Source organism: Vanessa atalanta, chromosome 8 (assembly GCF_905147765.1).
Source record: "Vanessa atalanta chromosome 8, ilVanAtal1.2, whole genome shotgun sequence".
NCBI classification, from domain to species: domain Eukaryota; kingdom Metazoa; phylum Arthropoda; class Insecta; order Lepidoptera; family Nymphalidae; genus Vanessa; species Vanessa atalanta.
This window is the reverse complement of record NC_061878.1, coordinates 11,445,531-11,733,888: the sequence shown is the minus strand read 5'-3', so window position 1 is coordinate 11,733,888 and position 288,358 is coordinate 11,445,531. Positions and strand designations below refer to the sequence as shown.

General features: G+C 31.6%; 31 protein-coding genes across 40 annotated transcripts in view; 14 read left to right on the top strand and 17 right to left on the bottom strand.

The window, feature by feature from the left end:
- LOC125065942 (guanylate cyclase 32E-like) overlaps nt 1-2,060 on the bottom strand; it is a 158,524-nt gene extending 156,464 nt beyond the window's left edge. The window contains exon 1 of the mRNA XM_047673802.1: nt 1,545-2,060. Within this exon, the coding sequence (XP_047529758.1) occupies nt 1,545-2,060 (516 nt within the window). The remainder of the gene's footprint in view (nt 1-1,544) is intronic.
- A 19,838-nt stretch (nt 2,061-21,898) lies between these two features.
- Nucleotides 21,899-54,230, bottom strand: LOC125065666 (galactokinase-like). 2 transcript variants are annotated; one of them, XM_047673427.1, is made up of 9 exons: nt 54,117-54,230; nt 49,375-49,539; nt 46,852-47,035; nt 45,265-45,391; nt 43,599-43,724; nt 43,249-43,430; nt 27,175-27,290; nt 25,592-25,750; nt 21,899-22,041 (listed from the first exon to the last, which is right to left on the bottom strand). In XM_047673427.1, exons 2-9 carry the CDS (start codon nt 49,537-49,539, stop codon nt 21,925-21,927), a joined length of 1,176 nt encoding a protein of 391 aa, XP_047529383.1. In that variant the 5' UTR covers nt 54,117-54,230; the 3' UTR covers nt 21,899-21,924. The 2 variants fall into 2 exon arrangements, with proteins under 2 accessions (XP_047529383.1, XP_047529382.1); XM_047673426.1 differs by having other exon boundaries at nt 54,131-54,224.
- A 3,274-nt stretch (nt 54,231-57,504) lies between these two features.
- LOC125065709 (geranylgeranyl transferase type-2 subunit beta) lies at nt 57,505-59,763 on the top strand. The gene is made up of 6 exons (XM_047673482.1): nt 57,505-57,823; nt 57,922-58,039; nt 58,232-58,325; nt 58,659-58,829; nt 59,028-59,181; nt 59,409-59,763. The coding sequence occupies exons 1-6, from the start codon at nt 57,630-57,632 to the stop codon at nt 59,677-59,679; spliced, it is 1,002 nt and encodes a 333-aa protein (XP_047529438.1). The 5' UTR covers nt 57,505-57,629; the 3' UTR covers nt 59,680-59,763.
- A 505-nt stretch (nt 59,764-60,268) lies between these two features.
- LOC125065729 (glucose dehydrogenase [FAD, quinone]-like) lies at nt 60,269-63,124 on the top strand. The gene is made up of 3 exons (XM_047673515.1): nt 60,269-60,413; nt 60,525-60,727; nt 61,257-63,124. Exons 1-3 carry the CDS (start codon nt 60,269-60,271, stop codon nt 62,694-62,696), a joined length of 1,788 nt encoding a protein of 595 aa, XP_047529471.1. The 3' UTR covers nt 62,697-63,124.
- A 3,803-nt stretch (nt 63,125-66,927) lies between these two features.
- On the bottom strand, nt 66,928-68,669 carry LOC125065971 (forkhead box protein J1-A-like). The gene is made up of 3 exons (XM_047673836.1): nt 68,613-68,669; nt 67,887-68,533; nt 66,928-67,437 (listed from the first exon to the last, which is right to left on the bottom strand). Exons 2-3 carry the CDS (start codon nt 68,514-68,516, stop codon nt 66,967-66,969), a joined length of 1,101 nt encoding a protein of 366 aa, XP_047529792.1. The 5' UTR covers nt 68,517-68,533; nt 68,613-68,669; the 3' UTR covers nt 66,928-66,966.
- Nucleotides 68,670-75,847: 7,178 nt separating this feature from the next.
- On the bottom strand, nt 75,848-90,732 carry LOC125065821 (acylamino-acid-releasing enzyme-like). 3 transcript variants are annotated; one of them, XM_047673661.1, is made up of 15 exons: nt 90,640-90,723; nt 89,422-89,467; nt 88,886-89,097; nt 87,934-88,106; nt 87,209-87,393; nt 86,865-87,002; nt 85,793-85,925; nt 85,366-85,499; nt 84,672-84,888; nt 83,876-83,994; nt 82,696-82,840; nt 82,235-82,366; nt 78,360-78,651; nt 76,965-77,174; nt 75,848-76,356 (listed from the first exon to the last, which is right to left on the bottom strand). In XM_047673661.1, exons 2-15 carry the CDS (start codon nt 89,449-89,451, stop codon nt 76,251-76,253), a joined length of 2,226 nt encoding a protein of 741 aa, XP_047529617.1. In that variant the 5' UTR covers nt 89,452-89,467; nt 90,640-90,723; the 3' UTR covers nt 75,848-76,250. The 3 variants fall into 3 exon arrangements, with proteins under 3 accessions (XP_047529617.1, XP_047529615.1, XP_047529616.1); XM_047673659.1 differs by lacking the exon at nt 78,360-78,651 and adding an exon at nt 80,520-80,817 and having other exon boundaries at nt 75,849-76,356; nt 90,640-90,732; XM_047673660.1 differs by lacking the exons at nt 78,360-78,651; nt 90,640-90,723 and adding exons at nt 80,520-80,817; nt 90,334-90,352 and having other exon boundaries at nt 75,849-76,356.
- A 2,145-nt stretch (nt 90,733-92,877) lies between these two features.
- Nucleotides 92,878-96,418, top strand: LOC125065850. Its single transcript, XM_047673697.1, has 4 exons — nt 92,878-92,919; nt 93,050-93,416; nt 95,400-95,541; nt 95,948-96,418. The coding sequence occupies exons 2-4, from the start codon at nt 93,284-93,286 to the stop codon at nt 96,312-96,314; spliced, it is 642 nt and encodes a 213-aa protein (XP_047529653.1). The 5' UTR covers nt 92,878-92,919; nt 93,050-93,283; the 3' UTR covers nt 96,315-96,418.
- An 8,084-nt stretch (nt 96,419-104,502) lies between these two features.
- LOC125065586 lies at nt 104,503-135,936 on the bottom strand. The gene is made up of 3 exons (XM_047673280.1): nt 135,792-135,936; nt 110,209-111,974; nt 104,503-106,576 (listed from the first exon to the last, which is right to left on the bottom strand). The coding sequence occupies exons 2-3, from the start codon at nt 111,972-111,974 to the stop codon at nt 104,818-104,820; spliced, it is 3,525 nt and encodes a 1,174-aa protein (XP_047529236.1). The 5' UTR covers nt 135,792-135,936; the 3' UTR covers nt 104,503-104,817.
- A 6,414-nt stretch (nt 135,937-142,350) lies between these two features.
- On the bottom strand, nt 142,351-148,760 carry LOC125065941 (B9 domain-containing protein 1). Its single transcript, XM_047673801.1, has 3 exons — nt 148,511-148,760; nt 147,962-148,189; nt 142,351-142,457 (listed from the first exon to the last, which is right to left on the bottom strand). The coding sequence occupies exons 1-3, from the start codon at nt 148,758-148,760 to the stop codon at nt 142,351-142,353; spliced, it is 585 nt and encodes a 194-aa protein (XP_047529757.1).
- A 395-nt stretch (nt 148,761-149,155) lies between these two features.
- Nucleotides 149,156-162,624, top strand: LOC125065679 (proteoglycan 4-like). 3 transcript variants are annotated; one of them, XM_047673444.1, is made up of 8 exons: nt 149,156-149,738; nt 151,750-151,878; nt 154,957-155,069; nt 160,068-160,150; nt 160,314-160,627; nt 160,737-161,726; nt 161,805-162,073; nt 162,189-162,624. In XM_047673444.1, exons 1-8 carry the CDS (start codon nt 149,667-149,669, stop codon nt 162,481-162,483), a joined length of 2,265 nt encoding a protein of 754 aa, XP_047529400.1. In that variant the 5' UTR covers nt 149,156-149,666; the 3' UTR covers nt 162,484-162,624. The 3 variants fall into 3 exon arrangements, with proteins under 3 accessions (XP_047529400.1, XP_047529401.1, XP_047529399.1); XM_047673445.1 differs by having other exon boundaries at nt 151,744-151,878; nt 154,972-155,069; XM_047673443.1 differs by having other exon boundaries at nt 151,744-151,878.
- A 2,103-nt stretch (nt 162,625-164,727) lies between these two features.
- On the bottom strand, nt 164,728-171,054 carry LOC125065877 (diphthine methyltransferase). 2 transcript variants are annotated; one of them, XM_047673732.1, is made up of 5 exons: nt 170,871-171,054; nt 166,412-166,549; nt 165,868-166,347; nt 165,658-165,790; nt 164,728-165,588 (listed from the first exon to the last, which is right to left on the bottom strand). In XM_047673732.1, exons 2-5 carry the CDS (start codon nt 166,542-166,544, stop codon nt 165,264-165,266), a joined length of 1,071 nt encoding a protein of 356 aa, XP_047529688.1. In that variant the 5' UTR covers nt 166,545-166,549; nt 170,871-171,054; the 3' UTR covers nt 164,728-165,263. The 2 variants fall into 2 exon arrangements, with proteins under 2 accessions (XP_047529688.1, XP_047529689.1); XM_047673733.1 differs by having other exon boundaries at nt 165,868-166,335.
- LOC125065940 (cyclin-dependent kinase 2-associated protein 1-like) lies at nt 170,321-170,671 on the bottom strand. Its single transcript, XM_047673800.1, has one exon. The coding sequence runs from the start codon at nt 170,669-170,671 to the stop codon at nt 170,321-170,323; it is 351 nt and encodes a 116-aa protein (XP_047529756.1).
- Nucleotides 171,055-171,364: 310 nt separating the features above from the next.
- LOC125066000 lies at nt 171,365-186,073 on the top strand. Its single transcript, XM_047673877.1, has 22 exons — nt 171,365-171,849; nt 172,862-173,015; nt 175,876-176,094; nt 176,162-176,267; nt 176,513-176,653; nt 177,163-177,321; nt 177,433-177,572; nt 177,809-178,076; nt 178,394-178,647; nt 179,032-179,155; nt 179,362-179,482; nt 179,737-179,977; nt 180,058-180,179; nt 180,251-180,404; nt 180,631-180,787; nt 180,897-181,043; nt 181,382-181,513; nt 181,685-181,847; nt 182,208-182,346; nt 182,535-182,626; nt 183,381-183,507; nt 184,452-186,073. Exons 1-22 carry the CDS (start codon nt 171,663-171,665, stop codon nt 184,582-184,584), a joined length of 3,480 nt encoding a protein of 1,159 aa, XP_047529833.1. The 5' UTR covers nt 171,365-171,662; the 3' UTR covers nt 184,585-186,073.
- Nucleotides 186,074-192,084: 6,011 nt separating this feature from the next.
- Nucleotides 192,085-197,495, bottom strand: LOC125065825 (putative E3 ubiquitin-protein ligase UNKL). Of its 2 annotated transcripts, none has more exons than XM_047673665.1 (6): nt 197,171-197,495; nt 196,858-197,088; nt 195,786-196,069; nt 195,502-195,602; nt 195,181-195,418; nt 192,085-195,080 (listed from the first exon to the last, which is right to left on the bottom strand). In XM_047673665.1, exons 1-6 carry the CDS (start codon nt 197,227-197,229, stop codon nt 193,984-193,986), a joined length of 2,010 nt encoding a protein of 669 aa, XP_047529621.1. In that variant the 5' UTR covers nt 197,230-197,495; the 3' UTR covers nt 192,085-193,983. The 2 variants fall into 2 exon arrangements, with proteins under 2 accessions (XP_047529621.1, XP_047529622.1); XM_047673666.1 differs by having other exon boundaries at nt 196,858-197,067.
- Nucleotides 197,496-198,945: 1,450 nt separating this feature from the next.
- On the top strand, nt 198,946-200,285 carry LOC125065939 (N-acylneuraminate cytidylyltransferase A). The gene is made up of 5 exons (XM_047673799.1): nt 198,946-198,977; nt 199,066-199,265; nt 199,366-199,579; nt 199,739-199,906; nt 200,186-200,285. Exons 1-5 carry the CDS (start codon nt 198,946-198,948, stop codon nt 200,283-200,285), a joined length of 714 nt encoding a protein of 237 aa, XP_047529755.1.
- Nucleotides 200,042-203,804, top strand: LOC125065630 (sorting nexin-8-like). 2 transcript variants are annotated; one of them, XM_047673362.1, is made up of 7 exons: nt 200,042-200,290; nt 200,945-201,164; nt 201,516-201,741; nt 201,971-202,076; nt 202,168-202,300; nt 202,564-202,789; nt 202,997-203,804. In XM_047673362.1, exons 2-7 carry the CDS (start codon nt 200,959-200,961, stop codon nt 203,153-203,155), a joined length of 1,056 nt encoding a protein of 351 aa, XP_047529318.1. In that variant the 5' UTR covers nt 200,042-200,290; nt 200,945-200,958; the 3' UTR covers nt 203,156-203,804. The 2 variants fall into 2 exon arrangements, with proteins under 2 accessions (XP_047529318.1, XP_047529319.1); XM_047673363.1 differs by having other exon boundaries at nt 200,950-201,164; nt 202,997-203,792.
- A 3,205-nt stretch (nt 203,805-207,009) lies between these two features.
- LOC125065561 (histone H3.3A) lies at nt 207,010-208,280 on the top strand. Its single transcript, XM_047673239.1, has 3 exons — nt 207,010-207,158; nt 207,293-207,580; nt 207,687-208,280. The coding sequence occupies exons 2-3, from the start codon at nt 207,299-207,301 to the stop codon at nt 207,813-207,815; spliced, it is 411 nt and encodes a 136-aa protein (XP_047529195.1). The 5' UTR covers nt 207,010-207,158; nt 207,293-207,298; the 3' UTR covers nt 207,816-208,280.
- Nucleotides 208,281-208,870: 590 nt separating this feature from the next.
- On the bottom strand, nt 208,871-209,818 carry LOC125065562. The gene is made up of 2 exons (XM_047673240.1): nt 209,679-209,818; nt 208,871-209,313 (listed from the first exon to the last, which is right to left on the bottom strand). The coding sequence occupies exons 1-2, from the start codon at nt 209,702-209,704 to the stop codon at nt 208,932-208,934; spliced, it is 408 nt and encodes a 135-aa protein (XP_047529196.1). The 5' UTR covers nt 209,705-209,818; the 3' UTR covers nt 208,871-208,931.
- A 176-nt stretch (nt 209,819-209,994) lies between these two features.
- LOC125065938 lies at nt 209,995-211,103 on the bottom strand (the record flags this gene model as incomplete). The annotated part of the gene is made up of 4 exons (XM_047673798.1): nt 211,019-211,103; nt 210,729-210,931; nt 210,108-210,379; nt 209,995-210,013 (listed from the first exon to the last, which is right to left on the bottom strand). Coding segments are annotated over exons 1-4 (579 nt in total), but the record flags the coding sequence as incomplete, so codon positions are not given.
- Nucleotides 211,104-211,502: 399 nt separating this feature from the next.
- LOC125065560 (UPF0193 protein EVG1 homolog) lies at nt 211,503-212,924 on the top strand. Its single transcript, XM_047673237.1, has 5 exons — nt 211,503-211,626; nt 211,704-211,884; nt 211,964-212,121; nt 212,447-212,662; nt 212,748-212,924. Exons 1-5 carry the CDS (start codon nt 211,503-211,505, stop codon nt 212,888-212,890), a joined length of 822 nt encoding a protein of 273 aa, XP_047529193.1. The 3' UTR covers nt 212,891-212,924.
- Nucleotides 212,925-213,016: 92 nt separating this feature from the next.
- On the bottom strand, nt 213,017-215,023 carry LOC125065559 (ATP-dependent DNA helicase Q1-like). The gene has a single exon (XM_047673236.1). The coding sequence runs from the start codon at nt 214,908-214,910 to the stop codon at nt 213,024-213,026; it is 1,887 nt and encodes a 628-aa protein (XP_047529192.1). The 5' UTR covers nt 214,911-215,023; the 3' UTR covers nt 213,017-213,023.
- Nucleotides 215,024-215,624: 601 nt separating this feature from the next.
- LOC125065937 (sucrose-6-phosphate hydrolase-like) lies at nt 215,625-217,151 on the top strand. Its single transcript, XM_047673796.1, has one exon. It carries the CDS (start codon nt 215,625-215,627, stop codon nt 217,149-217,151), a length of 1,527 nt encoding a protein of 508 aa, XP_047529752.1.
- A 2,073-nt stretch (nt 217,152-219,224) lies between these two features.
- LOC125065764 (glutaminyl-peptide cyclotransferase-like) lies at nt 219,225-232,434 on the top strand. Its single transcript, XM_047673575.1, has 5 exons — nt 219,225-219,446; nt 221,497-221,827; nt 222,659-222,891; nt 228,687-228,912; nt 229,771-232,434. Exons 1-5 carry the CDS (start codon nt 219,357-219,359, stop codon nt 229,920-229,922), a joined length of 1,032 nt encoding a protein of 343 aa, XP_047529531.1. The 5' UTR covers nt 219,225-219,356; the 3' UTR covers nt 229,923-232,434.
- A 1,226-nt stretch (nt 232,435-233,660) lies between these two features.
- LOC125065643 lies at nt 233,661-238,368 on the bottom strand. 2 transcript variants are annotated; one of them, XM_047673379.1, is made up of 6 exons: nt 237,920-238,368; nt 237,490-237,639; nt 236,876-237,053; nt 236,040-236,230; nt 235,104-235,289; nt 233,661-234,706 (listed from the first exon to the last, which is right to left on the bottom strand). In XM_047673379.1, exons 2-6 carry the CDS (start codon nt 237,628-237,630, stop codon nt 233,930-233,932), a joined length of 1,473 nt encoding a protein of 490 aa, XP_047529335.1. In that variant the 5' UTR covers nt 237,631-237,639; nt 237,920-238,368; the 3' UTR covers nt 233,661-233,929. The 2 variants fall into 2 exon arrangements, with proteins under 2 accessions (XP_047529335.1, XP_047529336.1); XM_047673380.1 differs by having other exon boundaries at nt 235,104-235,286.
- Nucleotides 238,369-239,071: 703 nt separating this feature from the next.
- LOC125065641 (probable enoyl-CoA hydratase, mitochondrial) lies at nt 239,072-242,218 on the bottom strand. Its single transcript, XM_047673378.1, has 6 exons — nt 241,971-242,218; nt 240,945-241,121; nt 240,555-240,703; nt 239,963-240,167; nt 239,592-239,779; nt 239,072-239,425 (listed from the first exon to the last, which is right to left on the bottom strand). Exons 1-6 carry the CDS (start codon nt 242,077-242,079, stop codon nt 239,360-239,362), a joined length of 894 nt encoding a protein of 297 aa, XP_047529334.1. The 5' UTR covers nt 242,080-242,218; the 3' UTR covers nt 239,072-239,359.
- A 546-nt stretch (nt 242,219-242,764) lies between these two features.
- On the top strand, nt 242,765-243,957 carry LOC125066043 (nucleoside-triphosphatase THEP1). Its single transcript, XM_047673934.1, has 4 exons — nt 242,765-242,933; nt 243,022-243,278; nt 243,356-243,550; nt 243,739-243,957. The coding sequence occupies exons 1-4, from the start codon at nt 242,891-242,893 to the stop codon at nt 243,802-243,804; spliced, it is 561 nt and encodes a 186-aa protein (XP_047529890.1). The 5' UTR covers nt 242,765-242,890; the 3' UTR covers nt 243,805-243,957.
- A 307-nt stretch (nt 243,958-244,264) lies between these two features.
- On the bottom strand, nt 244,265-246,554 carry LOC125066044. The gene is made up of 4 exons (XM_047673935.1): nt 246,549-246,554; nt 245,360-245,575; nt 244,872-244,960; nt 244,265-244,668 (listed from the first exon to the last, which is right to left on the bottom strand). Exons 2-4 carry the CDS (start codon nt 245,560-245,562, stop codon nt 244,406-244,408), a joined length of 555 nt encoding a protein of 184 aa, XP_047529891.1. The 5' UTR covers nt 245,563-245,575; nt 246,549-246,554; the 3' UTR covers nt 244,265-244,405.
- Nucleotides 246,555-248,548: 1,994 nt separating this feature from the next.
- On the top strand, nt 248,549-249,893 carry LOC125065936. Its single transcript, XM_047673795.1, has 4 exons — nt 248,549-248,687; nt 248,833-248,951; nt 249,025-249,179; nt 249,725-249,893. Exons 1-4 carry the CDS (start codon nt 248,549-248,551, stop codon nt 249,891-249,893), a joined length of 582 nt encoding a protein of 193 aa, XP_047529751.1.
- Nucleotides 249,894-251,912: 2,019 nt separating this feature from the next.
- LOC125066054 lies at nt 251,913-253,470 on the top strand. The gene is made up of 4 exons (XM_047673953.1): nt 251,913-251,994; nt 252,934-253,057; nt 253,147-253,173; nt 253,356-253,470. Exons 1-4 carry the CDS (start codon nt 251,913-251,915, stop codon nt 253,468-253,470), a joined length of 348 nt encoding a protein of 115 aa, XP_047529909.1.
- Nucleotides 253,471-253,696: 226 nt separating this feature from the next.
- On the bottom strand, nt 253,697-256,195 carry LOC125065935. The gene is made up of 3 exons (XM_047673794.1): nt 256,092-256,195; nt 254,432-254,673; nt 253,697-253,953 (listed from the first exon to the last, which is right to left on the bottom strand). The coding sequence occupies exons 1-3, from the start codon at nt 256,193-256,195 to the stop codon at nt 253,697-253,699; spliced, it is 603 nt and encodes a 200-aa protein (XP_047529750.1).
- A 387-nt stretch (nt 256,196-256,582) lies between these two features.
- Nucleotides 256,583-257,921, bottom strand: LOC125065932. The gene is made up of 3 exons (XM_047673791.1): nt 257,840-257,921; nt 256,967-257,203; nt 256,583-256,770 (listed from the first exon to the last, which is right to left on the bottom strand). Exons 1-3 carry the CDS (start codon nt 257,919-257,921, stop codon nt 256,616-256,618), a joined length of 474 nt encoding a protein of 157 aa, XP_047529747.1. The 3' UTR covers nt 256,583-256,615.
- Between the last annotated feature and the right edge of the window lie 30,437 nt (nt 257,922-288,358).

The following is a 288,358-nucleotide window of genomic DNA, read 5'->3' as shown; positions in this document are numbered from 1 at the left end:
AAATATATTTTTTATAAATAATCATTAAAGGTTGTATAGCATGTAGCTATTGAGTTATATTCAATCACGGAATTATATAAACGTGATGAATACTTATTGATTTGACATTTTTATAAATAGAAGCAGTAAAAGAATATTTTTGAATTTGACATGAAAATTGTCAATCTGGGTGGAAAAACGGAAGATAATGGATGCTTGTAACAAAAACTGGAATAATAAATATTGTAAACCATATTAGATATTGTTAATTATTTCATGTTCCTGTTTACTTGAAGCTAGGTCTTCAAATACGTGAAGCAATAACTTTGTACCCTTTTGTTTTGTTTTATCACAAAGACCGTATGAAATTTGTTACTATTAAAGTTTATGTGTATAAGGATTGCAAAAAGCTAATATTTTTATAAAATATACGTTAGAAATACATTAAAATAATAAAAAAAAACGTTACACACACTACGATACGTTTAACACATATAAATTTATCTAAATAATATTTATTATGAAACATTCATTTGTACCGATGACAACACACATCATGTCAAAAATGAAAATCAATGATTTTGTTTTTTTTACATTTGAATTTTTTTATTGTAGTAGTAACAAGGTATCATCCAGTTGAGCCTAAGTTTTCCTATGTATATTTCGAATCATCGCATCTAATATTTTATTAGCAATGAATTACAGTCGAGTTTCGACCAATGGGCGATAACTAGTATATATAAACAGTTGATATATGTATGTATATAGAATTTCCGGCGCCATGTACACAGTCTACGGGTGCGACTTGATTTATTTATAAGACGTTTCATATTTAACTTAATGTGTATATTTAGGACAGCCTTTATCGAGATTATTTTACTTTATTGGTTAATTTATTTTAAATGCAGTGTATTTTAACACAATATCGCACATATTATTTATAAAATTGATCACAATATGCATAGCCCTGATTACAAGGTAATAATTAAAAAAAAAAATACAAGTGTCCATTAATCTTCAAATATAAATATTATTACCTGAAAATCACAAAACCCTCTCGACAAGCTTCTCGATCGGGGCTCTCTTAAATGTTTTATCGAGACTATTCGTTTTTGTAAAGGTCATTAAAAATAAACAGGAAGCACCTCACGTTTTATTTAAGACAATTCAATTTATAATATGAACCGAGATCGCCCAGTGGTTAGAACGCGTGCATTTTAACCGATGATTTCGGGTTCAAACCCAGGTAAGCACCACTGAATTTTCATGTGCCTAATTTGTGTTTATAATTCATCTCGTTCTCGGCCGTGAAGAAAAACATCGTGAGGAAACCGGCATGTGTCTAATTTCAACCAACCCGTATAGGAGCAGCGTGGTGGAATATGCTCCAAAAACCTTCTCCTCAAAGGAAGAGGAGGCCTTAGCCCAGCAATGGGAAATTTACAGGCTGTCAATGAGATGTTTAATGCGAATTTATAATACATAAGATAATAAAACTAACAACATTGTGCCACCTATAACCGTATACAATTATAAACTATATATTATATAATATAAATTCTTACCTGGCTCCATGCGTAGGCACTCAGAAATCCAATTGTAATTGTATTCGTATCAGTCCAATTTCCTCTGACGTTCGGGCATATTTTTGCGCTACCACAATTGCTCTTGACGAGATCAAACAAACTTACTCCGTCCGCTTCCAAATTATCAATCGACACGTCATTATGTATCAGATTCATTGTCACACCGGTGTACATATTATTTAGATATATCGAGTTTAGCTGTCTTGTTTCGTAAGGTGGTACATCAGCGGTAACGTTAAGCAGTACGCATTTTCTATGATTTACATTACTTTCAGTTACATCGACAATATCGTCCGTTCCATTGTTTACGGTCGTTGTATTAGCTACATCTTCTGTCTCATCTGCACTTCGTTTGGTTACGTTATTAGCATTTGTATAGGGTGCCAATTCTTGATTATACGATATTCTATCGATTTTGGTTTTAATTGCGCACTTAGCTGCTACATTCTGTAGCCCGATGATAATTATGCAAATGAACCGTACTTTGTTGGCCATTTTCTCAATTGATTGGTTCCTGCATATTAGTCTTCTTTATTTGATTTAATTTTCTGTAACAAGGAATGTTTTATTTAAAAAAATAGGTTACTGTAATACGTAATGGATGAAATAAAATAATATTCTCACAATCCAAAATTGAAGACCGAATTAAATTACATCTTTCTTTCTGAAATATACAATTTTTAAATCTGTTATAGTGTCTACTTGAATGGACTATATATTGACTTCATTTATGCGACATAGTATATAAAGGAATTTGCATATATAAGGTATAAAAAATATTTTATGTTTTGTTTTCAGAAAACTTTTTCCTAAGATTAACGATAAATGATCACGCCCTAAAACATATTTAGTAAAGAGAATATATTGTACAGTTCAATACAAAATTATTATCAAACAAATGTTTTATTTATTTCATTTACGTTAACATAATCTAAATTTCAATATATGACTACTTTAATACTTTTACACATACATAGACACATTATTGAACACATGTTAAAATAAGTGTATGTAAGTTTTTGCTATTTGATTTAAGTAGTTAGTATCTTAAAAAAATTATAGTTTGGAATAATACAAAAAATATTGTCGGTGTAATATAGGTCTCGTCAAAGTTTAACCCTAAACTGAATTATGTATAATTATACTCGTGACTTGTATTAGTAGGCTATTGTATTTTATTTTGTATTCTCATCTCGACTTTGTCTTAAGATCAAATAAATAACACCGAATCATTGTTTTATCTTTCGTGTTGTAGAATATATTTGGGTATCTTCTAATTTATATAACAATAAGAAGTACGGTAATTGGATCCCTGGATAATGATGTTTACATGCAGGTTTTTATCTGTATTAGAATGATGTATAACTCATACATAAGTTTCTAGGTTAGTTCCTTTTTTATGATATAGGTAGGTGAACTGACAAATAGGCCATCTGATGGTAAGTGGTCACCACTTAAATCGTTAATGAGCCACTAACCTCGGGGACTAAGGTGTTATGTCCCGTGTGCATGCAGTTACATTGACTCAAACGCCCTTCAAATGGTAACACGACAATACTAGAATATTTAGTTGGTAGTACCCACCAGACTGGCTTGCACAAAAACAAATAAAATTGAAAAAAAAAAAGAATAACAATCAATTTTGCTTATCAAATTCGGTTCGGCAAATTACATTACTTAAACCGACTATACACAAAGTATACACAGTTAGGAAGTTAAAGGATAATGAATCTTTATACCATTCATTCGAATAAAACGTTACGTACGAGTCAACAGACTTTTGGTGACTTTATTTAGGTTTCCCAGCGTAAAGCGTCCGAAGCGATATTATTCTACTGCTTTTTTATATTTGTTTTAGAAAGGGACTCGAGCGAACGACCCTTTTCTTGAACTGCAATTAAAGTTGCTCATTCACAGTCAAACCGGGGCACAGCAACACTATATTGACTTTTAGCGGTAGTATAATTAACTTAGTACGTATAAGTACCTACACGAACCAGTACTAAGGTCTACTACTTTTTTTTGACTGCCTCATCGTTCAAGTAGCTAGATCGTAATGCAGATTCCGAGTAGAATCTGCATTACGCTGCACACGTAGTTAGTAGGTTAAAGCGTGTCCTGCCTTAGAAAGCATGGAAACTGGTGGTTCTACAACTGAACTCTCTGCCATTGTGTCGTATTTCCATTTAATTCATAAATACTTTTAACTCGATCTATAAAAAACTAAAACTTACATCAAAACGCATTGATGAATAACGCATATTACTCAATATTATATTATATTAATGATAAAAAACTTAGTATTTGTTGATTTCTAGACAGGATATATATAAATTTAAATACTTTCTTGACCTACTCTGTAATTAAAATAGTGGATAAAAGTAACTGCTGAGTTTTTTGCCAGATCTTCTAAGTATAATCTACTTTTCGAACCAGTAGTTTTACATTTAATTCAATACAACATGTCGATTCGAAAATACTTTTATGAATCGTCTTGAATAAAGAATATTTTAAGTTCATTTGTTTATTAGAGTGAAGGAGTGAGTGCATCCGAGTTACACAAACAATTGACGACGCTGTGACTGAAATAGAATATTTTTTCCGGGAATGAAATACCTTTTTTTATTAAAAAGTCCTAGTAAAAGGCATGCCTTTCCTCTCTTCTTAAGGAGAATATTATTGAAGTTTAATCTACAACGCTTTTCCAGTGTAAATTAGTAGATAAATAAATACATATATATATCAAATTTTAATTGACTCGGTGGTAGGTACACCAAATAAACTTAGATGTATTGGACATGACATGAAATATAAAATAAAAAAGTTTTAAAAGATCAACTTTCCCGAATAAATTTTACAATTTTTTACTACCATCATACCGACAAATCAAAAGTTTTGTATCTAGTTTTTTTCATTCCTGACACGTATGTATATTTATTTTATGAATCCGACGTCGACAAACGAAACTTTGTTTTTCCACATATGTGAAGTTTTTCATTCATAACAGTTATTACATATATATAGTCTCATCCAACCACAAGAGGTCAAAAGCCATTTAAAAAATTACAATTTTGACATCGAATTGAACAAAAAAGTGGATATAAGTAGTTAAGAAGAATAGTGTTTATTGTATTTTTATTAAAGATATATGTAAAGAACTGTTGATAGTTTACTTGGTGGTAGGGCTTTGTGTAAGCCCGTCTGGGTAGGTACCACCCACTCATCAGATATTCTACTGCCAAATAACAGTACACTGTATTCTTGTGTTCCGGTTAGAAGGGTGAGTGAGCCAGTGTAATCACAGGCACAAGGGACATAACATCTTAGTTCCCAAGGTTGGTGGTACATTTTAAATATCACGTCTGGCTTTTTTATAATTTGTATATTTAAACAACATAATATTGGTACCAGTTTAACTCCATAAGAGAGAAGAGAGAGGGATAAGAAACGTCTTACCTCCCAAGGTTGTTAGAGGATTGGCGATGCAAGGAATATATATATGTATATATGTAAATTTCTTAGCGCTTATGTCTATGGGTTTTACTGACAACTTATCATAAGGTAGGCCATTTTCCCACCCGTCTACTTAAATTTATAAATCCGTTTACCTAACAATATTATAATAGTAAAAAAGCTTTTAGGTACTCATACTAAGGATATTATTATCTTTAAATTTAGCGAACGACTAGTAAATTTTATGACGTCATTTATGTTACCTGATATAATTATGTATTAGCTGAATATGATGTAAAACTAGTATATCCTGTAATATTTAATTAATAATCCAAATGTATGTGAATTTTCAGTCAGTTATTGGTGCTTCCGTGCTGAGGTTGATGATAGCCAGCCTCGAAAAATCTGTGGTATTTGTTACTTTTTGAACCCGCTATCTTCGGGATTAATATTCATTGTTTTTGCCACTGAACCACTGTATAGTCGGTTTTATCTACAGTATGTTTAATATATTTTAATAATTCAAAGAAGTTTAGCCATTTCGTCCAATCAATTCCTGAATGTGAGAATCTTTAGTACCTACACAAATAGTTTTAGTTCAACAACTAATGGGAAATTGCTTCATCCTCTGTATTCCTTTTAACTGTAGCCGTAAAGACTAGCACAAGTTTTCAATTTAATAAACTGTAACGCTTATTCGATGAAGAATATTTCTTGTGACGTGAAAAATGCTTAAACTTACTTTTAAATAAAGTCATTTGTCAAAATCTGGGACAAGAGCTTTCACTTTACAAGTTTATAAAAAGAATAAAGGATATCAATTCCGTTGTATTGTGTTTATTATGAGGCGATTTAGTAAAATATTTTTTTGCTTGAGAGTATTTACTTCCCGTTTGGTTTCATTTAAATTTGAAGAAAAAAATAAAAGTCGTTTATTTTTTGTTAAAAATTGAAATTATTATTTAGATATATCACGACTAATAGAAACGATGTGCTATTCTACAAGGAAATTGAATGTAACATGAATCAACAAGCCAATCATACATAATATATTATTCAAGTATATACGCAAAAGGTAGGGCGCTCTGTCCCTTACTCTTAAATCCAGATGCGGCAATCCGACATGGACGGCGACCGGAAGCAAAACCTGATCATCGGCATTTTGTATTTCCCGAGGCACAGGACAACTACCAAATATTAAACTAGGGGTTACTATTAAGAATAATTTATTGGAAGATAAACTTAATACCTTTTTATTGGACCGACCTACGCTATATATTATATTTATTTATTTTAAGAGTACATTCACCAAAATAAATGTAGTTAAAGCCCAGATCTCACCTTGTGATGTCTCTTGTTAAGCAACTCAGGGTATCATCGCGATTGACGCGCATCAATTACGTATAAATAAATCGAAGGTTCTCTTGGCGTTGTATTGTTCAACTTTTTTAATGTAATGAAAAATAAATGCCATAGATAGGTTAGAGGCAAAAAGCAAATAATTACGTAGGACGTTAGTATTTACGGACGTTATTATTTACGGACGTTAATATTTTTTTTTACGAGGAACTGCAATAAATATTATAAATAAACATAATTATACGATTACCAAAAAAAGGGTTTTAATGCAAATTTAATAAGACTACTTTACGTATATAGCCTTAAGATCCTCTTCTAATCATTCGCAACAGACAAACCGTACTAGTATTGACACGAGTAAAGTATAGGATACAAGTTTGTATAGGAAATTCAATAATTCGAAGAAATTGCGTCTATTAATTGAAAGAAAATGCTAAACGCAATAAAACACGCGGTATATCGTGTTTACAATTGGAAGACCGTTGATGCATTCTCTATCTTTGGAGCTCTCAAGATAGTTAGTTATTTGTAATAGTCGTATTTATTTAGTACGTTTAAATGGTGATAAAGCGTTATGGTTCATTTAAAGGGTTTTGCTCAACTGTTTTTTTTTTATAAATATCTAACCGGTATATTACACTTGTTATCCTAGAATTTAAACTTTTTTTTTAATTAAGTTGTTTTATGCAAGGGGGCTCACAATTGAGTCAACTAGCTAAAAACGCTACGTAAGGAAAAATCGTCATGCGATCTTTCCCTCTTTTTCTTATTAAAACTTAGTTTATTTTATTGTTTTTATGCACGCGGTATATTTAACTACTATTATTTCTTGGCCCTATAGCCTCCACTAGTGACAGGAGGGCTGGTTCATTTCTTACCCACAGGATCAGAATTACATCAACGGGGAAAAACTACTATCTAAAAAAAAAAAAACGGGGAAAAACTACTATTTAAAAAAGAAAAACTATATTGTTGCCACCATTCCACTTGGTCAGAATTTTTCTAATAACTGTCTTTATTTGTTATTTAAATATAATTGAGGCCTTAATATAAATAACTCTTATGTAAATATTTTCTTTATTACAGAATATATTCCATTAAAATTCAATACTAACTTACTTATCATCTCACCTATTCACCCACGAAGACGTGCCCCTCCACGTAATAATATCAGCGTTCATTAGTGATGCTCGTGCTTAAGACACATGTGTGCGTGAAACGATTGCGTATGAGTAAAGCAAATAATACAAATTACATTAAATGATTGATGTTTAAGTATAACGTGTATTATAACGTGGATGAGCCCTTTATCACATAATATTATGTTGAAATGTCAAAAACTTATATGCGACATCGACCATAACAATTATAACATTTAAAATTTATACGTGTCAAAATAGCCTGTCAATATACACGGTAAGTCGATTACCAATATTTAACAAGTGAGTTACGAAGTGAGTTCTTATATAGAAGCACTACTATCGTGTTAATCGTGCGTAATTGAATATAAAATATCCCATTACATAAACTATACCACGATAACATTAGTAAGACTTTTTATATATATCCAAGCTAACAGACAATTAATATAAGTGGTATTTTTGCATACGAATAAAACTAATCTAATCATTAAATGTATAAGCCCGAAAAAAAAAACACTAAAAATAAATTAAAAAAACAATATAAAATAAATTAATATTGTTAATTTGTGTCACTAAATCGCATCTTAACCGATTTCGCGCCTGCCTGCCTGGGCTTGAACCCGAAATCACCACTGAATTTTCATGTGCTTAATTTGTGTTTATAATTCATCTCGTGCTCGGCGGTGAAGGAAAACATCGTGAGAAAACCTTCATGTGTATAATTTCAACGTAATTCTGCCACATGTGTATTCCACCAACCCGCATTGGAGCAGCTAGGTGGAATATTCACCAAAACCTTCTCCTCTAAGGGAGAGGAGGTCTTAGTCCAGCAGTGGGAAATTAACAGGCTGTTGTATGTAATGTATCTATTATTAGGACTACACTCATGAATAAATCTTTGGAATACATTCCACCAACCCGCATTGGAGCAGCGTGGTGGAATATGCTCCAAACCTTCTCCTCAAAGGCTAATTTACAGGCTGCTAATGTGTTACTAATATATCGTGTATATGTTTTTGGCTCCCCCTGATTCACTAAGAGCTAATGTTTAAATATAGAACAAGCTAGATTACCAATCAATGTACTCACGATCACTCAATATGAAATGAACCTAATAGCTTTACCTACAAAAGTATTTAGGGCGTGATTAATTAAATAATGCCGTCTTCTTCTTACAAATACCAAATGATTGACGCAGAAAGAGAGATCAATGTTTAACTAAATTCAAACAAAGCATATAAAAGTAAGAGCGTAAATATAAACGTAACTGTTAGTTTAAACGCGCACTACGTATGTAATTAAACATACCAAATCATAAATATCCAAATCAGATGAATTGGAATAGCGGTCTGGAATTTCAAAGATCAAACCGGTTCGACGCTATTTACTAAAATATGTTTTAGTTGCTATCTACTAAAATATGTTAAATTAAGCAATTTAGTTATATTATTTTGATTTTAGCCATTGCGTTAGTTAATTAAATTTATTAAAATCGATCCACCCATTTTGGAGGAGTGGCATACGTACAGAAAAAAACAAGATCTGTTTTTGTTTTTTATTAATGTTGCTTTGTATCCCGATATATATTATGTATTAAATAACAAATACAATGAAGTAAATAAACAACTTTTGATAATAATAAAATGATAAGAAATATTTTTTTGTTAAATATCCCGTGGAATTTAGATGAATAGCAAAAAATTATTTAAAATAATATTATAATAAACCGTATACACTAGAAAGATAAAGAGAGGGATTGGTCGCTTGGGGCATAAGGCCTTTTTTACATGTGCGATTTCTGCCAGTTCTATTGTAAGCTGCGTAAAAAACATCGTTCCAATAATATGACCTACGATAATGAATACTCATCTAGGAGAGAGTGGTACTTACTCTTTTTTAGTTTAACAAAAACAAAATTAAATGATAAATCTTATATTTCTAATATAACATAAGCTATACGGCGTGTTTCATTGACTCGAGTGCTTTTAACGATATTTCAACGTAGTCGAGGATCCGATTGAAGGAATTACTTCAATAAAAAAATGATAATACAGACAATTAAATATTATCGCATCAGATAGAAAGCGTGGGTCGTACAGTAAGCGGAAGCGTATTAAGAGATCACTTGATACTATATTGGTACTTGTTTTTTTTATTTATAGTAATACTATATTTCTCTGAGCATCTTGCGAAAAATTCCAGTGCCTATTAGACATTATTTTTATAATCACGTCTTTCGAGATCAATTTTCTATATCCCGCTGAGTTTCTTTCGCCGGTTCTTCTCAGGTCCGAGGTGTTAAATTCCGAACCGATGGTAGATTTTTGACTATCAATAAGCAAGTGTAAACACTTCTATATTGAATAAAGATTTTTGACTTTGACTTTTGACTTTTGACTCTCCTAGTCCATAACCTATTTATTCGTCAAAATCATGCACAGTACATTCCATTGACAGAAGATAAACATAATTCAAATTTGCATATTTACATGTAATTTACTAAAAACTCTGTAATACTTTATTCCTTTGCATACATTCACTTTAATTCGACTTTTAAATTTCCGATAACATCTCTACATTTAAAACGGCGATCGTGTCGTGCGATTGGAATCGTCCATACAATAATTGCTCGGATTATCATCGTCTCATATAATAATTACTTGCAACCCGTCCCGATTTTGCACCAAGTCAGCATGATATTTTCTAAAATCTGCAATAATCATCATAATATTTCAGGTAATTTATCCAAAACCTTAGTGAATTGTACACCTAAACCTTCTACATGAATAACTCCGTTTATTGGTTAAAACAGTATAACTATATTATAGGCATTACAGGCTATATGTAATATACATATAACCAAATATTCTATCCCAATCCGCTATCAAAGTCTAGATGGAGCAAAGAAGAATTATTATTATTATCAGCGCATGATATTATAGAGAACAACAAGTGTACCTACATATATGCAAACATAAACATAACATAAGCAGCCCGTAAATGTCCCACTGCTGGGATAAAGGCCTCCTCTCCCTTTGAGGAGAAGGTTTTTGGAGCATATTCCACCACGCTGCTCCAATGCGGGTTGGCGGAATACACATGTGGCTGAATTTCGTTGAAATTAGACACATGCAGGTTTCCTCACGATGTTTTCCTTCACCGCCGAGCACGAGATGAATTATAAACACAAATTAAGCACATGAAATTTTAGTGGTGCCTGCCTGGGTTTGAATCCGAAATCGTCGGTTAAGATGCACGCGTTCTAACCACTGGGCCATCTCGGCTCTCATATATGCAAACACAGGAACATTTTTAGTCCGTCGCTCGCATAGTTTGATGATGCTAGCAAACTGATCCAATCAGCAAGAACATAAACAGCACCAACAGGTTCATATGGTTTCCTGATAACGGGAGTACGTCAATACTAATTTTCTAACTCTGAACTGATATTGAGGTTTCGCGGTGTAGTCAAATTTAGCAAATTAAAATCTTGGTGGTTCTTTGCTGGGCTTAAGCCCTTGACCTTCGACTAAATTCCATATGTTCAATGAGCTGAGATATCAAAGCTATATAAACATTACTTTAAACTTAAAAAAAATAAAACAGTTGCCATCAAGTCGTAATGGAGGAATGGTTTTTCAAGCACCGCTACCGGTGGATGTAGATTTTACCGAGGACAACCTGCGAAAATCTCAGACAAGTAAAGGAATAATAATCATTAATATAATATTAATAATTGTTAATAACTTTATATTTCGAAACAAGAACTATTTATACCTATTAGAATCTAGTGTTCATTTTCTGAAACAATTTATAACCGAAATTAGGCATTATTGTGTAATCTGTGTTATAAGGTATTATGAATGAAAAAAGGTCTTCTGCGGGCTTTAAAAAAATATTCGAGCGAAATTAAAAAAAAAAAAAACATAGGCTTTCTCGTTGATCACAATTATTAATTAAATAAGAACTAAGTATGACTTTTTAGTTAGTAATTAAAGTAACTTAAATGTATTTACTTAACTAAGAAAACCGTGAACCAAACTTTTCTTAGTCAATTGAATACACTTAAATTACTATTTATCTTTCTCATTATATTGTATAATTTTCATATTATATTATTATTTTTATACAAAATTAGATGAAGAATCGAATTAACCTTTGCGAAGTCAGAAACTTGGTGTTAAATCACAATGTTCTATCTAATTATATCAATAATAATTATAATTTACGATATATTTTGTAATATTCATAACCATATTATTATAAGTAAATTATGACGCAGCTTAAACGCTATCTATTTACACATTGAGTACGCTTAATACTTCCTGTGTAGCTACCTGAGTCACGTAGCAGTACAAGCTCTTGTATGTTCAACAACCGTATACATACTTATAAATATACATTGCTTAAATCTTAATATAACATAAGCTGTATTTAAAATCTAAATTAACGGTATATAAGGAGAGTTCGGGTATCTTTAAATCGTCATATTATAGGATCAGATTGAATGTTACTGCCAGTTCAGATAAATTTCAAGATAAGATAAAAAAACTCAATTGATGTAAAAAAATACTGCCTATAATTGTCCCACTACTGGACAAAGGTTTCTCCTATTGGGCAGAGAATTTAGAGCTCATTCCACTACTCTGATGATGCAAACTCACCCGACCTATGCAGGTTTCCTCACAAAGTTTTTTCTTTATGATTAACATAAACATTAATCAATCACATGAATATTCTGAGTAACTCAACCGGTTCAAATAAAGAATCGTCGATTAATATTCGCATTTAAAAAAAATAGTCATTTAGGAAAAATCTGACTCAGTTCGATAACAAAAAAAATGTCTAGTAAATTATTTTATTATTTCTTGCAATTCAAACTCTAGTTAATAATCCTATTTTCTTCGCTAATGATTAACTTCCTATCCAAATACAAGTAGAAGTATTGCAGAAACAATTATGCGAACAGATATTCAAAGTTGTGGTCACTGTTAGAATACACTTACATTGCAATTTCGAACTTTTATCGAGTTGTATTTCCATTTCGTAAAACAAGGTCGCACTTTGCAAACTATATTACCTTATGCGGTACTACTACTGTAGTTTTTGGTTTAACATAGCGGTATATTACTGGGTTACCGCAATCACTCGTACATTCATAAGTTTGTCACGTAATTTTGTGATATATTTAACTCAAATAGCTAATTACATATTACAAGCAACAATATAGACTTCTTCAATATTTCGCATAATATTCTTACATAAAAGTTTTTACGTAATAATATTTCTTCCGGTAAAGTGGGTATAACGATAACAAAAAGTTATTTTTGTAATTTTCTTGATTGATTCTACGTAAAAAGAAAAACTCAAACTTAATTACCAATTCTTTTGATATCGCTTTTCGACATGACATTTGACATAGGTAGGCAGAATGGCAATAACAATTAAAATAAACTAAATAAGAAAGATGGTAAACGGTTACAAATGCCCATAAACGTTGACGAGTTAAATCCTCGACATTAACTATTTGCATACTAGTAGTAGTGTAGAAGTAATTTTCGAAATAATCATATCAAAAAATTATCAGATGTGTCACTTTTTACCTAACCTACTACTACTTTTTCTGTTTCGTTTTATATGCTTTTTAGTTTTCGTCCACCTGTACCGGCTAAGTTATCCCAAGTAAGTACTATCATGTATACGGAAAAATAGAACGCATCGACGAACCCCAGCGAGCCAACGTGCACCGTATTCTGCCAGGCAAGTAGCGACCAACAACCTCGACCAACGAAGATCCGACGCTGGAGACAACGATCAGCGAGCTGGATCTTCCAGAGACAAAGTAACGAGCAGCAGCTTTTAATACATGCGGACTTGCAGGTGCGTTGCCGACTTTTAAAGGGACGAAGAAACACATTCGAACAACGATGAAAAATGGCTGAAAACGTGCGATTTTAATATTAAATTACTCGTTTGACTGTATTTCATTCTGCATAATCCAAAATAGGCAAAATAATAGACAGAGGTATTTACAGGAGTAATTTTTAGTTATAATTGGCAGTTCTTTTGCCACGGATTCCAGCATCCAATTATTTCAATATTTTACTATTTATAAAATTGTTGACAACTAATATTTGGATTTATTAAGTTAAGTTTTAATATAATAAGTTAGCTACTGTTACTGTTACTAATATTTTACTATTCACAACGTGTAATATAAATTATAAGATAGAACACTTAAAAAACCATCTTAACACACATACAAAGTAATGGGCAATGGCTATCTGTTGCAATTATAGAGAAAATAATAAAACACCTAATAAATCCTAACAGTAGTAGGGTTCGCACGTTCCCAAATAATTAGTCTTTATATTAGAAATACCTAATTCAAATCCATCGTAATCGTATCATTCGATCTTTGTCGACTATGTCGAGCGCAATATATTTAGATACTCATCTACATATATATTATATTAGACTATTACGATACTGCAAGTGATAAGCTTAAAGGTTTTTGCTTTCACACGAATAAAAAAAAAAATTGATAGCCCCAATTAATCAGATTCACATTCAAGTTACTTTAAAACCTGAACTAAAATCGAAAAATAACAAAAACGACACATAAACAAAAACAATGTATAGGTACATACAAATAGGCACTTCCGAATAATTTTGAATTATATTTTTACTAGATAAACTAAAAATAAGCTACCATCCATTACAAATCCAAGAAAATCTCATTAGCAACTCAGTGCCTAGTATTATATCGTGACACAAAAAATGCGAAAGTAAAAATCAATCGTAGCACCAACGGCTTTCCAAGTCGAGGAAGTATAATCAAAACTGCCAACTTGTACTATATCAACAAAAACCCAATAACTGTCCCAACACAGGTCATAGCTTTTTTATTTATTTTTCATAGCTGCAAATACCGCTAGCGTATTTAATATGGTCGTTTAATGAGATTTAGTATAATAAATACCATGCTTCACTTTAGGTTCAAAATCTTCAACTTTTAAAGACTAACCACAACGTTTTTCTGAACTTTGAACTTATGGCACTTGTTTGCATTGAAAGAGGTCCCAACTGACATTTTAATTACAAAACTTTGCTTTGCTTACGCTTTAGACTGTAAAAAATCATTTTTCAAAGAATCAGACGAAAACAATTTAAAAAAATATATCATTCCCTTTATCAAAACAACAATCTATTTCCGCATATGTTTTATTTACTATATATTAGTGACAGACTAGCAAACGCAATGTGAAATAACCGGTACCTAAATTCGTTTTGGCAAATTGACTATGGCGCCCGACGTGGGACAGCTATTAATTAAATAAATAATATCTTTAATAAATCCAATCAATCATTTATGAAAAAGTTTTTAGATAAAAAAATCCATATGAACAAATTAAATTAATAGTTTAGTTATGTTTTCAATTTTAAGGAGCATAAGCAAATGTTAATTTTTTATTGAAAATGTAAAAAGATATTTTTGATACAATTACGCATTGTTATACTATTCAAATCTAATTTCCTACTCAAAATAAGCGAGACACAGGTTCAAGATTTCAAGTTATTATTTTATTGAATATAATATTTGTTGTTTGTTCCCCTAACAAAATACAACAATAATAACTTATACCTAGCAGGGGCATAAAATTAATTTATATATTGTTTTTATTTAAAAATAAGGAAAAACTGCATAACAAAAACTGCAAACAATTGCATGTTGTTTTTGGCGAAACGTGTAGGACATCTCGAATTTTTAAATATTGTTAATTCTAGTACTTATTTTTCATATTCAAAATCTTATTACGCTTTCCCAGATTTAAAAGATTAAATAAATAAGAACCATGTGTTCAAAAATATATCTAATACGCAGTTTAATTTTCATTTTTTTTTGTTGTTTATACATCTTTAAAAAAAAAAGCGATAAAACCTACATTTCATACTCTCTAATATAACTAAGTTATGTTATCGTTACTGCAATATTCTTCTCATAATATATGTTTATTCGTATTCAAAATTAAAAGAAACGTATTTATTTAAAACAAAAAAAAAAAACTTTTTAGATACTAAGGTCAATCAATTGTGAAATTAGTCCATTTTGAATTTCTACATCACTCTCAGAACAAAACATAACGCGTTAGTGACTAGAAAAAGAGTTTGATATTCAATTAAAAAAAAATGCAAAAAATGAAAATATGTCATAACTGTACACTAAAACTGTATTAACACTTACCACAATATATTATCACAAGACACAAACAAGGTGTTTTTTTTATCATAGCACTTTGCAACACGAAAATACTCCAACTTTAATACAAACGAAACATTTGAACTCTTATTCGCGAAATGTATGTCCGTTCTGTTGGAGATATCACGACGTACTGAAACAATCTCAAAATGTAGCTACGCAGCCTCCTTCCAGCCTCTTCATAAATATTACGCCACGCATATTTGACACGGATTATTTTTTTTTCTTTCGATAAAGACGTTATTTTATTACTTATATTATCTTTATAACTTTGGTATCCGCAATAATTTGGAGCTTTTGATTTTTTTGTCCTGCTACGCTCCGTTAGTTACAAATTGAATTTTTATACATTATATGCATATATATGCATTTATATATATATCTACACTAAAGAAAACCGAGGGTTCGCCTGTTTGAAGAACTTAAATACATCCCTTACTCCGATAAAGGATGATAGATGATGATAACCTTTGTCCATCTATCTAGTTGAAGCTTGCTTCGTACTAAACTTCATCATAATTGATTCATTGGTTTAGCCGTGATAGCATTACAGATAGACAGAATGACTTTTGCACTTATAATATTAGTATACACTTATAGATATATCATTATTAATAAAGTTACATAGTATGTGATAAATATTTTGGGCCTTTTTCAGCGTATCAAAAACCACGACGTGTCTGTTCTTTAGCGCCATTTTTATGTTACGATACCTTGTCGCATTTCGAAGAGCAATACGTGTTGGATAGAAGTATATCTGTCATCCACAAGTGGCCTTTTTCAGATCTACTATAATATACGGTAACTTGCGATATCGAATGTCCGACCACGACAAAACTATGTTCACATTTTTTGGTTGTTACTTTCAGCGAAATGTCACTCACAAATATAATTCTCATCTCCTTCGACGTATTTTTAAACTGCCACTGTCTTGAGCTTGAGTATTTAACGTATCATCTTTTAAACTACTCTAATATTCTGAAAACTGAGTTAACTGAATCTCAAATATTAAGGATAAATTATGACTAAATCCTACGAGACAGAACCAAATAATGTACGATAGTATTGTACACCTTAAAAAGTTCTACAAAAAAGTCCACGATGGTATATGTCTATCTCTTAGGGATAACTCACAATAACCATTTTTATACTTTACATTTTACAAGAAATATTGGCTTACTTTCGGAGCGATTTGTCTCATGTCAAAACCCTTAACAGATGTCAAATTTTACTAATGTATTTTGACTGGCATTAACAATTCTTTTGCTGTATTTGTTTGGTTTGAGTATAACCAATTGGATAAGAAGATGATTTCAAATATATTATATTTAAAATATAAATAAAATATAATATATTTAAAATACTATATATTTCTGTTTGTCTGTATACATGTATATTAGAGATATTCATAAAAAATCGAATCTGTTACCTCTCGACTTTATGTGATCTTGTCAGTAAAACCTAACTAAGTTGCATTTTGAAATTGTTAAGAAAAACATTTTTTTGAGATCACGAGATGTATTTGTTGTAATATTTTAGGATTGTCGCGCAACGGAATTGGCATTAAGGAACACCCCATTTAGCCCTCTCGCCATTTCTCAGCTCCCTTTCCCTGTGATTTCGGATTCTGAAGAGTATCCAAACGATATATTATATATAATATATCCATCCTATAGACAAAATCCTTTCAAAATTCGATATCTCGTTTCATATATATTTTTCTAAATTATTTAAAGAATGACGATCGAATACACTGCTCCATATGAAACCCTAAAGTGGTGTTTTGAGAAATATAAGCCACTTTTTCCAGCATTGTCCCTGTAATTAAAATGACTCAATCACCATCCACAATCAAAAGGTAGCAATATAAATTATTGTTGTTCGGTGGGAGCTAAGCTGGTAATTGCGAAGAGCCCTGCAATTGATTGAATATAATTTCCGCCCTTATTTGAATGAACAGAACACTTCAAATACAATTTTTTCGTTTAAATATTGGACTGAAATAAAACAAGGAATAGATGAGTGTTGACAAACACTTATAACACTATTAAACGATTGCAGCAGTAGTATTTTGTAAGAAATGACTAGCGAAAAACGACTTACGATAATACGCTATAATATTTTGATAGGTGTATTATTAAAATGTTGTAATTAGTGTAGTCAATGATTTATTTACTTACTAACTATTAGAAGAATTCAGGAATCGACAAAATTCCAAAATCCCGGGTCGATTGAAGATAAGCAAATAAAAATAGTCACTATATGTATATATAGAAGATTACGTTTCAACCACTTATGTTACTGTTCTACATCCCAAAAGATTATAAAATGTTTTTTTTAGTTTAATCAGTAATATCTATATACTCAGTTTTGCAACGGCTTACGGATCACCTAGCGTCGTAGAAGCCGCAATTACATTGTGATCCCTTGAATGTATCCCTTCGGCTATTTTATATCCACAGTCCTAGTTTTACGCCTTATTCGTGTATAAAATAAAAATAAGTATTTCTTTAAAAATGGAAAGTGGTTACCGGTATTCTTAACTAATATGTTTTTTTTATCAATATCATGTTTTACGGCTGCAAAGTAGAATGAATAAGGGAGGCCCCTTTTAAAATGGATGTCGTTGGAGCGGACTTTTTTCTTTGTTAAGCATTTTCAATACTATTAGGAAATAGTACCTCAAAAAATGGAGACCCTATGGAGACGGTAAACCAACCAACCAAAAAAAAGTATTACCAAAGATCGTTTGTCGTAGAAATCTGTGAAATCTCTATTTTCGAATATATCTCCACAGACATGTTGGTTTAATTTACTTAATTTTAATGAGCCTACTTTTTTCCAGGCAGCATTACAATCAATGTTTTCGCATTAATGAATACAAAAATTGAATTGGGCTCTGATCTCGTAACACTTCCTTGATTTATTTTTGCAACTTGTCCATTGACCTGGATGGTGTGCCAGTACTCTTCGTCGATATTGTTTTTATAGGATTTTGGATTCTGAGGTTATTCTAGATGGAATTGGACCAACTTTCCTAATCCATATAAAGATGTCTCATATCTGTTATTGATCGTCATTTAGGAAGTCCTCAGGACTCGTCGTTTGTGCTTTTGTAGCCGGTTCTTATGTCATATTAAATATCTCTTTCTAGCCTAATAGTTGCTGCATAATTCACTTTATTTAAAGAGCATTGAACTTACGTCAAAGTACAGTGAAGTGGAATCAATGAATCGTATGTGACAGAGCTGAACGACAACGTTTAAATTGCACATCGTGTCGTCTGTTTTCATTATATTATGAGTCTCGATTTACTTTAGTAAATGCAAAATGCTCATAAAAAGCTCCTTAAGCTTGGAATGTAATTCTATTGCAAAATTGTTTTTGTCATTTTTGAAAGTAAAAGTTTTGACATAACATGCCTTTTATGTCGCAAGAATTTGGTCATGGATTATTTCGAAGGGATTAGCGTTTTTAAATATTTATAAAGAGTAAATATGTTCCCTCCCTAAAAAAGGAAGAGGTATATAGGACGCCTAACAACATTATATACTTAAATGGCCTTTTATGTAGCAGGTGTTTATAATTTATTGAGGAAGTTAAGCTACATATTTGTATTTGTGCTTGAAGAGTTATTATATTATTATTAAAAGCGATGAGTAAAATACTAATAGACTTCTTAAGACATTTTAATATTAATAAAATTAATATTTTTATGTTGAGCGGGAAAATTTGCCACCTGAAGTGAATTCTATACGTGAAGACGACCAGTGCAGTCAAGAAGAATGAACACCCTCGCCGTACCGGCCCGCAAGATGCCTCTTCACGCCTCGTTTAAAGGAACCCAAGCTATATTAGAGGGGGAACACGTGTGCTAGTAGAGAATTCCTTTTTTTGGCGAACTTCAATACCTAGCATGGTAATTTGGTTTGCGTTTAAAATTATCAGACAAAAATTATACAACATAGATTTAAAGAATAGACAGGTAAAAATACAAAAACAAAAAATATTACTACAAGTATACATTAGTTATATTCCTTATCCCTTCAGAGTGCAGTCTTAGCGCAGCCCGTCCAAGGATCATGATATTTCCTTTTATAATCGTCGATTGGATCTTTATCACTAGTTCTTATTTTGCTTCGTATTTATTTATTGTTTATTACACCACCACCAAAACGGATTTTGATTAAATTTGGCTAATACTTAACATCTACTTACCTAAAATATTTAATATTATTAACTATTTATAGACGCTTTTTTCCTTTCATTAAAATCGTGAACCACTGGATTGATCTTATGATCCAAAGCTCTTTCGACGAAAAACAATATCTACTACTGTTAAGTACTCAATCAAAAGTCATATTGTCTATATAGGAGGAGCAATTAACATAAAAATATACTATCTACAAAATGGAAAAAAAAAAACATGAATTGAATTAATTATTATCATTCACCGGCCCGCATTAGAGCAGCATGCTAAAATGAGCCCCAAAAAAAAAGGATATCCATAGCTCAGTAGTTGGATATATTCAATGAACAAAAAATATTAATTACATAGGTACACAATAATTAGTCGAAATGTACAAAGTTGTATTAGGTGCAACAGGCCTTATTAGAAAAGTAGCGATATATTCCCAGGAACCTTTGCACAGGGAACCAATTGTTGAATATGCTAACGACGAGAACGATTAACAATAATTTTTCGTTCCGTTCCACGCTAGAGTAGATAGAATTAGATTCCCAGATTTATTGCCGTAGTCGGTATTTAATTAAAGTTTTAAAAATGGAATCGGTTAACGTATATTAATTCACCGATATATTTCAATGATTTTTATTAAAGCTTCAAATTTTTACAAATCCTTTTCCTACAAAACTAAATATTTTTTACTATCAAATATTGTAATAACTTTTCACAAACTTTTCCCTGTTATATATTGTTATAGTTATGTTCTACTTTCCAGTTCTATTTACTTGGCCAAGTTTTGACAGGCAATTAAAACCCACCTAAAATTGCAGACTGCAGTCCTCGCAGAGATGTATAAAATTATACCAAAATTCATAAGCTGCTCAGAAAGAAACCAAAACTAAACAACATACATAATATGTTAAGAATAGACGTATACTAACATAAGTAAATTTTTTCAACATTATTGTCAAAGTTGCTTTTTTGGGAGCGATGAAGGTAAAACAAAGGTCTTAAAATTCTCCGTTCTAAATTTACAGTTATAGTGAAACACTGAAAAAAAAATTACTGATATCATAATGATTGTGATAGAACTTAAAGAGCTGCTGATACCGAGATTCTGAATTCAAATCCCCATTCTGGCCACTAAAAAAGTTATTAGACTTTTTTGCGAAAAAAATTCAGTAGCAGCTTTGAATTCTGACGTTAGCAATATTCACATTCTTTTTACCTCAAAAAATACTCCGTAAAATTGTCAAAGAGGTCGCTGAACTCTGTCAGATTGTTGTACCGTCGGATTATGTCAATCACAATTCACAAGCAGGCATGGATGCACTTAATCGTGTTTGCGTCCGAACTGGTACACAAATATCCCTCGCACATGGCTCGTCTTTAAGAAAAGCCGTAACTGGGTCAGGAGGATATTATTACTATTAATGATATATTTTGTATATATTTATTATAGCTTAACTGAAAAGAGAAACCAATGGAAACATTTAAGAGATAATTAACTCTACTAGATTACTTTCTTCACAGCATTTATCTTCTATAAAATAATGATAAATGATAATTCTAAATATATTTGAAATCAAGGTGCTATTAAAAACCGGTGCAATGATGTTTCTTATGCTAGATATAATCTTAAGCTCGTGGGTTGATCTGATCGAGGGTCGTCTCGGAACTCCCACAGCCCCGACGCCCTGAACTTAATCTTCGGTACTAATTATCAAGCAAAATATTAAGAGATGTAATTTTTAGCGAAGCGAAGAGCGTATATTAAATTATTATACCAGATTGTACCTGCTTAGTTTATTATTCATATTACCTTTAATGTGAAAGGTAAATTATTTTTTTAGGATGTAATTTCTTTACTAAAAAATATTTTCTATGAAAAGGGATTTTGGATAAGGATTTATTATTTTAAATAAATACAAAATTTAAAAATATAATTTATTTTTCAATCTAATTTATCTTCAATATCCTAGCGCCGTCACTTGGCTGGCAAACGAAGAATACCGGATTGCCGTTGTATTGTGACTGGACCTTCTTCTTAACGTCTTCAACATATTCCTTCTTGACCTGAAAATATAAAATGAATCACGTTAAATCTAAAAAAAAATATCTTTAACAGTACAGGAAAAAGAAATCTAATGAATTAAATAAATACAAGCCCGTCTGGGTAGATCCCATTTACTCATCAAAAAATCTACCGCCAAACAGGACGGGACAAAATCTTAAACGCGTAAAGCATTTTTCGAACGAAATATTTTTTATCTCGTATATATCGTATAGAACATTTGACAATCAATAAGCAAGTGCAAACACTTCTATATTGAATAAAGATTTTTGACTTTGACTTTGACTTTGGCTACGCCATTTGTGAGTGGTTGCAATTTTAACTTGGGTTCGTAAAAGTAATTTTGTTTGTTTAGGTTTTTATTGTTTTTTTTTGGTATTAAGATAATGTTATTCAATGAGAACATTAATTTGCATATTTATCTTAGTATGAAATGATTTGATAAAGTCTAAGATAATTGTTGTCTTTTTTAATAATTAATGCTTCGGATTCCTAAATATACAATAAATAATCTACAGGTGGTACATTTCGGACAAAAATGTTACAAGCATTTTTTTTTTAATTTTCTTAGCAATTTTTGTTTTATGTCAATTTAATTGCTAAATTATGCTTTACGTTCGAATTATCTATGGTAAGACATGACTTTGCTTAACCACAATACCAAGTCTGCATAAACAAAATAATAATACAAGGAACTCGTATTAAACGATCGAGTTGTGATGCGTTAAGTTTCTTGGAAGGTAACCCTTATGTATATAATATTATTATTGTTAGTCTGCCGCATTGGTATTGTTGCCAGATATAAGATGAAATGCTATATACGTAGTTATAATTTATTTAATATTTTAAACTCGTCTTAAATTATGTAAAATATAATATAAATATTATTTCATATTGGTGAGTAGGAGGGTCAATAACAACCCGTGTACCCAGGCGGAAAAGCCCACTTCGCCCGACGTTAAATAAAAAAGTTGGAAGGATTAATGTAACTTAAAAATTAATACCCTGTAACCATAGTCTTATAACGATAATCATCGTTTTAATATTTTTTTAAGTGTAAACCCTAAGAATATATTTAACACTTAGATTAACTCGAACGTTTTCAAAAATAGCAACAATTTTGGGTTACATTTTGTCCGAATATTATTCAAAGGAATTTACAAACACATCCTAAATAATATGTGTGAAAGTATTATAAACGTGAACGTAAGTTTGTTTGTTTAAGAAATAAACAAAGCTTTCAAGTTTAACTAAAGAAATAACTTTATTGCACGGAGAGAAAGCCTTCAGAAAGGTTATGTGGAATTCTTACCCACTTAAACTACTGAAATGGCCGCCCTCGTCACGGATCATAGAGGCTGCGAGATCTTATTGATATAACAAATCCACAACCCATGCTCCACTCGTGTCTCTGTGGAGCTTTCGTCGGCGGGAGAAGGTAATCTTGCCCCCACACGATTGTTCGTAAGAAGAGGTCTCGTCCGACTTCTCCTTACAAGCCTCAACCATCATCTCCATATTCCACACTTTCAACGAACAGAAAATGACCTAACCATACCTAACACTTAAAAATTCTAGTGGGGTTTCCGGTAGGTACCGAAGTAGTGGTAGGTAAACATAAATTCGTAGTACGAGTCGCTGGCGTAATCATTATTTGAACAATAATTTTGTGTAATTTTGTTCTAAATTTTGAAACATTTTGTAAATCCAACGTTAGTTATAAAGACATTTAATTCTAGAAGATTTTTGTGCAAAATGTACACTCGGCTAATGGGATCGTCCAAAATAGGCCAACGCTTACGTAAGCGAAATAATACGGCCACGAATTCTATTGTTGACACTCACGTAGAATTTAATGTTACACAGGTCATATATACATATATATATATTCATTGTATTCTTTAAATATTACTATTGTTTTATGTTTAGTTATATTTTTTTATAATATCATCAGATTCTCACAATCCGTCTCAGACATATTATGTTGGGGTTTAATTGTAAAATATAGTTTTTGAATCTCATTACATTGTAACATCATATTTTTTTCCTTATTATTATATATGTAAATATATTTTATATCCCAAGAACACTTTCAATGATTTAATTCAGAATCTATTCATATCATATCGACCCAGCGTAAGCTAGGTCTTTTAATGTTTTCAAATGTTCGCTACATTTTAATGAATGTAAAAAGTTGATAATTTGCAAATTTTAGTAAAAATATAAATGGAGAAAAACTATGTCGTTAAGTATGTAGAGATCCGCGATCCATATCCCGGTAATCCAGTGGTGCTTGGTTTTTTCATGAACAGAATCTCTGTTTACAATTCATCTCGAGCTCGGATTTGAAGGAAAACATCGTGAGGAAACCTGCATGAGTCGGATGAAAAAATGTTTTACCGTTAAGAATATTTGAGGCGAATTAGAATTTTGAGACGCGTGGCCATCAATCCCTATTAGAGCAGTGCGATGGAATAATATAAAACCTTTTCTTCTGAGGATTAGAGAGTCTTTATCCAGCATTACAGCCGAGATGGCTCAGTGGATCTTAACCGATGATTTCGGATTCAAACCCAGGCAAGCATCACTGAATTTTCATGTGCTTAATTTGTGTTTATAATTCATCTCGTGCTCGGCGGTGAAAAAAAAATCATAAGGAAACCTGCATGTGTCTAATTTCAACAAAATTCTGCCACATGTGTATTTCACCAACCCGCATTGGAGCAGCATAGTGGAATATTCTCCAAAACCTTCTCCTCTAAGGGAGAGGAGGCTTTAGTCCAGCAGTGGGAAATTTAGAGGCTGTTAATGTAATGTATGTAATGTATCCATTATTAGGACTACACTCATGAATAAATCTACCTGTGGCTGATTTAATTTATATAATTTGAAATATTTTCATGCTACCGACTCCGACTTTGCTATCCTAAATCTATTTACCTCATACAGCGCTAATGCATTAATATTTATTTTTGCGCGTTTATTTAAACCAGTTTCGAATCGCATTTTAAAAGGATATCATATTATATAACAACCGATATTTGTTCTGAAACTATAAACTAAAACAACGAAAAAGATTCCTATCAATCATATTAGCAGTTTCGACGCGAATTGGAAAAAACAAACGGTAAAATATGATTCAAAAACGCAAAAAGATTAACAACACAGTATGATAGTACAACGTCATCGGAAAAGCCTTCCTCTCTCTATAACCACTTTGTGTCCATTACATAGAATTTGAGAAATCCTTTGTCGTAAACTATGCCAAATTTGCTGCATTACTAGAAGATTCGATGCATCACGACTTTTAGTTTCACATTAGAAGAGAGCTATACACGATTGGATCACAAAAGTTTGAACGAGTGGGCGGCCTTTGACATCGTTAGATGGGGTATTCTATTACCGATTTTGATAAGACGTTCTAGGTGTTTGTTGCATTTGAGCTTTGAAACATCGTTTTGAATGTTTATTGTAATAGATAAAATTTATCATTCTAAATCTATAACTGCAAAATTAATACATTTTTTTAATAAACTGATTTTAGATACTTACCAAAGCAATAGCACAGCCTCCAAATCCGCCACCAGTCATCCGAGCGCCATAAACTCCTGGTGATGACTTCATGATGCTAACCAATTGATCTAATTCTGGACATGATACTTCCATCAGTTTGCTGAGCGATTCGTGTGATTGGTAGAATCGTTGACCAACCTTTAAAAAATGTTTTTTTTATTTTAATGTTGATTATTATTAAGAGATTTTCTTATTGTTTAATAAAACTGTTTATAAAATTAATTCGTATGGTTCTATGTACTATTTGTATTATTTGCTCAACCACCGCCACCTTAGCATCATTTTTATTACGAGATATATAATGTTCGCCAAATTGAAATTAGAAGATCCAAGCAAATTAATTCCGATCAAAGATCGGAATCAAGTAGATCATTGGGCAACATAAAATCGGAAATACTTCTATAACCTTTTGTCAAATACATGTTGTGACATTAAACAATTAATAGTTTATTAGCATTGTTTAGAAAAAAAAAATTGCATGTGAAATGGCAAATTAAGTAAAATGGTAAAAGACAAATTCAGATTAGAATCCGCTTCAATCCTCGATTTCATTTGGCGAATTGTAATTAGGTTACGAGACCAAGACATCAAAGTAGCCTGCCTCCAAATCAACCTGGTTTTGACATTGACAGGGTAGATTTGTTTTATTGCAGCCTCAGTGAACTCACAACTATAGCCACTTGGACATATATAACGTAGACTTATTTTAAATATTGTTAAACGTGCTGTAATATCAAATTAGGACAACCATGTCCTGTAATGATATGTATACAGTTTTGTATTATAAATAAATAAATAAGACATGATATAGAGCCCAACATGAACTAAAAAATAGGTCAGACTTTCTTAAACAAAAAAATAATAATGACGTTACATAGCCCACTACACTAATTTCAGATTTTTTTCTTGGAACTGGACTGAAAAAATTACCTATATAATGTAGGTGCCAACTTCTATAGTAACGAGCGATTTTCAGCCGTCATTTGACAAGATTAAATTAAATTTAAAATAGACACTGAAATCTTTTCTGAATGTAGGACCATCGAAAAAAAGCTACAAGATATTTAGTAATTACTCTTTGCAGAAAATTTAATTATATAGATACGTTAAATACATATGTCATTAATTTTTTTATGTTATAGGTAGGCAAAAGAGCTAATGGACCACATGATGGTAAGTGGTCACCGCTCCAATAATAATCATTCACACCAATGCGGCACCAACCTTTGGCAGCTAAGATTATTATTAATTGTTATTGAAAATCATTTTAGAAGTATACTACTTTCTTATCATGTATATGGCAAAGCTAAAAAAAAAATCCGATATTAAGAAACAAACTTTAATTTTACTTATTTTATATAGGTAACAATTATATCTTTGAAAATTACTCGTTTTTCTGCTAAAACACTATTACCAGTGCTTACAAAAGATAAGAACCAATTAATAAATTAATGATAGGTAACAAAAGAAAGAAGAAAAAAAAAATACACTCGGTAGTTGTAGATATAAAAAGCCTAGAAATGAGATCGCGTATCGAGAGGGGCTGGCTTATGTTTAGTTACCTCACTAAATTCCTTTTGTGGCAACAGCTCAGCCACTTCCACCGTACGAGCGATCTCTTCCACAACATGTGTCGCTCGCTTACATACAAGCTCATCACAGTTTAACCACTTGAGTTCTGAAATAATAAAAAAGACGATTGATTCATATTGAAACCATTAATTAAAATGTACTATTCATTTGATACTATACAAGTCTATCAGCGAAGCGATACCAATTCCCAAGTTAAGTTAATATACACAGTCAATATGTCTGGTGGTTTTTTTTCTTGTATTACATAAAATAGACGGTAATTTGTTATTTTATAACAGCTGTCGCCCGCAGCTTTAATGAGTTGGTCGTCAAGTGATAAGCATAAAAAAACTAATATTCTTCCTTGGAGTTCAAGCATGCTTCATATCAAATATCAACAAGTTCGGATCATTGGTTTGACCATGAAAGAGCAACACATGTTACCGACTTTAGATATTTAAATTTTGATACATTGTTTAATAAAACGGAAATATATAATATTTTAATAAATCACAGACTATATCCTACAAATAATTTTGTTCCAATTGATTGTTTCCGTTTAGATATAAACATTTTTTTGGTTAATATTTCCGCCAACCCGCATTGGAGCAGCGTGGTGGAATATGCTCCAAACCTTCTCCTCAAAGGGAGAAGAGGCCTTATCCCAGCAGTGGGACATTTACGGGCTGCTAATGCTTGGTTAATAATATGGTTTTTATTTTGACTAGAAATTATAATTAAAGTCGGGTAAATTCATTTGGCTAGATACGAACAAGAAAAGTGTGCAAAACCTTTATCATAAAAGTAGTGAGTGTTTTTAATTATAATTTAAATCCTAACGTCGAAAAGTAAAGTGTATTAGTGAAAATTAAGTGTTGTGAAGTTTGAGTGATTTAAATAATAAGACCGTAACACACAAAGTCAAACAGACAAACAGAGTTACGTTCACATTTATATATAGTATAGATATTAAAGGCGATTAAATTACTTGGAATGTAGTAACGCTTTCCCGAAATATCTTGATAGTTGACTCGAATTTGTACTCTACAGAATTCCTCTTAGGTCTCTCTTGAAAGCCGAGAATTTATATATACAATACGTGGAAATCTACTACTTCATATCGCTTAGTAGAAATTTGTGCCTTCAGGTCTAGCCACGTACTAAGAGCTTGAAGTGGGCGAATACTACGCCAGCGTACAATAGTATAGGACGTGCGTATGCTTTTGTTCCTCGTAAGCTTATGTCTAAGCGACCATTTATTTCCCTTTCATAACATCAGCTAGAATCTACTAAGGATAAAGAAACCGGTCAAGTTTGTTAATAACACAAGGTATGTGAAGTTGAAACGAAGTTTTTGATGTGGCTTACATTAGAGTGAACTGGCAGAAATCGTGACGTAAGGAAAGTGTTATATCCCACCTTTCCCCCTCTTTATCTTTCTATTTTATATAGCACTAACTGAACCTGCGGCTTTACCCGCGCGAAATTTATAAAACACAAATTTCCGATCACCGTTTTACCCCCATAGGGGTGGAGTTTTGTAAAATCCGTTCATAGCGAATGTCTACACCCTATATGGAAAAAATCGACCTCCCAAATTTCAAGTTTGTAGGTGTTATATTATAGTTTCTGAGATTTCGTGATTAATCAGCCAGTGATATTTCGCTTTTATATATATAGATTATTTAATCTTTTTTTTTGTTATTGTTTTAATTCACACGGGATTTTTAATAACAATTATTTCATTGGTATTTAATCAAACCAAAATATACTTTATTTGAGTAGGCTTTTAGAAGCACTTTTGAATCGTGATATAACAAACGATATGAGTGTAAGTGAAGCTACCACCGGTTCGGAGTGCAGATTCTACCGAGAAGAACCGGCAAGAAACTCAGTAGTTACTCTTTTTCAACATTTAAAAATACATAGTCATGTTATTTAAGTACAATTATAATAAGTTAAGTACCATTCCACGCGATTTCCATTGAATTTTCCATTCAAGATTTATACAGTAACTATTTTTAATTCATATTAATTCATATTTAAGCACTTAATGTTATCAATTCTTTTAATAAATATGTTATTATTATTTCCAGAAATAAAAAAGTACAATTATACTTATATGTATGTAATACATCCTGCCTGTAAGTCAACAAGTATTAACTCCACGCTTTTTTATCATTTATATAATCTTGCATTTAACAATATCCCTTCTTTACCAATGCGTTTTTTACAAATGATTTGAATTTATGAATGGGCAAATTTAAAAATATATGCGGAATTTTATTATAGAAACGGATACCTTGTACCAAGAAGAATTTATTGACTTGACGGAAACTTGGCGTTATAAGCATATCTTTACGTCTCGTCCACATACAATGATTCCATCAAAGTGATCAATGTTACTTTGAATATACATAATATTATTGTAAATATGCGACGCAACATTTATTTGAGTATTCCTACTTTGTCAATAACATCCCGAAGGGAGTCTATAGCTCCAAGATTATAAATAGATCGGCCTGCTCTCTTTTGTAAAATAAAAACAGATTCAATATCTGCAGCGTTACAGTAATATACCATATGACATAATTCTGTGAAAATAACCAAAATATACCAGACGAGCGGTATCAATATCAAAACTTGTTGGACTCTTCGACTTAAGTGTGAAGCAGAGAGATCAAGAGCTTTACCTTTAATATCGTAGTCTTTGAGTTTATAAAGAAGCGTCTCGTGTTCTACACAATCAAATGCTTTAGACAAATCACAGAATACTCAATAGCTTTCTGTGATTTTTCCCATGCATCGTAAATGTATTTGAGAAGTGCTATTCCCGCATTAGTTGTCGAGCGATCTATTGTAAAACCGAATTGTTCACTATTAAAAATAATACTTATACCGAAATAGACGAGAAGTTTATTTAAAATATTTATTTCAAATATTTGACTTAAAAGTGGGAGTATAGAAATAGGCCTGCTATATAATACGGAGCAATATCGTATATGATGTTATTAATAAATTTTACCGAAATGCCCCTCATGTCGTTAGTTTTTTTTAATATTACGGGTTTTAAATACTTTTATGATATCTATTGCAGAGACTGTTTCAAATAAAAAATCAATAACGCATTCGGAATCATTATTATTTAATAATCTAGCTGCATCTAATTTAGATTAAATAAAATGTTATTTTATTAAGTATATTATCAAAAAATATTTCAAATAAATTTGCAACTTCTAAATCAGAATTTGTGTTCTAAATGTGTATCTGTGTTCAATTTGATTGGTACTATTTCCTTTTTAGGTATTCGACAAACACTACCAATAATATTCCATGTAGCCCTAATTCTATCATCGGAATTCAAGACTTTGTTCTATGTATATAAAAACTTGGCATAAATGCATACTGTTTTAAAAGTTTTGAAACATTGATTGACGTATATCAGAAAAGCTTCGTTTCATTTTGATCTTGCGTTGGTAGATCAAAATTAGAAAATTTACAAGCCACAATATCTTTAAAACAATTTAATTTATTACCCGTTTTTGCCCTGTATAGTATTTATTTTGAATGAATAATTTATTTAAGTTCCAAGGAAAATTGTCGAGCACAGTGGTCAGAAGTGTATTTATAAAATTGATACTTCATATATTTCACAGTTATAAAACACATTGTCAATACTCGTAGAAGTATCGTTGGTGATTCGAGTCGGTTCATTAACTCCGTGCGTTAAATTAAACGACTTAAACAAGATCGATAGAGAGAGCCAATATTTTCTTTTTTTTATAATGTTACACTACATATTTTCGTCCTTTACAATCTATATCATTCCGCACTAATATCAATGAGCCGCCACGAATAGTTTTCCCTCTTAGGAATGTACTTGACAGTTTAAAGTTTGGGATATTAAATATGTCAAAACTTTGAATCCGGACTGGATTAATCTGTAAAACAAAATACATGAATTTTTTAACACTCAGAAAATCATTCTATTTCAGAATCTTTATGTTTTTTTTTATTCCCTGTATATTTTGATGTAAAATATTTAAGTAAGAGCGCATAATTTTCGTCATTTTATCTAGTTTAATCTTTTAAGTGTTAGTATAAATTAAATTACTATTTTTGTCATACATATGATCTACGGCAGCATTACATATAAAATAATTATTAATATTGTAAGCCAATTTGTCGTATGGATTTATTAATAGGTAAATAGGTGCCCTCTGTTAACCTTAAATATATATATGACTTTTTTCCCGGTTCCAGCGAATTCAGAAAAAACGCTTAACTTTCCCGCCAATATTTTCTTTTTTTATAATGTTACCCGCTTCAAAAATCGTAGCGACAACATTAATCATTTTTTTTTGCTCAGCGACAAACTGTCACCATTCATTAATACAACTTTACTATTGGAATCCAGATGCATAGAACTAATCTTATTTATTTGGTACTGATAGGTTGTCCCGGATGAACATGTGTGTAAATATTAATGATATTTTATTGTGTCTGTTATTTAATACATAGTATATATAGCAAAAGCAACTCGATCGTAGATCTTATTTTGCTATTGGATTACTTAGTTAAACAGCTCATGTTATACAAGGTTATTGATCCCAGTAGTCTGTAATTTTAATCATTTATTTTTTAATTCATTTATTACGCAGCCTTAAACACGAATTATTTTTAAATGTTCATATACATTTCAATATATAGTAAAAATACTTCTGCACTTTTAATTTTGGAATATCCAAAGCATAAAATGACTACAGAATGGATGATAGAGCAGACTCTTGCGGGTCTTCAGCTTGTAAGAGATGAGCAGACTATTGTGCGCTCTGCCCTGAACTGAATTTAAGGTTCGAATAATCTTGTATCGACATTTTATATAATATTAAAATGTGTTCATATATGAACACATTTTAATACGTTTTAAATTTATAATTAATTAGGCTACTTAATCGAATCGTTTTATAATAAGCTTAGTGTATTAGGAATTTCGTTTATGATTATCATTTAAATAATATATTAGTAGAATATATACATATACTTTTAACTGTATTGTTGTTGTAGGAAAATAATAATATCAAAGGTTCCTATAAACATTAATTTCTTAAAACTTGTCTAATTACTTAGCACATCCTACCCAATGAGAGTGTCGCACAGACTTTTGTGTTTTGGTTTCACAAACAAATCACACAAGCATGACTAGCTGCATCTACAAAATACTTCTAAGTAATATTAAAATGTATTCCCATCTTTTATGGGAAATATACAAAATCAAAATTATGTTACACATTGCTACCTTACATAACGATACAATAAATATATTTATTCGGAAATAAAAAATAAAAAAATGTTTGTATTGAATACTAAAAAAAAATTACTTTACTTGGTGATGGGCTTGTGTGACGGACAAACAGATACAATAGTGATAGACTCAAGATTGTTGTTTTCCGGTTTAAAGGGTGAATGAGCCAGTGAAACGACAGGAGACATAACATATTAGTTCTCAAGGTTGGTGGCACATTGGCTATGGAAAAAATGGTTAATATTTTTTACAGCGCCAGTATTTATGAGCGGTGATGCCCACTTAGCATCAGGCCCATTTGCTCGCCCGTCTACATATATTATAACAAAATATTCATAATTTTCTCGTCACAACAAAGCCAAACTCCCTTAAAAATAAATGATTTTCGAATATTTCATACTAATGCTAAAACCTCAAGAAAGCAATGTCCAATTATACTGCAAACCTACTTTGTAAAATGGATTTGACCTGTATAACACAAAAACGAAAGAGATTCCCGGGGGATATAAAACATTATAACTATATCATTGTAACCCAAAGTCCACGTGAACTCTGTCACAGCTCGAGTAATATTTTAGAGAGTAATTTGCATTCTTTACACGAGTGCAACCTACTTCTGAATATCTCAGCAGGATTTTGTGTTATAATAATATTTTATTTCAAATCGCAAATTTGAATACACGTCCCTTATCGCAATATACGTCCCTTCTCATAAAATACATATATAATACTAGTGGTAGCTTCACTTAATATAGTTTGTTAAATGACGATTCAAAAGTGCTTGTAAAAGCCTACTTGAATAAAGTATACTTTGTTTAAGTCAAAATTATTTTAAAAATTTATATTAACGATAAATTAAACTGCTTACAAATTTATATTAACGATAAATAACGTAGTTTTTTATGATTTATAGAGAGGATTTATATACTTTTCATTGTACTTCATTGGTGTTAGAGTAGAGTCTTTACACTTAATTCGATAACATAATGATAAGCAAAAGGTGTTTTTATAAGCCTTCTTGAATAAATAATCTTTTGATTTTCAGCCGATTTTCATATCCATCAAAGTGAAGCAAAATATAAATAAACAAGTTGTACATTTGCACGCACGAGGAAAACGTGAAATCGTATTATTGCATATTTGAAACGAGGAAAGAGGGAAAACGGAGAAATTATATTTACAATTTTATAATATACATTCTATAAGAGATTGAGATATAAAGGAACGAATGAATTAATGTTATATAATTTTGGGGTTCAGTAATCAGTCACTAAGCGTCCAAGAGTGTAGTAGCACATGTAATTTTACAGTAAAGCCGGACTGTAAGAAATTCTACTATATTTTTTATTTTATTTAGATCATAATTATATACGCGAATGCCTTAATTATATACAGATAAAAAAAAAAAAACAAGCCGAGATGGCCCAGTGGTTAGAACGCGTGCATCTTAACCGATGATTTCGGGTTCAAAATGTTTATAAAAAGTAACAACTCGCAAATGTCCCACTGTTGGGAGACATACTCTCCTCCTAAGATGAAACTTGAACCTTATTTCACCACGCCGCTTCTCTGTAGATTAATGGATAAACATTACAGAGTTACATCCGACTATAGTATTCATCAGATTATATTCAATTAAAGAGCCGAGATGGCCCAGTGGTTAGAACGCGTGCATCTTAACCGATGATTTCGAGTTCAAACCCAGGCAGGCACCACTGAATTTTCATGTGCTTAATTTGTGTTTATAATTCATCTCGTGCTCGGCGGTGAAGGAAAACATCGTGAGGAAACCTGCATGTGTCTAATTTCAACGAAATTCTGCCACATGTGTATTCCGCCAACCCGCATTGGAGCAGCGTGGTGGAATATGCTCCAAACCTTCTCCTCAAAGGGAGAGGAGGCCTTTATCCCAGCAGTGGGACATTTACGGGCTGCTAATGCTAAAAAAAAAAAATAGTTACAGTACAAATCATGACCTCGTGGAATGATGGCGAGATGGCAGCATTTCCCCGTTGAATCTCAATTCCGATCCTCTGAGCAAAAAAGGAACCAGTCCTCCTTTTACCAGTGGAGGCAATTAGACGAATAAAATTTACCATATTGATATTTTTATAAAAGGGACTGTACTAGATATATTTATAGACTTATGATTATTTATAAGGGTCCCGAAAATCCTATAAGCGGATCCTGTATAACAAATTAAGTATTCTCTGATACTCTTTTAAATTTTTTTCCATGGTGTTAATAAACTTTTGATGCATATCCGTCGTACCCAATTACAGTAATCCATTTAAAATACATACAATATATAATAAACTATCGATGTTTTCTGCCAATACTAAAAAAGTCACTATAATATTTAATAAAACTAATTTCGATCTCGTCAATAATCCCGATCATAATAAAAGATAATATTTCAAAATTAACAAACTTAGGTATCCTGTTGTTATTATTACAAAATTATATATTTTTTTTATTTAAAAAAGTAGGCCACTGATGGTAAGTAGCTACCACTGCCCAATAGACATTCCCCCACAATAAAATACAAATACAAGATTAAATCTAATTATTTACGAGAAAAATAGAAAATCTTTATCGACATCAACAGGATCCTACAAAAAGTTCAAAAGAATCGTTAAAAAATGTTTATGTGTGTGTGAGGATATAACAAAACTAATACATTTTACATATTGCAATATTGGAAATGAAACGATCACCTGTTGTAAATAAAATAAGCGGTGCCAGCCACTTACCAGCAGGTGGCGAATTATAAAAAAAACGACTTAACCAATATTCATCACAAAATTATACTTGAAGGTACAGCACGATTCAAAGTTTCTTGTGATAATAGTAATAATATTTTAGTAAATAGCTGGTATTCGCAATTTGACCCGCTTTAAATTAAGACTACAGACGAGAAAAGGGTGTAATTGTACTTCTCGTTTTAAGTAAAATTATTGTCATAATTAGCAGAAAATTCTATTTTTTTATAATATTACTTGTTACATCAAAATTATTGCTGACACTGGGAAATCAAAGATAAAAGTGCAAAGTTACTTTTATGTCCGGCCTTCACTATTTTTATGGACAAAGTTATTAATAACGTGATTTTAATGCCCCGGTGTTATCAATAATGACAAATCCGGTAATTTAAGTAATTCATATTTATTCTTTATTATTTATAACAGTGTCTAGTAATTTTTTATTAATAACGCATGTAATCATGCGTCGGGTTACGATAGACATACTGCCCAATTAATTATTCTTAAACTAAATTAGTAATAAATTTAAAGGTAGCCTATTAATATATAATTTTAAGATAAAACTCTGTACATACAAAACTATACTTGAGTGATTTTTTGATGCAAACCAATCTTAAGAATAGGTCAATCTATTTCTCAAAATGTTGGTTACGGTACATTCGATCCTTTGTATGTGTAAGCACGTCTCATAAGGTTACCATAAAGAATGTCATTTATCTTAAAAAAATAATAACTTTATTAACTACTCAAGTGACCAAAGTCCAGTATAAATAATTCTCAAAGATGTTAAACATACCATATAATATATTATGTCAATACTAAAACTATAGACTAACAACAACATGAATGATCAAATCACATCAATAATCGTTTTCGTAAATTCCTTCAAAAATAAACTCCTTCATTATTGTATGTTTCTTTTCAGCTTTTTGCTACACTGCTGTATGAAAGCCTCCCCCATAGAACGCCAACCAATCTTGAGCAGTCCACATCCACCCCGTGCTATATTTTTTAAATTGTCCGTCGACCTCACCACGGAGCGTTTTACATTACAGTCCTAAGCGTGCTCTCCACTGTAGCACGTGTCGGCTAGTGGCTAGCGTGTGTCCATTAACAATCAAGGCGCCTGGCGACATGACCAGCCCACTTCCAATTCAGCTATAGTATGATTCGTAATAATATAATATCTGATACCAACGTAACCCAATCTGGATTGTAAAAATCACTGGCAAAATATCATTCGAGCAAATGAAAAAAGCTCCGTTATCTTACACGTAAGTTGTAACGAAGAATTTCAATTTTTATTCATAAAGTGAAAGTTAAAGAACGTAATTGATAGGAAAATGCGAAGCCCAATTTAAAAATAATTGCTCGTAATATAAGGCAAGGCAAATTGCCTAATTTCAAAGGTACGTTATGAAAACGTATATTCTGTTTCATCGACGAATTTAAAAGTTTACTTAAAACCGTGTAGAGAAATTAATGGAGAAAATAAATTTTGTGATTTATTTTTAAACTACCGAGCTAGGCTTTTTTTAGGCTACACAAGAATACAATAAGGGTATAAACACACAAGTTTTAAATTGAAGAATAAACATAAAACGAAATATTATTTTTTTCGACTAGGAATTTTTTAAATTCTCAGCTTTCTACTATACCGCTATAATAGGTATGAATTACACATATAAACCATTATACTATATGTTAAACTGTAATATTCCCTATTCAAATATATAGAACAATAGTGGATTAAGAATGTTTAAAAGCAACCTAAGTCTAACCTAGATACGACCATTCTATGTATTGAAATATTATAAGTATTTTTTTTAACATAGTTTGAAAGGAGTTAAGTTATTTAAAATATATGCTATATGACATATACAAGCTATAAATATGAAATAAAAAACATCTTTGCTTAATTTTGACATACAATTTCGTTCGTATACGATTTGGTTACATTCTGGGCAATTCTAATGACCCTTTTAAACACTTTGTCCGTTACGTGTAGCAGACCGTTTATTAAAGTAACACTGTACTTTTACTTTGATTTACGGCAGTCTGTCGTCCATATTTTGATACAATTTTGCCTTAAATGTTTTGATTTTTTATTTACCTTAGTAATCTTTAAGAAAAAATAAAAGGAGTTAATTCTGAAGACTTTTTCATTGTTTGCGTCATCATCACTATGTCAAAGCTGAACAACATTTCACCTTGCTAAACTTCATTCCAAAATTTTTTGACTGGAATCCATTCCATTGATAATATTCAAATGTTATTTTGTTTATTTTTTTAAGATAGTAACACTAGTTGTGCTAACATTTTTATAATTTTATTCATAAAATAATTTAGAATCATATTTTTTGAATAAAACAAATTTAACCTGAACATGCAAATAATAAATTTATTTTTCAGAATATATAATAGTTAATATGAATAAGTTCTAGGAAAAACGGAATAAAATACAGTTAAAAAATCACCCAAAAGTTATATGAAACCAAATTTAAATAATTTATACTTTTGTTTCCGAATTTAAATGTTATGTTATTTTTACATTGTGGCAACCCTATTGACACACGAGGCAGACAACGTAAACGGAACTGAATTTCCAGAGATTCCAGGTTGCACATGTTTGGGATTAAGATGAAATCCGAAAATCACAAAGCATGCAAAGTCAAAGTCAAAGTCAAAAATCTTTATTCAATATAGAAGTGTTTGCACTTGCTTATTGATTGTCAAAAATCTACCACCTGTACCATGCCATGCCTGTATCACTTTCTCTTTTAATTTACTTGTTCACCGTATTTTTTAAATTTAGCAATACTCAAAGCCTTATAAAAATGCTATCTTTTATACTAAGTATAAATATATGTAGACTCTTTAAATCTAAAATGAAATGATAGATACTCTTATAATTATCTCTATTGATTTAGTGAGTGTTATTTAACTGTTTATTGACTATACTAATTATTACTACAGTGTCCTCCGCCACAGGCGCGTATCGTTTAACATATCCCCGTGACATAGACAATTTTGCTACTTTTTACTAATATGATACATTCCTAACAATAATACGAAGTAAAATTAACTACCAGAACAACTAAAACATAAATGTCAGATACATGTTTTTCATTAATAAATAAATACATATATTTATTTAGCGTACAGAAGTGAAATAGATAAAAAAAAACAAGAATATAAATTACTTTAACCAATTTACTAACAAGTCAAAAATAGTTCTAACTTAGAATTTATCTTAACATAAATAAATCACCAAATCATACATACTGAAGTAAACTACTTATTCAGTTGAGCTTACAAATCCAAATAAAACACAAATAACACTTTTAACAAATTATAAGTACAAGTAGCGCCAATATGAATGACGGTTTAAATAGGTTTCGCGCGCTTTTTTTTTCTTATTTTATATGTTCTAGCCAGTTGTATGGATAAAGGAATCTCCTAAAGATTATATTAAATTGAATTATATTATATATTAAATTATTATTTTATATATTAAATTGAAGATTAATATATAAAAAATTAAAGCATTATTATTATTTATTATTATTTGACGTATTTTATCGACGTTCATAAAAGGAAGGAAATATTATGCCACACATATAAATACAATTTTCAGACTTCAAATAATACTCTAAGATAACGATACATAAAAAAATCGAGCCCATAAATAAAATCATCACGTAATTTTTCCTTACCTTCCTACCTTAGGGGTGGTATTCATTTTCAATTTAAAATCGGATCAAACAAAAAAAGGAATTTTCCGAATCGGTTTATAAGTTACGAAATTTTGAGGTGACAAACATAAAAAAATAAACTTGAATTGAGAACACAGATTACACAGGTCGTCAATGAACCACGCTCCTTAGAAACTGAGATATATATGTCCCGTGTACCTATAGTTATACGGGCTCACTCACTTTAATATGGAAAACAACAATACTAAGTCTGTGTTTGGCAGTGGAATATTTGATAAGTAGGGACTAAACTAGTTATTACTGTAGCCTAAGTTACTCCTTATTACATCAGCTCAGCCAGTGAAAGTCCCGTCAAAATCGGTCGAGCTGTTCCAGAGATTTGCCGGAACAAACAGACACATTGACAGAAATTGAAAAACATAACCGCTTTTCACTGAATATGAATTTTGCGGTTAATTTAATATTAGAAACAGACACTCCAATTTTATTATATGTATAGATAAATTGGGAGAATATTATTGAAACGCTCATTCCTCGCATTTTAAAAGGCTTGTAAAATATAAAAATCGGCATTAAATAATGCATTCACTTCCTGAAAGCGAAGTCAAGTTGCATGTCAATTATTAATACGCCACATTAAGGCACAGAGACAAAAATACATTAAGGTCCTACATTTGGCGTCGGTACGTAGCGCATATTACCTGCGACGACACAGACGTCATTACCATAAAAAAAAAGAATCACGTTTCTGTTCAAGTTATTTCATTTTATTTTTATTTTTCACAAGTGGCTATTCATTTATTACATAAGACTATTTTTACGGGCTTTTGACCGCCTCTCCCACCTAAAGGCCAACGATAAGGCCAACCCCTTCCTGTTTATTATTTATTACGTAATAATCTAAAGGAAAAAATGATTATACGCTTGGTTGATATTTTAAACGGCCGTTCCACGAGGTCGTGATTAAAACATAATAAAGACATTAAGTGATACAAATCAAATATTCGGTATGCAGGTAAAAAGATCCGGTCAAAATAGTGAAAAACTTACAATAATTCGCATTGAGCTGAAAATTGGTTTAATTAGTACAAAAGGGATACTAAGACGCTTAAGAAGATTCTGAAGCCAGGTAACCAATTTAAAAAAAAAAAAATTCGGAACAAACAGTCAACATCTCGGCATAACTCATAATCCGCACACTGAAAGCTCAAGAGTCAGAAATATTAAAATAATATATGTCAATAGACTTTTTCTCACTCTGTGCTAACAGTGGCCAATAATGTGAACACGGGTAATAAAATTTTATAATTGTATGTACCTACTGATCATCATATATGCTACTGCCAAATGGCTAGTCTTGTTGGATTTCGATTTGAATAGTTAGTGAGCCAGTGTAACTACAGGCACAAGGGACATAACATCTTTTTAGAATTTTAAATTAAACCAATCAACGGTTTTTATTGTATACCGAATATTTGTAGAGAAAGGTTCTCATAAACCAACCTTAATCGCGCAACCACCCATCGTGTTGACCAATTTATTGCTCTTATTTCTCTATGAAATTATTTCCTCGTTTCAGTAAACATGAAAATTTTATATTTGTATAAAAATTTCAAATACTTGTTTAAAATGTTTATTTTAAAAACGTCTTGAACATTGATGCAGATGGGTCCGTCAGTGTAGATAATTGCATGATCGACATCAATTGTTGTCGAACCTATTTTTACGATAACACTCGCCGCTTACGAGAGTAAAGCAAAAAAACGTTACTTTTGACCTTTGACCTTGAATATTGTTTTAGCGGACGTCGAATCGGTGAGCATATTTGATGTTTCATTTTTAATACTATAACCGTGACATTTTCAGCTCTTTTCGATTTATCCTTCATTGAAATGTTTATTTTAACCGAAATAATTTTTTTATAATGTAATTTAGTTATATTCGTTTGTTAGTTTTTTTTTTGTTTAATGGCTTTGTCAACTTTCATTTTTCCACAGTAATCAGGAGTTTCTGTTCCTCGTTCAAAAGTCCAATAAGCTCAAACTTAGAAAGTAAACAGGGATGCACTACAATATCCCAGAAAGTATGTAAGGCATACGTAACAACGTAACAGTACAAAAAATTATATTGTAATTTGTACTTTATATATAAAAAATATCATAGATAACAACATTAACATCACTTTTTCATGTTGAAGAAGAGTAACTACTGAGGTTCTCGAAGGTTATTCTTGGTCGAATCTACACTCCGAACCGGTGGTCTTCATTTAATATATTTCGTAAAATAACGATTCAAAAGTGCTTGTAAAAGCCTACTTAAATAAAGTATACTTTGATTTTGATTTTGGCTTTTTAATTTTTTTTTTAATTTTTCTATAATTATTCTATCTTTTTTATTCAATTCGAATGCGAACATAACTCCTATTATAATATGAGTACTGCCAAAAAACTAGCAATGATTTAAAATAGAATTTCATCCAAGCTACAAATTTCATCTATTCAAGTTACATCATGCGTAATACCGGCTATAAACTAGAACGTGGAGTAAGGGGATTTATTCGTAGACTAACATAACAGCCGTAGATTTGAGCTGTCAGATCGTATTGCTTTAAAACAGTACGTTTTATAGCTCGTGTTTTTGAAAATATAAACTTTCTTTTTTTTTTAAAACTTATATTATACAAAGGTTTGTGTTTAAATTTTTTATCAATAAGAACTCTTATTGAGTATGATGATACGTATCCCAACCTCTTCGCAATATTGTCGAAGTTGTGCAGCTGCGTGGGGGATTCTAAAACCTCTCTTATATAGCGTTGTGCTCATCAAAAAGAATTATTTTCAAACTTAAAATATATAAATATAAAATATGTATATAAATTTTATTTTCTCGGCTATGATTTTACATTTTCTTCGCATTCTATTTTTAAATTGTTTTTTTTTTCATGATAGCCAGTCTCAACATTTTCATTAAATTTAATCCAATAAGTCTTCATATTTAACGACTGTATTAATTTGAAAGTAATCCTGAACTTTGATGCAGTTGCAGGAAACTGCAAGATCGAATCTGACGTCTCATCTGATAAACAATGTATATATTATTCAATTTAAGCCTCTTACTAATATGATATCGAATCCTTAGAGGTTACAGAAATTATAGACGTAAACAGTTTATAATTGAAGCGCCGACAAACTGCACGATCGATTCACGCTCGCAGAGTAATACACGCTTGACTTACGGACACAGTATTTGTGTGTGTGCTATAAACCGATATTAAGAACAAATATATAAACATACAACTAAATAAACGCAGTCTAATCAACTACAAGATTACACACAATTTATTGTATATAAATATTATATATCTTAAACGGTATTGATTTCAATTAGTACCCTTTTTGTTTGACTATTTCCGTTCTCCTGACAGCTCATTGATCATTCATTTGCGGAGTTGACATGGATCTATGTCAACATTCGAGTAATTTGATTCATGCATAATTAAAGATGGCCGAAAGATTAGCCGAGATGGTCGAGGGATTAGAACGCGTGCATCTTAATCGATGATCGCGGGTTCAAACCAGACTGAGGCAAGCACGACTGAGTTTTATGTGTTTAATTTTTATTTAAAATTCATTTCGTGCTCGGCGGTAAAGGAAAACGATTGACGAAATCTGCATGTATCAAATATCAATTAAATACAGCCACACGTGTATGCACCAACCTTTAGTGGAGCTGCGTGGTGGAACAAGCTCCATACCTTCTTTGCAAAGGGTGAGGATGCCTTAGCCCAGCAGTGGGATATTTAGAGGCTGTTACTTGGCTATAATTTATAGTTAAAGATAGAAATGGATTGGGTGAAAATCATTTAGACGTGCTTCATCAACTTGTATCGGGGACACACAAATATAAATATGCTTTATTATCACACTTCTCCTACCAGATCTAGTGGTGGATCCGGTGGATATTAATTACTACTAAATTGACATTATACATTTTTACGACATTTGCTAATGTTATGTTATGTTATATGTTTATAATATGAACCTAAACACGCACATATGCACAATCTTATCATCTCTTCTAATACCATAAATACGAAATTAACTCTGTCTGTCTGTTTCTTTTTCACAGTCATAACACTGAACCGAATTCAATGAAAGTATAAAGTAAACCTGAATTTCAAGAAAGGTACCCAACGTAGGTAAAGGTAATATTTTATGACGACCAACCACTAAAACGCGAGCGAAGCCGCAGGTGACGAGCCAAACATAAACATACACATACCTTTCAAGTCCTCGACATGTGCACTCCTTAGCGAAGGCAATTTCAATTTCATGGCAGCTTCTTGACACTGAGCTCGTCGCTGAGGGTACTCGCTGCCCGTCAGCTGATGTTTCACGTTCGAATTCACCACCAGAATGACGGCCTCATTAGAATCCATGGGTATATGAGTTGAATCTAATGAACTACGTTAAAAAAATATGGTAATTTATCTATTTTTTATAAACAAAATGGCTATAAAATTAATGAGATATGCCGAGACAAGTTATACGTTTTCTTTAAAAAAAAAAAACGTACATAAAAACGTATTAATTTAGCATAAAATCTGGTAATTATTAATACTTTAAACTCACCTGCAGTCTATCAACAAAGCGTGGTCCTTTTTGCCCATTGTAACGATGAACTGGTCCATTATTCCACACGGCATTCCTGGAAATTCATGCTCGGCTTTTTGACATAACTCTGCCTTCTTGACTGGTCTGCAAATAAATATAATTTATATGTAGATAAAACTTACTAAAAAGTTAAACAGAAACATAAAAATATAATATGCACATAAAATTTATGCAATTAAGGCCCTATTACTATTAGCGATTTTTGATAGAGTTGAGGTATTATTCCTAGTGTATTGAGATCAAAGTTGCAAAAAAATAGCCTTAAAACGCGTGCCCACGTCTGCAAGTTTGAAAGCAAAAATATGTAACTTAATACATTTTCATTACATAAAAAATAAAAGAGAAACATTTTTTAGGTATTTTTCTGCAAAGCAGGAAATTCTTACGAGATGCTTTCTACGGATCACACACTCAAATAATTCGGAAACTAAAAGTCAAAAGCAATGTTGCCACTATGATTCTGATTGACATATTGCACTCTACAGGAGCGTATAAAAACTGATTACTTTCTCATATTTTAAAATCATCATATTTTATACCGTATACCGATACTATTAAAGCACTAAATTGGTAAACAAAAAAAACATTTTGATGTACGACTTTTATACTACCAACGTTGAATTACCTATTTCCCATTACAACCTTTGTATTGCGATACTAAAAACTTACTCACATGAAGCATCCGTGACTTTCCAATATCACTTAAAGCTTTATTACAGCTGACAGATATTTGTTGTTAGAACCCGCATTGGAGCAGCGTAGTAAAAAAAGCTTAAGAGACCCTCTCTTAGGAAGAGTAAGAAGGTTTGAATAGAGCAAAATTACTGATATTTTATTTTATTTTGTAAACGTAAATCCAGTTCAAAGATCACATCATTATTTTCTGGATAGAAAATAATCACGAAATTAAATTTAAATTATATTCCTGTTATTTATTATTTATTCTACTATACCATACTACACAGACTAACAGCTAATATGTACGTACATATTAATCATTATTTTTTATTTTATTTTTGTCGATAAAAACATATTACTAGACAAACTTATTTAAATTTGGAATGTTTATTCGAAACGTATCAGTCTCACCCCAAAAACGAGCTACACAACTGATAAGTGATTGTCAATTTCGATAGATTTTTTTTAATTTATTTCTCAAAATCAAAATATACTTTATTCAAGTAAGCTTTTACAGGCACTTTTGAATTGTTGTTTCATAACAGAACAGATCTATAATAATAGTAAAGTTACCACCTTTTCAGTAGCCAGTCTTTTCCAACATTTGACATATATTATGTTCGTTAAATACATAGATATATAATAAATCCTGCCTAAAATTCAACAAGTATTATTAGCCTTACGCTTCTTTATCAACCATAATATGATCTTGTGTTATTATATATATTTAGCCTACCTAGCCTTATTAACTAATGTGTTTTAACGAATTTGAATTTGTGACTAGGCAAAATTAAAAATATCTGCGGAATTTTATTATAAAAATGGATACCTTGCTCCAAGAGGGATTTATTGACTTTGCAGAGCCGGAAACTTGGCGTTATATATTTATCCTAACTTCTCGTGTTCATACAATTAACTAACTTTCTTATAAATTATATTAACATACTCAACCCGTGTGCCTGTAAGCGCTTCCAGAAACGTGAAGAAGGCAACTTCAAGGGATGCACTGCTCGAAACACCGGATCCCATCGGAACATCTGAGACGATCACGACATCGAAGCCACGAACTTTCTCTAAATAAACAAAATACGTTCTAACTTTATTGAAGATATATTTGAATGGGCCCATGTTTACACCACGGACAAATCCCAGAACCTTGTAATTTCGTCGTATAATCGGTCACACATTCACAGCTCTACGTTTTTATCATTTTTTTATATTTCTCATTTTAAAGTTAGTAATTCAATCAGTTTCGTTTCAGGATAACGTCAAACTGTAATTTGTTACAGAATAATAAAATTGCAACCACAAAATGAAAAGAAATTTATGCTAAAATAATCAAGTCTATTTGTTCAATAAAAAAAGGGCCATACCATCAGACGTATAAACACAAATTTGTATTTTTTTTATTAGGAGGAAAACATTAATAGGTTTATGATTTACAATAATAACTTCTGCTTTTTTATGTCACTTGTAGACAGGTTTAATGCTTGTCAATAATCCAAAAAAAACAATTATTCTAATATTACTAGATAATATTTAATATCTTACAAGTCCTTACTATCTTACTCAGGCATCATGTTTTTATAACAAGTTTACATCCTTTATTATTATATTTTTTTATAGAATAGGAAGGCGGACAGGCAAATGGGCCACCTTATGGTAAGTGGTCACCATCGCACATAGAAACAAGCGCCACAATAAGGATTTATATATGAAAAGTTAGGTACCCAGATGGGGTTGCAAAAAGCTGGACTACCAAATAACTTATTATGATTAGTTTTATCTTCTTGACGCAAAAAAAACTTGTAATCCGATACCCGTGTTTTGGAGGAAGGTTAACCCTACGTCCTACAAACAGCATTGTATTGCCTATGTGTCTCGGGGAAGCTGCCTCGTTATTATTTAATTTAATTGCCCTGTCATGGTATTAGTTCGCCAAGTTCTTAGCTTATAGATAGATCCCATCCGCTCTCAAGTTCGAAACTCGGGTCGAGTCATCCCAATATGGGAATGACGATAGAGTTTTAATTTTTTTGAATACACTAATTAATGTTCACTAGCTGCCCGCCCCGGATTCACATGAATACAATTAGGATATATATATAATTTATAAATGGATTCCTCCATTTATAAATTATATATAAAGATACCTTTTTTTCCGGACAGGAATATTCGAAATTATCGACCTTTTTCTAATATATTATGCATGTATTATACGTATAAACTCTTGCGTCACTCTGTTTATTGGAGATAGCGGCATTTCAATCCGATGCATATTTTAAAACATCAAAGCGTACAGACAGGAAGCGACTCTGTTTTATATGTAGAGACTATCACATTTCCTGCATATTTGCCTTGTCTGTGAAATTTATGCCGATTATATTAAGGGGCTTTTCGAGGCGATTTCAAGCATTTCGGTATTACATACCTTTTAACCAAAAATCTGATCAATTATTTTTACTTTTTAGTTTATTTTTTTCTTTCATTTATATAATTATTATGTACCCATCTGTTAAATTATAAAACTGACCTGGAAAATTTGCAACGACACCCTTAACATAATTCGCCCAAGCTGGTTCACCAGGCTTTAGAGCCGATGCTGTAGTTGCAGGGAAGGTAGCCGTTGCCTCCTGACCATTCGCGAGGATTGATAGGATTTTACACTCATCTGTGTTATTGTATGCTCCAACCACTACCGTGAGGAAAGGCAGAGCCTGTGATGAAAAACAAGATGATAAAATGAATCGTAAATACATATTTTATGAATATATTAAAGTGACATTAAAAGGAAGGAAGTGCGATGCGTTTATGTTTTTTAAATGTATTCACTGGCAACGATTTCAGATGTTTTAGTAGTACAAATAAAGCCCTTCAATAAAATACCCAAGTTGGTATTTTTTGTATATTTCCTATCATTTGAAGTGGATTAAATTTATTTTTTACGTTTTTTTATTTTCATAACCGCTACTTTTATACATTTCAAGTAATTGAAGTAGCTCTTAGTATTCACTCCTGAGTATGTATTCTGTGTATATTTTAATGGCAGTCTATCCTACTTTGTACAAATTATATTATAAATATCAAAGCTGTTTGTTACTCAATCACGCAAAAACGGTAGGAGAAATTAACCTAAATTCTCGACTTATCCTTATGGTGCGTGTACACAAGGGCATTATAAAAGTGCTTGGAGTTAGTACTTGTTAATTGCCATACAGATTATACATTCAATTCATAATGAACATGTATATTATGATTGATAAAAAAGTAACATGTGAATTTCTTGCTGGTTCATAGCCGTTGGTAGCGTCATCAATACAAGATTTTATTTTATATATATTTATAGAATGTAACTTGATTATTATCAAGTCTTGTAAAATTACGTTTCGAAATTGGTTGTAGTTGACGAAAGTATATTTTTTTATATGCGCAAAATCTAATTGAATTACATAAAATTTAATAATCCAATCTCACGGAGAATAAAATTTAAGTATTTTTTATTGAATAATTTTCGTGAGAAACGAGTAAATTTTTATGGTTTATAAAACAAACAATTATAACTAAATTCATGTATAAATTGAATCAAATGAAAACATCTGAGCCCAAAACTTTGAGGGTCAAAACATAATCGATTTTGTTCGAAGTACATGAAATGAAGTTGATAAATATAACAATATAAACCTAAGAGAACGTCTTCATAACGTCAGATTCAATTGAGATTTATCTTGTCTCTTAGTCATTATTTTATATAAAGAATGAGAGCAATGCCTTTTTAGAACAATTACTAATATTGCTATTTAAAGTATAAGGGTAATCCTAGAAGTAGGATGAATAGTCTTAGGGGCAGGATCGATTCATCGACTTCTGGTCAAAGCTGTCGGTCTTTCCATTGCACTTGCCCCGAGCGATATCGATGCTATTGTTGTACGCGATTAAATATTTGAACATCAAAGTTTTAAAAAACATTGACATCCTTTAATTATCGCGTTTATTTTGAACAAGCTACTCGTTTAATAAGAGTCTAAATACAATTTTTACATGGAAAAACAAACTTTTTTATAAAAAGATATTATGTTTCCGGCTAGGGAAGTTGTAATCTCGGAATATCTCTACTACAATATGCATAAAGCATCTTCTTGAATCACTGTTTATTGATGAAAATCTGATTGATATTCGTCGCGTAGTTTAAAAGATCTAAGTGTACACTTAGGCGGCGGGAAACGACTTTGTTTTATACTACGAGTATGTAGATAAGTATATAAAGTGTGTATTGATTTGGCAGACGTTAACGGTAGACTTATTGACGTAAATTAATGCTATTAGTGGTTAGTTGATCAGACTATATTTTTTTTATTTAATTTGTAAATAATAGCTATCTATTAAATTATAACTATGACAATTTATAGAAGACGATATTATTTTTTTATTTGAAATAATTAAAGGAGGCACAAAAAGAACAGTACTGAGTATTGTTGCATGGCGGTAGAATATCTGAGAGAATGGTGGGTACAGTGATCTTTTTTATATTATGTATATTACAATATTCCTAAATGAATTAACATATTAATTTTATTTCTTATATTATCCTAATAAAGTGATTAAGTAAATAGAAAAAAGAATTGAAGTGATATCAATTTCAATAATTTTATTGCTGTTATCGATAAACGAAATTATTTGTTTTCGAGAACGTTTACGAACGTATCAATAAAACATATCTTTATTATTTATTTCATTTATAAGACCTATAATTTATCATTCAATTTTATTAATGACTTCAATTTAGATTTAGTTTTAAGTGAAGGTACTCTCTTGCTATATGTTTGGGAGAATACATCAAAAATATGTACAAGCCATGTTTACTTTTACAGTTTTAAAACCAGGACTTCATTTTAATATCGTCGCCTGAGGTCATCGTTACTATTCTAAAAATATATATATATTTTTTTTAATAATATATATATATATATTTATATATAAATGTGTTAATACAGGAGATTATAAATATGAATGTAATGTGTAAGTTATTTCATAATCCGTAAAGTATTAAGCTACTAACCACCGGTAGTACGTATCCCCCGCAGTAGTCCACGTGTTCGCCGATGAGGTTCACACGACCCGGAGCTCCTGCCGCTGCGACAGGATTGCGACCGTACGCTGCGACGAATTTGTCGCGCGCAAGACGTAATAGTGTGGTTTCACCTTTCGCTACAGCTTCTGTCATCTGAAATGTACACGAGCACTCTAGATAACAATTACTCTAAGAAATAGGAAGACGTTAAATCAAAATGTTATACTTTATTTAAGAAAACTACAAGGAATTTTGAATCGCGTTTCTACAAGTTAAACGTAAAGCTACCACTAGTTCGGAAAGTGGTATTAATCATAGAAACGTTGCTACTATTGACAGGAAGTTTAATTAAACATGCCGCTGGCTCGCCTGTAATATTGCGGAGGTCATGTCACAATTGCTCCGAGTAAAATTAACCGGTTAAATCTAGATTGGAGCAGGATTGCTACCTGTACTATGTTTAAGATGTATCCTAATTTTGATTGTATTAAACTATGTTCTAGATAAAATTTTTGCTGCAACAAATCTTCTACAGAAATATATAAGAATGAAAATATATATAGAATGAAATAAGTATAGTTTATACAAATTATAGAACTTAGTATGATCGTTTAGAATATACGTGCGTGTTATTATTTAAAAAGAGTACTCCGATTAGTTAAACCTATTGTTCAAATTGCAATTAAAATATTTTATTTTTCCGTCCCAAATTTGAGCTACAAATTAGGAAGGTACCTCCTCTTATTTAAAGGACGAGTTAAACATAGATTCAAGAGAGTTCAAATCCGGTCAAGCAGCACTGCATTTTGTCTTGCTCGGTCTGGGTGGAAGTATAACATTGGTAGGAAACCTGCACGAGTTGAATAAAGTCTTGACTCATCTTTAACCCGAATTTGACTAGCGACTTATTTGTAGGAGGCCTTGCCCAGGAATGCAACGTTTTAACAAAATACTCGTTTATCGTCTTCTAGTTTTACAAATCACAACATTTAAATCTCATGTTAAAACTTAAAACATTACTAATAAGGCTCAATTAACTACTATTAAAAAAAGTTTAGTTGAAAACCGTTTGTAGGATATATAATAATTTATTTACAATTAACGTACCTACCTGTGTAATTTCGTTGACGGAAACAAGTAACTACTGAGTTTCTTGCAAAGAAACGTTAGAATCTACATTCCGAAACGATAGTTTAAAACTTATTTTAGAAAAAAACGTTGAAAAATCCTTCTACTTGTCTACTTAAACCTAAATCTATACCTAAATTATATTTTCATTCCACTAATATTGGAATATTTGGTTATAAATGTTTCAACAGACGCACACACTCCAGCAAAAGAATGTTGCCATAAGAATTTTCGTACAAAAGAAATCATAAAATACAAAGTATGACTAACACAATCAAACGCATTGAAATTGCATGTAACAATCGAGATGCAATAAAATTACTTGAATGTTTCATATTACACGACAAAACCACAAATACAAGGTGCTCTTAATGTAGATTTTTCCAGAAATAAGTTTAAACTTGTAACTACTCTTACCAGATTACAAAGGATTACTAACTGTTTAGTGGGACTCTGTATGTACGCTTATCATAGTTATTGTAGCTGAATGAACATACATACGATATTTTTGTTGCCGATGTTGGCTATACGTGCAATATATAAAAGGGGTCTCATACAAATAAATCGTCTCAATCAATATCATAAAACGAAATTAAAATATTCACACAATACATACTAGCGAGCCACATTTTCTGGTTCGAGGTATTTCTTACCGGCGGTAAACTGAAATTATTATTTGTTTGAATTAAAAAATAGTAATAGATCTCTTTAAAAATCAAATAGTTGAAAACATTTTCTTGATAACACTTAGCTGCAAATTCAGGACGGTGTTTAAACAAAGACGCTCTCTAAGATGCGAACAAAAACTATCAAGACCCACAAACCAATTTGTTCTCGACTTTTCTCGGTGTAGAAATAGTAGTGCTATTCTGGAATAATAGTTTTCATACTATTTCTATCACTCATAAAATATTGAAAAACCGAAATACAGAAATACGGTATATTTATATGAATGACCCTTTAAATTATTGTAGTTAATGTCGTATTACACTGTAAGACATTTTTACTGTAGTTTTCTGGGTAAATTAAGCTTGTTTTTACTTTTTAGCTCTACACAAGTGCGATTCTGTAAGAATTAACATCGTATCTCAGTCTTACAATGTTGACAACCGAATTATGGTGACACGCCATTTCGATACGGGTGTCTTATGCTTAAAATTGTTATAATGAATGTCGAATCTCACAATCTGTCATTTCACTCTCGAGTTCTGCGGTGAGTTACGAGTTTCTTCTCACAGAATACCTTTACAGATCGTTAATATCCCATTAAACGTCTTACTGAGAAAAATGTCTTACTCAGCATAGCATTGTTTCTGCTGACCTAAGAATTGTTTATGAGTACGAGTATAGTTATACTTTTAATAAAAAGATCGCCACGATTTTTTTGGATTAGGTTTATTTCAAGCAGAGTGAACGAGGACTCTTAATATTTATGACAGAGACATTCTAAGAAACATCATTTGATAATTATTATAATCAATAGATTAATATAGTATTAGTGATAAAAATAAAGTTATCTGTACGCCTTTATAAGGTCGTTCACCTAAATATTTGGAGACAGTTTATTTTTGTTCTCAACACGAATATTTTTTTCTAAGCAAAATCAATACATCGATAATTTTCTGATAGGCTCTCCTAATAAATCACATCGCTGCTGCGTCCTACATCACCCCTTTATGATTATCAAATCAGATATAAATAGTTTAAGTTTCTTATGTTGATTAATGACTTATGATCGAACGTTTAGTTTGAAGGTGACCCTTTATAAAACGTCTAGGTCAATGGTTATTACGACGACCGATCGTTTCGTTAGTAAACTTTCGTTTAATACTAATATTATATCGACTGGATTAAGAATTCACCTATAAAAAAGAAAAAAATTGTTTATTGTTTAGTACTTATAATTTAGTTTAATGTTATAAAAACATAAAATGTTAAAACTGAGTTGAATTTATGTTACACAACACTACAGATAGGTATCTAAATGTTTATCATTCCATAATTAATTAAATATTCTAATATTATGTACGCGTTATCTATGACTAAACAAATAATTCAGTATGTATTTTGTTTTAAAACAATTTGTCAGATGTAAATCAATCATGACGTAAGAAAGAAGAAAAAGCATTCACTTTGAGTAAGGGCTACATATAAAGACGTCATAAAACGTCGTGTTGTGGAATTCGACGTTGCTCAATGTAAAAATTCGCATCAGAAATCATATCGTGCCATTTTGCAAGGTGCGACGGTAATTTGGTATGCCGTTGATCTCATCGTTCCACGACACGACGCAGCAATGTTACACATCAAACGTTTATCTGTGGAAGCGCTGAGATTGCTTACGCCCAAAATAATAGGAGAAGAATTGTATGTAAGATTAGTTATTGTAACCGATTTGAATTTACTTAAATATTTTTAAAGGTTAACAAAATAAATTTATTTAATATTAGACGCATGTTCATATTTAATCCTCTAGTAGGTACAGATAGCTCATAAAGTTAATGAGAAACTGCTATCGTAACGGATATACCAGATACGTAAATTACCAAAAATTAATAATAATATTATGTTCTCTCGATAATAAGATAACAATTACGCAAGCCGACTCGATCTTCATAAACGTCATTTTGTTATAAATTGACATCCATTAAATGGCTGACATAAGGTGATATTTACAAAGATGATAAGATTGTTAAAGTAAACTATGCTAATCGTATAAGGTGAAATATTTGTCAATTTTGCCAGTGAAATTATTAAATTGTTGTCAGACAACCTGTAAATTATGTTGATAGATAGACTAAAGATGTAAATTTAGAGGATTACGTCGGATATGATAAAACAAATATTTCTTTAATTTTATTTAGACATAAATACACAAATAAAAACTAAAGTTAAAGGTAGGTGTAGTTTAAAAAAACTGATGGAAATTACATTTTTATTTTTTCTACTTAAAGTATTTTGATATTTTATTAATATTATTGTTATTTCGTACAATATATGAAAATATATTATATATTTAGCGCAGTAACAAAGGATTTCCTTTCAAACACCTAGACAAATATTTCAAATAACATTTCACGATACTCAATCATCAAACATTATGGAATATTAATTTTACTTATTATCATAATATGTTTAGAGTTACATATATTATTGTTATTTTATTATTGATATCACATACATATAATTTAATAGATGGATGGCATTCCTCCCTTAATTCAATTTTCATGTCGATTGTAGTTTGGAAATTTAGCTAGTAAATAAAACTGCATAGTGCTACATATTCATAATTTTATCTTAAGTATAATAAATTAAATTTATATATATATATACAATTTTCCTTAGGTATAATATGACATAATATCTGTAATTTTTATTTCGTGATTCAAACAAAATTAAAAGCTTCAATGACGGGATATTAGATACCTTTCGCATTATTTATTTAAATATAAAATAAAACACATTATATTTTATATATACATATTTAAAAAAGGTAGAATAATTTATAAAACTACTGATTATTTATCATAAATAATAATTGAATTACATGGTTGCAAAACAAGGTATGATAGTATTCAGAAAAATAATATCATAAAACTTAAAGTGTTGCACTTACCTTCAAGTGTTTGAAATATAAAAAATAATATTGTTCGCGGTTAAAACGAGAGTAATTGTAGCTCGCTTCGCGTGTAACCGCCACTCCGGGATGATACGATGTTCATTCAAATAAGTGATCTATTAGGCCGTATTTACATTGATGTTTTTGTTACATGCGACATTATTCTACCTAATTTAAATTATGTATAAATTAAATTTTATCTACGATGCAATGTAACTCTCGAAGTAAAACGTTTCCGAAACTAAAGTGAACCTTTAAATTAGCTTCTAATTATCTATTATTTTTATTATATCATTTAAATTATAGGAAATATATTATACTATATCAATTAGACTGTATTATAATAAATTAATTTGAATGAATACAATATTCTGTCAAGACAGTTATACTTTTAAATTCTTAAACAAACTCAAATAATCAACATATTTTCGTTTAATTAATTTCTGAAGAAAAATATTTTTTTTTTTTTAATAAAATTACATTCTCAAACATCTTACTGCTAAGTTAATAAGAGGGCTTTACGGCTAATTCCACCTCTCAGCACGTGTTCTATCCCGAGGCCATGTCGGCTTTTTTATATTTATTAAATAACAGCGATGTTTATAATAATTCCAAGCATTTTAATTGAACCACTCAGCTACACGGTAAAAGTGATCAAAGTTAAACCGGAAAATGATGTTAACGTTACGTTGCATTTTCCTCCATTTAACGCTAAAAGAACTTCATATTATAGAATCTTCGGGCTGAAACTATAATTAGGTATTAATTATTTTGTAAATAAAATTGTGACGTAGAAGCTCTCCAGCTTAAAAATATAGTTACCTAAATAAAATAGCTTAAAATTAAAACACCTTGTTTTTAAATAAAATAACTGAAAAACAAATTAAGAAATATATTGTTTTTTTTTTGTCCTCTTGGAGTCATTGGAGTCTTAATTTATTTACGTCATTGTGATCACATTTTTATTTTGTAAACGTTATCGAGCGGTCAACTTCATTGTTTATTGCCCCTTGTATCTCTGATAGTAGTTATCTGTCGTAAAGTTATTATAACTGTTAAATGTCATACAATTGTACAAAACACCATACAATTGTTTGTAAATTCATAGTTCATTATAATTTATGTAGGTACGGGATTATTTTATATCTTAAATCATAAACCGTAATCAGTTAGACTCGATAATGACGTGAAAAGACAAAATTATAAAAGAATTGTACTAGAGATGGTAAATAAATTAAAACAATATATACATCTTGATTCAAATTAAGAATACAAATCATAGTGTACTTTACTTGGTGGAAGGGTTTTGCTATACTACATCAGCTATACTACCGCCAAACAGTAATACATATTATTATTGTGATCTGGTTTTGAGGGTGAGTGAGCCAGTGTACTTACAGGCACAAGAGACATAATACAGATTCCAAATTATGATAGCACATTAGCGATGTTAAATGGTAATATTTCTTACAGCGCTAGAGTCAATCAGACAAATCATGGGCAGTGGTGACCACTTATCATCAGATTACACAACTGCCCGTCCGCCGTATTTATATTATAAAATAAAAAAAAGATAAATACGAAAGAATTCATTCAATGTTTTCTTTTGTTTGAGTTGTAAACTTCTCAAATAGATGATGAATTTTAAAATTTCAAATAGACATAGTTTTGGATTTGATTTATCGATCGATCTTTTTTGACGTAATTACGGAACGGGCCTTTATCGTATAATTAAAAACAGAATCATACAAAACAAAAAACTGGCAAACCTTATCAAGCCCCACCTAAACGATCATCCTGTATCAGCCACAGGGTAAATAGCATATCAAAATGTCAGATCTCTCATTCTGCATACGTTAATAAGCCCATGATAAGGAGAAGGATATAAGCTTATTTCACGATGCTGTTTCAGGATATAAAGGTGATTAAATTATACGTAGAAGTTAGTTTCGTGTAAACAAAAAAAAATCGCGTATGTATAATTTTATTATATAAATACGGGATTTTTCTACTTTAGTAGTTTTAGTTTATTCTTCACTTGAATATCTAAACGGCGATATATATTTTGACTGATGCGTTTAAAACGGCAAACCAAATTAAAATATACTTTATCCAAGTATTCATGTTACAAAATTATGTTTTGTGAAACTACCACCGATTCGGAATGTAGATTCTACCAAGAATAACCAGGAAAAGACTCAGTAGTTACTCTATATATACCTATATATATATTCTTGGAAGGATATATATATATATATATCCTTCCAAGAAGTCAACAAGTATTTCAATACAATTACTGTAACACTTATTTAGCTGCATAAACTTTTTAAGTATAAACTTCAAAAATATATTTATAATGATAGAAAAAAAACTGTAGTTAATGTTATTTCAATGTTTACGTAATTAGTTAATTAAGGCTAACACCGACGTGCAAGCAAACCAGGCAAGCAAAATTCAATTAGTGACTAGTAATGGTAATGACCAACAAAAAGTAAATAAAATTAATCCTAGTGAAACATCCATCATCTATTTAACCGAAATAATTATTAATGTTGTAGACTAGAAATGCAAATATGTTCTATATTTGCATTTCTAGTCTACGTGCATTCTCCAAAATCAGCATCTGCAATATATACATTTTTTTACAAATTTAAAAGTTTCACCTCCACATATGTGACAATTGGTGGTGACATTTAACCTAGGCACAACTGGAAACAACTAAAACTTAAATAATAAACTAACGTCGCTTCACGTTCGAGGTGCGCAATAAACTTTTTTCGGATATTCCATAATACTTCAATAGGTACATTATAAATCAATACATTGTGTACGAGCTCCTTTTGATATACTTAGGTTAAAGTTTTATTTAATTTGAATCTACTACAAACATAATTATTCTCGATTATGATATTTTCGTCGACGACTTTTAAACATAAAGAATATAAGATTAATTATTAAAATAATAAAATGATAACATAAAAATAAAATAACAAATGTAACAAATGTGTAATGAAGTAACTATTCGATGTAACGAATGAATCAATCATTAAGGTAATTTATTATCAATATTAACTTAATTACTTTTATTTAAATACTATTTTAAATGACCATAAAAGTATTATTACAGAGTTATTCAAAGACAATATAAGACAAAAACAATTTGACTACTTTTTAATGATTTGTCATATTCCTGACAGTTATATTTATTATCTTAAATAGTAGCTATTCCCAAAATCTTAGGTTTTATTTTTATGTCTACAAGGTTTTATATTATTTTATTTTTTTAAATAGCCTTACTAAATTTACTTAATCGTTCAGCAGTTGGCAACAGCGACTTTATGTCTGTAGTCAGAACTCAGTATTAGAGTGACATTGACAAAATTTGCAATAGAGAATTGACAATGCAATATGAATGTGTCTATTTAATTTAATAAAAATACATAATCTTAGATGAATTAGTTTTATACTATATTTTATATTGAACGTATAAATTAAAATGTCTTTTAAGACAAAAGATGTTGTTCTCTCTGAGGATCGACCAAAAACTCTTCTATTACAGAAACATTCAGATTTCCTGGCTAGTTACGGTGTAAATAAGGATGACTATGAGTATTGTATGACAGAATATTTGCGTATGTCTGGCATATATTGGAGTCTTACTGCTATGGAACTTATGGACCAATCTTCTAGGTATTATTTTAGTTTAATTGTGTAAACTAGTTTAACTTTTCCATGACTGGTCCCTTACAAGCAATAATCAAAAATAAGTCCATTTTTTTTTATAACAGGATGCCCAAGGAAGAAATTATTGCATTCATTTCGTCATGTCAAGACAGTGAGAGTGGAGGCCTTTCAGCTAGCAATGGGCATGATCCACATATGCTGTATACATTGAGCGCTGTGCAGGTACATATCAATTTTATTTTCTAAATAACTATAATATAATTTACATTATAAAGTTTGTTCATATATTGTTCTTAAGATTACTTATATTTTGTAATAATGTTAACATGCTGCCCTTAGCCAAATAAAGAAATATAAATTAAAAAAAAAAAAACTTTAAAGAAGAATATTTTTTAATGTCATGATATTTTTTAGGTTTTAGCCATGTATGATAGATTGGATGCAATTGATACTGAAGGAGTGGTACGATTTGTCACTTCAATGCAACAAGAAGATGGAAGCTTTATAGGTATGATGATGCTGTTTATAAGTAAGATTTTCAATAATATTTCATTGCTATAAACAGGTGTATTGTAATAAAAAACAAGGTCCTCTGTCAGCACAATTACACATGTTTCTTTGTGATACATACTTAATTCTCCTTTAAAGTCTGCAATTATTTTTTCTTGTTTGTTTAAATGAATATACCTAAACGTGCAGTATAGAAGTCTTTTGCCTCAAGGCTAAAAAGATCAAAAATTATATTAAAAAGAAACTATATATTTGCATCTATTAAAATATAAACTATATGTTTTCATAAAAGCTGTATTGTAATTGTATATTATATTTCAATCATTTTTAGGAGACAAATGGGGCGAAGTTGATACAAGGTTCTCATTCTGCGCTGTAATGTGCCTCTCCTTGCTACATCGACTTGATGCCATCAATGTTAGCAAAGCAGTTGATTTTGTATTGAGTTGTATGAACTTTGATGGTGGATTTGGATCAAAACCAGGATCTGAGAGTCATGCTGGTACTTGTTTTATCAAACACTATTTACACTTCATTAATCTATATAGCAGCCAAAGAATTAAATATCTTAACTGTGTTACCATGCTCAAAAACTTCACTGTACAAAATGTTTAAAAATATGTTTTTATGTTCCTGAAATTTTAATAATATAATATGACAATTTTTATCAAATATTTTACACATTAAATATAATTTGCAGGACTAATCTACTGTTGTGTCGGCACTCTTTCAATATGCAAACGTATGGATGCCCTGAAATGTGATGAACTTGCTTGGTGGCTCTGTGAAAGGCAGCTGCCAAGTGGTGGACTTAACGGCAGACCTGAGAAATTGCCAGATTTGTGTTACTCCTGGTAAGTAAATTATTTCTACATACATTTTATTTTTATTTGTAGTGAATTTTAATTTTAAAAAATATTTACTTTACTAATAAAATCCTTGCCAATTTAAATATCTAAGTAACATACATTTTAAAATTACTTGTAAATGTCTATTAAACCAAAATATGTTGATTTGATGGTTGAAAATAATTTATTTCATCATTATATCATGTTTCATTTTAATTCTATCAATATTTCAGGTGGGTAATGTCATCTTTATCAATGTTGAATAGGATACATTGGGTCGACAAGAAAAATTTAGAACAATATATCCTTGCCTGCCAAGATGCTGAAACAGGGGGATTCAGTGATAGGCCTGGTGACATAACAGACCCCTTCCATACATTATTTGGCCTAGCTGGGCTATCTCTACTGGGAAATTCTAGTATAAAGCGTGTTAATCCTACTTACTGTATGCCACAAGAAACTATTGATAGATTAAAGTTAGAACCTCAGATTTTATATGTTTAGCTGTAAATATAAATTATAAATGATGCTTTTATATACTAACTACATTTGTAAGCTACAACATAATATAAATTCGTAATCTATTAAGAGTTTTTTTTAATTAACTCCTCTTGGGCCTAGCCTAAAAAGATGTTCCTTAAAATTTCTATATTTACATTTAAGTTAAATAATATTTGTCTTGGAAGAATAGGAAATGCAATTTATATTTTAGGCTCAAGAATATATATTTCAAATAGTAAAATAATATGATAGCTCTTAATTTAATTCTTTAGAATTAATAATGATTAAATCTAAAAGAACTTCTAAGACCCTCTTAAATAAACTGTAATTTGATTTTACAAATGAAATCGAAGTAAAATTATATCTGATTTTAAATATATTGTTCAAATTTTTAAAATGGTTTAATTACGTATAATCTAAGAAATGTCTTGAAAGAATTAGGATACTGTTATTTCATTGTCATTTAATATAACTTACGAGTGGTTGACACTAAATTGACAGTCGACATGTGTCAGTCTTATGTTTTTATAAAAATAACCTTAAATAAATGATACAATTAAAAATGTAAACACAAGACATTAATATATTTAATATGTCTCCTATTCACTTAGCTCAATTATGTTTATTTAGTATTGGTATTTATGCTTTTTCTTTATTTACTTATTTAGTTTTCTACTACGATTTGTTTTCTACACTATTTTTAAGTGAAATAAAGTCTGAATATGATTTTATTATTGGTAAGTATGTCCAATATTCAAGAATTTATCTAATATTCTGTATAATACTATGAAAAAGCAGTTTTAGCGTATGGATTTGTTTCATAAATATATATATTTTTTAAATTACAGTGGGTTCTGGCACAGCTGGCTCATTAATAGGACATAGACTAGCAAAAGAAACTAACTACACATTTATAGTGTTAGAGGCCGGGGGCAGAGGCCATTCCTTTCATGACATTCCAGCATTTGGCCCCTTATTACACCAATCTGTATTTGATTGGAATTATGAAACAGAACCGCAAGAAAATGCATGCTTTGCAATGGAAAATTCTGTAAGAATTCTTAAAATATATCAAAGATAATCTTTATGATATTTCAAATCATTTGTAAAAAATACATTAGTAAAGAAGGAAAACATATTATTCAATACAAGATTATATAGATGATAAAAAAGCATACTTGTTAACTTCCAGGCAGAATGTATTTTACACATGTAATTGTATTTGACCAACATGACTTTATATTTTTAAATGTTGAAAAATAGTAACTACTTAGTTTCTTGCCGGATCTGCACGCTAGATTCTGCATTCTGAGCCGGTGGTAGCTTCACTTAATATAGTTTGTTAAATGACAATTCCAAAGTGCTTGTAAAAGCCTACTTGAATAAAGTATATTTTGATTTTATGTCATGATTGTAATATCATAATTGGTCAAATAATTTTAATCGTGATTTTTAATAAAAAAGTTTAGTTATCATATCTCATATCTTAATTATAATTTATAAAATTCTTACCAACTTTTTCTAATTGTATTAGTTTTAGTAGAATTAGTAATTACTCTAAATGATTCAAATTGTTACAGAGATGTAAACAAACCCAAGGAAAAATATTAGGGGGATCTTCAAAATTGAACAATATGTTACATATTCGAGGCAACACGTCACACTATGTTGAATGGTTTCATGGTAAATACAACAAAAACTACATAGAGGACCAGTTTAAATATATAGAATCAAACATTTTTCATCTCAATAATATACAATATGACAGTAACCTCGGTGAAGCAGTGTTGAGAGCCGCCAGAGAATTAAATTTTAAGTTATTAAAACATGACTTTGGAATTGGTTTCATGAAATCCATTGTCACCCAAAATCAGGGCAAAAGATGGACCACATCTTATAATCTAGAAAATTCGAAATATGTTTTTACAAATGTTTTAGTTGAAAAATTAATTTTTATAAAAAATAAATGTATTGGTGCTCAAATTACTACTCCAAAGAGAATGACGCTTTTTGCCAAAAAGGGTGTTATTATAAGTGCAGGAACATTTAATTCACCTAAAATCCTGCAATTGTCTGGTATTGGACCAGAAAAGTTATTAAATTCTCTTAATATACCTGTTATCAAATCTTTGCCAGTTGGAAAAAACTTACAAGACCATATTGGTACAGGCTTAGACTTGGTATTATTTAATAATTCACAATCAATCGAAATGTTTGATATTATGAATCTGTGGAATGTATTCCAATATTTTTTTAATGGTAAGGGACCTCTCACTACACCAGGATGTGAAGTAATAGGGTTTATTTCAACAAAAAATGAGACATCACCAAATCTGCAATTCATGGTATTGCCAGTTGGCATATCAGCGGATAGGGGTAGTCATTTGAGAAAAACATTAAAAATAAGAGATACCGTATGGAACGATTATTTTAGTAAAATTTTTGATAAATACACAGCAACGTTTTTAACTTTACTACTACACCCTAAAAGTAAGGGTGAAGTGCGCATACAGAGTAAAAATCCTACTGTACCTCCACTTATAGACCCTAAATATCTGTCCCACAAAGATGATTTAAGAACAATAGTAAATGGTGTTCATATGATAAGAAAACTCATTGAAACAGAATCTTTAAAAAATATAGGAGCTCATTTAAATAACATTCCGTTTCCTGGATGTGAAAACTTCGAAATGTTTTCAAATTTATACCTAGAATGTTATGTAAAGCATCTCACGTTAACAAGCTACCATCCAGTAGGAACGTGTGCGATGGGTCTGCCTGAAACGAAGAATTCTGTTGTTGATACGACATTTAAAGTTATAGGAATTGATAATCTGTATGTTGTCGATGCTTCAGTGCTGCCAACATTGCCAAGTGGTAATATTAACGCGGCAATAGCTATGATGGCTAATATATTTTTTGAAAATAATTTTAAAGAAATTGTGAATATTAATAAAAAAGATTTCTGTAATAAAATTTCTTTTCGTGATTTTTTATTAAATACTTGCCCAGTGAGATGAAAAACAATTGTAAACGATAGAATTACTAGGAAGTATCACCCGTTCATTTTTACACTATTACTATTTATTGCGAAACCTAGTGTACGCGATTTATATAAATTATGAATAGATGTAATCCATACCAGTAGGGCCTAATAAAGACAAATTTTAATAAGCAAGGGTAGTGTTCACGAATAAAATTTCGTTAAAGTACGAACTTGTTTATTTCCCTCCATTAATGAATGGAGTAATCATCTTTTCTTATTTATTTAATTTAATTTTGGGACTTTTGTCCTACACAGGTACGTCAGTCCCATTGTAATTATGTTTTCGATTTCTTATTACAAGCAAGAAACGCGTCATCATTCCATGCGGTCATAATTTTTACATTCGCTATACGTGTATGTAAAGTCCACAATGTAAATATTTCGTGTGTAAATAAATGTATATTTCTATTAAGGTTTTTTCTTTACACAGAACTAGATTGGATATTTTAAGACGTTTATAAATAAATTCAACACTTTAATTTGACCAGACGATCTTTTCTTTTTTTTGATTCTTGCGTGGTTGTGATCTTGCTATCTTCGGTTAAGATTCACGTGTTTTAACCACTGGGCCATCTCGGCCTGACGTTATAAGTTAAGACAAATAACAATCTTGCATAAATCTACACGAGGTCAGACTGATGTATCTACAAGACTTGAAGTTTAATTTTGAAACCTAAACTTATTGTTAACAATAACAAGAAGACAGGCTACCTAAAGGTTGACCCTTGAGGTTAGTAATTACCTGAATGGCTTATAAAATATGTATAAGCCATTTCAAACCGCCTCAACTTTAAGATACAGTTGCCGGCATACCTTTATATGGTATTGTAGGTTCGTTCGTCAGTTGGATGACTGTTAAGTAAATCAGATATTGATTATTATTAACATGTATCTCATTTAAAAAATTATCTATTTTAGTTATTATTTTTTCCTTATTTATCATCCGTAAGTATACTTGACAAGTTCGCTTATCACCACAAACAAAAATAATTGATATAATAAATGATATATAGTTATACTTTCTGGTAGTGGTTCGTTAATGTCTGTGCGTGATTGGGTATGTGTGTGTATGTATTTATGTGTGTGTTCATTTTTGGTGTCCTAGATGAAACTTTCTTCCAAAATCCTTTCTGTAGCCGTGTAAGATTTTTGAATAGTCATTAAACAGGACATTTTTTTTAAAGTTTTTTTTAATTTTTAAGTAGGTAGGTAGCTGATTAAAATTATGCAGTAATACGTATATTTTGTTTTAGAGAAACCAAAAAAGGCAAAACACACAAAAATATCATTTAATATTAATAATAATATAATAATAATCACTATTTTATTAATACTATTTATATAACACGGAAAAGAAAAAAAATAAAATTATAAAACACTATAGTAGGTACCTCCTACCCAATACAATTCATGAAAATATGACTAGGTATAGAATAGATAATAGTAGGTAGGTGTGGTAATAGTAGGTAGGTACTTACTTAAATTAAAATCGCTTTTCAAACGTTTTGGATAAATATTTAAGACGCAATGAAATAAAACGCTGCATTAAACATTTTATTATTAATATATTTAAGGACACTTCTATAGACAAATGTTTCATACATATTTTGAGCCACGTTCCTGAAACAACCATTTCGTAAAACTAATTAGAATTACTACAAGTACAAAAAATTTAATACATTCAAGCACATCAGTGATAAATAAATTAATCATTTATATTTTCACATATTTGAATCGTATTGTATAATCAAATTATTACTTTAGTACTGATCGACTATGAAAAGAACATAATTATGTATTTGCTCTAAACATTATGTACTAATTTCAATTTTAAATTACATTATTGCTTTTAAATTAAAATATGTGCGAAGTAAAATTCCATCAAAGTGTTCAGGCTTCTATTTCTTGTATAATACATATATATAACTTTTCTAACTTTAGTCACAAACAGGTAATTCTACAAAAGCGACTACCAATTTTGTTATAAATATCTTCTCGATTACAAATGTACGGATAAAAACCAGGACATTAACGCGTTATATAAAAATTGCGTTAGTTTTAAATATTTAAGTACAACTTTTCTACGTAATTACATTTTGTTTTTAATTATTAGAGTGAAATGTCTATTATTTTTTTTCCATAAATATTACAATTGTAAGAAGCTTTAGACATATTTACCAATATGGGAATTAGAATTTCAACATCGTAGTCTTATTTATTTGCTTACAATGGCTCACTCACCATTCGAATAGAATCAATTAACATTTATTTAACGCAGGTATAAATGGTTAAATTTCACTCAGAAACGTTTTGCATTTTCATTATGTATTAAATATAAAATCTAGAGCAAACAGAGACGATTTTTTAAAATCTCGCTCGGATGTCTATGGTCTAACTACAGCGGATATTTTAAAAAGGCGGTTCTTTTTTCCGCAGCCGCTGATATTAATTTGTCTAGTACATTTCTAATCTATGAAAATTCTTGTTACATTTCATATTCAAATAAACTTTTACCATTTTTAAGTAAGGTCTGAGATTTTGTATTAAGCAATGAATTTATTTTATTAATACCTTCAGTGCCTATATATGTATATATGTCCAATATTTTTTTACAAGATTTATAAGGCATTATTTACTTTAAAGTACCGTAATATATTTTATCAGATTTAATAAGGCTGCGTTCAACTGTCAGTTTAACTTCTACGCTAACATCGTCAAACGTTATCGTCACATATAGTCTAGTCAAGAAACGGACGGAAGTTTAACTAAACTAATTCTAATTTATACACATTTTAAATGCGAATTAACTAAATTTGTGCAATCAAATAACTTTTCACAAACTCTTTATAAATATCGACTAGAAAAATTATTTACAAAAAATAATGCGTCTTTATAACACACGTAATTAATACTAATGTTACGTTAAATATTTTTTAAATACATAAATATAATAATTCACTTTGTGCTGAGCAAAACTTACACAATGCAATACTGCACACAATAATACTGGACGGAATGTCTGACTTCTCGGTTAATATTAACATTTTACTTAACCTTATCAAGCAGAAATAATGCTTATTGCATATTCATTAAAGACTATATCCTACATAACTTGTTACAAAAAATACGATCAATTTCACAATAAATAATTCAAACGGTATTTTATTTCTTATTAAATTATAAAATCATTAATTTAATCATAAATAAAAATTTTAAAACGGAATGTGACACGCTATTTTTTGTCTCTTTTTTTTTAATTTTAGATTTATTTGTGAAAAGACAAGAAAATATTTCGAATTATAAACCATAAAATATATTAATAGTGTTAAAAGTACGTTTTGAACCTTTAATGTCGTTTTTAGATATTGTATTGATATTTGATTAAGTCCCTAGCTATATAGATATTAACAATTTAAAAAAAAAGAACAGTAGTCGTTCTTTTGGTCAATTGAGCTATTTAACCCCAAGAGTTGTTTAAGACGTTGTAATATACATGAATATATTTCAAGAAAATATATAATTCTAAATTGGGAGGCAGGTTCGAATACCACCAATAACCACAATGTTTTAACGACAATTCATATTGGGGTATGCGTTTGATGCACTATTGATGTAATTCATTGTTATAATATAACGATATAATTTTAAATTAAATTTATAAAAACTTTTTTTAATTCTTTAATAATACTATTGATTTTTAATTTAAGCTTTTATCCGTTTAATTGTACGTCTAATACTGAGCGGTAAAATTGTCGTCATTATCACAAATATTTTAAAAAGATGATGACTTTTATGTATTAGGATAAGGCACCTACTTTTTATATACATAGTATTTATATTACTACAAGTGTATATAGATAGTTTATTTATGTAAAATTAAAATGTGTTAATTTCTTTCGATAAATTCGTCTATTTTAGACAAAAATATTTAATTTTTATTAAAATCGCACTAATTTAACCAACTGAGCTTTGATTGAGCAACGTCTAATAATCTTTAATCCTTTGTATTACAATTGCAGTAATTTTTCTAAGAAATACTTTGTTAATGTCAAAGGTCACTAATATTCATTAAAATTTCACGAAATTCTAAAATCTATGCAAATACGAAAACTTCTTTGAATTTTTAGTGCAAACTTCTACCTTATATCAAAAAGACAATTTATTCATTAATAAAAAATAACTTCTTTCGCAGACGCCGTAGTTTTTTTTAAACGACCCTTTTAAACTCTTTATTTGACAGAAACTTACTTGAAACACGAGTCTAAGTAGTTGTCGAGAACATCCAACTGTAGATCCTCCCAGTCTGTAGGATTTAGCAGCCAGGAAGATAGATCGTCCTCTGGTATCAGCGGTGGAGGCGCGACCGGTTCAACAATAACGTTTGCTCCAATGTTGGCCTCCATGTCAATGTCCGGCAATGTTGGAAGATGGAACTCCGGCAGATGTAACGTCACAGCTTGGTTGATTTCATTAGCTATAATATCTACACTTTCCACTTGAGGAATGTTGGCGACTGCGATTTTTTCTTCAGCAATTTTTTGATCAAATTTTTGTTCATTGCTCTTTTTCTTTTTATGAGGTCTATTGGAAATCCGCTTAGTTCCTTCTAAATGAGCGAGGTCGAGCTTCCAGAAGCCTCCTTTGCCCGGCTCTTGTTTTGAGCGCGCCACTTTGACGAACACTTTGTTTAGAGATAAGTTGTGCCTTATGGAATTCTGCAAGAATATTTTATTTTATCGTTAAAACGAAATGCACTATATTCCTTTTCACAACTTCCTATTTAAAAAATATTAACTATTTTATTTATAAAATATAGAGTTAATACATGTAAATAATAAAATTATTGTATACCAAGAAAAACAGACAAATAAAACAATATAATATTAATAATAAGAGCGGCATAATCTATAAAAAGCAAATGTGGTGCACGTTTACGAAATAAAATATCAGCGTTAAATATTATAAATATATACATACACACAGATAAATTATATATACATACTTATTAGATTACTAGGGATTCTATCTATATGTAATGTGTCACTACAACACTTGAATGACTTGCCGAATTCAATTAACCGATATCTTATCTGATAAACAGATTTGCCGCTTATTAGAATCTGATCGGAAGAGTTTACTACTGTATAGAGTAGATAACGCTCACCTGCCATGTGGGGTCCGCGTTCCTGTAATACTTGAAGTTCTCCCTGATCCAGGAATAAATAGCCGATAAGGTCACCTTGTCATTATTATACCTCATGGCCATGCATATCAGCGTACTGTACGAATAAGGTGGCTTCCTCTCGCTGTTCTTTTGATATTCTGCTTTGTTCTCCATAAAATCTTTCTGGCACTTTGCTAATGTCTGATTAAACTTCTGCAGCCTCGTGTTCTGAGGTTGCGGTTTCACTTGTGGGTTAGGCGACATCGGCGGTATAGGAAATTGTGGCACTGCCATTATATTAGTTATGTTCTGTAACCACGTTAGATTCGTCAAATCGGTTTCCGGCTCTTCTTCGGCAACCTTTGTCTGTTGTTTCTGTTGGCTCTTCTTCGACGGTGGAGGCACATCAATTGTAGGTTGCTCCACTTGTATTTCCGTCGGTTCCTCAGTGCAATACGCATAAGCTTCAGGTTGCTCATACACATATTCGATTTCAACAGTGTGCGAAGATTCTGGGACCGCGTGGTCCATAGCAAAGAACCCGCATTGCTCTCCTGAATCGCCGTAGAGATTAACGGTGGCGTCCAGCATCTCGCCGGACGCCGGCGACAAACCCGACGTTATGTGCATCGTAGTTAACTACATTCCTGTAATTAAAATTAAACTGTGAATCACTGTTCGCCGAATTTTCTAACGCAACAATAGCTAAAGGTCGAGTGGGTGTACCTGACTCAATGGTGGTGGTGGTGCGGTAAGATGGTAGTCGATCGATCGGCGACGGCGCGCGGACGGTGTGACGTCGCGATGGTCAACCCCCCGCCGCCAAAGCTGTGTCTCGATCGAATGCCGGTGCGTATGTGCGCGCGTGCCGGCGTCGCGCTAGCTTGTGCGGCAGGTGCGCTCTCCCCATTGTGAACAGGTGGTGTGTTGGCTGCCGATCGATATTTTTCCGCCCGTAAGAAGTCCAGCCCGCATACGATAGCTCCGGACAATTAGTCACGGTTATCGCTAGACTTCGTGGACTCGTTATCGGAGACTGCGGGTACTTCCTTGTTAATGAACTTTATGCATTATGCGAAAATGTTTCATTGCTAAGACTATTTTATTTGTCCTACTTTTAACGAAAATTGTTTATATCCAACAACTATACTTACGGTTTCGTTAAGTAGACGTTTTTCGTGTATTAAAAATAGATTTAAAAAAATAAGGCATTATTATTATTGAACCATCAAAATTGTTCGGAAAGCTGTATACTTATATCGATTTAATCGTTTATTTGTCAAGAATAAATAATGTCAAGCACCCTTCACTGACGAGCAATTAGGGCAAGTGCTTGGACAATGTCAGACTGGAGTGGATTCTAAGGAAAAATAATCATTTTACGATATACATTCGTATTACTGAAATTTATTATTAATAGACCACCATTCTTATTGGATTTGATATCATTGATGATGAAAAAGCCTGTATTTACTCAATCTGTGATTCAACGTGTTTTTTGAAATTAAAAAGTAATAAAAATATTTAGTAGTCGTAGAACCGCGGTTACACGTGCACTTTAACTATCAGTGTGTTATTTAGACAATATAAATACATAAAATGAGGTTATATTATATTCTTAAAAGATAGGAAGTTATAAACTAATTTGATTCCTAAAAACTTTAACGATAAAAAAAAAACATTTTATGCATTTTTTAGTACTTTAAGTGCCATCGTCACCTTTCTTCTTTTTCTTCTACCTCTTTATTCCTTAAATCTGGTTTTCATATATATATTGTTCAAACTCTTGTAGCTTGAAAACAATTAATATTTTTATTGTAAAAGTTAATTCATTTCCCGCGATAAAATTGACATGTGATAGAATAAGAAAATATAGGTATTGAATACTAATAATTATATGTTCTTCGATCTACAATTTGGACGAGCAATTAAAACAAAAAAATATTATTTACTATTTTCCCGCGCGTTTCCCACATGTCAGCGACCATAGTGTAAGGTGTCTGCATCGGAGCGGAACGTCACGCTCGTACCAGTCACCGGGAACAATCGCAACAACCCCTACTAAATATCCTAATTGTAATGTACATGGGGATAACGAACCCTAGAACAATTTCGTAACACTTACATTTAAATACAACTTAAGTGTTCTTATGGCCATAAATTTGTATATTACCAATTATGTTCAATCTAAAGTACAATTTAGTCATGAGACTCATCTGTTTTTATCTCTTTCTATGATTAACGATTTATCATTCGAAAGAAGAAGACACAGCATTATTAAACTAACGCCCCGAAAAGCATTTATAGGTGAAGCGGTTGACTTTAAATTTAATAAGCCTTTAAAACAATTGCAATATTCTTACTTGCTCAACTTATTTTAGAGGTTGCAAGCTCTAATCAGGCCGTGGATAAGCTGGTTATCAAGATGGAGAGAGATTCTAGCCTGCCGACTTTTAAGCATATTTACTTAAATAACTTTTTTAAATAAAAAACAATAAGAAAATAAATATAACTATTTAGCTTGGCAGTCAATACAGTTCTATATACATATTTATATCTGTGTACGAATCAAATGGAACCGATTAAAATATATAATATTACATATTAATGTTTTTTTTTTATTTAGTATATAGGTATAGACGGATGAGTCATCCGTACCATAATTGATCTCCACTGCCCATAGACATTGGTACTGTAAGATATATTGACCAATATTTCCATCGCCGATCGCCGAAGTTAGACTGGCTCACACATCTTTCCAACCTCGCAACATCACCATGTATTGCTCTGTGGCGGCAGATAGGTACGTAAAACGTACCGATCCAGGTGGCCTTGTACTACTTATTACCCGAATGTTTCGATGTTACGTTTTTACAAGTCTTTGTGAAACATTCTGTAGACATGTTGTAAGTACATTTAACGATAATCATTGTCTCAAAAATAAATCATATTAGCTTCAGACTAAGAACATTTTTAGATTACCAAATAACAATTTGAAACTACTAACTAAAATTAAACATAGTGTATAGGTACGTTATGAAGGACGGTCACCTAACTGTTGACACTGTCTAGGTATAGTCCACTAGTTATTCTAAAATAATACATTACTCTGTATTGCAGTGATTCCATTTGATTGGGTAAACGAGCCAGTGTTATTGTTAGGAACATATAAGATTAGTTAAAAAGTACTAATCTTTGATAAGTATAATAGTTAAAATTTAACAGTAAGCCAGGCCAGACTTTGTATGAGTGGGCCTGGGTCTGATAAATAATAATTAATAGATACGTATATAGTGTACTAGTTGTCGCCCGCGGCTACGCTATTGTGTTAGGATTAGTCGTCAGGTAAAAATGTAGCGTTGTCCTTTTGGGTTCAAGCATGCTTCGCAACATATTTCATAAATTTCGGGTTCGTGGTTTGGCCGAGAAAGGACAGACAGACAGTGCAATTGTCGCATAATTCGTATAATAATATTAGTATAGAATAACAGATAAACTAGATTAAATACTAATATTGAAAATAAAACGTGTAATGAACGGAACACAGGCTATAACGATCCAGAGAAATTGATTGGTAGCCATTGACAAAAGGAAATATAAATAGATAATAGGTCCCTCCTGCTTTCAATGAGGTTCAAAGTTCATGACCTTTACGTCATTAATCTATTCTGTGCACGAAAAATCATATTAAATGTCTTCGTTTACAAAATCTATCTTTATTCGTTTATTTATTTATAAATATCGATTATAATTACAAGTGAAATTACGACATGAGCAAAAATATCATTAATATTATGATTAAACGTTATTTTACTTGTTGATATTTAACACATTGTCATACTAATACTTAAAAATAATCAAATACTGTAAAACAATATAAAAACTTTTTGGACTATCGAATAAGTATAGTATTTTTACTAATTCCGTCGAATTGAATGCTGGTAACAATGTCTAGTTATTAATGTTTTATACGTATTTTTGTTAAAACATTGACAACATGGTACTACTAAACGAACAAATATATGCTAACGACCCTTATGTTCGTATAAGTCGTCGTGTATCCGTGTTCTCGTCATGTAATAATTTCAAAAGTGTGCCTATATTTTTATACAACTTTACTTACATTTTCAACTAAGATACAATATAGAGAGCTGTTTGATAATAGAATAATCGTATCGACTGGATTGAGAACCCATCAAGCCTGGGCCTGTTGTGCCAACCGAAACCGAAATAAAGTATGACAGTTCTACAAGGTAAGGTTCTTTAAGTATCTTCTTATCAGATAAATATACTATCACATACCTACGGGTTCGGATCCAAGGATAAAAGAATAAAAACAACATTAATCATTTTGAAAAATCGCCTTCGAATACTGTATGAGGGTGACATTGTCGAGGTAACAAAATTCAATGCTATTTAAATCGCGGTTTGACAACATGTGAGGAGACACATGTCACGCTCTGAAGTCGTATCCCCGACATCTGTGATATAGAGGCTTAATTTTATCCAAAGCCGTGTTATGACCTACGTTGGCTATCTGATGGTATGTGGTCACACTGGTGCCGTATGGAATTACCCATTTCTTGCATAACCAATGCTCTGCCAACCTGATGAAGTTGTTGTCCCTTGTTCCTGTAGTTCCACTGGCTCACTCGTTCGTCAAACCGGAACACAACATATACTAACTATTGCTACTCAGATGGGCTTCCTCAAAGTCCTACCACTTAGTAAATTAATTAAGTTGAGCTTATTTTGTGTTTTTAACTCGTCTCGAGCTTTGCGATATCTAAATATGCAAAATTAATAAAGCATTTACTTTCGATAATCAACCCTTATGGTATCCAAATATGTAAAGTTACTAAATTATAATGAAAACTTCGTATATTATAATTTGTTTGATAAGAAAAAATATTCATTGTTTTTAAAAAACCGTCCCCAAATAACTAATGAATCGCTATTTTCACGCAGTGGTCACTGGCAACAAGCTCGTGTGATAAGTTTCCCTTTCCACGTCACCTACATGATGATCATGACAATATCAATTTTCTACTCGATAAATAACTTCCTTGTGTTTAATCATTATTCCACTTATAGGGTGTCCATATGTTGAGGACACCTGTTTCACCCTGTAGGAGCCATGTATTTTTTGCTTTTATTAGCCCTTTTGTATTTAGAGGGGAACTTAATGTCAGTTGCGCGATGATAGATGTGTGTTTAAAGGGTTGGTTAAATGGCAATTCTATGTGCGTGCATTGGGCTACAGCGTACGATGTTTCGTGAATGATATCGAAATATTTATTTGGTGTGTGCACCAACCCGTATTAGAGCAGCGTGGTGGAATAAACTTTAACTATTTCCAAGACGTAAGGAGTTCTTACCTTGTTAAAAAGGAAATAACCCCAGAACATACATAATAACTCCTCAGATGTTATTGATATCGAAACAGAGGACAAACGTTTACTTAAGGTGAACTTCGTGAATATGTATGACACAATTGCTGTGTTATGTATTCCCAATATTCTGAAATAAACAAATATAACATGAACTAAGAAACCACCTACGGGACAGGTCACACGCTGCAGATAAGTGCGCGATTTTTAAAACGCTGCGTCAAAGAACTACATAGAAAGTTATACCGTCCGCGACAACACGCGGCAGTACGCACTAGTGTTGAATATCGATATTACAGTATCGGTAGTCTATCGATAGTATTGTCACGTGTCAATACTATCTATATACTATCGATAGTACCGATAGTATCGATAGCTCCCCATGAGAAATACTATCGATAGTATTGCCGTAATCAATAGTATTGATCACGGAGAGGTATCGATGTTCTGATATCAGTTCTGCAACGCTGGTTCGCACGCGACATCCGACACTGAAGCGGCTGCGGCATCTTTTATACACGAAGCCTTAGTCACCTAACATAATTATTATAGAAATATAAAAATATAAATGTCCGTTTTCACCACTTCCAAGGTCATCCATGTTTCAATGTATTTGTCAATATACCGAAGGCAATTATCGATTAGCTTCCACTTTGGCTTGATAGGCATTATTTACCGCCGCTAGCTGTTTTTTTTTTTCTAAATATACATAAAGCGGTTATAGCTTGCAAAGGTTTAATGTTGTCGTGTTTTCTTTAAAGCTGTTAAACTACATTTTACGGACAAGCACTTAAATGTTAAGAGTATATCATATTATTAAAAAGTAGGAAAATTGTCTATGTCTAAACCTGTCTTTGATCAGTTATATAGAAAGTACGCGAGACCGTTATATTAGAGTAGGGTTTATACCGGGGGACTCTGTAGCAGTGGCGGACTAAGTCCGTCAGAGGCCCGGGGCGGCAGATACTAAGCACATTTTTATAGTCTTAGGATTTGATCAGGGGAACGCATTGCATTTTTTTTTTTTTTTTTATAAAATAAATGTAATTCTAACATGATATAATTAATTTTATTATCTTCAATATTCCTTAAGCAGTAATCGCTTTCTTCCACTGACAAATATCTTTTCCACTGTGAGATTTTTCAATTCTCTATAGTGATGTGAGAAGGTGCCACAAAAAACAATATTTTATTTTATTCATATTACTATAGCCAAAATAATTGCTATTACAATTGACAATACATGTGTTTTTAAATGGAAAAAAATTAAACAAATATTTTGATAGATAGATATGTCTCCAAATAACTTTATTAAAAATGTGTATTAAAAATTACACAATTTCATTGTAAATATTAATTAATATTTATATCATTATTAATCAGTACAAACGTCCTTTTTTTAATTTGGCCTTGAATTTTTTACCTTAATGCTAAAATAAAATGATTTAATTTATATATATTATGATTGAATATAAGTCGTTGTAGAATTTACACCCAGAACCTACATTCATCACTTAACAATAAAAAAGATAAATCGTATAATTAAATAAAAAATACAGTGGACAGTTTGTGTACAAGATAGGACAGATATACATGGAAATAAACGATTATTTAATAGATATTTTTATATTTTTTACAAAAAAATTGTAAACAGTGTATGTGATGTAAATTTACTTTGCGATTAGACTACAAACCCTGTTCTAGTTAGCTTGATCTTTTTGACAGACGGGCTAGTGATGAGAATAACATATATAATAGTCGATTGAACTAATTTTTCTAAAAAGAGTTATACCAGCAAAAGAGACCCCTACCACTAGCCAAAGAGAGCCCAACCACTAGCCGTTCGTAACAATAACTTAACAATGATCTTTAATTTTTGTAATCGATATTTGTAGCAGTTACTGCCTGTTATTCGCGTCCCTACCGTCCGACCGATGTAACATTGTACAAGCGTCAATCATTTTCAGTGTTTTTATTTAAATTTTACTTTGAAGCAATAATATATACTAGAAAATGTCTTGAAATTTTCGGATAACGCTTGAATCTTTAGGAACTTTTATATTATATGTTTTTTTTTTAATATTTTTACAATTTTTAAAATCATTAAATTAAGAAAATAATATGTTCGTCATTGCAAAGTTATGTCGATCAGAAAAATTTACATCTGTCAAAAATATCAAGCTGTCTTATACAGCTTACATACAGCAGTATTTTTGTGTTCAGGTTGAAAGGGGGAGTGAGCTGTGTGACATTAACATCTTAGCGTGACATAACCTAACAAAACCTTCGGCAAGGATCATATTTTTTTTAACAGCGCCTATGTCTATCCGCGATGGTGACCACCTACCATCAGATGACATATTCATAGAAATAATTATGAGATATGATAAAAAAGCCTGTTCTTTTCGGGCCTCGGTAATTTTAAATTCAGAAATCGTAGTTTTTTTTACTATAACTATCAATAAATAAGTTTAAATCCATGTATTATTGTATAAATAGTTTTTGATTATGATTTAAATTGACATATTTAATTTTGACAATGCATACTTCCGTTTTTCAATATTCTACATAACCTAAATGCTAATATAAATTATTCTTATAAGAACATATATTATTATATATAACTACCTAACTAGAATTACATAAGTATACATTATATAATAATTAAATAAACTTATGGCCACCACAACACTAAACATCAACCATTTCACATATATATTTTTTACAGTATTGTTGATAATTTTATAATCAGAAGTTTTCAATTATAGAAGTTCATACTTATCGTAAATAAAATTATTTAAGTTATAGCATATTTAGGTGCGAAGAATGTAATATTTCAAGGTCGAATTTGAGAATTCGAATTTTAAAATTAAACTGTTCAAAATAAAATGTTATCTGGCAACCCTAGAGAAACAGTTCCAAGGCCGCCCCCTTAGATGCGCCGCACCCACGTGCTCCTTACACCACTCAAATTTTATTTATCTTTGATCATTGAGATGAACCAGTCAGCTGCGTTGATTAGGTTGTCCATTTCAACGGGCAGGCTGCTTAGCGAGTGGTTATCTTCGTACATGAACACCCTGTATAGCAAATGTTTTATTTTATCTATGAATAAAAGAATAAAATTCCGGTCGACCAATTGGTGGTTTCAGATTATAATACAAAAGATAGTAGGAGCGCGTAAAACATTATAGTGAAGCAAAAAAAGCGAATACAAATTCCCGATAATGCAAAACAACGTGTCAATGTATCAAAAGTGCTGTCACTTTAATCATTAATTTTTAATCCAATTAAACGCCTAGCCATTTTAAAGTGATCCTTTAGGAACTACATTTATAATGGCACGGAAGCGAAGCTAATCTCCATACTTATAATCGAACTACTAAAGTAAAGAATAACGGAGGAAACTTCCGTTCGTACAATCGGTGTTCTAATACACTACAATCGATCGTACTCTCCAAAACATAAACCATAACATACGCTGAGGCGATAGGCAAGAGAAGAATTAAAAAAATATGCTGGAAGAGACTAGCGAATATTGAAAGGAAAGCTATTCCTAAAACGATGATGAACGAATCATCGATGCTACATCGATTGAAATAATGATATTTAAAGTGAGATACGAAGTGAGTTTTAGAATAGCACTGCGATTTTCTGATACAAAAGTATGAGATAAACTTTTACTCACTTGGTATTAACCCCGTTAGCCCTTAACATCCTGCTGTACTCCAATCCCTGGTAGTAGGGAACCCTTTTGTCCTTCGTTCCCAACATGATGGCAGTGGGTGTGGTCACCTTATGGGCGTGGACTATCGGCGATACTCGACGGAGAGCTAAGAGGTGATCTTCAGTTTTTGGACCATCATCTGTGAATGGGAAACCTGCTTCTACGGAACACCTGGGGGGATATTAATATATTATTTTATATTTCTCATTACAGGATAAAAATGATATAAATCAATATAAGGCACTAATTGTACTTGTATTAACAAGATAGTGAGCCAGTGTATATTTCCATGTTTGGTGGAATATCATATGTCAGCGATGAAAGACTGATATCTCTAACAACGCTTACGCCAAGGGGCGATGGGGAACGCTTACATCAGTTGGTACATTTACCCGCCCGCCCATCTGTTATAAATATTTTAAAAAACATTCGGTGTGTTTAATGTATTTTATCATACACTTATGCCTTTATTAATAATAGTTCAACTAAAATAAGTACATGAAAAAATGAAAATATGCTTTATAGAAGTTTCTGTATTTAGAACTAGATATAAAATCAGTAGTTTCTCCTTTCCACGACATTTATTTATTTAGGTATTTATTTGATCACCAACAAAGTACACACTGATACATGACAGCACACAGTTCATAAAATAAAAAATAAAAGAAGTGGTACCTCAATTACAGGTGATAACTGCATGAACAGTAAGGCAACATACACATTAAAGCACAAAAAAAAAACAAATAAAAGACTAATCAAAATTTCAAGTTACAAAACAAAAAAAAAAACAAAACCATGAATAAAAAATTAATAAACTAAAATAAAACTAATATGGATAATTAAGTATTACTTATTAATGGCATTATGGACCTTCTAAATTTAAATTTAAAAGGTCCATAATTACTGAAATATCTATTACATAGATACATGCAAAGCAATTAACATTGACGTCACTGTGGTTATTAAGCAAACTTTGGTAATGAAAAACGTACACAACACACACACAAAAACAAAAAATAACCTTTTTAAACACAAAGTTAATTTTTACGTGGAATTAGTTTAAAACCAGAATAACACAAGAAAAAACGGGAAAAAAATATTCGGAAAATTTAAACGAACAACATTCAACATTCCTCTTTCGCTTGACGTTTAGTATTTAAAAAAAATGATACTTTGAACAATTATGTGTCGACTATTTGTGTCTAAAACATTTTAAGCGATATTAAGAATTTAAGACTGATGTGTTTTGAAGTATCATTATCGAATAAAGGGATTAGGGATTACTATGGCGGCGGTTCCATTTTGCCGTCGTTTTCTCTACCCAATCTTGTGTCAATAAAATGGCAATAGACTCACCCATCTGGATTGTCTGCGTAATTAGCTTTGGTAGCTAGATCGATCAATGGATTCCTAAGAACCATGGCCTTGAACATATCCGGATACCTTCCCGCTAAAAGTCCCGCAATAAATCCTCCGTAACTGCCACCATATAGCAGACAGTTTTGGGCTTTGTTCTGATCTTTAAGGATAGATAGGACGATTAGGCAATCTCTTACGTCGTAGTCCGCTATGTTACCCATAAGACATCTCATGTTGGCGTCTCCGTAGCCGGTCGAACCGCGATAGTTAATTTGTAGAGTGGAAAATCCTATGAAATATTTTTTTATTGATTATAGCGTTTGATTTAAATGTCTATTGTGTATATTGTATGTTAGTATAATGTATAATAGAGATCAACGAACCTTAGATTTACATATTACGAGCGAGTTTCAATAATAAGTTAAATAAGTTTTCGTATGTCTTTAAGTTTCAGTGTTTCGGAAATAGTTTGCCACATTCACTCAAATGTCAAATAATTTTAAAACTTAATTTAGTTTTCAACTTCACTCAAATATTATTTTCTGTTATGAGGGTAGTCAAAAATTTTGTGAAGTTACAATGTAGTGTATGTAATAATATATATAAAAATAGGTACCGATATAGCAAAACAATATATAATTACTGTATGTCCGTTTGTACATCTTAAATAAAGAAATAGTTTCTAATTAAAGTCGCTCTAGTGATTCCTAAACTCTACTTCTAGCTAGCGAAGAGGACATCGGCGTAAAAATAACGAGTTATCTGGGGATAATCATATCGACAATATCATTAAAAACGTCGCGAACAAAGCTCACTGCCTTATACCTAAGTAAAACTGTAATGTTCACATGTAAAGTCGATCTACCAATAAAATAAAATAAATACATATTATATTTAAATATCAGCTCGCTGTGCACACACACCGTCTTCACCGCGCGCCCATTTTATATCCTCTTTTCCCGCGCTTTTGCGATGTGTGTCACTCGAGATGACAGATGCATAAATACACAGATAATATATATTTATATAAAATATAAATCTAATGCTAATGAATATATTATTATAGATCTCTGTACACTACAAAAACAATAATACAATTCCCAATGGCCGAGATGGATTTTCCAATTCAGAAGAAAATATGTTATATATTCATAATTCTAACATTATTGTTATTAATGATGAATTAATTTATCTATCTGTTTATATGTGCCCATATTTGTATATGTCTGTAATATTATATCTGATAAATCTTTACTAACATAGTATATACGAAAATAACTGTCTGTCTGGTAAGCTTACGCGACCACACCACTGAACCGAGTTTGATCAAAGTAATTGGATTGAAGCTTGAACGCCAAAGAAAGAACTTTTTCATACGAACCATCTGACTATCAACTCGTAAAAGTAGTTATTACATATATTTACATATACTTTTATTTTGCAAACTTACTAACGACGTAATACGTTTCAACATTTCTTATACGTCACTAGCGTTATGCCGACCTACTTTATTTATTTAAGTTGCACTGGTTGCACTTTGGAATTGGTTGGCGAATGAGCATACGGGCTGATGGTAAGTGGTACCTACCAAGACGGGCTTCCACCTAAGCCCCACCTTCGCCGACATTCAAAACGTATGAAAAGCATTAATTATTCAGCTGTCGACTAATGATGCTTTTTTTCTTTCTTTCTGTCCTCAATTGGTTATTTATTTAGTTTTCTGTCTTAGACACACACTATTATTTTTGATTATTTATAACTAGTGAAATTATTTTTATTGAATTAAATGCTAAGCGTCTATTGCGTAAGAGGAATAAAAAGTTTACTCTTGATTTTAACTCGATTATCCTTCTGGTTTTAAACTACTAGACATTATTTTATTTTACTAAGACCGCAAGAGTGGAAGATCTTTATTTGCAAGAAGACAAAAAAATCTAGAATTTAATTCAATCCTCAATTATGTTAAATAAAATATTTTATTGCAATAAACTGGAACCTGGCCTCTTATTGACCTTTAATTTATTTAATGCACCATGAACTCACAAGTTCCTTTTAATCGGTTGATCCAATTAAGTTTGTAGCCTTTGTTAAAACAACCCACAAAATTGCATACAGTAGCATACCAACACGTGCACAAGTTCAACGTAAATAACTCACCAATCCGCAATGTCACTGGTATTATACATGGAGGCCAAATCAATGACGGGGTTCCTAGCGACCGTCACACTGTAGAAACCAGAGTACAGTCCACTGAGGTGTGCCACCAGGAAACCGCCGTGTGAGCCCCCGTATAGGAGAAGTTTCTCTTCGTTAATAGGAAATAGTTCTATTGCCTTTTCGGTCGCTAGTTTACAATCTGCGACATCAGCCGTTCCTATACGACTCGGCAGGAAGAATACCGAGGCGTCCCCCGTCCCAGTTGATCCTCGATAGTTGATCAGAAGACATGCGAAGCCTGGAATTGAATATTCATTGATAGGCAGACTGGCCAATGGGCCAATCGTTGGTAAGTAGTCACTGCCCATAGACTTTGGTAACGTAAGAAAAATTAATTATTCCTCACGTTACCGATGCGCCATCAACTTGGGCAACTAAGATGTTACATTCCAATGGGAGCCAGTTTAACTACAGGCATTAAACTGGCTCAACCCTTCAAACCAGAACACAACAATATGTTTGACGTTCGATTAATGAGTGGGCGACACAGACGGTCTTGCACAAAGACGTGTCATCAAAGTTGTATTTTTCGGTTGTTAAAACAACTAATAAAGATAATGGATAAATAATTCCACAATCAGCACTAGGAAATCCTTAATCGATGATACGGAGTACAATATCAAAACACTTGCAAGCCACAACGAGGACTCGTTAATTTCGACCACTCGACGAACACATTTAATTACTACAAGGTCACTAATTAAATACAATCACACAATCTAGTGTGTGATTGAAGTATTATTCAATTATTTAAATTAACTCAATATGCACATTATACAAATGAGCCGAAAAGTTCTACAATGACATGAAATCAATTCGCCAGCAACACCGGACACTTGGACACTAATTTTATCACAGGCGATAACTTGATACACATTTATCGTATAATAATAATAAATACAATGAAAATACAAGCTGAAAACATTTTGTATGCATTTACAACGATTTCAAACCCAATGTACCCTTAGCATTTGGGAAAATTTTATAAGATATTATTTCATAAATTCGTTTTATAATAGAAGGTATACATAATCCAATATGTTCGCGCACATGTGCCATTTTTATTTTGGAGACAGTGCCCAGTTCCGCTTATATTTGCATATAAACTGATACTAAGGAGCATACGTACAATTCTATCGGTGCGACGTATCTACTACTGATGTAGTTAAAGAAAGATCTCATTTTGTTTCGAGCTCCAGCAGAAACGCACCCGAATGTCCTTCATGTCGGCTGAAGGATGTGTTAATTTAATGTGCTAAGAATCATGTAGTCTCTATTGCAAACGTGTTTTATTAAAAATTTAAATGTTCTATTTGCTACTACTAATAACTAACTACGAGCTGTGAGCTGTGTTCGCAACGTTGGTTATTGTTATGAATACTAATTCGATCATCGCTAAGTTGTTCACAGATCGTTAAGCATGAAAGAATTCGTATAAATGGACTAATGCATCCGACATACATGATATTTCAATTTTAATAAATCTAAACGAAGCTTTTGCTATCGAAATACTATGTGAGACTTCACAGTACCGGGAGCTGACATCTCAACAGATGGCGTCGCTTTGAGCGTGCAAGTGGGAGACTCAGTCGTAGGTTTTTACTGGCCGATACGTTGTTGCACACTCACGCAATGGAACACAAGGAGCCACTCACCGAGCGCGTTGAAGAAGGCGGCCTCCAGCGAGTAGGCGTTGCAGAAGGCGGAGTGCGGCCCGCCGTGCGGCCACACCACCAGCGGGCACGCGGCGCCCGCGGCGCGCCCGCCGTACAGCGCGCCGAACGACGCTGCGGAAAACCCAATCTTTTCAATTTTTTCATTAAACCCAGTTTAGGTTTAATTAAAAAAAAATGCAGGTGTATAAAAAAGGCTCAATCAAAAGTGACTTTTTAAGAACTTTTTCGTCCGGTCTTAGAAAATGATCGTTTTATGTGGAACCCGTGTAATGTGCAATTAAAACACTTCGAGAGAATTTTATGACGGCTTCTGTGATGTTATTTATACAGTATTAACATTGATGTCGGTATGTTTTCGGTATAAAAAGTAGCCGTGAAGGCGTATCAAACAGCCAGATATGGTCACTTCCATATTTAAAAAAATAGTAAAGTAGGCTAACCCACGGCATCGTCCTCGTGGTTGTATCGCAGCGACAAGTACTGCACGATGGTGCCGGGAGTGGGAGGCGTGGCGGGCGGCGCACTCACCCGCACCCACGATATGTCGCGCTCTTGGCCGGCAGCTGGCAACTTGGCCGCGAATAGCTAAAAATACGATAAATGAAAATTTAGCCAGTCTCGTCTATTTAATAATGATATGTTATGATTAGGGAAAAGACCTCACGAAATACTAGACCACTCCGCGGGGCACATTATAGTGCGCAAGTGTGTGCACTCTCTATTTCCTAACTTTCATAACCCGACGAGACGGAAAATTCTAAATGCACGGCCGGAAAGAATTCAGGAACAGAAATAACGACATTACGTGTACTCCGAGGCACGGGATTGTGCACACTTCCAACTTCCAGACTGTGGGCTGCTACTCAGAATATTTTGACACAAAAATCCAATATTTTTTTATCGGTCTAACCCAGGGTTTGAACCCTAGCAGCAGAGTAACAGCAGTTGAGTCTATAGAACGTCATTGTCGAAACCGGCAAAGTAAACAATTACTGAACGTATGATTCCAACAATACGTGTCAAGCGAATTCCATTTCTGCCGAGGTTGATATAATGCTTTTTCCCAAAAATAATAATAGGAACAAGGAAATAAATAAAATTCTATAGAAAACTATAAAAACATAGAAAACGAACAAAGATTTACATATTACTTCCCTGGAGACTATATGTTCGAAATTTAAAATGCATGACAAAAAAATATTTTGGTGCGATTCTTACTTTTTTATATGAATAAGATTTGTGTATTTTTGATGTATTCTTTAACCGAATGTTAAAATTGGAATTTGGATTTATTATATTATAAAGAGAATTAGTATAACTTTCCGAACGTCATACGTCAAGCTGTCAGATTGCTTTTAAATTAAGTCACTTTTCATTGTTGTAAAGTTTTTGTAATAATATTAGCAAACCAGAAATTGATTTGAATGGTATTTTGTTATTAATTATTATTATTTTATATTCTTCTAGTAAATTTATTAAAAGTAATTTTGTTTTGTTAATAATATATATTAATCAACAACCCATAGCTTAAATAAGCGGTACAGTGACGATTCGAGCGTTCTAACTCTAGATTATAACGAATTATATTAAAAAAAATCGTCTAAATATTTTTTTCCGTACCTGACCCGGCGTGGTCATATTGGACCAGGAAGCGAGGATGACATCGGCCTGCACGCACAGCACAGACGTCGATCCTGGATCCTCCTTATTATTCGATATATCCGTGATATCACCACTCTCTGAAAAATTAATTTAAAATAAGTAAAAACCATAATCTACATATAACTACTGTGTTTCGCCATATTTTATTAATGTAACGTGATACTGTTAGATAATTCGAGAGAGAGGGAATTGACAGTGTAGCTATGTATACTCTATTCCATCCATAACAGGAAAAGAGCCAAAAAAAAACACTTGACAACAAATTGCCGCGATATCATTGGTCGAGAGCTTGATTAATCTTTGATATTCACTAATGATTTGTGCTAATTTTGGAAGTAAAATTAAAGTGGAAATAAGTAGTTAAGTGTAATAGTGTCGCATTATAAATTAAGATATATTTTAAACTCATAGTAGTGCACAATATAGATGAGTTATTAGCAAATCGCAAGAAAAACGTAAATCTAAAGTTTGTTTATCTTTTTTCCTACTTTCATTAGAACAGGCTGTTAGCGCACACATTAATGTCACCTACCTGATGGTAAGTGGTCACCATTAGCCCACCATAAAAAACAGCACTACATGAAGTATTAACCATATCTTACAACATCAATGTGCCACCGATCTTAAGAATTAAGATCTTATATCCCTTGTGCCTGTAGTTACACTGGTACAATCACCCTTACCTTTGGCAGTCTACTACATGTGATGTGTTTACCTACCCCGACAGGCCAAAAGACATTTTTTTTATGCTTACCAATGTCAACAACATAACTTCTTATCTCATTCTGCTGTTGAGTGCTAAAAATCAATCGTTTTCCATCGCTGCTGAAGCACTTCGTCGGTAGGCTCTGACAATAAATCCCATAGAAAGTTTCCTCATCGCATATGTCCTTGCTATTATGAACGATGTCTATCACCACTGATATATCATCACAAACGTCATAATCATCAGACTCTATGACACTATTAATCTGAAAAAAAAGAAAAAGCAAATTAAAATTTAATAGTATGTTCAACAACTTCGATATTTTCAACGATGAAATACCAAACCGTCATCAACAAAATAACAAAACGATATTGTTATAACTCAACAGTTATATTTCATGTTTGACAACAACGGTCCGTCATATTTTAGCCCCTAACATTATTTAACTTCAATAGAAGAGCCGATCTCCAATCATTAAACATTGAATTGGTGTTCCGTAAAGTAAAATTCTCAGAAAAAAACTGAACTGAAATCAATGTGACAGAAGTGATACGATTTTGTGTCAAGACCGTTGCATTTCATGCTCATGGTTACACTTAGGTTATGTCTATACGTAGACATGATGACGATGTCGATGGTGACGTCATCGAATTCGACCTTGAAATTAACCTTCAATAATTGTGAAGTTTTACTTATGTTTGAAATATCTAGCAGCATGTTGAATTAGGAATGTTTAACTCACGGTATTTGCAGACATCCGCACTAGCTGGTGGCACGCGTGATGCGGTCCTCCGGCCTCCCGCTGCAGCCACACCAGGTCACCATTGGGCGAGAAACGGGGAGACCGGACCGCTTTGTTTTCTTCACTTAACTTCTCTAAAAATATTGTTTTATAATGATTAAGGTATGGTCAGATAAGGTTCAAACATTTTCCTTTAGATGGTGGTTTATTGGAAAACAATATAAAGTCAGACGTAATTAGATACCGATAGCAGATTATACATAAATATAATTAAAAAGGTTTTACTTTATAAATACTATTGAAAGACTTTAAAGCATGTCTTGGATTTTTTTTTAAATTATTACGTATTAATTTAAAATAAGAAGAAGAAAAAACTACAGAGCGGCAAAGTTAAAATATTTCGACATATATTGTCCGATATACTTACTCAGTTTTCCGGTTAGAGTGTAACAGAAAATGTAACCAGGCCGGTTGGTGCAATAGATCAGTCCTAAGCGCCTCACACCAGATATATCCCAAGCCACGCCTACTAAGGCATCTCCGTTGGGAGTGAACCTAACCTTTAATAGGAATCTCTATTGCTTTATACAATTCTTATTAAGGCTATTTAAATTTGACATGGTAAAGGGTAATAAGAAGGTAATTATAATGTATATATATATATATATATATATATATATATATATATATAACGGAGCGTGGTTACTGTGGTTGTTGATTTGGATAATTAATGAATCGAGTAGTTGGCAATGTTTGATGGCTGATTTACTTTTAAGAGCGGGTCACCCCAAATGGAGTTGTAGTGTCATGGCAACGCGAGTCGTTATGTTTTGAGAAGCGATTCGAATGCGATGGTTGCTTGCAAACCCATTTGCTCTTAATCGAGATAAATTATTGTAATATTTTGATATTATTGTGGTGTACAATTAATACAATGATTAGACGATATTAAATACGTTTTATTTTGTGAATATCTCCATTGCACGACATAGTCTTCCAAATGTCGGATCAATCCCCGAACCCAACTGATCGGCTGTTTGAAATGAAAAGCTAAGGTTTTTTCTAACACTCATTCAAATTATAAATTTAAAACAAGAACCAAGAAGGTTCTAGTGACAAGAACTTGTGAATCTTAACCGTGAATTGGATGTTGCCAGGCAAGCATTACCGAGTATTCATCCACATTAATCTCTGTCTCAGAATTGATGTTAACCTCATAAGAAACCATGGGTCTAGCAACATTCTGCCACATGTATGGTTCAACTCGTACTGAGCTCCAAACCTTCGTGTCTAAAAGAAAGATCTTTTACCAGGAGTGTGACATTTAATACTCTGATTAACTTCATTATAACAAACCGTCGACAAATTCCTTCCAGCCTGATAATATAATATATGGGCAAAGATCTTTCTTTTCGAGACATAGGTTTGGAACTCAGTATGAGTATGCTAACTGAAGATAACTGCAGTAATATAAAATATATTACATATTGAATAAATACCTGTCCAGGACACAAATTATCTGGAATATTCTCCAAGATTGAAAAAGTTTCGTCTGCAATCCTGAAAAGGACCACCACGGTCTGGTACTTGCCCATCATCTGTTCGCCCCAATCCTCTCTGTATATATGTTCTTCGCCCTGAATTTAAAATAAGAAATGATTAGTGATTGTTCCTGCTTCTTATTTTACTTAAGATGATGCTGAAATTTTTCAATAATAAAGTAAAATACATTAGAAGTTATTCCTGGTTATATATCTAAGAGTAAGTTGTAAACATAATAACCATTACTAATAATTATATTAACAAATTGTTTCCGTTACTTTAAACTTGAAAATTTTCATACCGGTGTGAGTGTGGGTTTCTTCTCAAATTCTTTATGTTTATCATCAGCCATTTTTTCGTCGGGATCTTTAGTTTTATCATCTACGGGTTTCCTTTTAATAAATGGTTCAGATTTCTTTATTTTCTTCTCCGCTATATAACAAATATGTTTTTCATCGGACGACCATTCCAGGCAGCCATTTTCAGCTGAAATAATTATTAAAAACTCAGACATATTCAATATAAATTAATTAAAAATTTTCAATGTTTTCATGAAATTAATGTTAATTGTTGTTTATCATTATTAAAGTTTTAATATTATACATATATGTAAAATGTCAACAAATGTTCAGGGCAATAACCCTTCAAACATTTCAGAGTGGGCCTGTTATACTGAGAAAAATATTTACTGCTCAATCTTAAAAATAATTTGGAATTGAGATTATAAAACTTTTATGATTATCCTACTAGTACTATTAGCTAGTACTATTTTAAGCATTGATTCAGATTTTACCAAAACATGCAGAGAATTTTTGATAAATCTGTATTATATCAAAAGATGATGGAAGACTAACTGTGACTGTGTGATTGTAGGCACAGGCATTGTGTTAAAGTAAAAAAGTCCATGGACAGTGATGACCATAAGCCATCAAGTGGCCATTTGCCAGATCCCTACATATGAGATAAAAAACTTTAAAAAATATGCCATTGGGATAACAAAATTAGGTAATTTTTTTAAATTCTTACAATCTGCATAAACATCTCCGTGAATATCCAATGATGTAAGATCGACAGAATGTTTCAGTGTTGTCTTAGTCCAGACTTCAAGGAAAAGTTTTCTCTGCGAGTATTCCTTGTCTTCTTTTTCTTCTCGGATCACAGCTCTATAATTTTCTTTTGGAGACACAGCAGTGAGCATTCTAAGATGTTACACTTGTAATTATAATAGATATAAGTTTAAATCTTATGATAATGTGCATTATATTTAATACGAAAATTGATAAATTTTTAATTTTTTTATTAATAAAAATAAAAAGAGGTTGTATGACAATTTTTATTTATAAACTTCAAGTAATGTTACTTTATCAGGATAGCAAAATGAGCACCATCACTTGAACAATCATGAATATAAAATTTAACAGATGTGTAACTAAAACTAAATCAAAGAAAGTTTATATTAATAAATATCCCGTGGTAGGAAGATAACAAACTTTAGTTAACATATTTTATGCTATGATATGCGCTACTATAGCTCAGCTATATCATGAAAGGCAAAACATTACTAGTTAATATGTCTTTATTTATAATGCAATACTCATCCACTGACACACTTCATAATATATCCCCTAAAATTTTAACCTCCTATTGTATATATAAGATAAAATCTTATTGTATGTTTAAAATCCATTTTATTATAATTTCTTAATTAATACCACACATTATTTAAATAAGCTAGGTGACCAGCTATATAAGTTTAAGGTCAAAGTTGAATTGACTTCTGCCGTTGAAATCAGATCTAGTAATAGCAATTTAATTCCAGTCATGATAACAAATGAACACTCCATTTAGCTTCAAGCCTCAATAGATCAATGGTTTGCAAGGATCCTAGTGACTATAACAGTTACAATCATGATTGGGCTATTGTCAATCTTACTCTTAGTTGATGGAAAAAGAAAAAAAATTTGTTAGGATAACTTACTCATGACTGACATCAACAGCAAATTCACTGTCACTTAGAACTTTCAAGTTAGTATCCAAAAAATAGTCTATCATATATTGTGTGTGTTTTCCTCTATCTAAGTTACGTATGGACCACCTAGAAGTCACTCTATTGCCCTGACTGTTCAACTTTCCACCGACTATTGATGGTATCTTTGACAATGTCTTGTAAGCCTTTATTACACTTTCCATCTGAAATAAGAAATAAAAACTATTTTAAAATATATATACATATATCTCTATTATTAAAAAGTAGAAATAATAATTGACAATGGTGATGATTCCCTTGTACTACTGTATCTTTTCCTCCTGTATCTTTAAAGTTTTGATGTAATTAAAAATTATACCCCCACTCTCTAACGTCTATGGTTAATGATTTTATTGAATTGCTTTATCTACCACAAAATACTTTCAGAGATTAGTTAATATTTAAAGGCTACATGTCATAGTTGATATGTTTAGTCTAATAAAAAGTTTTATTAGTTGTAAATTATGTTGAAAAACGATATAACTTACATGGGAACCCATTTTCCATATCTCTCCCATCTTAAACTGTCACAATCTAAAACAAAGGTGTTATTATCTTATAATGTAGAGCTCTGATTACAATTATCACTATTTACATTGTTAAAACTCATGTAAACAAGCCTTTATTAAATAATTGTGTTTTTCATATTATATTCTAAAAACATATAAACATTTTTATTCCATTATTCATGATTTAGGAAAGGAGTTTACTAAACATACAAATAAAACACAATTAAGAAAAACAACAAAAATAATAGATGCTTTGGAACATTTCCAAAAACTAAAATAAAAATGGGGGAAAGGAACTTTTGAATTGTCATTTAACAAACTATATTAATTAAAGCATTGTAAACAAAATGAAATTATTTATTAAGTGATTATAATATAATATTGACTTAAGTGTGCATGTATGTAATAATTAATCCTATGGTATATTTTTTTTATAAGTTATATGTAATTAAAGAGGATAAAATGGAAATAAGAAAGAAAACTTAATTCAAAAATGTTACATTGCCTTTTGACTTCTTTTTCAATATAACCCATAATTTTAATGCAGTAGGTTTTCTTTGCTAGGTCTAAGACTACAACACTGTCATTATATGTTACAAGCCGTCATAGTTAATTAATAAAGAACTAGAGAGATTAATATATAAAAATAGAGTATAAATCAGGCATTATGTGCAAATAATTATGTAAATATTCTAAAATGAACTGAACTGATGAGATGCAGAATTTCATTTATGGAGAATATATCTATAACACAAAAAAAAATTACCAAAATTTTATCAAAAGAGCAAACACAATGCTTGAAAAAGTTTCATATTACTCACTGCTTTGTTACATTGTTATAAATATTCAGTAAATATTTATATTGATATCAGTAAGTTTTATACTAGGTACCTATTAAAGTATTTCCTTTGTTCGTTATTATATGACTATCTGCAATACAAAGTATTTTGACAGTATTTCATAAGATAAAGAAAATATGAAATAATAAATCGCGTTCATTTTCTGGTTAAACACTTTTAAAGATATAATATATAACCGAGTATACCAATCTTGGTGGCTTGGAAACCCTTCTTATAAAATACCAATATGCCGCACATAAAAAGCTGTCAAGTATATTGGCTATATTAATCTTATGTTTTAAATATACTAAGTAGCCGATCAATAATAATTTTCAATTAATCAATAAGTTAATATTACCTGTATTGTAGTCAAGTTCTACGTTTACAAATAAAACTCGTAAACAGCTGATGTAGCGGTTTTCCAATTTACATTTTACACTCTACTGTAAATTGTCAAGTGTCAATAATGACAGTCTCGTCGGCAATCAATAAATCACAAAATTATCTTTGGTATTATGGTATTTAGGAAGTACATACATTATACAAAAAATATTATATATATTACAAAAAAAAAATACAATTACAATACTTACCATCAAAAATATATATGATCATGAAAGAAAGAAGAAATAGTGGCAAGAATGTAAATGTTAGAATAACTTCCCGCCAAATTGAGAGTGTAAAAAGTAGGATAGAGTTATTTAGAAGAGCTAAATAATCGCATCCTAAAAAGGTTTATTTTATATATAGGTTATTTGACTGGTTTTTAAAATGCATTTTATATTATTTAGGTTAAGGAATCGAGAAAAAGTTTATTTTTTTAAATTCTAGTACATATTTGCTGCAAAATATCAAAACAAAAATTCCATATTTAAATAGCGCGCGAAAACGCTACTTTGACAATATGGCGCTGCAATGGAGTCGGTGACGTCACTTGCCTGTATTGTAATCTGTGGCACATATAATCCACATACACTAGGCAAACGAGGTTAATAAGCAAGTGACGTCATCATAAGCCCGACCAATCGGGAGCACGTGACAAACGTTTAAAAAAACACATTTTTATTAATGGATTTTTGAAAAAAATAATTATTATTTTCAACTTTCAATTATTGACACTTTATTTTTCGCATTGTCAAATAGCCTATTACTAATATTTTAAATTCGAAAGTAAGAAGTAAGAAAACTCTGTCTGACTGTTGCTCTTTCATGGGCAAACTACTGAACCAAATGCAATGAAATTAGGTATGAAGCAAGCTCTTACATCGGCATTAATTTTTTTACAAAATATTTTTTTAACCACAAAACACGAGCGAAACCTCGGTCGACAACTAGTTATTTTATAATCGAAAAACATAAATATCACTTAACTTAATGTTTTCAAAAGCAAACCCGACATACAGCCAATACATAATAGCCACATTCAGCGGGCAAAAATAACAACGAGCCTGAGGCAGGAGGATTCTGATATTGTACTTTAAAATTATAGGTAATTTTTTTTGTGAAGAAGCATATTTCCTCGTTGAATCGTAATTCTGATTCAATTTTTTTGCCTTAATAGCTCAAATAAAAAAAAAATCTATATTTTTCAATTGGCAGGAAAAGGAATCGAATCAAAAAAGTAAAATTTAATCTATGAGTTAGAGGTTTTATTAATACAATATAACCAATTCAAGTAAGCTTTAAAAGGATAGCTTTAATTCAATTACTTACAAAACCGATTAGCCTACATGTCGTCCTGGTTGATTTCAGTCACGGAAGCCCATCTCATTGGAGATCAACCAACTGGAACCAAATACGTGCTGTCTGAGGCACAAGTTTGTACACACATCTTTGAGACTCATATAAAGAAAAACAATAACTGTTCATCGCCCCGACTTAGGCCTAGGCACTCACACAGTCCTTATCCATTAAATCAATAAATCATCAGATTAACGGATTATTACCCAATAATGTTATAATCCGAAATATAGCCCACGTATATATTTATACGTGGGTTTTATATTGAAGTTGGATCAATAGTTTTAGATACCTACCACAAGATACAACTTTAATTTTACTCGCACGAAGTCAGGCCGAGTAAATGAATATTTGAATTCAGTGATCAATTTTTACAATTTGTGCGACTGTCTGTCTGACGTAAAATATATTTATATATTATAATTTCATAATACTACAAATGCGAAAATATTTAGTATGTATATTTTAAGTGAAAAAATATAAAGTAAAGCCTCAAAATCAAGAAAGGTAAACTAAAAATGTAGTTGTTTATTTTAAGTCGGAAATATTTGTATTAAAAAATATTTGTATTTTTTTTAAATAATGCATGCAATTTTCATGCAAATTTATTTTACATACTTTTTGCCAATGTATTTGTAATTTATAACTACGATTACTTAAATTATTATCAGTGTTGGTCGTAACAAATGCTCATCATCATGACATCTAGTAGATTGCTCCCCTTAGTTTTTATTCGGTGGACGACTAGCACAAAATTAAAGTCGGCATACGGCACTGCGACTACTGCGTCGCGACGCCGCGCCGCTCGATACGCGCGGCGCGCACGTCCCGTACGCCCCGCGCGTCAGTGCAGTATTCACCCGCGTCGAACACACCCTTCCTCGGAGAACACACATTGGTCAGACTTTTAATAAAATTACAATAAAACCGTGCCATCCATTTTTTTTCAACTTCGGAAAATAGATACCTCTAATATTTTGTACAAATATTTAAATAGTTTAAATTTAAAATTATAACATTATTTTCAGTTTAAAGTAAATATAGAGTTTTTAAGTGTTGGGTGACCGCGAAACACGGTGCCAACATCCATGGCACAGAGATTTCGTATTTGAAAAAGTTTGAAATTTCATACTTTAACACATCCGCAAACGGTTACTATAGCAACGCATGAGAAAAGTTGCATTATCTCCTACCGATACTCAATAAGAATATCAACAGCATATACGTCTAGTCAATTAAGCATAAAATAAATAGTACAAAAAATGAACGAAATTGACTTAATAAAAGAAGTCGAGAAACGTCCAATTCTATACGATAAATCAGTCAGCGGTTTTAATAAAACTAAGTTAAGGGATGACGCGTGGAAGGAAGTTCAAGAAGCTCTCAATGTATCTGGTGAGTCAAAACATGCATTATTTTTTTAGTATTTTACACTCTCTTCAAAATTTTTGTACAGTATTATTAATGTTACACTCGTTTCAAAGTACAGTGTACCAATAGACTGCGATAGTAATGTTTTTATTAGGCGAAAATGAAGGGGGAAATAAGTTTGATCTTTTTTTAATACCTTGAGGGTCTCATTCGACGACCATTCTACCCTAAGTATAATAAGGCTTCATTTGCCTTGCTTCTAGGGATATGACTTCAGAAAAACCCTACTAATTAATGTTAATTAAATAAATTATCTATAATATTTTATTTAATTAACATTAATTTTACGTAATTAACTATACTTACGAACTTTTCTTCGATTTTAATTCAAAACTTTTCGTAGTCACGTAATAAAAATCTTATTATGTTTTACATATAACTGTTTACTTAAATATTCCAAGTATATACTTAAATAAATATAAGTGAAAGTAATGTGAGATTTCCTGTTACTGGGCCAAAGCATCCTCTTCTTAAGAAGAAGGTTTGGAAATGATTTCACCGCGCTTCTCTAATGCTGGTCGGTGGATACAGATGTGGCAGACACGGTCAGGTGTCCGCATGGTATTTTCATAAAATAAATTCATTGATCAAGCCAAGTAATCGCCAAATAATTATTTTTATTTATGTGAAGTAAGCCAAATTCAATAATATTGGATAAAAACTAATTTGAATCAGTTACAAACCGCTCGAACTTCAAAGGGCCTACTCTAATAAAATATATTTTGACATCTGTTATAATATTTCTTTATAGTTGCCTCGTTGGTCTAGTGGCTAGATATACAGTCGTAGATCCCGAGGTCCTGGATTCAACCAAATCTCTGAAAACACGTAAAACAGTCGGTTCTACACTTGAGCTATTTTTGGTCGTGTCGAATTTGCCGTCCCACCGAATTATGAGAATAAGAAATAGATAGTTCACGAAATGCACTTGTTTATGCACTATCATGTGACCTGCGTAGTTGTCTGGTCGCTTGAGTTTAAGTTTGTCCACTGACAGTTATAGTCCCATCGGATAACGAGGGTAAGGGAATAAATAAACTACCACTTATGTTTGAGAGGACACTTTACAGTATTATCCTGAGTATTTAGTTAGTTTCATTTGAGAACCGCCTTGGCCGAATTTTGGTCAAAACGACGTCGACGACGACTATAATGTTATTTTTATCAACATACAAGAGCATAGCCTGGATACAGTAAAGGTCTAGCAATATGTGGAATCGTAATAGTTTATGATCTCTTGGGTTATATTTATATATACTTGTTATGCGCTTAAATTATAAATTAAAGTTAACTACATGTATAAGAAATGAAACAATTATCGCTAGTAATTAAAAAAAAGAAGAAAAGAGCTAATAACTGCATGCATTTGTTTTAGTGTGCTAGTGTATCGACACGTTACTTACCTTCTAAGATTTGTTAACTACACTTAATTGAAAAAAAATACGCGTGAGAGAATAAGAAGTTTAAGGTATTTGCGTCAAAGATGTTTCACTGTTCAAATTAAGGCTTCCTATTTATAAAACCAAGAGAGTTTACCAAAGAGGCTTAAAGCTTATTTCAATTGTAGAAGATTATATAATTAATTAAGAAAAAAAATGACACGATGGCAACAATGCCATCGTGTCATTGGTGGTAGGGCTTTGTGCAAGCCCGCCTGAGTAGGTACCACTCACTCATCAAATATTTTGATGAAGGGTAAGTTCCCACGGTTGGTTAACCATTGGGGATGTAAGGAATTAATAATACTTTCAGTCTATGGTGGTGAAGATATTAATTTAAAAAATATACAAAAATATCTATATTTAAAATATGTATAATTTGTCGTAATAAAGAAAAAGTACTTAAAAATTAAAGAAACGTGACACTTACCTACCTACATACCTTTTTTAAATCACGGTCTGAAGTTAGTGAAACATTAAAACCGAATGAAAATTTTGTTTTTTTCAGAATCAGAATGCAAGAAGCGCTGGCGTTCGTTGCGCGATTCATTCATTAAACTCCAACGGACGCACGCTGGACGAACGCGATGGCCCTATCTTCACGCGATGCGATTTCTGATACCACATGTTGAGGCGAAGAACGATGTGCCGTATGTGTAGTATATTCTATATACACTCTTTCTCTCTCTGTATCTTTGCTAAGCTTACTTTTCTATATTTTCATAATGTACGGTAATGTTCAGGTACTTAACCTATGATAAAGAATTAACTAATATTAATATTATACTTATGACTGTTTTATTATCACAATTGAGTGATATCATAATCTCGTGGTCTTGTTTAGTTACTATTTACACCATATTCTAACTATTACTAGATAGTCCAGCGGCATTGAACCTACTCTAATAAAGCCTTCGGTCAACTGCTGTTTACTACTTTTACTAACTTTAATATGTAATATTCCTAACAATTACATATTATTAACAATAAACTGGAGCCGGAAAATGAATAAGTAACAACAGTGTGTTAAATAATTCTCGTACTATTTATTTTTAGAAGCAAACGTGAAACATCCGACTCAGACCCCGAAGAAGAAAATCGAACTCGGCCCGGAAATTCGCTCCCAGATTTATCTTCCGATTCTCGTGAAAGAGATGACGATGATGACTTTAAGAAAGCAAAGAAGATGCGGCTCAACTCAACAGAAGAAGATCCCTGCCAATGTAACAGAACGGATCTAGACGAGCTGTTCCTCCTGAGCTGCGCTTCAACTCTAAAAAGATTGAATTCGAAACAGAACGCGGCCGCTCGACTCAAAATTCAGCAAGCTTTGTATGAAGCCGAGTTTGGGTGTAAAATGGGACCCCCTACCGTGGCTCCGGCAAGTGACTGTGGTTTCAAGAAGGTTAAAGGTATTGAATGAAATTAGCAATAATGAACATGTCAATGCGAAAATAAAGGAAATATATTTTCGCTAGAACTCACTTGAATTTAGCTGCCCAATTAATATTAAAATTTAGTGATAACTTCAAATATATGTCGAGGTTATATTTATTTACCGAGGCATTTGTCTTTTTAAATGTATATACATAAGTTAACTTATTATATACTTCGTTAGTTATTTTAATGTAGAAATATGACCCATTTTAAAATAACTACTTTATTGTTTTCTGCACTACACTGAAAATACTAAGAATATTAAGATAGTAAAAGAAAGAAGTATTTCATTTAAATATCAATTAATATAATTGTTGAATACTTTCTACAGTTAATTTAACCCTTAGTCGGTTATTTTTATTTCAAATAAGCTACGCGTACCTACTGCCGAGAGGTGGGAAAATCTGGCTACGTGAAAAGAAATCCTTTTTTTTTCAAACATAATCTAGACACGCGGTAGCGTGTCAGCCAAGTACAAGTAACAGATAATTTATTACATTACGCAAGCCAAATATTATTTTTGTTTTTACTTCCAATATCAACAAGGTAATTAGTTGGGAGTACATTTAAACATATTATGATTAATTCATTACTTTACGTTTCCTAAGAAAGCTGAACCATTAGGTACGAGTAGACCTAGATATTTTTCTAAATGTTAAATTTGTCTTCCCAAAAATAGTTTATAAATGTATAACTTATAGTAGTTATAATTTAGATTCACTCACACATGAAGATACACCTTTGACATATACTAAAGTACTTCTTTACTTTTTTAATCGCATCCTTCGCTACGAAGTGAAACGTAAACATTATTTATAAAAAATCTAATCAGTTTTAAAAATCATCATTAATTCGTTATCGCTAATCTCACAAGATTCATTTTATTCTAATAATTTAATACCGTAAGTACTTATTAATTTAAGTTAATATTTTACTACATTTTCTTGAAGTTTTAAATATAGTAAGAGGTATTCTTAAAGTCGGCTCTTATCTAAATGATCAATGAGCTAAGCTCAACCGGACATTACGGGTAACACCGGTAGCATATAATTACGAATCCGGAATATCGTCACATAATAAATAAAAATTTAAATAAATATTAATAATATATTTACTTTAGATTAATAATTTTATAATAAGCAGAAATATTTTGTCACCTAAACATTTTTTAACATCAAAACAAAAAAGCCAATGTATGTTTTAAATATTGTCATAATAAAACCTATTTCACAATCAAATAAGTTGTTTCTTTTCGCGTAAATTTATTGATGATAAGAATAATAAATAATAATTTAACGAAAATTTATAATTACAAGATATTAATAATTAGTTTAATTTATAGATTATGTTGACGATGCTTCTATTTTTTAATATAAATTACACTAGTTTAAAATTTATGTTACACATTTTTTTTAATTGAATGTATCTGGAATGAACCTGGAAATGCTATGTTCACTTGTAGTAGACATGCAAATCAAATATTTTACTATGTATATGTTAGTTAAATTTATAAATGCTTTGTATGTATGTTTGTATTTTAAAACTGTATTTTCTCATTGTTATGTTTGATTTTACATTTACTTGGGTTTTTTCAAAATAGTGGACTTGCAAGACTTTATAATTAAAAGTACATTATTTTCTAAATCATGTTTATAGAGGGTACCTAAAGATAAAATGAGTATCCTCTTGTAAAGTAAATGTAAACTTAGTGGCATTGTTGGATAGTATTCGGTAGTATAAATCGAATAAAATATATAACGTCCGAGATCTGTCTTAAAAATAAGCTATTTTTAAATATTAAATTATTTTATTAATCACTTTTAGAAATCTTAATTTAATAAACGCATAAATATTATTTCAGATAACCTGTAGCTATTGTAGTATTTAAAATTCATACATTTCATTTTTAGTAGACATTTTTTCGGTCAAAAACCCACGTAGAATATTTCTCCTTATGGAACTTAGCGGTCATTGTGATGTTTCAATAAAGATAAATAAACGGTAAAGATAAATAAACCTTAGGATTATATATTCCATGCGGGATTTGCTAACACTACTGACAATTCTTGATTACATTGTTTTTATTTATATATAAAACAAGCGTATTCCACTTCCACATTCCAACTTTTATCCACCTAAATTTTACTTCCAAAGTTCCCGTAACAACTTAGCCGACATTCAAAACGCTTTTGACTATTTGAAATCTCGACCAATAACGTCAGGTCAAATTCAATCTCAATGGTGTTTATGCTTTGAGTAGAGTTCTTAAATCTGTGAATAATATATGAATTTATTAATGTTTTATCATGGTCTAAAAACATAAAGTATTCATGTCAAAAAATGGACGAACAACCGAGATGTCTATGCAAATTACCTATATATACAAGAAGTTTTAATTTTAAATAATTCGAATTTGCTTTGACAATGAAAAAATACTTTTATAATTAGATTTCCAATGACAATTTAACATTTTTAAATCAAGTTTAGTATATTTATACAATATGATTCTGATGTCGCCCGCAATTTCACTCGCGTTTTAGGGGTTGGGCGTTAGGTTTTAGGCATAAAAAAGGCCGTTTAGTTCAAGCGTGCTTTATAACTAATTTCATCAAATTCTCTTCAGTGGTTTAGTTATGTAAAAGCAATAAACAGAGTTACTTTCACACTTATAATATTAGTATAGATTATCACTATATATTAAAAGTACTTAAACATGTGATACATTCAAAAACATTATTTTGTATTTATTAATACTTACTTTTTTTTGACGTTAACATTTTTTTAGGTCGCTAAAGTAACAAGAAAGCTACGATATTATTATGTTTGATTATAATTAAGCTGAGAACGTTTCAAAACAATAGTGGCCAACAGTTACCTCCAAATACACGCACACAAAAGTAGTATGACGTTTGTCGGCTATCAAGCGTAACTGTCACGCACACCAAGTTAGTAAAGTTGGCTCGTACGGTTTAGTTCTTTTGTAGTGCGATATTATATCTAGATATATTAATAATTTATAGGCTATTCCAATGGAAGTAGGAAAAAATATAAACAAACCTTAATTTTTTTTATTTCATGCGATTTGCTAATAACTCAGCTATATTGTGCACTTCGAAGAGTTTATGATTAATCTTTATTTATAATGCAACACTATTACAAATAACTACTTATTTCCACTTGAATTTTACCAACAAAATTAGGACAACAATTCTTTCGCAAATCAATAATGAATATTACAGATTAATCAAGCTCTCGGACCAATGATATCGCGTCAATTTGCTGTCGAATGTTGTTTGTTTGGCTTTTTTCCTGTTATTATTGGAATAGAGTATTTTCTTTTTATAAATGTGAGACGGCTCAATGACCTGAGCACGTGTATCTTTATCTTAAACCGACCTGGTGTTTGAACTTTGAACATCGACAGACTTAGGAGATCATGCATATCGACAAATGCACAATTATAATCTACTTACTAATAGCAACTAAGCCAAAGAATAAAAAAGCATATTTTAATAACAAAAACAAAATATACTTTATTCAAGTAGGCTTCAAGAACTTTTGAATCGTCATTTAACAAACTATTTAAAGTAAAATTACCAACGGTTCGGAATGTAGATTCTACCGAGAAGAACCGGCAAGAAACTCAGTAGTTACACTTTTTCAATATCTAAAAATACAGTCATGTTAGTTAAATATAATTATATATGTATGTTATGTCTCCTGCCTGGAAGTCAACAAGGATTAACTCCACTCTTTTTTATCATATAACAATAAGTCTAATTGTTTTTTTTTTATATGTTGCTGCCTCACATCATCCCTAGTGCACAGCCCTAGCCCTATAGAGAGCAAGTCATCCGAACAAGCATGCCCGAAGTTTTTGCCGTGCGACAACTTTATGTCCATGTAATTATGGCGTTATAAACGTTTTTACGGTAACGTTTAACGTTGTAACGTTTAACGGTATTACCTACCGTCAGTTCATTTGTTGCTAAAATAGCTAGTACGAAAATTTAAAATAGTATATAGCCCCTCAAAATCTGCCCCTACAATACTGTTTACAGCCACCTACTGTCATTTGTCGATTCGATCGATTACCTTCCCTCCACAATAAAAAATAAAAATAATAGCATAGCAGTGCCTACTAACGATATGTGATGACGGTCTCCGCGTGATACATATAACATATATCATATTTCCATGACTTTTTGTTGTTGTTATCTGTTTATAGCGACTAGCAAGTACAAGCAATTATAATTACAATAAATCATGTACGGACACGACTCCTTTCCAGTTCAATGATATGCTTAGAATTAATTTAACAACTAGAGAACTAACACATTAGTTCAATACATTGTTACTAAGCGCCACATAAACTTACGACACACTAATTAAAGACAGATCAGGCATTAATTAAGGCCAATTAAAGCAATTAGGTATGTCTAAAGTCTAAATCACACGACAGCGATTCTCAATAAATGGAATGCTTTAGTTAAATGTTTTTGCTAACAATAAAATTATATGCTACATCGCATATGTCTTTCCTTGTCCGTCATATTATTTTTTTATCTGTAATGTTTTTATGTAATAAATACCTAATACTACAAATAAATACATAGGTACTTATTCTGTGTACCAGTAGTTCTTGTATGTTTCTTTGGAGGAAAAAATAGCAATATTAGAAGATAAGATATTTTAATAAAGTATTCAAGTACCAAGAATATCAAGAGTATATATAAAGTATCAAGAACTAAAGGATTTGTAGAAAAAATAAAATATTCTCGATATTCTATAGGTCTCTAATAACAATATTGTTTTGCTTCTTTTCGTGTAATCATACATATTAACGAATACACTCTAAGAATTAGTAAAAATATTACGTATTAACAAACTGAACGACGATTATTATTAGTTAAGCGAAACAATTAAATTGTACTCGTTAAAGTTTTATTACTAGTCATTGTAGTGTTTGCGAGCTCAGCTAATTTTAATGTAAATAACGATTTCTACGAACGTTAATGTTATGCTATTATTTTATTAGGGCTTATAAATAATAAATATAATCAATTCAAGAATATGAAATGAAGACATAATTTTGCATTTGCATAAATTTGCAATAGTGTTCATCCCTATTTATTGGCTATTTTTATAAATACATATTAGGACACCCGTGTTAAAGGCACAGGATTAAAATTTTAAATGTATTAACGTTAAACTTATTGTATTTTATAAATAATTAAACATGTTAATAACTAAGATGGCATGGTGTTTAGAATGCGTGAATCTTAACCTATGATTGCAGATTCAAACTCAGGCAATCTTTTGAATTTACATGTGTTTAATTTTGTGTTTATAGTCATGTTGCGTTCGGCCGTGAATGAAACCTGCATGTATCTTTTTCTTCTGTATTATTGTTCGAAGAAGAAATTATGAATATCAATGAACATTGATGGTGATGATGATGAGGAATATGCATGAACACTCGTGACAAGATCATTTTTTAACATACTCGATCAGGGTCGGATTAACCATCGGGTCCCCTATGCACGTCTCAAGGACCCTTTACCCTTTTTCAACTTCCTGTAATATAATTTTCTACCAAAGGTTTTTTTTTAATAATTAGTATATATTTTTTATATTTTACGAAGATATGCCAAACTATTCAAATAAGATATACATATATTTGGATTCAACAATTTCATTAACAATATTTTGTTTAAAACCTTATTTACCAATTTTTACTCTACACTCTATTGAATAGTTCGGTTGTATTCGACCAACAAACTGAAAGCATGATTAAGTATATTTTTTTTATACAAATAATTATTTAAATATTTTAATTAAATTTTGTTTTGAATGACGAACATCATACAACAAATATTATTAATTTAAGAAATCAAAATGTACCTACTTAACTAATTCAACTAAAAATATAAGCCATTATAATTATGTATTTGGATTAGTACATATTCGCAAACATATCATAGGTACCTACTTAGCATAATCAGTATTGTGTCTAACCATTTATCCTGTATCCTTCCGTATATAGTACACAATAATGGACGCAACAAATGATATATTGGATTTATTTGGTTCAAAATAATATATTATTATATGGCATTTTTTTCAATAAAAATGCTTAAACTTAGTATTTTCGTTAAGGATGTGTAACAAATAAATTAATTTTTGTGTTATAAAAATAACAATAATTAGTATTTTTATTTTTATATCACAGAAATTGTATCTATCGTATGTTGTAGCGGACATTGTATAGTTATTATGTAGTTTTTTATATGTTATAAATTCAAATTAAAGCAAACATTTTATTTATTTATTTAAAATACTTTATTGCACAACACAATGTACATAAGAGAAACCAAAAATATTTGATAAATGGTGCGTAAAGGCGGTCTAATCGCTTATAGCGGTCTCAATGTTTTGCATCTATATAAAAAAATTAAATTCAAGATCTATGATTTCAAATAACGTCGCCCTTGTTAAGTTCATATAGCTATTTACGAATTACCCAAACCAAAACAATATAATCTTTAATTTTATCTGTGTTTGTCCGGGGTAATCTTCGAAACGGATTATTTTCTTTTTATTATTACATAGGTATGGCGGCCAAAGCGCCACCTGATGGTAAGTGGACCACTGACCGTTGACATTAGCGCTGTAAGAAATTATAACAATTGAAATAAAACTAGTTTTTTAACGGATTTAATCGCGTATATTAATTATTTTATTTTAACATCCCGACGTTTCGAGCACTTTGCAGTGTTCTTGGTCACGGGCAGACTAAGGTGACATTTGTCTGTTCGAAATTATAACAATTCCTTTCACCGCCAATGCCTTGGAAATATAGATGTTACGTCACTACAGGTACAAGGGACATAACATATTAGTTCCCGTGGTTGGAGGTGCATTGGCGATGTAAGAAATAGAATAATAAATATAAATTAATATTTCTTATAGCGCAATTGTCCACGGACGGTGGCGACCACTTACCACCAGGTGGCCCATATGCTCGTCCACCAACCTATACCATAAAAAAAACAAACCGAATTCCACGCAAAGCAATCATGCTAGATAGAATAGTATATATATAAATCAAGTATGTAGACGAATTTATACATATAATACCGAAGACAAAATTACTGTTCGAAATTGAGAGCAACGCAGCTTGAGTGATTGTGATGGCGACATCAGTAGGTTAAGTTTGGCGAAATTAAATATATCTAATAAAATAACCAACATATTATGAACTATATATAAAGGTAATGATTATTTTGAAACCTGATCAGTAGGTATATGAAAATTTCATAGCAATCAAATAAGTTGTGTTAGCGTGAATTGAAATGAACATACGAGTACGTTTTGTTAAGTATGATTATAATACCAACATGTTTGATCTAACGAGACGCTTAGTGCGTACAGTGAATCGCGTTTCATTTAACGACTTCGCATTATAACATATCAACTTTATTTTAATTATTGTTAATTGCTGGTAAAAGGAAAAACCTGCGGAGATGATACGCACAATTTAAAACATAAAAAATAAAGTACATATATACAATATTTAATAAGCCTCCATATATAAAATTCTTTTATAAAAGTTTTACAAGTCCTAATTTAGGATTCTTGTTTATAATAGCATTTTATTACTGATATATAATTCATTGTAATTATTATTGTCTCTTAATGAAAAAATGTTTGAATTAAATCTTCTCTATCGACTAAGCCCAACCCATCATTGGAGCAGCGTGGTGGAATAAAATTTTAATCTTTTTCCCAGCTATGGGATATCAGTCTGTTACTTTACTCAGTATCTCTACTTTTTTATATTTCTAATAAACAGCTTTAATTTATATCTTTAATTTAGACCTTACGTTTGTTACATTATTATATCACAATCTAGGTTAAAAAAAAAAAATAATTTATGTAATTTTATCGTCTGTAATAATAATAAATATGTTTTAAGTGTTATTGTAAGACACTTTATCTATGTCTCATTATTTATAAATATAAAAACTTTATCAAGAGTTTTTTTTTTCGTTTATATATTTATGATATTGAAATAATGTTATTACTATATATGCTTTAATACGAAACTAGTACATACGTAATACATTTGATAAGAAGTTGGGATCTACATGTTTACATTGAAAATTCTGATCTATAACTAACAATTCATTTATTTGTAATATAGTCGTCCCTATTGGTTACTGGATTACGTTAAATTTACAAGTTAATTACCTTATATGCTTAGGGTATCAATAAATGTATGGAAATGAAAAACAGTAGGTCTTTAATTACAAAATTAAATTATCATTTAACTGTTAATATCACATTTAACTTCATAAGTAAATTACAATACTTTTATATTAAGTAATGTATAAAACATATTTTCGCTTATTTCGAAAAGTATTTTACAATACAATACAAAAGTTGCTATAACTAGTCTAAACTTAACTTTTTAATATTATTATGACTTATAAAATTAAGCTAACAGAAGGAAAAGGGTCAACTGGGTTTTCAACAAGTATCATATCCTTGCCATATCTTTGTAACAACTCGAGAATCACTCCGTTCGTCCAACCAAAACCATCTTGCACTATATACTCCCCCCCACTACCCTCATGACCTGGCTGTTCTGCATCATATTTCTCAAACATTTTCTGCCATATACTAAAACCTATGTAATTAGATCGAATCCATAACTTGGCTTGCTCTTTGGCTAATTGTTGAGCCTCTTCGTTACCACTAGCCTCCAATCCACCAATTAATATACTCTGAAGAGGTGGCCAAGCATTTGGAAAGTCCCACTGTTCGCCGGAATTTTGTATCGATGCTGGTATGCCACCAGGAAAATCGAGCGCACCGGTCGATAGGAGATACTTCACTAATCGTGCAGCATATTTCGGTGCATTGTATTCCTCGACTGCACCTGCCCACAATGGCGTTGCACAACTTGGATAGAAACGTTTTCTAGATGATTTAGCTTGAGCATCATAGTCATACCAAACACCCTCTACAGGATCCCACAGAACATTATCTATAGCATTTCTCCAATATTTCGCTAAGCTCCACCACTTTTGGGCCTCTCTTCGGTCTTTTAGAGTATTACGAAAATTACCAGCGAGTTCGAGGGCTCCAGCAAATATTGCATTTAAATCAACTGGTAAAATTCGAGTCGCATGTACGTCCGTTAGATTTCCAACGACTTTGTTACTGTCTGTGACAAACCACCTCGAAGAGAAGTCCCATCCGCTCTCTGCAGCGCTTTTTATTTCCGTGTAAAAATCTTCTCGTTTATCTTCATTTGGCAAAATTCGAGCATTTGAATAATCCTCAAAGTACGATTCTGGTCGTGGCCCAATTCCTTGCCTATCTGCCAAATATCTTAGTAACATATATTTACTTCCTTTTACTTCGACTGTTACCTTTTTTTTATTTAACCAATACTTTAATTCCTTTTCAACAGTTCCAATATGTTTCTCAAGCCATGAAATATCTCCGGTAGTCGCAAAATAGCTAGCTACCATGGCAGCCAATAAAGGCGGTTGACTCCTGCCTAAATAATACGCGCGACTACCATTGGGTATATAACCATATCTTTCAACTAAATACAATAAGTTTTCTATCATGCCTTTAGCAGTCTGAGTCATATTACTAATGAGAAGACCACGAACCATCCAAAATGAATCCCAATAATATAATTCCTTGAACCTTCCACCCGGTACAATAAAACCGTTTGGCACATAAATGAAACTGTATTGTTCTGGATGAGTTTTTACATCATCTTGAACCTTTCGTCCTAATTTTTCCCATATTGCTATAATATTTTTAGCAAATGACCTCAATTTAGGATCAGCAATCTCTTGCAAAATCGGTGGATCGGGATCAAAATCTGGCGGTCTCCACTGTTCAAGTTCCTTACCTTCTTCGAAATGCTTATCAATAAAGTTAACAAGTTGTTCACGCGTGGGATTGTGATTTGTTTCGGCCATCAGTTTCGCGAAATCTATTAATGTTTCATTTTCAGAACGTTGTAACTTCAGGTCAACAAAAGTCTTCGAGTCGGGAAAAATGCGTGCAAGTTGTACTCTTCGTAAGAGTTCTCCAGAACAGTAAACAGATGAATTGCAAGTTGGAACTAAGGTGATAGCGTGCGCACAAGCACCCAACAATCCCAGTACCGGATAAAGCGGCACATAACGTCGAAGCCGTTGGATCAGCATGTTTAATTCAATTAAATTTTTTTTCGCACTCTAGCCGGCGAGTGTGCGGACGCGTTTGATAAACATAACCTTTGTGTCGTAACGCAAGAACAAACCGATAGGGCGAACGTCCGCCTTGTGACTGCTATTAAGCACATAATCCGAGCCATGACCGATGTATGTCAGCGAGTCTTGGTCAAATGCCCCATCGCAGCGGACGTAAGCGCTTTCACTGCAATCTAGCCAGCATTAGATCAGCTGGAACACGAAAACACTGCGATTTTATAAGTTACGCTCCGCGTGCCGTTCACTAGACGCATCAGATGTAACTGTCAGTTTGACTTTATAATATTACGTGATAAATCTGTCTTATCATCGTTGATCTTGTCAATTATTAATGCTTGTGAACGCACGCATGCGTACACGAGTAGCAGTCGTCATTGTTACGTCACGTGCAACGTTAAATAACTCAATTTTAATGTAACAAGTTTTTAATACATAACATTAATAGTATTTAATTACTTCATTATTTATTGTTTTTATAGCTGCAAATATTAATATTTATTATTATCTTTAAGGTAATAAAATAAATCAGTATTTAAAAAATTAAATTCTACATTCATTTTATGAAAGATCGCTTAGTAGTTTAAAAATTTCATTGCGCCTGTATGTTTTGTAAAATTTTGCTACTATGTAAAAAATTGCTAATAGAAAAAAAATGCGTTAACCTATGCTTTTAGGCGAATGAGGTTGTATATGAGTCCCTGATCCGTTTAATTTGCCACTATTCCTGAGTTAAGACAACCAAAATTATGCCATGAAATATATGTTGAAGCAGGCATGTAATATAATATTGAGATTTTTTTTCGAATCTAGCCAGCATTTTCGGTATCAATATTTAAACTAAATACTTATTTTTCAATCTATATATTTTATGTGCCTCAGGCTAAACATAAAAAAATTAAGTCAAAATATATACTCAATAAATAGTACCTAACGATGACTCACCCTTTAAACTAGAACACAACAATACTAAGTATTGCTATTGCTTGGCGGTAGAATGTATTAGGAGTGGAGAACCTACTCAAACGGGCTTACACTAAGACCTACCAGCTAATAAGTAAAGCCTATTCCACCACGCAGCTTCAAAGCGGTTAAATGGATACATAATATAAGTCGGAGATTATACAACACGTGTATTTTACTAACGATGATTTCCTCCGCTGCCAATCATGAGATTAATTCTTTTTCTATGTGTTATAATGAATTATTAAAAAACAAAAACAATACCACATGAAAATTTAGTACTTGCCCGGTCCCCAGCCTGCAATCTTTGATTTAATGTTCTTATCTCCAAGCGGTTCGGCTCATCTCAGCTTCATTATCATCATTACAAAGTATAAAAAAGTCGCTCACCCCTGCCTGTCTCTATGTCTTGTTAGATCTTTAAAATTACACAACGAATTTTGATGTTTTTTTTAATAGATAGATTGATTAAAGTGGAAGGTTTATATACATGTATAATACATGCACAATATAGAAGAGAAACGCTGACAATTTTAGAAGTTTCGGAAATTATGTCGTAAATAAAAACATTTTTTGCGCTTACATTGCAAACGCTGGCTGAACCCTACGAGATAGATCAAAATTGTGTACTACAGTATTGTACACTTTAAAAAGGTCTCTTCTCTTACGGATAGCCCACAACAATCATTTTTTATCCTTTCCTTTTTAGGAGAAATAATGGCTTATTTTCGAAGCGATTTTAAGCAAAACAGCATTAATCCTTATCCAATGAAGTACCATAAATACATTGTGAATTTAATTCATAGATCAATATGGCCCTTTACAGCATGTAATTTAAATGTATATTTTCGAAGATATTACAGATTTAAAATGCAGGGACATAACGGTTTGTATTGTCTAATGACTGAAAAACTGTGAACGTTGTAAGACATTCTTTAGTATATTTACTATCAGCATTGCACCCGTGCGAAGCCGGGGCGGGTCGCTAGTAACAAATAATATTTTCTTATATTTGCTCACTATGTCGGAGCCTATAAGTGTCTAAGTGACCACATATCAAAAAATGGCTTATTTGCTAATTGTTATAGTAGTACTAGTATTTACTTATCTTTCTAAAGTATATAAGTACATTTTCTTAGTATTCTACCTTACTAGCTTTTCGTGCCGACTTTGCATGGGTAAAACAAAGTTTTGGTTTTGTTTTTGGACCAATAACATTACCGGCAGTCTACAAACCAATGAAAAGCATAGAGGACAAACATACAAACATTTATGTGTGTATATAAAAATGTTTTTATTTATATAAAACATTTAACTTTACTAAATGTAAATGATTGAAACAAAAACTCGATCACGTGTAAAATTAATAGAAATAATAGTTTAAAATGTTTTGATTTATGTATATAAAACATTCAACTTTACTAAATGTAAATGATTGAAACAAAAACTCGATCACGTGTAAAATTAATAGATATAGTAGTTTCATCATTAATTTATTCGTTTAATTAGAATAGAACAAAAAAAATCACGAACCAACGCTTTTTTATTTCTCACGCTGCCCGATATAGATACAAAAGATTAAAAAAAAAACAAAATAGCTAGTTAAGACACAGCCTTTTATTATTAAGTACGTCATTTATATTCCTTTGTTCGTTATTAAGGTATCTAATGGGTTTATAATTGTGATAGTACATTTAAATATATGTTTACATATGTTTAACATTACAAAAATAATTCTCTATTTTTTTTTAAAGTTTAAAACTTATTTCTCTTAAATATATCATACTGTAATATACATATTCATAGTTGTTCATTAAAATGATAACATTAAAGAATAATTAAACATTCTTATATACCGAATAACAAAAAATAATTAAACATAACACGATAAATGTGATTTAAGAAGAAATAAATTAAATTACGTTTGTATACATAGGTATCATATGAAAATAGCCGCCTAATAATTATATTGAACATAATTAAAATACATTGAAGTGACATTTATAAAAAAAAAAAGTTTCCCAGGTTAAATAATAATTGTTAATATGTATATTTAATTTGTTCGGATTACAGTATTTGGCCGTATTCAGGCCTAAAGAGTTTCTAGTACGTGCGAAGTTGAAATATGTTGATTATGAGAAATATATTTGATCAAGATCTTAACTATTATTCCTAACCAATTTACCAGTAACAAAATTTGCTTATATATAGTAAATGCCTTTTAAACTAGGCGTATATTTTTAATTTGTAATCACACGTAAGTCCTAACCGTCATATTGACTGAAATGAACAATATTACTTATTTATAATTGTATATAGGAAAATATAGTTTTATAAATATATGTACATAATATTTTTATTTATACATTTATTATTATTTAATAGGAATAAAAACTAGTTTGTGCTTATTTGTAAATGGCACGCGACCGATCTTAAAATATATTTATTATGTAACTGGTAACTCTTGCTTTCTTTGTATACTCAGATGAAATGTTTTTAAGTATTAATGTTATGCTACTAACGCTTAAGGGTTTTCAAATCAATTAAGCCTGCCTTCATTTTTCGCTAGCATTGAATACTGTTAATTATTTATTTATTTTATAAGGCATATGTACTTGTTAATCCTTTTCTTCACTCTCCGAATCTCTCTTTTTATCTTCACCAATCTTAGGTCCCGTATTCTTTGATGCAGTATTAGATGGAATTACAGTAAGTAAATCATCTGTTGAGTCATGCGAGGTAATTTTATGACCATATTTTCCTAGGAACTCTAAAACTACACCATTGGACCAACCAAAACCGGTTTGGACTGTGTATTCTCCACCACCACCGACCCTTCCCGGTACTTCGGCATCGTATTTCTCAAACATTTGTTTATTCGCAGAAAATCCAGTGTGACACGCTCGAACCCAATTTTGGGCAATTTCAAAAGCCATTCGAACAGAATCTTTGGTGTTTAAAGCCTCTAAGGAATTTACTACAACACTAACTAGAGGAGGCCATGCGTTAGGAAAGTCCCATTGTTCGCCACTTCTTATTAAGGAAGTGGGAATTCCGCCAGGATAATTAAGACCATTCGACGCTTTGAGCCATCCGAGAATTTTAGGGGCATTTTTTCTGATGAATCGTTGATCAACAACACCCATCCATAATGGTGCTACATTACTCGGATAAAAATACTTGCGGTGTTGTTTGTTTACTAAATCCCAATCGTACCAAATTCCATCATCATTATTCCATAATACTTCTTTAATTGTACTACGCCATTGCTTAGCAAGGTACGCCCAGTGTGCGCTTTTACGACGATTTCGCAAAAGAACTTGGAAATTTGCGACGTCTTGAAGAGCATTTGCAAATATGGAATTTAAATCAACGGGAACGATTTCACTTGCGCGAATAGTCCTCAAACTACCATTGTTATTTCCTTCATCATTAATGAACCAACGCGTGGAAAAGTCCCAGCCGCTCTCAGCAGCGCTTTTTATATCGATATAGAATTGACTTTGACGTTCCGGTGTTTCAAAAGTTTGGGCTTCAGTATAATCTTCATAATATGATTCAGGACGTGGACCCTCACTAGGTGCGTAATACCTAAGCAGTGTGTAAACTTTATCGTTCGCTTCAAATGTTATTAATTGCGTTTTCAGCCAATAATCTAGTTCTTCTTCGAGAGCATCGATATTTTCTTTAAGGAAATCTATATCTTTCGTTTCTCGAATGTAAAGAGACATCATTGCCGTCAATAATGGTGGCTGACTTCGTTCTTGATAATACCATCGGCTTCCATTTGGTATGTGTCCAATTGTCTTTAACAATTCGATGAGGTTACCTATAACTCCCTTGACTGTTTCTTTCATTCCACTTGTGAGAAGGCCTTCAATAATCCAATACGTATCCCAATAATAAAGTTCCTTAAATCTTCCTCCGGGTATAATAAAACCATGATCGACAGGAATAAGACTAAATCGGCCAGGATTATCGAGAACTTCCGCTTTGACTTTTCTACCAAGAGTAGGCCAAATATCATTGATATCCTTTCCGAATTGCCTCAACTTTTCATCTTTAATAGACGCAAGAAAAGCTGGATCTGGCCTGTAGTCAGGAGGAGTCCAATTCTCGAGTTCACTCGTCGCATCGAAATGATCATTTACAAATGTTTGAATTTGTTCTTTAGTAGGATTGTTATTGGTTTCCGCAAGTAAATCATCGAAAGCGGCGAGTGTGCTGTTTTCGTCATTTCTCATCTGAAGGTCAACGAACGTTTTTGAATCTGGATAAATGTTTGACATCTGAACATAATGTAAGAGTTGGCTGTTGCAATACACTGGCTTACTGCAAGACGGCGGCAATTCAGATGCGTATGCCACAGACAAGGACAACACAGCTAGTAGAAACCGCTGCATCTGAAACAGGAAAAAATATAAATGTTATATTTTTTTAATTTAATATATAAAGAAGGTGCTCTTAATGAAATTTCGACATCATGAATATAAATATGGTAAAAAATGTTCCCGGAATTGTTTAGTTTTGTTTCTATCGAAAGACATTGTTATTTATAAATGTATATAGTTCTCACAATTGATTTATAATAAATAATAATAAAAATAGTTTTATATGAGTACATAAATTATACTAATGACATATGTATAAATACATTAAAACTTCCTTAATTAGCCGTTACTACTAGGACTAGGTGTATGGCTTTTCACCCGTCTGGGTAGCTACCAACCACACATACCACATACCACTCATCACATATTCTACCGCCAAACCGGTTATATATTAATGTCGGTTCCAGTTTGAGTGAGCCAGTGTGACTACAGATAGAAGAGGCATAACAACTACATTCCTTAGGTTGGTGGTGCATTGGTGATATAACGAATGGTTAAAAATGTTGCAGCATGTCTATGGGCGGTGATACCCAATCAGCATCAGGTATCTATTTTATATTAAAAAAAATGTGTAAAAGAAAAGTTAGGTGACCGATGTCATTTGGTAGGATTAATCAATCAGTAGCACAATATACCGTCTAATAAAAAGATTTAAACAAAGGAAAACATTCGATATTTCGATGTACTCGTACATACATATACATTACACTCGCACAGACGTATACGTGTAATAGATAAATTAAAGTGAATCTATTTTCCCTAGTGTGAGCTACCTTTACTTAATTCGCGGCTGTGTTAATCTATACATATAATAAAATTAGAGTGTCTGTTTCTAATATTACTAAATTTTTGTCTATCTGTCTGTTTGTTCCGGCTGATCTCTAGAACAGCCAGACAGATATAAATATGGAGTAACTTAGGTTACAACAATAACTTTTTTGTTAAATTCGAACGCGCACGAAGTCGCTGGTACAACTAGTAACTACTAGTCGTTGAAAGTTGTTAAAAGTTGATAAAAAATCTTGATACCCACCGATTAGAGTAAGCAGTGTGTTGTATGTGAGTCAGCTATTTTGAAATTTTATCGAGTAATTTTTTTTTAATGAACAAAATCCATTTCTGTACAATAAAATAATCTTAACAAATATATCTATACAACCCAGCATGACGAATCTGTGTGTCTAGTCGTGAGTATTGTATGGATTATACGCATACTTCAACTATTCTTCAATTATGACTATAAAATATTGAAATCACTTTCAATATTTGATAGAAATAATCATTTAAATCAAATAATAATCATTCAAGAATGTTGTTATTCGTATTGATTAGGTAAATTTGTTTACAAGGCAACGAATGATTCAAGTATGTTATTGTTAACACTTTAAATATCACTGCAATTTAACATGATAAGGCTGGGATTGAACAAATAAACCTATTCAACTATTTCTTATTTAAACCAATCTTGAATTGTAATGATTATTGTTCGTCATATATAACGTCATTTCATATACGTCTTACGACTTATCCTTAAAGGAAAACCAGTCAAAATTACGTGCTTCTCACTTCAGCAGCGCTTCCTGGAAAACTTTAGGAATTATATTTGTTATCGACTTATTCAAGGATTGTGTTCTTATTTTGGTAAACATTTTTTTTTTGCGTTACTATTTTTCTAGTAATTGATACTTTTTATGTCCCAGCAGCGCTATTCTAAATATATGTATTCTAACTGATAAACATATGTACAATTTTACATATATAAGTATATTAGTTAGGTTACCTTATTAATCAAGTAGCAAGCACCTAAAAATATTTTCATAATATTTAAAGATTGTGTCCTCGGGCTAGGCGTTATCATGATTAAAGCAATTAAAATAAATTGATACAAAAATAAATCCTGTGCTATCAATTCCTACAAAAATCATATTAGCAAACTTTCTTCCAATTAGTCTTATTTATTTGCAAGCTACCCTAATTACCCTAATATTATGAAAATTTATTAAAGAAAAATATGATTAAATAATGTAAAATATTCTATTTATTTCCTTCTTCATTTATAAGATCGTCAAAACTTAGGAGGCTAACCGGGATTGTATGTTTTAATTGATAAATGTTTGTATGTAAGTCTACGTCAGCACTCCATGTAAAAAAATTTCGTTATTTGTCTCACGTAAATGAATTTTGCTACGATTTTTTTCTCACTATATTAAAGCAGTCTAGCTACAATAATAAATGAAAAAAAAATCATTCTACAAAAAAATAAACGTATCTATTAACGATCACCACAAATGTGAACTATCAGAAATCTAACTTAAAATATAAATATATAATTGCTATATTTTTAAATTCAGTAACATATCTTTCAAATGTTTTTGAAATAAAAGAGATTCAAATTAGTAGATTTATCATTTTCGTAATCATATTTCAATTTGCATAAAATTGCTCTAACAGATTTTTTTACCTTGACCAATTTGCAATGTTTCTGTTGCAATAATGTTTTAAAATACCTAGATAAACAAGTAATAAAATCCATGAAAGTCAAATATACATCCTTTTTTGGAATCATACCGAAATACATATTACAAAATATTTTATTATCTGTTCATCACTCTGTGGATAAGTTCGTCTTATTTTACAATAATTGCCTTTTGACATTAGGCGCAGCTGTCGATTTTATTTAAGAGTGATTTTGTCTTTTACTTTAAAATAACGAAAGAAATTTAAAGAACCGTTCCTTAATAATATAAAATATTTTCTATATAATATGCTGTTCTTTGCCCCCATCACCCCCATCCTTTCCAAACAAAGTATAAATAAATACATAGAACAAACAAACAAATGTCCAATTTATCTATATCTGGTATTCGGTGGTAAAGTATCGCGAAGAAACCATATATATGTCTGATTATAGTGTAAAAGATAGGTAAGCATCCATCAAACCGCATCAGATAAGTGTGGTTCAGTGAGCTGCAAACATGAACATTATTCAAAAAGGGCTTTAGTTGGTAACATTAGCATTAGAATTAGCAGCCTGTAAATTTCCCACTGCTGGGCTAATGCCTCCCTCTCCCTTTGAGGAGAAGGTTTGGAGCATATTCCATAATGCTGCCCCAATTTCGTTAAAATTAGACACATTCAGGTTTCCTCACGATGTTTTCTTTCACCGCCGAGCACAAGATGAATTATAAACACAAATTATAAATACATGAAAATTCAGTGGTGCCTGCCTGGGTTTGAACCCGAAATCATCGGTTAAGATGCACGCGTTCTAACCACTGGGCCATCTCGGCTCTCATTTTACTGGGTAGGGCTTTGTGCAAATTCGTCAGGGACGGTACAACACACTTATCAGATATTCTACCGCCAGCAGCCGTTGTTCCAGTTTGAAGAGTGAGTGAGAAAGTGAAACTAAAGGCACAAGGCGCATAACATCTTAGCTCTGACGTTGGTTGCGTATTGGCAATGTAAGGAATGCTTAATATTTCTTACTGCACATTGGTGCCTGGACGATGATGACCATCCCGTATTATTATAAAAAGGCCGTCTCACTTTAAACGTCACTTTACAAATCAAACAATCTGTTTTAACGTTTAATCAAACATCATAACAACAATAAACAAATATTACATTCTTGTGATAACAATAAAATGGGTTTGACTTTTTTTAGCAAACAATGAAAAATATAACCTTGTTCTTGATTTTTTATCACATTATCTATTTGTGTGCCATTACCGCTGTAAGACGTGACACTTTTTTATTTAACATAGGAAGACAACACACGTTCTTATCTGTATTATGGTTTTTTTAATATCGATGGCATTTTTCTGATATCTGTTATTGTGTACGGCACTCTATACGAGACAATTGATTAAAAGGTTATTTAAATGGTAACTTTGTAGTTTTGTAAAATGACTCAGTATTAATAATAATTCTTGAATAAAGTATATTTTGATTTTATAAAAAATGAAGACTTAATGTATAATTATCATTAAAAACTTCTCGAATCTTGTTTAGTTATTGTTTACAGTATGACCGACTCTGGCCACGGCGGTCAATCTCGAGGAAGACCAGCCAATTAAGCTGGACATATTATAGAGCACAAGTGAGTGCGCAAATACAGATGCACTCAAGTTTCCCTAACTCTTATAATCCGATGGGACGGCAAAACACGGCCGGAGAGAGTTCATGAGCTTAACTAACCGCCATACGTGCTTTACACACTTCCAATTTCCAGACTCCTGGCTGATTCTATAGAAAACCCCAATCATTTTATTTATCAGCCCGACCTCGGCCTGATATCGACCGATTGAAAAATGTACTGCGATACAAATAAGAAATTTATATCTTTAGTTCATTTAATAGCTAGGTATTATGGAATAGTACAACCACGTACAATAACATCAGCTGTGTAAATAAAATTCTGATATTTAAGTACTTGTGAAATGAAATATATATAGCAAATATAATAGAGTAGGATACCGACACTATTTATAATGTTTTAATTATTTCCAACTTTAAATGTCCGGGTCTATTAGCAGGCTGTATAAAGTCATAAAACGTGAACGTAAAAAATTTAATATTGTCGTATTTTAAGTTTACTTATTTTTATTTTCAATCAACATAGGTACACGCTATTGGCCCTCGCATCATAAAAACTTTATTGGTTTTAATAAAAGCAATGATTAAATTAACAGTATAAGGACAATACTTTTTAATTCGAGTCTTGTGAAGTACTTAGGAATGTAATTGTGACTTTTGAATTCGATGTGTTGATTCTAGAATTTCTATTGGTCAAAATATTTGAAAAATAAAACCCTGGTATTATCTTTCGGGGTCATTATCATTCGTACATTAAACGAAATAGAGAGGGAGAAAGAGATGAAACAGGAATAGAAGTATATTATAAGAACTACGTACCTCCAAATTTCAGGCTAAGAATTTCTTAAAATAATCTCTTCTCCTCAAAAACAATAAGCAACATCACAAGTATAAGTATTTATTTTAATTTCCATTAATATATGATATAAATGATATTAACTTGTTACTAATGCGAATACTTTTTTAATAAATTAATTCAGAAACAGGAGGAAAAGACTTATGTGTGTTTGTAGTATGTGGCGTCATTCTAAATATAATATGTCTAATAGGCTTAGATAATGATAAAAATGAATGGCAAGCGCTATAAATTATAACCAATAAGGAACGGCGGATAAAACAAAAATTACGTAGTCAACAAAAAAAAAATGTGAGAACGAGCTCTCAATATTAAAACAACAAATAAATTGATTTCAAACTAAGTTATAAAAATACATTTATTTCTTATAGAGTTTTAATTTTAATTCAAGAAACATTATTTTCTTTAAAAGATTTATTGCGCAGATCTAATCGTTTAATACGTTACGAACTCATGTTAAAGTGTATCGGAAAATAAAATAATATGAAAATCGAGCGTATTAAATGTAACATTGGGCATATTTTTTCTTACGGGAAAGTCTCTCAAAAGTTAAATAAATATGCATTTTAATTTCGTTATTATTTTATTAACTTAATGAAAAACCCGCTTCGGTCGGATAAATAAATAAAACTAAACAAATGCGGTTTATCATTTACTAATAATTTATTGTGGATAAGTTCCCAATGAGTTTCCCGTACTTGCACAAAATTATTATTTGGAAAACACTTACTGAACGCACCTTTAAATTTAAAACATGGCCGCCCGTTGACCATCGTGTCATTGAATTTTATGGAATTAATATTGAAATATCTCGATTATACGAATTTTGCGGATATATGTTGTCGACTAAAAAGTCATTATTTCTTAACGATCAATAATTAAGTATAGATTTCGAACGGGTCTATCTTAGACCTGTACGAAATTATTCATATTAATTTAAGTGTATTAAATAATAGGTACATTTATTTATTATAAATGTTCGCATGAAAATATTGCGCTCTTTTTGCTTGCCAAAACTTACACATTAAATATGAACTATTTTGATAAATAAAACGAACTGAAAACTCGTCCAACGAATTTTGTTTCAAAAGGTTAAGGTCAAGATCGACATCATACAAGATAAAGTCGGTTACAAAAAAGGAAATTAAGCAGTTTTCATTTTATATTTAATTTGCATTTAATTAGAAACAAAAAATTACCGGTTTCTAAACATTTAATAATTTAAATATAAATATTCAAGATATAATGTGATGAATACATTTATTATTATGTATTCATTATATTTTATTTATGAAGACAATAAAATGGTATAAGTGAATATTAAACTTTAATTATAGCTAATATGCTTGGAGCAGTTTAGTTTGTCCTGCTTGTGGTATTTACCATATTTCTTTATGATAATGTATGTCCGTGAGAAGGAGGCGTCTTCAAACTTGCAGTGTTACACTACCCATTACATAGGATATCTTTTTTAATATATGGCTAGACGGAATGGCCAAGTGATGGGAAGTGGCAACCATTGGCATAAGTGCTATAATAAATATTACTAACATCACCAATACACCACCAGCCATAAGAACTAAGAAACGATTAACCTGTGAGAGAATCACACACAACACATAAACAGTACTTATTATTATTAATACTGTTTAGTGGTAGAATAAGTTATGAATGGGTTAGCCCATAAACGAAGACACTGTCAATATAAAAAAAAGCATCACAACATAAATCAATTAAATGGTAAATAAAATAAATTTATAAATAAAACAAAATAATCCAGTCGCTAATATACGTATTCAACTATAAGAAGTACTTGACCTTTTAAGAATGTCACCTTATACTAAATGCCTACGTTCTCTCGTAATATACTACCTGTCGACATCTAATACCAGGTTTACATAGCAGACTTCCGCTGCTCCTCACACTGCCGTATTTACTCCCCGAAAATACTTTATTTGCAAGTTACATGGCAGAGTATTTATCTAAGGTTTACTTCCTTGCTCGACGAGGATAGCTGAATGCAAATTTGGTATAAAACTAATAATAGTTTTGCCAGCATCATATATGAATACATGCCTAGGATATTAATATCGACGAACAGAAATTAAATGTTGTCACGTATGGAAATGATCTTGGCAAACGTTGTTTTTATTTTTAATATAACTGTTGTAGGACTTTCTTTCTTTTTTAAGTGAGGACCATTATCTCAAGGTTTTCGAAAAAATTCTTAATACTAATATATTTTATACTATCAATAGCGAAAAAAAAATTCAAATCAAATCAAAAATTTTCAAAGAGGCTTATACAATCACTTTATTTTCCAGAACTATATTAAAAGTTAAGTTACATACCTATACTATTGTACTAATGCTAGTAAGTATGGTTAAGTGTTGTACATAATAATAATATAATCATATTTCTTAGTCCTGTTGACAGAAGCTTGATATTTAAACGTTTTAGATATCAATCGCGAAATTATTTTCAGCCTTGACGTAAAATTGTTTCATTACACAGTGTGACATATTCGTCACAATATAAAACATAAGTGCCCATTGTCTGTGCAAACACTCATTGAACTCATCTTGGTTAGTTTGACGCTAATAACTAATATTCGTCCTATTCTATTTAATTTATGACAGTTATCGTCCTTGGCATATTCCTATCTGTTTTTTTAGTATATTTCTACTCTCTAAAATTTAAAGTTATTATTTATTTAATAATTATATGAGAAATTAAATCGAAATCGAAATTTAAAAAACTTCTGTTCAAATTATCTCCGCATGGAATAGTGGCAAGAAATGTTCCAGCATTCCTCAATTGAATTACTTTTCCGGTTCCCTGGGCGAAAAAACGAGGTGTTTCAGAAATATTTTTACGTTTTAGACATATTCTTTTAGATCGGCAACAATAACAATTATTATAATCTTGTTATTATTTGTCATTAAAAACAGGACGTTAAAGTTGATATATATATATATGTATTATATTCTAAATACTTATAAAAAACTATTATCTTCTCCCGTGATACTGGCGTAAATATATTTTTTTTAATTTATGTTTTAATAATTAATTAGATGTTTATGCCGATTGTTTTTTACACAATCTCACACATTATGAATAATCTAATTTGATAAGATTAAAAATATTGATTTCATTTATTGGTATAAAATAAGATAGCCAGTCTTTCCATCTTAAATAAGTAAACTTAAGACTAAGATTGTATTGAAAATTAGCAGCCAGCTCTGGTATTCGACGAATCAATTATGCCCCCGGGCCAAAGCAAAAACTTAACATAGCCTCTAAAACTTACAATTGTTATACCATGTAGTTCATAAATTTTATTAGTTTTTAAATTAATTGCCACCCCTCTTCGATCCGAACTGTCATCACCATTACGTTTGTCTTCAATATTTACCTTTAACGTATCGCATCTCATAAAATAACCTATGTAGTGACAGTAAACTATTTTCCTTTGAGGCAAATGTGTTTTTAATGTCATATTGTCTTGAGGGATTTCCCTCGTGTTGATAAGTTCAATTCTTCTTCCATATATTTCACGCCTTTCTCAAACAAATACTTTAATAAATAAAAAACCAACACTAAACTAACACTAGGAATCCTTACTAATATTATAAAGGCGAAAGTTAGTGTGTATGGATGTTTCTTGCTCTTTCCCGCAAAAACTACTAAAAGGATTTCAATGAAACTTTACGATAATAAAGTTTATATATAAGAATAACACATAGGCTATAATTGATAAAAATATAGTGTAAATAATACCCTAAAACTAGACCCTAAAACGCAAGCGATGCCGCGAGCGAAAACTAACATTCAAAATAACGATAGCAGTAAATATGTATCTTAATAGCTGTATAACGACAAAATTTACAGTAGATTATAATAATAATAACAATGCTACATTTTCTTTACGAGTAATTTACATAAAAATGGAAAATGTTTAAGCAAAACATTTGTATTTGTTATGCAAATACATATTTAAGAGAATTGTTATATGACTTTGTCTTTGTCAAGGCTAAGGCGTTTCACGATCTAATTCTTATTGTTAAATTATTATTGACATGAATAAGAAATTAATTCATAATATCGCTTAGAGCGATTCTGTATTACGCGTTGAAACTCTTTGCCTATATAACTATAGCACAACGCTTCTCTAACCATTCTACCGAGCACAACCGGCATGAAACTCAGTACTTACTCTATTTCAAGATTTAAAAATACAAAGTCATGTTACTTAAATACAAGTGCGTTTTCAGCGCGGCAACGTATCCCAAATATCATATTCAAAGAGTTGATTCGAGGGCTAAATTTCGTCATCGTAAAAATGATGTCCTGAAACTTGATAATTAATATAGCGACGCTCTCTCTATATTAATTACGTAAGTTTCTCTCCTCCTTTTTTTGACACCAAAGATAGATTAACTAACTTGACTTTATTCTAAACGCTGATTGGTCGCCTGTTGCGTCATAGGCTTTCACTGACCAATGACCATTCAACCGGGAGATTAAATAATCAGCGCTTCACAAGTCCGTGGATATAACCTGTTTGTCATAACATTGCTTTTTATTTAGATTGATTTGAATTTTATTTAATTTGATATAATTATTGACATTGTTTGGAGAGCAGTTGCTTCGATATAAAAAAACTTGAACGCTCATATTTAGTTCTGTCGATAATTTTACTTTATATGCAGTTAATTAACTTAAATGCCTTATTATAAGACTAGCAACATCTATTATTATTTGTTACGCTAAAACGAAGCTATTCGATGAATAACAAAATAAGCTAATTAATATGACGTAAATTCCAGGTCAAAGTTATTTGTTCAATTTGACTTCTCCTGCCATTAGAATAGGCTATGTATATATTAAAGGCACATTCTCTTGTTGCCACCAATGTAAGCTATAATCAAAGTTACTAATATTATAAATTTGAATGGTCATAACTTTTTTGAGAGAGAAACACATATATCTACTATACGAGTGTGAGACAAAAACATATCTCTACTATACGATATAAACTCTAATAAAATTTGGCATAGAACTACTATAATAGGAAATTGGGGTATATTTTATTATTCATAAGAAAAATTACTAAATTTAATTTAAGGCCAGCATAGACAGGGGCTTATTTCGTTTATCTGGTATAGTTTCGATTTAATTTACCGAAATTACAGATTAATTAATTATTTTGGAATATTTCTTCTTGTTAAATAAGTATCTTGAGATGACATTCGTCATAAAATCCATTGACAAATAGCGGTATTATAGTTATCACTTATATTATCAGGGCGGTATCACATTGTAAATGTTTGGTAATTCCAATAACTATTAGATATATTGTAAGTGACCACTTACCATCAAGTGAACCATTGATAAGTCAATCGATATTAAAAAAATATACTTTCAAGTAAGCTCTTGTACGTTTATCGTGTTATGGAAAGTTTGAACAATCACCGGTATGGAATTTTCGTTCTACAAATTATTTATGGGAAACTCTATTTGTTACTTTTATACGAATACAGTATAAATTACATTACATTACATTTTTAACATTAACAGCCTGTAAATTTCCCACTGCTGGGCTAAGGCCGAGTCGAGATGGCCCAGTGGTTAGAACGCGTGCATCTTAACCGATGATTTCGGGTTCAAACCCAGGCAGGCACCACTGAAATTTCATGTGCTTAATTTGTGTTTATAATTCATCTCGTGCTCGGCGGTAAAGGAAAACATCGTGAGGAAACCTGCATGTGTCTAATTTCAAAGAAATTCTGCCACATGTGTATTCCGCCAACCCGCATTGGAGCAGCGTGGTGGAATATGCTCCAAACCTTCTCCTCAAAGGAGAGGAGGCCTTTATCCCAGCAGTGGGACATTTACGGGCTGCTAATGGGCTAAGGCCTCCTCTCCCTTTAAGGAGAAGGGACAGTATTTACTATTACTTTTATACTAATAATTCATCATTCGCTATCTTTGATCCTATCTATTGTATCGGCGGTTTGCGCAGTGGCGCACTAACTAGACAGTAGTAAGGGGCGGCTCGCCCCGGGCCTCCAGTCTTGGGGGGCCCCTAAATGCATCCGCGTTCCCCTGATGAAATCCTAAACAAGACTTTAAAAATGTGCTTAGTATCTTAATTTCACCAAGATCAAAACACTACACTCTACAGCCATCTAGACTTTCAACTTTGCCGCCCTAGACCTCTGACGGGCTTAGTCCGCCACTGGGTCTGCGCAGTGCGTAAAATGCCCATAATTTGTACATCGTGCAATCATCATAAGGATGGTTGAGTCGCTAGCGTACTTGATGAATTGCTCTTAAAAAATATTCCCTCAGTCAGCACTAACGACACCAGCGTATGGAAATGGAGTGGCTCATTTTAGATACAGTAGCTTGGGGAAGTAGCTAACCTAACCTAAAGTCTACCACCAAATAGGAATACTTAAAATTGCTAAGTTCCTGTTTGAACAGTGAGTGAACCAGTGTAACTACAGGCACAGGCGACATTTATATCTTAGTTTGTAAGGGTGGTGGACGGTGGTGCATTGGTGACATGATAATCGATTAATATTTCTTGCTCTACAAATGTCTATTACCCAATGGCTTATTTACCAGTCCACCTAACGAAGTAAAATTAAGAGATGCTGTTTTTAATTTTATATGTAGTTTATACTTAAGCTATTGATGTAAATAATTCTTAAGTAAATAAACTATATTATTAAATATCAAACCAAATATTCGTTGTGTATAAATTGACATTGGTGGTGGCTGTTCGTACTTTGGTTGGTAGTTATTGACCTCCAGAAACAGCACAACAGTGAATAATAATAATTTTCCTTACAATGATAATTTTACTGCAATACTTTTCCTAATCAAATGAACCAATAGAATCAACTATTATACAATCTTATCTTCTTATCTTAAATATATCTCTTTCCCCTCCAAAAAAGATTTATAAGACACCTCACTGATTGTCCAAAACTTGCCATAGTTATAATGTCTGTGATATATGTATGTATATAATAGGTCAAGTGGGATTCGGACTCGCGTAAAGAAGGTTCCGTTTCCCAACAATTAACAGAGAAGATAGATGGTCGATATTTTAATTACTAATACCGTTTACATTAAAATCATTAATTAAATTGCCTTCCAAACTTAAAACCCACATTTTTAATTCGGTTATTTATAGGTATGTATGTACATATTCTATGTGAGAGTTACTTTATGTGTGAATTACAACTTTCTTTTGTCCAGTAGATTCGGAAAATAGTTAGAAATTATAAATAATGAAAGACATTTTTAATTCATCCAACAAATAGAAACATTAAGATAGTTTAGTTAATGTAATTATGGACAGTTAAATTATGATAAAATGACAGTAGTCTAAGAATATATTAAAATGCGTCTCTGAAATAATAGGTTAACCTCCAAAACGATATGAATCACGGCCATGACACCGTGACAGTTTTCCGTGCGCTTACGCCGTGCACTGCTACTTGAACGAATTATAATCTACGTCACGGCCTACCGTAACTAACAATCTCATAACTCTTTTATTTTCACAATAAGATAATTGAATTGGTTCAGTTAATTACGTGATAGAAATGAACATTTTATAATATTAAAAAAAACCTTTGAGTATACTAAAGCTTATTACGTAATCACAAATGATTCAGGGCGGATTCCGTTACATATTTCTCAATCTTAATATCTTTTAAGGGGGCCGTTATAATGCAGAAAAAAATACGACTTTACTCGTTGATCAACGATATAAATCGACGTTATGTTCTGTTAAAGTCGACAGTAGTAGACTAGATAAATTTTCAGTACTCGTCGATGACATTGATGAATCAGTCCATTTCTTATAACGTTATCATTGTTTACTACATGGATAAATTGTTAATGGTATTACAATGAATTAGTAAGTATTATAAGAAATTTTCGCCATGTACATAATGTAATTAAATTTCGATAATTTTGCAGTTTTTATGATAAGTACATTGAAATTTAATACCTATCTAAGACAACATATTATTTATAATTTGTATGGTTGGTATGGTTATTAAACTTCGATTGTCACATCGAATCGTAACTCAATACCAAATACATTATACTTAAAATTGTACCAGTTTTATAAGCCATAAATATAAAGCTGCTTAAAAAGATAATATGAAACAAATAATTAATGAAAAAATAAATATAGTCTAAGTCTTTCCGCAAATAATTTTAATATTACCGAAGTCACAATTTTACAATAATAATTGTTTTACTTCAAATGAATTTTATAAAAAAACTAATTCATTATGTACATTTTTATGGCGTCTTATTGTTTGATTAGGTATGATCTGAGTAATTTTTTAATTGTACAAAAACGTAACAAGGCAAACGATCGCGTTGTCACTTGCACGTAACGATGGAAGGTCTTATGTTTATGTAATTGTTATTATTGTCTAATAAATATCGGCCAGTAATATTAACGCTGACAAGTGACTTAAAAATATATAATAGAGAACAAAGTTTTTATAATTAAGACTATAACTCTAAGAAGAAATAAAAAAAAAAAAAAATACAGTCACAGAAATACAGATGAAATAAAACCGGTACAATAATTTGATCAAATAACTTTACTGAAATAAATTATTAAAGAATAATCATAAAAAAGGCTTTATGCAAAAAACAGTACCGGTTTTACATTAATATAATACAAGCATAAGATTAAAGAGGTCCGTATTGAGTTTTTTGTTCAATATGTTAATTATTAGAGTTTATTATTAGCTGTAAGACGACCTGATATAAGAATAAACTTATTCCTAACGATAAATAAATGGCTAAATAATTATGTTCATTTATTATCTATAACTAAATTATTTTATTTATTTACAAATAATATTTTTCATTACTTTAATTTTAATTACTAATACTTAAGGCAATTTAATTTATTTATAAATGCACTAGGTATATCCCATAAACATTACTAACTAAAGTCTTATAATACTTCCGCTAAGCTAAATCGCATGACTAAATACAAGCATGTAAATTTTTTTTTGAACTACTCTACTGGCTTAAACACATATTGGTGACATTCACTACCAATTTACCTCTAAATATAAAACTTTTATCAAATACAGGGAGTGTGACGTAAATATTTATATAATTTTAGTTATTTTATATTCAATAAGTTGAACTTTCTATGATATATTCATATTCAATATATGTATTTAATTAGATTGACAAAAAAAAGATCCGCTGAGTCAGTGGCGTAGCTAGGTGGGTTAGGGCCCCGGTGCATAAAAAAAGAATCGGGCCCTCGCCCCCTCTTTAACGTATATTGGCATTCAAAATTATAGATAGTAATAAGAATAGGATACAGGATACAGTGAGTTGAACATATCGTTAGTAAATTAAATCCATACTTCATCTCTATTCAAAGCTCTTTTCATAGCTTAGGTTAGAGGGCCCCCAGAGCTCAGGGGCCCTGGTGCACTGCACCACCTGGCCCTACGATAGCTACGCCACTGCGCTGAGTTTATTTCGCCGGTTCTTCTCAGGTCAGTGTGTTTCCTTTTCCGAACTGGTGGTACTTTGACTATCAAAAAGTAAGTATAATGCTTCTGTATTGAATAAAGGAATTTAAGTTTGATATAAAAATGTTTCTTCTAAATAACATATTTATGTCAGTATCGAATAGCGATAATAAATTATAGATTTATTTTACTTGCACTGTTCATTAGCTATTTTATTAATTTAAAAGTAACTTTTCCGATTTTTAACTAAATTTTTAGAAGCAAACTGGTTTCTAGAAAAATCTAGAGTATAAACTTATAAACATGTATGAAAGATATGGTTAGGGAAGAATCGAGCATAGTTTTTATAAGATTGATTCCTTAGGTTCCTTAATTTCCAAAAAATGCATTCTAAAATAAAACAAAGCCTGATATTTCCAGTATGGTATTTTAGTATTATTTAAATGAACGAAGCAATTGCACACGTGAACAAATGAATAACGGATCTAACTAATTTTTTTACAAATTTATAAAAATGTTATGTAAAAATGCGAAAGACCTTAACCAACTGGATCAAAACGATTTAAGAAAAAGAATAGTAGCAATGCCCCAAATTAATTAAGGAATTACTAATATCCCTATCCTTGTATTAGGAGTGGGGAGGATAAAAGCCTAAGGAGTCAGGATCGATCCTGCGATTTTTAACATCGCTAGGCATCCCGTAAACCAGGGCGCTATTGGCGCTTACTAAAGATCCTTCCTGAAGATTGCATTAATCGAAGCTAAAACCCTATTAATTATAAGCAAATCTTACACCTTAAATTGTTCATATATCTAGATAGCGACGCACTACAAAAGAACTAAAATAATCGTAACACCTTTATTATCTCTGTCTGCGGTATTTTATAAGTGTGCCTGTACTTAGTTGCAAGAACTTAGTAGATGTCCATTATATATTTCGACGCGTTCTCAGTTTGCACAGTCTATCTAGATATAAATAATCAGAGTCTTACACGTACAGAAAAAAATCATCAGCTCCAAAATATTCGTTTGATAAAATCATAATTTTATTTTTAACCTGCCAGTAGAATATATAAAGCCAACATTAGGTCGCTGAACCAATCCTTTATTTTTTTAGAACAGCGTATTTATTTTACATTACAATGATATTGTACAGAGCTGAAACAAACAAAATAGTTTTTATCGCCTACTTATATATTTTTATCTATGTTTTGTTTTTAATTTAACAGAATTACATGTTCCTATGATAGTTATCTATCTTATGAACATCTAAACAACGACAAACAACAACAACAACAAAAAGAAACTAGTGGTCGCCCTCGGCTTCACTCACGTTTTAGGGATTGGTTGTCATATTTTAGCCGAAAAAAGCCCATGTCCTTCCTAGGAGTTCAACATTTCATGGTTTATTCGGTTCATTGGTTTGACAGTGAAAGAACGACAGACAGACAGAGTTACTTTCACATTTATAATATTAGTCTAGGTCTCATTTGTTGGAAATGTAGACTCTACCAAGAGACTCAGTAATTACTCTTTTCGAGTAATTAAATTACATACGCATGATCATTAAATATAATATAATTTTTATTTTAAGTTCTCAGTCAGTTTTTGTAACACCATGTATAACGTATGTATATGAATGATAATACATAGAAATACTTCAATACCTACACGAATATAACCCATACAATTACATACACACATCATGTGTAAGAAGAGAATACAAACAGTTCTAAGAATCAAGATCGAGTACTACCTACAACATTTAGACATACCTTCTAATGGATGTACGAGTATATACATAATTTCTAATTACTCCTACGAATGTTAGTGTTATGTTTTTAGCACAACAATTGTCAAGATATTGGAAATTGTTGTAATAAAATGCTAGTTTCGTGTATTTTATATCGACATAATATATCGACTATCTTTCTGAAACAATATATTTTTATTATTTTTAACAATTACATTACATAATTATCTCGTCAAATGTTCTACTATTTACAGGTAGTATCACCATGCACTATCGAATTGCAAAATATGTATTAAAAATATAAATTTAACATAATCAATGATTACAGATAAAATAATACATTTTATTAACTATTATATAATAAATAATAATTAATAAAAACCAATAAGATACACCATAAAATTAGAAATGAAATTAAAATTCTTCATTTTTCGATTGAATTGAGGGCGGCTATCGTGACATATGTCTAAATCTTTTACTTGATCACTATTGGTCGTGTATAACAATGATAACCTCGATATGATCGCAATTAGGATTTTTTTCCTAATTGCGTTCTATATAATCCGGTATAAAAGAAATGATAATAATATTATGAATATGGTAATATTACCGTTATCATTTCTGTTCCTAGGTTAAGAAAATGTTTTTAATAATAAACGAAAAGTAAGAATTGTTCAGCCTTCTTCTCTCTTTTCGAGGAAAAGATTAAAAGAATATTCCAGTTCACTGCTCCATTACGGATTGGATATACTTATATATATCTTTGCTTTACCGCTGACTACGAGATCATAAGCATGTAAAAGTTCAGAAGCTTGCCCGGATTTGAACCGGTAATAATCGGTTAAGATTCACGTGATTTTATCACTGTTCAATATATTATATTGCAAAATTAAAACACCTTGTTATATACTCATAAGACATAAAAAGCCTATTTGATGGGTTCACTGACCTGATATATATATGTTTATCCTCGTAATTTGCAATATTATGTATAAGCTTAGGTAGTTATTTAAGGATGTGTGTACACAAGTAATTATTTAATTGTAATCTAAGAGAACCTAATCGATCAACTGATGTAAATAACCAATATCGTTTAAAGTCTCGAGATTTAAATCTACAATAATGAACTATATGTTACAATGGCGTGTAGTTCATAGAAGTATGTTATTGAAGATATAAGTAAGGATTGGCCTCGACTTTTCACAAGTAAACGCAAGGTTTATTATAAGATGATTTCTTTGAAAATAATTAATTTCTTCATTTAAAAAAATGTATAGAATTAATTACAAACACATAAAAATGTGTTTGATTTAAAAATCCTTGAATCTTTTTAATGTTTTGAAGTGATCAGAGATGTATGTATGTACTTTACATAACATTTGTTTCTAATAAAAAAATTATAAACAGTATTAAACATATTGTATGATAAATCGTGACTTTCGAAACGACGATGTGGGTCGATTGAACAATACGTCAATCACACGAGATCATTGAGATAACGTTAGATAAGAGGATTTGATAATAAGTGCTCCACCAGTTACATGTTAAATTATACTAGAATTATTTGAGGCTAGACCAATATATTTTGTACATATATGTATGTATATAGCGCAAAAGCTTTGATTTTGTTGAGTATTTGTGCTCAAAATTCGTCAGTTTTTTCTCATATATTTTCGGCACATATTGTTGTGTTGTATTTAATAATAAATAACTTTTAAAAAAGTATCTTTACTTATTAATACATTACATTACATTATATTTACACAATATCTTCATAAATTGTGTAACAAGCCAAGTCAATATCTCCCAAACTTCGCGCCAAAAAGTATATCTTTTTTTTTTTAATGTAATACGCGGCAAGATGTTGATGCAATGCATGTTAAGATAGATATACTTTTACACAACCAGTAATCCTTACTGGTATATAATATATAAATACAGTAAGGATCAATAATAGTATATGACTGACAGTTTTGTTTTACTAATTATTCTATTATTTTTTATCTAATTGCATTGCCCTTCGGGATTTTTTTTATTATTGTTAGAGGGAGATTTAAAAATTATAAGAATAAATAGTTATTTAAAAATGTACAAATATATTGATAGTAATATTAACGAGCTTACTTTTATGAATAAGTCTTATTCGCGATTTTTTATGTTAGTTTATGAATAAGGAAAACTAAAACTAAGTCGTCGTGTATTAAATATTATAATGACGTGTGGTAACAATATATAATTCATAACTAATATTTAAACTTAGCATATCTATTGATAAACATCGAAACAGTTGTTTAAAATTTAACGATTATACGAATATTATCAAAAAGTATTCTAGTTGATTGAGTTAATCAAATTGTAATAATTCTTGAGTATAAATTAAACTGTAACTTTAAACTCCTCTCTCGATCAAATATAGAAAATATTTATACTTTATTTATTAGCATTTTCCTTTGCTAAAAAGTACACATAGCCTAGAGTCTTGACACATTTTATTGTAAGTCGACTTTTATTTAATGTTTTAAATTATTCCTTTTCAATTTATTTTTATATTTTTATTAACAATAAAAGATTATTGACTGCCAGTAATTATATTTTGTGAATGGCAAAAAAATATGTGCGGGAAAGGAGGATACGGTAATTTGATTCATTCGGTTTTGAGCGTTGAAGGAAAAACAGAAGAAATGAAAAAAGAGAAAAATGTAAAGTCAAGAAAAAAATAAAGATGTGAAAGTGATTCTGATCATTATGGAGTTAATTTTAGACATATTTTGTTAATTTTACAATATAAAAGTAAATACTAAGTATTAACAAGGGCTTACATAATTGGCTACGTAATTGGCCGGACCGTTTTAGCAATGCGAATCGATTTCGTCTTTATCGATTCGACTTTCTATCTTGCACAGTATATTTTATATATTTTTACATAATACATAGTCATATTATATTTAGAATATCATAATTTACCGTCATAAGTATCAATACACTTATATCCTCCATATAGAACATTAGCAACACGAAAGCGGTAAAAGAACAATATAATGAATGTACAATTATATTCATTTAATGATAACTGTTTAACAAACATACTTGTGATACGTCAGTACCTGTGTCCACATATAATTATTTTTTTTCAGTCTTTAGCCGCTTATTGCTGGTCGAAAGCCTAGCCTATCCCAATCTTGGGCAGCCCACGTCCGTTCAGTAACTGACACTTTTTTTTAAGTCGTCGGTCATCCTTAGCGTCATGCACAAGGCGTCCTACACTAGGTTTGCCGTAATAAAAATAATACAAGCTAAAAAAACTTGAGTCAAATAAACATATTTCGCACAATGCAAATCCGTTTTCAGTGAATGATATAATTTGCACCGCCATTATGTCTGTGTCCTAGTCAAAGGACGTAAAATAAAATATTAAAATAGATATGTATCAATTAACATAAATAAATAAAAAATATCTAGGTATGTTCTATATCACTTTTCAATGATTGAGAAATTATTTTTCTAATCGTCTATATCATTCTTATAAAATAATGTAGTGTGACGTTAAATTATAATTTTTTTATTCATATGCGCAAAGACCGAAAATATGATAATTGTTGTATCAATAAAAATAATGAATTCAATTATAAATAATAATTTATAATTAGAACAGTGACTTATTAAAGATATATTTAATGTAATTTTATTTCGTACTAAAACCGTATTATATATAGTTTTTATTTTATCTAGAACACAAAGTTCCGTAGTTTTTACTATCAGCAACTCTGACGTCGAACAAATTAGCCATATAAATCACAGCTGCAAGAGTGAAAAACGTGCAGTTTTTACCAATCTATTATAGTGTCAAGGCGAAATAAAATAAATATCTAATGGAAATATGTTTTATTTCAACATTAAAAGGAATGAAATGCATAGCATGACTCGTGTTATATAACTGAGCAACTATATTTATGAGTATTAAAATATTATAAACATTAACAAGAGAAAATAAAAATTCTACTGAACGTTATACTAGTGAGAAAAATGTGTAGTAATATATAATAATAACTAGTACCAAACTGAATTTAATTGTACATAATTATTTAATCATATATTTTTTTATTAATATATCTATCTTTTACGCTATGCCCGCGGCTTAGTCGTGGATAGTGGTTTTATTCTTGTATCTCCGACTGTCCTCATCATATTATGATAAAAAACACATCAGTTCTTATGTTTAATATAATCAGCGTTTAAACAGAACAAGTTTAGTCAAAATTCGTCCTTTATATATTGATATTTGAACAAACAAAAAAACCTGGTTCCTTTTATACCTATACTAAGAAGAGGATCGAACTGCCTGATTCATTTGATGCCTAGTTTAAGGCTACAGATACAAAAGGTTTTAAGTAGGTAGCCCAAGTACAGGTAACAAAATACATTAAGTTTATCTGACAAAAAAATGTAAGTATCGGTCAAGAGTTTAGCAATTAGCAGTGTTTACATTCCCGTGTGAATAAATAAATATCATTGAGCTATGGGATCTGTGCCTAAACTCTAAACCTACAGTGTCAGATGGCAAATCCACAGGATTTTGAGAGTGTGGAATTAGAAAGCTCATCTGTATCACAATATCTCCTGCGCAGTTAGTCACCATTTATAAAAGCTACCGTTGCGGAATTAGACTTGAAACATATATTTTTATTATAGCATAGTTTGGTGGGACGTACCTCCTTATGGTAACTAATAATTGGCACCGTACCAAATTACAACCATTTCTATATCCCCAAATCGCCATCAACCTTCATAACTAAGATGTCATGTCCCTTGTACCTTTAGGTTCACTTACCCTTCAACTGAAACTCAAACCAGAACACAATAATAAGAAGTATTGCTGTTTGACCATAGAATATATGACGAGTGGGTTGTACCTACAAATAAATAAATATGTCTACATGAATACAATTTATCCATTGTAGCCCGCGTATTTGTCATATTAGAATAAAATAAAATGTAAGATTTTTTTTTAATCTGATCTTGTATCTGAAATCTTATAATTATTTAATAACATAAAATTTGCTTTATCATATGAGGTCATTTTTAAATATTACATACACATTTTTATTTTTTTATACTTTTCCTTATTCGGTTGTTACATTAAAATTCTGTGTTTCATATTATGTTCTTGCATAATGAACAGCTATACGAATAACACATTTTTATTTTAGTATATTCTTTAATTATTATGCCTTTATGTAACAAAAAAATAACCCAATCGATTTAAAAAATAAAAACTCAAACGTTGATAATGTATCCTTAGGCAACTTTTTCATCGCGCAATGAAAAAAAAAAAAACAAAGACACACACGTAGCGGATTGAATAAAATTAATAAGTATACCGATTAAAAGGCTCATTATTTTCTTTCTTAATCTACAGAATTAAATATTTAAAGAGTAACATTTATCATTTCAGTAACATCTAATCATTACATTTATAATATATGACAAAATGTTTTACTTTACGCTACGAAATCATAAATAATTTTAAATTTAATTAAAAAATAAATGAACATCTGTTTTTTTCATGAATATATGTTAAGTTTACCAGGAGCTTCCATGTTGTTCAAATCGAGGCTTCTCTATAGGATATATACAACGTAACACGTATAAATCTATTCACTCCTGAAATTACTAGCATTGACGTGTATTAGCATACGTGACGCTCATTTTTACAAGATATCAATAGAACGGATTATTAGTCTATAGTATTTTAAATTCTTTCTCAATTTAGGTTATACATTTGAAGCTCCATTTTATTACAAGTGATATTTAAAATATAAAAATAAATAGTTTTATATTAAATATCATAATCGACAAACAACTTTGTTTCTACCAGAAATACAATAAATATTACTATTCGACATTGATAGATATCTGAACGGATCTTAAAACACTAGTACTTAAAATTATGTTATTTAATTACAAAATAAAAATATGTGTTATAATAAATCAATGTCCTTAAGGACTTATTTTCAAATAATGTGGAGTAAGTAATGTAGAGGTATTATTGAGAATCGCGATAAATTAAACTCACTGATTTTTGTTTTTGCATTGTAGAGCCACCCATTCTGTTCGAAGCTTTATTTGTGTCTCATATAAATATATTTACTATCACAATCATATCTTTAGACGTATTGTCATTTGCGGCCGTTTTCAATATCCTATCTAAGTTTACGGATAGATCGCTATCTCCGATTATCAGTAAGAACTTATCTATCTTTAATTTGGTTTTCACAATAAAGGATAAGTATTATCTATCTCTAACCAATGACGGATTATTTTTTTCCCTCTCACCTGTTTAAACTTCTACAAAAATTATATATAATAAAATATAGATAAATTATTTTAAATACAAATAAAGTATCAATACATAAATAAGTTTGTTTCCTTTGACTTTCTTTGCTTTTTAAGAAAGTGAATACTGAAACAAAACGGTCTGACAGTTTGAACTTTGCTTTTCAGCAGTTTTTTTGCCAAATTATCTGATGAAGGGGATATACCATGACTTCTGAAAAATGTTGAAATATTATTGAATTCTTATATAAGTTACCTACATAAATGTAACGAAATTAGTGTGACAAAACTTTTTAATTTGTTACACTCAAATAGGGTTGTATTAAAATTTTAAATTCATTTAGCATTTTCGTTCAGTCTAGATCGATATGCAAATTCGGAATGATTTAATTTAGTCATAAAATTAGAAGTTTATACACTTTCTGTGACCGTACGAAATCGGTACCACTATCACTGCCTGCATCATAATCTAATATTCGAAATAATTCTACATTATTGTCATCACTGTTATGATAAGCGAATGACATTACTAGAGATAGCTTCGTCTATCCGAGAGTCACTTAAAGATGTATTTGAAATACTAGTAAGCACGATCGTACCTATCTCTAGTAAGCTATCCGTCCTCCCCATGACAAATGGCTAGTTTCAATAGGAAATGATAACCGTTGGAAGATTTGCCTATCTTTAGTTACTGAAATTAGGGATAGATGAGTTATTGAAAACGGCCGATAGTCAGAATCACATCGATGTTCATAATTAGAAAAAAAAATGAACCACATAGGTACTTTTTTAATTTATGTTTGTAGATGTTTTTAAGATTATTTTTTTAAAATCTTATAAGTAACATTTACAGAGAGCGTACCAACTCAATCGCGCCTTCAATTACTACGAAAACTTTAATGGCATAAACCATTAAAATAGAATTAAGAATTTTATGATCGAAAATTATTCTACTGAAATATAAAATTATTTAAAATAACGCTTTAATAATATTTAAAATATTTACTTAAATCTTTTATTCCTATATACTTCCTAGTCGTTTTTTTTTTTTAATTTAAAGTTTAGGCAACTAAGGAGGTAGAGTATTTAAGTACATGTATATAATATTAAATAAGAAAGAAAGAAATAGAAGCTGATGAATGTTTGGATTAATAATGACAAATTAATTTCTACTATAAATTTATAATACTTAAATAAGCGTTATTAAGAAAAACGATTTATTAAATATATAAAATAATTATACATACCTTAGTTAGTTGTTCAGCACTCAATATAGTCACTAACACAATATATTTCGTTAATTATAATCGTACAATTTATGTCATTGTTTCGCTACGGAACGTGTACCACGGACGTTGGTCGGATAGCGACTGTTTATATCGTATTAAATGATTGCCGATATAAAGTGATGCGCTTGCGCAGGATACAGGTATCTTTATTGATAATGATAAGCGGCTAATGGTCTGTAAGCTCGTTCACAAAAGTGACTATTACTCGTTGTAGAAGTTAGTAAGATTTTATCATTTTTTTTACATATTTTGATATTTATTTGAGATGGTTGAAAATTATAGTGTCTATTACTATGACGTATTGTGGATTTTGAAATAAGAACATGTTTGTGGTATAATTATAAACCTCAATATTGTAACTATTATGTAGCGAATTTATTTGACAACTTTAAACTTCGCCTTACATAATGATCTCATATAATAATAACGTAACTATTACGTTTCTAAATGTCGAGTCTGATTAAAGGCTTGTATTTTCTTCTTTCAAAGGAAGTACGTTTCGAAGCTTAGCTTAGCTATACTCTTTATCTTTGAATGTTTTTGACATATTTAAGTTTCATTTATTAATATATAACAATACATGTATGTACATGTATATTTTTTTAATTCTCGCGCAGCAAAATAGCTCTTTAGTCAGCATTGCAATCTACGTTCCGCATTTGCACGAATTAAAATAAATTATGTACCACAGCAGCAAAAAAAAACAACTTATCCAGAATTTATTTCCTACAAGAGATTTCTGACAGAATCTTTAAAGTATTTGGAAATTATTTCTGTACATATCATTCAGCTACAAGATCAACACAAAAATAATAATAATTATTAAAAGTTTTATTAATTAAAACAAACACAGTTTAACAATCAAACATGAAACGAAATAAAACACATAAGTTTGCGTCAAAAAAGCCGTTTGTCGCATTATTGAGGAATTAAAACAAACGACCAATTCTTTTATCTTTGTCTACGCTTGACTACTTTACTAGTGCGCCTGTACTTAGTGTGTACAACTGTTGGACACTATTTTCTTTTTTCGAAGCATTCTCTCGATATTTGATTAATACTTATAAATAATATACTATTGACGACTGAAATCAAATAAAAAATCAGGTAGAGATAAATTAGACGGTCTACTATTTATACCTATGATTCTTTTTTTCAATACTCAGCTTTTTTTTTTATTATGACAACCCATTTCCAAAACATTCTTCGAATCACTATAAATTACAAAAAGGTACATTGGATATTTCCATCTACCAAACCTATCACACACTACATAAATAGAAAACCAATAAGCTCTTACATTAACATAACTGAATTTGAAATGTACATACATACATATTTGGACTGATTGTTGCCTGGTTAGGTGGTCACCAGACCAATCGAATTGCATACTTTCAAAGCGATAGGATAATAATCCGAAAACGAAAGACCGAACGGCTGACTGGTCCGACAATTCAAGAGCGGGACTAACAGGCATCACGTATTCTTGTAAGACAAAGTTCAAGCAAGGACTAAAAACAGCCTTAAATGTTCTGCGAGACACAGTGTAGACAAAACATCTACGTCGATGTTAGCACGTGAGGCTATGAAACATTCGATTTTAAATTTAACCTTGAAATTAAAATCTCATCACTCTGAATATCTTTTTACACCCAGAGTATTCCTTCAACTGACCGTGCCCTTTATAGCCTATTCTAATCGAAGTAGGAAAAAGATAAACAAACCTAAGATTCACGTATTTCATCAATTCAATCAAGTGGCAATTTATTTGTAAACATAGTCTCATTTTAGCTCGATACACTTGACCCAGCGATGCTCCAACTTCTTTAACCCGTCTGAAAAATATGTTTTCGGGAGGTCTGCAAAGTAGGCCTCCGTGGCGGCGATAACCTCCTCGTCACCAAAAAATTTGATAAAGTCTTTTCAAATCAAATTTCTGCGGTTTTGGTGACTTTTTAAACTTTGGAAACAAAAAGAAGTTGCACGGGGCCAAATCCGGCGAAAAGGGTGGGTGGGGCAGTAGTTCGTAGCCAATTCGACCAGTTTGGACGTGGGGGGTGTTAGTCGGGGCGTTGTCATGATGGAAGAGCACCACTTATATCCACTTCAATTTTACTTTCAAACTTCTGATAAAAGTTTCGTCGACGTTCATAATGCCATTTTTGCCCTTAAAGAAATTATCGTAATAAAATTCTCTCATCTTAAATATAAAATATTTCATCACGTACATACGTACGTCAGTAAATGGGAATTACATATATTTTCCCTATGCGGGTTTCGTGGGCGTGTCACATACGTCGCGGTAGGTAAAACGCAAATCACACTATTTTATTAAGTGTAATATATCTATTTTCTCATAATTTATATGGTGTTAGGCTTTATGTTAGCCCTAATGGGTATGTACCCCCCACTCGTCGCATATTCCACCGCGAAACAGCAGTGCTTATTATAGTATTTTTGTGTTTCTGTTTAAAGGGTGACTGAGCTAGTGTAATTATATGCACTAGGGCCATAACATTTTAGCTACCAATGTTGGTGCATTGACGACGCATTGACGATGTAAGGAATGGTTAATATTTCTTACAGCGCCAGTGTCAATGAACGATGTTCACTTAACTTCAGATGACTATTTGGCACGTCCTAAGTCATAAAAAAATATTCTCACATTTTCATATTAAATAAGTAGAATAATTATCTTAATTTTCCTTTTATAATTTAATAATTTCATTATTTTTATCACCTACTACTACCCAATTATGACAGTTAAATGACTTGCAATTAATCAAATTCAAACATTCATTCATTCATTCGAAGACTGTGTGTGGATGACTTATACACATACATACGCATTACAAATATAATTTAGATACCTAGAAAATAAAAAAATACATATTTTTTTAATTAAAATTACATAAAAATATCTTTTTGAATTGAACTGGTGCACTGGTGAACTGGTGTTGTTAATAAAATAACAAAATATATTTTTCTATTAAAATTTAATCAGCTAGAAGTCAAAGAATTTAAGCCAATAAAATTAAAATTTTTCAGTATTAATTATTATTGTACAATGAAACACAACTTCGCAATGAACCTAGTAGATACTATTGAGAAAAGCCGGCACGAAACTCAGTAGTTAATCTTTTTCTCGAAATAAATACAGCGAAATATATTATCAGTATCACCTTGAATATTGTGTTAATTTAGAGACAGTTAAAATAACATTTGGTTCAATGTCTCGAAATACTTTATCTATTCATTAAGAACAGCAGGCATATACGGAACTAGATACGATAATTGATCAGCGTTCAGTGACTAAATCATATGTCATCTTTGACTATATATATAAATAAAAAAAAAACGCTATTGCATCAAAATATATCAGCTATCCAATGAACTCGATCTAAGATAAACTAGGTTGCCTAGCTTATAAATTACCTAGGTTAAAAAAAGGTTTTAAATGTTTTGTTACTTTATTAAAATAAGTTTGATGTGATAGTAAATTGGCGCGCTTTGAAGGTAAAACTCAAATTCCGTGACGGCAAACAGCATACCGCTCTCTTATGCCGTCATGTCTATGCTTGCATACTGTGCATTTTTCATTTAATAATAATAATCGGTTTAATACCTGATACTACACTACCCACCACTACCAATACCGGTTTGTTTTGTGAGTTTACTCAAAATGTATCGTAACGAATGCTTATCTATATTTTATTTCAAATATCTAAGTGGTTCAGGTTACTGTAAGGCAATTTGTAATCGAGGCATATTAATTAAGTTTTAAGTGACATTTAATTGATTTTTTATTTAATTGGAAAACTGTATTAATGTTATGTTTTTTTAGCATTAGCAGCCTGTAAATTTTCCCTCTACTGGACTAAAGGCCTCCTCTCCCTTTGAGGAGAAGGTTTGGACCATATTCCACCACGCTGCTCCAATGCGGGTTGGCGGAATACACATGAGGCAGAATCTCGTTGAAATTAGACACATGCAGGTTTCCTCACGATGTTATGTACATGCATATTATTATGTTTTACATTATTTTGATAAATATATACACTCATGTGAGTTTATGAATTCAGATATATTCTTGGTTATATTTTTAATACTTTACTAATATCTAAATTTAAATCCTATGGCAACACTATACTCTTTTGGATTATAACAAATTATTATTTTGACAATGACAATGATCAAATGAAAGGGAATATTAGTGAAGATATACTTATTGACAGGATAGACCTCCGGCGTATACCTCACTCATACATAGCGTTCTTATGCGTTATTATAATATGCGTCAAAAAGATACTACTAAAAATCAATGAGATTAAGACAGAACTACTTTTTTATAATGTGATAAATTCCTAACACAAATAATCAAAATTACACTTTCATTTTGCATTTCATCGCCCATTAACAATGTCAATGTCTGGAATTTTCTTATTTATCTTCAGTTCAATCTTTTATCATTTGGAAGTAAATAAACTTATTTTATTATATTTACATATTAAACAGACAAAAAGGTAATTGTAATACAAAGTATGTTTTTATTACCTTTTCTAATACTTAAGTTTTCTTTTGCATAACCGTAATATTAACATTTCAAGAAGTATTTTATAGTTAACTTTATGTAATGGAAACATTTTTTACCATTTAAGCAACTTAATAATACCTATTAATTTTAGACCTGGTTGCCTGTGTAGTATACATAACTATATAACTGCACATAATTAATCCCTAAGTTCGAATCCCGCATCCAACTTATAAAAAATATTTGTGATTCCCATCAATATTTGTAATATAAATACAACGAAATAAATACGGTTTATTCTTTTAATTTTCATATAACATATAACTTTTTGATAAGCGTTGATCTATAAATTTTCAGTTATAGTATCGAAATATCTCGATTATACGAATTTTGCTTATATATGTTGTCGAGTAAATAGTAATTGTTTTATAACGATCTAAAATTGTGGATAGTTTTCGATCGGGTCTATCGTAGATCTGCACGAAATTTATCTAATCGAATATATATGTATAAAAGCGAAATACCACTCACTGAGTAATCACGAAATCTCAGAAACAATAACACCTACGAACTTTAAACTTGGTAGATAGGTTGTTTATGTGCGTGTAGACATCCGCTAAGAATATTTATACGGATTTTACGAAACTTCACCCCTGAGGGGATAAAACGGGGAAGTCTGTGTTTTATAAATTTCGCGCGAGTAAAGCCGCAGGTTCAGCTAGTTATTAATTTAGAAACGCTATGTATACCCGTACCTTAAGGTTGCCTGGTATATTTTTCGTGAATATGATTTATGTGTGTATCGTGTACAATAAAAAGTATTTTGAGTTTATTTTGTTAATAACAAACCAAAATTGAAAAGTTTTTACTGTTAACGTGCCTCAGAAAGATGTATAAGGATGAAAGAGGTTGTATATGGTTGCTTGCATACGACCTGTGCCTATCTCCAGTTGTGCCGTTTCGTCATCCTTTCGGTTTATGAAACTAAAAAGTCTTCTGCTGTACCTACTGTCAGAATAGCTCTATAATTTTAATACGCTTTCTCTGAATGTACACGATTACATTTTACTACTTATTTCATTTATATTTCGTGACAAAAACAAAATATTTTAACTTTTTAAGACTTCGTATGTTTAATGAGCCGTTAATCTGGTACAAACAAAACCTTTATCTCTAACATAAATTATTTCAACCTCGGCTCATACTATAGGGGCTGACATAGAAAAATATTAATTATTGTTGACTTAGAATTAATTTCAATGTCGAGGAAGCGCTATGTTTTTTATTTTATAAAAAAGTGCTATTAACATAGGTACGATTCTTAAAAACATTTCATTTTTATAGTGGTAGCGCCACGCTGCATACCTTCAGGTTGCAGCCGAATGGGCCGGCACGTCCAGGGAAGTACCACTCACTTAAAATCGGGACGTAAAGTGGTAGCTATACTACCGCGTTTAGTGCCGCTACTTGTCCGGAGTAAAGTGGCGGTTGCGCGGTACGCACGACCTCATTTTGTGGGCTGTCGCGTAGTGTGGAACTACAAGTCAGCAGATTGGGATGGGATGCGGTCCTTCTTTCAATTTTACGTATGGGGCAGGCTTGTTTCTCGCTCCGATGATCCGAACATTGTTGCTGACTCCATCGCTGATGTGGTTAAAACCGATAACATTTCATCATCATCATCATGATCAGCCTGTATTATTCAACTGCTGGACGTAAGCTCCCATAAGGCGCCACTGAGTCCGATCTTCAGCCCTTCTCGTCCATGTTCTACCAGCCACTTTCCGTACATCATCGCTCCACTATACCACAGGGCGTTTTACACTACGCTTGCCGATTCGCGGTCTCGACTATCAGTTCTTCTACAAATGTGATATGATAACATTTATACAATGAAATAAAAATGAAAAAAATATGTATCATAAATACTTTATTCACTTAAATATAAACATCTGTTTGATATTGTATTTAATTAGACTGTATTATCTACATTTTCAATACAGGCGCCATGTTATCGTAACCGAGTTTCCGCATATCTTTCGACACCATCGTCATTTTTAACCTGACGTGTCCATACGACTCGGTTCTTAGCACTGCAAAAAATATTACGTAGGTACTACATGAACTCGCGTACGTACTACCAAAGTAAAATTTATAAAAAATTATAGCATCGACACCTAAGTTTACCTCCATACTTTAAATTAAAAAAGCAGTTTATATCTTTCCCCGGGGCACAAACTATTCAACATACCAAACTTCATCATAATCGGTTCAGCGGTTAAGCGTGGAGAGGTAACAGACAGAGTAACGTTCACATTTATAATATTATTAGTGATTGAAATTAGTACATTTAACAAGATTTTATAATATTTCGAAAAGTAATCATTTATTTATAAATAAAATCTATCTTTCTCGAGTCCTGAATAAATAAATGGAATTTATTGATACACATATGTATGTGACTGTACAATATATTATATTTATATTATTATACAATAACACAATCCATAGGACATATACACCAAATGCAATCAATGTGACGCAAACTGGGATATACGATATTATGTCCCTTGCACCTAAAATTACTCCGGCTAACTCGCCCTACAAACCCACAAAAAATCATACATAGTATTGACGTTTACCAAATAGGACGAAATTAGTACGATTTGTGTATAAGTAAGCACCCAGTCGATCCTTCATAAAGCTCTTCTACCAATGTTGATTCAAAAATAACTATAAAAACTTGGTATAACTGTTAACCAATGAAGAGATTCGGAAAATTAGCTCAATTAGTGATTTAACGAAATTATTAAAACAATAATTACCCAATAGAATAATTTATATAATTACACATAAAAATACAATAATGAATTGAGAGACTTAAGTCAAGGTTTTTTTTTTATGTTTAATCTATCTAATCTCTACGAGCGCATTGTCCGTACATTTTGTATTATTTAAACAAGCCTGTATATTTTTTTTCCATCCAGCATCACAATCAAAATTTCCGGATTACAATTTTCATTTGTGTGTTCTTTATTGTTCTATAACAATTGTCTTCCATGTGTTTTAGGCTACTCTGTCCCTGCTATGGTCTTTCATATAGATGACTATTACAAGGTTGTAGTGTAAAATCTCCTTGGTAGTCACTGTTTGCCCCCTTTCCATCAGTTTCTAAGCGACGTCGTCACTGTCATCGGTGTCACATGTGTCTTCTAGTGACGCGTCATTGCAACCACTACATGAGATCACGTGAATCATAATAGGATACTGTTTTTCCTATTTTGTTTGTTCATAGTAAAATAACTGTGGGTTGCAAAAACTTATAAGTACTGTTAAGGTATTTATTCTTTAAAAGCTATAACAATGCCATGATACTAACATCATTTTTGGACAACATATAATTTAATATATAAAGACAAAATAGCTCAGTTCGTTTTTCTTCCGTGGTTTTCAACCAATTTTTTATTAGCCACTGTCACACTTTAGTGTTATCAATAATAAAATTTAGGAATAAGACTGATAAAACAAAGTCCGGTTAATGCAAATTCATAAGTTTTTTCCTCAAATGATCTCTTCGACCAGAGTGTGAACACTATTTCAAATAAATGTCCAAGTAAATCAACCTGGTAGTTATGACGTACATTTTATTTTATGTCATGAATTGTAATCATCTACTATTTTTATCTCACGAATGACCCAGGCCTTTTCCAGGTAAAATAAATATATAGGATTAGACTAGAACGTTAATTAGAATTGCTACAATTCCTTATAAAATCCATTTGAAACGAAAGATCCTATAATCAGCTGATTTAGTTTATGCCTTTTATGTTAAATAGAGAAAAGTTTAAAGGCACGAACTTGTTTATTCTTAGACAAGGTGCAGTGAAGCATGTTCGGTAATAATATAAAATATAAAACGCCAAAATATATTAAAGCAAAATGTAAAAAAGGTAAACGGTGGTAGTGCAACGGTGAGCCCGTGGATATTGTTAAATTAAATAAAAAAAGAGAAGATGCAGATGATATCAGAAAGCGATACATGTTATCCTGTATACACTTTGTTATAGGTGTTACACTTGAACTGAACATTTCCTTCCTGAACCGTTTTTGCCCAAAAGGAACTCAGCTTGTACCCAAAATCCTCGTTCAGCTATTTCATCATTAGGATGGAATTAAATATATTAAATTATAAATATACAATATTTCAGCAATAAGAAAGCATCGATGGTCTATTCAGGAGGGGTTGAGTGGCAAGGCAAAAGTTCGATACCATGGCACACACATCTGAATTTTCAGAAGATATGCATAAAACAGAACTGATGTTTTCGTCACCATTCGAAACAAATTACTACGAAATTTTCTCGGATATATTAACATATTTAATGTTAGAAAGCAAAATTCCTGCGGACAAAAAGTTTTGGATTCAGAACCTACATTTATCGTTGTATTTTCTTTGATTTCCCAAATTTCCGGTACCTATATTAAACCAAAGACGATCAAAAATCAAGTAATACCTGTTGCATAAGCTACACATAATATGCATTACTACGTATACGTACTATGTACTAAACTAATAACTTTGTTTTGTATACAATTATGAAATAATGATAAAATCAGAGAATATTAGATGAAATTACTTTAAATATAAAATATGTAAGTCCACACGTATCCTCCAGTCGCAATAATTTTGGCGTATTTTATTTAAAAAATATGCAATTACATAACTTTACGATATGATTGGTAAAACCTAAACATTTTAATTAATTCGAAGCCATATGGTATAAAAGGTAAATAAAATAAATAAATAAGCGGAAACGAATCCTTAAATTAGTAGTAACAACATTATTATTGTTTGTAAGGTAGTTTTTATAAACTAGCTTACAAAACAGTGACTTGTATATTTTTTCGAGCATCGCGCAAAAACCACTGGGCCACTGATTCTTATACACTAGTACATATTCGTATTTTATCCGGTCGGAATCGGAACAAAGCAATAAAAACACTTATAAAAAGTAGCCGATAGATAAATAACAACTTAAATAAACTAAAATCTACGCGTGGGAGACTGCGGGCATAATATTGTATTAAATACATCTACATTATGCATCTGATTCAGAAGGGACCAAGGGATAGGAGAAACAGATTTTCGGTCTACAAAAGTAGAGCCAGCCCTCAAGGGCGGCGGCGGGTAACCCCAGACGTCAGAGCCGAAGGGGCGCGCTACTGGGGTGGCTGACCCACGATTGGATCGATAAAAATGAATCACCTAAAAAATCTACTACTAATTTAAAAAATTTAAAATTACTTTATTAACCGCTCAAATTTAATACAAAGATAATATATTTTTATTGTATAAGAGTAACCTAAAAATACACAAGGCGTCTGCTGACACTGCTTAAAAGTATTTGTCATTATATTGTATTGTTAGCTGACGATAGTGATCTTAATGTAATCGATACTATAGAAACTTTAAGGGTATTGTAATTTACAGTCCATAACGGGCACGAACATTTCTTATATTCTAGTCCGCAACATACACTAGAAGGAAATAGAGAGATAACTAACTTACATTATTATTCCTCGATTGTAATATTTACGTTATTTTAAATGTATTATGTCATACGACACATTACAAAGAAGACATACCGGAACTAAAAATTTGGAACTCCACATTATCTTCCAACTGTTTTAGTATATAAGAAATACTTAGGGTATTCATCGTTGATTAACATCAATAATATGTACATATATATTCCGAAATATATAAATATACTGCATTTTGATAAAATCAGTACCAACTTTTCCGAAAACTACTAAAAAGATGACAGAGGTTATCAATTCGGTGTTTTCGTTTTTTTTTATATTATATTATAAAAAATCGAGAAGGAAAGATGAAATAAAATAACAACAAGATTAAAAATCCGCACAGTCAATAGATCCCTTCGTGGACACAGTGTTTGTTTTCTTCGGAAAAAAAAACTTTACTAAGCTTAATTCTACATCACTTATTATACTAATCACTTATTTAAAAAATAATTATTTACATTAAGGTCTTGATTATATACGAATAAAATTTAAAAGATATCATCATATCATCGTGGAATGATGGATTTGGCATTTTACCTTTTACAAGCAAATATAGACTACGAATTTCCTTAAGAGTAGCATGAGATGAAATAAAAAATGAAATACGCATATCAAAATACAAGCATTTCATAAATTCTAGATCTGTTTTCCTTGTTCAATTAGTAATCTATCTACAGAGGACTGGCCTACTAGGATGATTAAAATATTAATTAAGTATAAAAATAAAATAATTCCGTCAGTTTATACCATTAAAAAATGTGCGTAACGGAAAACACACCGGATAATAAATATAGCTGATTCTATCGTCATAGAAACGTCTACTGATATTAATGATTCAATTAATTTATAAATTAATAAAATAAATCATACGTCATAAAGTGGATACATAACAGCAATGAATTATTCGTTTGCTGTAAAGTAGTTATGCCATTAACTTGTGTATGTGTTTGTCTCTGACATCGTTACTCTTGAATGAATGAAGCGATTTTAATTTAGATTTTTTTTTAATTGACTTGATATAGGATTGTATTAGCTTTCATTAATTAAACATCTTGAAGATCAGCTGCACTTTTCTAGTTGTTACAGGGATGTGAGCAACTTCTGCTGGCCTGATCAATTCAAAATGAAGTATCCTTTGACTGGATATCACATAGTACATCTAACTCAATTCTGTAGCATCATATAGAATCAGCAGACTGACGTTTGAGCTTAACATATTTATTTGCGGTCATAAAATCTATAACTAAGAGGCGTTCGCTCGAGCATTTCTGTACCAAATACGTACGTAATATATATTTTTTTTAAGGTGGTAGTCCTAGCCTTAGCCTTAAATATGAGGGGTCGTTACGTCTCCTAGTTTAGTTTAATTATATATAAAGTTTAATTATTTATGGTAAGGTATAAACTAAAGAGTATGTTATAATCATGTTCTTGTCTAATTTGGGCAGGATATATTATATCCAAGCATAATCCGATGAAACAACAAAACCCTACAATGTAATTACACACAATTAACGCGTGTGTGTGTATAACACTAACAACAGGGATAAGAGACATCATTATTCAATGACATCGCAACGTCAATTGAGGCTTCCTTAAAACTTCTTATTGTCATGCAACGTGGCGTTCGTGCCAGAGGTCGAGACAGATCATCAGAAATACCTACATGTTTATTAAATATCAATTATATATTTTTTAATATTCATATAAAAATATACTAAAACAACTCAATATATTTTTGTTTTTACTAATATAATAAATGCGAAAGTTACTTTGTTACCTTACTTATTTATTTACTTCAGGTTTAGATGGAGTTTGGTATGGAGATAGTTTGAGTCCCAGTGAAGGACTTTTATTCAATCCTCGAGAAGATAAAATTGGGGGACGGTTTGTATGCTATATGTAAAGTTTGATAGGGTAAAGCCGCAGTTTCAGTTAGTAATAAATAGAATTTAAGTAGTTGCAGAAAAGGATTATGTGGAGTCCTTAATATAAAATAATATAAACTTACAATAATTTTCCTTTCCTGTAGCAAGCATCCTAGGATCCACTAGCTCAGGTTGCCTGCCTGTTAACCAGGCGAGCCACTCCCCCAGCATCGTAGCCGACCTTGGTATAACCAAAGGTGCCGTCATTTCATGTGTACCAGCCACGGGCGGCAGGAGAAACAGGGCGTAGCCACGAAGCGTATCTCCACTGAAGAAGTTTTTTGCTCTGACTGTTATTACTAGCTGCGGCCCTAAAAATATATCATACTAATATCATAAAAAGCGTTTTTCCTTTTTTTCTAACTACTAATACATGATATTATATTTATTATTGGATAATTATTAGGCGTAGCCTTACTTTTACATAGCCTTCTGGTTCCGTGGTCCAATATAATAGATACTACATTTTTTATGATTTAACTTACATATTCTTAACAAAAAAATATCCTGAATCAAATGTTTGTGTATGCATATATATAAGAACGAAATATCAAAGACTTTATGAGATCTTTAAATAACAGGTCCGATTGAATTGAAATTTACAATTATATAATGTAGAACGTAGTCCTTACACCCAAATACGTTAGTACTGCCTAATACCATTTCAACGGGCATATTAAATATTACTTTCTCTGGATCGCTGCCCGGTCGTGCCATTTGACTTGTTCCTGTACACAAGCCAGATTTAGGGTCCCAATCTATTCCCCACACTACTTCATACTGTATGTACAGTTGCTCGTCAAATACGCCTGCAGGAAATACTACATACTCTATGTGTCCATTAAAAGAAACTAAAAACTTTGTTAATTCGCTTTCCTTCATGTTACTCTAATTTGTAAATGTATCGTGTTTTATTTATCTATATAAAATCTTTACATCGTAAACAAGTCCAGCACTCGTAGGCCAATTACCAAAATCCAAACAAACGTCGCTATAGCAACGAGTGCTGCCATTTAACTAATTAAATAACCGTAAAATAGTAATCTAAAATGTATGTGATAAAATATTTTTCTTATGCTAATTATTCTTTATTAAATAATAGGAAATAGAATTATAATTTTTAAATAGAAAAAACTAAATTGACATATTAATTTACACTTTATCGGTTTTTCAAAGTCAAAGACAAGAAAAAAAAACATGTTTCCGTTTGACTGCTTTATCGACGGATATAATTCTTATGTTGATTCGCAAGATGGCGTTGTACAAGCTTTCAAAATCCCAATCGGCCACCATTGTTGGATGTGATCCTTGTGCATAGTTTGATATAATTTGCTTTATTCTAACAGCTATCAGTGATATTTATAAAATTCCGTAAAAGGCTAAAGTGTTCATCAATCAAAGAACATTAATTCAACTTTAAAGTATCGGTGCAGTGCATATTTTCAAACCTTAAATGCGTTCAAAATGTCACGCGAAGTGAGCTTCAGATTTGTGAACACCATACCGTACTTGAAATAAATGTGGTTTACTTTTGAATAAACCTATCAATAAGTGAATATATGTGCGGTGTTTATTTCACGATGTCCAACAAATGCAATGGATGCTTAAATTTATAACATAAGCTAATGAAAACGTTTTAGAACTTTCTGTACACGTCGTAAGGGAGCGCAGTTACGCGGGCGAAGGCTTCAAAGTTGCCGGCAACATTATGGTGGACTAAAGGAGTGTTTGTTACGAAATAGGAATTAAATACATTTTGTAAACAGTGCCGCGAGGACTCCGCACACGATGTCTGGCGGGTCGCAGCACAATCCCAATGGTAGACAGTCGCAAATCGGATCGGGTTGGAGCCCCTTGCAGGTGGTGCTTATTATTCTTATTTTAAATTTCCTTAATTAATTATTTGTGTGATGTGATGAATCGCATCGGACTATAATTTTAATGCTCATAAATAAACAAGGCTATTTTTCATATTAACGTGAACGTTAACGATTTGAAGTTAATCTCGAACTTAAAAGAGCGCCCATTGTTTTTATTGAAAAAAATAATAACGAAACAAGTTTTGTACACTTGACTGAAGATTCATTGAATACCTATATAAATATGTATGTTGCAATACAAGAATCAGCTGTTTGCATGTTTGACCTCTTTAGTTAAACACTGGCTGACACAGTTCTTTGAGCCAATGTTGCCACATTATTTATATTCAAACAAAAGTTTTTTGCTAATTAATACACTAAATAATTAAATAATACATTTGTGTATTTAAAAAAATACTATTAAGACATAATTTTCATAGAGCTGACAAAGATCAAAGTATAAATACTTAATATGATGATTTAAATAATTGTTTAAAGTGATACAGTGTTTTTGAATAATTACAGGTTTGTATAATAATTGGATCCCATTTTAGGGATTCTTTATTTTAGACCAAAAGTGGCATTCTAATGAATATGTGTAAAAACAATTGTGTTTAAAAAAAAAACTTGTTTTTGATATTTTTGCATTATTTAATAAAAAAATAATAATTAAAATACTAAAAAGTTAGATTAAAGTTTAAATAAAAGTATCAAAGTTATATAAGTTTAAATATTTTTCAAAAGCAAAAATTAAATAAATATAGAAATATATAATAACTATTGTATCATTCCATGCGCCAGATGGTCTATTTAAAATGTTATGTCATTTGTCATGTGCATTTTTGTTATCAATAATTAAATAAACTTTGAACTTACAAATTATAGAAATATCTTCTTAATGACCTCATATCATCAAAGGTAATAAAAATTAGCACATTCTTCAATAGTAGAATTATTATTGTACTGTGCCAAGTTTATTTTATGTTCAAATTATATTTTATGATACACATATGTATATTATATAATTTTAAAGTAAAAAGTTATTGCTCTTTGGCCTGTCAGTCTATAGATTTATAACATGTTTAGAAATTTCCTTCAATAACTAAGGTCTAAGGTCAAAGTTTAATAGCTTATATAGAATTACATTTATGCAGATAATTAATTATTTTATTTAAATATCTATGATATTATCATAAATCATTGAGGAAAATGCAAATAAATAAAACACTTAGATAAATATTTCTAAAAAGGTAAAATAAAGTACATTTATCAAAATGTACTTTATTAGAGTATGCTCTTGTAAACACTAAGAATTGTTATTTTACAAGATTTATTTAAATATATATGTCATGTGTAGTTTTGTTATTTAGTTGTAAAGTTAAGCTTTAGTTTAAATAAATATTAGCACAGGTTGAGTTTCTAAGCTCAGTGGTAAAGTAACTTTGCAAAAAACTTAAGCAAAGGTCATAAGGGTCATTGTTGGGCAAATGGCTACTATACTATGGGACTTGTGCCATGCTTCTGTGCAAGTTAGTAGATATATGAGCCAGTATACAATTAGTTCACCAAACCAAAAAAGTGTTTTTTTTTTGGTGAACTAATTAAATTAAACAAAGAGGTTGTTGTACTTTTCGTAACAACTGGTAGTTTATGTAGTTATTCTTTTTTTTTTCAAATTAGACTGGCCACCTCATGGTAAGCGATCACAAAGCCAGACATTAGCACTGTAAGAAATATTAAGCATTCCTTACATTGCCAATTCACAACCAACACTAGAAATGATGTCCCTTGTGCTTTTAGTTACACTGGCTTACCTAACCTTAACTCAAGAACACGATAATACTAAGAGAAGATAGAATCATATAAGATTGGTCTGCAATCTGCATACATTAAAATTACAAAGCCAGAATTAAATAAACGAGTAAAAAAATCGTTCCATGTAAAAGTACTCCATAAACCCAGATGCAGAATCGATTTCAGACGTAATTAATAAGTGATGAATTTAGTTACAGGTGGCGAACCTCCTTGCGCGCGCGCCGCAAGCCCACATGGCGTCGGAGCGCGGCGTGACGTGGCACACGCCGACGCCGCCGCCGCACCTCTACCACGTGCCGGCGCCCTCGCCCCCGGACCCGCTGCAAGTGAGACTCTCCATCATTCACAACTGAATTCGCTTAGAGCATGGAGTTACAAGACCAGAGCTAGAACGACATACGATGCGATAATGCATGTTTTGATGACCGTGATCGCTAGAAGCTAGAACTGTGATAGTTTTATTGAATTTCCCTTCTAACATTACGTAAAACAAAAATGAAAACATCTTTTTTCCTTAACGGAAGGTGACCTCTTCTTATTTATCATGTTTTATTAATTGTTTCGTACAATGCATTATGATATGCTTAATCGAACTCAAAACTATTTCACTTAAATGTACCAATTACCGGCAAAAATCATTTCATCGTGACGTAGTTAATATTTAAAAAAAACTTATATAGAAGGATCTTTGGTAACTTGTTAATGCATTATCGTTTTTTTTTTAAGTCTAATGTAAATATATTTTAAACGTACATTCGTTTTAATCAATATGTGGTTAATTATTGGTAATGTATACAACACAAGTGTATAATTATATTCATTGCAATATGGCGTCCCACATAGTCGCTACCCTGGGGAATTCTACTGCGTTTTAACGATTCTGATAGGTTCCCGATTCTATTCGAATCCAAATTCGAATATTCTTTACACAAATAATTCTCAACTGACTGGTTACTTGGGACCAATTTTAATAGTTTATAGCCCTTATTCGATTGAACTGCAACTGAATGTATAATTAGAATAGGAAAACGGTTAAAAGGCTACGATTTCCTTTCGATTCGATTGCGATAAAATTACATTTTATTAGTAAATTTAGTCCCCTTAGTACGGAACAAATAAATAATAATTTATTTCATTATGAAAGACTTCGCATCTCCAGTACATAAAAGTACTAGCCCAAATATATTCAAACATGCTGAGCAAAGATATCTTCTAGACTATTCCAAAATGCTGTTCTCTTTCTGTCATTATAACATATTAGATAGAATCTACTGAGACATGCAGGCTTCCTCAAGATGCTTAATACGAATTGAAATTTAAAACCAGCAAACAAAATTAACTGTGTAGTTTTTCGTTGATTCCGCAATATTCATTTTAAATTCATGTCAAAATATTTAAAACTATAATATTTGAACAACTGTGTTATATTATAGTCTCGGCTCTATCCAAAAAAAAAGTATATCGCCAAACAAAACTATCGAACACGATACTGTCGAAAAGTAATTATATTTTACGTCCGACCGACGTAAACACATCATGAATATTTAACATGTTTTTCTTAAATTGTTTCGTGGAACCATATTGCCGTTGTAATTCTTTTAATTTTAATTTGTGAATACCTCAATCATTTTTCGTTTGAGGTATATTGAAAAATTATCATGGAAATTTACATGGATCAAATGTTTTGTACTTTTTGTCTCTAAAGGAGTATGACCTAATTGAAACTACTACTAACTCCTTTCTTCACTAGAAAAGATACAGCATTGTATAATATAGGCTGATAAGTTTATCAGCTAAATTTATATGTAAAGGTGTAAATACTCAGCAAAATTTTTCATGACTAATTATGTATCAAGGTAGAATTCAAATAGATAGATCATTTCATAACTAAATGAATTATCTAAAGACACGGATTAAGCCAATAATGATAATGGGCTTATATTATTATTGTTTGAACTCAAAATATTCTAGAGAGAAATGATCTGTGAGATTCAATTTTTAATATTTTGCTTAGTATCAAGCTAAACGGTTTACCAAAGATGCTCCTTAGACGAATGTCGTGTATGTAGATTTACTTATGTATACTGGCAGAGTTGAATGAAACCTCGTAGTATGTGTTAAAACTTAGAAATTTTGATAAACACCGGTTTTGAAGTAACCTAAATCAATAGAATTTAGTTAGCAGTTTGTTTCCAAGTACCTGCTCTAAGCAGCTATCCAGTACCAATATTTGCATCCCTCTTTCTCGTATGTATTATTTTTCTTCTTTTGCTGTTTGTTTAGTGCATCGCATGGATACCATCTGAATGTATACATATAAACTATCATATACAGAGCTGGATTGATCATATCGGGGCCTCTAGGGAATGTACGTTTCTAACTTAAATTTATATTTTCCTACGACATTAATAACATCACAGTTTTACAATATATAACGGAGTCTTTTTATTTAAATAGAAGAAATGTACAATATCAATAATTTAATAAACAGTGAATTTCAAAAATTAATTACCCAGAGGCTCCTAGCCGATGAGGGGCCGCTTGGCAGTTGCCTACACTGCTTATTGGTCAATCCAGCATTAATATGTGCTTTTACCTTTTTAATACCTCGCATGAGGAAAAGTTCTTTTCACATTTTTATTATGCTACGTGCAAAGATAACCCTACACACAGCCCATTCCAATAAAAGGAGTAATGAAAATATGTAAACAATTTAATCCTTAAACGACATGAATTGCCGCAATCTTAAATATTCTAGGATAATAATGATAGATTCGTAAAAAGATTGCGTTTTGAATGTCAGCGAAATCATTATCGGAACTTTGAAAGTCAAATGATAGTGGATATAAGTATTACAGAGGAACTGATACCATGAATTGTACCCAGTATATAGCAGAGCTTAAATCGCTTGGAATATTTGATGTTAAATTTTGTTTAAGTTTTGTTTATCTCTACTCCTGTTGGAATAGGCTATAAGTTATTACGCCTAGCCTACTAGGTCTTGTATTCCGTTTCGATTTGAAGAATAAGAGAGGCATATTAAGTACTATCACAAAGAATATAGCATTATTTCAGGCATCTCATTGAATTCACAAGGAATGGTTTGTGCTTCTTGAAACTATAATGTCTATAGACATAGACATTATAGTTTTACTGCTTGCAATCAGATGGTGTAGTGCATGCCTTTGTAAATACATTAGATAAAAATAAATAATCTTTAACACATTACAAACTGTGAAAATACACGATATATCCATATGGCGAACATTTGTCATTATTTTGTAAATCTTTGAACTAGATATATTCCGTGGTCGTGTTTTCGTTTGTTGTGTTTTAACTGTAAATTTGAAAGTTATACCCCAAGTAATAACTAGTTAACGCCACTGTCTATTGGACTACGGTAGGGTCTCTTGTTGCAGGCGATGAAGAGCGGCGCGAACTCGGTGTTCCGACACACGGCGACGCCGCCCGAGCTCTACCGACACACGCCCACGCCGCCCGACAAACACATGCTCAGGTATATGTACACACATACACTAACCGCCTTCCCGATTCGCCCTTTCGAAATAATACATTTATTCACTTTACGATTGCAGCTCAACGTACCGATTCCTATCTCCAAAGACCCATTCAAATTTATATTATATACATATAAAATTTTATTTAGTTTAACATATAAAATTTAATATAAAATTCGATTTAGTTTCAATACAACTGTTTAAGGGGAGTTCAGTTACATACACACGTACAGAAGATTTACCCGACTTCGAACTGTACAGTAAGCGTCTATATACAATTTTTAAATTGAAGAACAAACATAAAGAAAATCTTTTTTTACTATATGTGTGTAACACATATAAATCTTCCTCTGTTAGTTGATGAAAACCGATGCATAATTAAACGTAGTTTAAAAGATCTATGCGGACTACGGCAGCAGGAAGCCACTCTTGTTTTATACTATGTAGAGAAATAAAGATGACAGTGTACTAGAGACGTTTCAACTTTCAAAAACCTTGAAAACTATATCTACACCAATATTATAAACGTGAAAGTAACTGTCTGTTACCTCTTCAGGCTTGACAGATTTAGATGAAGTTTAGATTTCGTAGGTTTACTTAGTTTGACTCACGGGTTTGTCTTTATTTCGGAAAACCCTCCCTTAAGGATGTGAAAAGAGGGGTGGAAGTTTATACGGAGAATCAATATTTTTTTTTGTATGGGGGTAAAATAGAGATGAAAGTTAGTGTTCTACGAAGTTTAATAGGTGTTAAAGAATAGGATGTAGCCGTAGGCTCAGCTGGTCAAATATAATTTGTTAAGATTGTGCGGGTTATATATGTATGGATTATGTTAGTATTCTTAGTGGGTTATTGGGATATCATTCTTCACAATACTTATTAAAGTATATGTACCGGTGTTTATTTTACACCATGTTCCAATATCCTTATGTTGTATTGTCTGCTAGTCAGTGCGAGAAATAATTGATCCAACGTAACATTGCGCTTGCCTGCTCTGAACCCGTATGAAACCGATGATCGGTTAAGATTCATATGTTCTAAGCACTGACTGTCTGGGTACCTAACTGCGGCCATTTTACAAACAGCGTGGAAACAAAACACACCTATACTAAGTACTAATACTACTTAAACGATTAAGACTTAAAACGATGTTTTACATTAAAATATGTTAATAATATTAAATAAATTCATATACGATACATTTTTTTCGTACTTTATCGATTATCCGTCGTACATGGAGCTCCGGAAGTTTTGTAAAATATGTGTTTACTGCAAACCAACGGGGCGGTTCAAATACCCTTATGTTACACGAGAATGTATTTCTTAATGATTGAGTAATTTACGTCTAAAATACAATGTTATGTTGTGTACTGCTTTGAAGAATTGTTATCGGTATTAATAATTTCGTGCACGTCTACGATAGACTCGATCGAAACCTATCCACGATTATAGATCGTTAAAAGATAGTGATTTTTAGTCGACAAGGCAAATTATATTATACGCAAAAACCATAAAATTCAATGACATGAAGTTCAACGGGCGGCCATATTTGACATTTACGCGTGCGTTTAGTAAGTGTTTTCAAAATAATAATTTCGTGCAGGCGTGCGGTAAACTCGATTAAAACTTATCCACAATTAATTATTAGTAAATGATATACCGTATTTGTTTAGTTTTATTTATTTTACCCGAGCGAAGCCGAGGTTTTTCATCTAGTAATAGATAGTTTACTGTTATTATTAAAACAGAATAAATCAGTTTAAATCAAAGATTTTTTTTTTATAAATTATGTTTATTATTATTTTTTTTAATCTATGAGTATATATTTCTTTGGCAAACGAATTATAGAAATGATAAATTATTTATTGAATTCTTGTCACTGGTTGATTATCGATGTCTACTCAAGACAACGAGTTTATACCTAACGGTTTTGAATATTATAAGTTTGCTTTCTAAATTATTTTGAGATTTTTTAGCGGTATATTTATTCTATAGAATTTTCGCATATAGCCACCCGTGCAGGATATATTTTAGAACAATAGGATGCGCAAATACAGGTACAATTTGTGTTCCCTCTTACTTTACACGAAAACGTAATCGTGTCAGGTACTCAAACGCAGGCGATGTCGTACGAGAAAAGTAGTTTTAAATAAATAATTTTACATCAAAATATACATGATACTTATTTGAGCACGATGAGCATAAAATTTTTAATGTCGAACGTCTTCGATGCAATAAGGTTTTACTCGGGTCATAATAGAGAGTTGCAAGAACTTTAGTTAATTAAATAATTAGTTATAGACGTTATATCAGTAAATTTTGATTAAAACCTGTTCCAAATCTATGTTTATCGATTGGATAAGACACGACGTCCTCACTTGTTCCAAATCCAATGTATCGAATGCTGTCAATATTTCAATTATTTTAAACAAACTTGTTCTGTTAAAACACACCAGACTTTCAATAAGGTGTCCACAATTACTGTTCTTAATCAGAACCATACATGCTTTAACCATAGACTTAGTTAAAATGTAATTGAATATTTGGCTAGTTATAATAAAATAGTTATTAAAATCTGATCAAGTAGCGTATAAAATAATTCAGCCAAGAAACGGCTATGGAATGGCGAAAAAGTATTTTCATAACCATTCTATGCTTTGTACATATTATTGTGCACAAGTGTATGTGCGACCACTAGTGCTCTGCTAGTGAAACGATCGAAAGCAGTTCTGGTTCAGAATCTGAAAAACAGAATCAGCTTTCCGAAGTACTTGAGTGTAAACACTGACAATTTCTAAACCTGAGCACATAAATCCAATAACTTTTTAACAAACACGACACGCCTTCCCTACTAAAAATCTACATGCATAGAAATTTTATAAGCAATCTAACGAATATTTTCAATAAATTCACATTATCTCTCTCGCTTGGAGTTTGAGCTTGGGTTAAATAAGACTCTCGAACCTTTTGGAGCCATTGATTCTAAAAAATAGTAAAGACAATAAAATCAGTAGTTACACTACAAAACAACACTTACATTAACTATTTGCAATTAATTTAGACATGTTACGTAGAATCAACTAATAACTGGATCGTCTATATACATACATACAATCAGACGACGCTCCAAGATGATTCAGTGCTTAAACGTATGAATCTTAACCGATCTTGTTGTTGTACCTGTTGTTCTTCTAAGTTAACATTTGAAAGTTTAATGAACTGGTGTAAAAATAATAATAAATTACTTTCATGTTATACGTATGAAAATGACTATCGAGGCGCTGAATCATTAAGTTTTCAATAGTTATCTTGGTTTATTTAAAATCAGTTAAATAATGCCACGGATGTAAACTGAATATTGTCAATTTTTTGTAAAATGGACAAATTCGACCCTAACATACTATTTCTCATTAAAAATTCAAAAATAACGTGCGTTTCAAAATTTGATCTTCGACTCACTACAATCACTCTCGTTACTATTTTGCAAAGGACAAACATCCACGATTAATAATTTCCGATTCAAATATGTCGAACAAAAAAAAGTGTGATCTTAATTGTGAACTTATCTAACCAAAAATTTTTTATATCCTGATAGTTAATATCTTGTAAAACTCTTACACCAAGCTATATATGATAGCAATCGTAAGCCAGCCGATATGAGTTTAGACAAAGGCCCAGTACGCTCGAATTTTGACGGTGACAAAATGTTAGCGTGGAAAAACGACAGTCATTATTGTATTATTTTGAAGCACAATAATAGTACTAATTTGAATGAAATATAGAGTTTGCTTCTTCGAGTAACGTAAATCAAAGTCGGCGGGACACCTTGAACTAAACAAAAATCATCGGGTTACTCTCAAAACCGTCATATTTTGCTGCATATTTTTGTTCATAAACGTTCAAGATCTGTTATTAGGTCTAACCTTGACTATCAAAGCAATGACTGATGTTAAAGTTTTAGTTTCGTAAAAGTTTCGCTGAGGAGTTTCATTGACATGTTGTTTCTATCTATCTCGACAACATTACTCGCGAACATTATACTGAGGTCTCACTCGGTCACACATCAATGACTTTTTTATATAAGATATTCAAACTGTAATCTTTTTCGTGTCTGTGTCCTCATGAATGGAAATAACATTAAAGACACGTATGCGGTCTCGTAAATTAATCTAACAATGAGATCTCTAAGTCGTGTGCCAATTTTACATCAAAATAACGACCTACTCCAAAATGCTCATATATGCCTATACTTGTACATTTTTTATAACACATACTTAAAATAGCAGCCGTGCGAAGAGGCGGTAGATTGGTAATTAATGACAATTAAGTTCTTGCATTTTTTTTTTATTAAGATAGTCTTCCGTCAGATTGTAGGTTGCAGTGAAACTTTTACTACTAATCTAATGTATCTATCCAATCCAATCTAATGTAATATCCAATATTTAACCTGTAGATAATATCAAGGTATTTAAAGAAGTAATATGTATCACTATCGAAGATTATCTCTTCGTGTATAAAAACTTGGAGAGCCGAGATGGCCCAGTGGTTAGAACGCGTGCATCTTAACCGATGATTTCGGGTTCAAACCCAGGCAGGCACCACTGAAATTTCAAGTGCTTAATTTGTGTTTATAATTCATCTCGTGCTCGGCGGTGAAGGAAAACATCGTGAGGAAACCTGCATGTGTCTAATTTCAACGAAATTCAGCCACATGTGTATTCCGCCAACCCGCATTGGAGCAGCGTGGTGGAATATGCTCCAAACCTTCTCCTCAAAGGGAGAGGAGGCCTTTATCCCAGCAGTGGGACATTTACGGGCTGCTTATGTATAAAAACTTTCTCCCGTACTAATAAATATTTACAAAATGGTTTGTCTTCTTTTGCGCGTCTAGAAAGAGACAAATTGAACCTACCTTTACAACTTTCGTCAGCAAATCGTTGTTTATAGTTAAATTCGAAACGTATTTATTTATGTTCAAATCCGTCGTTTTTTTTTAGGCATACTCCTTCACCAGGCGATGTTAAAGCAGGGGCAGCTTTACCTCCGAACGATCTTTATCCTCATTTGGCGCCAGGAAGAGGTAAGTTTATAAAAGTATTGTTTTATCAAGTTATTCTCGAAGTGTCACTCAGGAATCATATCAAGTAAAGAACTATCCAGGTGATAGCGTTTATAATACATATATTATATATATTCTCATGATATAGTGTGTTAATGTTAAGAAACTGTAATAATTATTTCAGATAAACTAATGCGAGCAGACGAACTCTTAGCATACGCGCGTGGTGGCGTGGATCTCACTGTGGGTGGACCTCGTGGTGCCAATGGTTCCCCCGCGCCCATTCACCCCTCCACGGGAGCTCCTGCCCTGTCAGTGCGGGATGCACCCACGATCAACAGTCTCATCGCTCGTGCGGCGCCGCATGCGCGCCCCGCGCACGCGAGGGTGGATGCGTTGCTGGAGAGACTGTCTGCAGCGCCTGCACCCGCGTCTCCCCACTCGGTCATTGTGCACTCTCGTGCCGCACCCACGCCGTCGCCGCCTTCCTCCAATGAGGTAGGGCTTATAACGAAATAATATGTCATAATTGATCAAACTCCCTCCGTTCTTATCTACTTATTGACAAAATGCATATAGGTTATATCAAATATGTATATATTTTTAGGACTCGGCAGACTCTTGTGGAGCACCACCGGGATCGAAACGAAAAAGGAAACCTGAGCGCACGTTACGTGTGCCCGTCCCGCCGCCCCCGCCTCTTGATATACCCAGACACTCATCTCCGCCTCGAGTTTCACCTTTAACTACACAACCACCTCTTGAAAATGGCGACATAGTACATTCAACTCAAAACGGACCAGAAAAACCACCTACACCACAACCACCCGAACCTCATGCGAGAAGAAAAACCCGCTCCGGTTCAGCTGAAACTATAGATGACATCGCTGCGATGATCGCCAGTACAGACGCAGAACGTAGAGACACAGCTATAGAACCGACCCCACCACCAGAAACGGATGTGCCAGTTACAGTAGACAAATTAAAGAGCGTCTTAGCTAGTCCTGAACCCGAAGCAAAGTCACCTATACCCGAAAAACCTCCAACCCCGAAGTCACCAGAACCTGAAATAAAGCCTCCACCTCAAAAATCACCTCTCCCTAAAAAAGACGAACCAGAACCACCTCCAGCGACGGCTGCAGCGCCCAGGCGGCGAAGTGCAAGAACTTCGAACTCGGAATTAACTAATGTACCTGTGGGATCGCCGTCTGAAGCGAAGCCCGCCGAGCCGGAGGCTAGCGAAGCGGGAAGTGCCGAACCAACCGCAGCAAGCTTCGTCGAAGTCGAAAATCAACTAGAAAAAATGTTTGCTGGATTAGAAGAGGAAGCACCTACAGGAACGGAACCGGCAGAGAAAGGCTTGAATGAGAAGAAACAAACGGCCAAAGCCCGAAAGAGGAGAAAATCGGCTCCGACAAAAGGAGAGAGAAAGGCGTCGAAGCGAGCGAGTCGCGCGTCAACAGGTGATGAGGCTCCAAGACGAAAGACAGCTAGGAAAAAAGGCGTTGAGAAGAAAAAGAAAGAAGCCCCTGTCAAAGATGCATATGATTCGGGAAGTAATGCGAGCTCCAGTCGGTCGAGAGGACCATACATACAGGTAATTCTCTACCACATACATATAATGAAGAAAAATGTTAGCTTTCGAATTTGCATTATTAAAAAAAAATATTTACAGATTGTCGGACCTCGAGATTCTCCAGTATCAGTCTCAGTGGTCAACGCATCTGCCAGTGCAACGGAAGAGGAGCGACGGACCGCCGGCGACGAGTGGCGCAATGGACTTCGTGCGAGAGGCTTACACGCTAGCACGCTAGGCCTGCGGTATGACGCTTCAACTCCTGACGCGTCGTGGTTATGCGCCTTTTGTGAAAGAGGCCCGCATTCGTCTGGCCTGGGAGATCTATTCGGACCCTACGCTATTGATATTAATTGTGAAGAATTTAGGTAATAAATATGTATATATACTTAATACTTATATTAAAAATAATTTTATTATATTTATTTATTGTTTTAATTAATACTTTAGCAATATTAATAATGTCGTAATAATTATTATCAGATCGTTGGACGAGGCATCAAAACGACGGTTCGCGTCATCATCAGGTGGCGCAGAAGTTTGGTTCCATGAATCGTGTGGTGTATGGGCACCAGGGCTCTTAGCTGCGGGGTCTCGCCTGTGGGGCCTGGCCGCGGCGGTGTGCGGGGCGCGGTCCGCCCGCTGCGGGAGCTGCGGCCGAGCCGGCGCGGCCTTGTCGTGCGCCACCCGCGCGTGCCGAGCCACCACACATGTGCCCTGTGCCACCGCCTGGACCCTGCACGATGACTTCCGCGCGCATTGCCCAAGACATGCCTAGCGACTACATACGTCCGCGTCGAATGTCACGCAGCCAGTGAAAGTGTTACCCTAGTGATCTGTGAACGAAACGACGCTTGGACCAACGAGGCAGACAGACAGATGAAATTTTGTTACCTGATTGTGTTTAGTGAAGGTGACCTGTGACGTTTGTGATTTTCCGCTTCGCGAGTGGTGAGTGGAAGAATATTGTTACCTGATCATGTTTAAGTGGTTGTAATGCATTAAGTTGACTTAATAAATAAAAAATTATGAAGTTTTCCTAGATGACTTCCTTATTAAATTGTGTTGTGGGTATTTAATTTGTTGCTAATCTTTTTTAAAACACAATCGGTTGACTAAATTACATTGTAAGCGCGAAAAATACTCATTCTCGCGTAAATTCAAGCACAGCTATGAATTACATTCAAATCAGTGTACTTATGTTGTGGTTACTTGCCAGAGAACTCTATCTAAATATACTCATTATGTATCTGATGACGGAATCTCTTGATGCCCACAAGAATCACAAGCATTGTTAAAACTTATTGGTACCATAAAAGTTGTATTTCTTGCAAACACTGCAATTATTATGAAATTGACCATGAGAGTAAGATTTAATGTATTTACAATAATTTATACCTTAAAACAATGTTATTATGTAGTGTGATGTCGGTTTAACGATGTCACGCTTTTAAGGTGTTCTGATGCCAAAACGCCATACTCAAATGGTAGTATACCCCATTCATATTCTATAAATCGAAACTGATCGAAGGAACTGTTTATTTGTTAGATTTTAAAACATGTAAGTTTTTTTACAATTATAATATTAAGTCATATTAAAAAAGTTTAGAGGCAACTGTATGCAATAACTTGTTCGGTAATTTAATTTTTTATTTAATAAAATATTTTTAATGTTTGTAACAATGATTTTAAATTTTCTATTACATGGGGTATAATGGCTTACAAAAAAAAATTAAAGAACAAATCTTCCAAGCTCTGTTAATCTCCAATAAATATTTTGCCTGTACTAGATGTCTTATTAGATGTAATATAGAGAAAATGTAGATAAATTCTTGTTAACATTTTAGAACTAATTTATTAATACCAACATTTGATATAAATGAATCTTAACAACATATATGTACAGAATATTTTACATATATCGTAATTATGATAAATAGTTGTACACATTATCTTAACTGGATTTGCTATCATGTAAATATAGATGTAAAATATAAATCCATTTTATTGCATCAGAACACCATTTGTTTAATTGTAAATTAAACTTAAGGCGATATAATCAATAGAAAAACAGTATTTCATACAGTACAGACATATTATATTTTCCAAAATAAATGCATGGGTGTCTGCATCATGATCATGCAATTAAACCAAATGTCGCGGGCGATAAATAATAATTGGGCAATGTTTTCTTAGTATTGTTAGTTTTACCCAATAATAATAATATAACTCGCGCAAAAATGCTGAACAATTTAATTTTTGGTAATCTGTAAACAGTTATTAAGTATGACATTTAAGTCTACAATAAATGTATTATAAAGTATATTTTGTTTTGTTTTTAAGGCATGATAGAAATTACCTATATTTAAATGCTGAAATTTGATGTCTAGCATTTGTTATAAAGAAGATTCCATAATAAAATTCATATTTGCATTGTGTTCTTTAGAATATTATAAAATTCAGTAAGTCTAAATAATGTATGTTTAATTGTTTATTAGATATTTATTGAAAAATCTAATGAACATGATGGCAATTTTTTAAATATTTTACACTTGGTTAATGACAATCAAAAAAGCAAAAAAAATTGTTTTGAATATAACTAAAATGATAGTGGAAATTAAACGGATTATATAAATGCTCTTTTGAACAACATTAATAATATTTTAAGTAAATCAAAATAAAATTAGAAACAATTTTTTTTAAATTTTTTAATACATTTGATGTAAACTTCCATTTGTTTTATATGTATGAGTACAGTGATATTAAGAATAAAAAATTATTTCAATGCATTGAGTATACTTTATGTATCTTCAACTGTTTAGTTGCCATTTTAAATTCAACTAGTCTTATGTCGTGATTAAAGAAAAAAATTGTCTTTGGTTTTAAAAATATAAATGCCCTTGTAGAATGTCTTGTTATGTCGAGTAGCCTAAACATTGTTATTCAAAAATGTAAAATGCCTTTTTCCCCTCTATTTTCTATTCAAGCTCTATTTTATCTATACTAATTTAATTATAGCATTCATACCAATTAATTATTTGTAAAATTTATCTGACCACCTTGATTTTAAATTAACTATTTCAATAATATCAGTCAGTAAAACACCACCATTTCTCTTAATTCTATATTTAAAGAAATGTAAAATAAAAGCATGACAAAAGCATAAAATTATTAAATTTAATTCCAATGAATAGAAAATAGACTGTATTTAGATAATATTAAGGTACAAATTTATAGTAGAAGAAACAGGCCAGTTTAGAGTTTTTAAAAAAAATATTCTGACATTTAATAAAGCGTAACAGATAACATCCCAAAGCCTTCATATTGTAAATTGTGTAAGACTATCACATATGGCAGATAAATAATGACTTTATTAAGTATGTAATTGTTATAAAATATATTTATCATGACATTATAAGCAAATTGAAATACAACATGTTTAAAATGAAGATAATAACTTTCATTTCAATAAAATTTTGCTTTTGCATCCTACAGTATTTTTATTCTTGATTAAATAAAAAACATTTTCAATGTTTTAGAATTTAGACAACTAAATATTTATACTAAAGGATGATTTTTTACCTTTAATTCACTTATATGTAAATTGCAATCATAAAAAGAGCATGTTGCGATTAAAGACACGCTATTATCAAATTTCCAGTCAGCTCCATACGAGATGCTCTCGTGTTCCAAATAATCGGCCATCACGCTAACATTTTCCTCAACTTGAAGAATGCGAAAACCTCCGTACATGCAAGCCGCTAAAATTATACTTTTGTCGAATGGATGCCACTTTAAACGCCAAACACCACCATTCACATCCGTTTCGCTGATGCAGCGTTTTAGTTGTCTAAGATCCCAGAGGCGAACCTTTTCATCGTAACTAAAAATTAAAAAAAAAACGGTAATACAATTTTAAATCTATTTTTGGACTAAGAAAAATAATACTAACCTTCCAGTTATAAGTTGATGTTCTACTTCTACATTATTTCTAATACTAGTAACTCCTGCCTCATGGCTGCGGTTAATTACGACTGCTTCTGGTATTCTTATATCATAGCTTTTTAGCAAACAATCGTCACCACCTGAAATGTTTTATTGAACAACATATTAAAATTAAATCTTAAATGCTCTATCATTTCCAATTCTGCAAAAAATGTACCTGAATAAAACAGATCTGTATTCCAATAGTTGTATGCTGCTATCCAGGCTTCAAATGAATGTGATTTCCATTGTCCGATCTTCTGTAAACAATCACCCACTATCTGCAAAACCGTAATGGTACCCGACGAGTCACTAATAACCAGATTAGGTTCCTGCATAAAGGATTTATTTGACGACCAATCAACAGACAGCGCCAACGCCTCTCCACCGACTATGTTTTCTATCCACAAGCGCAAGTTTAGTGTACCGTTTTCTTCTACCAATCGGTAAAGTTGAGTTACCCCTTCTGATGTCACAACTGCTAGAACCGGATAGTCTTTTATCGTATGATAGCACCATTTCTGATCAAGAATACCAGCTGTATCTACTTCTTGTATGGGAGTTAAATGAGTTGTCTCATCATTAATAGAGAATAGATATATTCGTCCCAGTCGCTTCTGCTTAGGCTGATTAGCAGAACCTGCACCTGAAATAGCATCTTCTCTACTGAAATAGCATCGATATTACCTACTCTAATTTAATTTGAATATCAATCTAATCACCTTCATCTTTCTTCTCCAATTGATAAGTTCCGCATACCAGCACATGTTTGAAGCGTTCCACAGGGCACCATTCAACCGAGTCGGCGCTGTACCCCGTAATCCACTTCCACTTAGTATTCCATGTAACCGCCATTGTATCTAAAAAGTAAAATTATCTTATCTGTTATATGTTAACGGTTATTACATTAAAAAAATAGATTACTTATGAAACTGAATATGTAACCCTAACCAAAAAGTAAGGAATCAGGAATTCCAGTCGGAGAATACGAAACTTCAAAAATCATGATGATGAAAAAAAAGTTAATTTTCTTCAGACGTTGGAATAGTAATCGAACAAATAGTGGCTTACGATTGGAATACACAAGGTGTCGAAAAAAGACTTGAATTTTTAAATGCAGGTCAAAATAATTATAAAAATATACCGTGTTCAAATGCCTACCTTTTACGGATTTCGTAAAAGGTAGGTATGTGAATATTCGATAAGGAAAACCAAAACATACTGAAGTATAGGTAAGCATACACAACAAATTAGCGTTGGACAACGACCGGCAATGGGGTAAGATCGTACTGATGGAATTATCGTTAATATTAATAATTTAAACAACTTATTCATTAGCATATTCGATTCATGAAAATAGAATTATGAAATAATCTTTAAAAATATATATGTTTATATGACAGAAAAAACTAATCACTAGAGCTCAACGTAAAGGAAAGTTACACTTTCTCTCCTTACGGAAAAAACGTACAAGAAAATCGCATGAAGTCACTACAACTTGTTTTTTTTTTAAAGAAAAGTAGGTATACCTTTTTTACGGAATTACTAATATTCCTATATACCCCTCCAATTAAGCTTAAACCTTGTACTAGAAATGGGGACCATAATAATCCAAAGGGTCAGGATCAAACCTGCGACGACGCAAAGCGTAGGTAGTCTTTTCATATTAATACCTACTCTCTGAGATAAATATATCTTTGCACAATAATATTTATTTTTATGATATCAATATTTCATCTACCTACATCCACGAAAAAGGTATATAGCCTTAAACTAAAGTCTGTGTAACTGTACTAAATACACTTTACTGCTAACTCGACTCACAACACTCGACAAACATGTGTAAGTACTGGAGTCAATGGATCGTCGGGCTAGGGAAACCGTCGGCAATGCATCGCTAAATCAATACAAACTCATCAGTTATAACCGACCTCCTCTACGCCCTGCTGTTTCAATGCGATATGCTTACTAAAGGTATAGCAAAATATAAATGGATCAAAAAAGTAAACAGCTTATATGGTGAATTAGGGGTCTATGTAAATAAAAACGCACTAATACTTTAAATCCATTTATTAATAATAAAATTGTCCATATGGGAATAAATACGGTATACAATCGCGTACTAGCGATTAATTCAACATATATATTTCGTTTCACATTTTTAACACGATACTAAATTACTAAAAATTTGTACTGTTTTATGGTTCATCACTTACAAATTACATTGATCACTAAGAGGGAATATTTGTTATAACAGTTTGAGACTATTTCCTATAGTATTTTATGTCACATTCGCAAAATAAAGCGAAAACAGACACTAGACATACTTCATGAGTAATTGTCATATAAAATAATATTTTGTGTAGAGGAAAATTCAATATAAAAAATATCAGTTGAAATGGACTTTTAAGTATAACATTATGTAAGTACACTAACAGTTAATGGTAACTTACTTTTATATTAAAAACTATTTCGTAATTTCTTCTTAAATCTAACTACTCGCTATCAAGTATACTTCAACGGCAGTTGGACCAAACTTTTTAACAAGAGATTTTATAATATGGTAACACTGCTACGATCTTTTTTAATTACAATTATTTGGTAAAATTTTGTGATAAAATACTTGTTTGCGTCCAAATATATTATGTAGTAAGCTTCTAAAAAGAGATAACAATAGATATTTCAGCATGTCAAATCTTGTATGGTAAATACTAATACTAAATTGGTGATTACTGTTAATAGAATATATGTTGTTGCTTCTAGCATTAAATTTGTCTTATACTTAAGAGCAGTGTAAAAATATATGCTAATACAAATATATTATGCTACTTAATACAAAATACAATACCCAAAAAAATAATTTGTGAAAAATTACAACAAAGAAGATTATCTTAAGCATTCAATTTATCAGCCCAGGACTGAATTATCAAACCACTAATACAGTACTACTTCTCCTGTTGAACTAGATTTTGTTATAAATGTTTACATATGAAAAATAAAGCAGAGTTTTTACATTTTTAATTTTAAAATACTAATTAGCTGTAGCAAAATAAAATTTTTAATTGTGAATTTGCATGTAAAAAAAAATCATGAATCCTAGCAATGTTACCATTTAACAATAACCTCTTCATATTTCATTTATTTTATTACACGGAACATTGACTTGAGTAAGGTGGATTAGTGGTTTTAAGACTAAATTATATACAACCTAAAAACTATAACATAATATTTACCAAAAATGAATGAGCACATTTTCCCTTAAAACTATAATATCCTAAATTGAGGTCACGCACAAGGCTTTAAGACATGATTGTCTGATATTTAAATAACAGGGTTCATTAATTTATACTTTAAGAATGATATTATATTTTTAAAAAACTTGAATAGCTTATTTGGTTAGAAGTATTCCAGACTATTAGCTTTTCATTCAATAAAACCAATTGCACATTTTTAAATAATAATAATAATAATAAAAAAATATATTCCTATTTTAATTAAATTAATTTAAATATCAAATTAATATCTCATTAAAATTAAATATACAATATTGAACCCTGAGATAAGTGCAAAAAAATAAGAATACAGGATTTATCATTGATTAAATTGTGCACAGATTATAAAGGCTAAGTCTAGTGTAGTTGACACTCTTAAAAATACAACTGTCTATGTTACACATTAAAAATATTTATTTCCTTTTTTAGCATTTGAGGTAGATGTTCACAATAAATGTTGCGATCACAGCCTGTGTTTGATCAGAACAGTCACACAACTTATAAATTATAATAATTATCCTTGTTATATAATAAGTAAATGCAGACCATAAAGAAATTAACATGATCCTTTCCTCAGAAAAACGAATGTGTTTATAATAACTAGCACATCCATTTTCATTGTTATTCCTTGGCACAGTTAGGAAAAAAAAATGTGTTTAATTAAAATTTATTTTATAAGTTGCCCAGACTTTCAATACTTCACATAACAATCATTGATAAATATTAAAACAACACAAAGTTATTCATTAATATAGTAGTATAAAATATGACTATTAAATTTACATCTTTGACTTTTATTTTAATGCCACCATATCAAACCTTTGGGATTTCGTTTTTTGTATGTTTTTTGACAAATTTAACATTCACAACTGCCAATTTACTTATAATAAATCTTTATATCCTTAACATTAATAAAAATATGCAAGATTTTACCAATTTAAGTATACTTTATAAAGCGGATAGTTGTCTCTTTGGGGACCTGTTTAAAACTTTGATCTAAAACAAAGAATGACCAAAAATAGTTTTTATCAATTTCAATATAAAACTGAAAGTTTGTCACACAAATTTTTTTATAAATTTAATGTCTAAGTACCCTGAATTATAATTTGATTTTATTCTAATATTTTCTTATGTGGTATACAAAGTTAAAGATATCATTAAAATGTTTCAGAAACAATATGTATAGACACAGAACCATCGGAAAACAACATTATTTTAGACAAAAACAGCTCCAGTTTTGTGTATTTTGTTAATATCTATGTGAACATGTAAAAATTTTAAATTTCTCTACCTCATTTAACTCCAGCATTGTAGTATATGAGGTATCTTAAATTGACTGAGATTATTAATTGTTTATATTTACTGTCGCGCAGACCTTTCGGTTTCTATGAGGCATTCTCTGACAAGTATGCGAGCGTGAACAATACCACGTTTCAGTCGTTCAGCTGAGCTACGGCTTCCTGAGTAGCTAGGTCTGACTTCTTTACCCATCTCTTCAATGACAGCTAAAAGTTGAGCATATTTAGACATACCGTTATCCTTATCTTTTCCCACTGACGAAGGTGATGAAGCAGGGACTGTTGATATTGTTGCATGACTGTTACCACCTAATGTAATATCCTTGTGACTGTTTTTGCCGCTCATGGGTATCGCTGTTACTGTCACATCACTCAATTTAGATTCTACAGCTTGAATATCCATCGCCTCCATATCACTAAAATGAAAAATATAAGCATAACAGACGTAACTTTTACTATCTATCAAAGAAAGTTAAACTTACCTAAACGAACAAAAATTACAACTTTAAAACAAAGTTCACACAAATAATATTAAACGATCCGCACGCGTAAAGAAAGGTAATATGACAATAAAACGTTTAAAAGTAGATAATAGTCAATTTAGGACATACCCACTACAACGTCTTGAGCCTGTTCCAAAAGTACAACTTGACTACGACAGCCTCCAATACACAACTCACAAAACGAATTTACTTATAAAGTGTTGGAATGTATTAATTTTATCGTAAATGCAAACAAATTTCATAAATAAAACCCGTATTTTCCAAACAAGATCGAAATTACCACATTGACAAGAAACATTACCATAGAGAAAGAAAATTAAAAGATGTATAATCCCATCTAAGCGTATATGTATTCAAATAAACCAATTTATTTAAAACACTACTTAAAAATAAATTATAACAAAACTGTTCGAAGAAGTAGAACGTTAAAATGACTTTGTTAAAATTATTTAAATAATATGATTAAGAAATGTACAAGTATGTAATAGACTTTGTTTTATACTTCTTTTTCCATCTGACGACTGACTGACAAAAAGCTTTCAGTAGTCTGTGTGACAAAGACATTTGTCAAGTAATGATAATGAAATGAAAGTAAAGTCAAGTTATAGCTGAACGATTCAGTAGAGTTAAAAATATATTTTTTCTTTCTTATATTTTTTTTATGTCTCTATAACTGTATATTTAACCTAATGTTTCCGAACTACATTCTTTGACACAAAAATATATGGCTTGAAGCACTCTCGTTTTTTCTGTGATAGTTTTGTCAAATTGGTCAAATGAATTTAAATAATAAAACAATAAGTGGTCGGTGTCAAGTGATATCTCCGCCCATAGTGCCCACTGCGATCATTATGTGATTAGTAAAGCTGACCAGTTGAAGGGGTTAAAGTGTTGTTTACGATGTCTGGAGAGGGCGAACGTGTATCTCGTCCCAACTCCTTGGTGCTCGAAGTGCCGGCGCCTGAACGTGAGCCGCTGCGCTTCGATGTGCAGCTGGTGGGAGCTCCTCCAGAGGTCGAGCAACTTGTTAATAACATCAAGCAAGTAGCTGAAGACTTCCTTTATCATTGGAAAACATTTCCTATTGGTAAGAATAGTGTTATTCGTAAAGAGTATATTACTAATTTTTTTTTTTAAATTGTTTTTATGTTATTATATATTCAATAGTTTTTGATAAATTGAATTGAAAGAGAATAATAAAACAAGAGCTGTAGTAGTGTAATTGATATAATATAATCAGCAAAAATGTCTAAACAAAATTGTTCAAGATAATAATATATAGCTCTCAATAAGCATTGCTTTAAATTATCAAACTTCTAGGCTTATTATACCAACATTAAATTTAATCACTACTAATCAGATGCTTCATTATCTCAAAAAGACAACTTAATTATTATAAAATTAATTAGATATTCCCTTTATAAATTAAACAAACCGTTTTTGTGATACAGACCTACAACCATAAAAAAATTGGTTAAATTTCATTTAAATCATTTTTTTCTCTATTGTCATTGGTGAGTTTGTTTGTGGGCAATGTAAGGCATATTGTATATTTTTTGCCTCTTTGATAAAGTATTTTCAATTCCATTTTCAATTACCCAATGTTTACTCTGTTTACTCAATAAATTTATTCATAATGACTATAACTTGTGTAAATTGTAAATTAAAGGCTCACCTACTGCCTAACTCTACTCATTGCTAACAAACTGATACATATTAACAATCTTTCTTGTTAGCTTAAATTGTACTAATTGGAGAAAAAATGTATTTCACTAAAAAAAATCACAGTGTTCATTGATATAGCTGTATCTTGTCCTTGTAAGGTTAGAATCGTCTGAACCGAGAAGTTACTAAATTTATAAATTTGTAATTCTAAATAAATATTGAAGCTCTGACAATGGCATGGATGTCCTCATAGAATAAGCTGTTCAGATGGAATTGCTTGTTTCATTATTGATATCATATCAAAAACAGTTTTCTAGTTTTGCTGGAGTTGTTGAAGATGTTTAAACTTATGCCTTTGTCTTAAATTAATTTTGTATTTTCTTTAACTACAAGCATCTTATATAAGTTTATGTATATTTTTTCTCTTGTCATAGTGCTTCCTCAGTCAAGATTCGCGGGTCCGGGTAATCGTCCCTCGGATATTATAATTGCGCCGCCATGCGACGAACTTGAGGCCGCTGCACTTGACGCGGGCATCGAACCCCACCCCCTCTCGCCGAAACAGCTGCACTCAATACGAGAAAAAGGGTAAACTCTATTGAATACTACAAATATTATTTTAATTTTTATAGATAACTTGTCACTTGTTTGTATATCTATAAATGTTAATCAAAAAAATGTAACGCCTGTTCTGTCACAATGCGTAGAAATTAAATTGCAGAGTGAATTTCTACGTGAAATACAACCATTTTCACGGCTTTACGTGTAATGACGTTTCTTTTACTACGACTTTAGCAAAATAATCTGAACATAACTTTTTCGAATGGAATAAATAGTCGATTATTTTTCGTAAAGTTCATCTTTGTTACCTCAAAATGTATTATAACATCTTATTTTAAAATAGTATTTATAATTCTAATTCATTGCACACGAACATGTATTTTTATAAAATGATATTTCGATTTTCTGACCTCATTACAATAATCCAATGTAAGCGAATCCTCTAACTTAAACAGCCTGCTTTCCTTTTGAAAATCGTCCAAAACAAAAGCCATGTTCCATTTTTAAATCAAAAACATGAAGAGAGTTTATGCGCATCACTATGCATTCATTTTCATTAAACAAAGAACCCCCATTTCATCGCGAAGCTTTTGATCCTTCAGCCTCATTAACTTCAATTAACGTTTTCACTTAGCGGTATATTTAAAATTGGTGAGTTAATTGTTGACCAACATTTTATTGTGTTAATCTGCACTTGGGTTGTCTGAAAATTTAATATTAATTGCGCTTCTTTTGGGGTGAACATAAGTGGTCATAGACAATCCCTCGTCGCTACCGTGCTATAACACTTCTCGAGATTTTTGAAGTGGAGCAATGATTTTTACTACATGAATGTAGGATGTTTATATTCTATTTTTAGTACATAGTTTTTCGTATATTGAGTTATAAGGTAAATTTTCCCGAGGAGTTAGGAAACTAGTGATAATAACATACGCCCAAATAATTATTATTGTTTTTGTATATGTTTAATTAGAAATATTATCACATTGTAAGACTGATTGAAGGATATTTTCGCATATTGAAGATATATTTTAATTCAAATATTATGAAGATGTTAGTCTACAATCTCCATGTAAAGCAAAACAGTTTTACTTATAAATATAACGTTTAAATGTTTATAATGTTTTTAATTTGGCAATTAGCATATTATATAAAACATAGAAGTCGAGTATATCTTGAAAATCTTGAAATATGACATAATTTAACTTTTTAAAATCTCATAGACGGTATGTTCGATCGTTCAGAATACGTTGGTAGTAGCTAGGTGATTCAGATTTTGGCGTTTCTATTCCTAAAAATAAGGCCATATCTCAAGGTTATAAGCATATATATATAAAACGCACATATAGGATGTAATTGGTGTACAATTGTGATGATAATAAAAAAGTTATCAATCATATGATCATTGAGCTTGCCGGCCAGTTGATATTCATTGAAAATAATTCATGCTTTAAATATCATGCATGCATAACGCATACGTACAAATGTACGTCTCGAGCATTTGCTTTTGACGATAAAACTGGAAAAAAATAATAATGAAAATACAATTTAATGGAGACTGGGATAATTGCTGATATAGCGTGCGATCATCCTTTTAATAGTGATCATAATATCGCCATATTTACACCCTCTTGCAAATATTCAGATAGACCTGCTATTTTTATATTTGGTTCATATTGTGCGAATAATTTGTAGGTTGTTAAAAACCAACCATTGTAAATTTAAAATTAAGCAGAAATTTGTTATTTTTCATTCTCCTTTTTCCTTTGAACTATAACCGTTAATTATCATTTACTTTAAAAATAATTATAGAATAAGAAAAGACAAAATTTATATAAATACAAAAAAAAAAACATTCTCGAAATCCACACTCATTCGACTTCAAATGTTTAACAAAAATGTAAAACATATATTTATTATTTTTTTATTTGCTGTATATGTAAACGACCACACTATTTCTACTTCATTCAATTAGGAGAACTTTCATAGACATTATTTATCACACTTTTTTTTTCAAACGTAAGCTTGCACAAGGACAGAATGTATATACCGAAGATGCTAAATATAAAGCAATTGGAATCTATTCGTGAAAGGGGGTACGTTACCCTGATCTTAATGTAATGTTTATGTTTCTAATTAAAACATTGGCGCTTACTATTATAACATTATCTATTTTTTTAATTGCCGCTCAAGAAAAGGTCTGGCGTGTTAAGCCAATTTTTTTTCTAATTTTTAGCAAATATAAAATAATGCTTAAAAATAGCAAATTAAAATGACAAGTCAATAATGTTGGTGAATTATTAAAAAAATAGGTAATATTGGCGCCAATGTTAAATATTCATAGCATGTCCACCCACCGTCATTGCCTTAGACGCTTTTAATGATATATGTATTCCTTTTTTAAATATATTTATTTATTTTCTGCATTTGTATCACGGTAGAACGCATTCTAGTTAAAATAACAAATGACTTCACAATATAATCCCCTCCCCCCCCTGTTTTCCCAATCGAGACATGAATACCAATTAGTCGTACCTAAGCTTAATTAATTATGAAAATGACTATTTTATCGCGTATTACCACGAACAGTTCTGGCAACACTATAAATATTAACTACACTTCTCCCAAATAGTGACCTAATTAGGTAAAGTAGGTTAGTAGCTGATAAGTTTGTTTAAATACAATTGATTTTCAAGTCCGTTCTCTATAACAAAACATTGAACACAACCTACCCACAACTGATTCAAAGAAATATTCTAAGCTTGAATGTTTAAGTTAACCAAAATTACGTGTTCACTTTTATTTTGAGAGAAATAAATTTAAATTAAATGTAATAAATAAAAACTGTTGCAGGATATAATAAATTACATAGATGATATTTTCTTAGGGAGTTCGAGGTGCCGTCTCGACAATTCCCTGGACAGACGCACGTATGGCGAGTAGCTGGGTGGCTCCAACGAGGCAGTGCGAGGGCACGGGAAGAGCTCTATTGTCACGTAGCGAGGGCCATCGCCCTCGTCGTAGTAGTTTCTAGGGACAGATTGTTAAGAGATGAACCTCTCTCGCTGATCGCGGGGGCGAAGGCATTCATGGAAGGTTTGCATAGGTAAGGGTTTGTTAGTAAGATTTACGTTTCTGATTTGATTTTATGTTAAATGCAATATAATGTACAGGTTAATGGATATCATCTTTGGAATGCCGTCTCTTGAAGCGCGTGACCTTGAAAAGAAAATACGCGAGGAGCGTTCGCGTTATCTCGTCGCCGAACTTATTTGTAAGGTGAGAGAATTATATAAAATATGTTATGAGCTTCGATTATCATACATCATATGATATGATAAGCAAACTTAAATATAAATAAGTAATAAAATTAATTCATTTAATTCTTAATTTAAAAATCGGACCAATATTTGGCGTCGAAATAATATTTGCCATTTTTTTCGAAATTACAGACATTAGTCAGTTTCTTTTTATTATGTTTAAGAAAAGCGATGTGAAATCATATGAAAGAAATGTCTCTATAGCCTGAAGATCAAGAAGACATAGCAGCTTTAGCGGCATGGGTGACGCGGGAGATGCGACCTAACAAGATGAGAGACGCGAGAGGTGACCCACGCAACGCCCCCAGAGTACCGTATCTCTACACCACCCCTCAAAGGACGCAGGTAGATTTGTAGTTAGAATAACGAAAAGTTTAAGATATATAATATTAATATTTAAAGAAATGCGATTATTTATTGAGTATATTATGTATTATCCTTATTTGTTAACAGCTCATAAGTTTATTTAAATACAGTTGATTTTTAAGTCTGTTCTCTATAGCAAAAAATCTCTGTCACGACTGACTCAATATTTATATATTCAAAAAGTTTGAATGTTTAAATTTAGCGAGACAATGTGATCTCTTTTTGTTTTGAATACAAAAAAATATTTTAATTAAATAGTATAAGTTATCGTTATTGAATACAATTTTTTATATAGATGATATTTTATAAAAATTTTTTTTTGTATATTTTCATTATTTTAGTCTTAATGAATGTGTGTGTGTCTCCTGGCCGGTTTCGGCTACAGCGACTGTTATTCTAGAAGTCTTAATGAATATAATTAATAGCATTGCTATGATTTCGATAAGTCCGTTTAAATGTTAAATGATTCAACACGTACGTAATTGCAGGTTGATCTTCGACTATTTAGACGAAAGTTATTGCGTAGGGCAGCACCATCTCTTCAAACGATTTTGGACAGAGAGTCTCGTGGCTGGTTTCTACATTTTCGTGAACGAAGGGCTGCGCTTCTAGCGAGTCAGAAGATGCCAATGAAGGATATAGAAGAGGTAGACTCGTATTTACATCGTTATAATTATCATTCTTAAATGGAATTAGACAATTGGAATGTCCATATTTAAGGTATGGTACCCTAAATGTTTTTTTAATGTTTTGATTAGGAAGTGAGCTCGGCTGCTATGCGAGAATACGTCTCGCGTGTGTGTAATGCGGTGTTGAGCTGTGAGCAGCTCGCAGCGCTGGGGCCCGCAGTGCCCGAGCTGCTCGCCTCGCAGCTGCGGGCCGCCGTCATCGTGAACAGGTAGGTCGCCAATGCGAAGTAAGGTTGATGAGATATATGCTTTGTAATTAAATTATCTTTCGTTTCTCGCCGCTCGTTTGTCGGAGATAAAGAAATTGTGTTTTAAATCGAATCGAAAAATCATCACAGGAGGGGTTCTCGCCCCTATACCGCTCACATGATCTATTAAGGGAATTACCAAAACTCCGAATGCTGCTCTAACGACCCATTTTAAATAAGCAATACATATCCGGCAGAGCCGAGGAGGGCGTCCGGCGGAAACTAGAAGCCGGCCTGGCGTCGGCGGAGGCGCGCATCCGCGCGGCGCACCCCGTGCTGTCGCGCGCCGACGCGTGGCGCCGCGAGGAGCTGGCGCGCGCGGCGCACGCGCTGCGCAGCGAGCTGCGCTGGGCCGCCATGGAGGACGCCGCCGCCGCCATGCAGGCGCACAAGCTGTCGCAGCACCGGTACTTCCTGCTGCGCGACCTCGCCTTCCTGCGCGACCGGGAGCCGCTGCTCATGAAGGTCTGATTATTCTTGAACTGAAGAAAACGAATCGATAGTATTCAATTAAAAAATATTGTTTATTTAATTCAATAATACATATCCTAAAAATAATGTATTTATTTCACATCCCTTAATTTAGCGCAGACGAGATAAAACTCATGCAATAGTTAGCTAGATTGTGGCACTAATAGGTTAAGTTATAACTTATAGTACAAGTGACTTATTATATATAGATATAAGACAAATAAATACCGGAAACCGTGTTTGTGTACGCGTATATGTTTTAGTATATAGATAGAACCTAGCCTCGCTCAAGTCACAACGTTACCTCGCAGGAACTCCGCGCGGCGAAGACTCCGACGCGCGAGTTCTCGTGGGCGACGTACATCTGGCGGCCGCGCAACTGGAAGGTGTTCCGCGAGTTCCGCGGGCGCACGGAGCGCATCCCCACCGTCATCAGCAGCCGCGCCACCAACATCGTCACGCCGCGCTCCGACCCCTCGCAGCCCGTCTTCAGCCTCAGCCTGGAGAAGGTGCGCGTCAGCACCACGCGCTGGCCCGCCTGGCGGATCCTCAACTTCGCTCACAGGTGAGCCCTCTCCTTTGATAGTGACTTCGTTTCAGATTCAGGTCGCAGGTTTATCTGGGGCCTTTTAATATTTTAATCATGATCCGTTATGAATATGTATGGTACCTTTAAAATATTCTATAGTCTGCTATGAACTAAGTAGTGAGATTTGTACCGTAATATTGACTGCCTCGATAGTCTAATAATTCGCTGCTAAATACAAACTTTAATCAGACCATTAAAATTTTATTGGGTTTTTTCTTTGTCAAGAAATTCTCAGTGACAGCTCGAAATATGGAGTATGGACATTGGCAATTTTTACCATTTCGTGTCTCAAAAAGCAAAACGATAGAGGCCCAGAGGGCCGTTGAGTTACTGAGGCTTTACCGTGCGGTGGTGTCGCAGGACGTGGTCGTGGTCGTGGAACCTGATGTTCCTTCTGGGCGTGTTGGTGCCGTGGTGCTCGCGCGTGTCGCTGCGCACACTGCTCTGCGTCAAGCCCTTCGTTCCGGACCTCGAGCAGTCGCAGGTAGGCTGAGTGAAAAACCGTACGCTCATTTGATAACCCAAAGATTTATATTTGGAAAAAGATCGTCGAGATGCGCCCCACCATAAAATCTATTATATAATTTATTTTGGAGATCACGCCTCCGAGTGAGTGAATATATTTATATCTTGACCAAAATTTACCATAAAATGTTATCATCATATATAATGAAAAAAATATTGTTATAGGTGAACGGTACCCTGTTTCCTAAACGCAGCAGCGAGAAGCAAACGATGTGGTCGCTGCTGTTGAAGCTGTGGCGTCATGTATCAAAGGAACGGACGCGATTCGAGACTGAGCCCGACACAGGTATGAAGTTACCATTACTTATATCGCCAATACTATACCGACCTTGAGAACTAAATTGTTGTGTCCGTTTTGCCTGACTCACTCACCCTTATAACCAGAAACAATACTGAGTAATGCTGTTTGGGTAGAATGTCTGATGAGGGGGAGGTACGTACCTAGATGTGCAAAGCTCTACCACAAAGTTTTTCAATTAAGCTATATACGGAACGATATTTTATATACATTTTTACTAAATTGCTTGAAACTTCATTTAGGACTCCTAGGCAAAGGGCTCAGTAGGCAAGCAAATAGGTTATGGAACTACGGCGTAATCGGCGGACTAGGCTCTTTGGCGCTGCTGCTGGCGTTCCCGCTGTTGGCGCTGGCGGCCAGCGCGCTGTCACTGATTGCAGCAGCCAGCGTGCCGCTGTGGTTGCCGGTAGTGGCCCTGGCTCTTCACGCCGGCTGCGCTCTGCTCTATGACCTGGACTGTCCAGATCCCGCTAGGCTCAATAGGTAAAGCAATATAACAACTGTATATCTATATCAGACTACCGGAAGTATTCCAATAGTGATGATAATTTTGAATATTTCAGACTCTTCGTTTTATTCGAAGTACTGGTCTGGCGAATCGGAATACTGGGACTGCTCCAGCCGATCATCGCGTTCGTGGTCGCCATCTTCCTCTGTCCGCTCGCCGCCCTCATTCTGCTCGTCGGTGAGTTAACCGGAGACTCCCAGGCGGGAGGTCGGGAGCGTGCGGAGTACCCGAGCGTGGTGTGTCCGCAGGCGGGCTGGGCTGGTGGGTGGTGCGCGGCGCGTGGGAGGCGGTGGCGTGGCGCGCGCTCATCGTGCGCGCGGCGCGCGTGCCCGCGCACGACTCGCGCTTCTGCCGCCGCGTGGCCGGGCCCGCGCTGCACTCGCACGCCTCCTACCAGATCACGTGCGTACTCCGCTGCGGCGCCGGTAGACACTCGCTGGCCACGTGCTAATTAATGCCATATTTCCATTTAGTATTTTTTGAAGCGTTCAAGGAGAGTTAAATGTAGCGTCCCGGTCCTACGTTTTACGGTTTTACTCGTGCAGCGAGTGTTTTACGTTATTATAGTTATATATATTAATCAGTAAGTTCATTTTGGTAAGATTTTAAGATGCATTGTAATTATTAGAGCGGCGCAGGCATTAGCGGCGGTGTGTGCGCGCGCAGAACTGGACATCCTCGCCACGTGGGCGACGGACATCGAGATCGCTATAGAGCGGCCCCTGCGGGATTATGAGCATTTCGTGGATGCCTGCTTTGGACCTTTTTCCGTCCAAATCGCTAAGGTATTAGTAATTTTTGATTAATATATTTGTGTTTTCGATTCACTTTATTATCGAACTCGCCTATAGCAAAAGGATTTATTTGAATATAAGGTGTAATATATACACTCAGACGGGGTCGTACAAGCAAGTGGAGAAGGAGTGCGGCGAGCTGGTGTGGTCGGTGCGCGAGAAGCTGGCGGCGCGGCGGCGGGACCTCGCGCTGCCGCTCACGGACGCGGCGCGCGCGCGCGTGCGCATGTTGCCTCAGGACCTCCGGGTACGTGTCCCCGGGTGTTTCGGTTTGCAAGTAACGTGTAAAATCGGTACAACCAAATTGTATAATAGTAGGAAAAAGTTTATATATTTGTCATTCATGTAAAAATTATGATTAACTGTCCCGTGTATATATCATATGGTTCATACTTACTATTTAAATATTGAGTATTTCGACCGAGATCTACTTTAAGTATATTTTTCAAAATTAGTCATATTTGCGACGAAGCAGAGCGAAATTATCTATTCAAAACAGAAAAATCTCCAGATACTAAACTCATCATCATAACAAGACGGCGTACGAACTGTGATTATATACGGATGTTCGGGTGGGTGTCGCAGAAAGCGGTGCACGCGAGCGCGGCCGAGCTGTCGCGGCAGTGGGGGGAGGCGGCGCGCGCGGACGAGTGGTGGGCGGCGCGCGGCCTCGAGCCCAACGACTGGCACGCGCTGGCCGCCAACACGCTCGTCGAGGTCTGCCGTGCCGTAACACTTCATATCTACCTCGTTGTCTAGCGGCTCCTGTGGCTGCTGATTATGAACTTTTTAATCTCAGATCATATAATTTTAGAACGTATTTATCTTTTTCTGTAAATTCGCCTGGCGAAGTGATAAATTTTATCAATATATGAGACCGATCCACAGGTTTTCGACGCGGAGGTGCTGGTGGCGCTGGAGGAGAGCGAGGCGCGCGTGGCGCTGGAGACGGGCGTGTGCGCGGGCGCGGCGCGCTGGCGGGACCTCACCGCGCGCAGCCCCGCGCCGCCCGACGTGCTCGCCGAGCGCGACGACTGGCGCCCCGCGCCCGGTACGCCACCGCTTTACAGATACACGATATCTCCTCCAGCCCATCTGAGGAGGTACCACACACTCATCAAGTATTCTGCTGCAATACTAAGTACTGTTGTGCTCCGGTTCTAGGAATGAGTGAGCCAGTGTAACTCCAAGTACAAGTTACATAACACACATCCCAAGGTCGATGGCGCATTGGCGATGTAAGGAATGGTTAATTTTTCTTAGAGCACCTACGTCTATGGACGGTGGTGACCCATTTGCCCGTCTACCTACCTATTTCATAAAAATAAATCCTACTATTGCAAAATAAATTGTTGTTGATATTATATGTCTCCTTAAAGAGAGGTTCCAAGTAGTATGTGTACCGTGGCAGGCGTGTGGGGCGAGTGGAGCGGCACGCCGGCGCCGCGCGTGCCGCCGCCCGCGCTGGACGTGTCGGCCTTCAGCCCGCGCGCCGCGCACCTGCCGCCGCTGCCCGTCACGCCCGCCGTCGCGCTCGTGCTGCACAACCGGTACTGCTATGTTACGAATGATTCATATTTCTGACAGCACGCTTGTCTATTATATCACCTTATAAAAGTCAGTGAAATACTTTAATTGTGACATGTAATAGCGTAATAAACACGTCCTATATTTCAAACTACATTAGCAGCCGGAAGACGTCAATAATATTACTCTAAATATAATCCTTCTATTACAGAGAATCCGATAACCCCGTGCCGCTGGATTCAGAACTTTGTATGGAAATACTTAAACGTCTGGATGATACGCCGGACCGCGATGACGTCAGAGGTACAGCTGTGTTTATGATTCATACTATTATGTATTCTTCTTTGTGCAATTCTTTACTTGCAACCTAATTTATATTGTTATATATTTACTATAATTTCGTGTATGGAATACCTGTTTGAAATTAATAATGATAACACTACAAGAAGAATTAGTTCTATTTTATACAAATTACAAATATTCGTCATTAGATAATCTATATACCTGTGCAATCTATAAATTGGGCCCAAAAGATTCGTTAAGATGTAAATTTAAAGAAATTAAAATAATGTCTGTCGCTTCTCAATTTATTTTTGTAATGTTATGTATGTACGCAAAAACATAAATTATTTTTCCAGAAATTGTGACGTATATACATACATATTAATACTAGGAACAAGCGTAAAATTGTTACTCCAAGTACCCGATTACACAGTGTTAGTAACTCATTTTTGAAACTATGTATACATTTTTACAACAGGATCCCAGAAAATTTATTTAATTGTAAAACTTAAAAGAATTGTTTAAGAGCGTTTGTGTGCTAAAGGATATAACAACACTAATGACTTTTTAGTCCAATCATGCGCTTCTTGGGAATGAGAGGAGCGCTTCTTGGGAATGAGAGGATCGCCTCCAGGTTGTTACAAATAACGAAAATATGTTTATTATTATTGTACATGAAATCAATGACTAACTTTGACTTTGAGATATAATCAGTACTCATATTTAGATTCACCACAATACTTTTACTAACTCGACGTTTTCGTATCGGTACCAGACGACGTCGAGAGATACCGAGGCGGCGGCAGCGAAGCGACGAGCGAGACGAGCGGCTCCGACTCGCCGGACGACGAGGCGGCGCGCGCGCAGGCGCCCGCGCGCACGCCCGACGCCGCGCTCTGCCGGTCCGTGCCGTGACTGCCTGCACTAACTTTGTTCTAGCAGCTCGCCGACTGCGATCCCGCGGCGGACCTATTCAAGTTCTTGAGGTTGTCTGCCATAAAATTGACAGTCACATTTGATTCGTCTGAAAGCCGATGCTCCTGCGGTCGATCTTAGAGATCTCGCTTCGGTTTCGAGCTCCAATCGTGTTAGATAACCAGTTACAATAGTTTACTATCGGTAGCATTGTCCCCTGTGTTAGCATTGTCGGGTAGAGAAACTATATATTTTTTTTATTTATGTTAATCCAAAATAATTTCATGGTTCAAACGAAATGTTTGTTTGATCTGTGAATGTTTACATGAAATTGTATAAAATCCAACATCTGATTTAGTTTTTATACTATCTGAAAAGCAAACCGGGAAAATGTAACACTGATCGTGAAGGATCATCGCCAATCCCATGTGCCGGCAATGTGCTGCCTCCTTTGTATATACGATGTTGTGTCTAGAGGCTAGAACTTAATATAGCATTACAAGACTAAAAAAAGGCAAAAAAATAAATTGTTAATTTATCAATACGGCTTAATGAGGCGCTAAAGACTGGTTTGGCTCTATTCTACTTTGCCGGAAATCACACGGTATAAATCTTTACATAGTATACATAAAGCAACGTCGCTTTCCACCGTCAGTAAGCTTAGATATTCTAAAATACGCAACGAATTTTTATGCGGAATTCATCAAGAAACCGATTGATTCAAGAGGAAAGTTTACATGTATAATACATGCATATTTTAGTAGAGACGAGTATTTCAACTTTACTAGCCGGAAAACTATTTATGTTCTTTAATCTTAAAGTTTTATATAGACTATCTATATAGTTGTATATAGATAGAGTAACTAGTAAATTAATAAAAAAATATTTTATAATTATCTTGTATAGTTACACTAACATTACTACGTTACAGGATATCCCCAACGACGGAAAGAGCCGCTTGTAGATGGACTCTGACTGGTCGAGGAGTTCGTTTAAGAGCGGATCTGGCGAGCCCAGAAGACGTCACTCTCGACATAGACCGACACGTCGGCACTTCGGTCTGAACACACGCTTATAAAGTGATTTTCATTTGCAGCTAACTTCTAATTCAACGACGAAGAGAAGAATATATTATATAAACGCTTCTGTAAGTTTACACTACGTCTGGAGGTGCCTAAATGTTAACTACCATCAAACAAGTCAAGGATTGTATAGGGAATATGCATCTGAAATATTTATATTTAAGATTATGTTATTCAAATATATTTAAATATATATAACTTAAATATATTTGGTTTGTTGAAAATATAATAAGAAATATGGCTTTAGATTCATCTCTACTCTATTTTTCAGCAAATTGTGCATACTCCCTATAACATTGGCAACACTGTGTATGAAGATATAAGCTTCGTTTGATGTACGTTTTGTTTAAATTAAATAACGCTCTCTATTTGTGTGATTTAAATTAACGGCTTAATATTATAAAATGTAATTATATTATTTTATGAAACTGAAATGATCTGATGACTGATGATATTAATGATTGTTGCCATATACAAATATATGATCTGGTTAATTTATATAAGCGAAATAATTAACAGTTATCTATATGATTTCATTTGCGTTGAAAATTGCGTGAAGAGCACGAAGGTCTAAAAATAATACATAGTGCAGAGCTGCTAGTAAGAATAAATCTGATAGATTACTAAATAATGTTTAAGATCACTTTAAATTATTATGAAACGCACTCCAGAACCACACGTGTATAATAGTATTAAAAAAAGACACAATTTAAACATAATGTATACAAATAGTTATCAATGGTAATGTACGCGCGAGAGATAAGTGGACTGTAGTTGAGTAAAAAGGGGAGTTGTTACCTCAAAATCTGGGCTCTAATCATTAAAACTTATGTGAACTTTTATTAATTTCTAAATAATTAATTAGATAAAGGAACTTATTTATTTTAAACATTTAAAAAAAATAACAACAATGTCATTCAAAGTAATTGAAATCCGGCTCGAAGGACCATATATAAACATCAATAAAGTTATAACGGTAGTATAACGTACTAAATAAAAGTATATCTCGGATACAGCAAAATGAATGATCTATAATATTACTTTGATATGTATTTGCTTACATTATGTATAAATTGAAATTTAAATAGCATACTATAATTAGTTTCAACTCATTGAACAAAATCAAATATACATAGAGAATGCAATTTTAAAAACATAATAAAGTAGAAATAAGAAAAATTATTTACCGCTAAAGTGCTTTCATAGTAACGCGTATTGTATATATGCCTTATTATATAGAAATTTATTATATACAAGTAAATAGGGCAATATTAAAAACGCTATCTCGAAAACCGCCGATAGTTATTAGTGTGTAGTTAATTAACGTGGAACGGTATCAATTGTTCATAAGATGGATTATGGAATGAAAAGACTTGCAATACCTCGTTAGTAACGTAGTACACGTTTCAATCGAATATAGCTCGTATTATTATTACGATATGAAACTAAATCGATGGACAGAATGTTTAAAAATAATGTTTTTTTTAGAATTTTATGTGCTCATCAATAAGCCACTTTAATAGTGAGTTGTTCGACTTTTTCAAATAAATTTTGTGTAACCATTTACACGGTAAATGAATTCTAAACAATTCACGTTGTACTTTGAGATTTTATTTTTTTTTAAATATAATTTGTTAGTTTTTTTTTAACTTTAAATGTATTATCGCATTTCTATAATTCTTGAAAATGATGAATGTAATTACACTCATGGCAGAGTATATGCGAATCTTTGCCTGTGTTTGAAAACTATGGGTAAAAACGATGACAAGATAATTATAATATTATTAACTCTTATAAATTAGTACTGATCTCTCAAGAATATTGATATTTATTGCATCCAAAGTTCCGTATTATCGATACATGATCGAGTTTAATAATAACAGCCCTACAATGCTAGCATCCTTCGATGTCAAATATGGTTTCATATTCATGTGTATAACACCGATCTTAAACTTTTATATGTAAAATTATACCTAGGTAAACTTAATGATTAATAATGAAGAAACTCATTTGACAGCACAATACACTTATATTTTCTTTATAAATAGTATTTAAGCCATTTTAATGTAAGGTGTTTCTTAGAAAGACCTAAGTTTTTAATTCTAATAGTGTGTGATTGATTTTCCATAATGAGTGCTTGTATAATGATAGTTTTATTTTTATATTTTTAGTTAAGCTTTATGTATGAAGTTCATAGACACGCATATACATATATAAAAAAATCAATAGAACCAAAATAGCAATAATATAATCTAGTCGGCCTACAATTAAAATAAGAAAACCATAGCGCTTGATATAATTCAAAATTGATCTGTAAGTGTTTACAACCAAAGACAACCTAGAACAAAATTCGATTAAATGAAGTTATATAAATTTTAATTGTATTATAATGCAATACCGCGGAGGGTAGAGGTAAGGAATGCATAAATGTCATTAAGAAATAGAAATATTATATACCATGTAAGTGTAGATTATTATTTTTGATAAAATGGCATGCAAAAATATTCGAAATGCATAGTTTAAAGATACGACGTGATATCAGTTTTTGTATACCTTACTACATTCAGCCCTTTCTTTAAAATTTGGAAAATATGCTCCCATAGCACCATTTAGAGTATACTTATATACTACCTCTACCCTGAATTATTTACAATAGAAATCGCTTAATGCTTTCGACACACTATATACGTGAGCAATAATCTGGCTAGGAATAATATAACTTTTTAAATATCATGAAATAACATTACAATACTAAGGTTTTTATTACCATAGAGATTTTTCATAGTAGATAAAAACAGTCGCCTAAAGGAATATTCATAATTAAGATACAACGAATTTTAATGAAATTGCCATAGATTTCTTTCAGCACGGTTCATGTTTGTGTTAAATATGTTTAATTTTGAAATAAAATTTACATTTAATTTATTTTTGTAAGGAGTTCTCTCAAAATATTTATTTTTATTTATAATGTTAGAACAACTGTTTCACATATTTTTTTTTTAATATGGAAATATTGTTAACAGTATTTTAATATTCAAAATAAATAAAAAAATGCATTTCTTTGACCATGACTATAAGCTTTAGTTAGGTTAAGTTAAAAAATAAATAATTATATTATATAGCATATAATTATTATAACATTAGATACAAATAGTCAAAAAATATTGTATGTTGCCACAGAAAATGCAAGAATATAGAAAAATATATAATGCAATAAAAATTGATAAACTAATTAATTTATACACACTCAAGTTCAATCAATAAAAATATCAATATTATGAAAAACAATTTCATCTAGTATAAATTTTTCATTTAAAGATAACACTAATTATGACCACACATACAATTTAGTCCTAACTCTTAATCATTTAATCAAATTATTAAGTATTATCTGTGGCAACAAAATAATATGATATAATCGTTAATATAATAAATACCCTATTTGTTCATTTTGTTGGTAACGGTGTTTTACGCAATATTTACTACAGCGTAGTGCAGTATTAGCAAAACAATTTAGAAATCATATTGAATCCAAAACTACCTAACGTAATTGAGAAAAAATATTTCTGCTCTCTCTTTTGTCTGAATCATATTAATCAGAGCCGGATTTAGAGATCTTAAGGTCCAGGAACAGGAAAAAAGGAGTGGACCAAAAACTTCAAACAATTTGTTTCGGGATTTTTAATAATTTACTAAGGGGTAAATCCATTTATTTCAGCAAAGATAATTATTTAGATATATTATACTTACATATAATTATAGTTGATTTTTACAATAACTTATCGAAATTATGGGCTTTTTTATATTTCATCTGTGGAGAGCACTCTCTTGTGGAAGTCTCGGTTGCCCTAATTCCGGCCCTGGTGGTAATTATTATTTCAGTAAAATACATGAAACTACGATAACATGTTATAAAAATACTAATTTTACTTACAATTATTATTGGTCTCAACATTGAATGAAAAGAATAATCTAAAGTCTACTAAAGTATTAAATATAGATTAATTTATTTAAGTCTCAGGTAACTTGTATTGAATTTCATTGTATCTTTTTTTTTTTAATTTAAGCAAATAAGTTCGTAAGGGATATTATTATTTGTATCTATTAATTTGAACAAAAATCTCAGCCAAATTAGTAACCAAAAATAATATTTATTGTTTGCACTCTAAACATGTTTCATAGAAAACACAAATTAATGTTTTAAAATATAACATCATGCAACATTTATCAAAAAACTAATTATTGTAACATCTATAACATCCTTATTAAAACCAAGCAAGCATTTTTTTCGTTGTAATTTTAATTTATCTCCTTCAAATTATTATCCGTCCCTCGAGAGCCAAAGCAACTAGTATCATTTATTTTTATTATTACCTGCCAACGTTCGTAAAACTATGATAGTTTTACTTTATTTTTAGTAATAAGAATAAGCTTTTGTTTTTATTTGATATAATAAATTGTATTTATTGTACTATTAATAATCGATATGATTTAATTACATGAGGGCAAAGGTTTTTAAATAAAACACGTATTTTATTGAATGGAATTTAAAATTTATTAAACCTACCTACCTAGAATATTATAATCATCTCTGTTACATGTTTGTATCACATGGATTTGAAAATTACTTTGTTTATAATATACCTACTATGACATTACAAGCTTGAATGCATACAGTAATAAATATAAAAATTAAAAAAAAATACATTTGATCTTCTGTGAACATATTTGTTACTATAACATCCACGTCTAATTAACAATAATAATTTGAAAAAATTTGTTGGACCTACCTACCTAACGATTAAATAATTAAAAATTATATTAAATATCTTTAAAAAAAAGAGTAGTTATTATGCTTACACAACATTAAAAAGTTTAAAAACAAAATTGGTCCTAAATAAAAAACCCTAACATAAAATGCAAACTGTAAAACTGTTTCGTAATGCAGAATAAAATAATTTGCTTAATACAATAATATACTCATAATAAAAAACAACAACAAGAACCACACCACGCCTGTACATGTAGTTGGAAAAAAACAAATATTTTTATTTATATAAAGAAATCGATTAAAATAACGTGTTACAGATTTAAACGTTACCATTCTGCACAAAGATGTTATTGTTTTGACTTTCTTGATAAATATATAAATTATGAAAACAAACATAAAGTACTTTTGTGCTAATTGTGATGGTACGGATGTATTGTTTGTTTGATATGTTTTGATTTAACGACGAAATAATATTGGATTGTGTTATTGAAGTATCCATTATCGCATTTAAACAAAATTGAGTGCAGTTATGTATAGCTTTTAATACAAAGCAATGAATACGTACTTTCAATTATATTTTTCTTCAATTCAAAGGTTAATCTCCATGTGATAAAGATTCTATATAAAAATAAATGTGACTCTAATACACATCTAAATTTTAAAATTATTAGAAATACAAACACTAGCAAGCTACTGTAGGCGATGGCAACACAGAACATTTTGTTTCCAACACTTACTCACACTTATCTCTTCTAATATTATTCACGAGACTCCACACGATTATTTGTGACGATTTAGGCCAACTAAGCATCTGTCTATACTATTATTATTCATACTAGAGAAATATTAGTGAAAATATCTTTACTTTTTACTCCGAATTCTAACATGACAGTACATATCGTAATGTAAGTTTTGACAATAAGCCGTTGTGTTAAATATCTTTTTATAAATATTTTATTATTAAAAATTGGAAAATACGAAATATAGTAAAAGGGATAAACTTTAGCCTGTTCTTTCACAAGTCGTCAATCCTCCATCAGGCTGTTCCTACACTAACACAATACACACATACGTAAAAGCGTGCATGCTCAGACCTTGACAAAATGTGCCGTATCGACATTTAGGTAAAGGGGACCGTCCTTTGTATGCCCTCTTTGTTCCTCTCGCTGATCTCAATGATAAGGAATTCAACACCTATATAATAATAATAACGTCCGGTCACCCCAATAAATATGTATATAATATTATCGAGTAAAAGGCGGTTGTGGTTGTATTGCTTCCGATTACAATGCACGATGCTTGCGAACTACTCTTAAAGTAATGTCCAATACAATTTGAAAACGCTACTTACATCTAAATATTATTCTAAATTCAATTTGTTATTACTATTACTATATACCGATACAAAAAACAAAACTAAGATTTTATTATTTTTCAAAATATATAAATATGAATATTTTAAATTGTAGAAAAATTAGAAAAAATCTATAAAATGCGTTAGTTTATAAAGGTAGCTTTTAAGATTACGAGTATATATTTTTTTCATCATAGATTCTTATTTCTTAATTTAAACAAAGATAAACATTTTAACCAAAAAAAAAACAAGGTTTATGTATGTATTTAGTAAAAGGAAATTGAAAATCAATAGATTCGACAATCGATGCTTACTCTCTATTAGTCAACGTTTAAAAATATAAAATAAAACAAAAACGTTAAATAGTGGAATAACAACTGGCTGTTTTTATACAAACTTAAATCTCAGATAAGCGGTTCCGTTTCATCACTTGAAAAAAGTTATTTATAATATAATCATTTTAAAACGTATTCCGTGATATGACAACATTGTGTTTATTGATGAGAACGAAATTCATCCGTACGGCGAGCGAGTCTGATCTGTGTCCGAATGATCGTTGGTAATTGCACAATTCCATTACACTTATTTTAACACCATATCAGACGCATCTTACTTTTGTTACTACAACATAATCAAACATAAATTATTATTGATTCTATTTAGACAAGAACAAATAGTCCAATGTAGATTCCGGCATGATTTGAACGTTTCAAATTCTAATTTCTCTTCGAATCTACATTGGACTAAAGCTGCGACTCTCGCATCTCCACTAACGAAATATTGAAGCTTGTATTAGAACAAGCATTTGTGACACAGGCGTTGGTTTGTGTAAATTATTTTGACAAAAAAATATTAATGCTATTTAATTGCAAAAGTTGCTCCTATTTCAGAATAATATCACCAAAGTATTGTGTACAATCAAAGGCTACCACTAAAATTATCCAAAATGATGTCGGATTTGTCAACTTTTGCATCCAATATTAAATATAGTGGTTTAAAATATTAATATTGGTCACAACAACAGTTTAAGTTCGTCCGATACAACATTAGTTCAAGTAGATCACGCAACTACTAACGACCATTATTGATAATTTCAAGCCAGTATTTGTAGATATTCTCATAATTCTGTTATATATGTACATATATTTGTCTTTATAACTGGAACAATGCAATTCGATTATTAAAATGTAATTCATACATTTTTAAAATACCTATTTAGTTACAATGGACTCCAAAAAGATGTATAAGTAATGTAAGTATTTAAAGATAAAAACAAAATTATTAAATTAAATTTTAATTTATACGAATAATATAACAGAATTCCAAATATTTTTCAAATCTCACCCGAAACTACGAGTTAACTTTGTCATAAATCATTTAAAAAAAATGAATTGGTTAAAATTATAATAAAAAAAAATGCAGTCAATTCAATGTATCACAACAAAAAAACTTCTACGTTAATGGGAATGTACATAAAATGCACTCAACGATCTAATCGAGACATTACTCCTACTTCATTTTGATGATGTTTTCCTTTCGATTTAATAATAATAATCGACTACAACCAAACGTATCGGTTAAAGCCGAAACACAATACAAGACTGTTAATTTGTCTTGGAATATGATATTTATAATTACTTTATACAAACTGCCCTCAACAGACGAGACAAATGTTAAATATTTGGGCAATATCTTTCACATAAAAAAGTAAGTTTTTTCTTCAATCGTAAATATAAGATTGCATACTGATTAGGTCAAACCGATATTGGTCCAGGCTAATGTGCCGAAACATATGATGTTTAAGTTAAGCCAAGTGTAGAAACAACCAATACTTGTCAATTTAAACTCATACAGTTTTTTAAATAGTCAAAATAGATAGATATAGACTTTCTATGAACATGCAAAAACTCTTCGAATATAAAACTAAATCTACCGCTTCCGTACAATTCAAAGTCAATACCCTAATCCTATTTTAATTATCCTCGCATCAACGTCAATGTTAATGCTAAAATAATACATAATTTCGTATAAATAAATCACACTCAGGTATATTTTCACGCGGGTGCTGTTTCTGTACTACAAACAACTATAGAACATTGATTATTGCGAAAATATTCCTGTGTCCAAAATGTTATACGCTACGGTCAAGCACTTTTGTTGATATTTGGTTCGTTTTTTATATTTTTTAGTTTAAACACAGTTTTATTTTCTAATGTCGATTAAAGAATTTCTTATTAAGTTCAATATAAGGTCTCGTAAATAGCTATATAAGTATAATTTATATGAGAAAAGCAACGAGTACACTAATACACGTCTAAACGAAACTTATCAGACATCGAAAGCATATTAACCTGTAACGTCAAACCTACTTGTTATCATGCTCTAGGTAATAATAACATTGTATTTGTTTATGAAAAATATTTCAGAAATCACTATATTTTAAATAGACAATTATAAAAATGTACGCATCTGCATTTAAACAATCATTTATCAATATTCATTATTTACCTTTGGTGTGTATATTCCTTCACCATAATTAATAACATTGTTTAAAAACATTCTGAAGCTATACCCTATTAGATAATATATAAACGATTCTTATTTTGGTTACACATAATTTGCTGTTCTATCGTTAAAAATATACTATAGAGTAGAAAAAAGGTAAACATTTCTTAATATATTCTATTAATATTCGTTATTTCCTTGAGTGTTCACTTTTATAATAATCATGTCAGTTTAATAGTTGTATTCATATAATGCAACGCGGGTCGCGATGTCGCTCAATATTAAATACAAATGTCAGTGGCAGTAAATTTGAAAATCCTATTCCTGCACATCATTTCATTCAATAAATTTACCAGAATAAGTCTTGCTCTTCACTAAAGTTAAATATATCCTATAATTATTATCATCTGATATTACACTTCAATGTACCCATATATAAAAATATTAAGGAAAGATTTAAATTTAGCATTTATAGATAGCTCAGAACATAATTTTATAATTATAATTTTTTGCGATAAAAACGAGTAGAGAGCTACTACGGAGGCGGCCCGACGACTACACGATCTAGAGATAATTTATCTGTAAAGTTCGCGTAAAAAAAGTTAATATGTATAGAAAACATAGAACATTCCATTTTAGAATTAAAAGATCAGACGTAAGTCATTAGGGTTACAACTTAGAAAAGTTTCAGTTCAAAAAGATAGTGGCAGCGCGGTGTCATCAGCGGGCCGCCGCACTACGTCACCTCGCCTCACTGGTGGTGCTGCACGGGCGTCTGGCAGTACGGACACTCCTTGGCCGTGGCCGCGCACGCCTCGCACAGCACGTAGTGGTTGCAGGGCGCCAGCGTCACGCTGCGCGGCTGCTCCTCGCACACCATACACTTGGTAGCCGTCTCCAGGTACAGTACTTTCTCGATCTCCTCCAGGTCGGTGCGCGCCTGCACCTGCATGGCCTTCAGCGCCGTCAGCGGCAGCCCGCGCAACTCGCGACGCGGCGCGCGGGCCGCCTCCAGCTCGCGCTTCAGCGCCAGCGCGTGCGCCAGCGCCTCGTCACGCTGCCGCTCGGCCAGCGCCGCCTTGCGCTGCGCCTCGTCCGACTCGCGCTGCCACGCCTCGCACGCCGAGCGCGCCTGCGCGATGCGCTCGTCCCAGCGCGCGGCGGCGGCGCGCGACGCCACCACCTCCTCGCGCAGGCGCGACAGCTCGCCGGGCGCCGACGGCGACGCGGCTCCGAACTCGAACGGCCCTGCGCCCGAGGCGCCGAAGCTGCCCGCCTTGATCGCGTGCGAGTTGAAGAGGCGCTCCGTGTCGTTGGGCGTGTAGCGCAGGAAGGGCGGCAGCGGTGACCCGCCGGGAGGCGGACTGAAGCCGCGCAGTGCGGACCGCGCCGACGGAATGTTGACGGGGGCCGAGCCCCCGAGTAGTCCCTCGCCGTCGGAGAGATCGCGGTCGAGCGACGCGACGAGATTGCGCGGATCGTCCAGGTGGAGGTCGTCGAGCGCATTCCCGACCACCTCCTGCAGCACGGTCGCGTCGAAGGTGGCGCGCGGGGGCCAGGCGGGCTGCGGCTTGTCGAGATCGAGCGTCGCGGACGCAAGTGGCAGCAGACCACGAGCTGGAGCGCGGCCGCCGCTGGAGCCGCCGGAAGAGGTAGAGGCGCACTCGGAGCCGTCGCCGGAGCCATTAGCGTGAGGCGCGGGCGAGTGTGGACGCCGCTCGAGTCCGAGGGCGCCGAGTACGCTGACTTCGCCCTTCTTGTCTGGCAGTGCCGATGACAAAAGATCTGCGAGATTGGTGCCGCATTCGAGTGGCGCAGCAAGTTCACGAGCGCCGGTCAAATCTTCCGCTGCATCAAATAAAAAATGTATATAGTCATGCCAATCATCGAATACTTAAGTAATCCAGAGGCAATTTGGATAAAAAGTAATAAGAAAATATATATTTACGTTCGACATGCGCAAAGGCACAGAACAGTCCTCTGGGACAGTAGCCAGCTTGCTGAACATCATTGCACTTAGTGGATTTATATATCTCAGGATGAAATTGTTGCTCAGTACGTGTATGACAATAACCGCAACCGTCACCAGCTTCACAATTACTAGGCTCACCCCACTCTTCACCGTGTTTAACATTAGGACATGGTGTGCTACGATATTTATATTTTCTTGGTGATCTACGCTTGTCCTGCAAAAGTTATATATCACCATAAAATATTGTTTATTATATATGATAAATAAATATCAGAGAGCAACTTTATTAGTACTTACTTTACTATTGTGATATTGAGGGCAAGCATACCCTTGTCTACATAACCTAGGTGGTCTTTTACATGGTTCAGTTTTATATGATGATAATACGTAATTTGTATCTGAAAAAAATTATATATATTTACACATTGTAAGACAGTCCATGATAAATTGAAAAACAACTATAGCAAGAAATTTAATAATTACAGAAAAAAATTAATTATGTTTTTAATTAATTTTTAACAGAAATGGTACATAAAACCTTTGGTAACATGTATTATTTTAAACTTATTTCTTGTCTTTACCTTGCCATTTTGGATCTTCATTCATTACATTACGTTCTCTATCTAATGCATTGGGCGCTGCTGCATCACCATCAGTCCCATCAGGATTTTCCAGTGCTTGGAGTTCTCTCATGTCCAAAACTGGAGGGCGAAGATCAGGGGCACCATGTGCAAATGCACAATGTGCCCCATTCTTAGTACAAAGTCCTCTAGCATCCGTATCATGAACACACATACATGTTTTGTAGTAGCGCAGGTGATATCGACGTTCTGTATCGCCTGCTGTACGATGTAGGTAAGGGCACCTACAATCAATACATTTAAAAGGAATAAAACTCAACTAAATCAAAAAGGATAATGTAAATATATATATCTTCTTGTCTTTGTTTGATAATTTTTTCATCCTTTGATCACAAATGATGTAAATGAAACAATTATGATGATGATGAAGCTATGGTAGGTGGCTAACACTTATATGAATATAAATAATGAAATTGTCAATTTGTATATACTAATTTTAGTCTAAATGTAGACTTGACATGGTAAAACTTCATACAGTGCAACATTTCAAGTAACATTTACAAAAAAAGAAGTAACGTAACGAAAGAAAACATAAAACATATTTTTAGATTTTTTTTTTTTTTTTGATATAGTGGATTTAATTATTATTGGTTATTTCGTTTGTTCTTTTTAAGCAATAATATTAAACATTTTTTAAATTCTTCTGATTGGATTAATTGTTTTTGGGAAGATTTTTTTTAATATCATGAGGGTAAATATATAAGAATAATATATTTATTTTTTAAAATACAAGTTTGTAATAGCAGACTTTGCTTTACCAAGTACAAGTCTTATTAGCATGAACAATGGATCTATGAAACCATAACTAAAATACATGTACACCCATCACACATATACATTATCTTTGTGTTGAATTTCGATATGGTAGCATTTTCATGTTAGTAAATATTTAGTACAATGATGCTCCGAAGATATACAAAATATGTGATGATTATACAAAAATTATCAACTGAATTTTATCATGATAATAAAAATTGATTGTGAGAACAAAACAAAGCCCCGATGCACTTACTCGTCTCCATCCTCGCATATCCCCGACGTTTCATTATATTTGGTACAATAATTGTCTGCGCTGTAATTAAATGTGCCATCCCTCTTTCGAACGGGTCTTCTTCTTCTCTGATTATTAAAATGCCAATGAAAACATGTGAAAGGTCTATGTTGTGTACATTTATGTTGTAGGAACGACGGGCACTGCTCTACTCTGAATTCCTTCAGATATCTGTGAAACGAAATAGCCGGACTACATAAAACGCACATAACAAGAAACTACACGACGAGCACTATCACATTCCACTAAGAATAGATTGGTAAAGTATAATTACTTATAATGATTTGGTTTTTCTGTTTGGGCTGTCAACAAAGGCTTAGATTCCGACGGCATTTTGGTGAACTATTATTGCGCCTCTCGCGTCGCGCAGGGCACGCTCACCGATGACCAATTAAAATTCAATATAGGGTCACGTGATATCAAATATTGTCACAAAGTAAAAGGTGTAAATAAAACCTATTTAATACTATAATTCCTATGGACACACTAATCATTTCCGATTTACGACCTTGAACTTAAAATAAGCTTATCTCTATAGCTCTTAAAGTTTACAAGCACAATATTAAATATTATACACAATCATCATTGACAGAAGTGTCACGTCGTATGTTTTCTATTTGTCTCATTCATACGCATTCTAAACATTTTGATATAAGTAGGATAAAAAATAGGTCGTTTTTTTTAGTTAACATTTTTCATTTTTTTAACGATTGGGACTGGGATTGTAAAAATAAAAGTATGAAATGGTGTTTTTATAAAACATTGATGTATTTTGTGAGAAAAATGATAAGTAATGCATCGTCAATTCAAAGTAAAAAAATCGTTGTATTGGTGTAGGGCATAATTAGTAAACAATTATTAATACTACTGGTATATAATTATTTTTTAATAAATGTATTGCTGTAATTACAATGTTATTTTATTTAAGTCCATATATATGTAAGTAAATAAAAATGACATAATATAACTGTTAGTCCTCTATGGCAACACTGATTTTCTATTTAAACCTATCAGAAGTCGTTATAATGACTAAACACGGCTGGCCAATAAATATGCCCACTTTTTCAGCCAATAAAATTCTTATAACGCATATAAACTATACAAATCGGCGAGTAACAGGCGTTCGATGCTAGCTGCTAGCTTTCACACGCCATTCTGAATTCTTTCCGAATAATAAGATGCCACTGTTAGACTGGTCACACCGTTATCATTTATAATAATCAAAACAATTAATTTTACTTTTAAAATGCGGAGTATTTCAAATTTTCCAATTCGAATTTAAAAGATAATAATCTAGTTTTCAATTTTCAGAAGTTGGCTACCCTAAAGCACTGACATTTTAATAAAAAGCCGTTTTTCTTTGCAAAATCTAAGAAATTTAGATTTAAAATAATTATTTTAAGCGTTGAAAAACTTTTACACTTTCCTCTTTTTACTAAAAATGTATTCTAATATTAACAAATATCATAATTTTAGTATTCCACTAAACAGAACAATGATTGTAGGCGAATACGTAGTTAGCCGGAGAAATAAAGTAAAACTTCTTAAGACAATTGTATCTCCAATTAAATCAATCTATTAATTATATTCAATCAAATTATACTTCTATTATTATTTTTTTAAATAATGTAAAAAATCATTTAACAGTAGTTGCCTACCGCGCCCTCGCTCACGCTCTAGGGGTGGTCGGGTATTGGGCATTAAAAAGTAGCCTAAAACTTACCTTAGAATTTAAGCTTTCTTTATAAAATTTCATTTAATTCGTTTCAGTGTAGTCGTGAAAAAGCAATAGATAGAATTATTTCGCATTTATAATATTAATATAGATTCTTAACGAATAGCAATCTAATACGTAAAGTGTAAGAAAGCATATACAACTAATTTATATGTTAGTTAGTTAAATAAACATAAGAAAATAACCTTATCAACAATTACATAAAGTACATAGCAACTTTCGTAATATCCCAAACACGGAAATCGTCCATTAGTAACAATATCCTTAATCGAACGTAAGTTTAGTTTGGACAGAATAATTTGAGCATAGGAACCATGTTTGTAAAATTTCTTCTGTTCGTTGGGGTGTACGTATTGCAACTAGTATATTTTAAATAAAACATTTATAAGTATCTAGTTGATTGATATTTTATCGTAAATTTATTATTATTTTAGTGTTTCTCCAGTCTTGTGTGAAAATATAGCAGTTTTAATCTTAGCCCGTGGAGGTTCTAAGGGTATTCGGTTGAAGAATATACAAAATATTGGCGGCATAAGTTTGCTCGGTCGAACTATACTTACGGCAAAGTTGGCTGGTATACAAAATATAACTGTATCCACAGATCATCCTTTGATAGCATTGGAAGGCTTGAAGTGTAAATATAGTGTAGTTTTACAAAAGTTTAATACATTTTATGACAATTGCCATTCAAAATAGAAATACTTATGTAAGATGTAAAGTGATATGTTTTTTAGATAATGTAAGCGTTTTGAAGAGAAGCTATGTCACATCAACTGACTGGGCACCATCGATTTGGGGAGTATCTGAATTTATGGAAACTAGACCAGAAATTAACATCGTGATACTCCTTCAGGCTACTTCACCATTTGTCAACTCCAAACATATTAGCTCCTCACTAGCGAAACTCAATTTTCCAGTTTCTTACGACTGTATCTTTGCAGTTACCAGGTATGTATTAATAAAAGCTAAACTTTTATAAATATTATTTATAATTTTAAAAATATTTTTTTTACCTTTAGAGTCCATCTATCTAATAATATATAACCAATCCTGTGAGTTCTGTATCCAGCAATAAATATATAAGAATTAATAGTATTTTTATTGTAGAAGTTATAAGCTTCGATGGACCTATATAGACTCGGAAACTAAACCAGTGAATTTTGACTACAAAAATCGACCTCGTAGACAGGATTGGAATGGCGAATTTATAGAAACAGGGGCTTTTTATATTACGAGACGAGAACTTATAATTAAAGGATATTTGCAAAATAATAAGTAAGGATTATTTCAAAAATCATTTATATATAAACACTTTTTATATTAAATGTATTTACTAGTTATCTTCATCAAAAATTTAGACAACAAAACGCAAATGTCAATGTCTAAAGTTTATCATTTGATAACATTTCCGGTTTCCGGACGTGGCAACTTTTCCAAACAAGAAAAACAAGTTTTTGGCACAATGGAAAATTGCTTAAACTTTTTGTGACTATTTTCAATAAAACTTGTTTTACTAGTGTGAAATAAACAAAAATATCTGTCTAATGTTTACAGTTGTACCGTATGGGAAATATCGCAAGAAGAGAGTTTAGAAGTCGATACTGAATACGATTTACGTTTGGCGAATATTTTAATAAAATATAAATTTATGTAATAACCGTAAGTATTAATTATTAATAAATTTAATGGTTTAATAATGGTAAAATATATATAAATTAATTGGTTAATACAAATTAACTTTTTACATAACAAAATAATTGTAATTTTTGTAGTAAGAAAAATTAATTTTGATGATTTGAGTTCTTATTCTATTCAAATAATATTTCGAACCATTTAATCTACTTTTAACTATATAGAAGTTAAAAGTGTTCATGATAAATATAAAACACATGCCTCACTACTATCAGCTATGTTACTATGTCCTGTTTGATATGCCTTTATTAAAATTGTGTATTAGGTTACATATATCAATATAAATTGAAATCATACTATTCTAATGCTATTTATTAAGTATGTTGTTAGTTAAAATTTATTAATATCTATTATAAAAAATATAACTAAATATTTAGTCTGATAAAATTAGTAAGTACTGAATTCTTGGCAATTCTTTTTAGTAGAATCTACTGCGACTCCTAACAAGTGATTGTTTAAAATTCTACTAAAAGTTTGTATAGCAAAGCTTAGCTAATAAATTTTATTTGACCTTAACTTATTTGTTTATTCTAATATTTAACAATATATAGGCCTGTTTTATTCAGAGTATCAGCAATACGGAATTCTAAATATTATGATTAATGGTAGTGTTTTTTTTAGTTTAGTTTTCTAATATGACACATAACATTGAAGAAGTAACATTTGAAGAATTAGAAGCAACAGATGTTATATCAGTAGAGTTGGTTCCGGAACGTAAGGGACTTATTTTAAAACATTGTGAGTACTATGTAAGCTCAAGACGACATGGTACAACTGTTACAAGAAGATACAATGAGTTTGTGCAGCTCTATGATGTCTTATATGCCAAGTATCCTTATCGGTAAGTTTTACTTTTTTCAATTGATGATTTTTTTAAATAATTTTTATAAAGATGGAAGAAGAATGTGCAACTGGCCCACCTGATGGTAAGTGGTCACAGGCCATCAACATTGGCATTTTAAAAATTATTAATGATTCACTACATCTCCAAATTTGTGGTGCTTTTTCAAAAAAATCTTACTGCAGTCTCAAATCACCAATAAATTCATGACATTGAAATTTGCATAAAATTAATTAAAAAACTTACTGCACATATTTTAAACATACTACTCCCATCTTCCAGCTCTTATAAAAAACTCTTTCTTCTTCCAACGAAAACTTATGTTTTTTAAAATAAAATTTATATCTCCAGTGCAGTGTGTAGCTTGCCTCCTAAACGTGTGGTTGTTGGAGGTGGTAGTCCACTGTTCCTACAGCGTCGTCGTGCAGCATTACAGCGTTGGTTAACGCTAGTAGCAAGACATCCAGTGCTTGCCCATGATGCAGATCTTAGGACATTCTTATGTGAAACATCTCCAAGATTAGACAAACCCAAACATGATGAGTTCATACTGGCGGGTACACAAGAAGATAATGCGGTAAATATTTTATTGTTTTTTACAAGTATGATTAAATTTTATTTTTTTTTGTATACAGCTATTAATATTTTTGATAAAATTTATTTTAAACATTTTTCATGCATATCAGAGGGTAGTTTTGTAAGTATATAAAAATAAAAGATACATTATTAGGTTTATTTAATTTAGATTTTACATCTTTGTGATTGAATTATTTGTTTTTAATTATAGTTTTCTGCCATATCTATAGGGTGATTTGAGTACAGACGAGATGCAGGAATCGTTCGTATCAGAGCAAGAGCAGCTTCGACTAGCGCACTTGGGCTTAGGAAGGCTCTTCAAAATTTTTGAAAAAGGTGTTTTTTCTGCAATTTCATTTGACATATTATGATCAAATAAATTTAAAATGAATGATTTATATGTTTTTTTTTATATGCAATTTAATAGTCGAAGGTCGCTGCGATGCCGAGCGTACTGATATACGGGAATTGGGGGCCGCATTGAACGCGCTCTCCTCCCCAGCTGTTGCGGACACCGCAAGATGGTCGCGCATGAGAGATGCGATGAAAGCCGCCGCCGAGTGAGTTTGATTATATCGCTAGTCTTTTTACATTTGATAAAAGACTTATTCTAATATCGTAAAATAAGTTTATATGAAAAAAACTTAAAGTACATTTTTTTATATAAATGTTTTTGTATTTGGCTTCCCTATAATGTTCCACACTGCCCATCTATGTCTTTTCTTTTATCATTTGAGCAAAAAGCATCAAATTGCAAATAAATGAAAGTTGTTTTAATATGAAGTTTATTATCGAAGAATGGTCTTATAAAAAAAAAATTCAGACTAGCAATAGAAACGGGCGAGACTCAGCTCGAGGTGACGGAGGAGGAGGCGATGGACGGCATGTTGCTGGCGCTTGACGCGGTGGGCGCGTACCGACAGCTGTGCTCGCGACTGACGCGTGGCCTGCACGCCGAGCGCGCCGCCGCCGCCGCCGCCGCGCCGCAGTGCGCCGCCGCCCGCGCGCTGCGGGCTCGCCACCGGTACGCGCTGCGCTGCGCTGTCGAGGTGAGCCAGTGACACTCTTCTATGTTAGTACAGTAAGTAAGAAGTTGGAAAAAAGTGTGGGTTTAATAATGTATACTTTAAATAAATATAATAAAATAATTGTTTATCAAAGGAAACTTTTCATAATAATTATGGTTGGACTTAGGTGCCACTGATATAAAAAAAACTGACACATATGGTGACCTAATTATTTATCATTACTTTCAGGAGGCTCGGATAGCTCGAGTATACGCTCTCTCAGCGTTGGAATTACTTCCTGAGCTCTTGCGCACATTGGGCACAGCACATGCGCGGGTAGCAGCTGTATGGGCAGACTTACATACCGCCTTACGACATCCAAATTCCAAACAAACTGCAAGAGATTAAATATATATTGTCTAAATGATCAATGTCAAGATATTAATTCAAAAATATCAAGTCAATCTTGATGTCCAGATATATTATTGAGTGATATAATATTATCTTAAATGTTATTTCTTCAATTTAATGTGTAGTTATACTTAGTATAAGATTTAATTATTTCATATGAATTTGGCTGGTGCATTGGTAACACTTTACAATTACTTTTACGATGGATGATCATTCCAACAGCCTAATCTTGTCACTGACTTACAAAAGGTCTAATAAACTATACTAATCTACTAAATATGAACACCTTTTGTAGTGAAAGCCCCTTATTTGGTTTTTAATGAGTGGACTATGATGTTAAATATAAGATAAGTATTTCTAAGATAGAAAAGGAGAAGCGGTAGATCTGATGATAGTAATGCAATATGTACGTTACGCTGCAGTTGCACCGCACAGTAACACGTGTAAACTGTAATCACGGCTTGATTACTAAATCGATATAAATTTACTATAATATATATGAATACAAATTGCGTATATATGATCGATGTAATAACCCTTTATTAGTGCTTTCATCTCTGTTATAATATATATGTATCATAGTAATCTCAATAATTCTCGATTATATATTCATAGTTATATAATATCTTTTCAATATATTTTACTAACAGACACTCTTGCACAATTTTAAATATGTATATACATATATGTATTATAAATATAATACAAGTATGTATAGTATATATATTATTTTACGTTATCACAATTATTAAGATATCTCATACTTTTAATTATTATTTGGGTAATTCCTAAAACACACAAAATTATATTTATTCATATGATATATTTGGTGCGTTACGTGCAAAAAGTCGTAAAGCCTAGTTGAAATGCAGCTTTAGCTATTATTGCAAAACAAACTTCTCGAATACAAGATCATATTTCCTAAAATATTTTAATATAAGGAATATATTATTGGTGGCTGGTAAATAATTGTAAATGACCAAATCTATTTTTATACTGTGATAAGAAATATACATTTGTATTAACAATTATTAATGTTTATAAGCAATAAATGAGCATAATATTAATAATATTTAATCTGTTTTATTTTAATAAAACGATTTTGAAATGTACTTTTGTTCAATCCCTTTTGTCTTATGGATTTTATCTTTCGTATTCATTATGGATCGCTTTCACCTACAATTACAAGGAAATTCTCATTTTAGTTTTTTTTTTTTATATACAAAGTAATACCTAAATCTCATTTGAACATTTTGGCTCGCTCGCTTTTAAAGCGGACATACTGTAATGTAAACTATTATAATATGTAAGGCGGTGGAATAACTGAAAGCCGAACTACCAAAAAACTAATTAATTATTGTGTATTATAGTATCATCCTGGTTTCATCCGAGTGAACTAAGAATTTTTTTCACTTTCCGATCGCAGCGCTACCTACCGAGTTCGATGTAAATTATCCTAGGACCCACTCAAATACGCACTAAAATGTTCATCGAAAACGGTCCAACCATTTAGGTGTTCAGTTACATGCATTGCACATGCATTATAAAGAAGATATAGGTATATAAAGGTAAGCGCAGATAAATTACAGTATACTAGTGGGTATCCCGTAAAACTTTGCGTTTATTCAAAATATTTTTTAGGACTATCGGAACCTATGACAGGTTTTGATTTCATTTCATTGTAAACTACAAGTCACTCAAATACATTTGGCGCCAAAATGATGAAATCTTACTTAAATGATTTTTTTAATGTCAAGTAGTATTGTATATTAGTTCAGTTAGAATTGGACGTTGTCGATATTGTCGATTTACTTTAATTTTGTTCATGTGGATCATTTTTTTTTCACATCTACATCTGGAGCACTTAAAAATGAGACCATAACCGATTTTTTATGTGCAGCTATCGTCCCCTAATCACTGGGACAAAAATCGGCTTACGCTATCTCATTAATATATAAGATAATAATAAATAAGTCAAATTTTATTCAGTTTTTAATTCATTTATCATCTTAATGTTTTCCCATAAAATATATTTTATTATTGTAGTGATTACTATTTTCTATAATAATACTAGCAAGTAGCAACACACACCCCGGACTCGCACGGGCATTTGGAATTAATTACTAAAACAAAACCATGTTATATAATTTATATAGCACCCAAGAATATTAGCTTCTACGATTGAAAAAATAAATTGAATTGGATCAACAGTCTGAGATTTCGTCTCAATACAAACAAACAAATTTTATCACTTTGTAGTATTTGTATAGAGTAAGCATTTATAACCATTATTTCAAATAAAAAAAAAAATTACAATATAAAATGTGCTATTTATAATATAATATATTTTAATTATAATATTTACAGTTAAAATATTCAATAAAATTAAAAAAATATTCGGTTTGTTTTCGCTTTTTTGTTGTCTCAATGTAAACGACGATGATATCGCGCAACTTCGATTTGTCATCATTGCGAAGACGCTGGAACAACTAACCAAAATGCTGCGTAGTCTAAGCCGAGTCTTCCTTGAACTTGGAGAAGACGAAGGGCATGTTCATCAGATAAGTCGTGCCGGAGCCGATATGGGAATCAGTGAAAACTCTCGATATTGTCAGTGAATATACTTGGGTCTGATTATACAGCCCGGTAGGAAAGTTTCGAAAGAAATTTAACCCCTTTAGAGAATAAATTTTAGAAAATCGTTTTTTAGTGAAAATCCTTTCTTCACCTGCATTCATTTCATAAAAAAACTGCGAAATTTCATCTATGCCGGTGGTGAAATTTGTGATGTCAGCAATTCAGCATTTACTTTTTTTTTAGTTCAATATGCTCTATTCCAACCATAAAAGGAAAAAAGCCAAATAAACAACATTTGACAGCAAATTGACGCGATATCATTGGTGGAAAGTTTGATTAATTTATGGATTTGCGAAAAATACTGTTATCGAATTTTGGAAGTAAAATTAAAGTGGAAATAAGTAGTTAAGTGTTATAGTTTTGTAATATAGTAAGATATATTAGCTGCGATATGATATGATATATTCGAGGGGAGACTATGGACCGGAAGACTCAGGGTAGGTAGGCCCCCCTACAAGGTGGTCGACCCGGTGACGACGCGGGAAGCCGCTGGTTGCAAGCTGCACAAGACCGGTCGTTGTGGCGATCTTTGGGGGAGGACTATGTCCAGCAGTGGGCGTCCTTTGGCTGAGAGAGAGATATTAGCTGCCTGTCCTACAGTCCAGGTGAAATCAGATGTAAGTTCTTATTTAAAAAAAACATCCGATCACAACACAAATCCATCAATCAGGTCCACCTAAAACATTGAAAGACCAAACTGATCACTGGTCCGTCATTAGTCGCATATGTTTATTTTATACATAATTTTTAAACATACCTTTTATATTAATGTGATATTTTTTTATTAATATTATGTTTAGTTTATCCCTTTTAAGATTTGAAGTGTTAGCAATATACTACTAATATTATTGCCTATCATTTAGTTATAAATATTGTAATAGCAAATAGAAAAACGATGCCCTAACCATAAATAGTTAGATTATTATTTTTATTTTGTTTTGTAGTGTTAAAAAAAAAATATTTAAAAAATACAAGAAGTGTGGCAAGAACGCTCGATATATAAATATAGTTTATAGATTATATTATTATGTTGATATAATAATATAATCTGTATTATAGATCTAGCAACACCTAAAAAATTCTGTCCAATAAGAAGATAGTTTTACAAAATAAATATTGATATATTTGACCAATGGCAGATCACACTTTACAACCAATAAGATAACGGTAACGTAAATATATCGGACCAATCAGGAAACGTAAAAAAGGCGTCAGTGTTCGCCCGCCATTCTCTCGACGCCATCTTTGTCTGATATTGAGCATATGATCATTGTTGTGAGCTCCTTGATAAAATTTTAATAAAATTAGACTGTGTTAACGATTCGTCATAAAAGTTGTGTTTTTCGTAAGATTTTAAACGAAGGTTCATATATTTCATATTATTATAAGTGAAAAATCAAATCAATAGTGAATAAAGACCAATTTAAAATCAGTGCATACTCTTGCAACATCACTTGTTTATTGTTATTATTAAATTTACTTTTTCTTCATTTACAGTGAATAATGGCTCGTACCAAGCAAACAGCCCGTAAATCTACAGGAGGTAAAGCTCCTCGTAAACAATTGGCTACAAAAGCCGCACGTAAATCGGCGCCCAGCACTGGTGGTGTCAAGAAACCCCATCGCTACCGCCCAGGTACCGTAGCTCTCCGAGAAATTCGTCGTTACCAGAAGTCTACGGAGTTGTTGATTCGCAAGCTGCCTTTCCAGCGACTTGTGAGAGAAATCGCACAAGATTTCAAAACTGACCTTCGGTTCCAGTCTGCCGCCATTGGCGCTTTGCAGGTGGGTTGACTCAAAATGCTTATAATATGATGAGAATATATTGTCTTGAAAATTACTGCTTTATTTTACTTCTCTATACGTAACTTTCTTAAAATGTTTATTTCAGGAGGCGAGCGAGGCCTACTTGGTGGGTCTGTTTGAAGACACTAACTTGTGCGCTATTCACGCCAAGCGTGTCACTATTATGCCTAAAGATATCCAGCTGGCAAGACGGATTCGAGGCGAACGTGCCTAAATTAATTTTAGTGTACCTAATCATAAATTATTTGTAATTCGAATAGATGTTAATTCTATAACTCTTAATATTGATTGTCTCGCATTTCTTTTTTATCTTATTAACATCGTAATCAATAATTTAATGTAAGGAGACAGCAGAACTGAATTTTTTTTATAAATATGTTCTTATTCTGTAAGTTTATCTATATTGTGTGTACAAGATATGTAGCTCAATTTCAATACATTTCATATTGTAATTTTCCTTGTCATCATGTGCAGAGTTGCTCATCATTCGTTACTGTGTCTTGTACAGCAACATAGCCTGTATTTTAGTGACTTGTGGTATGTCTAGGTTGTAGAATAGGCAATATTGTAACCACATGAAAGGAAACCTGTGTTTAAGTAATTTGATAGATGCACTTATCGATAATTGTGTAATGAAATACTTTGGTGTTAATAAATATAATTAGAATAAAAATGGTTTTATCTGTCTCTTCCTGAATATAATTCCCTACAAATAAAAATTTAACACAATTTGCACCAGTATAAGTTGAGATTAACCTTGTGGTTATAGAGATTGTGTTTTGATATCTAAATGTTGCAGGCAACTAGTTTAATTAGCCATCCAATGAAACACCTAGCCACTTTATTGAACGGTGCTGTTGAATCAGTGGTCTGAAAGAAATTCAACCATTTCCATTCATAGAATAGGAAAACTTGCTTTGGATTTTTTTTTCATTTGTTTATAAAAGCCAGATTCTATTTGGTATTCTCGGTCTGACCCCTAACCTAAAATGTATCAATTTAAGTGCGATATTATAAATATTTAGCATATAATTATGTTCAATAATAATTCAATTAATTTTAATTCAGGCAGCTGGTTGAAAGACACACTAGTAACTGTCTAGGGTATTAATTAAAAGGCTGATTTAACCAGTTGGCTGCAACATAAACAAATTAATCATATTATAGTTATATACAGTTATTATTTCCAAATTAATTATTGTGTAATAATGTAAATTTTATGATTCATACAATCTTAGGGTTGCCTCTAATAGAAGAAATAAATTACTAGCTGTTTGTAATAACTTAGATTTTATTTCACTTTACCTACTAAGCTGACATTTATCTTAAATTAAACTGCAACCTTTGCTTCTTCTTCTAATTCTTTTAATCTCTTTTCTATGTCCTCCACACTTTTTCCATGTTCCTTATTAAATCTATAACTTTGTAGCAACTGTTCCTTTTCTAAGCCTTGTATTCTATCATAGAGTGTTTTGTTAAATTCAAGGTCCACATCATTTTCTTCTCTAAGTATGCAGAAATAAATAAGAAATACAGCAATACTTCCTACCACGCTGAATGGCTGATACCAAGGCATGCTTTCAGGGGTTTTTTTCCTAAATACTGATTGTACATTTTTTCTTGCAGCACTGCTTGTAGAAAACTTAATTGGTTCATTTTCTTTTACTTCAGTGCTGTATAATCTGTGTAATCTCTTTTGTCTGATGAAATATCTGAAAAATGAATGAAAGATTTAACAAACTTCATAAATAAAATTGAACAGAAGCCCTATAAAAAGTAGTTAACTATATGTAATAACTTAACTGTTAAATAAGTATTTTTGTAATAAGGTTCCAAAATTTAAGTAATAGACTCCACTTGTTATTATGTCATTGAGTGTTTAATCATTCAGACAAAATATTCTATAAATATGAAACTAGTATTTAATAGAATTTACTGTCGATATCCGATTTCATCAAAAAGGTTTACCGAAACAACAATTAGAGGTTTACAATAAAAAAATATAGATTTTACTAATTACAGAAAAAACATAATAGTGTGGAAAAAATATTGTGACATTATAACATATTTGTAGTACCTTAAAAGATGAAGATTCTTATTCATGTTGATTGATTTTAAGGTATTTAAAACCTGATCCTGTCCTGTTTTGTATTTATAAAATTATATCCATAACCATTTAACAAATCAGATTTACTGGCATTGGCATTTGGCATATTTCTTGACTATTTTGACAGCTTAACAGCTGATATTATAGTTAAAGAATAAAAAATAAATTGAAATAATTATTTAATTGGCAATAATAAAGCTTTTCTTGATACTATGCATAGTTATTATAAGTATATTGAATAAAAAAATATTTACTTATTTAATTGTTCAATTTTTTCTATTGAATAACGTAGGGCGTTTTTGATCCTGGATAGAAATAACATAAAAAGAAATGGTCTATAATCACGTCATTAACAATATCATATTTGAATTAGTAAATCCTTGGGAATAGCGATTTTACCGCAAAAACTCTTCACCATCATCTGGTTCAGCTTTAAGTCGGTCACGCTCCTTTAAAGCGATATCCCGCTTAGTAACTGCTTCTTGTAGTCGAATTTCATTGTCTAACACTAGATTATCGTCTTCCTGTTTTACAACTGATTTACTCAGATAGTTCGATTCTAAGCAAGTTGGCTTAATAAGTAAAGCCCAAATGTCATAGTTTTCAGTAGTGGTGTGAATTTTCTCACATAAAGAAGATCGTTGTTCCCACACCTTAGAAATACCTTCAAACTAAGCAAAGCATAAATATTTAGAAGTTAATATACATTTTATACTTTATGTATACATTACAATACGCACGCATCTTAGTTGACCGAAACGAAAATTATTACGAGTGGTTGGTTGCGCTGAAGCAAATATCGTATAAAGGTACATAAGCTAGGAGGCTCAAGCTGTGAATCAGCATATTTCGTATTTACAATTATAAATTATTATTGTTATTCCATACAGTTTTAAAAAAGTCCCGGAGAATCTAGCTTCAGGTTGACTGACTTAGATCAAGTATAATTATTTTTTGTATTTTAAAACCATTTCTCAGGAGCTACATAATTTGATATTATACTAAAATTGAAAACCGTACCGACTTAACTCGTAAATCCTCTAACTCTTTATTGAGTACGTGTAACTGTGTGATTAAAGATTCACGGCGTATTTTTTCTAATATTACTTGTGTACGCAGCGTGGCAATGTTCTTTAAAAGCGTATCTTGATTTTGCTGATATTTTTCAACTTGAGAATAACATTCACGGATTTCTCTCTTTAGGGAAATTACAACAGCATCGACTGGCAAATTATTAACGAAAATGAATCGAAACTGTTAAAATAAATAATTAATTAAATACTTACCTATTTTGAAATATAAGTACATACTTTCTCGTTTTTCTTTCAGCCTTGCCTCTTTCTCTTGTTCTTGGAGTTTTATATTTTCTATAGTTGAACCAAGAGAATCTTCCATTTTTTTCTGTAGTAGATAACTACTATTATATTTTTTTAAACGACTTGCTTGTTTTGTTTTTGTAGTGTTAAGTATATTTTACGATGTGGTTACTGTTGGTTATTACTGAGTCATGTTCGCTTTGGAATATGAGTTTAGACTAAAAATGTATGGCTCATGCATGGAAAATATTATTAATTTAGAATACAAATTATGTAATTCAACAAATAGGTTTATATTTTAATAATGATAATAACCAATATAAACTGGCAACACTTTTGGCATCATAATGTTGGTTCAATATTCTTGTCGTTGCCCGGGATATTTAAAAGTAATCAAATTTGATTTTTTGATTATAACATTAATACGTAGTGTTTTTATTCTGTTTGTATAACATACCTGTATTATTTTGTAAACGGGATGGAAAAACCTGATAGTCATGGATATGTTAACATAACTTGGCCAAGCAAGTCTATTCCCCATGGAGGAATATTTCATACAAGGACTGTAAGCCCGTCCGCAGCACAACAAGAATTTTTAAAAGGTTTCAAACATTTATAGTTAGTAAGCATATATATGTAATTAAAATGTTTTTAAACTTACATTTTTTATCTTATTTAGTTTTACTGGAAGAATCTAAGTTGAGTATTTCCCAGCGTCAAAAAGGTGCTTTTGCTTTACGCCAGGAAGACGAATTTCCGAAAAAGAAAATAAAAGTAGAAGTTCCACTTGTCCGACCGCGGACCTCACGTCGTCGGTCGCTGTCGGCAATAAGAGAATCGGAAGCCTCTAATGTAGAAATGTGCGCTTCCAATGTAATTTAATGTTTATTTTTGAGATAAATTGTTATGGTTATCATAAAATGTATTTTTTGTAACTAGATATTGTCCTCTTAAGCGAGGAGAAGATCGAGAGAAATTAAAAGAAAGACTCGCCAATACGATGACTTATGGAGATATGGAGCAGAAACCACCAGCTCTTCCACAACTTCTGAGACAAAAGCCTAACTTACCAACTAAAAAAGAACAGTGGAATGATTGTATGTTGGCTTAGAAATATATTTTACTTTGAATGGATACATATGTAAAACGATTTGAATTTATTTGATAATCATCAAAATTATTTAAATACTATTTTAATGTCACCACTCTTTACCAAAACTTAAAATACAAATTTATTTTATTTAAATGTATATAAATTATATATGTATATAACATATCCTGCCTGGAAGTAAATAAGTATTAGCTCCACGTTTTTTTTATTATCTATATATTCCTGTATTGAGTAATGTGTTTTTTTTATTAATGTATTTTTTACATATGATATAATATTAGTTTTATATTAAATATTTTAAATCATTTTAGTGGTGACTCAAATTCGAGAACGAGCAGAATGGTTAGCAGACATGGAAGATCTAGGGCATGCTGGTCCACATAGAGAACTGATTAAAGATCAGATCGCTGAACGGATGAGAGCTCTTGACGCTATTGGCATTGACAGCTGCTGCTCATCTGCCAGGTCTACTAAATCTGGGTTCAGTGTCGTTCCAAGTGTGCATAGTGTCCACTCTAATGGAAGCAGTAAGTATTTTACAAAAAGGTTTAATTTGTAAAAGTGTTATTTTAAAAAAAAATTAATTGCTTCAATCAATTATGACTATTACAGAATATTCTAAGACATCCAATAATATTCAGAAGAATCTGAAGCCAAAATCAAACATCACTAAATTAACCAAAAAACTTGAAGAAAATGTTGCTGCTTATGAACAGTTATCACCATTACAATATTCGCCAAGGCGTCGTGTATGAGCTCTTAATAAAACTAATAAATATCAAACTTTAATAATTATTATAAACCAAATTAGAAGTTTTTTACTACATTATACTTAGAAAATTTGGTTATGAAATCAATAAAAATAATTTATTTCAGGAAGTCATTGTTTTATTCATCAATAACAATAATCTTAGACTTTCTACCATTAACTTCAGAGCTTGCCTTTCTTTTTCTCGTTTCTATAATATCATTTCCAATAACTGAATCATCTTTGGGAGCTGGTCTATCTGAATGGAATTCTGTATATTTTCTTAAGGGCATTTTCAAAGTAAAATTGTCATCATTAATTGCTTCCATATTAGGACCCTTTTTTATGTATGCAATAGTTGAATAAGCTGTGAAATGAAAATCTTCAATAAGATACCCTTCTACAAGCAGAAATGCTATCACATCTTCGCCTATAGACCTTGAAAAATTTGGTTCTTTTCCTTTATGTCTAAGTGGAACAGGTCCTTTTAAATACCAAGCATCAAGTAACTTTTGAGCAGTAACTTTTGTATCTTGTATGTGAGCATTATCAATAATGCCAGACAATATTTTACAATGTGGTTCCAGACTTATTTCCTTTATATTTGAATTTGGATATGAGCAAACATCACACATTTTGTTACAATCAGTATCACCCCAATCTTCATCAAAATGTTGAGCAATTAACTGCCTTCTACATAAGGTTCCATTAAGACAATACTTAACTATACCATATAGATGATCTATACTTCCGACCGCAGAGAATACCATAGTACTTATTTTAAAAACATCCTGCATTCGGTATAAAGTAAGACATTCTGCTCTTTTACCGTCACGACCAGCTCTACCACTCTCCTGGTAGTAATTTTCCATTGATTTACTGATGGTGTGATGAATAACAAACCTGACATCTGGTTTATCAATACCCATGCCAAATGCAACAGTTGCCACAATAGCCTGATAGCTTTTTTCATGCCACTTCAAATGTACATTAGATCTTGATTCTGCTTCCATATTGGCATGATAGCAGCCCACAGACAAACCCCTCTTTCTTAGCCCTTGGGCTAAATCTTCAGAATCTTTGATACTATTAGTATAAATAATACCACTCTCTCCTTTATACCTGTATTTCAAAAGCTTTTCGAGTATTGTTAGGCATTCTTCCTGTGAGGTAGGTTTTTCTAAAATTTTGTAATATAAATTAGGTCTATTAAATGTTGATTTTATCACTAAACAACCAGGAATGTTAAGTATCTTCTGTACATCAGTTAATACATGGGATGTTGCTGTTGCAGTTAATCCTAAAATTGGAGTTTTGGGAAACATATTAGACAAAATACCAAGGTATTTGTAATCTGGTCTAAAATCATGACCCCATTGAGAGCAGCAGTGAACTTCATCAATAGCAATTCTTTGCAATCTACCTTCAGCATAACATTTTTGTAAGTTGGACATAAACCTCTTACTTTTTGCAAGTCTCTCAGGTGTAACATATAAAAGTTTAATTTTTGTATTCTTATCCTTTAACACATTTAAAGCTTTTAATGTTTCATCTTTAGGACTTGTACTTGTCATCAGCATAGCTTGGATATTTCTATTCTTTAGTGATCGCACCTGATCTTCCATTAAGGAGATAAGGGGTGATATAACTATAGTAAGACCAGGTTTGACCAGTGCTGGAAGTTGATAGCAGAGACTTTTTCCAGCTCCCGTAGGCATTACAATAATTGCATGTTGACCAGCAAGTGTAGAATTTATAGCACTCAATTGCTTTGGTCTAAACGAATCTATTCGAAAAACGTCGTTAAGAGTTTTCTTGACATCCTTTGACCATTCATACGTATTTCCAGCCCAATCTACACTTGCTAATGAATCAGACTTTATTTTATTTATTGATCTTTTTAGTAAAGATTTCTTCTCGTGCATTTCGCGCTGTAAATTTTTCCATTTTAATAACTCAGCATCAATTTTTTTCAGCTCTTTATCAACCTCTTTCACCTCCTTTTCTAAATCTTCTATTGATTTCATTTTAAAATTTGAATAAAACCATTTTCTGTTTCAAATTTTGAAACGATTATTTATAGTTAAAAATTTAAATTTAAAACTACTTTGCGTAAATACATGTAGTACTTCTCAGATAGACTTTTAGCGCAAGTGTCATAGTCAACTATCAATGACAATTGACTAAATCGAATAGTTTGAGTGTGATTTTTCATTTGTAATGATAAAGTCTTTTTATATCCTTTAATGATCATATTCTTAATTATTACTAAAATAAAAAAGGTTTTGTTATATATTATTTATTTGATCAAAACATGTTTCAATTATTAAAAAAAATCAAATAAATTAAATAAATTTATTTCAGTGAACAAGGATGCCCCATTGAATGCACAAAAGCGGAGAACCGGGAGTTTTTGGTGCAATTTGGGCGAGGCCTATATTCTATGGATTTTGTTTGGCCAATGATTTTAGTTAAAATGTATCTTTGAATGCGATACATCTGTCCCTTTAAATCAATGCATAATTTTGATACTTTTAACTGGTTTAACGATGCAAAACTATATATTTTTTAAATAGACTTAAAAATACAACTAAACAAATACACGTTTATTGCATTATATCGTAGTACAAATATATGATGTAATGCTCTATTAGAAAAAATTGTAAACATAGTCTATTGTTGTTCATATTTCATTATCATACTTCATTATTTCATGATCATTCATAAATCAAACCTGCGTAATGGATATACCTGTTTTTTTCATCATATTGTGGGTTTTAATTTTACCTGGAGACTTTAGTGATCTTGGACATGTGAAATCATTTTTAAATCGCAACAAACGTTTTCTAAAAAAGAAATACCGACCTATTTATCATATAACAGCACCAGAAGGTTGGATCAGTAACCCTACTGGATTTACCTATTACAAGAGGCAGTATCATATATTTTTTCAGTATCATCCATATGATGGGGCATGGGATCATGTGAGTTGGGGACATGCTGTCAGTGACAATTTGATAGATTGGATACATATTCCAACAGCATTGATGCCAAAAGATCATTATGATAGGCATGGTTGCCTGGCAGGTTGTGCATTAGTGCATAAGAACTTGCTGACATTATTCTATACGGGTAATGTATTATCCGGCTATGAATCATTCCAAACACAAAACGTAGCTATAAGTGATGATGGTATATTCTTTCAAAAATATCTATTTAACCCTATTATAAGAGAATCACCGAGTGAAATAGGAGAGTTCAGAAATCCTAAAGTCTGGCGTTCCCGTAACATTTGGTACATGATTGTTGGAACAACATCCCGAGAAAGAAATGGTCAGCTAGTTTTATATACCTCAAGAGACATGTTTAATTGGGTATTAAATGGTACATTGGTAAATTCATATGGAGATATGGGTAATATGTGGGAAAATCCAGATTTATTTGAACTAGACGGCTACCATGTCCTAATTATTTCAGTCCAAGGAATAGAAGCGGATGGGTGGAAGTTCCTAAATGTATACCAGACAGGATATATTCTAGGACATTTCAATTACGCTAAAAATCAGTTTGATGATATGGAAGTTTCTATAGCGACTTTTAATCAACTCGATTATGGACATGATTTTTACACTGTTAAAACAATGCGCGCTAATGATGGGAGGAGATTGTTAATAGGGTGGTTGGGAATGTGGGAAAGTGACTTTATTGAATCTGCCTTTGGTTGGGCAAGCATGCTAACGATGGTTCGAGAATTACGCATAAACAAAAACGGTCGAATTTTAATGAAACCTATCGAGGAAATTATTCAACTTAGGGAAGAATTAATAGAAAACGCTTGGTATAAACCAGGAGAATTTTTTCAAGCAGAAAGTCAATCCTTTGAGTTATTAGTTAATTCAACTTCAGTCTTTTCAGATGTTGAACTTATATTCGAATGGAAGTTTGGTCGATTTAGTATTGGATATTTTGCAGAACATGGATACATTAGTGTAGATCGAGGTGGTATTGACGGTGTACGAAAAGCGTATTGGTCACCCGTTGATCACGTTCACTTACGAATTTTCGTTGATTCCAGTTCGATAGAAGTATTTTGTGGAGATGGTGACGTTGTCTTCTCTAGCAGAATATATCCAAGTAATATATGTGTACGAATAGCTGGATATTCTGAAGTCCACATAATGCAATATAAGTTAAGACGTAGCATAGGTTTTGATAAAAACCTTAGTCGACAAGTAAACAATAATCTGATAAACTCCTATATATATTAATCTTGTGTTTTTTACGGAATATTATTAAAACCAGTAAAAAATAAGTAGCATTAGTGGTTCTGTAAAAATTATTAATTATGGAATTATAAGACGGTAACGAAGTTCATAATTTTTCGAATAAGTACTTTATATTACTAAGTGTTTTTTATTTTAACAACAGATAAAGCCATTCTGATACTTAAATATTGTTTAAAATATATTTTTATTTGAATTACACCATTTAGTTATACTATTTGACTCAATAAGATTTTTTCATAGCGCTATTTTAAATCCATTATTCTATGCTTTTGATTTGAATTGGGAATCATAAAAAAATATCAGCGATTGGAAAGAACAGTGGGGATCGTTGTCGTCAATTGTTATATCTATTAAAGTCTTAAATTAATAGAAATTTTAAATTTAAGATTTATAGATATAGAAAGTTTCCTTTCCTGAGAAATGTTATCCGGGGATTTCCGTTATACTGGGTACGTTGGAGTTTCCCTTGTAACAATTTTTTTTTATTTAATTTATGATACGTATTAATAAAGTTTATCTCTCCTGGAGATACCCAAAACTTAGAGATGTAATAAATTATTTTATCGATTTGATTACCTTTTCTTGCTCGTGTATTATAGTTACACTTAATTTTGGAATATTTGTAATAAATAACTAAGAGGGTTTCACAATAACAAATTAAGTAAACTCGTTGTTTATAGATGTTTTGTGAAAAACTAAATACAATAATATAACTGAATAAATCCTTTAAAATATATTGAGTACATAAAAGAAAACAAATAACCTCTAGCATTATATCTCACGTCACGGGCCTTTGTGATTGTGTGAAACTGCTTTTCTTTTGTAACCAATAGCGTCACCCACGTAAGCATCTCTGCTAAATCTACAAGGAATATTAGATTTTGCATAATAATACGTTGTCATAGTTTTTTGCTTACACTAAGAGAAAAATATTTTGAAAGTTTCAACCTTATTATTATTAGAGATAAGATTAGAGATTGAACGATAAATTGCTTTGGGAGAAGCCTTAACTACGTCACTCTGACTGACGTCACTGAATCATTTCAAAGATTATGAAGATAATAGATGTATGATTAGGTATAAATAGTAATTACTTCTATTTTGAGACACATAAAAATATTTTAGTTAAAATTGATGCCAATGGATAGCCGTAGGAAGGGGGCGTAAGTATTTTCAGTACTGATTGATGAAACAATAGACATTTCTAGAACTGATTATTGTAGATTTACGTTACATTATACTTTACGTAATGACACAACGGTGTGATGCGTTTTGATGAAATTCTTATGCCTATAACGCATGCTTTGAAAAGCTTTAACGAATTGCTGGTTACGATTCAATGTTAAGATTTTCTCATCAATTCTACTTACTTACTTTACCTCGTTGATGAGGCTGAAAATATTTTTGAGAAAAGGCAATGAACAGACACGAAACACCTACACTAACTAGATAAGCTTTACTAAAGAAAATTCACCGCGACGAACTCATCATCTACGTCGTCGATTGTTTTTGAATTTAAATAGTAGTATATGGCTACGGCTATGTGCCAATGCGTATTTCAGTAACATTTACGGCTTGAATATAATAAATTTAAGTATTTACTTATTATATTTATAAAAGTACCATTTCATTCATTCCTTCGGTTATATTTAATGTATTTTATTATTACTTATTATTTAATATTAATTTAATATATAATTACTATTAAAAAAAAGCATTAAATAAATTACATGATTATATTATTTTACCAAGGTTTGTTAATGATATTCTTTGATGCAAAGTGTTTTAAAACTTTGATATTTCCACTATTAAGGGTAAACTGTTACATTTTTTTAAATTTAATTACTAGTATTGTGTTTTTATTAAACGAGTGATTAAAATATTAATAATCTGATCTTAAGAAATCAATAAATATAATTAAAGACAAATTTATCTATGAGAGTTTAATTGCAACAAAACTTTAATAATTATTAAATCTCAATTTCAGACTTGCGGGACAATCGAGTCTCGGCGTCTGGCAGTACTGCTTTGACCTGTCAAAAGTAACTTAAATACCTACTAAAACACAGGGTAAGAGGTTGTGAAAGGCTAAACTTGAATGAGTTCAGTTGAGTTAGTTGCTTACGTACAAGAGTATTATTTTAATATATGTGGGTGACATACGGATAAATTACATTAATAATAAAAATGTCTTATATAGTTACAACTTTATTCATAACAGTGCTATGTTTTACCTTCATAAACACGGACACACCATTGAAGTTTTACCAAGAAAAGGTAAGTTACTGACTTTCTTGCACATTCAAAACTTAAACAAGTTCTAAAAATAAATGTATAAAATTTAAACTTTAAAAAATATTCTTCATTAATAAATATAATAAAACAAGAAAGTTCATTTAGATTTTTAATAAAATTAATAATATAAAGATATTTTCATTTCTAAATTTATTTTATTTACTAACAGTACAATGTGTGCAGTTTTAACCGCACAAATAAAATTTAAAATGCAAAATGTACTCTGTTCTTACTTACTTAAGGTGATGCAAATAAATCTTATTTTATAGATAAAATAAGACATTTTATAACTGCAACTTGAAATAATGAAATGAACCATAACCTTCTTTAGTTTATACATTTATATATTGTCATCATTAATATTGTTGTATGATTTAATCTTTGGAGATAATTTGTTTTAAAATATAAAATTAAAAAAAAATTTTGATAAGACATCATATATATAATTATATACCTATAAGGAATGTTTTTTTCTTGTACCACATGATAACAAATAAAGTTTGTTGATAATCTTCTAAAATGTTGTTTAATAAAGTTTTATACCCAAATTACTGATGCAAATATAGTTTGAAGGGAAATGTTATCTAATGCTCAAGAAATATAGCCTTGTTTGCTATAAAGTTATAAAAAGTTTATTGCTTCTATAACACAGATACAATTTTGACTTAATCAAGGCACTTTCGCTAAACCACAAGGTTTTCTGCTTCATTTATCATAAATGTGCTTTGCTCAGCTCTTCGTATTTCCTTGAACACTTGCCTTCTTTGTTTAATCATTCAATACTTATATCTTGAAGTAAAACAGATATTTATTTTAATTTATTTGAACCACTTACAGAAATATATGTATCATGATGTACAGTGATGTTATAATTAGGTGTTAATTGAAATTAATTAATACCTACAAAATGACATTTAAATGCAGATAGATCATGCACTCAACACAAACTATGATTTATATCATATGATTATACAATATGTCTAAAATATTAAAAAATACATTGCAAAAGTAAATAATCAAAAATATTACTACTGAATAAAAATACTTAAATATATTTAAATTGCAATACATAACGCAAATCAAATATTACTTCAAACTTGCCCTTTAATATATTCACCATTCATCTTGTTCTTTTAAATATTCATAAGTTATCTAACAAAATAATATACATAATCTAAGATTAATTCGTTCAAATATTCAAAGTCATATTGATCAATTATTGAAATAATGTTAAGTTTTGGGCTTAATGTATTCTTTATTTTTATATTTTCATCTTATTTAATTCTCTCTTCAATTCTGTGCTTCTTTTCTGTCGTAGTTATTAGTGGAAACCAATCAATGGTTTAAGAGCTATATTTTAAATATTACTTAATATTTTATAATTGAAGTAAACTGAATGAAAATAAATAACTGACGACTGGATATAATTTAACACAACACGCTTTATTTTAAAGCATACCGAATTTCCTTAGTGAAGTGTGATAAAACCAATACATTCATAATCTTAGACCAATATAATAAAATTTCAAACAATTGTTACTTTTGAAATTTATATTTTGTTGTAAATTAATGTCGCGGCAATACTTATGGAAATTATGTCTGTAGATAACATTCATCAAACATTTAGTCACACTGTATTTAAGTTTGTTTTTACAAGCCTTTTTGCATTGTAATACACGATTAAATTGAATGTTAAACTTTTTGAAGAAGGTATAGTTTCTGGAAGAAAAGGTAGGTAAGTAAGTAGTAGGTTCTTTATATTGCTAATTATATTTATAATTCGTTAAAATTAAACATCCGCTAAAACATACCTGAATAACAATGATTTTTTTTTTATTTTCTCATAATTTTTAATATGAAATTTCTATATTTAATTTGAAAATTGTTATAATTTGTAAACACTATATGAATATTGGTAGTATCAGAATATTATAAACTATTTACATAATATTAAGTTTCATAACTCTAAAGAATATGTATATTTCCATATGACTTTGTAGAGCAACTTGATGAGTTTTTGTAATCTTTACAGGATTTCCATGAAGCTCAAGAACTAACAGATGAAAACATCAAAGATATAGCCCAATTGTCTGATAGACAACAGTTTAAGAAGGTTCTAGATGAAATTCTAATACCGAGAGTAGTTGGTACTCCTAACCATGAAAAAGTTGGTAATTACATAGCCAACGAGATGAGAGGCCTAGGTTGGGATGTCACTGAAGATGTGTTCCCCGATAAGACCCCCGTTTTCGGGACATTAAATTTCAAGAACATCATCGCCAAATTAAATCCTAATGCCGACAGGTATTTGGTATTGGCCTGCCATTACGACAGCAAGTATACAAGAGAACATGTTTTTGTCGGTGAGTTTTATGTATCTTTAACTACATGCATCACAATGTCTATAACAAGGACTCACAATATGTAATCCTTAATATTTTTTTAAATAATATCGGTAGGCTGACGGGCAATTTCGTCACAACGCATCACATAGACATTGACGTTGTCATTGCCAATGCGTCACCAACTTGGGGAACTAAGATTTCCCTTGTGCCTTTAGTTACACAGACTTTCTCACCCTAACCAAAACACAACAGTACTAAGGAAAACTGTTTGACGGTATAATATCTGACGAGTGGGTGGTACCACCGAGAAGAGTACTACTAACGTAAAAGTAAAGTTCCATTGTTAAGCATAAAATTCCTCGTCTTTTGAGAAGGCAGCTCGTTCTACTACGCGAGTCTAATGCGCGGTTGGCGCACGTGGCAGAATATCCTCAGATACGTGCAGGTTTCCTCTTGATATTTTCCTCTATCACCAAGATGAAATATTTGTGAAACCACAATCTTAAATTAAGATTTATGCTTTCAAGGTACAGGTGTTAGGTATAAAAGTAGCATACATGCTTTTCCAGAATATAATCAATATTTGTGCCAAATTTCAAACACCTATCCATCCAAAGTTTATTTGCATTTATAAAAAGTAAGTAAAGTGATGAATGTGAAATAATCTGATTCTGCTAGTATTCAGATTATTTCAGATTCTACCGCAATTTATTAACACTTAAACTAAACCAAGCTAAGAATAAATTATCATTACGAAATATTTACAGCATCATTCAATGATTCGTTTTTTAATGTCAAAATTTATAACGTAATCAGATTCTAACACCGACATTGACCTTGGTTTATCAGGGGCGACTGATTCTGCCGTGCCTTGTGCTATGATGATCAATCTTGCTGCGGTTATGTCGAAGCAGTTGGATAAGTTGAAGAGTTCATCACCAAGTCTTATGTTTATATTCTTCGACGGTGAAGAGGCGTTCAGGCAATGGGGCCCCAAAGACTCTATTTATGGTGCCAGGCATTTAGCCAAGATGTGGCACGGGACTCCGTACAAGGATGGTGCTAACCATTTGCAAAGAATGGTAAGGACTTTTTTTTAAATTGACTACTTGGAAGGTTGGACCCAATCACCCGTTAAACAACCTAGTATTATGAAATGTGAAAAAAAATAGTACAGTTTTTAGACGCTTACTTTAAGCGTCATTTTAAAAGTGAACTTTCGATCTGACTGGAACAGTGGAAGATTAATGAATATACTAAAACAGAAAAAAAATATTGTCAATTACTTCCTTGGTTTTTCGAGTATTTCTTCTGAATTAAATTTACATTTGCTCTTATTTATTCGTCATTTGAATCGTGTAAACAATGTTAATTGTTTTTTTGTTTTTCACTAAGTTTCGTATAAAACGTAATCTATTAAGGAAATATCTGTGGAATAATCTAAAACATAACTATAAATGTCTACGGGTTTTAAAATTCAATACGCAGGAAAACTTCATAAGTTAACTTTACATCCCTTTTTTTACACGATAAATTTGTCCCGTCTATTTAATTTTACAAGGTATTATTAATTTTCTACGTTTTATTGTGTATTTGAGATGCATAAGAGACTATTTCTTTACATATTCAAATAAAATAAACTAGGCACTCAGGCAGCGACAATTGCTTGAGCTAGGCCCGCAATATATAAATTTATGGCGTATACTAGAAAATAATGTAAATCTGCCACATACTGGTATATATATATATATATCACCGTACAATTGTAAATAACGTTACATTATAATCAACCTCGCGAGATTTGAAACTGACGAAAGACTGTGAACCGTAACAAACTGGTTAAACTAGAACGCATTATTTTTACGTAGATTAAAATCAATCAAAGTGAGTTTCAGTTAAATTATAAAAAATCAACTAACCTAACCGAAAAATTATGGACTATATAATAATAAAAATTGACGGCTTATAATATGGTGAAATAAATGATAATCTAACGGTATTTACAATTTTACGGTGATACCAGTAAATGGCGGTGGTGGTGATATCAAACAGGACAAAGTGAGGCAAGTTATACAAATATTATAAACATTTCTCTGTGCGGTTTCACGCGAGTTACGTTAGATTCTGCGTAGCGTGAAATTTTTCGCAAATCTGACTGGTAAGACCAGAGACCAAGTGCCATAAATAATTAAAAAAAAATCTTTAGCTTCATTGCATTAATTCATATAGATTAGCTTAATGGTAATGTTTTGCAATACCTATTTCAATATTCCGATGTGCCTCGAACGACATCTATTGTACGTTGATAGTACTATCAAAGAAACCTTCACGGCTTGTAGTAACAATTGTGCAACGTTCAACTCAATAGTATGATAAAATACGCGAATGCATAGACTAAGAATTAAATAAATTCATCTATATATAAATTTGAATATTAAATAAGTTAATGTGAACGAGCTTTAAGATTACCTTCTTTATGGCAGACGTTATTATTATTAGGATAAGTTTTATTGTTATTTATTGTATGCATAATAATATAATAATATAATATCATAATTGATATAAGTAATCGTAGTCGAAGACGGGTCTTTAAAACTTTTGTACAAGGTCTCTCTGCCACGTGAAATGCATTTCATGAATGTTACTTAGTAATAATTACATACTACAAACAGTGACAAAATCGTTGAAGCCTTTATAAAAATATCGTATAAATGGATGCGTCGCTTAAATATATTTTTTTATGAATCAAATTATATATCTCAAGTTTGTTTATGTAGTGCACGAATTGCGTTAACTATATTGGAATAGCCTTAAAAGTCCTTAATTTGATGCTTTGAGTCGTGTTCTGAGTAAGTACGATACTAGTTAAAGTCAGTAAAATAATAACGCAAAATACACAGCGAAGCGTTAATTGTGTTATAAACTAGACTTGGAAATATGTCGATGTCGATGTTCCAAATGTTGTTTGGACCTTCTAATCCTAACGTTACATGGCACTGATTTTATGTGTAGAGTTCGAAAAACAATCTGATGTTTATTGATACAATTAAAAGTAAGGTGTGTATATATCCTTATTACATTAGGTAATGCTTCGGTTGAAGCAACGTATAACAATGAGATGTAAGATTGTTATAATGCTTAAGGAAATCACTTATAAATACCACAAGAATAAAAACATCGAGTTATTTTATTGTTTATGTAATGACAATAATTAAAAAAACATATGATTAATGTAATGTAAAATGTAATCATCTAATTCTTCTACTCATAGAACAAGCATTTGCAAACACGACTTCCATCACAATCACATGTTTAGTACTAAAATGGTTAAAAAGTATCATAAATATGAATAACCTCGGTAGCTTTGCTAACGGTACTTATTGGCGTCAGTTGACGTCACACGGCGCTCTGTTCCAAAAGATGTATGGGATAGAATTATTCCTATGTATCCATTATGTACCTACTTAATTTGTAGAGGATAATATTTTTTACACAAAAATTTCTATTTGTTTTGGGTTCGTAGTACATATTAATAATTACATATCCGATGAATAAATACTTCTTATTAAAATAATAAAACGTATTAAGTGTCCGAACGAAACACGAATTCTAGCCGAAATCGAAAGTTGTATTCGGCTCCTCTTCAAGTCACGGTAGAAACCAACCGAAGCTTACGAATTGTCATGATATAATTGGTAGAGATCTTAAATAAACTGTATATTCTTCATGGTTTCGTAATAAAATGGCGTTTTTAATTTTGGCGAAGTACTTACCAGATTCGAGAAGTAAAATTTAAGTGGATTTGAGTAGCTAGGACACTAATCCAGTGTTGTATTATAAATAAAGATATTTTAAATTAAATCAAGAACTGTGTGAATTGCTTAGTATAGCAGAACTGTTATAAAATTGTATTGAAAATATATACGTAAGATTTACTTGTAGTTCTCCAATTTAAATACAGTATACAGTTGAAATTTGAGTTTCTAACTCGATTTCTAAATCGGTAACTGAGTATTCGATGGCATCAAATAATTTATAAAGCACTTAAATTACAAAGATGATTCATTCAGTTATTAAAAAAGACATTATTTAATTGATTTGATAAAGTTACTGACAAGACAGACGATTGATACCGAACCGAAACTGACCAAAAGAAAACCGGATAGTCAGGCGGTCTTTACAATTTATTCATATTTTATTCAATTTTTATTATATTCTAGCATATTATAATATTATGAAACCGATTTTTGTTAAAAAATAATGTCTCAAGCGCTACAATGTACCTCTAGTAACTTCAAGCTATTATTCGACTTTAAAAAAGAAATTCCTAAAGCGTTCAAAAAAGTTTCATCGGGAAATAAAACCAGTATATATTAAAAAATTAAGTTAGCGTTCAGTCAACTAGATTCCGATATATTTATTTAAGGAAAAAAATAAATACATATCTCCTTGTCACTGGAAAAACCCAATTAGGATACAAATATCAAATATATATTTCATTAATTTTAATTATAAAACAATTCTCAGATAATACAATAGTTTACAAAACGTCGCCTATTGCGAAACCTAACGTCTCTGACTTATCTCTTTTAACGACTTATTTGTATTTACAATCAATCACACGTAGCTCGCCTATCAATTTCTATAATCTAATATTATTGTCCTAAACATCGGTTATCTTATTTAAAAGGAAAAAAGAAACAAAAATCGTTTATTAAAAATTTAAGCTTATTTATTCGCATGCAGTGGCGCCTACAGTACACACTAAAAAATATTGATCTATTTGTTCCTCACTGAAACTACATTTTGTATACATTTTAACTTTACGAATATTTTATCCGTGTTCCGTGGGAATTAAAAAATGTATCATGCGGGTATTCATCAAAACTTTGAATGAAACCTGTACAGCCTCTACTGTTGTAACACACACAGATACGAAATGAAATTAGTATTTATTTATAGAATGTTAATGTTGATATATAACGTAGAAACTAGACGTTAGTATATTTTTTAAATTCGTGAGTAATGATGTGAAATAGCACAGCGAAAATAAAACGCAAGTCCGTGGAAATACAAATGGTTACTTTAAAAAAAATGAATGCTGAATGGTCACATAAAGGCAGAAACCATTAGTATTGTTTTGAAAGTCATGAGTGTACCGACAAATGTATCTTAACCAAAAGTTGACCATTTCAAGGTTAGATTATTTCGGCATTCTTTATAAGTATCATGTAATAAGCGACTTTTATATAAGCATATTAATCTCTGCTATAATCTTAAACTACAAACACTAAAAAGTTACGGTATATTATACTACCGATTATATTGGTATGGCCATAGGCATGTATAATACGTTTGTATTTGATTTGTCGGTTGATAATTTATTAACCAACAAACATATAATTATTATTTTCTTAATAATATTATCAGGAAAGTGACATTTTTATCTATCATAGCTATCTATCGCTACAGGGTTGTATGCATGTATAGTCATAGGCGTATAATAAATAAAATATATAAATAAGTATATAATAAGCTCTACTACAAAAAGGTGTAACCTCTGCGACACTTTTTATGTACAATAGAATGATTATATTATTGCAATTCGCAGATAATTGGGGTCATTGTTATCATTTGGCGACAAAAAAAAATCATAAATTGGTACCTATATAATTATCGTTGTCTATTATAGCGATGCAATATTAATACGAGACCTGAATACAATAGCTTGGCAATGGTAGCGCGTAACGTCAAATACTCTCATTACAAACACTAATTACATACATACATACTCCCTTTCGAAAAATTTTATAGAATATTTTTCCTTTGTGAGAATTACGAAAAAAAAGGTTTTTTTAAATTAATAAAAAACAAATTACTTTTTTCATTTAAAACCTCTTTATTTATATTTATTTGAAAATAAATTTGTATATCATGTTAATTGTATATGTATCTAATTGAATCTTGTGCTCGTCTGTAACGGATTTTAATGCAGTTTCCATCAATAAACAGAGCGACTCAAGTTTATGTCTATAATATATGCCTATAATAGTAGAGTAATGCCGAGAATCTCTATTTCACCCAGTCGACACATCAACTAACTAGTACGATAAAAGCAGTGGGCTCATAGTCTAATAGTTGTTTTTGAAAAAGTTTCTGGTATAGAATAATCAAAGACTGTTATAATGGGTAGGTATAGTTGAGGGTAAAACTGTTATTCTATTTATACGTTAATTTTGTAACATGATTTCTAAATCCAATAACAGAGGGAGTAAATAAAATACTTAATTGAAATTGGTCGAGATCGAAAATATATGGTAAAAATACCGTCTTAAATGTAGGTGAAATGATTATTATTAAAACTTAGCAAAATTAAAATGGAATAATGAATTATTAATGTAGTAAATTAAAATGAGATAGTGTTGTTTTGTAATATATGTATATATATTCATCGATAACAATTTGTTGTGCATATTAGAAAAGTTAGCTGTTAGCAAATCGGGTGAACTATTCTTGCACTAACTTTCAACTCTGCAATTGAAAACTTAGCTAAATATTTTACCGTACCGGAAAATATATACTCTGGAACAAGCGTCAGTAACATTTTGTTTTGGTGTTTACAGTATAGTTATCGTTTCGTAACATTTTATTGGTTGATCTGATTTTTTTTTAAATATTAAGTAAAATAAATTCTTCAAGAAGATTTTTAGAGATTTTTTTAATCGAATTTGAGGGCTCCATTTCCATTCAAATTAAATCTCCTTGTCTCCTTTTAATCACGTATAGGTTTTGAATTGTCGCGATTATTTTAATTGGTATGTTAAATATTTAAATCTTCACGAAACCTCATGTTTATAAATATATTTTCTGGTTTTAGGATGTATTAGTTCTTTTGGATCTTCTCGGCTGTCCCGATCCAGTATTCTACAGCTACTTCAAGTCCACTGAAAAATGGTACTTACGAATGGCAGCCGCTGAACAACGGTTAGCGGAACTCGGGCAGATGTCGGTGTATTCGCAGGGCAAAGCTGAACAAACCTACTTCAGGCTCTCTAGCTCGAACGCAGTCATCGAGGACGACCATATACCGTTTATGAGGAGAGGTGAGTACATCTATCGCTTCAAGTCGAGTAACATACTGAGTTGATCTAATGCAGGCTTGTGTTTACATGTTGCAGATTGTAACCTGTGACATACAGGTTTCACGATGTTATAAACATTATTCAATTAAAAAAATACATGAAAGTTCCGTGGAACTTGCTCGGGATTCAACTTACAACCTACGGTTAAGATTTACGAGTTCTGATGTACCTCCCTTTATCGCATATTGTTTCGAAAATATTATAAAAGACATTGATTTTTGGTCTAGTTTGTTCGGTTATGTGACTGCTGGGCGCCACTAACAAATTATCGTTTTATCGCAGTCGAATCAAAACATATTCTTTGCTTTTTACCCGTTTCCAATTATTCTTTATAGATTTTTTTGCATTTTCATCGAAGTTGGACCTGTATATAATTTAGATCGTATTATAACCGATATAAATATATAGACAATTATATTTGCCCTCTAAATCTAAATGCTATGTATATGTTATCATAGCAAAACATTGAGGCTAACTTTAGTAAATCGTTATCGTTGAGAAGCGACTAACTCAACAATAACGATAATTTAATGAATGGCCGAAGGATCCCTTTAGTATTTCATCATAAATTCAAAGATACAAAGAAATCAAAAGATAGCTAACTACTAAAATGCTTTTACATTTATCAATTTCCGTCAATGTTCCTTCCCACGTGCTATTTAATCATGGCTCATTCAAGTGAAAACATGACGCAAGTAACGCGAAGATAATTTAATGTGAAAGATTATAAATCATATTGATTTCCAATCTGTTAATTATTATAAAAAAACTTTATATATAAATTTTAATAATAATAATCATTCCTGTTTTATTTTATAGACGTGGATATTCTTCACATAATCCCGAATCCGTTCCCACAAATATGGCACACGGCCCACGACGATATGACAGCGCTGGATTTCAATACCATAGACAACCTTAACAAGATCTTCCGAGTGTTTGTGTCTGAATATCTTCACTTAACACCCTAGCGGCGGTGGAGATTCGAGATGGCCGCAATCGTCCTAAACACAATGGATTTTTAACGAGAATGTCTTGACGCTTCGTATTCGTGCAAAATTATTTATAAACTATTACAAAAATGATGATGAAATATCTATTATTGTTAAGACCATAAACAATTATGATGACGGTAAGTAAAGACAGAGGCGCTGGCGCTCGAAAGGAAAGGAGTTTTAATTAAAAAAAAAAAACAATCGAATGAATAAAGATATTCTTATACTATTATTGAATGTTTATATTTTGCTTATATTTAATTATTTTGAAATCATGATTTATCAAAACTCATTCTCAAACGAATTTGTTAAAAATATTATACCATGTAAATAACTAAATAGCTATATAAAGGATATAAGGCGCTAAAATAGATGGTTGTAAAATTTAACCATGTGCATATTAGGCCTATGACTAAACAAGGAAAGATCATTTAAAATATTTGCATATTTAACTAATTAAGCTGTGTATTTCCAATCAGGCTATATTTAAATTAAAATGTATTTATTCATAATAATTAACGCCTGTGTTAAATATATTTGTATTGGCTTCACTAGGGCAAACAATTCTATCGTACTTTGGTGAAAAATATCGTACAATAGTATCAATATTAGCGTAATATTTCCTTGTTACATCATCCAGTGATATTTTCAACATTTTTGGTAATAATAATATGTAAATATATATCTATAATTATTTATTATAAGTAATCTTACGACATACATATATTACTAAACAATCTTACATCTTAAATAGAATGTTGACATGAAATTATCGTAATTGTACGACGGTTTCCAACATAGTGTATGATCGTTCTTGTAACAGACCTAAAGATGGAAAATTTGACCAAACATAGGACATTTGTTATGGTTTTAAAATGTACTAGCAATTGATCGATATTTAGGCTTAATCAAATGAATAAATATTCGTTGTGTTTTTATTTAAACTTGAAAGCATAGTGATTTTTTTAAATTCCTTATGAAATTAATATGTTTTACATAATTCGCATTATTAAAGAAATTTATTTGACGCTGTTTTGAAAACAACTTTGTTCCTACTGATGGTTATTCATTACAATATTATGTTTTAATTTAATTTTATATATACTGACGACTTTTAATTGTCATAAATATATTATAATTTTACTAAATGGTAGGATTACAATTTAGTAAAATGTTGAAGAAATAAATAAATATGGCAATGAAATATGTATATAAATAATATATACCCATATGTAATTATAAGTTAATATGTATATATTAAGCTCAAAGAAAGTAGCTCGTTGTGTGATAAGAAAAATTCACCAGACGAGGCGTTTTAAGTTATATCGTACTTAAATAAAAATAATTTGGAAGTATAAAAACAAGACTGCCCCGCGACATGGATTTGTTTCAATGAAAGTATTCAATTCAATGATCGAAACTTACAAACATACGTGCATTCCAAGAACCGTGAAAGTTTTTATTTCCCCTATCTCCTTATTTGAGCAGTCGTGTAAAAAATCTCTATAAAACCTCATTTCAACTATTTTTTTTTTGTAAAGGTCGATATTACTCATTATTTTCCTTCACATTGTTTATCTCTTCTGAAATAAATAGTTAAATCTAAATCGTAACACTCGCAGCGCTGTGCCTTTATATAAAATAGCTTATAATTATGCCTTTATTAAACTTTCCTTATTAGCGATAAGTATTAATTTTGTTTATCAATATATCAAACGTTATCTCTATGATTGCATTATTTTATGATATTTTATTATTCAGTTTCGAGTGTTTTAAAATAATGATTCAAGTATAACGTTCGTTCAAAAAAAAAAAATAACGTTCATAATATTTATGTATAAAAAACTACTGACTCGAACATAATAAAAAAAAACTGAAATCATCCGCTCAAAGGTTTTTGACAGCTATTTCAATGACGGAAATATGTGTCTCGTTTGTTTTATAAATAATGCATTGTTTGTCCGAGTCGAGTTATTGTTTATGATAAACATAAACTACTTAAGAAAGTAAACACGAATACAAGACAGCGAATTGGTGTAATCTACCATAGATAAAGTGTTATAGTCAACATCATTATAATTAATATAATTACAATTCATACATAAAACTATTATTATTAGATATTAATTCTGCTAAATATATTTCCTAATTTTCATATCTGGAAATACTGATAATTCTAATGTGAATAACCTTATTAATTTAAGTAATTAAATAAATCTTTTAAATAGTTCAAACTTCATTCCTTCTTGCTTTTAACTTTTAACACAGTCGTTGTTTATACTCATATAGAAACAAGTAAATTAATTGATATATCGTATTAACTAATATACTCACTTAAATATACTCACAAAAGTCATCCTGTCAGTCAGTTGTAAATTTAAGAATTACGTAAAAAAAAAAAAAAATTCTGAGCCCTGGTAAAACTACAATATCAAAACTTTTTCTTATCAGATTAGAAACAATAAACAGATTATGGTTGTTTGCCGAATATTGTTGTTATTAGTAATGTTACGCTTAAGCCGTTTTAGTACAGATAAACTTGTTAAGGCTTTGCAAATTGCAAAATGTTATAAATATTACACTCAAAAGTGGTACTTTGGCCCTTTTAGCAACGGGCTAAAGATTTCTCATACTTAATTATATTGTTTCCAAGATGAAATTGAGTGTAAGGTTTCCATGTTAATAAATATTTTGCTTATATTAATATATTTACTTCATGTTAAATCTACATTCCTGTATACAAAGCTTATTATATTAAAGTAGTTCCATTAATATAATATATAAATGTTGCAAAATACTTGTGGTTTTATTTATTTTTATTATATATAATACTATCGACCCGCCCCGGCTTTGCACGGGTGCAATGCTGATGCTAAATATACCACAGAATGTCTTATAACGTTCACAGTTTTCAGACACTAGACAATACTAACCGCTATGTCCCTGCGTTTTTAATCTGTAATATCTTCGAAAATATACATTTAAATTACATGCTGTAAATGGCCATGTTGATCTATAATAAATGCATAATGTATTTAAGGCACTTAATTGGGTAAGGATTAATCCTTCATCAATCATTTTTAAGCAATACAGCATTAATGCTGTATTGCTTAAAAATGTAAAAAAATGGTTGTTGTTGGCTATCCCTAAGAGATAGACTTATATCATCACGGACTTTTTTGAAGACCTTTTTAAGCCAACGTTTGCAATGTAAGCTCAAGAAATGTGTTTATTTACAACATCACTTCAGTAACCTCTGAAATTATCAGTGTTTCTCAACTTTATTGTGCGTGTATTATACGTATAAACCTTCCTCTTGAATCTCAATCTCTACTAAAAAAAACCGCATTAAAATTCGTTCTGTAATTTTAAAGATCTAAGCATACATAGTAACAGACAGCGGTAAGAGACTTTGTTTTATACTATGTAATGATTATAATCATATTTGTACAAATAAAATTATTTGTTGCCCGTGACCAAATAACATCGAAATCGGTTCAGTGGTTTGTTTGTGAAAAATGAACAGAGAGACAGTTACTACCGCATTTAAAATATTAATATACATTATTTTTTAGTGTATGAAATTTGCAATTAGATTAAATTAATTGTTTTGTCTAAAAAAGATTACACGGAAGATCGTAGAATAATTTATCCATGGCGATTTAAATAAAACGTAAAAATTATAGATTATAAAAACAAACGACTTTCAAGTTTTCCATAGTGTATTTCGATACAGATTATCTGTGCTACGGACATGAATAAGTATTGTGCTAGTAACATTTAAGCGACAGATTAAGACAAGATAAAATAATTTATATAACTCAAACCATATGAATACTATTATAAACAAAACACTTAAAGCTACTCTATACCACTATAAAATAGCTATTTTAATTTTGTAATAATACAAAAATGTATAAAATTGGCGAAATAAAATATATTTTTTCAATATATAACTCGATTTATAATTTAGTAAGAACTTATTAAAATATGCTATCTAATAACGATCCTTTGAATTTTTTCAGCGTTCTTTCTTCTAACTCTGATAACATTGTGTCCACGTCTTTGTGACCTTGGATAGATTCGTTTAATTGTGCCCTATCTTCATCTACCGTTCCTACCTTTTCTATATTGTCCTTATAGTTTTCCTTACTTACATTTTGTTTACTCTGTGATATATTTAAATAATTATCTAAAACCCCTTCTTTCTTGCCTGTATTATCAACAGTATCTTTTTTAATATCCCCTTCTAAATCAATCTGATTATTTTTTAAATCTATAGCTAGTTTGGTTGAATTTGGAAATGAATTTTCCTCCAGTTTATTATTTTCATTTTTAACAACTTCATCAATAGCATTACCGAAGCTCATTGGTTCTGTAAAATCTATTTCCATTGTCGTGTTTATATCATATTCCATGTCTGCAGTAAAAACTTCACTTGCATTATGTCTATACTCAATAGAGTTACCAACGTTAGGTTCATTATATTCTCTAACTTTATCATTCCTTAAATTTTTAATTAATGTATCATTAACTTTAAATTCGTTGTGTTCATCACTGTTATTGACTACAATGTTTTTATTTTTCGTATCATGATTGGTTGCTATACATTCATTTTTATTTGGCAGTCCCATTAAATCATCACCCATAATTATTTTCGATCTTTTGATTTTTGTTCCTGTGTCATCTTTATTTTTTCTGCTTTCCTTTGATTTATTTTCATTTATTTGATTCGTAATTAAATCTGATGTTAAAGAATTCTGGAAAAGAAACAAGTAATTTCGGATAACTGTATTAAAAGTATTAAGTATCATTTATTACAATAGATCCATTCAAAGGTTTTCTTAGCTGTAATGTTTTGTTATTTAATGGGCTTATATATATTTTGATAGCAGATTAATATATGAAAAGCAATAGTTACGCAGTTATTCGTGTGTTTTAGAAAATAACAAATATTCTTCAGCTTGATAACCACAAGGTGAAATTACAATGGCTTTAAAAATATTTTTACATAATTTTTTTAAGAAAGTTTTGAACTTTTTAAGTTTTAATTAAATCAAACAATTGTCTACGTTAAAAATGACAACAGCTTATTCCAATGTTGACGAGCTTAATTATACTGTATAAAATATTATATAACAGGTACAAGGTACACACCTTTGCTTTATCAAATTGTTTTATATTTTCTTCCCTTATAACAAAATCCTCTAGAAATGTATCTAGATATATAGACTTCAGATAATGTTCTCTAGGGTTATTGCCACTAGGTATAAAATCCTTGACACTGATCTTTAGTTTTGGATACAGCCAATCGTAAATAAAGGCCATCATAGTAAGATCCTTCTGAAATATTTTTTAATTTTTAATGGTGAAAAATAAACAATTTAGAAATTAATTGAGTGACTTCAAAAAAACATTTACACTTTAATTATATGGTGCTAAAATGATGATTAAAAATTTCAATTTATTTGAGTTATTAGTAAAAAATAGTGTTTTCCGGTTTGACGAATGAATCCGCCAATATAACTGCAGACACAAAACATTACAATGACAATGGTGCAATGGATAAAATTTCATGTGGCGCCAACCTCTATACACCATAACAAAAATGTATAGTTTCACTGTGCAGTCTTCATTAAATGTTAATGTAAAAAAAAAAACCATTGTCACCCATTAGCATTAGCATTAGCAGCCTGTAAATTTCCCACTGCTGGACTAAAGGCCTCTTCTCCCTTTGAGGAGAAGGTTTGGAGCATATTCCACCATGCTGCTCCAATACGGGTTAGCGGAATACACATGTGGCACAATTTCGTTGAAAATAAACACATGCAGGTTTCCTCACGATGTTTTCCTTCACCGCCGAGCACGAGATGAATTATAAACACAAATTAAGCACATGAAAATTCAGTGGTGCCTGCCTGGGTTTGAACCCGAAATCATCGGTTAAGATGCACATGTTCTAACCACTGGGCCTTCTCGGCTCACACACTACAGAACTAAACAAATAACAATTTAATTTTTTTAAATATTGTTGTTTGGCAACAGAAGCCAATTCAGCTTCAATGCGCAATGGGTAATTTGTAAGGAATTCACCTTCATATCAGTAGATGAAATCCATATTTTATATTGAGCATTAGATATCCGAGATATTTCCTTGTTGATTGAGTCATCTTTGATTATGACAATGCTCCAACTGTGTTGTTGATATGATGCTAGGTTATCTATATTTTTGATAAAGATCTTTTTGCCTTTTAATACCTTTGAGGATTCTATTATTACATCATCTGTAGAACATAAAATAATCATTTGTTAAGGAGAACCTAACCTTTAAATTATAATTATAGATGCATATATAAGTGCAATCAATATTACAGAAAGTTAATATGATTCTACTAATAAATAAGCATTTGTTTTATAATGGTCAACTGAAAGAACATTAAACGAATATACATAAATCTGATATTAGATGCAGGACATTTCTAATTACCTCTTTACAGTTTCACCCACATTCAATTTAGGTTATTAATGTAACAAGCATTAATTTTATATTTTTGTACATTTTTTTTTATAGTGGTAGGCGGACAAGCAAATGGGCCACCTGATAGTAAGTGGTCACCATCGCCCAACTGTATGAAATATTAACCATTCCATACATTGCCAAAGAGCCATCAACATTAGGAACGAAGATGTTATATCCCTTGTGCCTGTAGTTACACTGGCTCACTCAACCTTCAAACCGGAATTCAAAAATACTGAGTACTGCTATTTGGCAGTAGAATAACTGATGAGTAAGTGGTGCCTACCCAGACAAGCTTGCACAAAGCCCTACCACCAAGGGACTTATATAAACAACACTATCAGTTAGAATCCCTGCCTTAGATTTTTGTACAAAATATCTTTAAAAATTTATTAATCCCTAAAATACTAACCATTATTAAAATCAGTCCATCTTAACAAACTTTCTCTCCATATATACATTTCATTTTCATTCTTACACAGTATTAACACAGGCTTCTCTAATAAATTTCTTACTGCATATAAGAATAATGCAACAGTAACGGATTTGCCACAGTGATGTGGAAAATTTATGATTGCACCCGGCTTGTTCTAAAACAAATAAGAGTGGATGAAATTTTTAAATTGATAACTTTAAATTATTAATTACAAGTGTAAGTATTATATTTTTGCTAATTTTTAATTGGTTACACAATGTTTAAGTACTTCTAAGTAAATTTATACAAGAACTCAAAAATGTTTAATAGCTGGGCAAAGATCTTTTTTACAACACAAGTTTTTTAGTTTATGCAAATTCCATGTTACATATTTGAGGGGAATTTAATTAGACAATGCAAGTTAACTGACAAATTTTATTGTTATCTATTCAGTAAATAAAATATAGGACATAAAAAATCAGTGATGCCAGCATTTATTTGAACCAGGATCTTTGTTCAAGAAATATTCGAATATTCTTTTCATTGTGGTAAGATCTGATCTCATATATTAAGCTATCTCAATTTAGCAAGTAATATATATTTTAACTCACCTTTTTAAATAGCATAAAAAGAAATCTCAATCCATTTATCTGATGTTGTTTTAAAAGTTGACAATTATTTACATAAACTTCATTTTGTCCTTCCTTTAGTAAATATAGACATTCAACATTCATTTGAATTGTTTCAACCATTTTAATTAGCTAAAAGAAATAATAAATTATTAAAATGGCAATGAATATACTTAAATTATGTGCTATTTCTTTCAGTAAATAATCATTACACTAAAATTTCAATAAATGAGTATACTCTTCAAAATTAAAACTTTTAACTTTAAATCTAATAATATCTTAAAATCACAAGAATATATAAATTTATAATACAAATTACAATTTAATAGTTCAATTATAAGCACCCTTATCTATATTAGGTAATAGTGTTGTGATACCATACCATATATAGAATTAATAAAAAAATGTTTACTTTTATTATGATGACAAGTTCTGGTTAAGTCTATTCAGAATCGACAAGGTCATAATCAAAATATACAACATTTCCAAGTAAAACAACGCCACAAATACGGACACGCTTGTTTTATGTATTTCTATATCCTCAAATTCTTGCATAATATGTCCGTTTCGGTACACATGATCCCAAAACATGAAGAACTCTTTAAACTACTTTTCGGTACAAATATAAGTACTACTTTCTTGTATCTGAAATATTTCGGATTGGTATATGGTTATACTTCATGGTATAACGTAATTAAAGAAGTATGATTCTTATGTTTTACTGTCTTTCGTGTTTATTTTGTTCTAATAACGATATTTTAAATCGTGAAAGTGCAAAATAATATGTTTAGCCTTTTTCTTCTTTTTTAAATATATTTTCAGTGTTTATAAATGATAATTAAAACGTTAAAACATGCACTAAAAACTAAAAATATTTGTGTAATTGTATTGAATGTTGACACTTGATGTTGATACTAACTTTGACATTTCATTGACAGTGTTTTATTTAATTCCTTTTTGTAAGAAAAGGCAAAAACACTAATCATACAGTTTAAAATAAAAAACAATATATAAGTCAAAGACTGATAGAGGCTCCGGTGCGGCATTGGATTGATAAAATTTATTAATATTCATACGACATATCTTTAGAAAAAAACCTATTTTTTACCAATTAGTGTGCAAATATCCTTCGAAACAAATAACGACTACCTTATTACTATAATTTGTTGCTTAAACTAGATTTTTGTTTAAACATATATATTATCAAGTCGTTACATCTATTTGGTATTAAAATTTATAAGTATTGAAATTATCTTTCATGTTTCCCCTGTAAGTATTGATTGGTATAAAAATTTCAGAAAAACTTTATTTGATGAAATAAAATTCTTTGAAATTGTGTCTCGTCTTGGTTAAAATGAATTTGAAATTGAATGTATGTATGTAAATAATAGACTGTTGCGTGAAAAATTATATCATAGTCAACAATTTGAATTTCATCATATTTTTTCACACATTGAATGCTGTGTGGTTTCAGCAGAGTGGGAGATCCACTTTAAATCACTGTCTAAAGAACCAACCCATGAGTTTTTGCTGCATAAGTGAATAGAACACTATTTCAATACTAAAAAAAAACATTCCAATTTAATCCACAAGTCTATCAAATGCTATTACAGTGCTAGAAACACATTACACTGGCTACTTAAATAAATAGGATATAAGAAAGAACATGGTTTTGAATTCTTAATAATAAAGAAAATGGTTATTTTTTTAAACATATATACTTTTTAAAAATTCAACAGGATCAATATTAAAAAATTACAAATGTGTATAAATTCTTTTGTTTCTTAAAACTATACTTTTATGATGATACAAATGTTTCAAGTCACTTTCTGTGAACTACATAAAGTTACATTTAATTATTTTTAAAATTTGGAGGTCTCTTCTCAACAAATGCACTCATGCCTTCTTTTCTGTCCTCCTGCAAAAAAATAATGTTATCTTTTTTAACAACAGTAATAATCTAATTTCCAAAAAAAAAACAACTATTTCTTTTACAATTAAGCAAGTCAGCACTATATAGCTAAAAATATTCTGTCGCATTGAACAAAACAATATTTGAAATTAAAATAAAATTTTAATCTTACCGTAGCAAAAGTTCCATAGAATATTGATTTTTCGTATTGCAGTCCAGATTTTAGGGTTGTCTCATAAGCTTGATTAACTGACTGCTTTGCTAACTTCACAATCAGAGGAGAATGTGTTCCGATCCTTTCTGCTAATTTGATAGTTTCTTCCAGAAGTTTCTCTACAGGGAAGACTCTACTGACTAGACCTAATGGAATAGAAAATAAATAAATTGCCTAATAAATATGCAATATATAAAAGAGAAACATACAAGAATAAAGAGATTCCAACTTATGTCTCAATATTAGTATAATATTCAATTTTTTTTTCTGTACATTTGAATGACAGTAGAAATCAACAGATAATATATTTTTTTTAATATTATTCTTACCCATTTTCTCAGCTTCAAGAGCATCAATGAAGTTGCCAGTGAGGACAATTTCCATGGCTTTAGATTTGCCAACATAACGAGGTAAGCGTTGAGTACCACCAGCTCCGGGGATAGTACCAATATTGATTTCAGGCTGTCCAAACTTGGCTTTTTCTCCAGCATAAATAATATCACAGAGCATAGCCAGCTCACAACCACCTCCAAGCTAATTTAAAATTCAATAGCATTAAATTAGGAATGAAATAGAAATTAATTGTGTACAGAGTTAATTTTAAATTACAATACAAAATACAATAAACAAAAAAATGATTGTAGTATATTTAAAACATTGAACTAAGTTTCTATTACTTCTGAGGCTCTATATGGCAGACTTCAGTATATTTTATACTAATGTTAAAAATACCAAGGCAAATAAATTTTCTACCAACTACATTGAAACTATCAATATAATTTGTAACAGATTTTGAATATCTGATTGTGTATAAATGTAAAAATAAAAAAACATTAAATTAAATAACTATCAGAAATTGATAAAAAACAGATCACTAGGTTAATAGAATATTCAGTTTTAAAAATGTTTTAAAATACTAACAGCAAATCCATTAACAGCAGCAATGATGGGTTTTCCACAGTTAGATATATCTTCCCACTCCTTTAAAAAGCCAGTTTTTGCATTACTACTGTAATTATTGTTTTGCATCTCCTTAATATCCGCTCCGGCGGCAAATGCCTTCTCATTGCCTGATAAAGAATGTGACATTAAGATTTTATTTCAAAGAAAATGTTTTTTTTCATTATACTTTATGTTGATTCCTTTCATCTTATTACTTTACAGAATTAAATTTATATATCTTGTGTAATTCATATTAATTATTTAAGTACATATTATAATTATTATTTCAACTTTATAAAGCAGATGGATAAATAGGCCTCTATTAGACCATTCTGTACATAGTCAATTTAATAGTAATTAACTATTTACCAGTGATTACGATGGCTGAAATTTTTTCATCAGCATCAAAATCGATGACAGCCTTGCCGAGTTCCTTAAAGAGAGCATTGCAAAGTGCATTCAAAGCCTTAGGCCGGTTCAATTGAATTAAACCAACATTTTTCTTGGCACCTACAATGTCTACCTTGATATTTTCATATTCAGGTGCTGTAACGATTAAATTAAATTTATGTAATCATAATTCATTATATCTTAAATATTAAATACTATAGTTACAAAAAAATATGATAAAGTATCTAGCTATTTAAGGTATTTGTATATTAAACATCAAAAGCTAAAGTTAAATATATGTCATCAGCAAGATAAATGATAAGGTTTTTCAGTAGGAGTCAAGGTCACAGTAATTTAGATAGTGCTTTGAATATTGTTATGCAATGGGTCAATAATCTAGTATAAGATAAATTAAATTTAATATAATTTTTTGGAAAACAAACTTATATTAATTCAATCATATTTTTTATATTGAATATAATAACCAGCACGAGGACTACGAAAATTATCGTTTGACGTAAAAATTTAGTCGCACAGATACTGGAGATAATGAGAAAAGTTTGTAAAATAGTTTTAATCAAACATGCAATATATTCAGTATATTATACAATGTATAAAATGTTGACAACATAACCTTTATATGTTTGTAACGTTATAATATATATACTTGATTATTATTCCATGCTAATTAGTTATTTTTTAGTTAAGCCAAGGGCAGAATAGATACTCAAAATATAATGTGCATAGGTATTATCCTACGGTAAAATTAGTCTCATTTCGCTGGGGCTTATAGTTTAAATAAGGTGTCAATAAATTAAAATGCGAACCCAGTGATTACAACTAAATTTCATATGTCTAGAGTTACATTTTAACTGTATGTGTGTTTAATTTCTATAAATAAGATATAATTAAAAATTCTGTATACATTAAGATATATTTAAATAATATCATTAATAAGATTTATGATATTAAAATTATTATTAAAATGTGGACAAGTATAGTTACCGGTGCTGTAGAATTTTATTAAACTGGTATTAGATGCTGCTGCGAAACGACCGGTATTTATAACATTTTTGCTTAATAAAGCACGAGTAATTGCGGCAACTGAAGCCATTTTAATGAATTGACTAATGTACTATCACCGCTGAGTCAAAAAATATACTAAAGATGAAAATGGAATATTATTAACTTTGTAAATGTGAACTTTGAAACCTACTATCCTTCTAACAAAAGTAACAAATAGCGGCTTACAGACTTACTCGACTTACTGATAACTGGTCTGATATCTCCAGGGCTGCCAGTAGAATCAATTTCATTAATACCGTTGGATCTGTGAAATCTTAAAGAGAATTGAGAAATAGTAATAATAGTCTAACGAACGCTGTTACTATTTTTTTCCCCAGTTATTTAGTTACAAGAATTAAGAAAAAGGTAAAAAGGTGATTTTAGCAGATTGTAATATTTTTAAAGCAATACCTATTCCATTTATTCCCAAGAAATAATATAATAAAAAATAAAATAAAAAATTTAATACTAAATATTACTTTTTAATTTTTTATCCAATTTGTAAGACGATCATCATAATATCGGCTCAATTTTGAAGTTTTCCACGCAAGCGTTTTATGTGGTATGATGTCGGTACATACTTAGTGTCTCTCTGGGATCTATTTCGGTAGTGTATTAAGATTAATAATAAAAAACCAGAATTTTCAACAAAACTCATAGGATATACCTAGGTAATTTATATTATCTTTGGATAAACTAAGACAGCTCGCAGATGTCAAAACTCAAATGTCATATTATGTTCATGCATAATATGCAATAAGTAACAGCTGTTTATATTACTAAGTTATGAAGAGAAAATTTAAACTTAAATTAAAAACTTAAACTCTTACTTTAATACGAAGAACTAGGAAAGAATCGTAATGGAAAAGAGCATTAAATTCTTTATCATCACCGGCGATCCGGGTTATGTATTAAGTGGCGCGAAATCTTATTATTTAAATCCTGCCTGCCTGCTTAAATTTATTGTATGTTTTGGTAATTTATTTTTCAGGAGTTGGCAAGACTACTTTAGTAAAGAAACTGTGTACTTTATTAAATTCGAAGGGTGTTAAAACTATAGGATTCTTGACTGAAGAGGTTAGACGAAACAGATGTAGAGAAGGCTTCGATGTTGTTACTTTAGATGGTACAAGAGGACGCCTAGCCAGAGATCAAAATTTGCTTCAGTCTCCTTCAAAATATACTGTAGGGAAATATGGTGTCCTCATACAAGAATTTGAGAGTGTAGCCTTGCCCTCTATAAATAACGTAATTATTTATATAAAGCATTTTATAATAAAATACCTTATATAAATAATATATCAAATATTTATCATAATTTACAGACCAAAGTATTACAATCATTAGTAGTGATTGATGAGATAGGAAAAATGGAGTTCTTTAGTTCCAATTTTAAATCTAGAATTAAGGAAATCTTTGCTCCAGATTCAAAGACTTATGTGTTGGCCACAATACCAGTAAGGAAAAGTGATCCTCTAATAGAATCTATAAGGAATAACAGTATGGCGAAAGTATGGACTGTAAGTAGGGGTTTCAGCATTATTTTAAAAATTACTAAAACTTATTAGAAAAGTTCAAGAATTGTTGCCTATGGTTTTGCTTATATGTACCTTTAGTTACTTTTCATATTTTAAAGAGATATACAATTATATAATAATATTGATTCTTATCTTGTTATAATCAACATATAATGTAGGCTTTGTTCTAGGTGACAAAAGAAAACCGGAACAATATTCATGAAGAAATATTAGGTGAAATTAATTTATCAATGTAATATATGAAAATATAAGTATATAATAATAATAAATAAACACAGTGATTTATTTATATTGAATTGAGATTGTTATCTAGAAGTTTTCATTGTAATCATTGTAATCAAAAACACTCTTTTCAAGCAAAGAACAAGACGTAAAACAAAATTTTACTGCAGAATGAGATACAACACAAAATTATTTTTCAGTCTGGAAACTTTTACAGATGTTATATACATATTTGAAATTAAAAAAAAAGAAAACTAAGAAATATTTTTATTAAAATAAAATGCAATGATTATGTAATGTCCATAATCTTATATGTGATCCAGAAATTATGAAGTTATAACTATAATAACTATAAGGATACCTAAGTTATATAAAAAAATTAACAATAACATTACTACTATAGAAGAGATGAAGTATCTTTAAATCTTTTTTTCAAAGTTATTTTACTTCAATACAGCTAATTATTTTATATATTCATACACAAATAAATGAGGTAGTCAGTCTATTATTATTGCTAGTGTGTAAATTATAGTACAATAATATTATAAATTACTTGTTTGATTTAGTCATTAGTTAGGATTCGAAAAATTATCTAGTAAGAAAAAAATATATATATCAACTATCATCACCAGAATAATCATCAAATTGTCCATCTGATTCATATTCAGTTCGAGGATGGCACAGTTTTTCATATTTAACTTTATCAGCTATAGGTATGGGGTGGACATCCATGGGACAGAAGTTGCCTTCTTTCATTTTCTGCTTGACAAAGTAAAGCCATGTTGATTGTGGTACATTTGACTGACGTGAGAAATGTGGAATCCAGTATTCATCTGAGTCCCAATCCTCAGGAGAACTGAGTGGTCTGTTATTAGCTTCTGCAATTATATATTCAATATAACTGATATAACAGCATAATTTTTTATAGAAAGTATTTTATTAGGTTAGTAAGAACATGAGTTATATCATATTTTTTATTTAAGGATTTTGCTTATGTCTTTTGTCTAATTATGATAAATGTCATCGAGTTTCTTAATATGCCTCAAATTAAAAGCTAGTTATGTTAAGTGAGTACATTTACCTTTTTCTTCACTTTTTTCGCTGAACAAAAGTTCATCATCAGTCTCATCTTTAGAATATTCACTTTCTGCTTTTGTTACTTCTAATTTTCTATAAAGAAAAAAAAAAAAATTGCATTAAATGTATTGATCTCACTTTACATTGATTTTCAAATTTAGAATGTTTAGTAATGGACTGACTTATATTGAACCTTTGTTACTCTTACACATTGCATGCATCGCTTTCCCAAACACCTTGTCACCTATATGAAGGTAGAAACTAGTTTGAATCTAAATATATATCCTGTTTGTTCACTATTCTGTCACACTATGACTAAAAGAGAAATTACTCCTGCTTGTACACTATATTTACCACACATGGTTATTATTGATTGGGGTCGGTGTTCAGAATTTCGTCCAGAGGACTTTAATAAAGTAAATACAGATACAATAATTACTTTACTTTTTGATTAAATATGGAATATGTTAGTTTCTTTTTTTTTTTAATTACCTTCCATCATATCTTTCGAGTTGGCTAAATCTGATTTTTCCTTTTTTATTTATATAATCAACACTATCTGGCTCATCAAAATAATTTTGTGCCAGGTCTATTTCCAGTAGCTTTTCTATTTCATCTGGTGCTTCATAAAGATAATTATCATACAAGTCTAGTTTGCTAAGATTTGGTAGTCGACATAAATTTTCAGGAAGCATACACAAGCTGTTGCTATCAATCAAAAGGCTATTTAATTTCTCGAGTTTACAAAAGTTGTCAGGCAAGTATAATAAATTATTACATGACAAAATGCACACTTCTAACTCAACTAAGCTGCAAAATTCTTCTGGAAGACTAGACAATTTGTTTAACGAAAGATTAATTTTCTTTAAATTTTTGTAAATATTTATATTAGGTGTAATACTGTAAATATTTGTATTACTTAATTCTAATATTTCTATATCACAGCACTTATCTAAACCATTAAAAGGCACTTCTTCAATTTTGTTTGTAAAACACATATTTCTCAATTCAGAACTCCCCAGGATAAGCTCTTTTGCTTTTGGAAATGTACCTAATAACTTTAAATGTTTTATTAACATACAATTATTTATTGTTACCCTAGTGACTAGTGTATTATATTTGAGTAATTCTTCAAAATAAGCATTTTCAAGAGATTTTGTTATGTTTATATTTAATCCTATATCAATATCAAATAAATGTTTACATTTTTCTGACCATATCCAGTACGGAGGACCCAATAGTTTATTGTTAGATATATTTAATTTTTCAATTGTTTCGTAAAAGTTTGGAGTATCATCAAAGTATTGTATGTTATTGAACGAAATATCTAGAATTTTAATTTTTTCAAGATTTAATACTGAAACAGGCACTTCAATAAGTTCATTGTGCTTTAAATATAATTCAGTTAGATTTATAGGTAGCTGCATATTATTTTCTATGATATTATTATAATTATTGCTCAGGTCGAGGACAGTTATGTTTTCTTTTATCAAGTTTAATGTAGAAAAACATTTTTCTATCACGATAGATTTTTCTTCATTTTCTTCCATTTATGACGTAGTTTCAAGTGTCTGGTATTATAAATATAATAACAACATTTAGTTAGTAAAGAAGATAAACAACGGTGTTTTTATTTTAAAGGATAACCTCAAAAAAGTAAGTAATAAAAGTTAGCGTCAACCATAGATAATACACTTGTCACTTATACTAGCTGTCGTCAACTGTCAACTAACAAAGTGACATTGACAATATCAGACATTTTAAAAACAGAAACCGCTGCAGCTATAATTTATTTAATAAATAAAAGCCAAAATTAAAAAAAAAAAAAAATATATAATTTATTTACATGAGAATTATTAAGTCCTTAAGTATATATAAATATTAATTAAAAATTGTTACTATATAAATCATGACCACGTAAGAATGCTAGCATTTCCCCATTGAATCGTAATTCCGATCCTCTGGGCAAAAATCGAACTAGCTCTCCTGTCACCAGTGAAGGCAATAAAACGAGGTGCTATACTTTTAGTTAAGCTTTAAGCATTATTAGTTCAAGGTCCAAGTGTTTCAACAGCAAATGAAACAAAAAAATAATTTGACCCTAATATTTGGATATTAGAATACCTTTTGATGAATTTATTTTAATATGATTAGTAAATTAAATATATAATATACAGAGTTATAGGTAATTCGACATATTCCTGTAAGGGGGTAATAGGGGTGACTATTTGCGATAATTTTAACCCCTATAAGCATATAGTAAAAGTGAACCATTTTCGAGTTATCACGTTTTATAACTTTTTTTAAAATAAGTCAAAAATGCAACTTAAAAATTGATTTAAAAAAAGTATCCGTTTAAATCTGTTTTTTCTTCTGATTTATAAAAACGGTTAGACAATGGTTATTTGTTATACTCATTGCTTCATATTTAAGTCAAAGAGTCCAGCAAGTTTTCATTAATGGCATAAACTCTTCTGGATCTACGATAAAAATGGGTGTTCCACAAGGTTCAATTTTGGGTCCCTTTCTATTTTTAGTATATATAAATGATTTTCCTTTTTATGTTAAAGGTATTTGTGATATAGTGTTGTTTGCTGACGATACTTCACTGATTTTTAAGGTAGACAGGAAAAAAACTGACTATGACGATGTGAACGGTGCATTATCACAGACACACGATTGGTTTCAGTAAATAATTTAGTTTTGAATACTCAAAAAACAAAATGTGTAGTTTTTACCCTACCCAATGTTAGAAAGCAAAATTATAATATATCTTTAAATGGTAGCCGTCTTGATGTAGCCGATACTATGTTTTTTTTGGGAATAGCATTGGATTCCTTATCAACCATGACAGGAAGACTCAGGTCCGCATACGCGGTTAGAAAAGTTATTTTACAAAAGAGAGCAATCCGGTCTATTTATAATCTTGGAGCTAGAGACTCGGGATGATTTTAACAAAGTAGGAATACTCACTGTTGCGTCACATAATATTTACAACAATATTATGTATATTCACAGTGGCATGATAATCATTGTGCACAAGAAGTAAGGATAAGCTTAGAACGCCAAGTTTCCGACTCCGCAAAGTTAATAAATCATTCTTGGGGCAAGGTATCCCCTTCTATAATAAAATTCCGCAGACATTTTTAACTTTGCCGTTTCATAGATTCAAGTCAATTGTGAAAAATACATTGGTAAAGAAGGCATATTATCGATACAAGATTATATTGATGATAAAAAAGCGTGGAGTTGCTTGTTGACTTCCATGCAGGAGACATGACATACTTATAAAATTGTATTTAACTAACATGACTGTATTTTTAGTAACTTAACTACTGAGTTTCTTGCCAGTTCTTCTCGGTAGAATCTACATTCCGAACCGGTGGTAGCTTTACTTTAAATAGTTTGTTAAATGACGATTCAAAAGTGCTTGTAAAAGCCTACTTGAATAAAGTATATTTTGATTTTGATTTAAATTTTTTACATACATTTTAGATTATTAGATCTATTTCCGAGGGTAGGTAAACTCAATGCCACTTAAATATGTTTACAAACAATAATTCATGACGCTATAATTGCCCAATTCATTCAATAACGTAGTTAAAGCAACATGTTTATAAACAGCTTGAGGTAAATCTTTAGTCGTTACTGGTTTTCGACACTTCATGTAATTCACTTAAAATGATTTTGCAAACATTTTTGATTAAGGTGCTATTTATGTTAATCGTTATAATGAATTGTGTACTATGTGACAAGAGTTCAGATGAATTCAATAAGCCGGATATAGCTCGAGTAGGCAAAACAAGAAGAGATAAAATGAGTAATATATACTTGTTAATTTTTAAAATATGACATTTAAAAAATATATATTATAAATTGATAATGGAAGTAGATGTATTTAAAATTGTACTATATGTTAAATATGTATATATTTAATTTATTTTATAATAAATAATACTTTACAGAGCAAAATACAGCTGTAGGCACATTTTCAAACGTTATAACACAAATACAAAATTTACCGAACATGGATCTTGGCAGGAGGTTCAGAACACCCTGTAAAACCGGTAATAAATGTGGAAAAGTATGTTTTTTTTTGTTTTTAATCTAGTATCTCGTGCAATATTCTGGTGTTATTATGGCCTCTCTTTATACAGGTTATCAAAAGGCTTATGGTTCCAAAATTAGCTCAACTTGAAAACACCATTATGGGGGTGATGAAGGAACTGGCTAAAATGCCCCCCGGGTCCAGACTTCCTGATAAATATACAAAAACAGAACCAATTAAATTGTTACTTGATCAAAATTATAAGTAAGTTAATTCGAGAGGAATATTAAAAAAACTCATAAAAAAGTTGCTAATTGGTGGTAAAATAAAGTTTACCAGTTATTTTTTAGTCAAAAAAATATTTGTTGAATATTATGTCAAAATTATGTACCGACTTTAAACGAGTTGTATGCATGTAAAAAGGATATACGACAAGTATTTGCTTACATTGGTGCGTATTGTAATGTGAGAAGTGATCTTTGTGGAGGTCATAGATGTTTCCATCAACGTATCGAACTTGAAGTTTGCCGAATATCAATGAACAATTAAAATTTATAAAACTGTAATTCCCGCTTTGAAACCTAGCCGTTTCCTAGCACTTACTTTTTATGATAAGAGAAAATTTTATTTAAAATGAAATTAATTATTATCCTGCTTTTTAGCTGCAGTTTAAGGTATTCCGCTTAACCTTATTGCTTACTCGTACCAAATTAATTATAGTTTATTTTACTTAGAAATTGTGTTCAAGTTGTAAGGATGGTATTTTGTTTCACAATTTTAAACCTTATTGTTTTATAATGTTTTTACAGAGAAGATGTATGTATGGATAAACTGGAATCTTGTTTAAAAGAAGACAAACGTCGTAAACGGATTCTCAAAAAATTGTTTTTCAAAAAGTATAACTCGATACGCCAAGAATTGATTGGCTACGGCGGACGACGGCTGTGGGGAGGGGAAGGAAATTTGTTCTACAGATAATTTTATGAACAATTAAATAAAAATAAAATAAATTAATGTTCTCTTACGTTTTGTTTATATTAGAACTTTGCCCATTTTGTTTCTATTTGAAAAAAGGTTCTTATTTAATAAATTAAGATAATTAATATTTTTACCTAAAGTTATATAACATTGCATTAGATTTATTTCATAGCTAGATATGAAATGGAAAATGTGAGTGTTCGTGCCGAGACGGCCCAGTGGTTAGAACGCATGCATCTTAACCGATGATTTCGGGTTCAAGCCCAGACAAGCACCTCTGAATTTTCATGTGCTTAATTTGTATTTATAATTCATCTCGTGCTCGGCGGTGAAGGAAAACATCATGAGGAAACCTGCATGTGTCTAATTTCAACGAAATTCTGCCACACGTGTATTTCACCTCTTCGCATTGGAGCAGCGTGATGGAATATGCTCCAAGCCTTCTCCTCAAAGGGAGAGGAGGCCTTAGCCCAGCAGTGGGAAATTGACAGGATGCTAATGTAATGTGATGTATGTAATGAGTGTTCGTTTATATTACTTGCTGAGGTTTTTGGTTCAATTTCATCAAATATACGAGCTGGTATTTGGTAATTACTAACTACTAATTACTAACAAACCACGTAAATGCGCATACATAATTTATGCGATACGTAATAATGTTAAGTCGATAAATACGAGCATCACAAGTAAGATAGGATTTTTTAATTATAAATGAGATGCTAGACGATAATTGTCTAAGGTTTTCTCTCCTAGTCATTGACTATTATTTTTTTTGATTAAATGAATACGATACATGTTAACTTTTTGTTGCGTTATACGTGATTCTATTGAACGTTTTTGTAACTTTGTTTTTTTTTTATTTCATTCTGTTAATAATATTTTCAATATTTGTAAGAATAAGCGACTCTGTTCAATTGACACTTTTATAATATACTTCTCATTATTTCCAGACTAAGCGTATAGGCCAAACTGAAATTATCGTTCAACTACAGACTAAATTCATAGTATTTTTAGTATTCGATCCTGTCATAAGAATAACATAGAACAACTAACAAGTAAATACTAGTAATATATATTCAATTATAACTTTAACATTTTTAAATATGCACGTTGAGTTTGAATCTACATAGGTATGTGTTTGTTCTGTGTAATATTTTTTTAAAATTTTAAACTTTTTTCTCTATTTTTTTGCATACAGAATGTAGAAATCATATTAACATTGAATATATTGATATTCATAGATGACTATGTATAAATATAAATTTACATGCATTTTTTTATGTTAACTTCAACATGGGGGTGTCGATAAAGTTTAAAACCAATTTGGTTTTTCAAGGATCATGTAGTTTTTACTTTATTCCCCTTTTTCGTAGAGTTACCAATAGTAATAAACATTTTAGCCTTTGTTTGTATCATTTATAAATTTTCTAAGAACAAAGTACGAGAATAAATTTTGATAAAAAGTCATGCTTATCTTAAGCTGCAAATATGCTTTGTAAAATCTTAAAAATATATCGTTAATTATTATTAAGTAACAGACAGTTCATGTACTTCAGCAGGGTAAAGCATTATCGCCAGTATTTTTAAAATTCTTAATCTGAATTGATGGACATGTTTTTAAAAAAAGTATCAACAAATAGTTAAGTATATATATACCCTAGCTCTTTTTGAATTAAAATCCAAAAAAATAAAAAAATATAGATTTATTATTATGCTGTGTAGGTGATTATAACATAGTTCAAGTGTTATAACGCCATTAGCTGTTTTCAAGTCACGCGTTATTTCTAAACAGTAAATCAAACAACGATTTCAACAATGGATAAGTTTGGGTCAACAACTTTTATTTTCTAAACTTTAACATAGAGGAAGTTGTGAGAACGTAATTACGAAAAAGAAAATTTGGACTTAATTATATGCAATTTATTTTTCACTCACAAGTTATAGTCATAGTAATAGTACGGTGACTTTTGGACTAAAAGTAATATTTAAAGGGTTTAGATATAAAAAAAAAACTTTAAAATGTGTGAAAAACAATTAAAGCTCCAAATTGTTTTAATAGTTTTGTCTTTATTATTCAAAGGATATTACAGTGTAGATGACAGTAAGTATCATTGTTTCAGTCATCAAATATCATTGTTTCAGTTAAATAAAAACTAACCAATAATTCACATTATGTCATAAGTTCTTAATTCAACACATGTTTGTATTACTCTACGATAACCACACATGCAGCGTAAAAGTTGGTACAGATGTAATGACCGATCGTGGTTGTTTTGGATACTTGTGTAAGATTGGACGCGAAGTGACACGACCATGAATGTGTCACCACTGTGCCGTGGATCAGGATACAGTCAGAATAGGTTGAAGGCGTACCTCGCGTGAAATGTGAAGAGGCTGACCCTGGTTCACGGGGACCTACGAGACCTCTCCCTGCGAGAAACTGTGTCTGTGATTCTCCGAAGGGTTCGCCGTAGAAGGCCGTAGATTCCTTCTGTGATATCGTCATAGTCCACAAGGAAATGATAGAACGGGGAGGAGAGATTGTCAATACTCTTTAGTGGATACAAAGAGGCGTTACGTCGGCCCTCTTATAGCCTCAGCGCTCGGGTTATAAAATTAAGCCTTTGCGTATCCCATTTCAAAAAGCCCTGAGGAGCATGACAGCTGGGATAACCTTGCGCTCTCGTACGTACTACGCTTGAGCGGCTGTGGATGCGTAGTGCGTTATCAGCAAAATCTCTTAGCCTCTTGAACCGTGCCGAAGACAGCTATGGCCGTGGTTCTAGCATCGATATCTTTCTGAAGGTTTCCCTTGCATATGAAAAAAGGTTTGCCAATGTATCATATCCATACGGTTCCGCATCGTCAATCCGTGTCGAAGACGGCCATTGCAGTAGCTTTAGTGAGTAATAATCCCACATAAGTCGAATACTTCCCTCAGAGGTCTGGGTACCTCTATCAAGGTTTGCACTGCGTGAAAAAAATAAGGGTTAGGTTCGAGTGCAACCAAATTATATAGTCATTGTGTTTGTTTGCTTAGGTGTTTTGTTTACTGTAACCCGAGCACCGAGATACTTCGGTATCTTACAAGATCACCGCGGACAGCCTCTTTCTGTTGAAATATCAGAAGAATATATGGATCAGGATTACATCGCTACAAACAGGTGAGATTAATTTCAGATAATGTGTCGTAGCCCGTTGGTTAATTTGATTTTTCGTTAATATATTTAACTAAAATATTTTTTTATTTCAGGAAACGACACAAAATTGATTGGAATAAGTAAGTATATCAAAAATAATCTTTATGTAAGACAACGTTTAAATAATAATAATAGCAATGCTTGTATTAGATTTTGCTAATGAAAAATAACAGGAGTTTGCTATAATTAAAGCAATTATTTATTTTAAAATATAACGTTATTGCTTTATATTTATTTATAATTTAACGATTTTTTATTTCAGAAATCCTCTCGATATAGATGATTTTGATGACGACGAGACAGATGAAATAGCAGACGAGAAAGACAAAGACGTTAAATTGCCAAACAAATTTAACTTACAATCGGGACCGGTGTAGTTTTTTAAATTATTTTTTAGTATGAACTCATATAGCTTTAAGATTAAATAGTATAAGGAGCAACAATTCAAAACTTTATTAATTTGTAAATTTAATCAATATACAATTTTCTGTTTTCGTTCTATTAATGTTTTAATAATAAAACTAGATCAATATATTTCATCATTTTTTATTAATTAATATAAAATGTATTAAAATATACAAACGTACAAAACATATAAAGGGTCTACACATCATCGTACATATAATTCAACCGCTGTTCCAAAGAGGCAGTCATAGGTTGTACGGGCATTTTTGCCATTTCCAAAGATTCTTCCGAATAATCCGTACTTTCATCGGAATACATTTCAGCTATATGGTCCTGATAGATCTTCTCACATTCGCTAGGATGCTCACTTTTCAATGTGCTTGGGTGGTAGCCTATAGCTTCTATTGGACCCAATGTTAGGTATGGTACTTGAGTAGTTACTTGAAAATGTTTATCTGTGGAAAGAGTAATAATACGTTTACAAAGTGAAATCGCTAATTTTTAAAATTAGTGGATTCTTTTAATTAAAATAGAATATTTTTTCCTTTTTCAAAATTAAGTAGCGGTTTTATGGGTACAATCTATTTATGAAAAAATATCATATGAATCGGCGAAAAAGTGACGACTGTTTTATTTTTTCCATTAAATCTTACTTTAGTTTCTTATAATTTAACGAAAATATCTTACCACTTCAAGTTTTATTAGAGTTGTACTTAGTCAAATAATATAAAAAATGACCAACCAAAAAACTAGATTAATCGAGAACATCCTTATTTTTGAAAGCCGGCTAATGAAAATAATAAATTTCACTTGTTTTGTCATATTATGTATAATATCTTAATGGTTTTAAAAAAGTCGGTTCAGTGGTTTGTGCAACAGACAGACATATTTAATTTCAAATTTATAAAATTAGTATAGATTATCACAACTTACAATCGATATGATCAGGTATGATCACAGTAGCGACAGTCCTTGCCACCTTGTCGTCATAATAGTCTCCTATAATATCTACTTTATTTCCGTCATATACTTCTTGAGCTACGGGCCGTTTGCTGCACTCGTCTTCGAAATGTCTTCGGCCAGAATGTGAGTGCGGAACGTGGGGTGGCGGAAACTCCGTTAGGGGAATCAATTTTTTGCTAACAACTGCGCCAACGGGTTTTACTTTTGCCAATCTGTATATCAAATATATTTTTTGGACATATTACAGAATGTTTAGAAGTATCACTATTAAGGCATAAGAGGAAATTAAGTAATGTAGTAGTAGTAATTACAATAATAGTATAGTATTAATGATAAGACTGCTATTTTGTCGTTTTGTTGTTTTCCATTGAAATACAAGTATTTCAATGAAATGAAACGAAGTATGAATTTCAATCCATTTGTTGTTTTCATTTCACAACAAATGGATATATATAATAATTATAATATGTAAATATATGGTGGTATATAATTCAATTACTATGCAGGTCGTAGGAACTTGTTTTTTTTTAAAAAAAATTAGATATTGTTTTCTATGGCTCATTAGCTATATTGGCCTTTTAAGACTTTTTTTTTTCACTTTGAAATTTTATCTGAAGCGCTTGATTTTATTTTTTGAAATATATTTTTGTATCCATAGACCTGACAATGGTACAAAACGTGAACAAAAAGATTCAGAGTGAGAAACGCCCTAAGAGGTCCTTCCACGACTAACTCAGCAAGGACGTGATTGCAATGGAACCTTCCCTTAAACCTGTGCAGAGGTATTTAATGACTGAAATACTGTAAATATTGGTATACGTCGAGCTGTATGAAGACATTGTATTACTAATGCGGTTAGAATCGCATATTCCTCGTGGATGTCATAGCATTTATTTTATAGATTGGGTACATGGTATACATGTGTTGGAAAAACTTATTTATTGTGTTACATTTATATTATAATTATATATTTAATAAGCTCATATTTTGTTACTGTATCCGATTTCAGAACGTCATTCGATTACTTTAAAAAATAATACAAGATGTTAACCCGCGCAAAATAATTATAAAAAAAAAACAAAAGACAGTAAGCGCATGAAAAGACAATATGCAATATTTTTTTAATTGGATTTTTAACTTCAGGACTATTTATAAAATAAAATAATAAATAAATATTCTGTGTACCTGAGTAGGTATACCAACGAAATTTACAATGATAAAAAATATGTACTTGGCATCATCTACTTACTTGTTTAACATCACACTCCCCCTTATTTCTAAAGTAACAATCTTGCAGACAAAAAATATTGTAAGGAAATGTAAAAGTCGTTTCATTTTCAGTAACTAATATTAACACTGAAACATACCTAAAATTTAGTTGAAAGATTACACGAGTGTTCAAATTTAACTGAACATCTAAAGCTATTAGCTATAGGTATATATACCTCTAAATAATTGTAGAAGCCAAGTGAGGTGCATTGTTTCGGTACAATACCACAGGTGTGCGGTTTTGGTTACCTTTTTTTAATAGGCATGAATGGATGTTATATAATTTGCATTATGAATAAGTTTTACGTGATCTAAATGTAGGGTTTTTTTTTGGATAATAGTAATCGATATGGCTTGTTACTTGGCAGAGAGATCGCTGATACTTTGATAGTTATTTGCTCCTTGCTTGTAAGGCTCGTAAGGTTTATTGAGTGTTTTTGTCAAGATATTGTCAGTTGCAATCATAGTTGGAAAAATTAGCAGTGAACATCTAAAAGCACGGCAAGTCACTGCTCTTGTACTGATCTATATTAATTAGAATGCCCCATTAGACTATGAGAGTAAAGTATTTTGCAACTTTATTTTCGCATACAATTGTGTTTGTGGTTCATTCACCCTTAAAACCGTAAATTGATGAGGAGCTAATCTCTAATCAATTTAGTGTTTGAACTAACCCAGATGGGCTTGCACAAAGCCGTACTACCAAGTCCATCTATCAAATATACGAAGAGTTTTCCAGTGATTTTCAACAACTTGGAAAAGTTTTATGCAAAAGATTAATTCGTAATTCGATTTGACATTTTATTGGGTGTTTCAAAGAAATACTCTATAGAGCAAAATGAAACGAACATATAATTTAGCAACTTTTATTTCCAAAAAAATAAATTAATAAAATCTGCTCTTCTTCTTTTTGTAAACAACAGGATCGAGATGCCAGGTTTGGTTGCCGCCACAGGAGATGAGTGTGAAGCAGCCTCCATAGACGATGGGAGGGTCGGTATCAGGCACGCAGATGTTATCTTGACAAAATGTGGCTGTACCTAAAATGAGTTTAAAGACGTGTAGTTACACTGGCTCACTAATTTTTCAAACCACAACAAAACAAAACAAAATATTGCTGCTTGGAGATGGAATATACGATGAGTGGGTGTAACCTATCTAGACTGGCTAGCATAAAACCATGTATGTATTGCAATTGGTCATTATCATTTTATATAATAGAATTGTATTACTTACCGACGTAACCAGTAGGTCGTGCCTGACGTTTATTCTTCACGTAATCGACCACAGCCTTAGATAATGCGTAGAAATGCTTACTGGCTTTGTATCGCATTTTAGCCAACGCGGCGTCACAGTCGCTCTTATCCGCTCTGCAATGATACACTAAATTTCTCGTATTCATTTTCACCATTTCTTCCCTGAGTACTTGATATTTCGTGTCAGTGTAGAGCATTTGTGCGAAGCGAACATTCACTAAAAAACAATCTTAGGTTATTTTGGGATTCGTTTAAACTATACTGCAATTATAATGTCTGTCTGCAGCTTTTTTCTCATTTATAATATTAGTATAGATTAGGTTTTTTCACAACCAGATTTTGTAGTTAAGTAAACACAATTATTATATACAAACCTGTACGTAAGACTGCGATATTAATAATCTATATACATGTATATATGTAAATAATTTGTGTTTTTTTCTTTGTGCGTGAATCACGTGAAAACTACTGAACGTATCGGTATGAGAATATGGCCAATCGCCGCGGAATCGTCCGTAAATGGTTATAGAAGATAAAGTTTTTGAATTCCGTTCCCCTTTTTTTACGTAATGCCTAGTGAAGCGGACGGGTAAGAGCCAGTATTTTATATAGGTATTAATGTTTTTGCATAACTGTGATTGGGAATCTATATCTAATGAACTATCTAAATTAACGTAGATTCTTATGTGTATAACGAAGACGGATTCCTTTTTTGATTTCCATTAAAATATTATAATTTTTTGAAATTTATGTAACAAATGTTAGGTAATTCCGACTAGAGCACCGAAGCAGGTTTTAATCATGAAGGCTTATAGATATATAGGGAGAGAGGTTAACATTTTATGGAACTCACGTCCAGCCCCAACGAAGTAACCATGGCATAATTTATTTTGATATGTAATCAAAATACAAAGCGATACGACCTTCCACACCATGCTTTTTTAGTTAAATGTCGTCGTTAAAAATAGCAATCATTCAAACAATCAAACTAACAACAACTACAAGATTTATAGAGCAATTAATTTTGCAATAGTTATTACATGTACAGAAAATTCGAATGATTTTAAATATAAGGTTCAATAATAATCTTTTCAGTGTTTGGAAGGCAAGCGCCCGCGGTCAAAAATATTTTCCACTTTAAATGCGTATCTCATGAATAAAATTCGAATCCTGACAGTGTTAATTTAATTGGAAATTTTTAGCAAGTTCGGAAAAAGTACATTAATCAATTTTACTTTTTTTATACAGTTATTATGGGTGCCATACATAATTACTCAAATTTTTTAACACATTCATAGCTTCAACTTTTATAATAAAACGCCTGTTTGAATGAAGTATCTTAAGATATGCCTTTAGATGTAAACATGAGATTCTTAAATCGTTTGTTAACATTTACCCAAGACAATGCAGTGAATGTAATTTATTCATACCAATTAACAATGGATACCATTGCGCACTTCAAACAATGAAATTCCTTAATTACTAGCCTTTGACAGGGACAAGAGATAGCACCGAATTATAATCACATTTCACGCTTTGCACACAATTTACTGCAACGCTGTTTATGGAATCTGATCCGCTGCAGCCTTCTGTATACGTAAGACAGGCGACTTGATCAATGTTCTAAGTATGTTTTTATAATATAACCAATCACAGAATTGATTTTTTATTTTATTACATAGGTAATACCACCATCAGAGTATAATAGTTATAATTTTCATTAATTTATAAATAAAATAAAAAAAAAAAAATTCAACATATATATAATATCGAATAAATGAAATTATTTATGTAACATAAATTTTAAGAAAAATATTTTAATAATATCGGCCTTTTTAAATATTTTGCCCTTTAATTAGTTTTGAATTCCAATTTTACAAGATTAATTTTAATTTAGTGTTACCACTGGTTCGGAATGTAAATTATACTAAGAAGAATCAACAAAAAACTCAAGTAAGGCGTATTGGTAATGAAATTATATACATTGGTAATTATCAATTGAACTATTATTTATCCTGCATGGAAATTAACAAATGCTATGGCCTTTTTATGGTCTGTATAATCCTTTATTCTGTAATACGTTATTAATTGTTGTAATTTATAATGCGACAGGAATATAAACTATATTAGTTCTATAATTAAAATAGTTACCAAATTATTTAAGTGCTTTCTGAACTATCGTCAGTCTATACAACAAATATGCCCTAACTATGGACTGTGCAGTGTACACGCATGCTATCTGCAGAATGAATCGATTATAGTTTTGAAATCTTTACTTTAAAGTCGATACGATGAGATAATTATGTAATTGTAAAAGTCACGAAATAAATATATATTTTATTTTGGGGGAAAAATTACTTTATAATTATTATAGAAAATAGTACTTATCCAAATTTTAATCGAATATTTTATATATCTTTTAATATCCCGTAATTACGAATTTATTAATTACTGTACAGCGATATTTTAAGAATATTTTATAGAAGCGTTAGCGATTTCTTAAAATAAAGTAATATTTTTAAATCCAAGTACAGCTCGCTGTAGAGCGAACATAGTTTTCCACATTCCAGGTTATATTCCAGTGCCTCGACCATATATCTAGCACCTGATATCGAAATGCACTTATCTCGATGAAATACTAAAATACACACACTAATCGCCTTATTAAAGATTAAGATATAATGTCGCAATTACAATTTGTCAGGGTAAGCTGTGCCCAGACATATCAAACCCACTTTTGCCATTCAATGATAAATTTATTCGCAATATTGGACATATAATATTAGCAAACGTAATTAATAACTAAGTGAATTATAGTAGACAATATTTTCTCAATATTCTCTTTATTAATAATATTAACAACGGATATATATGAATTGACAGTCTAAAATCGTGTTCAATTTAGGTTTTAAATACGTGTGATTAGTACTGAAAAAATAGGACGAGTAGTTACGATTTACACAATGTTCGGAGGCAAACAGCTCAAGTGTGCGGGGAACGCTCGCGAGCGACAGCGCTCACTTGGCTGAAATTCGTCTTTCTAATAGAGGTTCGTAATACCTTTCGCTATCGCTTGATTGACCTTTATTTCCTTAAAGATGTTAAGAGGTTCGGGATACCTAAGCGAAATGCCTAAAACCCCGAAATGTTTGTTTTTAATATTTTGTGTATCGTAATTGAGGCTGAAATTTGACTAAATCAGTGTGTAAACGATGTTCGTCTAAGATGTAACTAACATCTTAGACGAAAACTGCCGAATGCTGCATCGCTATTTCAGCAAACGGAGTAGAATTGCGATCCTGATTTACGTTATGCATATTACAGTAAAAACAACTGTTTTTACTTTTTAAGCTGCACATTTGTTGCCAGTTATAAAAAAAGGCAATGTATATAGTTCATAGCATTTTAACCCATTTAGATGTGCGTAATGCATATTGCACTGAAAAGCACGTACTAATTGTACGACAAAATAATACATCAAATGCTTATCGCGCCATTGTTGTGAGATATTGTGGCGCCAATTACAAATAACTAACCGATTCAGCTTTATTGTTCCGAACTAAAGGATAAAATTGTGATGGTTGTGTAACTAGTTATCAATTTGGGTCGAAATCTTAGAAAATGTTGCTGGAATAACGCTCCATAATAATATAAATGTTGTATCCTTATTCATATATAAGTTATGACAGATAGCGTTTTGATACCGCGTTTATTTGCTATGTTAGATTAAATAAATAATAAAATTACATTAAGCATCTTGTTCGATGTACGTATTTTAAGCAAACCTCAGTAAGAGTTACTGCATTATTACTACTTATGATTTAATTATTTATGATTATTATGATTGAAAACGTATGATATAATCTGTGCAATAAAAAAATAACGAAAAATCTTTCAGCATTTCGCAAATAATTCATATTAGAATTTTATTGAGTGAATATTAATTTCACAGTTTAAAGATTCGCCGCACTGATAACCATTCACCGACATGTTGATTAAACGTATTCAGATAAGTAAATACTAATTTATTACAATCCGCTTGCATATAAATTATAAAGCGTTTTTCCTTACAGCCAAGCGAAATTCGTGCCGCTCTAATGGGGTGAGACGGTTATCGGCACCATTGTTACCGCTATTAGACGATAGGGGGCATCTTATAACCGTATTGTTTTAGCCAATCGCATTCAAGATAGGATGCGAGCATTGCTGGAAACACAAGGCACGCGCGATACAGCGGCAAAATATAAATAATTAATTAATTACGTTGGAATTTATCTTAATATATATTTCCGTGAAGAATATTTTCTGTCCATGAAATATGTGTATTTTAAAAGATTATAATTTATAAGTGGATCTGTAGGTGGTGGCTTAAGACATTGCTGCAGGAAATAGTAGTCGAAGCACGAACGATTGTTATTCATTCCATATAAATAATTAATGATTTATTCGGACTGCAATCGTTTAATTATTTGCTTCAACGAGCTACCATTCCATCATGTCTGCTGATTAAGCATAAAATTTTACATCTGAATATACATATCTGTATAAATATTAAGAATTTGTTTTTACGTCTAGTGCAAAATACCAACATATTTAATGAGAAATATAATTAAGATATAATAATATTTTATGACGAATAAAGAAGTTTGAATTGAACATTAGCGTACCTGTAATTAAGCAATTGCTTATGCATTAAGCAGAGCATACACTATACATATTTAAAGCGTTTTCTACATTACCTTATTTAATGGATATTACAAATAGCTGTTGACATTTAGTGAACACTAATCCGGGCCGTAGACTTTTCAAGCTTTCTGGAGACCTATCGAGCGATACCAGCGTCCTTTGAATGGATTATAGCCGATTGCAATCAAAGCTGCAACGTTTATATTATTATATTGTAGAGTAAGTATAGAGAATTTATTGACTATCAATTGTCGACAGCGGCTGCACCCGCTTCGGCCAAATTCGTGGTTTATTTTTCAATTTGTCTCATTACAGTATAGAAGTCAAATGACTGTTTGGATTATATGCTTTTTTAATTAAATTAAATAGATTTGTACGGCATATTATAAAAACGATTGGTAAATATTGAAGTAAATAATTACATTACATTAGCAGCCTGTAAATTTCTCACTGCTGGGCTAAGGCCTCCCCTCCCTTTGAGGAGAAGGTTAGGAGCATATTCCACCACGCTGCTCCAATGCGGATTGGTGGAATACAAATGTGGCAGAATTTCGTTGAAATTAGCCACATGCAGGTTTCCTCACGATGTTTTCCTTCACCGCCGAGCACGAGATGAATTATAAATACAAATTAAGCACATGAAATTCAGTGGTGCCTGTCTGGGTTTGAACCCGAAATCATCGGTTAAGATGCACGCGTTTTAACCACTGGGCCATCTCGGCTCAGTGTTAGAAGTAAATAATTATTATAATAAAAATCAATAATATTTATTACATAAGGAAAATAAATTTAAATGTTTTTGATCTCTGTTGGTATAGTTGAGGTGCTTTCGCGTTTTATTGATGAATGCGCTTAGCAAGAATCCCGAAATTAATAAATATATATTTCATAAATTTTAGTCGTTGCTACATAAGGCAGACTTAATATAATGTAAGGCATGTAAATTTAATATCAAAAATTAATCCAGATAAGAAGTAAATAATATGAGAACACAATGAATCAATCGATACATTTTTTTTAATTAAGAAATCTTTGGATTTAAAATTGTAGATTAATTTGGGATTAGTTTTTTTATAAGATTTTGACTTAAAACTATTTCTTGAACCTTTTTCTTTCGAATATTTATTTTAATCTATATGTCTCTTTAGATCTTCAGATTCTTACTTCAGACTCTTACTTATATGTGAGAGCAAAAACAAGAAAAGATATGATATAAGTAAAAAAAAACATGAGATATTAACAATATAAAATACCTCATTGAAAACAAAATATACAATAACACGTAATATACAGAGACGATCGTATCACATGAGTATCACAATGAAATCATTCAATCATAAAATCACTTTAAATACTGTAAAAACTATGTTTTGGTAATTGTTGTCTCGTTAACGTAATGTGAGCACATTTAGATGTATATAAGAACTATGCACTATGTGACATATCACCAAGTTAACTTATATCTCCTGGAAGAGACTCCTGGAGTGAGCCAGTGTAATTACAGGTACAAGTGACATAATGTCTGAGCTCCCAAAGTTGGTGGCGCATTGATGTGATGTAAGGAATGGTTATTATTTCTTATAGCGTCAATGTCAATGGGCGGTGGTAACCGCTTATTCAGATGGCCCATTAGCCCGTCCGCCTACCTGTGGCATAAAAAAATATGTGGTACATATGAAAGATCGATTTAATAGGCTTATGGTTCTATTTAACGGTTCTATTCTATTGTGCCCTAACTACAAGGTTCATGTAATTATTTGAAGGATAAATAAGGAGAGAATAATAGTCAACAAGTCTATTTATTGTTTGAAATATATATGAAGCTCAAATTTCAGAATTATATAGTTTAATGTTCGAACAGATAAATTATATTGAGATAGAAATTGAAATATTTTGACCTATTTTTTTTATTATATATTCCATAAGTATTTAAAATTATGTTGGTTATAAATACACGCGTCGAAAAGTAATATTTTAATATGAAGTTTATATTAGACAGATCTTCTATAACAAGATGGAATATAATCATTAGAGAACAATAGCGGTCGATTCTGTTGGATTAAGGTTAAGACTTACGGAAGGGACAGGGTCTATTTTCTTTGTCAGATTTATTACTTATATATAGTTTTATACTTACTTATAAGTTTCAAAAGGGATTTCTTTTCAGATTCACTCAATAAAAACTATTAATGCTTTTGATATGGAACTTTCAAATTATGGTGTAATGGTTTCAGGATACACATATATATTATATGGTATATTTATTTATAATGTATATTTTTGAGAATTTATAATTTTATTAAGTGCAGTAGCTTAAATCGGATAATAAAAAATCGACATGTTGTCTATTTAAAAATTTGTCACAGCATTAAATATTTGTATTATTTTATATCTATTATTACTTTAATCATTACAAATATTTTATTGCAATAAATAGCAAGTTACTTTTAAGATTCTACTGTTTAAATAAAAAATAACCATTTGCATTTTATAATTTAGGCCGGCAGCTTAAGAGATAAGATATTTGAACAAACGCCGAAGATAAAGACGTGGCGTGTCAATGCAATACGGGCATATAGATCGTGGATAGCGTGGCTCAATACTGATATCGATATTTTTTGTTCACATTTGTTTACATCTAAATTATTGTTTTCAGAACAATCTCGTTATCAGAATAAATGTTTGAATACATATTTAATAAAAATGTTCGATGTGCAATTTTGCTAGAGAAATTATTGGATGGATTTCTTAAAAAACTCGGCATTGATTAGGATGGTTATAAAATTGTCTTAAGAAAAATTACTTAATTCTTTTAAGCATGCTAGTTATTTCAAAGGATTGGAACGATTTGTACGTAATTTAAGGATATTAAACAATAAACACAGATTCGAAAGAAAGTTTGCGGAACGAACTTAGTTAAAAGTGGATGACTTTACTGTGCGGTGAGTGAGATAGCACATCCCAACAGTTCGTTATCACTCCTTAAATTTTAAATAATTCTTCAAGTATTTCCTAGTGTCCTCACCTTAAGTTCGAGAGATTATAATAGTAATCCTAACGATTGTTAAACTCTATTCGTACTTCCTCAACCATATCTGTTAAAAGCGGTTCGTGGCTGGCAAAACCATTGTTTACTTGGCGCAGGCTTTGTGCTGCATTTATGGTTAATAAACATTTACAGTTGAACTGGCAGAAGGATATTAATTAGTATTATCGTGTTCTCCATGTCAACGTAATTGTGTTAGATATCATAAACCGTACGGAGCACGATTTATTGGATAGCTTGGAAAGTTCACGACAATTCATATTTGTACAAACCGCAGAATCGATAATCTATATAATATAGATTATTTAGGTGATAAAAAAGCGCAGAATAATTACCTTTTGATTTTCATTTAGCCTATTCTCCGTGATTTGCATTTGGTACATATTTAAAAGAAGTAGTTTTGAGCCAATTATTGTGGTATTATATTGTGGTATGAGTTCCATTAATGCATTACCCGAATGATAGACATAAAATGTTCGTTCAAAAGTATCGTAAAGTCCGTTAAGAAGACTATATTTAGATATTTTATTAACATTTAACAAGTAACGTCGGGACTAAAAATCATAAAAAAAACTTTACTAATTTACTTATTAAATTCTTGAGTAATTCAGTGTTAAGTCAAGTAAATTAAAGATAAAAAAACAATACCAAGTTTTGTAAGAACAAGAGAATCGTTTGTGCAAAGTGCTGGTATTTATGGTTGATCTAATTTGACTCGAATCAAAAGCTGTTAGGGGAATTGGAATCTAATTGGAATATCTCGTTTTACAATCATAAACACATGGAATTGTACACTCCAATTATGAAGAAATCATTTTATTCTGTTTATAAGATGAGGTAGTTATCGTAATGAGATCTCAGACTTTTCTTATTTTGTTATTATTAGATAATAAGAGAATCGTCTCTTTGGAAGTTGTTCATATTGACTGTTAAGATAAAGTAAATTTTTGGATTTTACTGTCAGAGTTTTTATTAGTTATTTATGTGTTTATTTTTTTATTATGTAATGGGTAAACGAGCAGGAGGCTCACCTGATGGAAAGTGATTACGGGTGGTTGACATCTGCATCACCAGGGGGGTTGCAGGTTAGCTGGCAGTGTTATTTTTGTAAATATTTTGAATCGTCATTGGTTTTGTGCCTGATCCATCGCTGTTGGTGTCAGGTTGCCGTCCAATTGGCCAATAAGTGTGGAGAAGTAGCATTATGCGTTTGCAATTATGCTTTATAATTTTACTGCGCAGTTGGTCAGCGTTGAGAATAACTACGGAGGTTAAAATCTGTTTGATGAAAATCATTAATCTTTATTTGCAAATGGTGTGTAAATGCTCCAACTTAGACATCATACCTAAAAAACCCGCCTTTTTAATTATTTTACTCGTTAGTATTTCCGCAGTTATTCTTTAAACTTAGATATTCCATGGTAAGATGGCACTTCCTAAAAGGAGGATTCTGAAGGAGGAAGTAGACTCTTCAAGTAGGAAAACCGGGAATGATATTTCCTTATATTTTAAACAAATTATTATTAAGGTCAAATGAAACGCCTCAGAACGATGGTCTTCCGGTGTTATATCTCAATCTCGTCTCATATCGGTACGTCTCATACTGCATCGCTTAACCCGCAGGTTCAAGAGACAACATCGCTACATTTAAATTCCCCAGAGGCTGGATGTAAACAGCTGATATCTGATTATGGACGTTGATATCAGAAACTCGATTATACGATCGGTTCTCGATTGCAATTTAATGTAACTTTTGATTTTTGTAATATTCAATTTATATATGTCTTAAAAAACAAAGTGTTCAGTGTGTGTTCTTGTATATGTGTGTGTTGGTAGTTGTATAAAGGCTTTTGGAATGGGACCATCTATGTATAATTGTTGGTGGTTAAGTTTCATAAATGAACACATCAAGAAATTAAAATGAGACGTGAAATTAACTTTTCTCGAAATCACCTCCATGTCTAAGCAAATAAACTTTAATACCATAAGTCGAACTTACGATTTTACCCAAAATAATTCCTTAGATAATAGGTTTTCGTGATGATAGTACGTTAATTTACAATTGATAATGTGGCTATTCAATTTAAATGACCAATTTCAAGCGATATGATTGCCAGTAAGAAAGTCAACATTATCATCAAATATCAAAGGTCAAACAAATGACAATTTCTTTTTTAATGTTTAAATTTAAGGAAATACTTTAACAATATTGATTTTATTTATTGTTTAAATAAAATTGAATTTTAAATTCACACGTTTAGTTTAAAGTAAAGACTCGTAGTAGCGATGCCTGTAGGAACTTACGCTATCTCATCTGCCCGTGGCGAACCGCATTTGTTTATTAAACTGTATTATTCTGTAATATTCATTATTTATAAGGAATTTCTATCTATCACAGCTGACCAGTTCTAAGTCAATGAAGAATTCATAATAATGCAACCGAAATATTATTCTGTTTAAATATGTATTATTATTATAATGAATTTAAATTGTCTAGACTATTTATAATCTGAAATGCAGTAATTGTTAAGTGTTCTTATTTCAAAATTAATAGAAATTTACCGTTTCTTTTTTTTTATTTTATTAAACAAAACATAATAAAATTAAACATAACAGCTTTTTTATCTTTTATTTGAAAAAAAAAGTTGTAAATTGACTAAAAGTAAAAGTGAACATTTAAAGTACGGTGTTACAGCAATAATAATAATGTAGAACAATATCTATCTGATAGAGATAACTGGGAGTATTCGCGCAATCTATGCTGCGTGTGTAGATCGTATCCTTGTAGTCAGAGAGTTAGTAATCATTTTGTTAGTTCAATTTATTATAATAATTTATTTTTTGGGCGTATTTTTTATAACTGAAAAAATATATTGTATCTGAGACTTCCACTCTGCACTATACTTGTATTTTCTCATTGCGGCTATAAGTAACATTTTAGACGTATGCACACTACGTTGTCTTTTGTATTTTTTTCGGAAAGTCTTTTTCTATTAGCCCTAATGGCCTCTACAGCGTCACTGTGTGGGAAGCGAGTTAAAATACTCAAGCTTTACGGGCGATTTTCGGCTTAGCACGCCGTCGACGACGGGAGGGTCGAAGTCACTAGGCACGTAATAGCAACATGACTAGAGTAACTGTAATTTTTCTAATAACTGGCTTGATAATTACCTACTCATATAATAAGCTCGTTATTCTTATCTTTAAATTTCGTTACATTTTACGATTTTTAGAACATTACGAAAAAATTATTAAACCTATTATTTAAAGTTACATTTTTAATAATATGTATAATTGTGAAATAAAATTACAGTACATTTGCAGTTATAAAATACCTTTCCTTTTGTAAAACGTATTTATCATTAAAAAAATTCTAAAAGATTTTAAATTGACTCTCAATCGCGTCTCTTAGTGCACAAAGGTCTCTCGGATCAGGATTCCAGAATCCCACACTAACAAGATTTGAAATGTCTGCTTATTTGCATAAACATAGCAGTTCCTAGTTTATTTTTTACAACACAATAGAAAGCCCTATAAAGAAAGGAGGTTTTAAGGTGATGTATTGTAAGGAAAGTTAGTTAGGTTTTAAAATGTAACAAATTTACAAAATTGTAATTATATTCCTACCTCTATGCTTCTATGAACAGGTTTTTTTTTTTTTATTTCGTTGTCGAATTTATCAATTTTACATTAATGGTGCACGAAATGAGGTCAGAACCAATTGCTTAGTAATTTAAGATTGGCATGCTCTGCAATGACTCTTAAGATGTTCTTGTAATCACTCACGATTTGCGCCTTGTGTATAGTTTGCTTATGGTATTATGCCAGTAACTTCAAACCAAGAGTCAATAACAAAAGTAATGAGAGCTACATCAGAATAAAAAAGAAACATGCATTTCCATAAAATTATGTATATATGTACATACACATATTTGCCTTGTTGATCTAGTGTCTAGACATAAGGTCCCAGATCTCGAGGTGCTCGGTTCAAATCCCAGATTGAGCCAATAAAAAAATATTGGTATTTTCTGTCGTAAAATTCTCTAGAATTTGAAAGTATGTACATTCCCCTGTCTCCCCTGATCGTGTCGGATTTTCCATCCGATTATGAGTCAGGCAATAGGGAGTTTATCTATAATGTGTCCTGCGTAAAAGGCTAGTCTCCCTAGACATTGGCTAACGTGGCCCAACTTGGTCAGGTCGCTATTAATATATTAAACAAACGTATTAACTTTTTTCACTTAATAGATTCAATATAAGCGGCTTCAAATTAATTACTTATAATTAAATAAACACACTTATATACAGTCGGTAAAATATCAATAATAAACATGAAATTATTCGTCTTTCTCCTAATACAACGTAAATGATAAATATGTTAACGTTAATATTTTTATTATTATTTTATTTTATTATTAATATTTTAATTATATTAATTATTAGGCAGAATCTTTTATTATATATTATAAATTTTGATTTACTTATTGATGATTGAAATGAGAATCAATAAAATATAAAATCAACAAAAATGTTAAGTTCGTATTTAAAAAAACCTTACATTTTCAAATATTTGCGACTACAATTGTAATTGTATAATAATTATTTTAAAACTACTCGCATATTGATTTATAATTTCATTGGTACATAATAAAGCAACTTGGAGAATTCAGTTGAACCGCCTACATCTCATATCTTTATCTGGCGATCAGCTACCATTGAGATTAGGCGTGGAACTAATCTATAAACATACCTCAATCTAACGTTCAGTTAGAAATATCGGTATTATTATAAATATTATTTTTAGTTAGAGCTATTTTTTGTATTTAAGCAGACGGCTCTAATTTTTAATACTTTGTATGACGTCACTCGGGTGAAGAGCTTTGTGCACATCTGACAAGGTACCATTAGATATTCTACCACCAAACAGCAATACATCGTATTTTTGAGTTCCGATTTGAAGGGTTAGTGAGCCAAAACTACAGGCACCAAGGTTTGTGGTGCATTGAAAGGAATGTTTAATTTCTCTTACAGCACTTGGCATAGCTGGTGATGACCACTTACATAAGGTGGTCCATTTGCCTACCTATACTATAAAAAAATGCAATGTAGCGAATGTTCAATGTCCAATGTTCTTCAAAACTAAAAACAGTGTATAAAAGTAGTCGTTGAAATAGATAATGACAGACGAAACCAATTTATGTATACATTAGTTTCGTCTGTCATTTTCATTACAACTTAAAGATTTTGAATTACTATTACATATATATTTCGAATTCGCGTTATACATAACATCCAAGAGCCGAGATGGCCCAGTGGTTAGAACGGGTGCATCTTAACCGATGATTTCGGGTTCAAACCCAGGCAGGCACCACGGAATTTTCATGTGCTTAATTTGTGTTTATAATTCATCTCGTGCTCGGCGGTGAAGGAAAACATCGTGAGGAAACCTGCATGTGTCTAATTTCAACGAAATTCTGCCACATGTGTATTCCGCCAACCCGCATTGGAGCAGCGTGATAGAATATGCTCCAAACCTTCTCCTCAAAGGGAGAGGAGGCCTTTAGCCCAGCAGTGGGAAAATTTACAGGCTGCTAATGCTAATAATATCCCTGGTTTATTATAATAAGCTACAGTAATACTCGAAAGACGACAGTAATACTCACACAATAAATAATTGGAAGTCCATCTACCGAACAACTGGGCTTATTTAAAATCTGTGTGTATGCATAAAAAAGGCATCGGATTATCTCGATGTTCTCAGCAATTTGTATTTCCTCTAACCGAGGAAGTACTAATGTAAAGTAAATTGTTTTATTATTCAAACTCGTTAGAATTAAAAACATACGTATATAACTGAGCTATGTGGAGCAACAAGAGTAATGAAATCAGGCGCGCCGCCTACATTTATGACTTTATCAACCTGATCGGAAACAACTCGCAATGGGTGTGGAACTAATCTTTAAACGCTACCTTATCTGACATTTAGAAAAACATACGATGCTTAATTTATGTTGTTAAAAATAACGGTACAGATGTAATTAAAAAATATGTGCTACGAATTAAATCTCACAAAACATTATAAGCAGTCATTACATTTAAAACTCTATTAGCCAGCCCTTTGAAAAATCACACTATATTTATGAAATATATTATGAAGCTTTTACAGAATATTGTAAAAAAGTATATTTAAAGTTTAAAATGGTATTTTATAATCGGTAGTTAGTGTACATGATTGAATCTAATGTAGTGAACCTCAACATAGTGATATAATTGTATAATGATAAATGGCTAAATGCAAATGCATGGTAAGTGGTCACCACCGCCCATTCACAGTGCGACTATAAACCATTTCTCACACTCTCAATGCACCGCTCTTGGATCAAGATGTTATAATCCTTGTGCCTGTAATTATACTGACTCACTTGCTCTTCAATTAACAACACAACACAATTTTAAGTTATTTGATTTGTATTATTACATGGTTTTATATATATGTATTTATATTATAGCTTGCGACTTTTGTTTGCTTAGGTCAAATCTTGCAAGCGGCATTAGAACCACTTCCTCTTCTCCGTAGGAGTTCAAATTTTATACGTCGGTTGCATGACAATGCATTTTTTATATTAAACATGACTTGATTAGACACCCTGATCTATACTAATAAATACTATAGAACCTTGTTTTAAAAAAAAATATTTGAATATGAAAAAAAGCTGTATATTCTTTAATTCTGGTTTTATTTTTGTATATTATAAATAAAATACTTTACTTTTTATGTAGGCTGTTACATAAAAACCTTTCTTCCTTTTCCTTTAGTACTCCCACTTTGGGAATTAATGAATAATGTTTGGAAGTAAAATATTTGAGAGATGTGAGAAATCGCGCGTCCACAAACCAGTAAAATTTATGCAGAAATAAGATTCTCCAAAGTGTAGTAAGTAGTAATTATTTCGATTTCTAAACGCGTGAAAGGTCACAGAAGTAAACTCGATATACTTACATAATATTTCAATAATAATTGTAGGTTAATGTACGTCTTGTTATAATTGTTATTAAACGTATGTTTTATATATAGAAATAAACTACTTATGCATTATTTTAATGGGGCAGAATGATACAATTTTGCAAAATCAACCAATTGAAACGAACCTTTCTTCGGCAAAGGTTAAAATTGTTCGATAGCATTTAGCATCATTACCACGAACGCAGTATTGGAATCGAATGCGGTTTAAGGGATAATAGTCTTTAGTGTAACGAGGAGATAGAATGTGTTGGGCTAACGAAGTGCGATAGTTGGTAATGGACGGACTTCACGCCGCAGATGTCATCACCGAACGAAACGACATGGAGTGGACATTCCTTCATATATGAAGTTCATTTTAAAATAATATTTACCGAGAAATTTAATTACATATATGTTCACTTTACAAAAAAAATACATTCATTTAATTGTAATATTAATTTTTACTGAAAGTCGAAGTCTTTAAAATTAATTGGTAAAATTCTCTTATTTACCGTCAAAAAATTACAATCGTTTGGAAAAAGAAATACAGACTAAGAGATGAACCAAAAGGAACACGACTGCACCATTATTCTAAACGAGATCGTCTTTACTGTGGATAAGAACGCAAGATCTTTACTAATAGTCACGAGTGCGAATGGAACCAAAGTTTTACCAATGAAATTTTCAACGTGCCAATAACCTGGAGCCGGGAGGAACTAATTCAAGCAGAGAGGCTTTACGACGAACGCACTGTATCCACTCGCAATTAGTTTTATTATAGTTCATGCTATATATATCTACATTGCAATTTACATATATGTATATTATTTATATTTATATATATGTTTACATCTATCATGATGTAAATATATGTATAAATATAACGACGAAAAAAGCAGCTATATCTAAATTATATGGTATGCCTAGTTTTTTATGATAGGGAGGCGGACAGGCTATCGGGGCAACTATGGTAAGTGGTCACCACCACCCGTAGAAATATGCGCTGTAAGAAATATTACCGAATACCATATAACCGAACCAGTGGCGGTAGAATATCTGATGGGTGGGTGGTACCTACACAGACGACCTTGCACAAAGCTCTACGGTAGAAATAATGAGTCGTTCAAATCGGTTGATTCGCCGTGAAAATATCTATATCTCTTAAGTAAATACTGCGAAAAAAATGTACAAAAACTACTCCACAGATTTAATCCTCAAAATCGGTAGCGATGCGCAGGACATTGTTCGCGCGTTCATTATGTGCCGCATACAAATTGCAACTTAGCTGCTATCGACTCATCTGTCAAATGACCAGCACGGGTTAGACGGGACCACGAGGTGAACTACATTTACATATGAAAACCTTGACCATTCTTTTTATTTACTGCTGACAATAAGAGCGAAAGACCACTACGGCCTGAGAAAAAGTCCCTTCAAATTAATATTATTTAATTGAACTATTTATCTTTTCTAAAATAACAAATAAAGATTCACTTTTGTAAGTGAAAGATAAATGAAATAGTGTTGTATTATAAATATTAATCGAGAACTAAGTTATTATTTTTTATTTACATAAGAATTATTGGCTGCGTCGTGTGGTGGAAGCAGCATTTCCCTGTGCAATTGCAATTTCGATCCTCTAGGCAAAAATGATCCAGCACTCCAGTCACCAGTGAAGGCAACAATTTCGCCGAAATTAAATCCGCCATTTTTACGAATAATACGTACCATAGATTATGTAAGAACTTTTGTGATGATAATAATTTATTATCAAGGTTGCATTCATGTACAGAAGGTTACGCAAATATTTATTTTTCTATTCACTATGATTCCATAAGCAATATATTCTAATTGCTTATTTAACAACAGTATCAATGTATTTTATTTCAAAGTAACAATTATAACGGCCATATATTTTGCACTTATTAAAAACTTCGAACTATAAAATCGTTACATTACTTGATACCAGTTTAAAATTGTCAAGTAATAAGATCCTTAATATCAGTGCTCGATAATATAAGATATTTTATCGATAAAAGTTTATTTTCTTATATAAAAGTTTTGAGGAATTCTAGGAATGCAATAAGACTTACTATTTAAAATGATCATTCCAGTTTGAATACGACTAATGAAATTTCCATGTTAAAAGTAGCCAATGAAACTATTAGTGTAATTATAATAAGGTTTAATTGCTTAAAGTACAAAGATCTTTTTGTAATTAGCAAGAGTGGTATATTGTTATTGGAGAAATAGGTTAAGGGAAATGGTAGCGTGTAAGTGCCTCGCTACTCACAAGGATGTAGTAGCAATTGTGCGACCTAGGTAGTTACAATTTTACATTTTATAGAATGACTATACTTTTTTATAGACTGTAAAAGTAAAAAATTACAAGTGGTTAGTTACCCAAAACTGATAAGAAGCAACGAAAGAACCTTAGCGGGGATTTTTTTTGTTGTTCTCAGTGATCTGTCCTTTTACCCGAAAATATTTATAACAAATTGTATTGTAACATATTCCAATTTAAATGTTTTGAGTCAATGTAATTAGCGACCAACGACCAATCTGGGGTACAGAGACGTTACGTCCCTTGTGCCTGTAGATACATTGGCTTATCTTTCAAACCGGAATTCAATGATATGATAAGGGCACTCCCTTATACTATCCAGATGGGCTTGCACAAAGGCCTATCACCAAATTGTTGGCTATGTATGGCTTAAGAAGTATTAAAAGTTTATACCTCTGATAATATTACTTATCAAAGAACATTCAAAGAACATAAGCAGTTAGATAGGATTTTGTGCTAGACCGTCTGAGGGCCACATTGGATTACATATTCTATCGCAAACGGTAAAACTTAGTTTTATTGTGTTTGGCTAACTAAAGGCATATGGGTCTTAATGACTTAGTTAATAAGGTTGGCTGCGTCATTCTTACAGCGCCAATGTTTATAAGTGATAGTGACCACTTGCCAGTGGCTAGTGGTCTATTTGCACGTCCAGCTAACTAAATCATAAAAAAAATTAAAATCAGAATATTTACCAATCGCAGCAGAACCTTGTATAATACGTATTTTATTACTCACTTGATCTAATTATCTCTTGCCTCATTAAATATCTTACATAGATAACACTGATAAATTTAAAATGTAATTAAAATAAGTTAGAGAATAATTTTGTTTTCTGTCATAATTAAAACCAAATGTGTAGAAAGTAAATTATATTAAAAGTAGGCATCAACGTTTTATCAAATTGTGACTGATCTGTCTGAAAAACTAGAGAATATTTTGAGAAACAATAAATAAGAGCCATTCTTCAACATAAATGGCATATCAAACCTCTAATACTGTTCTATCCGAGCTTAGTTTACTCGATACAGGGAATTTATGAGCTACACCACTGTTTATGTGTTGTCGGTTAATCAAACCGGCCATGAATTAGAATCAAGTGATGCTATGCGCTGTATCTCTGTTCCTATAACTCATTTCTTCGGTAGTAACTCTCGCCTCGCTCCGGGCGATGCTCGGAACAATATAAGTGATAATATAAAATCGTTAGTGAGAGGAATATAACATTGAAATATGAGACGGATTATATTATATACTGTTATTTTCTTTGTACACTTTCATCATTGCTATTAACATTAACCGTCAATGTTTTGAAAGGCTAAGGCTGCTCTTGTACTTTATATGTTTCGAATTCTATTTCAGTCATTTAACTTAAGCACGTTTAATTCTATTGTAGCTTTAAAACTTAACAAGTTAATTTTATTTGTGAAATTATCGATCATGAAGACGTATAATTTTACATTACACTCGGATAAATATATATCTTATTGTTAAATTAGAAAGTATTCAATTCAAACCTGTTATTTTCTTGTATTATTTTGTTCTTTCGAATGTTTCATTTTTATTGAAAAACGCTTAATTTTTAAAATTTATCTTTTTTTTACAATTTGTAATATATAATATTGAAGCATTTTTCATGAAAATTTGAGATATAGACATTGACATTCCATATAATTAAGCTTATTAAAAAAAAAACTATATTTGAAGGTAGGAAACATATATTATTTTACAAAAAGAGAAAGCGACGGTCGCTTCAGTTCAGTTCAGTCTAGCCGATATGATTCACGTTCTGTTCAAATTAGGTCTAGAATTTTCGAATTTTGCAGGATTTATATCATATTTTATTTTTACATTCTCATGTTAATTAACTAATTAAGCTTAATTTTCTGTAACATACAAAAAACATATAAACGAATTCGATATACTGATAGACTAGTATAAGATAGGTGATGAACGATGAAAAATTATTTTAATTTAAATAATATTTGGAATGACGAATCGAAATGTTTCGAGCGAAATATTTATCTAGACAATAATTACAATAATCGTAACAAAGAAGCACCTCGTTTCTAGACCTTCGTGATCTAATGCAGATAATAATATTAATATTGTTTCTCTTCCACGTTTATTGAAATCTAAACGATAGGCATTGCGCAGACTGTTAAGGTATACCGTATTAGGCAGTTATGGGCGGCGAGCGCTTTGAGCCACGATATTGTCTAATTGTATTTCTTGGGTTGTAAACAGAACTTATCTAATATCTTTAAATCATCTCATATCGATATGTTGCTAAGTATCTGTATGTTTGCTCTTTGATATTGCTTTTAAGCAGAAAACTACAACACTACAAATATGCTTTGTGTGTTTTATTCACTTGAAATTTAAAATAAATTACTGAAACTTCACTTTGTACAAATTTTTTACAAATACGCATTAAAAGACAATACAACTGAGAACAATAACTATGCAATAAAGTCCCTTCACATACTTCTTCTACGTAATATAGTTATATATACAATTCAGTATATGTTAGTCGTCTGGTTTGTAACCGATTTCGTTTTTATTTTATTTGGTTTTGATGTGCTTTTATTTATTATCGACATAGAATTTACGAAATCAAAATAGTATATAAATAATAATGAAAACAAATATGTTTGAATTTCATCTACGGTAATATTATGTCCATGTGTAATATTTTTAAAAAATTAAATGTAACTTTGTGTTTGTTGCTTAGTATGTTTTATGTATTATAATCGTTTTTAAAAGTCAACTTTTGTTATGACTGTATTTTTATTTCATGTAATGTGCGCTGGAACGATATTTTGTCCGCGGTCGCTAAAACCATGGACTAGTCAATCGATCAGGAGATCACACTCAAATCCGTCGGCGTTTATTGTGCTTTCCGCGGTATGGCAATGTAACACTTGTCATTTTCCAACTCTGGCTACTTTCGAGAATATCTTGATAGAAAAAATAATAGTATTTATTTGATCTCGGGGTTTGCAGCCCTATAATTTAGCTAACAGACAGACGGAGGTCAACTGGTCCTTATCTACGTACAACTGGTCCTTTACATAGTATAATATTTTGTTGTTTAGAAATCAATTTATTGACTATAATTATATCCTTTTTTCACGATGATCTCGAGGTATTTTTTAACTTACAGATGTCATGCGCTAGAAGACGTTAATCCTAATTGAAAATTTTGACTTCGAACTCGGTCTAGCACTCCAGAATTTTGTGTTTTTAAATTATGAAATTAAAATTAATTCATCTCGCATTTATGGGTGAACGAATAACGAATAACAAATAGTAGAAAATCTGAATGTATTGGGTGAAAACCTTAGACATATTATCCTTAGAGGAAAAGCGGCTTTAGCCCAGCAGTGGAATATTTACAGAATGTTACTTTACTTTCTAATAAAATACCAAAAAAAATCCTTTGCCTACAATGGCTATGGCAGTTACAGCTTGCTAGTAAATAATTGGCGTCACACAATAATTTGTTCCCAGTTCGAGAACCCCTTGTGTAACGTATCCATAACTCTTGTTACGGTCGCCCGATTCTTTACTCTTCATTGTTGTAATAAAAACAAACGAGTTTTAAATCGTTGTAAAATATGTAACTGAATAAGGACATACGTCGCATATTTCTTCGACCAATTATGAAGCGGCTTCATTATCGAATACCGCTTTTGTTAACCAAATACTGACATTCAATAAAGAACTTTCTTAGGATATAAGTCAGGAAAACGCAAATAAAAAGGGGGCACATTAAGCGACAGTTGATGGTCGTGTAATTGACTGACTTTTTCAATATATTACATTTCATTCGGTTAGTTAATTATATCAAGTTGGTCACTTCTATTTTTCTTTTACTGTATAAATCGTAGTTCTTTAAACTACACATAATATTATTTTAAATAAGGGTAGAGTGATTTATATATTAACGTATAAATGTACAGATGAAAACTCGGCTTCGCTCGGGTAATATAAATAGAACTAAACAAATACGGTTTAACATTTACTTTTCATATAACCGATAACTTTTTCATAAATGTTGTGATAAGCAAACATCTTTATTTTTTATTTAAGTATTGAATACTGACAATAATCTTTAGGTCTTCTTGAATATCATACACAAAGCTCAGTCAGTAGTATTAATGTTTCGAATTACGAACGAATTATTTACACTAGTTGCGCAGTTACAATTTTCACATTTACAGACTACTAATATAATGCGTTGCGGTTTTTTTATAAGAGTCATTATATGAAGGTTCTTTACGTAGCAAAGCCAATAGATGTTTAATGGTTGCCAGGTGACATTTGCTAATGTGATTTAATTCACGAAATACCTTTTTGACTCGTATATTTTTTATTTTTTATAGATCTATAATTTAGTGTGGATAAGTTTATATTGAGTCTACCGTACTCCTGTACAAAATTATTATTTAGAACACACTCTCTGAACGCACCCGTAAGTGTATTGACGCTTACAGGTGATGAATTTAATATCGAAATATCTCGATTATACAAATTTTGCGAATATATGTTGTCGACTATAAAATAATTATTTTTTAACGATCCATAATTGTGGAAAGTTTTTGATCGGGTCTATCGTAAACGTGCTCGAAATTATTAAAATAGATTATCATGTTTTATCTTGTGGACGGGGGGAAACTGCTTTCCTTTCACTAAAAAGGTTGTCAGTGTCTGGAAGAATACTTAATATTAGTATTTATTAAGCGATGAGATTAAAGAGAGAAATCTTTATTTGAATCACAAATACTAAAGAACAAAATATTTGAAGTAATACATTCGTTAACATATGAATTACATACATCGTGGACTTGAATAAGTAAAAACCAATCAAAATTAAAACTACTCTACAAATTATAATCGTGTACAGTGATAGCAAGAATTTTAACGTAGCATTTGACAGTTGAGTCGCATTTTTAACTCAAAATTGTATTAGCACACATATCACCAGTGGAGACAATGAAACGGACGTCTTCAAGATCGATGTTTTTTGCACGTAAAGGAAACAAAGGTATAATTTAGAATAAGAGGCAAATATTATGACTGAATACTAAATTATAATTGTGAGTGAGAACCAGATATAATGAACACAATGTTTTGCAATATTAAAAAAGCGTTGCTCAATATTATATTATTTCAGTAGTTACGTTAACACGGGTAATGAATAAGCGTTTCCGGAAAAACAAGACGTTACGTCAAATTTGTCTGTAATTACACTAGCTCACTCAGCCTTCAAACCGGAATACAGCTATTTAAATTCATCCAATGTGTAACCTGCACGAAGGCCTTCTGACACTTTTACATGCACCAGAAACCACGGAAGCATTGCTATAAAATATAATACATGTAATATAGCAAACGGTTATTAAAAGGTAATAAGGTGCACTAATAAAATAAAATATATGCGACATACATTTAAATATATCACGACAATTACATATTTTACCTCCTTCGACTGAACGTACATACATGTGTCTAGAAGCAGGTTGTCCGGAATGGTTCCTAAGTAGCGGTTAATTTGCGTTGACACGCACTTTGCGCGGGCGTGTCCGTTCGATCAATCACTGTTTTCTGAGAGTAGGCATTTGCTTAACGAGTGCGATTTATTTATGAGCTGAAGCGATTTTATAATATATTTTATTTATAAATGTATAAAAGCTGGCTATAGGATATGTTAAAACTTTGCATGAGAAAGTTTGTATGTTCATATGTGTGCACGCGTAACTGTACCTACCGTGTGTACCTGTACATATGTTCGTGTTTATTTCGTCATACAAATATCGATTTTATGCATAATAACCATGAAACAATAAGTAATTTAAGTATTTTATTGCTATTTATAAGAAAATACTACTTATATACTGTTTAGTTATTTGTTTGTATTTTTTTTACTTTCTATAATGAAGCTTTGTATTGTCATATTAAATTTTGACTAACAACCTTGGGAACTAAGATGTCACTTGTGCCTGTAGTTACACTGGCTCACTCACCCTTTAAACCGGAACACAAAAATACCATGTATTACTGCTTGGTGGCTGAATATCTGATGAGTGGGTGGCACAAAGTACACTTAAATTCTTCAACTAAAACTTATATTCTCCGCTTGATACGTTCTATTATTTAGTTTTTACAGGGCCACAGATCCTTATCTTCTGGGTTCAAGTCCCACGTGGGTCCAATAACAAAATATTGGGCGTTTTTGTCGAAAAATTCTCAATAACAGTCCGCAGTCTGGAAGTTGGAAAAATGTACACTCCTGTGTATACGTAAAGGCGTTTGTCTTGCGCCTGAACTCATTCCGTTCGTGTCGGGTTTACCGCACCATATAACTGCGAGAGTGAGGGAATAGAGAGTGCACCTGTGTTTACGCACAAACTTATGTTTTATAATATGTCCTGCGTAGTTGCTGCTTGGGCTGGTCCATGATTAGCGACAACATTATCATAAGATAATCTTATGAGACTGTGCTATATCGGAGTGGTAAACTTGAAACGCAAGTACAATATTCTGAAACAAGAACATAAGAGGAAAATACTTTTCATTAAAGAAATAAACAATGAAGTAATGTAAAGCTCGAAGAGGCGGAACAGTTTTTTCAATAAAAAAAAATATTGATGGACTATGTATACATACATTTGGATTAAAATTGAACCGCTCAATAGCGATTGGAGAAGAAACAGAATCCATAACTCTTACAAAACCTGTATATCGAAGGGTTTTTACATTATGTTTTCCTCTATCGAACACGAGATGGATTGTAAACACAAATTTACGGCTTAAAAGCTCAGTGGTGCTTATCGGAACATAATTCGCAGCCCTCGGTTAGAATTCATGGGCTCGCATCTATTATACCATCTTGGTTGATATGATTAAGTAAGGACAAAAAGCCGACGAGGTGACTGAAGGTCAACAATCACTTTTTATCCACCAAATAGTCCGCATATGGAGCATAAGGATGCCGCCAATGATAGTATATCATATGTACTAGCGCCTATAGCGATACTACCTTATTCACCCTTCCCGACGTGGGAAATAGAGAGAAATATTACATGGTCATTGCATAATGTTAGTGGGATTGTTTATCGCTTAAATAAGTCTTGTTTAAAGGAACTTCTAGTTATTACTGGATAGGTTTTGAATATTAAAGGAAACGCCATTTTTTCTTTTTTGTTACAGTCTCATGGATTTCACCACTCACTCAACTTTGAGCAGATTCGCCGGGATGGTCCAAACTTTTATTTGTGTATAGAATTACGAGATCGGTTTTATTTTCAATAGTTTTTTCGGCAATGGTCACGACTGACCAAAAGATGGGTTATTATCTTCCTAATAAATAAAAAATAAATATAACACAAACGTAAAATACAAGTATTCTTCAAACAAAGTAGCAATTTATTTAGAGATATCTTCTAACTTGGGCCGGAATAAAACCTCTCTGAGCACGTTAGTGTTGTTACTCTTATCGACAATATTAAATTAATTCGATATTGTAAAGAAGATCGCGATCGTGATGAATCGGTCGATGAATTAAATTGTATACAGATAAATGATTGATATTGATGTCTGTTTATTATTTATGTCTTATAACTACTGTTTTCGTATTTATTTTAAATAAAATTGAGTAATACCATCATATGTCAATACATTTTTAATGTACAAAGTAAAGTTATGTTAAAATTATTAACACAATACTTGTATTAGTAACAGCCCGTTTATGATCCATAGTTGAGGCAAAGCTTCCTCTTATGTTAAGAAGATACTTTTAGATTTGTACCTAAATTAGTATACAATGGAAAAAATATATTACATAAAGTATATAATGAAACATTGTTATAATTATAGACGAAACAGTTCTGTATCATTTCCTCTCCTGTAAGCCAACTGATTTACTTATTTTTTTGTTTGTAGCTATCGACGACATTTAGTAAAACAGTAAAATCAACAAAACGAACGAATTATTATAAATTTCAGCCTAGTGGACTTATAAGATTGTAGATCGTGTCATCTGGGTGGTTGGAACCTGGCAGTGTTTACACTCCCGTGCCTCGGAAAATAGGCCTGCACCTGAAACACTTACGGTCACATCGGATTGCCGTCCCATTGCAAAATGAGTGTGAAGGAAAACAGAGTGCACGTGTGCATGTACATACCCGATTTTTTTTTGTTATGACATCGATAGGCGGACGAGCAAATGGACCACCCAATGGCGCTGTAAGAAATATTAACCATTTCTTACATCCCCAATACGCCACCTACCTTGGGAACTAAAGATGTTTTGTCCCCTGTGCCTGTAGTTACATTGGCTCACTCACCCTTCAAACCAGAACACAACAATACTGAGTACTGCTGGTTGGCGGTAGAATATCTACCCAGACGGGCCCGCAAAACCCTACCACCAAGATATCTAATGAGATCGGTTGTACTATAATAAGTCACGTGCAGTTGGGTAGTCTCCGATAAGAACGGAGGTTATGGTAGCTGAAATTGGCCAAAAGGTCATTATCATTATAATAATAATGATAGCCGTTTTATCATAATGTCGGTCTTGTTTATTTTCAGTATAATTCTAAGGAACTGTACTTTCCAATGGGTTCATATCCAGTTAAGCCGTTTATTCATTTACTTTTCGATTGGTATGCCGATATTATAATTTAAGATAATAATAGCAATGAACTAAAATATATTTACAAAAAAAGGTTTGTCTGCTAATTCAACACGATAGGAATTATACTTAATAAATATTTTCTTTTTGAAATAAAACTAGTTTTTAACGGATTTAATCGCGTATATTAATTATTTTAACATCCCGACGTTTCGAGCACTTTGCAGTGTTCGTGGTCACGGGCAGACTCGGGATGTTAAAATAATTAATATACGCGATTAAATCCGTTAAAAACTAGTTTTATTTCAATGTGTAATAATCGCGAAAATCTAAGACAACATTATTTTCTTTTTGTTTTTCTTTTTGTTGTGGCTCATGTTTCATTGAGATTCAAATCAAAACGATGCTAAAGAAGTTCCACTTCAAAGTATAATCATTGTAAGTTACCTGTTTAAGTTTCAATTGTGTTAAAGTAACAATTTGTCACTAGAATTGGCCCCCAGCTCATTGGTGTAATTGGTCCGCGTTGCAACATATAATTAGAAATGAGCTGTTAAAGTTACTAAAACAAACATCAATTTTATTAGCAGATGCGAACAATCAACTCAACTCGAATCGTTTGGATACAATTATTCAAAGTATATAACAATACCAAATTATCGAACATTGTCATGATGTTAGCATCATTACAGTGACATGTACAAGTAATCAACGTTAATAAACTCAAATAATATGCTGTGTGCTTAAGGTATGGATGATTGACAGATGGTTTCAATGTATATATGTACATACATGTAAGTATTTTAGCGAACTTCTACTCTTACACTACTATTTTCCTACTACGTACATACACAGTACAATTAGTATGTTATATGTTTAATTCGTATCTAGAAAATTCGTTTTTCAGGATTTATATTTTAAATAACCAAACATTTGATTGGTCGCAATTCGTTAGAAGACCCGAGGTGGCCTAGTGGTTAGAACGCGTGCATCTTAACCGATTATTGCGGGTTATAACCCAAACAAGTACCACTGAATTTTCATCTGTTTAATTTATGTTTATAGCTCATCTCGTGCTCGGTGAGCATATTGCTCCAAACTTTCTCCTCAAATGGAGAGGAGGAGTAGGAAATTTACAGGCTGTTAATGTTTTTTTTTATTATTAATAATTTTTTGATAGGTTGAATATAGGTTGACAGACACACAAATGTGCAACCTGGTGGTAAGCGGGCACCACTAACCATAGAAAGTAGTGCTGTAGGAAATATTTAAAATACCTTCACATCACCAATGCGCCACCAACCTTGGGAGGTAAAATGTTATCCCATCAAAAACATAAATGTAAAAATGAGAGCCAAGTTAAATATTATGATACATACCTTGATTGTTGTCTTCAACGACAAAAGAAGTGAGATCTAAATTTGTGCCAAGTTAAATAGTCCTTTCTGAAATTTATTTATAACTACATAAAATATCATTTCTTCTTATAACTTGGGATAATATAATGTTGCCTAAGGTCTGTCTTGGCTAGTTCTTATATGTTTATAAGCACAAATTGTAGTTTGTGCTTAGAATAACAAATTATAACTCAGAAGAAGAATGGACAGCTCAGTATTGCTTAGTTAGTTTTAACGTACATTAAGAGCTGCGATGGTCCAGTCACTGGAAAACATGAATCTTAACCAGATATTGCGAGTTCATACTCAGACGAGTACCATTGAATATTTGCGTGCTTAATTTGTGTTTATAATTCATTTGTAACAGGCTTAGAACTTACGAAGGCTATAATATAATTCGTATATAAGAACTAGCCAAGTTAGACCTTAGGCAACAATATATTATCCCAAGTTATAAGAAGAAATGATATTTTATGTAGTTATAAATAAATTTCAGAAAGGACTATTTAACTTGGCACAAATTTAGATCTCACTTCTTTTGTCGTTGAAGACAACAATCAAGGTATGTATCATAATATTTAACTTGGCTCTCATTTTTACATTTATGTTTTTGATGGGATATCACTACTTTTTGTATATAAATTATTAGTAGGTACTTATTAATAACAAAATTAATACCAAATTGTTTTTGTTAAACTATTCTATTTTCCTACGTTACGGGGTGTAATTGTCTTTTTTTGTGATACGTTCTATATTATCTTGTACCTCTGAAATGTTCGAGTGAATTGCCCATTCAGTGTCCGTATTTTTTTCTACGCGTTTTCTTTTTATACTTAATTTGGCCAAGTCGAGGCGGTATAACGTACGCAGACGGTTGTACTCTACAATAGAACTCAAGATTTGACTTGGACCTAAATTAATAAGATATACTCCATCTAAGGTTTTAACTCTGGAGAGTCCTACGTAAGCCTGCTCTTTACTAAATATAGAGGAGCCTATGTCGAGAAGAGCACTGTCAAGGCGAAGGCCTTGTGATTTGTAGATAGTAGTAGAATATGCTAAGCAAATAGAGAATTGTTTCCTTTGAACATATACATTACTTAATATCTGAAACTTGGTTTTGACTTCTAGTTCGCAAATTAAATTAAATTTTAATTGAATTGTTATTTTACATGCGCTGTTTCTGTTGTCGACGTCCTAATGTACCTTCTCTATTTTTCAATTGGACCCATTCACCAGTCCTTTGCTGACATCAGCATGCTTGCTCGATACTATTCTTTCAAGCAATAAGGATCCCCGTTTGTAGCGCTAGAGTACATACTTAAATCATCCCAGTTACGATATACATACTCTATTATAGTCTCACGAAATCTATTTTTTTTGTTGTATACTAGTATACTCAATCAAAGAATATGCAATCGAATAGACTAGGCAGCTTCAATCAATCGGAAGGCAGTGGAATAATTCTTATGAGCGCGGTTAATAACGTAATAAATACAAAAGTCGACTATACTCAAAAATACAAAAACGAAAATGTTTGGATTTAAAAAAATTAAGGGTGGTATTCAACTCGTTATATATTCACGTGAAGACCTTAAAAACCACATTAAGATCGGCTGTAATAAGTTTTGATTGCTGGATCTTACATAATTTTTTTTGCAGTTATTACAGGAACTAAGTATATAAGTGTTCCTAATAGACCCAATAAAATGAAAAATTATAATAAAATGATAAAAAATTAGCAGTTTCAGATTTTTTCCTTTATATTGGCCTAATTATCTACCTGCATGCCAAATTTGAACTTTCTAGGTCACCTGGAAGTAGGTTATAGTTTTGATCTATAGGTCAGTCAGTGATAAAAATGACGATTTTTAGACGTTAATATCTAAATAACCATTTGAGATGCGTTTATGAAATTTGGAACACATATGTATCTCGCGAGTCTCAATAAATGAGCCAAATTTGACACATTTATGTCAAATAGTTTTTGATTTATGAGGAGGTCAAAAGTGGCTCCAAATGGTTCGTGTAATATTACACACGGTGCTGCACGCCAGTTCTGTTACTAGAACTTGGCTGACACGCTACCGCGTGTCTAGATGCCCCTTGTGCCTTCAGATTCAGCTTCTATATATATTGCTCGACTGATTTTAGTTTAGCCTACAGTGACCATTTAACTAAGCTTAAAATGAGTCCAAGTTAGAACCAGCTTGAAGTGGTTGCACTATAATATTCAGTTATAATTTATAAATATCAGTTCTACTCAATCGTTTTAGGTGAAACTTTGCAGGCGATTATAGTGTCAATGCTATAGTTTATAGACCTTAATTTGCATTTATTCATTAATTAAATTATTAATTTGAAATAAAGCTTGTTTTTAAATTTAATAGTTATAATATAATAAATTATTAATATATATAAATAAATATCTCTGAGTTATAATACCTGGTAAAAAAAATATGCATAGACACTATGATAAAAAAATACATATTTAAGATACGATGCACCAAGTGGACGCCATGGCTTTGAATATAAATAATATAATATGTATGTAATATCAGTCGAAAGCATAACATTTGCATATAAGATTGTAATCAATGTTTGAGCTCAGTTAGTGTTAGTTAATAAATTGTTAACAAGGGCTTATTCAATATCATCAATGAATATGTTTTAAGAAAATTTATGTTTTAAATGCGTCTAGCATAAGTGTTTAAAATATCGATGTTATAATTTATTTTATACAGAAAATATTTACTGTCTTCATAATATATTACAAGTGTACCTTAATAAACAATTGCATTCTAGCATGAGGTATAAGTATACTTTATTCACATTGTGTACCACCTTATTTTAACGGCTTAATTACATAATATACCTATATGAAATGACTTGGAGAATTTAGCACTTATTTCATTTTACGACGTTTCAACAAATTGTTTGTACGATAGCTTGCAGATGGTATCTTGATGAAAATAAATCGTCTGGTTTAATGATAAAGATAAGTGCACAGTAAAGTTAGACGCATACGACGCGACGTCACGATAGAATTGAATAAGTAGTAGATATAATTTTTTTTTTAAGTTCTTGCGCGAATTAGACTGCGTATAAGTTTAATATGGAAATATGTTTAATGCGATTACATTAAAGTTTGAAAGTCGAATATAAATTGCAATGTTACATAATAAATGGAACAGTTTCGTTACGTAACGTATGAGAAGAAGACTATCAACGTAAAAAGGTTTACTTCCATTACGTGTGCCGTTTCTTTGTCTGTTTTTACAGAATTCACAAGATAAAATCTAGGATAATAATAACATCAAAGCAGGTTAAAATCATGCTGAGCTTTAATAATATTAATTTGTGGATGAAAGTCTGGGTGTTAAATGTTAAGTCCTATTAAATAAATATTTCATGCAGTATAGTATATCTATAATATTATATATAATTATATCATGTAGTTATTTCATGTATCATCAAGTAAGTAATCATTTACAGATGACAAACATATATTGAAAATATTGACAGTCATTACAGTCATTAATTTTTTGTTAGGAATTTTAGTACTTACAATGTAAAATATGTGAATTTTGTATATCTTTAATTATTTTACTCTCGTTTGAAAATGCCCTTAGCGGGGTATTCATTTGCGAAATTTGATCATAGGATATTTTGTGTCGAGAACGTCTGACACAGCGAATTGTGTACCTGGCCACACCTTAAGTGCACTTTACAACGCTTGACATTTTCTTACATATTTTTCTTTTCATTTCTTTGTAAAAATATTTCTATTCCAGCCAATATAGTTGACAGCGATAATTAACTTATCTTCGTAGCGATAAATAAGAAACACCCTGATATATTGCTACAGTTTCACTTATATAAATACCGTTGGTAATGATTTTTTTTAACTGTTGAGTGTGTTAGTGACATTTTATTAGTATTTAATTATCCAGTTTGACGTGGAATACTAATATGTTTAGTGCAGAATGCAATCGCCTCTCCATATACAGTTAGAGTATTCAATACGTCATGCCGACGGCAACGGACACGTTGAACCGTCATCGTTGCCAGATTAGCTTTCTTTTGTTTTGATTATTGTTATTTTTTTTTTCAATCGCAGTCTAAACAAACAATCTGATTAAGGATACTATTATAATGTCGAAATTTATTTGTTTTGCTACTCATCGAACCATTTATAATGCTAATATTGTTATTAGTCATTCGTTATGTATCGAGGAATGTTAGGTGACGCATT

Coding starts and splice junctions, on each gene's coding strand:
- LOC125065666 (XM_047673427.1), bottom strand. CDS start 49,539: ATGACAGAAGCTGTAGCGAAAGGTGAAACCACACTATTACGTCTTGCG. Junction 25,751..27,174: donor CACAAAAGGAATTTAGTGAG/GTAACTAAACAT, acceptor CATTTTTTAAAG/GTTGGTCAACGATTCTACCA. Junction 22,042..25,591: donor GAGGCTGTGCTATTGCTTTG/GTAAGTATCTAA, acceptor TTATATTTTCAG/GTCAAGAAGGAATATGTTGA.
- LOC125065709 (XM_047673482.1), top strand. CDS start 57,630: ATGTCTTTTAAGACAAAAGATGTTGTTCTCTCTGAGGATCGACCAAAA. Junction 58,830..59,027: donor AGGATCTGAGAGTCATGCTG/GTACTTGTTTTA, acceptor TATAATTTGCAG/GACTAATCTACTGTTGTGTC. Junction 59,182..59,408: donor CCAGATTTGTGTTACTCCTG/GTAAGTAAATTA, acceptor TCAATATTTCAG/GTGGGTAATGTCATCTTTAT.
- LOC125065729 (XM_047673515.1), top strand. CDS start 60,269: ATGTCTCCTATTCACTTAGCTCAATTATGTTTATTTAGTATTGGTATT. Junction 60,414..60,524: donor TGAATATGATTTTATTATTG/GTAAGTATGTCC, acceptor TTTAAATTACAG/TGGGTTCTGGCACAGCTGGC. Junction 60,728..61,256: donor GCTTTGCAATGGAAAATTCT/GTAAGAATTCTT, acceptor AAATTGTTACAG/AGATGTAAACAAACCCAAGG.
- LOC125065971 (XM_047673836.1), bottom strand. CDS start 68,516: ATGCACATAACGTCGGGTTTGTCGCCGGCGTCCGGCGAGATGCTGGAC. Junction 67,438..67,886: donor ACGCGGACCCCACATGGCAG/GTGAGCGTTATC, acceptor ATATTCTTGCAG/AATTCCATAAGGCACAACTT.
- LOC125065821 (XM_047673659.1), bottom strand. CDS start 89,451: ATGGGAGAGATATGGAAAATGGGTTCCCAT. Junction 80,818..82,234: donor CGCCTTCTTCAACGCGCTCG/GTGAGTGGCTCC, acceptor ATTCAATTCCAG/GCTTCGCATGTCTTCTGATC. Junction 77,175..80,519: donor ACCAGTGACATTGCGGATTG/GTGAGTTATTTA, acceptor ATATCCCCCCAG/GTGTTCCGTAGAAGCAGGTT.
- LOC125065850 (XM_047673697.1), top strand. CDS start 93,284: ATGAACGAAATTGACTTAATAAAAGAAGTCGAGAAACGTCCAATTCTA. Junction 93,417..95,399: donor AGAAGCTCTCAATGTATCTG/GTGAGTCAAAAC, acceptor TGTTTTTTTCAG/AATCAGAATGCAAGAAGCGC. Junction 95,542..95,947: donor GAGGCGAAGAACGATGTGCC/GTATGTGTAGTA, acceptor ATTTATTTTTAG/AAGCAAACGTGAAACATCCG.
- LOC125065586 (XM_047673280.1), bottom strand. CDS start 111,974: ATGCAGCGGTTTCTACTAGCTGTGTTGTCCTTGTCTGTGGCATACGCA. Junction 106,577..110,208: donor GATAAAAAGAGAGATTCGGA/GAGTGAAGAAAA, acceptor AAAAAATTTAAT/TGAATTAAACATGCTGATCC.
- LOC125065941 (XM_047673801.1), bottom strand. CDS start 148,760: ATGAAGGAAAGCGAATTAACAAAGTTTTTAGTTTCTTTTAATGGACAC. Junction 148,190..148,510: donor CAGTACTAACGTATTTGGGT/GTAAGGACTACG, acceptor ATATATTTTTAG/GGCCGCAGCTAGTAATAACA. Junction 142,458..147,961: donor TACAGGAAAGGAAAATTATT/GTAAGTTTATAT, acceptor TATTTTTTGCAG/TGCTAAGAACCGAGTCGTAT.
- LOC125065679 (XM_047673443.1), top strand. CDS start 149,667: ATGTCTGGCGGGTCGCAGCACAATCCCAATGGTAGACAGTCGCAAATC. Junction 151,879..154,956: donor CGCCCCCGGACCCGCTGCAA/GTGAGACTCTCC, acceptor GGACTACGGTAG/GGTCTCTTGTTGCAGGCGAT. Junction 161,727..161,804: donor CGAGAGGACCATACATACAG/GTAATTCTCTAC, acceptor AAATATTTACAG/ATTGTCGGACCTCGAGATTC.
- LOC125065877 (XM_047673732.1), bottom strand. CDS start 166,544: ATGGCGGTTACATGGAATACTAAGTGGAAGTGGATTACGGGGTACAGC. Junction 165,791..165,867: donor TACAGATCTGTTTTATTCAG/GTACATTTTTTG, acceptor AAAACATTTCAG/GTGGTGACGATTGTTTGCTA. Junction 165,589..165,657: donor CATCAACTTATAACTGGAAG/GTTAGTATTATT, acceptor TTTAATTTTTAG/TTACGATGAAAAGGTTCGCC.
- LOC125065940 (XM_047673800.1), bottom strand. CDS start 170,671: ATGGAGGCGATGGATATTCAAGCTGTAGAATCTAAATTGAGTGATGTG.
- LOC125066000 (XM_047673877.1), top strand. CDS start 171,663: ATGTCTGGAGAGGGCGAACGTGTATCTCGTCCCAACTCCTTGGTGCTC. Junction 173,016..175,875: donor CACTCAATACGAGAAAAAGG/GTAAACTCTATT, acceptor ATATTTTCTTAG/GGAGTTCGAGGTGCCGTCTC. Junction 179,156..179,361: donor CGGACCTCGAGCAGTCGCAG/GTAGGCTGAGTG, acceptor ATATTGTTATAG/GTGAACGGTACCCTGTTTCC.
- LOC125065825 (XM_047673665.1), bottom strand. CDS start 197,229: ATGCCGTCGGAATCTAAGCCTTTGTTGACAGCCCAAACAGAAAAACCA. Junction 195,419..195,501: donor CTCAATATCACAATAGTAAA/GTAAGTACTAAT, acceptor TAACTTTTGCAG/GACAAGCGTAGATCACCAAG. Junction 195,081..195,180: donor TGCCTTTGCGCATGTCGAAC/GTAAATATATAT, acceptor TATTTGATGCAG/CGGAAGATTTGACCGGCGCT.
- LOC125065939 (XM_047673799.1), top strand. CDS start 198,946: ATGTTTGTAAAATTTCTTCTGTTCGTTGGGGT. Junction 199,580..199,738: donor TGTATCTTTGCAGTTACCAG/GTATGTATTAAT, acceptor TTTTTATTGTAG/AAGTTATAAGCTTCGATGGA. Junction 199,907..200,185: donor GGATATTTGCAAAATAATAA/GTAAGGATTATT, acceptor TAATGTTTACAG/TTGTACCGTATGGGAAATAT.
- LOC125065630 (XM_047673362.1), top strand. CDS start 200,959: ATGACACATAACATTGAAGAAGTAACATTTGAAGAATTAGAAGCAACA. Junction 201,742..201,970: donor GTACACAAGAAGATAATGCG/GTAAATATTTTA, acceptor CCATATCTATAG/GGTGATTTGAGTACAGACGA. Junction 202,301..202,563: donor GCGATGAAAGCCGCCGCCGA/GTGAGTTTGATT, acceptor AAAAAAATTCAG/ACTAGCAATAGAAACGGGCG.
- LOC125065561 (XM_047673239.1), top strand. CDS start 207,299: ATGGCTCGTACCAAGCAAACAGCCCGTAAATCTACAGGAGGTAAAGCT. Junction 207,581..207,686: donor CCGCCATTGGCGCTTTGCAG/GTGGGTTGACTC, acceptor TGTTTATTTCAG/GAGGCGAGCGAGGCCTACTT.
- LOC125065562 (XM_047673240.1), bottom strand. CDS start 209,704: ATGAATAAGAATCTTCATCTTTTAAG. Junction 209,314..209,678: donor AAGAATCTTCATCTTTTAAG/GTACTACAAATA, acceptor TTCATTTTTCAG/ATATTTCATCAGACAAAAGA.
- LOC125065560 (XM_047673237.1), top strand. CDS start 211,503: ATGGAAAAACCTGATAGTCATGGATATGTTAACATAACTTGGCCAAGC. Junction 211,627..211,703: donor ACAACAAGAATTTTTAAAAG/GTTTCAAACATT, acceptor TATCTTATTTAG/TTTTACTGGAAGAATCTAAG. Junction 212,663..212,747: donor TGTCCACTCTAATGGAAGCA/GTAAGTATTTTA, acceptor TGACTATTACAG/AATATTCTAAGACATCCAAT.
- LOC125065559 (XM_047673236.1), bottom strand. CDS start 214,910: ATGAAATCAATAGAAGATTTAGAAAAGGAGGTGAAAGAGGTTGATAAA.
- LOC125065937 (XM_047673796.1), top strand. CDS start 215,625: ATGGATATACCTGTTTTTTTCATCATATTGTGGGTTTTAATTTTACCT.
- LOC125065764 (XM_047673575.1), top strand. CDS start 219,357: ATGTCTTATATAGTTACAACTTTATTCATAACAGTGCTATGTTTTACC. Junction 219,447..221,496: donor TGAAGTTTTACCAAGAAAAG/GTAAGTTACTGA, acceptor TAATCTTTACAG/GATTTCCATGAAGCTCAAGA. Junction 222,892..228,686: donor CTAACCATTTGCAAAGAATG/GTAAGGACTTTT, acceptor TTCTGGTTTTAG/GATGTATTAGTTCTTTTGGA.
- LOC125065643 (XM_047673379.1), bottom strand. CDS start 237,630: ATGGTTGAAACAATTCAAATGAATGTTGAATGTCTATATTTACTAAAG. Junction 237,054..237,489: donor TTTTTATGCTATTTAAAAAG/GTGAGTTAAAAT, acceptor TATTTGTTTTAG/AACAAGCCGGGTGCAATCAT. Junction 236,231..236,875: donor ATGGACTGATTTTAATAATG/GTTAGTATTTTA, acceptor TATGTTCTACAG/ATGATGTAATAATAGAATCC.
- LOC125065641 (XM_047673378.1), bottom strand. CDS start 242,079: ATGGCTTCAGTTGCCGCAATTACTCGTGCTTTATTAAGCAAAAATGTT. Junction 240,704..240,944: donor TTCAGCCATCGTAATCACTG/GTAAATAGTTAA, acceptor ATTCTTTATCAG/GCAATGAGAAGGCATTTGCC. Junction 239,426..239,591: donor TCTATGGAACTTTTGCTACG/GTAAGATTAAAA, acceptor ATTTTTTTGCAG/GAGGACAGAAAAGAAGGCAT.
- LOC125066043 (XM_047673934.1), top strand. CDS start 242,891: ATGGAAAAGAGCATTAAATTCTTTATCATCACCGGCGATCCGG. Junction 243,279..243,355: donor CCTTGCCCTCTATAAATAAC/GTAATTATTTAT, acceptor CATAATTTACAG/ACCAAAGTATTACAATCATT. Junction 243,551..243,738: donor GTATGGCGAAAGTATGGACT/GTAAGTAGGGGT, acceptor GCTTTGTTCTAG/GTGACAAAAGAAAACCGGAA.
- LOC125066044 (XM_047673935.1), bottom strand. CDS start 245,562: ATGCTTCCTGAAAATTTATGTCGACTACCAAATCTTAGCAAACTAGAC. Junction 244,961..245,359: donor CTCGAAAGATATGATGGAAG/GTAATTAAAAAA, acceptor TTTTCTTTATAG/AAAATTAGAAGTAACAAAAG. Junction 244,669..244,871: donor CGAAAAAAGTGAAGAAAAAG/GTAAATGTACTC, acceptor ATATAATTGCAG/AAGCTAATAACAGACCACTC.
- LOC125065936 (XM_047673795.1), top strand. CDS start 248,549: ATGATTTTGCAAACATTTTTGATTAAGGTGCTATTTATGTTAATCGTT. Junction 248,688..248,832: donor AACAAGAAGAGATAAAATGA/GTAATATATACT, acceptor AATACTTTACAG/AGCAAAATACAGCTGTAGGC. Junction 248,952..249,024: donor CCGGTAATAAATGTGGAAAA/GTATGTTTTTTT, acceptor CTCTTTATACAG/GTTATCAAAAGGCTTATGGT.
- LOC125066054 (XM_047673953.1), top strand. CDS start 251,913: ATGTGTGAAAAACAATTAAAGCTCCAAATTGTTTTAATAGTTTTGTCT. Junction 251,995..252,933: donor ATATTACAGTGTAGATGACA/GTAAGTATCATT, acceptor TTGTTTGCTTAG/GTGTTTTGTTTACTGTAACC. Junction 253,174..253,355: donor CACAAAATTGATTGGAATAA/GTAAGTATATCA, acceptor TTTTTATTTCAG/AAATCCTCTCGATATAGATG.
- LOC125065935 (XM_047673794.1), bottom strand. CDS start 256,195: ATGATTGCAACTGACAATATCTTGACAAAAACACTCAATAAACCTTAC. Junction 254,674..256,091: donor ATCAGCGATCTCTCTGCCAA/GTAACAAGCCAT, acceptor TTTGATATACAG/ATTGGCAAAAGTAAAACCCG. Junction 253,954..254,431: donor CATACCTGATCATATCGATT/GTAAGTTGTGAT, acceptor CTCTTTCCACAG/ATAAACATTTTCAAGTAACT.
- LOC125065932 (XM_047673791.1), bottom strand. CDS start 257,921: ATGGTGTGGAAGGTCGTATCGCTTTGTATTTTGATTACATATCAAAAT. Junction 257,204..257,839: donor TTACTTCGTTGGGGCTGGAC/GTGAGTTCCATA, acceptor ATTGTTTTTTAG/TGAATGTTCGCTTCGCACAA. Junction 256,771..256,966: donor ACGACCTACTGGTTACGTCG/GTAAGTAATACA, acceptor AACTCATTTTAG/GTACAGCCACATTTTGTCAA.